Source organism: Phyllostomus hastatus, unplaced genomic scaffold (assembly GCF_019186645.2).
Source record: "Phyllostomus hastatus isolate PE091 unplaced genomic scaffold, TTU_PhHast_1.1 phas_scaffold_93, whole genome shotgun sequence".
NCBI lineage: Eukaryota > Metazoa > Chordata > Mammalia > Chiroptera > Phyllostomidae > Phyllostomus > Phyllostomus hastatus.
In genome coordinates this window covers 26,567,211-26,855,568 of record NW_025334042.1, presented here as the reverse complement: position 1 = coordinate 26,855,568, position 288,358 = coordinate 26,567,211, and the positions used below count along the sequence as shown (strand labels likewise).

Genomic DNA, 288,358 nt, shown 5'->3' with positions numbered 1-288,358 from the left:
ATTCATGATGAAAGTATACTTATGGATATAATGAGCAACAAATTTAAGAAAGTGGTTACATCTGGGAAGGGAAGACAATGAACTGAGGAAAACATCCACTGTGGGCTTCAACAATCTGAAATATTTTACTTAAAAATATTTTTTAAATTATGGTTAAAATACCAATATTTAATTGATTTGGGTACATGGGTGATTATTATTCTTTATATTTGATGCTTGATTTCTTTCATAATTACAGAAAATTAAATCAGAGTTTCAGAAAGTTGCACACCAAAATCTTTAAGAATGTTTCTTCTTTATCCTTCACTTATCTAGAGAAAAGCTATTCACAGCTCCCTATAGTAAAAGTTGGCATCACCCATAAAACAATATCCTTTTAAGAGAGGTCTGTCCACATCATGCCAGCATTAAAGGTCGGCTTCACAGAGACTTCACACAGAATGAGTTTGCTCCAATTCATGAGGTTCTCTGAGGAGAAGAGGAGGAAAACAGGGAGAGGAGAGGGCGGAGTAGGAGGAGGAGACCTGATGCTAAAGTCTAAAAACATTTGGTGAACTAGCTGCCTGAAATCCTTGTCAAATTATGCACGCTTTTGGAGTTACAACTAACATATCCTGTTTATCTCATTAGCAGTTAGAAATGCCCTGCAGGTAATAGTTTTAATGTGGCTTTAGACTCTGGTAGGAAAGATCTAAATGATAAGATTAAGGCTGGAGGGTGGAATGTTTACAATTCATCTGGTCTACATTCTGTCTGGGTTTGGACCATCTGGTTATAACCTACCAAATGTATATTCAGAAAGCGAGAAAATAAAAACATGAAAATCCTTTCTAGTAACAGGAAATAATACTTTCTGGTATAACTATAATAAATCTTACTTTCTGGAGTAAAATACAGCTTTTAAGGCATCTCTAATATGTGAACATTTCTTAAGTTACAGAGATTTTTAAACCACTTTCCTCCAGCAGGGACACTGAGTTTAAGAAGCGTGGTGTCAGGTTGGAAGGTGGTCTGAGCCCCAGTGGTTACTGAGCACTTGTTTCTTGTTACTTTTTCAAACTTAAGCTGCTTAGCTCTTTTACTTGATTTTAATTGAATTTATTTATAGACATTTTTTACACTATTGAATATGATTTCTTTATCAAAGAAAACTGGAAATCATTATGAGTTTATTTGCAAGCCTTACTCTAGAACTTCACAGGTTTCTGGCCATGTATGCATAAAATGTTTTGAGCAGCTTTGCTAGGTATACAGATAGTCTCTGACTTAGGATGGTTCAAGTTATGATTTTTCAGCTTCACAGTGGTGCAAAAGTGATACACATTTAGTAGAAACTGTACTTCTAATTTTGAATTTGATCTCTTCCTGGTCTGGTGGCATGCAGTCCAACACTCTCGTGTGACTCCTGGCAGAGGCCACGGCTCCTGTCAGGCGCAAGCACGACAGGGAAGCAGCCACTGCTCTGCAGTGTAGTATCGAATGCACTTTTGGCTTAGCATATTCGGCTTAGGGTGGGTTTCGCAGGATGTAACCCAATAGTTAGGTGGATGAGCATCTGTAATTCTACTGAATCAATGTTTTTAAAAGTCAACTTCTTTTATTTATGTATTTAAAGTCAATTTATTTATTTATTTAGTGAATACTTGAAAAGTTAACGGCATGAAGTTTAAAATTCTGAAGAAACACATGGCATATCTGTTGTGATAAATCAAAACTCCATACAAATCAATTGATTTAAAAGGATACTTTAATGAAACGGGGAAAAAAGCATTAAAATTGTTAAAATTTTGCCCTGGCTGAGTAGCTTGGCTGATTATAGTGTCATCTTGAGACACCAAGGTTGTAGGTTCAATCCCTGGTCCGGGCATACAGAAGAAGCAAACAATGAAAGCATAGATAGGTGGAAGAGCAAATCATTGTTTCTTTCTCTCTCCAAGATTAACTAAAAAGAGAGAGTTAAAATGTTTTCATGACACCTGTTAAAGATGGTAAGGAAGACTTTTTCGAGAGGAGCTACCTCAGTGGGGGTCTTGCAGTGGAGGAGAGAGACGGGGCTCCACTCTGCGTACAACAAGGACAGGTGGCAATTTGTAGCCAAGGACCGAGGTGGCAGACAGTGAATAGAAAATCGCTACGAGGAAATATCAAGTCTAAGGGGATTCTGACTAACCTGCGTTGACAGGATTTTTGCTAAAGGTAGGCCAAAGTGAGAAAATGTCAAGGGTCAAGATTTATTTTACTAAACACACTTGGCAGGATTCTTGCTATAAACCTAACAGCAGGCCAAGGACAGAGCCCAAGTCCAGGGTTAGTCAAAAAGGACTCAGGAGCCTGATTCATTTTGGTCAAGGAGAAAGTCTTTATCAAATGTTAGTGTTAAGTGTGTGGCCAGGCCTTGGAAGAAACCATGTTAGTTGGGGTGTGGAGCATTTGAGATGGAACAATATAAAGTAGAAAGTCTAGACTATTTAATATGGCCTATAAAGCTCTTTATTATCTGGACATGATTCTTGCCTCTAACTTTCTAGTGTCGACATAAAAATGTCCAAACCTGTAGAGAATTTTTATGAGTCAAACTGAGTTTATTTGAGGCAACCCCATGACAGTGCCGAGAAGCAAGATCTCAGATGCCCCCTGAGCGTGGTTCTGCCTTCGTGGGGTCTGTGGAAGAGGAGCACACTGGCATCCCAAAGGTCTGGTCACCTCGGCACACAAGAAAAATGCACAGGGCTTGCTTAAAGCGAAGATAACCCTTTTACTACAAAGTTACAGGCCTGGACATGACCACCCACTGTGATCTTCCCCATTAGGGATTTATTATCAGATCACCTGTGAGGTTACTTTCTGTCACGGTACTTGTCAGCTTTATTATAGGACCCCATTTGTTTTGTGCACACTAGCCAACAAACCAATAACTGAAAAGGAATATAAGCATTGCCAGTGAAGGATAGTAATACCCAGTGGTTGACAGCCATCTGTGTCTTAGGTAGAAGCTTAAAAATCAAGACAACACTCTATTAGGAACCTCTAATGTTACAACACTATGGGAAGAGAAATAATAGGTCACTCTATCCCTCAGTATTTGCAGTAGCAAACAAACCAGCAGCCATGGTTTCTTTTACTTTGTGGCTCTCATCATCAGAAGTTATAATAAAAAGTTCAAGGCCACACAGTCGTGCACCAGATGTTTCTATGGGTTCTGCTCTATAACAGCCTAGGAGGAGCACCTCCATTATTTCCAGACAAGTTTGGCTGAGCTCTGGGTGCGGTGGAGCAGAGCCCTCTAACCCCACCCATGCTGATGGAGCTGACGACTACCTACAAAAGAGCAATTTTTTAATTTATGGGTCAAGAATAAAAATAAATAGTACTAAAATTATGTGCACATCTGTCTGATTTCTGTTCTATAAATGTTTGTGTGCAGAGTAGTCAAAGTGAGGACCCTGAATTTAGACTGAAGTCAGAATTAGAATCCAACTGCTTTATAATACCTATTAGCTGAGTGACTTTGAACAAGTTACTTTGCTATGCTTCAGTTTCCTTGTGATAAGATGAGATGATAGGATATTCATAGTGTAATTACCGTAATGTTGTAAGGATCAAATAAAATAATTTCCCATGCTTAGCAAAGAGCCGATTATTATTAATGTTATTATTATTTGTTCTTATATCTCCACAGCCTACCACACTATACTTACAACATAATTTATACTTAACAAGCATTTGTTGAATTAATTTCAAAGGCAATCATAATTGTCCTTCAGATTTTTAACTAAGTCTAGATAGGAAGCAATGAGTGAGACACCCCTCCTCCCTTTCGTAACTTGTGGTGCTACTGCTGCCCATGAAATCATGGCTGAGACATAAAGAAGGTTGACAATGGCGGGTCCTCAAGCTCCCCCAGTAATTCAGCGACTGGTTCAGGGCATCAAGCAGTACTACTTGTATATGTCTCCAGCCTACAATTCAACAAAGTTTAAATAGCCAAAGGATAATATTTGTTAAGTTGTGTGCTGCAAATACGGGGTGCAAAAGTATAACTTTCTGAGAAGATTTGAGAACAGTCTAAGGATGCATTCAATCATTTTGAGAAGTCTTCACTTGGAATGTTTCTGAATATGGGCAATCTTGGTCCCAGTCCATGGGGGGCAATGTGTCTCCAAGACACTTTATACTCTAGCATATAGAGCACTTGTGTATGGAATTGTCAATATTCACATTGGTTCTAGGTGTCCACACTGTTTTATCCCAGCTGCAGAATAGCATGGAGTAAATATCAGAGCCAGTCCTCAGTTTGTACCAGACAAGCAAATCCCAAACCTGTTTGGAGAGATGAGCCACATTAGAAGTATAAAGGAAAGTCACCTTCCTTGTATGGTAGGAGGAGCCAAGAGTCAGACAGAACAAATGTCACAGTCTGAAGTGTGACTAGGAGCCAAGGCCAAGATGACGAGGGTTAACAAGTCATCAGAGAATGGGAATTCAGGAAGGAAACCTGGATGTTCCCAAATGGCCGTCACTCCCTGAGAAGCGCAGTGAGAGAGCTGGTGTCTCAGGAGCCAGGCAGGGTGAGGTTACCTGTTACAAAGATTAAATGAGGCATCTACAGCATTCTAAAATGTCTTGATGGCCTATACAGAGTACTCAGCAACAGTTACATTGTTATCGTTAGTACCCAGCATCAAGAAGTTTCTCAATATTATAGGAATATAGTGCTGCCATTTAAAAAAAATCATTATTTACCTAAACACTCTTAAAAATAGTATTTGAGGCTGGTGTTTTGAACTACTTACTTGTGCTTCTGAGTGTGACTCCATATGCATCTGGCTTTTGTTCCAATTTCTTTGACACTTATAAAGTATTTCTCTCCTATAAGTTAGTCAGATACACAAATAGACACACAATCTCTTCAAACCATTCATATAGTGTCTGTGGACTAGAATAATAGTATCGGACTATTTCAGACCTCTTTTGGGGGAAGTTTTGATACTCTAACATGTTCAGTTCCAAAATGATTAGAAATCTAATATTATTAATCTGTGTCCTTCATTGAGTATGAAAGAGTGTCCAGCACAGAAAATCCTTTTTAGAATTGCAGATCTTTTCACAAGTCTTCAGTGTGAGCTCTGTTGATAAAGGATGACACATATGGGGAGTTAATGTTGTTTTAACAGGTTTCAGTTCTTGCCTATTTCCTCTTCCCCTTCCCCTCCTCCCTGACTGCTGAATCTACTAAGGGGCTCTTTAACAGGCTTTGGCCTGTTCCAGTTGTTGAGCCAAGTCTGACTGGGGCAGGAAGTAATGCTCGCCAAGTCTTCTGAGGGGGCTTCAAATTGAGTCACGCTGGAGGCCAGCCTGGGGCACACAGCCCAAGTGAGGCCCTGAGGGTCTGTGGAGCTGCTTCTTCTGTGGGCCTTTCCCTCCTCCCTCCCATTCTCTCCTGTATTAGACCAGACTTCTGCCGCTTATTCCACTCCTTAAAACACTTTATGAAAGAAACAGACACTTATACTTTCTGCTGGTATATTCGTGTTAATGAATATATTGCTATAATATGCTGTACTAGATGATAAGGTGTCTCTGGTTGTGTGTGTGTGTGTGTGTGTGTGTGTGTGTGTGTGTGTGTTGGGCTGAGGACACTAAAAGAAGGAAAACATGAATGGCTGAAAAATGTTTGAGTCTTTGGTTTGACTTGCACTAGGCTCATCCATCAGGACAAACACCTAACTTCTCATGCGTGCAGTGATATAATAGCCAAAAAAATTACATAATCAAATTACCTATTTTTCTCTCCAGAATAACTGGTAATTTGATGCAATGGAAGGCTTCCTGAAATCTTTATGAACAGTCACGATTGTGTGTTATCATGAGGACATTGTTCATTTGCCTAACTTCGCTTATTTATTGAGCATCTTCTCTGCGCCAAGCCTAAGAGTGAGTAAGGTTAACAGCACCTACATTATGGAGCCTGCAGTGATGGCAAACGTGCTATCAAAATACAGACTAGGAGTGCCTCACCGTCCCAGGGCATGAACACCAGGAAACATTGCTTACACTAAGGCCTGGATGGTGAATAAAAGCAGTGAAACATCATCCATTCATTCAGTAAATGTTTATTGAGCATCCATTCATGCTGGATATAATTCTGGTTCTAGGAATAGAGTCATGAAGTAAAACATCCAAAACCTCATAGCACTTATAATCTATTGATGGGAACAAAAGAGAAAGAGAGAGAGAGAGAAGAAGAAGAAGGAGAAGGAGAAGAAGAAGGAGAAGGGTGGAGGAGGGGAAAAGAAAAGAGGGGAGGAAAGGAAAAAGAAAGGAGGAGAGAAAAAAGAATAAGTAACATAGGTATTTAGATGGTGATAAAGGCTGTAGAGAAAAACCAAGTAGGGAAGAGAGAACAAGAGTTCGTGGGATGGATACAACAGAGATAGGATGGGCTGGCCAGAGAAAGGCTTACTGAAGGGAATCAACTACCTGAGGGAGAAGAGGGAGTGGGCCCGACGCCTGTCTGAGAGAAGAGTGCTCCTGGCAGAGGGACACCAGCAGCAGGCCTGGCATTTTGGAGGAGCAGTGAGGAGGCCAGCTGGGCTGGAGCAGAGTGCAGGGTAAAGAGATAGCAGGCGATGAGGATAGAGAGGTTACAGGGAGACCAGGCTGCAAAGGGCCCTTTGCGTCATTTGCAATAACTTTTACTTGTATTTGGCATGAACTGGAAAGACACTGAGATTTGCATGGTATAACATATGCCCTGACCAGATCACTTCAGCTGCTGTGTTGAGAAAAAATTAAAGAGGAACAAAGCCTGTAAATGCACTGTTTGAACACCTTCTGCATGTCAGGGGCTGTGATGAAACCCTGTCCTCAGACACTAAGTATCTAGTCACAGGAGAGAAACCATACTGGTTTTGTAAATAGTATGAATTCCCAATGATAGGTGTTGATGCCATTCTGGGGCCCTTTCTCCTCATCTGGCAGCCACTCCTGACTGGTTTAGAGATCCAGCTCTTTCCTGCTCTCTGACTATGGTTTGATGGACCCTATTGCCCACTTGTAATAATGGAGTTATAACCTAGGCCTAAACCAATGAACGAAGCCCATACCTTTAGTACAAATTCAAGAATGAGCATGTGACTGCAGTCCATCAGTGAATCCCAGATCCAAGTGGATGTAGGGACTTTGTGCATTTGGGAACACTCTTTGATGGACACAAAGGATCTGGGTCTGCTGTGGCCATCTTGTGTCTACATAGGGACTGGCAATGAAACCATACCAGCTTGCAGTTTGCATACATGTCTTGTTTGCTTCCATTTTTGAAGAACATTAATAAACTTTTTATATTTAGAAGTCAAATTTTTAATATTTTTCCTACAGTCTTTAACAAAACAGCAAACTTTTAAAAATAGTTTCTCATACTCAGATGGTGCTCATTGCCAAATAGGATTGTGTTGAGTAGCAGTGAAACCAAGAAAGACTTCAAGAAATCCTCCTTTGCTGGGACAAAAACATAAATTGTGATACTGACCACAGCTCACAGGTCAAAGGGCACAGCCAGAATATACAAATAAGAAAACTGCTTTTTACATCATAAGGGTTTCTGCTTGACTAACTTGGAACCCAGAAGGAGTTTGTGCCTCTTCTATAACATGGCATTTCTGAAGATACTTTAAAGAGATCATTGTCAGGCTGACCTTTAAAAATAGCCTTAGTCTGGGACTGTAGTTTGATTGCATCTGAACAAATTTAAGCTAAAATTATGAGATTTATTTGACTATTTTCCTCACTTCATAGATATCAACATCATTGAGGCATGAGTTACTTATCTCTTGCATTTTAGCCTTGCCAAAGCTCTTTGAAAAATTGTAGAGTAAAATTTAAATATAACACATTACTCATACTGGTCACAATTATCATTTAAGTGCTTTTCTAAATGTCAGAAATTCTACATTTTTTCTAATTTTCATAGCAAACTTTCGACAATTATATTATACTTCCTGTATTTACAGAGGAATTAAAGTTGAAGCACAGCAAAGTAAGCGAGCTGCCCAATGTCAGACAGCTGGCAGTGGGAGATTTGGGCCGAGATTTGGGGGCCAGGCACTACACATGTGGTGCCTCCTTTAGTCTTTACAGCAGCCCTTTCAAGGTGAGAACCTTTAAGAAAAGATTCAACAAAGATGGAGGCAGGACTCACCTCGGGATTGTCTACTCTAGAACCCATGATCTTGCCATCGTATGACTTACGGTCTTTCAAAGACACGTCTGAATTTCACACTTGAGAGTATTTCTTAAATTCAGAGTAGATTGTACTTGGTTTCTCATTTGTTAGTTCTGAAACAAGTCCAAGATGCTGTTCTTCACCCAAGAATTCAAAATTAGACTAAAGAATGAACACTTCCTACATCTCTTTTGAAGAACTTTTGGTTTAAAAATTGATGCATACCAGCTTCCAAGTTATTAGTGTTAGTAAAGCCTTGACAGTCTTCAGATCCTCCCCTTTCCCATAAAACAGTTTTTGGATAGTTTGGTACTTGGCTGTATGTGTAGCAGTTAATACTTCAGGCATTGGATGGAGATAGCCCTGAGATGACTTTTAGCTTAAGAAATTACTAGTTATATGGCTTTGGTTCATTAGGCAACCTCTCAGGTCTCAAAGGAATTCTTACCACCAGTCAGGATAATGTACTTAAACCTATTTCCATTTGTCAGGTTCATGGTTTCTCAATGCAGTAAATGTGATAAAATATTATTTCACTGATATCAAAAAGGGAGAGTAAATAAATCTAACCAGGGAAGCTTTGTCTCTTAAAAATCACCGAAGAGCACGCTCTCCCCATCTGCCCAAAGGGAACATTCCCGTCCCTTTGCCCCTTCTTTCCCAGGCGCCCGCTCTCTGAAGCCTGCCCACACCTTTCCTTTCCCTCTCTTCCCCTCCCCAGGTGTGTGAACCTTGCCCTTCTTTCTCCTAAGCTCCAAGGGCCCTCCTTGAGCCCTCACAGCCCAGCTGGCTCACCTTTTCTACCTCTGTGACTATTTTAATAAACTTTCTCTTACTAAAAAATCATTGAAAATATTTAGAAGTTTGCTTTGAACTTACACTTTTACTGTAAACCCTCAGAAGAAATAATAGCGATTAAACAATAGTACTAAGCAATTAAAAAATTTTTAAGGACAAAGTTTATTAGTATTTGTGTCTAACAGTTTTCAGATTGCCTGTTTGTACAATGATAGATGAACTTTCAAAGCTGACTATAAATTGAAGGACACCTGAGGTGAAGTATTCAAAACTATTTTTTAATCAAAGAGGACTTTCTTTTTAAAGAATCTAATAAGTTTTTAAGGTTATTGATTATATTTGATGCCTCCTTGGAACAATCTAGACCAAAAGATGAATCACACTGAATTATTTTCTGATTTGTGTTTTATCCATTTACTGAAAACTTTCATAAATTTCTAGAAATAAATACTATGTTGTATTTGATTCTAGTCTATAAAATGGGTGTGGCTCCTTTTTTCCATCAAAAAGATTGTTTCTGACCCTGAATGCATAATAAGTGTTAGATTCTTAGGAGGCTAATGAGATGGGAACCCAAATTTGGAGTCTAGTGTTCAGTGTAGCTTCTTAACTGGGTCTTTTCCACAGTCATTTTTCTTGTTTGTAATTTTCTTTCTCCCATCAAACTATGTTATCTCTGTAAGACCAATAAACAAATTCATAAAATTTCAAGTGAAAGAATTATAATACTCTACCATCAGGTTTCACATTTCATAGAGATCAGAGGATTTAAAGCTAACAAAGGAAATAATAACTGGAATTTAAGGAATTATACATTCCTCTACAAACATTTATTGAAACCCTAGTAAATGCCAAGAATGCACAAAGTGGCTAGCACACTAACTCTGGAGCCAGGCTACCTGAGAGAAAACCTAGGTCCTACCATTTCGTCTCTGGACGTGACCTCCAGCAAGTTATGTGATTTGCTTCTCTTCCTTACCTACCAAATGAGGTAATAATAATACTGATCCCATGTATATTGAAGGTAGTTGGAGGACTGCATGAATGAATGTAAGTAAAAGACTAAAAACATGCCTGCCATGTTATGAGGGTTACATATGTAGTAGTTGGTGAGTATGGTTGTTATAATTGTGACGGTCAACCAGATACAGTCATTACCCTCATCATGCTAGTGAGAGGCATTTTAAAGTGCATGACTAATGTTCATCAGAGACTTAGTATGTTCCACGTACAACGGTAATCATTTCATTATTATTATTATTTAATTCTTATAACAACTGTTCTAATGAAGGTTTTACTCTTTCCAGTTTAGAGATTAGCAAACTGAAGTTTACAGTGATGAAATAATTTTGCTGAAGGTTCAACTAGTAAGTGATGAAATCAGAATTTAAACCAAAGTTCTATTCATCTTACTACACAAGACTGGTCATTTAGAGGAACTATATTAATCATTTACATAATAGCAAGTGAGTATAGGATGGTGTTTACAAGTACAGACTCTGAGACATATTATGGGGATTTGAAATCTGTCTTTTCTACTTTCACGGTGTTGGTCCTAGGGTAATGTGGTTAACTTCTCTGTGCTTCAGCTTTGCACCTATAATGTGATGATAATAATACTTCAAAACAGAGTCAATTCAAGGATTAAATAAAATTGAGTGAAATCATATGGTTCTTAACTTTTTGTGTCTGACGTATTTCACTTCAAGTTCTATACATGTTGCTGCAAATGGCAATATTTCATCTTTTCTTATGGTTGAGTAGTAGTCTATCATGTATGTATGTATGTATCACAATTTCTTTATCCAATAATCTATCAAAGGACACTTTGTTTCCATGTCTTGGCCACCATGAATAATGCTGCTAATTATTTTTGCTAATAAATGGTTTTAAATTTTTCAGGTAGACACCAAAAGAGGGGTTCCTGGGTCGTATGATAATTCTGTTCTTAATTTTTAGGGGCTTCCATACTGTTTCCTGTAGTCTGTACCAGTTCACATTCCCACCATCAGTGAATGAGGGTCCTTTTTTCTACACAACCTCCCAATCACTTGCTATTACTTGTCTTGTTGATAATGACCACTCTAAAATATGTGAGATGGTGTATGTCATTGTAGTTTTGATTTGCATTTCCCTAATAGCCAGTTAAGTTGAACATCTTTTCATATATCGGTTGGCCATTTGTACTTCTTTTTGGGAGAGGTGTCTGTTCAGGTCCTCTGCCCATTTTCTAATTGGATTGTTTGGGGTTGAGTTGTATGAGTTCTTTATATATTTTGGATATTAACCCCTTGCCATTGATCCATCCTGATGTTTGGTTGCATTTCATCAACATGCCTTGGATCTTTTAGTTGTACGATGACGTCAGCATTACAGCATATTGGTGCAACGGAAGGAGCTTCAGATGATGAAGAAAAGTGCCTTTGTCCTTTTGCTCATTAATATAACAAACTTTGCTTCATCTGTGGCACTAACCTTCTTTAATGTGCCCTGGGTTAGGTACTGGAGGCTTTTCTCAGTAGGCTACCTTTGGAAATAAGCTCAGGGCTAAATCACAACAATTACAAGCCTGAGATGAAAAAAGCCACGTGTACGCTGAGGTCTCTTAAAGACCCAGCCAGCCTTCGTTTCCTTTCACAATGGGAAGCTCTGAGCTTCTACTGACTAGGATTTAACCACAACAAAACAATATCTCTCTGTGTGGGTTTTAAAAATAAACTATGTACAAACGACATCTTAGAAAAAGGAGTATAGAAAAGCCAAGTTAAAAAAGAAAAACAAACCTTGAAATCCTTCCCTCTTTTCTTTTCCAACAGGTTTTCTTCCTCAGAACTGTAGTCTGGAAAACTCATCTATTGCATTGCATACCAGCGGTTCAGCCACCCCAGGTTTTGATTTGGGATTCTAATGATATTAGTATACATAGTGTTATAGATGGGCTATAATCTGAGGCCTGTACAAAGATAACTAAAAGCCTCAAGGTTTCTAAAAGGAAGTGAAGAGAAAATGCATTTGTTGTCTTAGCTACATTATTGACAATGTAAGTGATTGTTTGGAGGCTTGAAAGGTGGGATCAGTCCTGTGAGCTTGCAGTTTTAGGAGAGTTTAATCAACTGATTAATGACATAAAAGAATATATTAATTCACTTGATGTTTCATATACATAGTTTATAAGTAGGAGATTTTTCTAGTAATTTGCATACTCTACTGCTTTTACAGTTAGGATAATGAGGAGAAATCATTCAACTCTATAAACAATGATGAGCAACTAAATCTAACTATAGGAGGTTAATGAGAATTTATCTAGACCACTGTTATTATCAAAGATATATTTTTAGGTTGCTGTTTCCATCCTCCAGCCTGCAGTGAGAGTCACCCCTGTGCCCAGTGCCCGATGCCACCCACCTGTAAGAACCCAAAGGAAGGAATCCACCATGCCCCCCAAATATGACGTGTTGACTCAAGATGAGCTGCGCAAAAGACTGTACCAGATGTTTAAGGACCGGGGTATACTGGACAGGCTCAAGATGCAGCTGAGAAAGCAGCTCATTCAGGAATTGATGCATCCTGTATTGAGCGGAGAAATGGAGTCCCAGTCCATTTCAGTGGAAGGTAGCACCCTCTTAATAGGCGCTTCCAACTCTCTAGTGGCAGATCACTTACGAAGATGTGGCTATGAGTATTCACTTTCGGTTTTCTTCCCAGAAAGTGGCTTGGCAGAGGAACAGGTATTTACTATGCAGGATCTATTACAGCTCATTAAAATCAACCCTGAATCCAGTCTCTACAAATCACTGGTTTCAGGATTTGATAAAGAAAACAAAAAAGGTTTTCTCATGGAGTTTCTAAAAGAAATGGCAGAATACCATCAGATCAAAGAGACTCGTGACATGGACACTCAGACAAGCCCAATGTTCCTTAGCAAAGACTCTCTTGCTGAGAAGCTTCAGCTTATTGATGATCAGTTTGCAGATGCTTACCCTCAGCGTCCAAAGTTAGAGTCTTTAGAAATAAAGTTAAATGAATATAAGAAAGAAGTAGAACAGCAGCTTCAGGCAGAAATGCAACAAAAGCTGAAGCATTTTAAAAATGATGAAATAGAAAAAATCAAAAAGGAAGAGAGGAAGAAGTCTGAGGCGCAATTAGCAAAGTTCTGGAATGACGTTGAGAAAGCTTGTCAAGCAAAATCAGAAGCCCTCCTTTCTCAGGAAAAGATGTCCCTTGAGAGAATTCAAAAGAACCAGGAGATTGAAACAAAAGAAATTTATGCTCAACGGCAGCTTCTACTAAACGATATAGATTTGGTAAGAGGCAGAGAAGCAGAGCTGAAGCAAAGAATTGAAGCTTTTGAATTGGCCCAGAGGCTGCAAGAAGAAAAAAATAAAAGCATGAGTGATGCACTTCAGAGGCGGGAAATGAATATAAAGAGTATGGAGGAGACCTATGAGCAGAAGCTCAAGAATGAAATTCTGAAGTATCAACTAGAGCTAAAGGATGACTACATCACCAGAACTAACAGACTGGTTGAAGAGGAAAGGAAGAATAAAGAAAAAGCTATACATTTGCAAGAGGAGCTCACAGCTGTTAATTTGCAAAAGGAAGGACTCAGTCATTCTGCAAATCATGTGAAAGAACTTCAGCTTGAGCTTGAGTCTCTCAGAGCCCAGTGTTTGGCAATAACAAAGCAAAACCACTTGCTGAATGAAAAGATGAAAGAAATGAATGACTATTCACTTCTAAAAGATGAGAAACAAGAGCTTCAGGAAGAAAATAAATTACTTAAACAACAAATGCAAGACAGTAGAAATGAAAACTTGAATCTCTTAAACCGCATAGCTCAGCCATCTCCTGAGCTGCTAAATTTTCAGAAAGAATTAGAGAAAGCAAAAACTGCTATCCTGTTAGGGCATAAGGAGTTCGAAACCCATAAGAAAGCTCTGCAGAAGCAGCTGCAAAGCGAAATTGAGCATTCTGCAAAGCTGAAGGCCCAGATACTACAGTACGAAGCCTCTGTAAAGAGGTTAACTGTGCAGGTGGCCAATTTAAAAACGCAGCTGAAACAAACCGAGACAGCCCTGGAGAATGAAGTGTACCGCAATGTAAAGCCGTTTCTTGTCAACGGATCCACAGTGTCTCCCAATGGTGGAACAAGTGGAGATTTCTTGAAAAATCCTCTTACACAGGAACAGCTGATGGCAGGCACAGTTAAACCAAGAATCATGAATTATCCAAGTGCAAGCACAGATGGTAGCTCCCCTGAATCTGACCTTGAGTTTGTAGCCAACACCAAGGCAAGAATGAGAGGGCTAGAGCATGAGGCCGAGTGCTTAGAGAAAGCTTTCCAAGATTACCGTCAAAGAATTCATCATTGGCCCCGCTCTGGAAGCCCACTAGCATCCCAGAGCCCACCTCCCCTGCACATGCAAGGCACTTTCAAGAGCGTCACGTTAAGTTCCTCAGAAAGATGTATTTTTACAGAGGAAGGAGCTGTGCCCAGGAAGCCTGCAGTGGGCGAAACAGAAGTGCGGATGGACACAGCAGCCTCCCCGCTCCACAGAGGTGCTGGCAGACGCCTCTCCACCACTCCCCTTGAGAGAGCTGAATGGAGCTTTGATGCTGAAATGCACCTGGAAGGTCTCGGTGGATCCCAAGTTGATGCCTCCAGTCCTTGTCCTGAAAGAATGCTGCATCCTTCAAATGCTGAGTCTAGACACAGCCTTTCCATCCATTTGCTTTCCAGCCCTCTGAGGCAGGAGGCCAGTCTTTATCAAAGACAAACTGAACTAGAGAGAACTGAATTTTCAAATCCAGACAAGCAATCTATGAACAATAATGAAGAATTTGAATCATCTTTTAAATCTCGTGTAGATGCAGGGGACATGCCAAAGCACTTAGAAGCTGATGGCCTCCATCCTGCTGGTGACATGCCTCACTTCGATGCTGGCCTGGCTGCTCTTCCTGCCCGACCTGTCGCCTCTCACTATCCAGGTGTAGATCAGAAACAAATTGGGGGAGACAGTGAAGAAGAAAAAATATGGCAGCCGATGAAAGAACAAGAGCAGAGAGAGGAAAGAAGTCAAAGTCTGCAAGAAGCTTTACAAAGGGAACAGAGAGAACTAGAAAAACTCAGTCAACCACGGCGGATGATTGAAGAGTCATTGAAGATTGAAATGGAGAAAGAATTAGAAGTGAGTATTCAAAAAATGAAAGACAGATCTGTTTGTGGTGAAAACCCTTTTGAGAAATACATGAAAATCATCCACGAGAATCAGGAACCGCAGAAGGATGATAAGAACTCAGTGAAGATTGCCAGAGAAGTCTCCCAAGGGGACACACTTGCCGCTTAGTGACAATGACGGAAGTTTCGCAGGCCTTTCTCATGAAGAACCAGATGACTTTTGGTAACCGTGTGGGCTGGACAGCTTTTTATTCATGTAACAACGAAAGGCCTATGAGTTCTCTGTAGTAAGACAAAATTCTCAATAAAAATTGTTTATGTAAAAAAGGTATTTTTAATTATTATAATTATTAGTCATCAGAAATTGACAGTTACACAGACTTCACATTTTAAAATTATTTAGATTTTATAATTATCTTTAAATAAGGTCAGTATTCTTAGTAACTTATAAACATTAAATCACTAGGTTTAAAAACTAGTTAAGATATACTTTACATTAAAATTATGTTTGTATCTGAATGTGCTTGTTACTTATCAGAATCTCCAAGTACTGGAGAAGTTACAATGACAAGGTATTCATATTAAGATATATTTAATGATAACTGCATATTACTAAAATATCTAATTAAAGAATAAAAACTACAGAGTTTTGGCCAAGATGGAGGCATAAGTAGAGACCTTTCCCTTCTTCTCACAACCAAAAGGAGGATGACAACCAATCTGAAATCAGTAAACAACCAAAATCACCAGAAAATCAAACCACATGGAACTCCAGCAACCAAGGAATTAAAGAAGAAATCAACCAGAACAACCAGACCAATAAGGCAGAGGACTGTGTGGGCTGACTCAGAAAAAACCTCAGACACCTGTGGACCTTGGGGGCGGGGCTGGCTGCTGACCTCGGTGGGCTGTGAGGGACGGGCTGACTTAAGGGGACTCAGAGGTGGCTGTGGGCTGTGGCGGTTGCCTGGTAGGAGAAGCTCCCAGTCTCACATGAAAGTCCTTTGAAAAGTGCACTAGACACTAGCAGGCTGACCCCATTGTTCCCTCGCTGGCCCCTCCCCCACAGGCAGCACAGCAAGGAGGTTTGCCCTGCCTGGGAGAATACCTACGGCCCCGCCCCCTTACAACTTATGAGCTGCGCCTAGATGAAGAAATATGACCCAAATGAAAGAACAGAGTAAAGCCTCAGAAAGAGAGCTAAGTGAGGAGGAGATTGCCAACCTATCTGATGGAGAATTTAAAGCACTGGTAATCAAAATGCTCACAGATCTGATTGAGCTTGGTCAAAAAATGAAAAAACAAATGAAGGATACCCAGAGTGAAATAAAGCAGAACGTTCTGGGAACCAATGGACCAGGAAGGAAACTAGGACTCAAAGCAATAATTTGGAACAAAAGGAAAAAATAAATATCCATCCAGAACAAAATGAAGAAACAAGAATTCAAAAAGTGAAGAGACTCCTACAAACCTCTCGGACAACTCGAAATGTTCCAATATCTGAATTATAGGGCTGCCAGAAGAGAAGAGGAAGACCAAGAAATTGAAAGCTTATTTGAACAAATAATGAAGGAAAACTTCCCCAATCTGGCAAAGGAAATAGACTTCGAGGAAGTTCAGGGAGCCCAGAGTGTTCCAAAGAAGTTGGACCCAAAGAGGAACACACCAAGAAACATCATCATTAAGTTACCCAAGATTAAATATAAAGAGAAAATCCTAAAAGCAGCAAGAGAAAAGGAGAGAGTTACCTACAAAGGAGTGCCCATAAGGCTATCAGCTGATTTCTCAAAAGAAACCTTGCAGGCAAGAAGGGGCTGGAAAGAAGTATTCCAAGTCATGAAAGACAAGGACCTACATCCCAGATTGCTCTATCTGGCAAAGCTTTCATTTAGAATGGAAGGGCAGATAAAGTGCTTCTCAGATAAGGTCAAGTTAAAGGAGTTCATCATCACCAAGCCCATATTATATGAAATGTTAAAGGGACTTATCTAAGAAAAAGAAGATAAAGATATGAACAATAAAATGACAACAAGCTCACAACTATTAACAAATGAACCTAAAAGAAAAGAAAAACAACAAAAACAAAAACTAAGCAAACAACCAGAATAGGAACAGAATCAGAGAAATGGACATTATATGGGGGGATTTCAGTGGGGAGGGGGAAGGGAGGAATAGGGGGGAAAAGGTACAGGGAAGAAGAAACATGGTTAGTAGCCATAAGGTAGACAGGGAGAGATTAAAAAAATGGTATGGGAAACAGAGGACTCTAAGAACTTACATGTACAACCCATGGATGTGAACTAAGGAGGGGGGAATGCTGGAGCGTTGAGGGGCAGGGCAGATGGGGGATAGAGGGGGCAAAAATTGGGAAAACTATAATAGCAAATCAATAAAAATATTTTTTAAAAAAGGATAAAAACTACTGTCACTTGCCAGTTAGTCGGTCTACATAAATTTCAGAACTCTAACAAATGGATATCTCTACACATATTTGGACAATTGAGTTCATAATTGTCAAGTAATTTTTGGAATGGTTTTAAGGTAACAAATAATGACTTTAAAAGTCAAGACCCTTTTAAAACTTCTTTATTTCTAGTGTTCTGAAGTCATCCTGAAACTAGGAGAGCAAAGGTACTTGGATAAAAGTCAACAAAATATCAAGGTGGATCAGACACCAAGACATTCAAATGATTTTATTTCTTAAGGTACATACACTTGGGAATGTTAAATTGTCCAGTCACATCCAGTCATGTGACAGATTATGTTCTCAAAGTAATCCTCCTCCTCCTCCTCCTCCTCCTCCTCATCATCATCATCATCATTAACCAAGCTTTTGTGCCTGTGTTGGCCCAGAATGGCCTTCCCACCACCCTAAAATTTGCCTGCTAAAGAAACCTTTTTTCTTCCAAAGGTGGGTTAAGAGATTTGACTCCTTTATCCACAAAGGATAGCTGATTCATCTTGCCACCTTTATAGCAATTTTTGCTTTGTAGTAATGTATTATATGTTCCAGAACTGACTGTATAAGTCATTGCACTTTTAAAAGAAAGATTTTACTAATTCATAATCTTCCCCACATCCAAGGACCATAGGCCCTTGGGGGGGATTTATTATGACCTTTTATGTACCTTTTTTAGTAGATCCAACAGAAAACCAAATTTTTGATTGAACACAAAATTTATTTTAAAAATATGTTCAGGTATATGATTGAGTAGTTAAAAATAGTCTGGAGAGTCTAAAAAAGTAAAAATGATATTTCCAAAAATTTCTGTTTTCCTTGATTAAAATGAATAAAATAGAGCTAACTTTAAAAGAAAAAATTATAAACATTTGTTGTAGTTTGTTTCTAAATGAAAATAGTTGATGGGTTCACTAAATGTATAAAATCTCTATACAAAAGTGACCAGAATTAAGATATTTTTTTCAAGCCTACTTGGTAAAAGTAAGTATTGTAGAAGTGGCTTGTGGAAATTAAATATAACTTGATTTCCTGTCACACAATTTGCTTTTTCTGAGTCTTCCAGTCTCAGTAAATGGTCAAAACCAAACTCCAAGAAACATCTTGGATTCCTCCCTTTCTTGAGTGCCCATGCAACATGATGTGCCCTTTGCTTGGCACACACTCCTCACAGATCTTGATGGTTCCTTGTTAGCATTTTTCTCTTCAGTCAAAGACCATCTCCCTGGTGAGTACTTCCTGATCTCTCAGGCACTCTAGAGCAGGGGTGTCAAACTCATTTTCACCGGGGGCCACAGCAGTTTTGCGGTTGCCTTCAAAGGGGCTGAATGTAATTTCAGCCCCTTAACAGTTAAGGAGTAGTTTCATGTATACAGTCCTAAAATTACATTCGGCCCTTTGAAGACAACGATGAAGCTGATGTGGCCCCTGGTGGAAACGAGTTTGACACCCCTGGCCTAGAGCATCAGATCACATCACTGTGTTCTACTCTCTTTTTATCTCTCTGCACCATCTGGACTTACGTTGTTCACTGCATGTTCTCTACCAGAATATGAGCTCTCAAAGGCAAGACTTTTTTTTCTTGTTCTTTCCAGTATTCCAGCACTTATACAATGTTTGTACGTAACACCCACTCAAAACTATATTTCTAGTGAGTATTTTGAGAACAGAATTTTAAAAATTTATTTCATTCAATATTAAACACCTCATTTGCTTTTAGCATTGCACTATGCGAAGGTAAGAGGGCATGTATTGAAAGGCAAACATTGTATTCCTTTCTAGTAACCTGATAAAGTTAGACAACTTGGCATTCTTCCTTCACTCTTGTTCTCTCTTGCTCTGTCTGCCTCTCCCCATCTCTCTCTCCCCTTCTTTCCCCTTCCCTCTCTCTCTTGCTCGCTTTCTCTTTCTCTCTCTCTCCTCCCAGGGAACTTACTCACAGACAGAGAAAGAGAGAATAGCAGAAGAGAGAGTGGTGAAACACAGATAGCAAGGACTCTAGCAGTTAGATGGGTTTGTGACTCCCAAACTACACGATCTTAGACTAGCTGTTTAGGCTCATAGAGGTTATTATGTTTCTTCCTTGAAAAACAGGAATTATTGCTTATATTTTATTGCTTGTTGTGAAAACTGAATGTAACAATGACTGTGTATAATAAATATCTTAGCACATCATAGGCTTCTAAACATGGAAGCTTTTATTACTATTATCTCATGAAATGATCTGAGGTCAGTCATGCCCCAAGCCAATTTTCTTTTGAATAGTGCTTGCATAAGACCAATTTTTGAGGGGGTAATTGGCAACTACCTAGCATATTAAAATACAATATGTATTATAATTTTAATAGTCTGATTCTTTTCCTATCCTTAAAAATAAGAGAAGAGACCATTGTGACTCTGATTCCCATTGCTTCCTGGTGTGGCTGCCAGACCCCATGGTAGGCACGGAGGCAGTGGTCTGTCAGTGATGGCTGAGTGAGTAATACAGGGCAGTAATGTGAGAAACATGTACATCATCATACAGTGAGAGGATGTGAGGTCAAGTGGCTGGCTGAGGAAGTAGCATCCAGTAGGTCCAAAGTAGAGAGAGACCCAATGTTTATCCAACAGGAAATATGAAGTATATCTGGCTGTGTGGCATTAATAGTCTGGAGCTAAAAGAATATGTCTCTGAGGTCAAGAAACCTACCAAATATGGGAGTTTAAGTTGGTAGCAATGTAGTAAATTTTCTCATGAATAATTTTAAAAAGTCTGACAGGACTAATTTTATTTATTGTTTGGTAGATCACATTTTCTTCTTTTAAAACAAGCTCAGTTAATAAGTTAGGTACTTTGGCAATGGATCTAAAGTAATTTTGGTTCCATTTCTATTTGGGCTTAAATCACCCTCTATTTTACTTGATTCCCTGATTAGGAATATTAACAAAATAAGTATGTCAAACACATATTAGTCACCAAGTCTAACAGAGACACCAACACCCAAAGGTATTTATTTGTGTATAGATGCCCATGCACATGCATATGCCTGCGTGGGCATGTGAGTTCGATGTGCTCTATAGCCACTGCTCTGCCTTTGGGAGCTGGGGATTTGAATCCACTTCCTCTTTAGGTAACTGACATAACCAGAGGTTAATCTGCCCTTCCATCTCTTGCTCTAACTGAGATATAGCAGGGCTTGGGACCCAACATATATGAGGGGTTACAGGGAAAGCTGGAATTCTGCTCTTGTCTAGATTGGGATTCTGCTAGACAAGAGATTCTGCTCTTGTCTCAGTTACATGAACCCCAGTAAAATAGTTTGGTTTAAGACCTAATCTAGGTCTGTGTGGAGTTGAATCTATTCAGAGTCTAAACTGGACTTAGTTTTCCTCCCTCCCCCAGACCTTCCTTCCTTCCTTCCTTCCTTTTCCTCACTTGAGGACATGCTTATTGATTTTAGAGAGAGTGGAAAGAAGGGAGCAGGGAGAGAAACATCAATGTGAGAGAGAGATATTGATTGGTTGCCTCTCGCATGTGCCCCTGGCCGGGACACTGCACCCACAATGCAGGCATGTACCCTGACTGGGAATGGAGCCTGCAATCCTTCAGTTTACAGGACAACACTCCAACCAACTGAGCCCCCGGGCCAGGGCTGGATTTGGTCTCTCAAAGCTCCCTGTATCTTCCTTGGAGCCAACACAGAAATATAAGACTCCTCTAGATCAGAGGAGTCTCAATATGACTCCGGCAGAAACAAATCCCTTTAAGCTTCCTAGGCTGATTCATGCCCAAATCTCCCCAAAGTTGGTGGTGGAGGTGGCACATTTCAGAATACTTTTGGCCGTGTGGAAATTACCTATAGCTGTGCTGTCAAATATGGTAGCTACCAATCCTATGTCACTATTAAAATTAAATTTTTAATGAATTGAAACTAAACATTCAGTCCCTCAGTTACATGAAGCTCACGAGCTACATGTCCATGTATTCACTCAGATACAGAATATTTCCATAAGAGCCTACTTGGTTTCCCAAGCAAAATGTTCGCAGTGGACTTCAAAGTCAGTCTAACCTGTGGACTTCCAATTTTCATGTGCTGGATGCTATAGTAAGTAAACTCTATTTCCTCTACCTGCTCAAGCACCTAAAGCTGCCCGTCCGTGATGCTCATCAGGCTGGTTAATACTCACATGATGTCATCATTCCCATGAAACTGAGAGCTCTGTGAAGGCCGGCACTGGTCTTCCTTGTCATTGTTTCCCCCGGATGTGGTACCATGCCTAGAACATAGACATTGTTCAATAAATAGTTGTTGAATGAATAAATATATGAATAAATCCTAACTTTCTATATCTCACTCTTGGACAAAAATGCCAAATTTTTGAAGTTAGTGTGAGGATTAAATTAAATAGTGTAAATGATGTAACCAACACATGTCTGACATAAAATAGGTGCTTGAGTGTCTATTTCCTCTCTTGTCCTTTGATGAATAGAAGCCCGGGTCACTTGGATCCACAGGTCACAGAGACTTCTGGTCAAGCTGACAATTTCCCTAGGTTTTAGCCTTGTATTTCCTTCCCTTTGATCAAAGGCTTGGCTTAAGTTATTAACTACAGAGAAAAAGATCAGAGTTCAGTTCTGCTATTTGGCAGCCGTTCTCCAAAGGAACAAAGTACTAACTCAGAGCAGTTAGTTTCATAATTCATTCTAGAAATCTCTTCAAGACTAAAATCCTGGCTTTTTACCAACCACATGGTTCATTCAGGCTTCTCTCCTCCTATCAGAATTCTGAATAGCAAAACAGTGCCAACAATTAAGTGCCTAAACGATTCCTAGAGATTCCTAGACATGAATTAGTATAGTGGGGGCATTTTGAGGGAGAACTTTGGAACAAATAGCACTTTAGGATGAGCATTTAAAGTCATTTTCTTTGCCCTTCTCTGTGCTTTCAACTCTCCCCTGAAATGCTACCTTTGTATATTTAAGAGGTGGGGAGAGATGGCAAATTTTTGTTTAGCCTAGGGGCAGTTATTGCAAAAGCCAATTCTAAGATGCACAGAGAAAAAAGGGGGAAAGGAAAAGTTCCTGAGAGGTTTCCAGGGTGGTATTATGGAGTATGTTGTGGAAAAGTTTTAGCCATCTGCTAACGGATATTATAAAAGTGGAGACTGCTAAAAAATAAACTGCCGGGTTGTCCTTTGCAGAAAGTTAATAAAAAGAAGGAAGTGAAAGACTGCTCATTATTTTTAATGACTTTGCTTTCCAGCAGAGTGCCTGTATCTCTCTGCCTTTACTTTCTGCTTTCTTTCAGTTCATTATAACACACTAAACTGCTCCTTAGAATGATGGCTTTGTTCTAAAGTACAGAGTTCATCAAGAGGCTCACAGTCCAGGCTGACCAGTTGTTAACCACAGGCCCAGTGCCAAGGTGATGATGCAAAGATGAGCCCAGGATGTTGTCCACAGAACAGTCATCAACCACGACTGTCCTGGCCTTCCTCTGAGCATGTCCACGCCATTACAGGGAGTCAGCTTTCAATGCTTCATTGTACTTGGTGGGTGACGCAAGTTTTGGCCATCCATTAAAGTAGTGGTTTCAAAAGTAGTTCATCCTACTTTGGTAAACCAGGAGGCAGTATGGTATGGTTAGAAGCAGCCTTTGTTTTGTTTTGTTTTGTTTTGTTTTAATTCCACATATAATATGTATATGTTTGTATGATGCTTGCCTTATTAATTTCATTATTTCCATATACACTATTTGAGTATATAATTTTGTGCTGTGCTTTTAGAGTAAGTAGTTTTCTGTGCTAATATCCTTTGCTATAGATGGCCTCAGATGTCCCAGATAAACTCTGAAAATGTGGATAATAAATTTGTTGATTGTGAAATGAAAAAGTAGTAAGTAACCCTTCATTATTTCCCAATGATGCTTAAAGAAGGTAAATGGTGTAACCTAGGTATGTACATGTTTCATAAAACAGTAAAACAATGTAATCCTACAAATATAAAATAAGGATATTTACACAGACAGAGGGAGAATGAAAACTCTATCTCCAAACTCTATATTGGGTATACCTGCTGTCTTTGTTAGATTTTTTTAAAAACCATGTTTCTGTTTCCAAATAAGGACTGAACTGGCTGTGCTTTGGAAAAGGCTCTTTGAATTCTGTGTTCACAAATCCCTGTGTTTTGAAAAGGAGATAAATGCTCAGGAGAGTGCCTGAGACGGACAGTGACACCACCAGGCTCACGAGAGTGGGTTCTCCCCTGGAAATGAGGCGGCAACATCTTCTCTGATCTGAACGGGACCAAGTCCCTCTGACCTTCTTCAGGCAGAATCATTCTATTCTTGAACTCAGGAATTGGAGTGACACTCTGCCTGGTCTTATGTTTCCACTTGAGCATATATGTATTTTAAAGAAAATAAATGGGTCTTTTTTTCCCAAAAAGTATTCAGGCACCATACTCTTAAAAAAGCCTTGCTAGAAATAAAGTATATGTTTATTCATTAGCTGTCAGGCACTTCTGGGCTCAGTACCCACACAGACAGGTTGTTTAATGTGGAGTTTAATAACATTTATGTAAAACAGAGCTGGTGACCATCTTGGTGGAGAAAAATCCACACAGTTTTGCTTGTCTTCATCCAGGAGAGGAAAAACTTGACTAGGATTGCCTTGCTTTATCTAAACTCTGCCACACTGTTGATTTAAAAAAAAATGCAGTTCACTGTCATGTGAGGAGGAAAGAATAAAGCCAGCCAGCCAATTTGAAAGAAGAAGGAACATATTTTAGTTTTCCCCAAAGCCCAGTAGAGATTCAGTTAGAGCTATTTTTACTCTCTCCACAAATGATTTAACTTTGTTGTCTTTTGACAATGATCTAGAGTTGTTTGATCTATTTAGTTTGAAAAAGACGAAGGTGATAAACCACTCTGCAGAAAACTAATTAGGAGAAAAAGAGTTCATCGGATTGCAGGGCAAATAATAAAATGAACAAAGAACACAAATGTTCGTTCGGTCATCAGCTGGGTTCATACCATGCAGGGGGTGTTGCCAAAGTCATTTTCGCCCAGGCCAGGCCAGCTCTGATTGACTTATTACGTGTCAGAATCCCTAGGGATGTTGTCAAATGTGGCCATGAGAACTCAATGAAGGAGTTGGTGGTGTGAGAGAGGTAGGGATGGTTAGATGGAACTGTGAGGAATAATAGGGACAACACCAGCTTTAGAGGGTGAAGAAATACCACTTGGGGAAAATAACTGATTAATCACATAGATAGCTAAACTACTCTATTAAGAATTACCAGTTGGAATGTTCAGCTGTATTTCCATCTCAAGCTGGAAGGTTTCCCTGAGCTTTGTGTTACAGGTGTGCAACTTACTGTCTGCATGCACACACTTGTGTCTCTTTGGGGAATGTTTGGGGGTGTGATTTGAAGAGCAGGTAGAGTGGAGAAGAAAACAGTTTCTATTTCAAAACTCACTGGGATTGTAGCATTTAAACAGGTATGAACTGTCAGCAGTGGACTGGATGTGTTATCCTCTTGAAGACTCAGTTTGTTCGTTTGCAAGAGGCAATATTAACTATTTCGTGGGTAAGAAAATATATGTAGAGCACCTTTTATTATTTATATAGGAACAAATACATATTAATTCCTTTTTTACCTCTCTGTCCTAAGAGCTGCCTTCAATAACCATCCCCTTCTGGAACCTATCCAGGACAAAACAAACAAGAAAATAATCCACAGTAACCTACTGAATAGAATTAACTCTTATTTGTCCTCCACCTGGATGTATAAAGAGTGTTGGGGTATGGTAAAGTAATGGAGAAATCTGTATTTAGCAGATTGTTGGTTTTCCATTGAATTTTCTATCTGTTCCACTCCGATTATTCTGATGCCCTTGGTGGCACAATAGGAAAACAGTGTTACTAACAAACCCAGGTCTGGAGTGAACATGACTTTTAACAAGCTCTACAGCTTTCATTCTTTTTCTTGTCAAGACTACTGAGCTAATTAGTTTAGAGTACCAGCATAGAGAGAGAATTCCTAAAAATAGATAGTTATTAAGAGCCTTGGGGAAATATTCTACTATAATTTGCTTTCCGGATAAAATTTTTAAGTAGGTATACAAGAATTATTGCTCAATTATAATAAAATTCCTATGGAGTTACACACACGATGTTAATCAGTGTGAGCTCACTTTGGCCCACATGTTATTATAATGAATACCAACATGTGGGTAAGGGTCAGACAAGACAGAGAAGCAGATGATGTTGGAACTGAGAAGCCAGAACTGAAAGCAGGGAAGCTACAGACAACAATGGATCTCATCTGAGTAAAGAGTGGATGCTGGTGGTTTGTGCAGTCAAACTTCTTCATACATTAAAGCTTCATTCCCTGAAAATGTCACAATATCATTTCCATCTCCAAAAGAGTAAAGTCCTAGGCTTGGTAAGGAAGGAGTAAATGGAAAATGCAGAAAGATCATTTTCTTCCCAGAACAATATAAAAATTTGGCTGCCTTTTCTGGCAGAGAAATGTTGAATTACAGTATATTTCTTTTCCATATAATATATGGCCTTTCTATGAGATAAGTCTTTAGGGAAATGAACCAACATCCTTTCCCACCCTCCCAAGCTGTCAGATTATTTTATTTGTTTGGCAAATTTGAATGTGCTACACGTTATCCACTGAGATGGGCCAAGTGGAAGATATCAGAGCGGTGCACCGCACACAGGCACACTCAACCCAACGTAACTGCCGTTTCTCATGATGCCAGACTGTCATTTCCAGAGCTCATCTGTCAGCAGTCAAAACAACTTGAGGCTATTTAGTTTAATTGTATCTGCTAAGCAGGGTCTCGTCTGGACAGCACCTTAAAGAGAATTCTTCAGAAAAAACAAATCTTAACCCAGAAAGTAATGATGTTAAATAAGTTTCACCTCTCCCTGTCAAGCTGAACCCATGAGGGAGGATATTTGATCTCCTGGATGAATGAAACAGAACTGGAATTCTGGTTCACTTTTCTTAAGAACTCCATGTCTCCGTGTGCTTCCTGCCAGTTGTTCACAATATTATCTGAAGCTCATTCCAAGTGGTTACCCATATTGAAACCAGAAAATTCCATATTCTTTGCACTACTGGTCCACTGCTCTTGTATGATTATTTGTTTTTTTTTCCTTGTCTATAATGCCTCTAAGTTTTATACTAAAATGCTCCCCAGAAAGCTCCTCATGTACATTGACTGAGTTACTCTGTCTATAATGATGTAAAGTAGACCAGCAAACTACTTTTCTAGTAATAGCTGACCATTAGTAATAAGATGTGCATTAATGGAAGACTTATGACTACAATGCTCATGATATTTAGTCCTTTAGTTATATGACAAAAATTTGCCTGAAGTTTGATTTATCACTGTAACTCCTAAAAATAGGTCTAGCATGTCATTGGATCTTAATAAATATTAGCAGAACGAGAACTTGTAAGTCCAATAACTTTAAAATGAATGCTGTTTTGTGAATTACCACCAAATTTGTAAGTGCCCTTTTCTACAACAATGCATCAGATGGGAATAATAGCCTGATGACCTTCCAGTGTAGACGGAGAAAAAAGACATTACTGCAGAAATGGTAAAAACCAGAGTAGCAAGTTGGCATTAGAGAAAGATGAAAGGTGGTGTTATGAGATTTCAGAAGACAGAGATTACAATTGGCTCAGAGAACCAAGAGTTTACAAACAAAGCTTGAAGAATAGGTTAAGTGTGATGAGAAGGCTTGAATAAGATATAGCCTAGACTCTGGAGCTGGACATCTAAGGTCAGACTGTAGTTTTATCTTGTCAACCTAGCCGTTTGCCACTGCTGAATTTACTTAACCAGTCTGGGCAAAACAAAGATGATAATAGATTCTGCTTTACAGCGTAGTTGTGAAGATCACCGTAGTTACTGTATGGATTTTCCCGGTGAAGGCACAGTGTGAGGTTCACCTCTACCAATTCGTGTTGTTGCTTTTATAAAACTTGGCTGACCTCCTTTAATGAAACAGAATATTGAAATCCTTCAGATAACATCACTAACAGCGTATCTTAGAAGGAAGTGAACATCAAATCATCTTTGAACATGTGATTCTAGACTCTGCAAACAGCTACAGCCACTTTTGAGGGACTCCCTTCCTACACGCAGTGTGGACAGGTCTAATCGTTAGCAGTATTTCTATCACCTGGTGGAAGTCATTACAACATTTGTAGCCATAGTAGCACTAAAATACTTCATTTGGCAACCAGCACACTTGACAAGAATGTAAAACTCTGGTGATGATGGGCGCTGGGGCGGCGGGAGCAGGGAGTGGGGTATCTAGTATTCAGGCTTAGAAATCTGGGTTGCTCTTTTGAAAAAATCCCTCTAATAAATGCAAGTTCCCTTAGTGTGTTCGGGAAACATTTTTCACAGGATGTAAAGGACCTACGATGAAAAGCACCTCGTTTGAGATTCCAGGAGGCAACTACGCAGGGTCCAGTACATTTTTACTTAAAACTTAAGGGACTGCAATTGAAATGGCCTAAGATTTCTGAAACCAGAGCAGAGTGTTGCTCACCATCCTCCTCAAGTGCAATATGAACGATGGTGCTCTTCATTGAAGTTCTCATCCACCCGAAATCTCCACCCTAGTCTGTCCTTTCAAACCCAGCACAAAGACCTGTGTACATTTTTGTCTGGCTGCGACCTCCAGAGGGAAATCACAGGGCTAGACAAATGGTAAGTAAATGTTCTTTAAAATCACGGCACGTCAGTACGTCCTTCAGTGCAGTTCCATTACTGAGCAGCAACAGGAGAAATTACTGGCTCCAAACAACAGGCATATTTGTTGATTTTCTTTCAATTGTTAAAAAAAGTAAAAATCAGAATATTGTTATTTCTAGATTTAGCTCTCTGGGAAATTAGAATTTGTTTACAGTGTAGTCATTTCCGTCCAAATAAAAATGAAACACATTTTAAAAGCCAGGTTTACTTGAATTAATGTACCCTTCTAGATTAAAAAAATTAATTAATTAAAACCAGTATCAGTGTTGAGTTATAACAGGCTATCATTTTAACTTCTTACAAAAGAAGTTGTGTTCATTTAAAAATTCATTTTCTTCCGGTAAATTCCTCTCTTGGTAGTGAAATCTTATGTATTTATACACCATATATTCAGAGAAGGAGGACAAATAGTTTATATTGTTAGAAATGACTGATTTTGTTTCCTGCTACAGAAAGAAAAGGTTTTGATTAGTAACACTGGGTGGACGTAAGGGCACACATGTACTGTATACATAGTTGTGCATAATTCTTTTCAGCTGTCAAGTAACTGATTTTAAAAATCCTTAATGCATTTAAAAGGGGTTTAAAAATTTTTAAATGTAAAATTAATAGAAGCATTGATACAAACATACCATTTTTTATCAATAAAAGCCACCAGGGAAGGAGAATTTTTGGAAGATAACTATGTACACTTTATATGTCACTTTAAAGAGGTTTGACAAGCAAATTCAAGTAAGAACAAACAAAAACTCTTTTCTACTCAGCTTGATTTTAATTCAATTGAAAAAAACAAGCACTTAAAATAATACCATTTGAAAAGAATAAGAAACTTTTTTTTAAAATCAAAATTTGGCAGAAGCTATATTTTGACTTGAAGAGAATGTTCTCAAGCTGATAACTTGGAATCCAAATTGCCAGCATTTATAATGGAAAAGAATAAAGTCTTCTCAACTATGTGTCCAGGAGAGGACTGCACCCTTTCCAGAGGGCAACCTAATGCCTTCCTTGAACCGGCCCAGGGCAGGCTGGGGCCTGGAAGACCAGTGATGCCGCAGGTGGGGAGGGAGGTGAGTGGCAGAGCCTGCTCTGTACCCTTGCTGCAGCTGTCACTTCTCGCCCCCACTGCCACTCTATTTCATGTCAAGACCCTCTTCTTGAAGAGGATCACAGAGTTCTGCATCTGAGGGGATGCTTACATGTTTCCTGGAATCTTTAAGCTGCCAAGGATTAAATATAAAATCCCAGTAAAGAGCCTTTAGGAAGATATTCCTGGTGGAACTCAGAAGGAAAGGAGCCCAGGGAACAGCATCCTTATCCAAAGATCAAAATGAGGGGCAAACAGCCAGAAGTAATCAGAAGCTTCAAAGCAAAGAAAGAAATCAGACATTTTTGTTCTCCCTAAAGATAAGGGATTATTCGTTATAATCTTTTCCACAAGTATTTGGTTCAGAATTGGAGAATAAGTCAAAACTTTTGCTGTCTTCAAATATTCTAATGTTTTTATCTTCTTAAAGATTTACCTTTTATAATGTAAAGCACCGAAAACCACAGGCAAACGGCACCATCTTGCAGTCAATTTCAGTGTTTATCAAGACAGAGTGCTCTGCGGAGATGCAGATACATTTGTGAGTTTGGTCTTGTCGCTTATTGATCCTTACACAATTCTCTTCAATTGTTGTAATAACAGCTATTACTTCTGACACTTCGTCAATGGGAAATGAGGATTGAGGACAAAAGGGTGGGAGTGATGTGAAACAAGATTCATTTATTCATTCAGGCCTGCAACAATGGGCGGTGGGAGGCAGTGAGTGAAGAGAAGGAGAGGTGACTGGCCATTTATTGAGAGAGCTTACTGAATATTCACCTATCACACAAGGTCAAGAAAAGAAGAGACCTCAAGGGGATAGGAAACAGAAAACCTGTATTGCTTTTCATGGCAATGCTTCTCAAACTTTTGGTCTCCAAATCCCTTTATACCCTTAAAAGCTAGAAGGACACTAAAGAGCTGTGGGTTATGTCTATCTGTATTTATCATATTGGAAAATAAAACAAATATTAAAACATTTAATCTAGCTTTTAAATAACAGTAATAAACATTTTCTTATGCAAAATAACTCTATTCTCCCCAAATAAATTAGCTGTAAAAATGGAATTGTCTTACAGTTCTGAACATCCTTTAAAGGTCTGGCTTAACAAAGTTAGCTGGATTGTCATGTCTGCTTCCACATTCGGTCGGTCGTGATGTGTTATTTTGGTGGAAGTATGTGAAGAAAATCTAGTCTCAGACATATATTGGGAAAAGGGAAGAATATTTTAATAGCCATTTTACATAATTATGATTGTGCTGCTTTTACACTACATCAAAATTCAAAAAGTGGTAGTTTCTAGAGATAAGTTTCCATATGGGACCTGAATCCACATCCATGAACTTTTTTGCAGTCTGTTACACGGGCCTATCATGCACCTTGAATGAGTCTTAAAATCAATGCATGATTTTTACCACATCAAATGTTGTTATTCAGAAGATATTGGCTCATTATTTTTAGTGTAGATCTTCCAAATGTACAGTGAAGTACTCCATTGCACACTCGTGAGAAAATGAGCTTTTATAGGCAAATAATATATGAGCATTATTACAAAAATTATTGGACTCTTAGACTCTCTGAGAGGGTCTTGGGGAGCCCCCGCAGTCCGTCTCTTGGAGAACAGCTGCTCTGTGCTTTTGTTTATTTTTTTTCTCTACATGGCTTAATCTCATCTGTTGCCCCTTATGCTCTTTGACCTTCCTTCGATTCACAACATTCATGTCACACTTCCCATTTCAGAATTTTTTGATAACTTCCATGCAGCCTTTAGTATAAAGTTTTAGTTTAGATGCTAGTTTTCTAAAACTCCTACTCTGACTTTCCTTCATCGGCATTAGGTGCCCGGTCTGATAGGTATTGCTCAAAACTATGGCCTGTTTACTTTCCTGAAATTTCTAAACAGACTAAAACCCCGAATGGACAAGAACCATGACTGTGTATATCAGTATAGAACTTATATTTTAATGTATCTGCTTTTATCAATTTAGAGAATAAAAATCAAGAAATAATGTAGAGGGTGGAAATAAAGAGAGGGTTTTCTACTGCATTAAATTCTATTTCCTTCAGTCTAGTATTGGACTCCTGATATAGCCTGAGTATGTTATATGGAATTCTTGTAGGCAAAGATTATCTCTGTTAAATCTTCCCATTCTTCAAGTGACAGGTCAGGTTATCCCTCCTCTAAAAAAACCCCCAAACAAAAGAAAACCCCAGTATACCTGCCCACTTCTGTTCAGTAGCTGTTGTTTATTCCTTTGAACATATATAGACCTAAAATATTTTCATACTGCTCATTTGGCAGCTTACCCCACATTCATTACCAGGGGTTATCCAGAGCCCTTACTTTTCCAATAAGCAGTGAGCTCTGAGAGAGTGGCGATCATGTCTGTTTTCTCCCTGAGCCTCCCTGTGCCTGTCACAATTCTTAACACACAGCAGAGGAGTAGTAATTGGTTTTGACTGATTAACTGATTTGTCATTGGGATCTCAGTCTTCTCTAAAGGACCATTCCAAAATAATATATCATTGACTTAGAACTTGCTGTACAGCCTTATTTTACACTTTGATCTAGAAAACCTACACACTACAAGGCAATAGCTATCTTTATAGGAAGAAAAGTACACTCTAGTTCAAATTCTTCTTCAGTAATACCCTCATTAAATTGGACAGGCCTGTGCCCCAAAGAATGTGTACTTTTTGTAGGCATCTTATTATGTGAGCTATAGTTGCAAGTGACAGAAACTCAAAACATCTTAAGCAAAGGGGAAATTTATTGGCTCATGCAATTGTTAGACCCATGGGTGGAGATGTTTGCATTTAAGCCTAATTAAATCCAGAAGCTCAAACAATAATAGAAGCTTGCCCATCTTTTGGATGTCTCTAAACATCTATTTGTGTTCTTGTCTCTCTTCCTCTTGGCCTCATTCTCTCATGCCTTAGGATTTCAAGGGAGCCCAGGTTCCCAATGCTTGTAGCCTTCAATCCACAAGGAACAGACACTCTTTCCATCATCTGCATTTGGAATCTCAGTGGAAGTGCTCTGATTGGCCCAACTTAGTTCATGTGATCATTCCTTAGGCCAATCATTATAGATAAAATGTTCGAGTTCCAGGGTGGGCCCATCCCCAGTCCTCTGCCCACAGCTGTCAGCCCAGGGTAGCCATAACCAGACTGTGGGGCGAGGTAAAAGCCTAACAGATATTGAGATATTGGGCAGAAAATGATTATAAATATAACTACATGAGTTTTCACAGATTTCTCTGCAATAATAGTAAATTAATATTTGGTCAAAGCAAGAAATATTTAAAGTTAGATACCAAAAATGTTATGTTTGGGTTATCAGATTAAAAAATATTGGTTACTTGGGAAGAATATAGTATTGTTTAAAAATAATTAAATTCTAATTTGGAAGAGATATGTATGTATTTTATCAACATATTAGTGAGTTGTAGGTATATCATTTACCCTCTCTGTATTTCACTTTCCTTGCAGTACAGTTAGAAAATTTTATATTACATTTTTCTTTCATGGTTCTAGGGAGAAAATTAGATAACGTATTTGATGTGCCTAAAATGGACCTGGGAAGTGGCAGATACTCAGTGCATGTTCAATTCGTTATTCTTCACTCTTGTTTCCTTCCCCCTCCCTCTCCTCTCTACTGCAAAGGACGAGGAACAAGCTGGCCAGCTCTAGGGCATCAAGGCCCAAATATGCCTGTGCCCCCCTGTCCTGTTTACTCTTGCTCTAAATCAGTGGTTTCTAACTTGGGCTACATATTAAAATCACCTGGTGATAGCTTAAAAACCCTGACGCTTAGCTGCTCCTCCACAAAGGCAGCCAGGGTCTGGGGTGGGGACTCAGAGCAGTACGTATAATTCCCCAGGTGATCCCAACGTATAGCTACGGTTGAGAATCATTTCTCCAAATTTTTTCAATTCTTTTGGTATCATACAGATATTAGTGGCAAATTGTGTTGTTAACATTTGCCAGGTTTGTCACTGTTTCTGCATTAACCATGTCTTTTATTTTCTGTTTAATGATGCGCTGACATCTGGGGGGGCGGTGCTTTGCTGACACTAGGGGACCACTCCTCCTGGATTCAGACAGTTCCTTGTCGATAAAGGGATCGCCAGCAAGAGTGCTTCTCAAATACACCTCAACTGGTGCAGAGTGCACACCCCAGCCTCCCGCTTTATCAGGCTGCCACACTCTGGCCACTGTCCGCTTGCCCTAATCACCCCTGGGCAAGGTACCAGACAATAAGGCACAGCTGTTATGTCTTAAATATGCTAAAATTATTTAAATTATCAACCCTAAATCCACTTACCCTGCCTCACCTGCTCCTTCCCGAGCAAACCATTGATAAAGCTCTTGCCCACAATCCTCCCTCGCCCCGTCTCCTTGTAGATGTCTCCCTGGGGCGGAGGGGGGATCCTTCTAGTGTGACATGTCTTCTCCACTTCGGAACCGTGAGTAACAAGCTATCTTTGAAAATTGTATTTGTCTCCTGATCTTTTGGTCTTACTATACCTCAAAATTTCTACGAGTGCACTGTCTTCTAAAACAGCTTCCATTAAGCACACTGTAAGCACTTTACATGAAGGGACTACATTTTGAGTTTAGTATTCTCATAGTACTTAATTTATTGTGGTTAGTGTTAGTTTTTCCACAAACACTTGTTACTGGATTCAATTTAGAAACTATGGATTTAAAATATTGTGCTGAATTGAAAATAATTCACTGGAACAATGTGGAAGATTAATATTAGGGGTTTCCAATTAACTCTGTCTAGTTTATTCCTTTACCACAAATCTCTCTCACTCATGTTCCTTTAAAAGGAAAGAAAAAAACAACTAGGCTCATGATCTGATGTTTTAATAGCCTTTTAAAAACAGGTTCTCACTTGCTTTGAAAACCAACATCTACACGAGGCCAAGAGCAGGCTAAAACCTGGTCACCTCATTAATTCCTGCAGTGGGGGCCAAAATCAGGTTAGGACTGGGTCACCTCATTAGTACTTTACTTAGGTACCTCTAATTTAGTAGCCAGGAAAGGTCTTAACGAAGTGACTGGGTTCTAATCCACTTTTGGCTCTAGCAAAGACACTGCGTTAATTTGAGGCAGATTAGGACATGTGCAAATTTCTCGTTAGACATCAGAAATGCACCTCAACTATAGAAGTAGTACGGTTGAAAGATTGTTATGAATAACATTAATTCCTCTTCACCATGTGTCAGACTTAAAGTAGACTGTCTTGCTGGCATTATGCCATTTCATGGACACAACAACTCTGTACGGAAGATTCTGTTACTATCACTTGACAGATGAGGAAACCGAAACTGAGAGAGGTTAAGTTCTCTAAGGTCAGGCAGCAAACAATGGTGGGTGGGGGGAGAAGCTGTCTGCCTGCCTTTAGTAGCACTTCCCATTCCCCACTCCCCAGGCCTGGCTTCATGGTTTGAAAACTCTCCCCAGGGGATTTTGATGCACAGCTGGACATGAGCAGTGTTCTATCAACTGTGGGTCATGGCACATTTGTGTGTAATGAAGTCAGTTTGGTGGTTTGCAGCAACCATAAAGCTAAACAGAATGGCATAAAATGGAAACTATCAGAGCACATCACATACAGTAAGGATAAATATTTTTCATGATGCCTTTGCATACATATACTGGATCTGGATGAAAATGGGTTTCTGGTTGTGATTATGGGTTCAAAACAATTTGAACAACGCTTGTTTGGGGCTTAAGAATTAGCAGTAGAGGCCGAAGAAAAGCAGACCACACTGCTTTTGGAGGAGAGCAATTGCTGGAAGAAATTCCCTAACTATTTCTCATCGGAGAATCTTTGAAGGGTGAGGGCCCATTAAGAGTTGCAGGAATGGGATAGGCTTCTAGAGTAAAAACGGCTCTGTTTCAAAAGAGAATCTCTCTCTCTCTCTCTCTCTCTCTCTCTCTCTCTCTCTCTCTCTCTCTCTCGTCCTTTAAACGTAGAAACCCTCATGGTTTTGTGGTTACACTTCTCTGCTTATTAGGCTGTAAGTTTTTCAGTTCACATGGCTCATGTAGGGACATGTGAGTTTGATTCTTACATGACAATCCTGAGGTCATCTGCATAAAGCTGGCTCCCTGTGAGTTACACTCTAATCCTCTCCTGGCTATAGACAAGATGTTTCCTTATTTTTGCAGCTGCCACTGACTGGTCTGAACCAAACCACTATCAGCTGCAGAACTGACACAACCATAATTTTTAATGCTGATAAAACAAATAGGGTTCAAGAAGATGGGCAAAATAAGTTGTACCAAATGTTGCAGTTTTATTTTTTTTTGTGGGTAATATTCCCTGGTGCTTTGGGAAGTTGGTTTCACTTTGAGCTTTACTTCAAGGAATTTGCATTATTCCCATTTAAAAGGAGCACACTTGAACTGGTTTAACCTGACATACAGCCCACACTGTCAAATTTGAGGTTTAATGAGGTAGCTGTTACTTTAAAACAAGACAAATGCCAAATGCCTTTATTTAGCTCTTGGAAGAAAGGAGAAATTAGAAATAATTAAAAGTAATATTGGACAAATATTGCTGTTGGTATTTTCCTAAGAGCTCTATTGCAAGTTTATAAACATGTTGCTCAATACCTGGTCACCTTGCCAAAAGCTGTCTTCGAACCAGGTGCACACACATGTTCACTCTGACCTAATTGTTTTATTAGTGCTTGTGCCTTGGAATACTTCTTGTTTCCCCAGCAATGCTCCTCCTCACCAGATAGATACCCATCAAATTCAGATTTTCAAGTGGTGCCACAATAGGGGAAATATGATGCCTTTTTCTCATATTCCAAAAATTGCTATTAAACTCAAAACATTAGGTTAAGGATTGTAGAGGTCAAAATTACTCTAACCTCTTCCCAGACTCCTTCTTAACTCCACCCCAGATGATACCATACAGTCATTGAAGTTTATGAAGTTATTCTATTCAGAACTGCGTTCAAGTTCTGCTAAATTAACATGTAGTCATCGAAGCACTCTTTAGGGGAAATCCCGTTTGTGTGGTGGTCCCAGACACACTCACATACAACGGCGCCCCAGGGGCCGGGGCTACCGAGCTTCCACAGTGTCTCTGGTCTTGCTCAGCATCTGATGATGTGAAGCCCTCAAAAACTATCTGACAGTATAGGCCAATAATCCTTTGACTATAAAAAGTAGATAAAAAATCTTATGAACTAATAAATTACAAAGTGTTTTTTCTAACATTTTTCTCCTCCTTCTGATTTAAACATTTGTAATACAAATCCAAAATAGAATAAAACACTTAGAAGCAACAATTTCTTTGTTACTAAAAATATTAAGACATACCAAGGTGCCAATTTTTATCAAAATGTCACGTGTCAAAATAGCCTAATTATAGCCAAAGTTTGTTAAACAACTTGCATGTTGGTGGGTGGAAGTTGCTGTTAGCATTTTGATCTTCTGCCACCATTGCCACTACACATGTGTTACATAGAATCATACCACAAATGTGAAATGAAAGAGGAGCAGGCCGACTCACTCCTCAGGGCTTGTCATTAAAAACTCACGTGAAACTATATTTATAAATGGAGGTCGGCACATGTATTGACAAATGACCTTGTTGAATGTAACAAATTGATAGTGCTAGAAGTTTTAATTAAATTGAATGCTCTTAGATCAGAAAACCTTTGCAAACAATGTACAGGTTCCTTCAATACCATTATCAAAAGTGCAATTTGTCCATCCAAGATGTATAAAATATATATTTATTGAGATTACATTGTGTGCTTTTTCTATACCTGGAATATATTGTGTTAGAAATAAAACTTAATAATTAAAAAAAATCACAACAAGACAGCACTGTGTATATCAGGAGTCCAAGACAGAAGAGGATTGAATAATATATTCATGGCCTAATTATGGAGTAAAATCAACTGTTAGCTACATGCTTCTCTTGAATTTGCACCTCCATTGTAGCATTTATCCTTGAGTGTTGTCTAAAATATCTGTATTCTATGCATAACTCTGAACCAGTACCTACTACACAGTATCATAATTGCTTATTTATTTGATTCATTAATGTCTTAAAGGCAGAGATTATACCTTATTAATTTTTGCATCCAGTGACTGGTACATAATTATTTTAACAGGTATCTTTAGTCAATTAATAAGCTCAAACCAACACACACAAAATATACATTACATAAACACATGTATATATATAAATACATATATAATACCATACCATTTACAAATAAAGAGATAGCCTATCAAAGGCATTGTCCCACCAGAGCTAAAATTTGTGTGCATTTCTCAATGAGAATAATCACCCACAATGTTAAGTTGCAGAGGAGGATGAGAAATCAATTTGGGATTGCTGAGGTCAGTCCCTTTGAAGGGGAGTTCTAATAGTCCTGGCTAAGAGGAGTGGCCTCAGCAGAATGCATGTGGTTGCCAGAAAGAAAAGGAGTATGGCTGTTCTAGGTTTACGAGGTGGTAGCTTCTGGAAATTTGAACTAAAAGAGATGAGTAACTAAAGCTGCACCCTTTACCAGTGTCCCAAAGAAATGGAGTCATCCTTGACAGCAGTGGATCGGCATATCTGTCCACATACTGGGGAGAATAAGACGGCATGTGGCAGTGAGATGCAGGAAAAGGCAGAGGGACCGCCCTCTACAGCAGTCCCTGGAGGGGTTGGACATTAAGAAGTGCACGTGATGCTGGATTTCCTGCTGATATGCCATCTAATGACCAAAGAAATTAATTAAAAAAATAAAATAATTGTGATTTTATTTGTAACTAAAGGTATGAAGCTATTCATATTGGAGATAAACATGAGAATATTTAACTTTAGTTACTAATAGTCAGAAATATATATAAAACTTTGTGACTCATTATTTCCTTTGAAGAAAAAGAGCCAAGGATGATAGTTTCAAAAGTGTCTTTCTATATCACTGTACTTTAAGGAAGTTGGAAAACATTTTATGGCTAAATGTGATTTTTTTTTATAACATTGGAGTCTTACTTTCAATGTGAATCGCTGAATCATCACTCAACTACTTGAGAAAAGTTAAATTTTGCCAAAGCAGAGAGTAAGTGGGGAGGAAGCCCGCCGTGTGCTGGGAACCGTAACTTCCTGAGACAGAAGGGAGTTAAAGAGCTGTGCTCCTCAATAGGTTTGGCATTCCAAGAAATTTTATAATAAAAGAGGAAGCAATTAATCTGTAAAAGTTACTTCATAAAGAAAAAAGCACTTATACTTTTCTCAGGGGTGGGGAAAGCTGTCAGACTCAACAGTAAATGGTCTGTGGATGAAGTAGCGCATCTGAGCAGGGGCAGGGAGGAAGGCTGGGCCGTGGGAGTGTGGTCGAAGGAGAGTTCCAGGGAAGGGCCCAGAGCCAGGAGAAGGCGTCTGAGGCCACAACACGCCCCCCAAAGAAGGGACCTGAGTGATAATGTCAACCAGACACGATCACAGTCGCCAACTGCTGCCTATGAAAAGCCAAGGCAAATTGAGACGCTCACATTCAAGAGTAAACCAGTTTTCTTATTTCCATTTTCAATCTCCAGTTAACTCGGTTCTACTAAGTGAGAGGTAGGGGTGACATGTTCCATAATAGGAGTTCCAAATAATTTCAGATAAAATGATATATTTACAAAAAAGTGAGTGCTGAATAAGGCATATTCCTTTAAGTGGCACATGGATAACGAACAACAGGCACAGGGCATAAATTCAGTTACTAACAGTTGAACAGAGGAAACAGATGGCTAAATATTGATGGACCTGCGCAGTAGAATGAAGAATGGGCTAACAAGGTCATGTCCCAGCCCTGTCCATTGCCTGCACACTGAACTTCCAGATGTTTTTAGCATTCACCCTTGTGGCAAAACAATTATTTGTTTGAGTGTTTCAACTAAAGTTTTACTTACAGAAAGGTAAATACTGTTATTAATTATTATATCTCTATTAATATATGATATGGTAATGGAGTATTCAATCTTTTGGCATTTCTGGGCCACACTGGAAGAAGAAGAATTGTCTTGGTCCACACATTAAATACACAAACACTAATGAAAATTGATGAGCAAAAAAAAAATGTTTTGAGTAAATTTACAATTTTGTATTGGGCTACATTCATACCATCCTGGGCCGCATGCAGCCTGTGGGCCATGGGTTGGACACCTCTGGTACTGTTATACATACATACATACACACATACATAGGAGCTATTCAAATATTTAGTAGATATATTTAATATTAAATGAATTAGTTTATTTTCTGTTAGTCCTGCCATACTGTTTGAAGTTACTCAAGTTTGAAGTATTCAGAGCAATACTAAATTTCTTTCCCATTCCCTCATTTCTTCTCCTCTTACCTCCCCCCACCCCTCTTCCCTCACTTTTTCACTCCTCCCCCCTCTCAAAATTTGCTAGTACCTGCAAATTGAAAAAGGTTTTATATTAATCCTGCATTCTGTGAACTTGCTAAATTCTCTTAATTATTTCTAGAACTTTTTGTGAATTCCTTAGGATTTTCTACATAGATTATTATATTGTCTATGAATTATGACAGTTTTACTTCTACCTTCCCAATCTATGTAGGACTTCATGTACAAACTGAATTAAAGGAATGAGAGCCTGCTTTCTTGATTTGCTCCCAATTATATAGAGAAAACCTGAAGTATGATACTGTAGGTTTGTTGGGAGGCCTTTATCAGGCTGAGAAATCTTGCTTGTATTCTTAGTTTACTAAGAATTTGTATCATGAATGAGTGCTGAATTTTGCCTGATGGTTTTTCTGCATTTATTGAGAGTATGTTTTTCTTGTTGTTTTTTTTTTAACATGGTCAATTGCAATGATTGGTTATCAAATGATACCACTACCTGATATCCCTGATATGAACCCCACTTAGTAATAATAGATAATCTGACAAAAGTTATTTCTAAATTCCATTTGCTAAATTTTCTTAAGAATTTTGCATTTAAGTTCATTAAATGTATCAGTCTGTAGCTTTTGTTTCAGGCAATGTCTTTAAGTGGGTTTAGTATCTGGGTATTTCTGGCCTCATAGAATGAGTAGGGAAGTGTCCCCTCCTCTTATAGTTTCTCATAAGACCATTTGGAAAAAGTAAACTCTACTAGTACTATAGATTTAGAGATAAACAATATAAAGCAAGATTGGAGTTCTGTGTCTTGTAATATATGCTTTACATTATACACACTCTAATGTTTCATATAAAAGATATATAAAAGCCATAATGTAAAATTACAGATGAACATTAAAATCAGTAAAATATGTTATCTAGGTATTTTTTGTTATTGTGCCTTCTACAGAAATGAATTATAAATCAAAGCAACCTGAAGAGAAGCTCTCTTGTGTCAACAACTTAGTAACAATATTTTGAAACCAAACCCTATATTATATCAACAAATAATAGTAAATGGGCAGGGTGTGGGCAGGAAAGTGAAGATATGTTGACTTTCTCATCTTATACAGGGTGGAGTTCAGCTAAACTTTTTCATTCCTGGCTTTCACAATTATAGAAACAAGCTTACAGAATGTTTTTACAGTACTTAAATTTTATTACTAGTAGAACTAAAAGCAGTTTATATAACTACCAAATTTCTGCAGAGTTTGAAAGAAAATAAAAATGGTCCATATGTTGTTTGTACATGTGTATGTATGAGTGTGTATCCACACACACGAGTGAGTGAAAAATTCAAATGAGAACTACAATCTTAAAAATAGAATTTATGAAAAAGTAGTAATGAATTTTACCCAATTAAATTTTAAAAATCACATTTATTTTTTTAAATCCGTATGCTTCAGCAGATATTCTAAAAACAAATGTCAGAATGTGCAACAGCCACCACATTGAGAACAACAAAGGGATGCCCGGGAATGTGGGAGATCATGAGACAGAACACTGAAGGGGGACAAAAGAGACATACCAATAGAATGTGAACATAAAGGAAGGGAGAACAATGATATATTAATAAATAACCTAATTTCAGGGTAATTTTTTTGAAACCTTAGAAAAAATTAAACAGTTTGTTACATACCAGTGTCATGCCAATTACATTATACACCAATTTAAGCTGCTAACATGTCAAACTGGCATAAAAAATAAATTAATATATAAAATTAAAGTTATATAAATAGTGAAGTTAAAGATGTTTATGAATTTATATGTAACTTACCATATCACAAGTTATAGCCTTATTGCCTTTACCTTACTTAAAATACAGGGTCCAGCAGAAGTAACATCTACTTGAGTGTGGTTGCTAATGTAATAATATGGGTGTAATAACTTAAATTTTAATATGAACATTTCAATCAAAATGCCATATGATGTGCTTAAGTGTGATATTGTTACAGAATTACATGCTTATGATTTTGTAATAAAAGATTTTATAATAAAAAGGGGCATTATTTGTGTTGGACTCTGTATTTCAAACTTTTCATTAAATAGTGAAATTAACTTGCATGTGTCTATCACTCATCTTCAATAGTTGTGAACTCATAAATTATAACACATCATTCCTGAATTATTCTAAATCAAATCATATCATTCCAGCTACTAATATCACTTTTTATTTCTAGAATATAATTTTGATAATACTACATTTTAAAATTAATTATTATTAAATGTGATCAAATACCTTTCTGGTGACTACATTCCCCAATTGGCTCAAACATTAAAATAAAATATATTTGTTCAAATCAAGATAACTGCAAATCAGACTTCCAGCCAAGATAGTGTCGGTAGATACTTTGCCTCCTCACAGAACCAAAAGATGAACAACAACAAATTTAAAAATAGAAAACAACCAGAACTTCTGCAAAATCAAATTGTATGGAAGTCCAACAACCAAGGGGTTAAAGAAGAAACATTCATCAAGACTGGTAGGAGGGGTAGGGATGGGCACCCAGGGTAGAGAGGGCATGCATCTAGGTGGTGGCTGACTAGTAGACCGGGTGGTCCCATATTTGCATTCAGATAAACCAGGAAGAACAACTGGGGAGTGAGACAGACTATGCAACCCAGAGTTCCAGTGCAGGAAAAGAAAGGCCCAAAACATCTGGCTGTAAAAAACCTGTGGTGGTGGTGGAGGGAGAAACTTCCGGTCTCAAAAAGTTCATTGGAGAGATCCACAGGGTCCTAGAACACACACAAGTCCACCTTCCTGGGATTCCACACCAGAAGGGCTCAATTTGCTTGTGTGTAGTGGGGAAAGTGACTGAAACTCATCCGAGAGCCAAGCAAGCAGCATTGTTCCCTTTCCCTGTATGTGAAGGAGGGCCCTCATATACAGCACCACAACACAGTGATGTGGGTTGCCCTACCCTGGTGAATATCTAAGGCTCTGCCCCATATATATATATAATCTCCATCCCTAGTGAAAGAACAGATCAAAATTCCAGAAAAAGAACTAAGTGTTGAAGAGATAGCTAACCTATCAGACACAGAGTTCAAAACACTGGTAGTCAGGATGCTCACAGAAATGGTTGAGTATGGTTGCAAAATAGAGGAAAAAGTGAAGGCTATGTAAAACAAAATAAAGGAAAATGTATAGGAAATCAACAGTGACAGGAAGGAAATCAGGACTCAAATCAATGATTTGGAGAAGGAAGAAATGAACATTCAACCAGAACAGAAGAAAAACAAGAATTTAATAAAAATGAGGAGAGACTGAGGAACCTCTCAGACAACTTGAAACATTCTGAACTCTGAATCATAGAGGCGCCAGAAGGGGAAGAGGTAGAGTCAGAAATGGAAAACTTATTTGAAAAAGTAGTGAAGGAGAACTTCCCTACTCTGGCAAAGTAAATAGACTTCCAGGAAGTCCAGGAAGCTCAGAGTCCCAAAGAGGTTGGACCCAAGGAAGCACACACCAAGGCACATCATAATCACGTTACCCAAGATTAAAGATAAGGAGAGAATCTTAAAAGCAAGAGAAATGGAGAGAGTTACCTACAAAGGAGTTCCCATAAGACTCTCAGCTAATTTCTTCCCTAGCTGGGGTAGCTCAGTGGATTGAGTGTGGGCTGTGAACCAAAGTGTTCGCAGGTTCGATTCCCAGTCAGGGCCCATGCCTGGGTTGCAGGCCACAGCCCCCAGCAACTGCACATTGATGTTTCTCTCCCTCTCCCTCTCCCTCTCCCTCTCCCTCTCCCTCTCCCTCCCTCTCCCTCCCTCTCCCTCTCCCTCTCCCTCTCCCTCTCCCTCTCCCTCTCCCTCTCTCTCTCTCTCTCTCTCTCCCTCTCTCTCTCTCTCTCTCTCTCAAAATAAATAAATAAAATCTTAAAAAAAACACTCTCATCTCAGCTAATTTCTTAAAAGTAACCTTATAGACAAGAAGGAGCTGGAAAGAAGTATTCCAAGTCATGAAAAGCAAGGACCTACATCCAAGATTAGAATGTAGAGTATTAGAAGATAGAGTATCCAGCAAAGCTATCATTTAGAATGGAAGGGCAGATAAGGTGCTTCTCAAATAAGGTCAAATTAAAGGAGTCCATCATCACAAAGTCCTTATTATATGAAATGTTAAAGGGACTTATCTAAAAAAACATAAAAAATATGAACAGTAAAAAGACAGCAAAGACAGCAAACAACCAAACCTAAAAATAAAAAACTAAGCAAACAACTAGAACAGGAACAGAATCACAGAAATGGAGATCAGATCACCTGGAGGGTTATTAGTGAGGATGGGTAGAATGGGGGAAAAGGTACAGGGAATAAGCATAATTGGTAGGTACAAAATAGACAGGGAGAGGTTAACAGTAGCATAGGAAATGGAGAAGCCAAAGAAGTTATATGTACAACCCATGGACATGAACTAAGGGGGTGGGAATACTGGTGGGGGTGGGGTGCAGGGCAGAGGGGAATTAAAAGGAGAATAAAATGGGACAACCGTAGTATCATCATTAAAATATATTAAAATAAAAACCAAGATAATTGCAAATCAAAAAGTAACAGCTGTAATCAGAAAACCAACTACCTGTATACTCAAACCCACAGGAAAAATTCTAAGAGGAAATACATCAAAATACTAATATCTTTTTCTGGTGAAAATAAAGCTTTTGAAAGTGTCTCTTCATTCCATCTAATGATTTTCTAAATTTCTTAATACCCAGGAGACCATTGCAGTCATTCATCATTGTGATTAAACTAAAAGTGTGTTAAACAAGATCAGTTTAATCTGCTTAAGAACAGTAGCTAAGTTGTTAGTCTCAGCTACTGCTATCTGTTTCCCTATCTATGTTCACTTGTCAAGGGTTTGTGTAAAGTACAAACAGAAATAGAAAGGATTACAAAAAAACCCCCACATTTTTTCCAAATATTATTTTGTTCCAAAATACAATTTTAAAGCATGGTCCCATTAGCCATTCTGTTTATGAAGCTTCCAAAGGTAGCTGTCCTTAACCAAATGCATTGCGTATTCACATTCATTTCAAAGCAAAGTCCAGAAACTCTGACATTAGTAAAAAGTATGTATGTTTGTATTACTATGCTATTTATATCCAAGAAGTTAATTTCAGGAAATAGTTTAGCTACTCCATGGTATATTTGAACCATAGGTCTATTTTATACCTTGTTTTTGCTGAGCTGACGTTCTGGATGAAACTACTGTGTTTATTTTTTCTGTCCCTGGCCCCTGTCTGAGGCTTCTTAAGATACTGTTATGAGGATCTGCTCTGTGGACTGTCTAAAGGTGTCTCTTGTTTCCATGGTGTTATGGGGCAAAGTGATTTGGCAGCAGAAACTCAGATGTGTAGGCCGGCAGTGGACCCCCACCCCACCCCCGTTCCTGCTTGCAAATCCACACACACACACACACACACACACACACACACACACCCCTCCCCCCCCCCCTTCTTTGTAAGACTTTCTGACGACTCCAAGGATCCAAGAGTATTTCTATCTTACATTGAGTTCAAAGTTCAGGTCGAGGAGACATACTTCAGGGCAGAAAATAGAGATATATCCCACATATTCCAAGTTCTTTGCTGGATGCCTCATTTTCTCACAGTACTACTGGATTGATAGTATCTAACATACTGTCTTGCTCAGATGTTTACACATTTCAGATTTGGAGTTGAATTTTTATGACAAAGAGACATATTTAGTGAAATTTGAGTTCTAGAATTTGTAGTTCAGTCACAGACGGGTTGGGGAAGGAGAATGGGGTGGAGTTAATATGCTTGGGGCCAGCAGAAGGGGAGAATTCTGATAATTTCCCCTAAGTCAGGAAATAGTAGTAGTAGTCAATTAGTTGAACATGGGCAGGGAAAGATTTCAGCCAGCAGATCCTCTGGAACACCACTGTCAGTACATTCACTCACCCAAGTGCACACACCCAGTATATGGCAGAGGTTTTACACAGAGGGGTGTGGGCGGCTTTCCACAGCCTGCTTCAGCGATGGCTCTTGTGTGTGATTTAAGGGGCACTGACAGTAAGCGGCACTAGAGTAACTTCTTGGAGTTATGGCAGTTCAGTTCGAATGGAAAATAACATTAACCTATTAGAACCCGCTAAAATATTTGTTTAGTTTAAAAGATCAGGTGACAGCCATCTAGAATAAATAGACACAAAACAAACTTAGGAGGAGAAAAAGCCAAGTTGCGCGTATTATCACGAGGGCTGTTACCAGGAGAAGCCCTAACCAACCCAGAGAGCATGAGGGTGGTGGCTTTCTTGAGAGAGTGTTGTCTGACTGATTAATGCAATGTTTTGCTGGCCTCCTTCTGGGAAATTCCATGTTGTGTTTCTCTCCAAACTATGTTTAAATTTTGGTTACATTGTTCTAGTCCCATTCTCCTGTGCCTTTCTTTTGGTTTCTCAGTTATGTTTCTCTAATGTAGTTTATTTTTATGTTCTGGTGATTTCTACATCTCAGAAAATAGTTTGAACATGAAATGAAGTAAATATCTTGGGTTGAACAGATTGTAAATATTTCCACATAAAAAATGAGATGCTTTCATGTTTTGTGTTCAAGTTAGATGTAAGCTGTATAAGATCATAGAATAACCTGAATGTATATCATCTTTGTTTATACAACTGAGCTCTAAAGTTTGATGTCTACAGAAAAACAGTTAGATCTTAGCTGAGCAAAGACTGTGTTGGCTGGTTTCTGGAATGTGATTCCCTCCAGTCTGTGTGCCCTGAGAGCATCCGACTCAAACAAACCCCAAAGAGAAACATGTGGTGAGAAGGGAAAGTTAACCTCCCTAGTTACCTCCATTACCTCCATGAATTTTTATTGAGTGCGACTTCACACCTGATCACCAAATATGTAAACCTGCTCCAGACCTTTGACACAATGAGGAGGGTGTCTACTTTAATAAGAAGAATCAGAAATGCAGCTTCACCAACTGGAACTCAAAAGAAAGGGTTAAGTTCCCAAACCCAACTCTTCCCTTTGAGTTCCAGTTATAGTGTCCATGGATGTATACATTAAAGACCAAACTGGCATCCGTCCTAAGAAGTGGAAACAACGTATCGAAAACTCGAGTTAAATGGATAGTAACTATCTTTTTTGCAGCCCCAACCTTCAGGATCCTGGGTAAGCAGGAGCCCCAGAGGCAGCCCTTCTCTGTGACATGCCTGCCCACTGTCTGCACCTGACTCTGAAAAGCCTGGCAGAGCCCAGTCACACAGGCTTTAAATTGGGGTCATTTTATGGATTTTGGTCTTGATCTAATATGCAGTGCGGCTACACGGAGGGGTTTTAGGCAGAATAGGAATTTTCACTTTTAAATGATCACAAGGGCTGCAGTGCAAAGAGTGGTTTGTAAAACAGCAAGAATGTACCTGAGGCTGCAGGGGACTGGGGATAGCACTGCAGACTGGGACAGGTGGAGAGAGGGCTTCTGGAGATAATCTAGGAGTAGGTGACATGGGGAAGCCATGACTAATCGACTGATGGGGGTGGCAGAATAGAAGTAAAAATAAACACGTGCTTATCTATAAAAGCTCTAATAACATGTCCTGGCCGGGTGGCTCAGTTGGTTGAGCCACCAACCAACTCATCATCCTCTACACCAAAAGGTTGTGTGTTCAGTCCCCAGTCAAGTGCATGTGGGAGGCAACTCATCAATGTCTGTCTTTCTCTTTCTCCCCACTCCCCTCTCTCTCTCTCTCTCTCTCGCTTCCTCTCTCTGTAAAATCAATGAATATATCCTTGTGTGAAGATTAAATTTTTTAAAAAAGTTAAAGCTGTAATAAAATTATTTAACCCAATCCAATATCTCTTCCTATTTAAAAACAACAAAAATACAGAAAAAGTATATTAGGCAAGCAATAAAAGGAAGATTTCTTCTGGTGGCAGACAATAGCAATCTGAAAACAATAGCTAACCTCATAGAATATAGTTTCATAAGATATAGTTTGATGCAATATAGTTTCAATTCTAAGAGGCCAATTATTTTAGGATTTAATGTTTCAGAAATCAGGTATGTCCTACAGTTATGGGGAAACTTTTAACGTCCTGGCCATCAGTCAGAAAACTTTGTCAGGTGCTTATTTTAACTGTACAGAACAAATCTATCTTTCAGGAAAACTGTTGAGTCTCTCAGTATTTTCTTTTCTAGCTTAGATAAAATTCTTTAAAAGCAAATGCTCCTCTGAGTCTCCCAAGACTACTGCTTTTCCATCGTATTGTAACTCTCCTGGTTAGTAGAGTCAGACAGACAGATCCAAACTTCACCTTTTCTCCTTATTAGTTACATCAACTTGATCAGAAAGTCAAACCTATCAGAAGTTTAGTTTCATCATCTGAAAATGGGGATGCAGGAACACGTATTCCAGGGATGTTTTAGTGTTTCTGAAGGATGCATTTGTGAAACATCTTGTGTTACAACTGACGAATTACAGCAGCTCAGTAAATGGTAGTCATTATTATTTCACCAGATGCTCTGCTATCACGCTATGCTACAGAGAAGGGAATGATGCTAAATTATATTAAAATCAACTTACTACCTACCAAACTCTACTCATCATATCATCACCTCCACATTTTTTCCATGGCAGCTTCACTTCTGGGCTGCTTTATTCCAGCTAACATCGCAGACTTCCCATCCTTTTTCGATTTGCCCATCCCACTAGAATTCCAACATCAGCTGTTGCTAAGTCTTACTTCTTCTGTTTCCAAAATGTTGCTTATATTTGTCTCTGTGTTTTCATTTTTATTCATTTTATTCAAGTCATCATCAACTCTTCAACCATCAGCAACTTTAACTCATTGCAGAGCCAGCTGACACGTTACCCCCTTCTGTTCTCTCATCCCCAGCCAGCATCCGATCTTCCACCTGTGGCCATGCTGCTTGCTGTCTTTGTTCTCTCTCAAGCATTTTAGAAGTTTCCCAATAAATAGTCAAATTCGCCATTTAAGCCCTTCCACGTCCTGTGTACACTTGACTCTTATAATCTTATTTTCTATTCTTCTCCTACAAGGACTTCATAGCTCAGCAACACTAGATGAACAGCTGCTTGACAAAAACCCTGAGTTTTCTTCTGTTTGAGTCTTAGCTTTTATTTTCCTTCTGCCTGGACATCTCACTAGAGCCAGTGATTGAAGTCCTGTTTCTTAAGGTTTGGCTACAATGGCCATTGTTCTATAATGCTTTTTTCCTCAATTCAGTCTATTTGACTAACTGAATAAAAGTCTGCTTCCCTCTGAAGCTTCATAGCCCTTTTGGCTTCATGTATACCCCACAGCCTGTAGGGGTTGCACTGTAACTATAATTTCTGTATCCAAGTCTCTGCTATTATGAGACCTGTAAGTGCCGCAGGAAGCTAATCATTTTATGCTTGTTCAAAGGTGCATTCTTTTTTTCTTTGCTTAATCCCTTCCCCTCTGAGAGCTGTCAGTCTGTTTTCTGTATCTGAGTCTGTTTCTAATTTTGTTATTTTAATTTGTTCATTAGATTCCACATGAGTGAAATCATATGGTATTTGTCTTTCTCTGACTGGCTTATTTTCACTTAGCATAATATTGTCCAGGTCCATCCATGCTGTTGCAAAAGGTTAGATTTACTTTTTTTTTTTAGAGCTGAGTAGTATTCCACTGTGTAAATGTACCACACCTTTTTTATCCATTCATCAACTGATGGGAAAAAAATACATTATTTAGGTAAATGTTCACCATTTATTTGGAGAAAAGTATGAGTGTTGCTCGGAGAATGGACAAAAGTAAAACATCATGATCCAAATTGTTAATGCTGCCTTGGATCCCCGAATCCTATCTCACTCCATAAAGAAAAGTCAGCATATGCTTATCTTCAAAATACCCCAATGGGAGTGTTCCTCATCCTACAGCTAAACTATCCTATGAAAAGAGTCCCTTCTACCACTTAATACTTCTCTGTATAAGGATCTCTGGTGTACACATTTTAAAAATATTTAAAAATTGTATTACATGTATTATGCCCCATTGGTGTTTTAGTAAAACCCTGCATACATGTATATCCTAGGCAAGTACCTTATTTCTACTACATTTAGGTCTCTGGGGGAACTTTCTGGTGCTGAGATAATCATTTCAAAAAAGATTCCAATTCTTTAAAGCAAAATAAATTATCATAAATAATTGCTTGTTTTTGGTATATATCAGTTCAATTGATGCCTATTTTTGGGGGCCAATGAAAGTTCAGTAGACATCTAAATGAGATTTCTGATAAGGGGGGGTGACAGAGGGGGCAACCAAGTTCTCTGGGTGCCGATTTATTGCCTTCCTTAACAAGGTGTAGCCCAACCCGACACATCTTTCTCTCTTCACAGGTGGCTACAAGCTTCATTTTATTATTTGATTGTAATATTTAAGTTTCTGCATGTGAACTCTCCTGCCAACGTTACATGTAAAAGAACTCTTCCAAAGGATCGTTGACATGCACACATACAAAATATTTGTTTTAATTGTTGTGCTGTGCTAGCAGTGCAATACAGGGATGAAAACAGTTCAGATTAATGACTCTCGTCTCCCATGTCGACAGCCCCCCTTTCCAAAGCACCAGTATTACCCACTTACAATGTGGATTGATGCCAGTGCTCAGAGCGTCGCTTCTTCAGTATCCAGATGGCACGAAACATTCAAAATATTTCCTACAACAGCTGTATCTTTGACAACAAAATTAATACCAGCCGAAATACCACTGCTATGTGAAGGGCATAATGAGCAGTCTGTGCAGTCTAATAAACTAGCCACGTTCTAGGGTAGAGTAAGAAACAAAAAAGAACACAAACCCAAAACCGATCTACTGACGACGCTAGATGTCAATCCAGTGTCCTGTCAGGTATCAGAAACCAGAAGTGCAGCCCGGTGCATTTATCACGGAACATCTGCTCCTCTCCGGCTGTGAATTCCACCTTCCCCCGGAGCCACCATTAATCCGTTCACACATTTTCATCAGGATGCTTTCTCAAAGAGCATAGGATTTTTATTTTAAGCTCTAACTTGGAGGAAATAAATCTTTGAAAGAGAATTTGACTAGAAGTTAATCTTTAATTTTTTAGGTTGAAAATCTATGTTTTATTATAGGATTTCAATGATCTTGTGAAGAATATTAGGACATTAAGCCTTTTTAAAAATCAAGTATGAAATGTGTAACTGGAATCCAACAGTTTGATGAACCTTACATCTGATTTGTGTGTAGCCACAAATACATTAAACATTATGAATTTAAAAGAGTCAGAAGCTAGAGATGATGATGTTGAGTATTTTAGTACCGATGCAAAGGTAATTAATTTAAAGTATTAACAAACACTATACAGAAGGTGAAATAATGGTAACAAGGGTATAATTCCTTTCCTTCACTTAAGTGAATAAATTAACCCACTAGGTAGGTATTCCAAATGGTTGTAAGAAAATAAAGAATGCAAAATTCTAAGTTTTCAAAGCAACAAGTTAGATGGATACTATTAGCTTTTTAAGAGTCATTTTGCTTCAACAAAAGACCAACTTTTAGGTTATTTGGTGATCTTATGAATTTGAAAAATGCATGTCTCACATGAAGTAGAAGTGTGTTGATGTGGTACACTAGATTATTTTTAAACTGACTCATTCACATAGACTCTAAAGAGAGGAAGTTAAAGATTATGAAATGTCTTCATTTGTATTTTTATCCCTAAGAATTAGAGAAATCATACTTCCTTAGACATACTTTAAATGATAATTAAAAAGCAGTCAGTAAAATGTTCTCGATAAGGGGAGTGAAGGCAGCCAATTGCAGTCTTAAGATGGAGGTTTCTGAGCCTCAGCACTACTGATCTGGGGCTGGATAGTTCTTTGTTGTTGGGGGAGAAGGGCTGCCCTTCGCATTTAGGGCATTTAGTAGCATCCCTGGTTTCTCCACACTAGATGCTAGCAGCGCCCTCCGACTCTGACTCAAAAAATACCTCCAGGCTTCACCAAATGTCTCCTATGATACAAAATTGTCCTCAATGAAAAACCAGAGCTTTATGACTACAGTTTGTAATTCCTAGGTATGGGTTTTATTTAGGTGAATCAAAACAATGATGACACCATCCAACTATATGCTCCTTGAGGGTGTGGACTAACTTTTTACCATGACTTAGTAGAGTTCTTGTTTTTTAAAAAAGGGGGCAATTAATGAAAAAATTATTCATTTTGTATTGGGGCACATAATATATAAAGATGTGATAGTGTGACATTAACAACCAAAAATGCTAGGAATGGAACTGTAAAAATGCACTTTTTGTATGCTACTGAAGTTAAGCTGGCATAAATACAAATTAGAGCATTATAACTTTAGGACATTAAATAAAATCCCCATGGTAACCACTAAGGAAATAGTTATAGAGTATACACAAAAGAAAATGAAGAAATTTAAACATTTTACTATAGAACAAACACAAAAGACAGTAACACAGGAAATAAGGAACAAAACTATAAGTTATATAAAAAACAAATACCACAATGACAGGAATGAGTTCCTTCATATCAGTAATTACTTCAAATGTAAATGGATTAAACTCTCCAATCCAAAGAGATTGGCAGAACAGACAAGAACACACGAGCCACTGTTTGCTGTTTATGAGAGACTCACCTGGGACATCCAACGATTACATAAGTGCCCATGGTCTAACCATGCTCTGCCTCCAAGAGGGTAGGTCACAGGCTATTAAAAAGAAAAAGGTGGTAGGCTGTAGTTTGCTAACCAAACCCCCCAAAATGAGAATTATCTTCTGGAAGACAGGTTCTTTATAGTATAGAGGCTTTCTCTGCTAGCTGAGTGTTCTAGAGACCCATCTGTAGCAGTGTACCAGCAGGCATTGTTGTGAGAGGCTGTATTTTGCTTCTATGAATTTTTTGGAAGACTCTTTCAATGTGTTAGTCCATTTCATGATGTGTGATTTACAAGTGCACCTGCTCACACTGCACTGAGTGTTCAGCAGTTTTCGACCAAAAAATGGCATGACCCCCATGTCACATCCTCTCTATTTACCCAATCTCACCCCAAGTGACCTTTTTTGTTTCCCTGAATGATAAACGTCCTCAAAGTGAAACATTTTGCGATGTGGAAAAGGTGAAACAAAAAAATGGCAGAGGCACTAACAGGCATCAAATCAATGAGTTCAGAATTGTTTTGAGCAGTGAAAAAAAATCTTGGGTGTATTGCATCAGATGGAGAGTACTTTGAAGGTGACTGAAGTTTAAACATGCAAGAATAAATACACAATTTTTTATAAATACTGAATTTTTTTGTGTCCGCTCCATGTGAATGGAGCATGTAAAGATATCCTCTTTGAGAACTTGTTACTGTGCATTATGCTAATAAGAAAGACATAGAAATCAGTGAGTTTCTTTGCATTTTGGAGCAAGGTATATTACATTTAGGCATAAATAGAGCACTTTTACCTGTGATGAGGGCCAGTTTTGATTGGTTTCAGGGAAAGATAGTGCTCCAATTGGTCAGGCTGCAGTGAATTCAGTTCTTCCACTCACCTGACACAATGATTTCAGTGCTTCTCAAAATATTTCTGGCAGGTTAAAAGACCATGTGAAACATGTGGCATGAATCAGGAGAGGGACCATCATGTAGGACTCTGGGATTTCAGCCTTACATTCTTTGGCAAGTATTTACTTTTGAAAAGCTTTACCTGGTCAATGTTGAATGCTAAATGATAAATTTCAAGGTGCCTAATATGACCTGGATGCTTTATAATCTACATTGACATGAATTCAGATGTTCTAAGGAGTACTTCACCAAAAGTAGAAGTAAAAAAAGGGGGGGGGCACCAGATCTGAGTTGCTCCTGTAGAAACAAGTTGCATGAGCCCATTGCTTATACTGCCTGCCCTTCTCCATCTGCTGCTTTGCCAGCCCTTCTCCAACACCACTGTGCTTTCATGGGGGACATTTGCTGTGAGGAGATGACTGAAGAGGAATCATTCATTTGAATTATTTTACAAATATATTTTCTTTTTTTAACTGTACTTTTAAAAAAGATTTTATTTATTTATTTTTAGAGAGGGAAGGGAGGGAGAAAGAGAGAGAAACATCAATGTGCGGTTGCTGGGGACCGTGGCCTGCAACCCAGGCATGTACCCTGACTGGGAATCGAACCTGCGATGCTTTGGTTCGCAGCCCATGCTCAATCCACTGAGCTATGCCAGCCAGGGCACAAATATATTTTCATGATATCATGGCACCAGTTTGAAATGGCCTGTGGGTGCATTAGAGCCCCATTAAAGTGTGACCACAATAGATAAGAAAGAATATTTGGCCAGTATAAAAATAATCAAATGAAATACCTTATTTTTTTTCACAGTGGAAAGAAAGATGGTGGTCTGAGATACCTACAGATCTTAGGTCTGTGACTCCTGAATTTTTAGGAAAAGATATGGAGGTAAATCCCCCAAATGTTCTCAGCGTGTCTCCTGTGAATGCCCCCCAAAAGCCCCTCTGGTTGAGAAGCTCTGTTTATATCCTTGAGCCTCATCTCTCGTCATTGCCTGTGGCCTTATGGCAGAGTAGCGGAAGTTCTGAGTGTGCTAAGTAGAAGTCCTTTTGCTCTGGGCCCCATCAAAACTGACAGCCTTTCAGGCCAAGGGTAAACTATTATATTTATACCTCCATCTAATATACATTGCCTCCAAGTGCAAAGAAACTCATCTATTAGTTTCTTAGTAGCAGGATGCCTGCATGAAAAGCACCATATTCTCATGGATAAATGATTTGCATGGACTCAACAAAATGGACTGGTTGCCACCAAGGTAGACTCAGCTACTGACTTCTAGTTTGTAAGCAATAGCAACCCACCATGGGTTCTCATTATTTGAGGGCAACTAGGTAGTTACTGGTGGCTGATTGATCATAATGGAATCCTTTCTTCATGGGCAGAAATACCTATTTCAATTTGTTCCCACTGGAAGATACTTATTTTAAATGTTTGTCTCTTCTGTCCACCATACATCTTCCAGCACCATTATCAGTGGATCTATATGCCATCATGGTATCCCATGCTGCATGTATTCTCGCTTTACATCTAAAGATTCAAGGCCTAGAGTTAATGCCCATAAATTCACCATTCTAGTGAAGACTCCATTTCCTCTAAGCAGCTGGCCTTACAGAATGATTCAGTGCTTTGCAGAAGACTCATTTAGCCCACCATCCAGGAACCATGGCTTATGAGGTTGGAATGCTCTCCTACAGGAAGGGCTTCTGTTCTTAACCAGTGACCAATATATAATGGTACTTTTCCTTCTGTATGCATAATGTAGGAGTCTGAGAACAAAACATAAACCTGAGGAACTTCTCACAATCATCAAATTACCCACTCAAAAAATGTTTTTGCTTTTTATTACCAAGATTCTTGGTTCTGGTGTTTATTAATTTTTAAATTACAGTTCACATATAATATTACATTAGTTTCAGGTGTACAACATAATGATCAGACATTTATATATCTTATGAAGTGATCACCCTGATAAATCTAGTACCCATCTGACACCATATGTAGTTATTACAGTATTATCAACTGGGTTCCCTCTGTTGTACTTTACATCCCGTGACTGTTTTTATCATTGGCAATTTGGACTCCTTACTCCCTTCACCTTTTTCTCCCATCTGGCAGCCACCACTTTTTTCTCTGTATCTATGAGTTTGTTTATTTGGGTTTTTTTTTTTTGCTTATTTATTTTGTTTTTTTTAGATCCCACATGTAAGTGAAATCATAAAGTATTTGTCTTTCTCTGTTTGACCTACTTCACTTAGGGTAATACCCTCCCTCTAGGTCCATCCATGTTATCACAAATGGCAAGATTTCATTCCTTTTTATGGCCAAGTAACATTCCTCTCTATATATGTAGTGCATATTCTTTGTCCATCACTACTGGTGAACAACTGCATTACTTCCATATTTTGGAAGTAAATAATGCTGCAGTGAGCATAGGCATACATATGTCTTTTTGAATTAGTGATTTGAGTCACTTCAGGTAAATACTGAGAAGTGAAACTGCTGTATCACATGGTAGTTCTATTTTTAATATTTTTTGAAGAACCTCATACTGCTTTTGATAGTGACATTACCGTTTTACAATTCCCCTATCAGTGCACAAGGATTCTTTTCTTCACCAACACCCATCATTTGTTAATTGTTAATTTATTAGTTGATTTATTTATCCTGTGAGCTATTTTGACAGGTGTGAGAAGTATTGAGTTGGTCAAAAATTCCATTCCATTTTTTTTCTACATGATAGCTCTAGTAGTGCTCAGTTGTCTTTAACTTCATTTGAAACAATTTTGTTAGGTTGTATTGTGACAGCTGTCATCAGCATGCATTTTTTGAAAATAAAAATTGGTGAATTTTTCTGTAGCCATTTTAATATTGAACATGGAAATAATACTGAAGAAAATAAGCAACATTTTTGGTATATTATGCTTTATTATTTCAATGAAGGTAAAAATGCAACTGAAAAGAAAAAAGAAAAGATCTGTGCAGTGTATAGAGAAGGCGCTGTAACTGATCAAACATGTCAAAAGTAATTTGTGGAGTTTCTTGGTATTATTGAAATTTGGGCCAAGTAATTTGCGGTGGGGCTGTCTTATGCATTGGAAGATGTTTAGCAGCACCCCTGGCCTCTACCGACTAGAAGCCAATAGCAGGAAATAGCTGATATACTCAAATATCCAAATCAATAAAGTTGATGAAAATGCAAAATGTGTCTCTTCTTATATGGAAAAAATGAAATGAACTTTTTGGCCAATCCAGTGATATCTTATTGCAGTTTTAATTTACATTTCCCTGATGATCAGTGATGTTGAGCAGCTTTTCATATGTCCTTTGGCCATTTGTTTGTCCTCTTTGGAGAAATGTCTGTTCAGGTCCTCAGCTCATTTTTCAATCAGATAAGTTTTTTGAGTGTTAAGTTGCATGAGTTTCTTATATATGGTGGGTATTAACTGCTTATGGGATGTATCATTGGTGGATGTCTTCTCCCACTCAGTAGGCTGTTTTTGTCAGGGGGGTTTGTTTTTATTTTTTGATGGTTTCCTTTACTGTATAAAAACTCTTTAGTTGGATGTAGTCCCATTTCTTTACTTTTCCTTTTGTTTCCCTTGCCTGAGAAGAGAGATCCAAAAAAATATTACTAAGAGTTATGTCAACAAGTTTACTGCCTATGCTTTGTCCTAGGTGTTTTTGTGGTTTGGGTGCTTACATTTGACTTTAACTATTTAAAGTTTACTCTTGTTCATGGTATAAGAAAGTGATCTAGTTTCTTTTTTTTTTCTTGCATGTATCTTCGATTTTCCAAACAACATTTATTGAAGATAATGTTTTACTCCATAGTATGTTCTTGCCTCCTTTGTCATATGTTAATTGACCACTTAGACATGGGTTTATTTCTGGGCTCTCTTTCCTGTTCCATTGATCTATGTGTCTGTTTCTATGCCAGTCCCATGCTCTTTTGATGATTATAAGTTTCTGTTATAGATTGGCTTCAGATAGCCTGAGACCTCCCACTTTGTCCTCCTTTTTCAAGATTGCTTTGGCTATTTGGAGTCTTGTGATTCCATGTAAATTGTGGGATTATTTGTTTAGGTTCTGTGAAGAATGACATTGGCATTTTGATAGGGATTGCATCAAATCTTTACATTTCTCTGGGTAGTATGGACATTTTTATGATAATTCCTATCCTATGAGCAAGTTGTATCCTATTTATTTTTATCTTTTTCAATGTCATAGTTTTCAGAGTAGAGGTTTTTATCTCCTTGGTTAAGTTTATTCATAGATATTTTGCTCTTTTTGATACAAATAGGATTGTTTTCTTACTTTCTCTTTCTGATACTTTGTTGTTGGTGTGTTGGTGTATAGAAATGCAAGCATTTCTGAATATTAATTTTGAATCCTGCTACTTTACTGAATTATTTATCAGTTCTAATGTTTTTCGCTGGAATCCTTAGGGTTCTCTACATGTAGTATCATGTCATCTATAAATACTGACAGTTATCCCTTTTCCATTCCAATTCATGTGCCTTCTGTTGCATTTTCCTGTCTGATTGCTGTGGCTCAGATGTCCAATACTATGTTGAATAGAAGTTGTGAAAGTGGATATACTTGTATTATTCCTGATCTTAAAAAAAAAGCTTTTAGGTTTCCCCATTGAATATAATGTTAGCTGTGGATTTGTCATATATTGCCTTTATTATTTTGAGATATGTTCTCTGTCCTTCCAATTTGCTGTGTTTTTATTATAAGTTAATGTTGGATTTGTCAAATGGTCTTTCCGCATCTGTTAATATGATCACATGATTTGTATCCTTCATTTTGTTTACGTGATGTATTATGTTAATTGACTTATAGATATTGAATGAACTTTGCATCCCAGGGGAAAAAACCCACTTGATTATGATGTATGATCTTTTTAATGCCTTGCCAGATTTGGTTTGCTAATACATTTTTGAGAATTTTTATATCTATTTTCATCAAGGATATTGGTCTATAATTTGTGTTTTGTAATGTCTTGGTCTGGCTTCAATATCAGGATATTGCTAGCTTCATAAAATGAGGTAATTTTCCCTTTTCTTCAAATTTCTGGAATAGTTTGAGAAGAATAAGTTTCTTTGAATGTTTGGTAAAATTTGCCTGTGAAGCCATCTGGTCCAGGGCCTATGTTTGTTGGGAGTTTTTTGATTACTGATTCAATTTTGTCAATATTAGTCTGTTCAGATTTTCTGTTTCTTCCTGAGTAATGCTTGGAAGATTGTATATTTCTAGGAATTTATCCATTTCTTCCAGGTTGTCTAATTTTTTGGCAGGTAATTGTCCATAGTATGTCCTTGTAATCTTTTGTATTTCTGTGGTTCAGTTGTCACTTCTCTTTTATTAGTGATTTTATTTGTTTGGGCCTGCCTCTGAATGAGTGTGGCTAAATGTTTATCAATTTTATTGTTTTTGTTAAAGAGTCACATCTTTATTTTCTCTAGTATTTTAGCCTCTATTTCATTTGTTTCCACTCTGATCTTCATGTATTTTTAATTTTTTTTTATTGTTCAATTACGGTCATCCCTATCTTTCTCTCATTGCTCTCCCCTGCCCTGCTCACCCCCCTCACATTCAATCCTCCCCCATGTTGTCCTTTCTTTCTTACTCACTTTGTTTTGTTTTGTTCCAGTTTTTTTTTTAGGTGTAAGGTTAGGTTGGTTATTTGAGAATTTGTGTTTGTTTCTTGAGGTAGGCCTGCACTGCTATACATGTCTCTCTTAGCACTGCTCAGGTGTTGTCCCACAGGTTTTTGGTAATTTTGTTTTCATTTGCATTTATCTTAAGGTATCTTGATTTTTTTCTTTAGTCTCATTGTTAACACATTCATTGTTTAGTATTGTGTTATTTAGCCTCCACATGTTTGTGGTTTTCAGTTTACTTCTAGTAATTGATTTCAGCTGTCATGCCATTGTAATCTTGAGAAGATGCTTGATATGATTTCAATCTTCTGAAATGTATTGAAACTTGTTTTGTGGCCTAACATGAGATCTCTCCTGAAAAATGTTCCATGTGCACTTGAAAAGAACATATATATTCTATTGTTTGCGTGTGAAATGTCCCAAAACTATCAATTGAATTTATCTGGTCTAATGTGTCATGTAAGGCCACCATTTCCTTGTCCATGAAAATGGACAATGGGATGACCCACCCATTGAGGTCAAAGGGTGTTAAAATCCCCTACTATGACAGTATCACTGTTGATTTCTCTGGGTATGTTGGTCAATATTTGCTTTATATGTTAAGGTGCTCCTATGTTGCATGCAGAGATGTTTATGAGAGCTATTTTCCCCTCACTGGACTGATCCCTTTATCATTATAAAATAGCCTGTCTTTTCTCCTGGTATAGCCTATGTTTTACAGTCTATTTTATTGATGTAAATATTGCTACCCCAGCTTTTTTTTTTCACTTCCATTTGCATGAAATATGTGTTGTCCATCCTTTTACTTTCAGTCTGTGTGTTTTTCTCTCTGATGTGGATCTTTCATAGGCAACAGATTACGCATTTTTTTTTTATCAATTGAGCCACCCTATGTCCATTAACTGGAGCAGTTAGTCCATTTACATTTGAAGTAATTATTCATAGGTATGTAGTTAGCACCATTTTATTTTCTGATTATTTTTGTAGTTCTCTGTTGCTTTCTTGCTTTTTTTACTCCTATCTCTTGTATGTTGATGAGTTTCTGTGGTACTGTGCTTGGATTCCTTTCTCTTTACTTCTTGTATGTATGTTGTAGATATTGGGTTTGTGGTTAAAATATATTTTACCTATATCAAGCTATTTTTATAGTAATCTATTTTATGGTCACTTAAGTGTGACTACATTAACAAATCACTGTCATTTTTACTTACCCTCTCCATGTGTATGTTTTTGTCATTTTCTCCTTTTGTGTTTGTGCATATCCCTTAATTTATTATTGTAACTCTACACAATCTTCCTACTTCTATCTTTTCAGCTTTGTTCTAGCTTCATAGTTCGTTGATCCACTAATTTTACTAATTGTTTGCTTTTGTCAGTGAAAAAATTTTCTTCCCTTTCTTATTTATATTTTTGATATTTTCCTTTCTACTTAAAGAAGCTCCTTTAACATTTTTTGTAATGTTGGTTTAGTGGTGATGAACTTTAGCTTTTTCTTGTCTTGGAAATTCTTATCCAACTTTAATTCTAAATAATAGCTTTGCTGGATAAGGTAGGTCCCTAATTTTCATCACTTTGAATATTCTGAGCCAATCCATTATTTTTTAAATTTTTTTTAAAGATGTCATTTGTTTATCTTTAGAGAGAGGGTAAGGGAAGGAGAAAGAAAGGGAGAGAAACATCAATGTGTGCTTGCCTCTTCTGTGCCCCCCACTGGGGACCTGGCCCGAAACCCAGGAATGTGCCCTGACTGGGAATTGAATTTGGTTCACAGACCCACACTCAAGCCACTGAGCTACACAGCCAGGGTGACCTTCTTCTTTCTATTATGCTATTATAGTTGTCCCAATTTTCCACCTTTGTCTCCCTCAGCCTGATACCCCCATTGCTCCCAGCAATCCCCTAAACCCAGAACTTATATGGGTTGTCCATATAAGTTCTTTGGCTTCTCCATTTCCTATATTCTTGACATCCCCCTATTAAGAATACCTAACAATTATGCTTCTTAATCCCTGCACCGTTTCCCCATTCTCCTCCTTCCTCTTCCCAGCTAATAACCCTCCAAATGGTTTCCATGTCTATGATTTTGTTCCTGTTCTGGTTGGTTATTTTTTTCATAGATTCAGTTGTTGAATTTGTCATTTTAATGTTCATAGATTTTATCTTCTTTTTCTTAAATAAGTCCCTTTAACATTCCATATAATAATGGTTTGGTGATGATGAGCTCCTTTAGCTTTACCTTGTCTGGAAGCACTTTATCTGTCCTTCCATTGTAAATGATAGCTTTACTGGATAAAGTAATCTAGGTTGTAGGTCCTTGCTTTTCCTCTCTTTGAATACTTTTTGCCAGTCAATTTTTTTTTGAGAAATCAGCTGATAGTCTTATAGGAATTCCTTTGTAGGTAACTGCCTCCTTTTCTCTTGCTGCTTTTAAGACTCTCTTATCTTTATTTTAATTTTGGTGTGTCTTGGTGTGGTCCTTTTTGGGTTCAATTTGTTTGGGATTCTCTGTCCTTCTTGGACTTATGTCTATTTCCTTCAGCAAATTAGGGAAATCTTCTTTCATTATTTTTTCAAATAAGTTTTCAATTTCTTGCTCTTCTTTTTCTCCTTCTGGCATCCTTATGATGTTGGTACAGATGTTGGTACATTTGGATATGTCCCAGAGGGTCCTTATACTATTCCTGTTGTTTTTTTTTTTTTAATTCTTTTTCCTTCTTGTTGTTCTGGTTGAATATTTACTTTTTCCTTATGTTCCAAATCATTGATTCAAATCTCAGCTTCCTTTACTGTTGGATTCCTGTAGATTTTTCTTTACTTAGTGTAACCTTCAGTTCTTCCTCTATGTTATTGTCATACTCATTGACTTCTTTGAGTATCCTGATCACCAGTGTTTTGAAGTCTGCATCTGATAGGTTGGCTATCTCCATTTCACTTGGTTCTTTTTCTGGGATTTTGTTCCATTCTTTCATTTAGGCCATATTTCTTTGTCTCCTCAATTTGATAGCCTCTTTGTGTTTGTTTCTGTGTATTAGATAGAGCTGCTTTGACTCCCTCTCTTAGTGGTGTGGCATAAGTAGAAAAGGCACCTGTAAATTGTGTGAGGCAGAGACTTAAGTAGTCACCAGGGCAGGGCAACCATCTTCACCTCTTTGTGGCTCTGTGTATGGGAAGGGCTCAGAGAGGGGACAGTGCTGCTGCCTGGCTTCTGGAGGTTTGCCTGGCACTTTCCCTGTTTCCAATCACTCCACTTACTCCCTGTATGCAACTGGTTTCCTTCTCCCTGTTGTCCTGGTGCTGAATTCCAGAGAGGCTGGGTCTGTGTATGTTCTAAGTCCATGTGGGCCCTTTAAGTAGAGTCTCCCAAAATTCTGGCAGTTTCTCCTGCCACCCAAACCCCTGCTGGTTTTATAGCCAGAAGTTATTGGTATTTATCTTCCTGGTGCTGGAGCCCTGGGCTGTGTGGTCTGGCCTGGGGTGGGGATCACTGGCTCCCAAGATACCTCTCTCAATTTTTATCTACCACATGTGAATGTGGGCCCACCAATTCCACTGCCACTGCCTATTTGTGCCACATTGCATCTCCGTGCCTCTCCACTCACTTCTGCATCTTCACCCCTTCTATCCATCTGGATGAATGTGGCTTCTTTAAATCCTTGGTTGTTGGACTTCCATACAGCTCAATTTCCTGATGCTTCTGGGTGTTGTTTTGAGGTATAGTTGTAATTTTTTCTATGGTTGCACAAGGAAGCAAAGCATGTTCACCTACACCTCAATCTTGACCAGAAGTTTGTTGAGCCAATCCCTTCTGACCTGAAATGTTTCTGTTGAGAAATCAGATTGTGGTCTTAAGGAAACTCCCTTGTACTTGACTAATTGCTTTTTCTTGTTGCTTTTCAGATCTCCTTTATGTCTTTAACCAATGGCTTAATTTTAATAATAATGTCTTAGAGTAGGCTGCTTTCAGTTATTTTTATTTGGGACTGTGCACATTCAAGACTCGTATGTCTATTTTCTTCACTAAGTTAGGGAAGCTTTCAGTCATTATTTCTTCAACTAGATTTCTAATACCTTGCTCTTTTTTTTTCTGGTACCCCTATAATGTGAATGCTGGCATGCTTGATGTTTTTGCAGAGGCCCCTTAAACTATCCTCATTTTTTTGGACCTTTCTTTCTGCTGTTCACATTGGGTGGGTGCTTTCTGCTGTCTTGTCTTTCAGATCACAGGTTCGATTTTCTGCTTCATCTAGTCTGCTGTTGATTCAGTTATCATGTTTATTTCTGATTGGTTGATTTCCATCCCTGTTAAGTTTTCACTGAGATCATCTGTCCCTCCCCTAAGTTCATTGAGCATCCTTGTAAGCAGTGTTTTGAACTTTTGATATGGCAGATTGCTTGCCTCCATTAAGTTTAGTTGTTTTTCTGAAGTTTTGTCCTGTTCTTTCATTTGAGACATGTTTCTTTGTCTTTTCATTTTGGCCAGCTCCCTGTGTTTGTTTCTATGTATTAGATAGAGCTACTACATCTTCCAGTCTTGGCAGCTTGGCCTTATGTAGTAGATGTCCTGTGAAGCCCAGTCACACCATCTCCCTGGTCACCTTAGCCGGGTGCTCCAGAGGTGTCATCCCTTGTGTGGGTTGTGTGCCCTGCTGCTGCAGTTGAGCCTTGATTGTTGTTGGTGCATCCATGGGTGGTGTGGGCCATAAGGCTGACTGGGTGTTAGGCCTGGCCTTGACTGAAATGGAAAAGCTGTTGTATAAAGGCTGACCCCACAGGCATGAGGCATGTTAGCAAGATTCTGGTGCCAGCTGAGTCTACCCTCCAGGTATGTCACTTGTGGAGCTGGCTGAGTGATTCTCTTGTGTGGTCTGAAGCTGGCCACCAGGGATATTGGTTCTGTAGGCTCTTGGGAGGGGCTCTAGTGCAGGCCAAATTCAGCCAATATTTATGCCCAGCTTGGGGATGCCTGGTGGGAGCTTCGAAGTGATCTGTAGTTGGTTGCTACTTTTGTTGGGCTTGGAGACACATGGCAGAAGCCATGGTACAAACTGAAGCTGGCTTCCACTAGTGCCAGGCTATGGACTGTTTTGTGGGCACCATGATGTGAGCTAAGGCCAGCCACCATTTGTCCTAGGCTAGTGGCTAGTGGCTGCTTAGTTGAAGCTACATTCCAAGCCAAAGCAGCCATAGCTTATGTCAGGTTTGGGGCCACCTAATGGGAGTTGATGGGGAGAGGGCTCAGCAAAGGAATTGTGGTGCCTGCTTATGCTTCCTGCCCCACAGAGAGCTGCCCTGACCCTTGTCCCTCCAGTCTTCACCTTGAAGCTGGTCCATTTAGTTCCTCCCTGCATGTCACTGGTGGTTTTTAAGCAGCTGCACTGGAGCCTAGAGTGAGTGACTATGTGAGTCCAGGAACGAGCCTCTCATGAGAAATGTCTGGGACTCCAGCAGCCCTCTGTCTCTCTCAGACTGAGTTCCTCCTTGTTTTTGCAGCCATATGTTATGGGGACTCCTCTTCCTGGTGCCCCATGCTGGGGAACCTGGGTGGGGCTTGGGTCTATCACTCCTCAGGAGAGACCTCTCTAGCCTAGATACCCCTTCTGATTCCTAATCCACATACCATGGGTGTAAAGCCTGCCTATTCCATGTCTCCACCTCTTCTACCAGTCTTGTTCTGGCTTCTTTATATCCTTAGTTATAGGTCTTCTGTTCAGCTAGTATTCAAGAGGTTCTTACAAGTAGCTGTTCTATAATTTAGTTGTAGTTTCGATGTGGTCATGGGAGGAGGTGAACACAGCATTTACCTACTCTGTCATCCTGACTGAGAGTTTGGCTCTGTCGTTTTATTTTTCACCAAGTGACACAAAAATAGCTTTATTGAATAGGAAGATAAAACTGCCAGGTTGTCCTTGGGAAATTTTCACACCATTGGCTGAATGGGCAACAATAGATTTATGATGCTTGTTGAAGTTACTGATTCTTACTGTCAGAGACAGGTGGGTTTCCTGGTATTCAGTGAGGGCTGGATGGACTATGTATGGAACACAGGTGATTTCTGGGGATACTTCTTTTTACTGCCATGTCTGGTACTAAAAGTTGAAGAATACCACAAGAGGGTTAGATCCTCAAGCCCATGAAATTATATCAAGGTTAAAGGAACTGTAATAGAAAGTAGAAAAGAAAAAGGAAGTCAAATATGCAGCAAAAACTGACACACTATGAAAAGACAATTATAATCACTTCTTAAGTGTGTCTATATATTTATATACATACATTTACTTGCAGATGTATTTATATAGTCATGTGTAGGGATGTGTGTATATAAGTTTATATACAATGTGTGTGTGTATGTATAGATATGTATATATAAATATCTATACATGGTGTATGTATGTGTGTGCACACAAAAACCTTCACATTCTCCCCTCTGTCAATATTGTGCACAGGGTACATATTGGGAATGTTATTAACTTTATAATGTTGTCCCTAGATGGTATGATATTTGATCAGAATCTTGACTTTACTAGAGGAAAAATAAACATCTCCCTCAAATTCTGAACATGAAATTGAGCGCAGCCCCTAAGGAGTCACTGAGGTGCTCCATTTGTTGAGAGAACGAGAGTGCTGGGGTTCGCATGAGCAATGGTGCATTTTGCTTATGAAAGAGCAATTTTTTAAAAATTTGAAGTATGAAGAAAAGATAATATTGTGCTAGGATAGACTGAAGTGGATCTTTGTTGGCTCTTTATAGGGAGAGAGGAGTTAACTGTGCCCCTCTATAGACATAATGGTGGCACATTCCTTTGGGGACAGTGCTGTCCAAACAGTGGTCCGTTCCTGGGGGTAAAGTGGAGGAGGTCCTCAGTGATGGGTCACAGCCAGAGCTCAGCCGCAGTGAGGTGGGCTGGCCACTCAGTGCTCGATGGCTCCTTCTCCTCCTGGTCTACTGGTGTAGCCCTGTAGCCAGGTTCACCTGGGGTTCCAGCCACACAGCCTGCCTTTCATTTTGGAGCCCAGTTCTCTAGCCTTCCATGTGATCTGGCTATCTTTCAAAATATTTTAAATAAAGTGTTTTTTTTTCTTTTCTTTTTTTAATTTTATTTTAATCATTGTTCAAGTACAAGTTTTCTCCCTTTTACTCCCATTCCAGCCCACCCACCTATCCTTCCCCACTTCCCTCTTATTACCACCCTCCCCCTAGTTTTTGTCCATGTGTCCTTTAAATTTGTTCCTGTAAACCCTTCCCATTCTCCCCTAAAATTCCCTCTTCTCTCCCCTCTGGTCACTGTCAGCCTGTCCTCTATTTCAGTGTCTTTGACTGTATTTTGCTTGTTTCTTTGTTGTTTAGGTTCCTGTTAAAGGTGAGATCATATGGTATTTGTCTTTTACTGCCTGGCTTATTTCGCTTAGCATAATGCTTTCCAGCTCCATCCATGCTGTTGCAAAGGGTAAGAGCTCCTTCTTTCTTTCTGCTGCATAGAATTCCATTGTGTAAATGTACCATAGTTTTTTGATCCACTCATTTACTGGTGGGCACCTAGGTTGCTTCCAGCACTTAACTATTATAAATTGTGCTGCTATGAACATTGGGGTGCAAAGGTTCTTTTGTATTGGTGTTTTAAGGTTCTTAAAGTGTTTTTATTGCTGTAACTGAACAGTGATCACTGAATCAATGTCTGTTGTTTGTCTTTGGACCTTGATGAGCATAACACTTATTATTATTTTTTTAATCCTCACCTGAGAATGTGTTCATTGATTTTAGAGAGAGAGAGAGACACTGAGAGAGAAATATTGATAGGTTGCCTCCCATACACATCACGACCGGGGATCAAACCCTCAACCTAGGCATGTGCCCTAACTGGGAATTGAACCTGCCACCTTTCAGTGTACAAAATGATGCTCCAACCCAGTGAACCACCCAGCCAAGGCATGCACAACAATTCTTTATCCAGTAAATTCAGTCCCCTCCTCAGCAAATTTCTTTCATAAAAGTGAAATCACACAAGAATGTATTTGGGTTGTTTTCCAGTTTTCTAGAATAGACTTTTATTTTCTGCCTGGTTGTACTGATGTATTCAATGTAACATTTCTATTCAAACTCCATTTTGACTCACAGTGAAAATCCTTCAAAGAAGGAGGGATTTATATGGTTCAACCTAACTTCTGTGTCACACACAAGAAATGTAAAGTTTGAAGGCAAATAGTATACTTAACATATCCTCTACAAGCCATAAATCTACTTGAAGTAAAAGTATTTATTAAATTATATTTGGCAAATATTGTATTGTTAGTCATTTTTTCTGGTTTCTGGAATTTTTCTATGTCTCATTAAAAGAAACAAAAATGAGTAAGAATAAATTAATTCTACAGTTTAGCAATTAAAAAACATGCATTGCTTCAGTAGGTGGTCTGAGATTAAGCAAAACAAGCTACTCACTTTTCAAAATTCCTGGCAGAGTTTTTCTTTGACTGCCAGTTACAAATAAATAGTAGCTCTTCCTGTCGTCTGCTTTAATGCTCTTGTTTCCAGGGTCCTTGTGTTGTTTTCATGGAGGCCCTAACTACTTTCTTGTCATCGAAGGGGTGGAAGTTGTCGACATAGACCTATCTTTAATATTGATGACTAGCAGCTTTGTGAGGACCTCAGCGCTGATAGCATGCTGATTTTGAAATCCAGGCTGTCATCATTATCCCAGACCTAATTGCTAGGTTTAAATTATTTTCCATGAATGTGTAAGATGCCATTCTCAAATTTTATGGGTTTGCACCAGTGACACAAGAACAGACTGAGCACTTTCCAGCTGGAGGATAAAGTGCCCGTGAGAATAACACTTGCACACCTGCTCTCCACCCACCCATCCAGACCACAGGCACTCTTTCCAGGCTCACTGGGGATTCGAGACAGAGTTGCAAAAGCTGAGGCAGAAATGAAGACATTATTCTTTCCCACAGTGCATGGCATTTGACAGTGCAGGTTCAGGTGAAAGATGTAACACACACAATCTTTAGAGCAACTCGACAATGAATGTGTGCTATCTACTGTGTTTTCATAGCCCTGCTCATTGAATAGGTTGTGCTTCTCCTAACAAAGACAAAAAGACAAGTCCATAAAATGTGACTGCTAAGTGCACAGATGGTGAAGAGAACTCCATGTGTGGTACCACTGGAAATGATTTGTTTTATTTCAACAAATACAGTAAAGGGGAAGAAATTTTACACCACCAGTTTGCTTTTCAAATATTTATTTTGCCCTATTCTTTCCTGTTTTTAATCAGCTTACAAATCAGTTGTCTTCCTACTTCAGTAAGTTTTAGGCAAGGGATTGTGCAGCATTTGGGCTGGTAAGTCAGCGGACAGGATCCAAACAAAATGTGTCATCACAGGAGTCCTCATCCGCTGACTCTTCTGTAATCGTATATGAGTTTATTTACTGTGAGATAAAACCATTGTGGGATTTGGTATTCTGTTCCTGAGATATATATACAATCAAGTGAAGAGTGAAAGTTGATATTTTACAGTTGATCTTTTCATAGACCAGACTAATTTGATGTTGCTAGGTGTGGGTTGGCAACTACTTTAAACTTAAACACAACCGAGTCGGGAATCTACATCGTTCACTCAGGTAGGTGGGACAGCTTATATTGGGGAAAACCGGCAACTATGTATGATTTTTTAAATTGGCTTATCAATTTCTTCAAAAATGTCTATTAGGAATAGGATTGCATTGACTCTGTGGATTAATTTAGGGAAGATTGCCAGGTTGACAAAGTTGAATATTCTAATTCATAAAAATGGTCTTAAAATTCAGGAAAATATATCTCCCACCATTTGTTTAGGTCATCTTTATAAGTTTATTTTTCAGTTCTAGAGTTACATTTGGTTCTGTTTAAGGTTTCTATTTCTTTGCTGAATTTCCATTTCTGCATTGAGACTTTCATCCATTGAAACATATCTTTTGTAGTTTAATCTTTTTTTTACATTATTGAGAATAATTAACATATCACTTAAAATCCTGTTCTGATAGTTCCAACATGAATCTCAGGTTCAAACTGAATTTTCTTTTCTCTTGAGAATGTTCCCTCCTCCCAGTTTTTCCTATTTTGGGTAATCTTGTATCCTAGACATTACAAAAAGTAATTTTGTTTTAGAAAGTAATTTTTCAACTTGTCGTGAACTTCAACTCTTCCTGGATTTCTCTCAAATCTCAATTCCATTATTCTGCCTTACACTGGACTGTTCCAAGTCTGCTTTGTGTATGCATGGTTCAGGGATCAGTCAAAAATGTGAATAGACAAAATTTGGGGATCCCATTTTTTTTTTTTACCCTTGAAAGGTTTACCTGCTCTCTTCAGTGGGTCGGGTTTTGTGGCTACATGTTTCTAGTTTCCTTGGCCAGAACTCTGGGTCTTTCCATGTGAACCCCTTCTGTGTGTAGCCCCTGCACTGTACTTAACCCAGAATGAAAGCAGTGGAACGTGGAATTTACGTGAGGAGAGCTCCCCTTGTTCCCTTCTCCAAGTAAGCATGAACTCCCCACCGGGTCTGTCTCCTGTTCACCACCTAGTAACTCCAGGTAATTGTTTTATGTGTTACTTCCAGGTATCATAATTATTTTATGCAGACATTTTTATTTTGGGCACTGATTCCTTGACTCTCTTCAGTATGTATGCCTTTTTTTTAGCATGCATTATGGTTTCATTTTGTTTTGGGTAGGGACTTAGTTTATCATTTTAAGAAACAGAACACCTTACCTAAAAAGCAATCTTACAAACTACAGAAATGTCATTGAATCTATGAATTCAACTTTGGCTTGAAATATATTCTTTACCCGGCTAGGGAGAGCTCCCTTTGGTGTGAGTCCTGCCTGAGTAAACTCTCTCAACCATTCAGTGTTGGCCATTCTTGAATATTTCACAAGTCCCTCACATTGCCAGTATACCATATTCTTTCTTTCATCGTTATGGCTATTAACCTACAACATGAAATATTACAATTGAAAGAATAAACTCCTAGTCATTGCTCTAAAAACAAACAAACAAACAAGCAAACAAAAAAGAACCTGGACAATTCTGACTGCAGTGAGATTTAGGAAATTCTGCATAACCTGTCTTACCACGAGCCCTTGTCTGTCCCTGGTTTAGGGGTACAGCCTATGCTTCCAACCTTTGTTTTGAAACTGATTTTAATCTGTTTTTACTAGGTGGATTCATCAGTTTATTCATTGTGTATTTTTTACTTCTTCTCAATTGTATTTTTTCTCACCACTTATCTCTGTTCCTCATGTTTCCTTCTGACTTAGTGGGCTGCCCATCAGGCCTATAGCCTGCCCTTCGTATAACTTCTTAATCGAGCAGTTCTTGTATCTTTCTTTTATTCTCAAATTTCTACACATTTGTGGCAGAGACAGGTTATAAAAGCCTACATGTCTTTCTTTCCTTGCCATCATCCATTTTCCTTGGACAACTGACTTAGAGTTGTTCTTGAAATAGTGTAAATATTTGCTTAGGATTTCATCCTAATACCCCACTCAATGAGACATCAGTGCTAATAAAACAGCAGGAACAAGTCACAGAGAATTTTCTACATTCTACAACTGAACTACTAAAGGGAATCTTTATTTAATTAAAATTTTATATCTGTCTTATTTCCACTCATAAACAACACTGAATTTCTCAGGGCCCTTATTTGCATTTTCCATTTCCTTTATATTAATGATGCCTTGAATTTTTGGCTGGACCTCTTTAGGAAAGTCATTCTCCCCTGAGCTGAGTAACAAACAGAGTACACCACTTAGACATGGCCTAAATGTCCCAGCAGTCTCAGAATGAAGCAGGTCACTGCCAGGGCCATTATCCAGAAGCATCTAAAATGCCACAGGTCTAGATGTTTAATCAGAGAAGTCAAGGAAAGTACTAATTAGCTGTCAATTGTTAAAACATTTTTTACCTGTAGGTTAAAAGAAAAATAATTTGCCTTTCTGTGTGGATATAAAAATAGTTCTGCAGTAATTACTGTGTCAAACACTGTTCAAGCACTTCACCAATATTTACTCAGCCGTGGTGGTTTCTCTTATCCTCATTCTGCTGCAGTTCAGGGATTTGTATGTGTTATGTTATATCACACCCCTGGGTTTTGGCTGAGTGGGAGTTCGAACCCTGGTATTTGGCTCTAGAGTCTCTGCCCTCAACCACTACACACACTGTGCTGTCCTAGTAAAAAATGTCCTTTATGTCCTAATAAAAAAGAGTACTCCAAGAAAGGACTCAAATCCAACAATAAATAAAATAGAGATGCCAGACTCAATTAAGTGGCCTAAAATGTAGAATCTGTAGGCAAATATAAATGAATGCAAAGTGAATGGGAATGCATTATATATTAGATTAAACCATATGAAATTGCCATTTTTTATATGTAAAAAATTTGAATATCAGTGATTTCAAAGGGTTCAGTCAAATATTAAATCAGACTTAAAGGGAAACCCTAATAGTAGTAGGGTGATATGAAAAACATTAGCTGGTGCAATAAGGTCTATAGGGTAGTGAGATCGGGCTGGGTGAGAGAGCAGAAGGAAGCTATTCTTACAGGTCTCAGTTACTGAAGAAGCACAGGGAAGTATTGGGTTGGTCAAAAAGTTCGTTTGGATTTTTCTAGAAGATGGCACTAGTAGCGCTAAGTTGTTTTTAACTTCATTCAAAACAACTTTGTTAGATTGTATTGTGACAGCTGTCATATCAGTGTGCATTAAAATAACTTATCAAACTAATTTTTGTGTAGCCATTTTAATATTGAAGATGAAAGAAAATATGTCCACATTTTTGGCATATTATGTTTTGTTATTTCAAGAAAGATAAATGCAAGAAAAAAAGTAAGAAAAAAACCCACAAAAAAAGATTTGTGCAGTGTGTGGAGAAGGTTCTGTGACTGATTGAAGGAGTCTAAAGTGGTTTGTGAACTTCTGTGCTGGAAATTTCTCACTGGATGATGCTCCACAGTCGGGTAGACCAGTTGAAGTCAATAGTGATCAATTGAGACATTAATTGAGAACAACAAACGTTATCCCATGCGGGAGATAGCCAACATACTCAAAACATCCAAGTCAATAAAGTTATTGGTGAAAATGAAAAATGTGTTTTATTTTACGGAAAAAACTTATAGGACTTTTTGGCCAACCCAATAAAAATACACTGTAGGTCTTAATGAAGACACACAGCTGGGAGCAAGAATGCCTTAGTGTGGTGGGCAGTGGGTCAGTATCTTATTTTTGTAGAAGAGTGAAGAAATGTGTGTTTGATTACAAACTTCAAAAAAGGAAGAGTGTTTCTGGGAAACTGACCTTCACTGCAGGCGTGCAGCCCAGAGCCTGCAGAAGGGGGCAGATCAAGAAGGGTGGTGGGTGTTCGGGATCCCACCCCATACAAACCCCTTTGGGAATGTCAAAAGGAATTTCTCACACCTGGTCAGAGCCTCGCTCTCTGTGGGTGGTATCATCCACAGCTGTACGTAATCTAAGTATGCTACTGTCTTTTATGAGCTGACTCTGGTGGAACACAACATGAAACTATTGTGACCTAAAGAAATTGCCATAACTTTGAACTCTAGGCAAAGCTGTAAACATTGCTGACATTTCTTGATGTCATTTTGATCGTCCTTTCTGGCATTCTTTCTTAATTAGTTTTGACTGGACTGAGGAAGACTTATGTTTAAAGTATTCTTAATAATTACATCTACAATTGTCCAAAAGTTTTCTTTAATGGTGCAGTAGTGTTGACTTTTTTTCATTTTTATTGTTGTTCAAGTACATTGCCTCCATTTCCCCCCACCACCCCCAACCCCAGCCATCCCCACTTTCCACCCTGTTCCAAAAGTCTTTAAGAAACTAGAGCACACTACTAAAACCACTTGAGATAAAAATTTAAAAGTGACTTTAATGCTCATGAACATGAATAATTAGAGTTTTAGGTAAAATCTGAAGAACTGTATTTCCTGTGATAGCACTTTCATTTCTTTTGCCTCTTGAGCCACGTGCCCTCTGAGCTATCAGGCACTCGATGTGTGTGTAGTGTTTGGAGTGCACTTGGAGAGAGCTGGGATTTCCTTTTTTCCCCACACAGAATTACCATATTTCATGCAATTGGTATACCTACGTCCATCTCCAGGGTTATTGAAAAGGGAAATGGAGAATTCAAAACTGGGGGAAACACTAATTTGAACACATTACTTCCTAGGCCTATTTTAGCATAGAAGACGAAATTTAATGCAAGGAGGGGAAATGTATAAAAAGAAACATCCTCGAATTGGAAGAAGCTACATGACTTACAACCTTTTGAAAAAAGATATTCATTGGAATTGATTGAGCCTGTAGTAGGCTCCATGTCCATGAGGATGCTTGAAAAAGACAACAAAAGACAAAACAAAATGAAACCATAAGGCATGCTAAAGAAAAGGCATACCTACTGAAGAGAGTCGAGGAATCAGTGCCCAATTTTTACTAAACAAAGTGGCGGTTCAGAGAAGACAAATCATTCTATTAATAACAATGACCAATACTTCAGTATGTCTCATTGATAGATGACATTGTCCTTCCTATGCTTTTGCTGAGATGTAGAAAATATTGAGGAAACAAAGAGATTAAGGAAATAAAAACAATGAGAAGGAAAGGCCTGCTGAGTTGACACAGACAGAGTGTTCAACCCTGGAACAAGGAGAAAGGGCTGACTCCAGGCAAACCAAAACCTGACTCTGCTGAGGAGCATTCTGGGGTTTTGAGAAATTGAGCTTTGTTTTACCCAGTATCTCAGTAAACATTCTGGAATGTGCTAGAGTTGTTTATATCAGCCACTTGCTTCTGATGAGCAGGCCTGTCTTCAGAACAGCCAGATAGGAGGGAGAGCTAGAAAAAGCCGTCCACAGAAGGTGGTCCTTATGCCTAGTGGAATCCTCCCTCCTTGTTTGTGGTGATAATTCACATTCCACATTCTTTATAATTAAAGACATTTTGCATTTTCTTCTGTTGGAATCTCTCCATCAATTACCGCATCATCCCAGGGTAACAAACATGATAAGTATATTAATAGAATTGATAGCACAATTAACTTGTAATTCTGCTTTTAAAAATTTAACAGCAAAGTCAAATATGCCAATAAAAAGAAGAAACAAAATCAAATATATTTGAAAAAGTAAAAGTGATCAAGATTCATTTTCCTCTTGAAAGAATGAGACTGGGAGATTGGGTTTTTAAAAAATAAGCACCTTTTTTTGGTGAAATGAGCTTAAAACTTAGTAATAATGAATAGATGAAAATCATGAAATGGACAGAAAACTATCTGATAAGTATTAAAAAGAAACATAAGTGGCAATATTGATAACAGAGAAGGTGGAATTTAGAGTTAAAATTATGAACTAGGATAGTGACACCATGTGCTAAAAGTCAGAACCCATGTATACCCCAAAATAGAAGATAAATATGCAAAACAAAATATCAAATATATGTGTAGAACTTGATAAAAATGAACTTATAATGACATTTCATACCACTCTTTCAGGATCAGATATATTTAGGAGAAACCAAAAAGGAAATGGTGTGAGGTAAGTTTTTAAAATGCCAACCTACTTGATTGTGTGTGTGTGTGTGTGTGTGTGTGTGTGTGTGTGTAGGGAGAGAGAATATTGCTTACTGATATTAGATAATTTAGTTTTTACATTTTACTGATATAGACACAAAATCAATTTACTTTGCCACAAAGGAAGCCTAGATGAAATCAGAATAATAGAGATTTTACAGGTTCCAACTTCTGATCATAAATCAATAAAATATAAAAAGGTAATGGGGAAATAATTATGAACTACTTAGAAATTAATAATCTTTCTAAATAAATTTAAATCACAAGCTAAATTATAAAGCTATGTTCAATAAAAGAGAAAGTATTATACCAAAGCCTATGATATAAAGTTGAAATACCTTCAAATTTAAGGAAGGAATACAATGTGAATATTAGAAAAATACCAGTGAAGTTAATGAAAGGAAATTGCATAAACAAAATTAATAAGTTTTGGAGAAAGAGAAATGAGAAACAAAATACTCAAGATAGTAGAGATATACCCAAGTTGCATTATTTGAAAGGTCAATAAGAAAACAACAAATCCTAGCAAGCTTGATTAAGGAAAAAATACAAGAAAAAATGTTAGAAGTTTAGAAATGAGAAGACATAATGTAGTTGGTAACTTAAGAAATATGTAAGAATGCCATCTATAATTTATGGTTGGCATTTTTAAGGCCCAGAGAAAATTGATGATTTCTTTGCAAAACATAAACTCATTTGCCCAAGGAGGAGTAGAATGCTTGCATAAACTGAATCCAAAAGAAAAAATTTTAAATGGGATGTGCAAGTTTCTTGTGCTACGTGTACCCACATCCTGGTGATGTGCACTTCTTTCCCTCTTGACTTCAGCTCAGCCGTATGACTTTCTTTAACCAGTGATACATGGGCGAAAGGAGAGTGTGATGGTCTAAGCCTTGCCTCTCAGAGGCTTCAGGTGTGCCTTTGCTTCCTCCCTTTGTCTCCGACACAACCATGAAAATAATGCACGCCGGCTAGCCACCCTCTAAGGAGGATGGAGGAGATGCGATGCAGAGGGGCCAGCCAAGCCCGGCAGACATCAGCAGTCCCCATAGATGGACAGACAAATAAACAAGGTCAACTGGGATAAGCAGAGCTGCCCCCAATAGTCTGCAGGCTTATGAGAGAGAATAAAAGAGTTCTGAATCTCTAAGTATGAGGTTGGTTTGTTATTCAAGCAATAAAAGCAAATACTTAGCAACGTTATTAAAGTTCTTCTATCATAAAAGGCACAAATGCAAGAAGGCTTTACAGCTAAGGTTTTACAGTAAAAGAATGTAAAGCTGCTTCTTTTACTTTATCAATTCAGACTTCTTAATACCAAAAGCTGATACAGTACCAAAAATGGTGAAGAAAGAGACAGACAAAGTGAGAGTGATGGAAATAGAGACTTGAGAGAAGAGAGGAAGGGAGGGAGGGAGGGAGAGAGAAAACTATAGGCCAATCTCATGTTTTAATACAGAGCAAAATTTGTAAATAAAATATTCCTTTTGAAAATATGATTAGTAACTCAAAAAATTAACATTTCTTGACCAAGAACAGTTTGTTAAGGAATGCAATATTAGTTCAATTCTCTGTTCTTCTGACAGCAATTCTGTGTTTATTAGACTGGCTAAAATTGCCACACAGCTTTTGAGTGCCCTGATGTATTCTTTTCAATCCTTTTTCTCGTTGGGTAGCAGTTTGGATAATGTCTCTTGACCTACCTTCAAGTTCCCCAGTGCTGTCCTTAGCTCATCGAGTCTACCACTGGGTGTCCTCATAGCCACCCTTCTTTTCTCTTATCATGCTTTTTACCCCTAGCATCTCCCTTTGATTTTACTTTGACAAATGCACCACATATACTTGAAGAAAATGTGATTGTATTAGCTGTCATCCTCTGTCTGTATAAACCACCTCTTCTTTACTTTCCATACCTAATTGAGGAAGGTGCGTTACAACCTCCCACTAAGTTTGCAAATTTGTCTGTCTTTTGAAACTACATTATTGGATGCTTTCTGCTGTAAGATATCCTTACAAAATGTTGTTCTTAATCTTCAAAAATGCTTTTTGCCTTAAAGTCTGCATTGTTTATTATAAGTATAGTAACATCAGCTTTTTTGGGTAGTATTGGTGTGATAGTTTTTTCTCCATGGTTCGCTTTTTGAACTTTCTCTGTGCTTATATGTAAGAGGACTCTTGCAAGCTGATATAATTATCATTTGGATCTTTATCCAGTCTGACAATCTTATACTTTTGCTTGAACTGCGTAGCCCATTTAGTGATAGACGCATACATGTATTTCCCAGATCTTCAAGAAAGGACTCCTTGCTCTGCTGTAGGGAGTGTTACCAGCAGACAGCCTCCTACTCAGCTCCATCACGGTCTGCTTTCAACTTCAGAAAAGAATTTCACCCCATGTGTGTCCACTTTTTCTAGAGCAGCATGCATCTGGTCACTGAGCAAGTTCTACAGACCCGGCCCATTAGATAGCTGTAATGCCAATATCTGCTCCCCAGCTCCCTGCCAGATAAGCAGAGAATGTATTGGGCCTGAATTTCAACTTCTCCTTCTGCCCATATAATCTGCCCATATAACCTACCCCTGGGTCTCCTGCATTCCTAACAGTTGGCCTGTGATAGAAGCCCCACAGGTCTCTGTCACTTCAACCCTGACTGTTGGAGATCCCGCTCTGCTGTTCAGAGTTGGGTGCCCTCTGCCCAAAGCAGCTTCAGCATCTGTCCACTGTCTTGAGGGGGAGGGCTTTGGAATGGTTGAAAGCAGGTCTTTGTTTCCTGAGTGTTAAGATGCTTCAGTGCATTCATTCTGCCCTGAATGTCTGTAGGCCTAGCTCCTGGCCTCCCAATAGAGCAGAATTTAGCGAAGATGCTCTCTGCTTGGGTAAGCCCTAAGTTTGCCTATGGCTGGGCTCAGCATCAGCAAAATTGGCTAGTAGGAAGGGAAGAACTAGAGATCATCAGCTCATTTCAGGAAGTTTCTTCCCCTGAAATTTTAGTTGTTCTAATAATTCTTACTTATAGAGCCATCTGATGCCTTTAAAATAGGGTTTTAAGAATCACCCAGCTTTTCTAGTTGTTACAGTAGGAGTGTCGGTTTTCTGTGACCTCCTACTCCCGGCTCAAAGTGGAAGTCTCTGTTACCTGTTAACCGTCCTTTATTCCTCTCTGTCCTCACCCATTCAGCTGCCAAGTCCCCTTGGCAGACTGTCCCCACAAGGCTGCTTGGATCTCATCCTGTCCTCTTCCTTCATGGCCACTGTCCACCACTGTGGTTTGGTTTTTCCAGGATGAGGACAATCACACCCGTCTCTCTCTGGCACACCCCACGAGACCCCTCTGTGGTCTCACCATCATTAAGCACAGTTCTCATCATATTAGGTCCCAGCTAGAACTTTCCTGCAGCCATTTGCCACAGTTCAATATCAAATTTTGTCCCAAGATATCTCTTGTTTTATGATTCGTATTGCTTATGCTTCACCCAAACAGGGCTATTTAGTGCTGCTTTAACTCGCTTCACAAATTGCCAGTCTGTGCTGTTGTCCACACTGCATCCTCTGCTTGACACATTATATTTAATCATTTTCCCTTTAGACAGCTGCTTATAGAAATGCTGCCCATGGTTCAAGTTACCATTTAAATGCTGCCTCTTCCACGAAACCTTCATTCATGCTCCAACAAATCTCACAATTTTGTCTGCCTCTTACTCTTCCTCTTACATAGTTTTGGAGTTTATATAGTTTTGGAGTTTACTGAACTCTATCCAAACTTGTATTTTTTTTGTGTATCTCCACTACTAAAAATGTAAAATTTTGAGGTCGGGTACCTATTTGTCCCATCTAGTAAAGTGCACATTTATTGAGCACATTTTGCACAACAAGGTATGAACATTCGCATATGAACAAAAGAGTCACAGAGATGATCAAACACATGCTTATGTTCAGTTGTACGGAGAAATTCTCTAATGCAGGAACCTGGTCTCTCCCTTCTCCCCTTTGTTTTCCATCCTGTGTCTGCACTGCTGGGTGGGGAGGCCTTTAGATTGCTTGCCTGTAACACATGCTTGAACTGCCTTCAACCTTCTCATCTTCTCTGTTTTAGCCTGATCTCCTTCAAAGCCATTGCGTAGAGAGACATGACTTGGACAAAATATTGCTCTAAGCAGTATATATTTGTTCATTCATTTACAAATCAATTTTAAAGTTTAAAAATGCAGTATTTGTCCATAGAGTGCTTTCAACCACTTAGAAGAAAAATATAATTCAAATATATTCAAAGTGCCATTATGTTGTTATCTTCGGCTGCTTGGTTTATGAGATCATGCGTGTTACTCATGTAGTTGGATACTTTACATTTCTACAAATCCTTCCCAGAAACAGTCCTACCCTAACTAAAACAGTTCAAAGTGAAGATCCTTAGTTTTAGAGTAAAAACAAATACATGATGTAACTGGGTAAAATGATCTGTTAAAACCAAGTTGGAACAAAAGAGCATCAATGAGAAACTCTGTAAATGATGCAGAACGACATTTATTTGTGTGTCAGTTAACTCCTTCCTCCATCGCCTGCAAATTAGCAACTGTCACATTCTAGAAGACCCTTGAGGCATGAGTTTCCAGCACACACTTACCACTGTCCATTGTCGGCCCACATGGACTTGGAGGGGGGAGGAGAACGCGTACAAGGTGCTCAAGCTTGAACTGACTCAAAAGGTGGTTGAAAGAGATTAGGAAAGGAGATATCTCTACTATCATTGGATAATCTGATATAAACTATTTTGGTTATATCCATATAAGAAAAAAATAAAAGTACTTAATTCAGTAAATCTGATTTAGAAATGGGTAAATTAGTGGTTGTAGAAGCTGTGCAGCCTATATTGAATGCATGGAAATAACATAATGAACATAACATATATGTTGCGTTATGCATAATTTTAAAACACACACTAGCTCCAAACTCCAGGATTAAACTGAAAAGCAGCTGAGGGTTGAAGAGCAGGGTGGAGGGTGAGGACTCCATACAGACTACCTAGGTTTAATAACCTGGGTCAAAAATTAGCAAGTTAATTAAAATCAAGATTTCTCGCCCTAGCTGACATAGCTCAGTGGATTGAGCGCGGGCTGCGAACCAGGCATCGCAGGTTCGATTCCCAGTCAGGGCACATGCCTAGGTTGCAGGCCATGGCCCCCAGCAACTGCACATTGATGTTTCTCTCTCTCTCTCTCTCTCTCTCTTTCTCTCTCTCTCTCTCTCTCTCTCTATCTCTCTCTCTCTCCCCCCTTCCCTCTCTAAAAATAAATAAAGAAAATTAAAAAAAAAAAGATTTCTCTATATCACTTTAATTGGGGTATTGGTTACTGGGTATATTCTTTTGTCAAACTCCATTTACTTGAACACTTAAGATCTGTGAATCTTATATAAATTATATTTAAGTAAAAATTATTTGAAAATCAGTATTCCTGTAAGAAGGGAAAATCACAATAGTTATTGTATATATTTGTTGTATGGATTAAATAAGATAATGCATATAAAATGCCTTACAAGTCATAACTATTATCACTTGAACAAGTGATCAAAATTTTTCAAGGTAAATATTACTATCTTTGTTTGTTTTAAGCTAGTGAGAATACAAAATCTCAGAAATGTGTACTAACTTGCCAAAAATTTGAGGCTGAGCTTTAAATCCTGGTCTGTTGAATGTCAAAATTTTCTCCACTGTAAGAGAAAATTACAGTGTGGACTTTTTAAAGGAAGTTTAGCTGGGTTGAATGAATATTTAGTGTGGATCCTGTTCTTATCTTGTAGTTTAGCCAGGGTAAAAGAGCTCAAACGATTCAAACATTTTAGTTTTCAATATTCTACATTCAGGACTGGGACATTTCAGACAGCCTAATGGGGCTACTATAACACATACAAGGAGATGCTGTGTATGTATGTCTTCCTAAGCATGGGAGAGAAATACTCATGAACATATGAAATTGGCTGGAAACATGTTGGCTATATGATTTGAATAAAAAGGAAACCATTATGAACTATATAGTTTCTGTGTACTATTTCCAAATGACTTTGTAGGTAATAAAATATTTACCTAAAATTATTATCATTTCTATGTAAAATTTTTTTTGAGTTTTTTTTCTATGTAAAAACTTTTAATTAAAAATGTTTCCAAATTTCTGCTAAGGCCCAGTTGAATTTAGTTCCACTTTTTAGCTTATTACCTTTGCCATAGGATGAACGCAATCTTGAGAACTAAGTAATATTTTAAGTAATGAATTATTAGCTTTGATTCTTTGTATTATGAACTTACTCATATCGTGTGATTCATTTCCTCTGATTTTTGAAATTCTAATGTTTTAAAGAAATTGTATAAAATGTTGACTATTCTTTTGGAAACCTCATTTAAAATACTTAAGTAGCAAACATCATCTGTATATTAAAAAATCAAGAAAGAAATTTAATTTATTAAAATAGGACTAACAGTTACATTCAGAAAGAAAAATCCTGTACAAATGTGGTTGCTATACAGAGGCATTCTCAAGGAACTTTCAGTGTAGGAAAGGGAAATTAAAATTTATGCTAAAGTGACCATGAGGACATCTTAAATATTGTTCTAAGAAGTGGTTCTCAAAGTGTGGTCTGGGAACCCCTGGGGGCCACCATGAGGCTTTCAGAGAGTCCCTGAGATCAAAATGGTTTCATAATAATACTAAGACATAAAGTGGCATTTTCCATGATGTGTGACCTAACAAAAGATGGACTACAGAAGCAATATAAGAAACCAGGTGTCTTCTCTTAAGCCAGACATTAGAGAGACTTATAAAAACATAAACAGATGCCATTCTATTCAACAACAATGTTTTTGTTTCGGAGAATAATTATTTTCATAAAATATATTATTTATATTAACATGTAATAGTTATAGTTATTTCACAATAAATTACTAAATATGTTTAGAAGTTCTCATTTTATTTTTAATACCATATATGCTATTATCCAGGAGTGGGCAAAAGTAGATTAAATTACCAGCCATTATTACCTTAAAGGTAGATCACAAGTAAGGATATGAAATAATAATAACAATAAGACAAATAACACAAATAAATCATAAAATAATGACTGATAATACAAGAATAAACTCAGTTTCACATACACACAACTGGAATCCCAACAATGCCTGCTCCTGTACAAATCTGTGTCTGCTAGCTCTAGCTCTCAGTAGATATAACTCACCTAAACAAAAGTTCTTTGGGGGACTTCATTAATTTTTCAGGAATTTAAAGAGATCCTGAAACCAGAAGGTTTCAGAACTATTGCTTTAATAATACTTTGACCTTGCTAGAGACTCAATCATGACCTCTAGTGGATACATCCAACAATTTTGATTTAGTCAGTTTTACAAAGACATCATTTGACATTCATTCCACTGTCAGTTCTTTTGGAGACTCCATTCAAGCTCTTCTTGTAAGAGGTGCTAAATCCCATTTCAGCTGGATTGGCTTGGGCCAGGGTGTCCCAAGGCATCCCTGGGCTGCCCGCTTCAGAGTCACCTGCAGAGCTGGCTGCAAAGGAAAGTTCTTGGGTCTTACCCAGAACTTCCAGTGATCTTTTGTGGCAGATCCCATCTGCTTTCTATCAAGAGTCCCACGTTGTTCCTATGAACACTGCCATTTAGGTTTCTTGTTTGAGTATATTTGTGGTGTACTTAGAGTTTCAGAAGAGGTATCATAAAATGGTGGGTAAATCTCACATGGAGTCAGATATTTCCACTCAGCTGGAATTTCTGTTGCCACAGACATAGGTACTTTTCCATTAGAAGGTATCCTGTTTTTCGGGCAAAAATTGAGAACCTTGATGTTTATGGAGTTTGTCCAGGGAAAAAATGCTCGTGTGTCCCTGGTGAGACTTTAATTCATCAGGCACTGCTCTGCTTTCATGGAGGAGAAAAGCGTGGATTAAACCTGAGCTTGTTAAGACTTTAATGTGTGAAGGGATCACCAGAGAGTGCAAAGTCTAAAATCCTTACTATCTGGCCATTTACAGAAAAAGTTACTGACTCCTGTTCTAGATCAGTACTTTTTCAACTTTAACAAATTCATCTTCCAGGAACCTGTTAACATGCAAATTCAGATTCAGTGGATCTGGGGTCTAATTAGGTGCCAGCAAATGCTGCTGGCCCACCGGCCACATCAGAGAAATGCAGAACGTCAGGCCTCGCTGTAGTCCCACTGAGTTGGAAGGGACATTTCACCAGGATCCACAGATGATCCTCATGCCCGCTCATCAGTACACCAGAAGCCCTGGTGTAAGTTATGAATAAAGAGTGTGACTTTTGACTGCGGGCAAAGCTGGATGGGAATCCTCTTTCTTATTTGTTAGGCATGGGAATGTCAGCATGCAGTTGAAGCTCTTCCAATCTCTTTACCATGATCTCTAAAGGGTGAAGAAAATACTTTGTTCACTCACCTCATAACTGTTGTGAAAATCTAATGAAACGAGAGAAATCATTTATAAATAATAGCTAACACATATTGAGGGCTTACTAGATGTAAGCAATTGCAGTAAATAATTTATAAAGAAATCGAGGTTCAGCAAGATGAAACAGCTTGTTCAAATTCACATTGCAAACTAGAGAAGGGTAGAACTGGCTTGTGGTTGCCTGCTTCTGAACTTTTCTGTGACCGTGTAATTGCGCCACCTTGAGGATTTTCCAGCCCTATTCAAACGTCTGTGTTGATGACCTCTTGATGTTGTACAAACATATTCCAACACTTCTCTACGTGTAAATGAGAGAAATGCAAAATCTGAGCCAATAGGAAAAATTCTTTAAACCATAGTATACACACTTGACCTTGTCAAAATGTCCAAAAGCAATGGAGTAAATCAAATGTTGTCCTAACCCATATCCCATGTTTGAGCAATGTTGTTTAATTAAGCTTCCAGAAATCCAGGAACGGTCAACTCTATGATGACTAGATCATATATTGAAGGAGATAGCATTGTACAAGAGCCTCAATTATATAGTTTCCTTGTCTTTAAAATCACCTTAGAATAGTATTCCCAGTACAGTTTTGGCACCAAAGCCTCCATCTGCTTATAATTTCCCTTGCATTTTCATAGATTTTTCAGTCCTTGCTGTTTTGCTCAACAGGAAGTCAAACTGCATGAATCATTTCGCCAGGCAGCCCCATCTCTGCAGCTCACTTTCATTTTCCCTTCTTGCCCTCACTAGAGGGTCAGAGCCCTGGAAAGCCTTCTTTGAAAGGACGCTTCATAAAAGATGCAGCAGCGTCCTCTGCTGACAGTGGCTCATAGTGTCGAAGGGACGCCAGCTCACTGAAGTGTTTGAATAGGGTTTGGACGCTCCTGGAATGCACTCATCAGTGCTTTTGATTTCCTTATTTTATGCTCTTTGGGAATAAAAAAGGAAATGTTTGTGTTTAAACTAATTTTAACATTATACATACTTAATGTATACATCTTGATGAATTTGGGAGTATGAAAACATCACTACAATTTATTCCATGAACATCGATCACATTCAAGGTTTCCCTTCTGCCTCCTTTATTTATTGTTATTATTTGTGATAAGAATACTTAACATAAGATCTATTCTCTTAAAAAATTCTCAAGTATGCAACGCAGTATTGTTAGCTATGGGCTCTGAGATGTATGGCAGCTCTCTAGGACGTACTTGTCTTGTGAGAGTGACTTCGTGCCCTTTGACTACCGCTGTCCAGTTCCCCCAGCTTCCCCCAGTCCCAGCCCCCTGGTCACCAACATTATACTGCTTCTGTGAGTATGATTATTGTAGATTCCTCAGAGTGATACCATGCAGTATTTCTCCTTCTATGTCAATATTACTTTGTTGGGTTGGCCAAAAGGTTAGTTTCTTGTTTTTGTCTTTTTTTTTTTTCAGTAAGGCAGCTCTAGTGCTTAGTTGTCTTTAACTTCATTTGAAACAATTTTGTTAGATTGTGTTGTGACAGCTGTCATATCAGTATGCATTGAAAAAAACATCAAAATTGGTGATTTTTTTGTGTAGCCATTTTAATATTGAAGATGGGAGAAAATATGCAATCTTTTCACCATATTGTGCTTTATTATTTAAAGAAAAGGAAAACCACTGACATGCAGAAAAAAGATTCGTGCAGTGTATGGAGAAGGTGCTGTGACTGATCAAATGTGTCAAAAGGGATTTGCAAAATTTCATGCTGGAGATTTCTTGCTGGACGATGCTCCAGGGTCAGGTAGATGAGGTGAAGTTGATAGTGATCCAATCAACACATTAACTGAGAACCATCAATGTTATCCCACGTGAGAGATAGCCAACATGCTCAAAATATCCAAATTAATAGTTATTGGTGAAAATGAAAAAATGTGTCTTTTATTTTATAGAAAAAAAAATATGGACTTTGTGGCCAGCCCAATACTTACCATAATGTCCTCCAGGTTCATCCATGTTGTTACAAATGGCAGAATTTCCTTCTTTTTAAAGGCTGAATTAATATCCCATTGTGTGTGTGTATCATAGTTTCTTCATTCATTCATCTGTCAGTGAACATTTAGATTGCTTTCAAGTCTTAGCTATTGTAAATAATGCTGCAATGAACCAGATGTCTTCATTGGTGAGTTCTACCAAACATTAAAGAAGCATTAATAGCAATCCTTCTTAAACTCTTCCAAAAAATAAAAGAGAGGAAACCTCAAACATTTTATGAGGCAAGTGTCACTCTCATATCACATCCAGAGAAAGAATCACAAAACTAGAGGCTAATATCCCTATATCTTGGTTATTGTAAATAATGCTGCAGTGAGCATAGGGGTGCATATATCTTTTTGAGTTAGTGTTCTGTTTTCTTCAGATAGAGACCCAGAAGTTGAATTGCTGGATTGTAAGGCAGTTCTATTTTTAATTTGGGGGTGGGGGGAACCTCTGTACCATTTTCCACAGTGGCCATTCCAGTCTGCATTCCCACCAGCAGTACACTAGAGTTCCCTTTTCTCCATATCCTCTCCAGGACTTGCTATTTGTTGATTTATTAATGATAGCACTTCTGACAGGTGTGAGCTGATATTTCATTGAGAATTTGATTTGTATTTCTCTGATGATTAGTGACATTGTCTTTTTATATATCTACAGGCCATCTGTGTGTCCACTTGGGAGAAATATCTATTCAGGTCCTCTGCCCATTTTTAAAATTGGATTGTTTGGGGGTTTTGTGTTGTGTTTTTGTTGTGTTTTGTTTTTTTAATGTTCAGCTGTATAAGTTCCTTGTATATTTTTGGTGGTAACCTTTATTGGATGTATCATTGGCTAATGCCTTCTTTAATTCAGTGGGTTGTCTTTCATTTTGTTGATGGTTTCCTTTGCTGTGCAAAAACTTTCGAGTTTGATGTAGTCCCATTGTTTTTTTTTTTTCTTTTGTTTCCCTTGCTTGAGGAGACACACCCAAAAGAGATCGCAAAGAGCAGTGTTAAAGAGTCTGCTGCTTATGGCTTATTCCAGTTTTATGGTTTCCAGCTTTTGCTTGTTTTTAAATCATTGATTTCTAATTGAAATACATTGTGGTCAGAGAAGATGATTCTAAAATATTGATCCTTCAAGATTTGTTGAGACTTCTTTTTTTGGTGTATATGTGGTAAATATTGGTAAGTGGTCAGTGTACACTGCAAAAGACTGTATATTCTAATTGTTGAATACATACTTTATTAGCTAATAATTGCTAATGTGCAGTTCAGATTTACTGATATAATTTTCATGACAGCTCAATTGGTTTCTGAAGAAAGTGTTAAATTTCCAGCCACCGTTACAGATCTTCATATTTCTTGTCAGCTGTTGCTCTTTATAGAGGATCTGGCACAAATGATGCCCCTTTTTTATTACAGAATCTTTTATTACAAAATCACAAGCATGTAATTTTATAACATAACAATACCACATTTAAGCACACCATATGACATTTTAGACAAATTGTTCAAATTAAAACTATAAATTAATTAGGCCCATATTATTACCCTACCAACCACACTCAAGCAAGCCTTACTTCTGCTGGACCCTGTATTTTAAAGCAATGAGCTTTGGTGCCAAGTTTCAGAGTTGTAATATCTTTCTGATAAATATTTTGTGTTATTTGTAATAACTATCTTTACCTTTTGAAATGCTTCCTGCTTAAAAGATATTTCACCTAACTTTAACCATGGTACTCAACTTTGTTTTGGTTAACATTTAGCTGGTATGTCTCTTCTCAACCTCTTATTTTGAACTTTTTACAGTCACTGTATTTTAGATGCATCTTTTTTAAAGTTTTTAAGCTGGAGTCTTTTTTTGTTTGACCAGAGAGCTCTTTCTATTCAACTGTTCCTTTAAGATCAGTTAAATTACTATAATTAGTGATATATTTTGATTCAATTTTATCATCAATTTTGTTATCTTTGCTATACTTTGCTTCCTTATTTTCCTCCTTATCTTCCCTCTTGATAATGATTTGTTTACTCTATTTTTCCTATCTTAATTTAGAAGTTAGGACTTTTAGTAGTTGCCCTTATGTTAAACTTGTCTACATAACTAAATCTAAATTTTGTCTAAACTTTCTCTCCAAACAAAATGAGGTTTTCAGAAAGCTTCAGTCTCAAATCACCTTCCCACCACTTTTAAGCTCATTATTGGTCTGTGCTTTAATTTTAAAAGCAAGATATTTTTTTAACAATTTTTCCAGTTTTATTGATATAATTGACATGCATCTCTGTAAGTTTAATGTACTGCATAATGACTTTACACACACTTATTTCCAAATGGTTACTACAATACTACAATACATCTGTGCTTTAGTTAACATCTGTCTCGTATAGTTACAAAAGATTTGTCAGGGCTTTTCAAGAAGTAAAATATTATTAACACAGATGAAATTTCTAATTTTCCTCAATCCTGTTCCCCACTTCCTTAGAGGAAGTCACTATCTAAATTTGTGTATAACTTCCCATGCAAGATTGTATACCTTTATGATGTATGCATTCATCCATAAACAATATATAATGTTTTGTGTACTTTTTAAAATTTATTTTTATTGAATTTATTGCACATATCTGTCCAATATTCCCAAAACTATTTAGTGAATATAGTCTTTACGTTATTGTGTGTTTTTGCCTCCTTTGTCAAATATTAGTTGACTATAAATGCATGGATTTATTCCTGGGCTCCCTATTCTGTTCCACTGATCTATGTTTGCGTTTTTATGCCAGTACCATGTTGCTTTGATTACTGTGGCCTTGTAGTATAGTTTGATATCAGGTAGTGTGATTCTTCCAGTTTTGTTCTTTTTCAAGATTGCTCTGGCTATTCAGGGTCTTTGTGGTTCCTTGTAAATTTTGAAATATTTGTTCTATTTCTGTTAAATACACCATTGGTATCTCAATAAGAATTGCATGGACTCTATAGATTGCTTTGGGTAGTATGGACATTTAAATGATGTTAATTCTTCCTATCCACAACTATAGTTATAGTTAATTTTGGTATTTGTGTCTTTTAACCTTCATCTTAGCTTCTTAAGTTGCTGATTTATTATGTTAATTCTATATTTGACCTTACCTGTAAGATTTGTTTTTTTCTTGTATTTTCTTTTTCCTCTTTATGGCATTTTCTTTCCTTCATACAGAAGACCCCTTAACATTTCTCGTACATTGTTTTAGTGGCAAGGAACTCCTTTTGTTTCTGCTTCTCAGAAAAATTAAGTGATTTTTCCAAGGTCACAAAGCTTACATGAGCAGTAGAGCTGGAGTTTAGACTCCCAAAGCCCACTTCTACCTATATTGCTTTCAAAGATATTTTTTATATTTAAAATAAGGTAACATAGCTAATCTGGCACTTTCTACTAATCAAAACATTTTCACAAACAGTCATTCATTTAACCTCATTAGTTTTATTTTAGGAAGGTAAGCAGGGCAATTTTTATTCTATCCATTGTAACATTTACCATGTTGAGGTTCAGATTGTGCATTTTGTTATGAGAGCCCGCAGCTAGAAAATATCAGAGCATGTAAAACACTCAGGTGTCAGGCCTTCTCAACTATGAAACACTAGGTATTAAACGGAAAGAACAGAGTGGTGATCTACACTCTCCAAGAACTGTTTCTACTGAACATTAAATACTAGATAACAAATACTAACTGCAAAATAATGCACCAGACACAAATTAGACATATAAACTTTTAGAGCTGAAAAATAGCTTAGAAGTTTTGTTTTTCAAATCTCTAATTTTGCAGCTGAATAAACAAACCTCAAGTTTAATATTACACTATTTAATAGTGTTTTGTCTAAAAAGCTGGGTGTCTGCAAGCACTTGCTCTTAATCCACATTTCCTTTATAGCATCAAGATTATGCCCCCCAAATTATTGTACTAAAACAACTGCTCTATTCGGTCTTGAAGACCAAGGAAGGTTTTATATTGTCAAGAATGTTCTCAGATTGGAGTAGTAAAAAGACCACATCTGTGTGTGTGATAGTGAAATAGATACTGAGATGATGGATATCGGTGTTAGTGTTTTTAGTTGGATTAAGGAAAACTCGAACACAGATCGCCTGTTGCATTGCAGTTGTTCCTCATGTTCTTCAGAAAATTGCAGAGAACAGTTATTTTCAGTTTTTTCCTTTTCCTACTGAGGAATAGTTAAGAGTGGCCAGCAGATGCCACTGTTGTCAGTCATAAATCATTTCTCCTGTTTTAAATAAAGATGAGTCATTACAGAAAACATGTAGCAAGGGTGACAAAAATAATCATGTCATCTTAAAATAAGTGACCAAACTAATGCACACTTGGATCTTTTTACCTTTAAGCAAAATGTTTAATTAGATAGATAGCAACTAAAAGACAAACTAAATTATTAGAAGAAATAAACAAGACTAGTCATCTATGTTTGAAAATAATGTTCACAAAACAGAATGTTGAGTAAAAGCTATATTTAACTGCAAAATATTTCCTATTTTGATAAGTAGCATCAAGGACAAATAAATGAAAATTCTGTTCTTTTTTAATTATTGTGGCAACTTATGGGACAACATAAGACGTCTGTATTTATCACAGCTATACTCAATTATGAACGAGTTCTCACTGCAAAGTTTGTTTCTATCTTCTATTCCCATCAATGTTTGCAGGTGTTAAGTCTTTTGAAAATAATTTAAAACATAAAAGTTAAAGTAGACCTACAAAACTGACTCCTTGAGAAAAAGTATGCATAGTGGCTATTGTTTACTCCTAGTCTGACCTCACAAATTGCACTCCGAGGCAGGACTAGACTCTCCAGGACTACATGCATCTATATATACATCAAAAACAGACAGGGAGAATGACATAGAAAATGTGACAAAATGTTAATTTGTTTTTCAGCTAAAGGACATAGGGTATCTATTTGACTGTTCTTGCAATTTTTAAAATTATGTCAGCACTTATAAAGTTTAAAAATATGAAGGTACATTAAAGACTTTCTGATAAATGAAAGCTGGATTGGTGCCAAAAGACTCATACTAGAAGAAATAATAAAACTCTTCAAGCTAGAAGTTATAGAAACTCAAATCTGTAAGAAAGAATAAGGAGAGCAGGAAACTATAAATATGTGAGTATATATAAAGGATACATTATTTTGTCTTCACCCAAGGACATCTTTTCATTTCTTTTTGAAAAAGAGGAAGGTGGAATGGGAGAGAGAGAAACACTAATTGGTTGCCTCCCATACAGACTGGAACCAGGGATCAAACCCACAACCTAGGCTTGTGCCCTGACTGGGAACAACCTCTCAGTTATAGGGCTGCCTCCAATCCACTGAGCCACATGGGCCAGGGCTTACTGTAAAACACACTTGACAAACAAAACTTTATATGAAAATGAACTTGGAGTTTATAACATTTGATGTGGATTGTGGTAGTTAAGGATATAAATATAGATTAGAATTCCTAGTGCAAACAAAGAACTATGCATTGTGTGTGTGGTTGATCTGGAAAAAGTCCAGCCATTGTTAATGAGAATGGTTTGCACAACATTGATGTAACCTGGCAGTCAAGGAGAGTGGGCTGGAATGCACATGCATAAACAATGACAACTTCACTGTACTAGTCAGTGGGGGCGGTAGATGCCATTGGGTCAGCATATATACTGTATGGCCATCACATTAAAAATGACTGAGCAAGTAGAACAACAAATCTGCAACAAATTTTGCATTAAGCTTGAACATTCCTCAAAGGAAACTATTTGGATGACTCAGAAGCCTGCAGCTATGGGCAGCTGATGATTGGTAGCTTCAAGCTTCATCATGACAATGTGCCCGCTCATGCATCATGTCTTGTGAAGAGTTTTTTGGTGAAACATCAAATCACCCCGGTGACTCAGCCCCTATACAGCCCAGATTTGGTGCCCTGTGACTTCTGGCTTTTCCCAAAACTAAAATCACCTTTGAAAGGGAAGAGATTTCAGATGTCAATGAGATTCAGGAAAATACCACAGGGCAGCTGATGGCGATTGGGAAAACTATGTGAGGTCCCAAGATGCCTACTTTGAAGGGGACGGAGGCATCATTGTCCTATGTGCAATGTTTCTTGGATCTTCTATAAATGTCTTTCATATTACATGGCTGGATACCTTTTGGACAAACCTTGTATGCATGGTATATACATGTGTGTGTAAATATATTTAGTATATTGTCCTGCCCCACTAAGATTTGGTCCTGTGATTTGATTTGACCAATTAAATATGAGTAGACATTGGTAACCTACATCCTTATATGAACAGAAGCTTTTAAAGGCACTGCAAGTTTTGTCAACCTCCCGCCCCTGTTCCCTTTGCCTTTCGAAGGGTGAACACCAGGCAGCTGCAATAATTTTAATACAAAATTCCTAAAGTAATTTTAGAGTTACACTTTTTTTAAGGAAGGAAAATTAAAACAATGTGTTAATATCACACAAATATGTTTATTATTTAAATGTTTATAAATTTAAAGATTTTAATTACAAATGAAAATATTTCTAGAGAATGTTACACATTTGATTTATTGTTTATAACTGATTTAAGGCACATAGTGCAAAATACTTCATTTCTGATACAGAGATCCCTAAATGTTTAACCACATTGGCACAAAATTGCTTTAGTACCCTATGTGGTACAATATACCCCTAATAAATGTTTGGGAAAAAACTTTGTGGGTAAAATGAATATACTATTATTTACTGGCAAAACTCTTAATAGAATGAATTTTGGTTTACAAAGTAGGTTTCCACAGAAAAATATTATTTGTCTTTCGTACCACATTCTATAATACACAATTATTCACCTGAAAAAAACTCAATACCTGAGAATTTGTTCATGAATAGTTAATTTTACTACCTCTTAGGTTCTGACTTTGAAAAACCTAGGATATAAAATAACTTGAACATCTGTAATAAAAATTTTGCACATGTAAAAATAATTTTACTTATTAAAATTTCAATAATTCTCATTTCTCTATTTGATTAATTAAATACAGTACAAACCTTTGAGAAAATAGATTTTTAAGAGTAGATATATACATATGTAAGAGTTATAAAAACAACATATTGCTCTTATAAGTACAATTAGAGGTAGGTGTTTTAAGTCAAAATCTGCTGTGTTATATCTTCTGTATTATACCCACAAAAGTTCTTATTTAGTATTTAACCCAAGCACACATTTTTAATACAAAATTATATACCACATTTTTAGAACTTTTAAACTTGAAGCACCATAATCGACAATTAAAAATAAAAGGAAATATAAAACAAGGTATCTGTGCTGTATCAGTAAGTATAATGGCTATGTGCTTTTTCGAAGTAACTATATTTACTATTCACCTGACATTAAATAATGTTTGTAGTAGTTTTAAATAAGTGCATTTTCCTCATTTTTACTTGCTCTATTTTAACAAGTAGAATAAACATTTCATTGTAAAGTAGGATACCGAGGAGATTTACAGGTGTTTATAGGAATAACTGTGGTCCAGTTCAAGCTGTTAACTGCAACATTATCTTGGTATAATTCATTCAAACATACTTGTATATCCTACCATAAATTATATCCTTTAAGAAAAGCAGACCTTGATTACAGTCGTACACTTGCTAAGTTTATTTTGAAGGCCCTGAAAAAGGCCAAGCAGGGATTTGACCCCCTGATGAGCCCTTGAACAAAAAGGCACAGACAGTTTGGACATGGACATCTCAGGAAGGAAAGAGAAGAAATGAGCACCGGTTATCTGCAGGTTCCTCTCTGGGACACAGTGTCCTCACCTCTGAACGTTCATATCACTTGAATCGGGAGGCCAGTAGTCAGGTGAGGAACACACTTGCCACAAAACCCCCCACATCTGCCGTAGACTTTGGTTCCATCCTGAAAAGGGGAAGAGGCAGAGACAAAGGAGAATCTGAGGCTGGCTGGTATCTGCAGGCCCAAGGCAGAAAAAGCAAATGCTTTGAATCATGTGGCTGAAATTATTAGCCAGGATTTCCTATAATGATTACATTTGAGATCAAAGATCATACCATGTCAGCATTGGTTGAAATTTATGGTTATGGTAATTAGAATAGCTAATATTCATATTAACTTCTTGATGATACAAACCATCCCATAATTTAGACAATTCATTTCAATCCACACATTTTATCCAGGTACCTATTTGCTTTAGTTTTTTAAGATTTTCATCAACTAAATAAAAAAAGATTATACAAACTTGATTTTAACTGTATGCAAGTCATTCCACCCTATTAACCTCAAACATCACACTGGAGTATTAGAAACACAGCCTGAAGAGATGTATAGAAGGGGAAAAGTTGGACTGAAAGCGGTAATTATAATTAGAAGAGAACTAAAAGGGGAGATTTTCTTTTCTTTTCTTTCTTTTTAGAAAAACAGAGTGCATTCACTGAGGCACTGATGGTTAGAGGTAGGCGAAGGGACCAGTCAGACAAGATGTCCTTTCCGGATGACCTTCCATCTTTAGGTCCAAAAGTAAAAAAAACTGAGAACATTTGATAGGATGAAGCAAAAGTAGTTTGAACTCCTTTAGTTTTTGGAAGGGTTATGCTGTTGTTTTTGTGGGTTTTCTTTTAACCTAAAGAGGAAGGGTTCCTGGAACATTTGAGGACCAATGTTTTGATATTAGGGGCTTTTGAAGTTGACTTTTCTTTTAGAAGTTGTTTTTTTAACTCTCAAAAATCTGAGTAAGCAGGAAAGAAGGGAATGTCAGTAAAACTTCTAATTTACATACAGCCCTACCCCAGATTGTTTAAGTTAAAAAAATACACTGATTACATTTACTGGCAAATGAACATACGTTTGCCTTTCCAGGAGCACACTTGGGTTTCCATTTTATACCAGCTATCAAACTTCAGGAAAGATTTTCATATACAACATTTTGATTAAGGTAGACCTTCTCTGCTAATGAAATAATTACTCTTTAAACTAGGACTTAAATAGATCAAAGGAGTGACTGTATAAGATATTCGTACCTACTGGTGACTTTAGCCAGAGTTCAGTCTTTACATTTAACCAAAGGATATCTAAAACCTGGGTAAATAAGGTCAGAATATTTCATGGAGCTCTCTGCATGTATACCTGCTCAGAAAAGTAAGTAAATAATTTATTTCCATTCTTCTACCAAAATGGATTGGACCTAAATATGTCAAATATTTAAAAATAAAGTCATTTGTTTTAAAAGCCTACTGCTTACCCATATACAGAACAAAAATTAATTTTTTATGAAACTGTTTTAATACTTTGTCTTCAGAAATACAATGTTTTAAACACTATCACATCAGAAAATTGAATTTTACTTACAAATATGAGCATAGCAGAAGGCATTTTTATCAAAAGAAAGCCATCATAAAAGAGTGGGCAGATGTTGATGGTGTTGGTTTATGTACAGATGAGAACAGTTATAACATTCCAATTTATTATAATATATATTGAGTCATGCTAAGACACGATTACTCTAATAAGAGTCACCTTTTAAAATGTATGTGCTACTAAGCCACACAAGCAGCAAAACTAAACATTCTGCTTTACATAATATACAAGGTGAGACAAAAGTAGCTTTTATGCTTGTGAGTACACAAAACAGAGTTTACTCTTGTGTTTTCCATTAGAACAACTGTGAACCTGCTTTTGCCCCATCCTGGATGTGTGAAAGGCAAAGCCAAATTACATTGTTTTCCAGATAGAGAAAAATATATGTGAAACTGTAAAAACAGTTATCTAATTATTAAAGAAACTCACTATATAAAAAAACTACTTTGTCATTTGTATTTTGTTAAATGACAAATGGCTTTCGTGCCATCCCATAACTAAATCAAAGCAGTGAGGTAAATGAACCAAATTTTACCTTTCACTCTGAAGTATTAAAACCTACAAACCCCTACTACCTAAAGTACAGCTAAAAGCACTACCTCTTTCTGAGGTACCTGCACTTCAAGTCATTAGCCGCAAACATGAGCCAGGTAAAGTTTAAATGCCCTGGCACTTGATATTTCATGTTTAGATATCTATAGCCTGCACAAGAATTTTTATGTGTTTAAAACCATCATCTGCACATAAATAAAACCCCGTAATTTCATAAATTAGTGCTATGCCCCATTCTGTGCAGTAACTCATTAGTCACTAACCTGACAACTAAACGTAAGGCAGAGGACCTTTAGGGCTAGTTCACAGAGCAGAAGTATTTCAAACAGGTTTGGTCCGGCTGGACTTACTTGGGATCTGTGTATGATGACTGAGGCGTAGCTCCCCTGAGCAAGCCACTTGGCTGTGTTGGATATCTTCATCCCGGTGCCGGCCAAGTTAATGCTGAACTGTCCCTGGATGACAAATAAAAATAGATGGAATTTATAAAATATATAAGAATGTGCTTCAGCTGGAAACACCTGAATGTCAATTATATATAAGAAAGGGCCCAATGTTATTTAAGGGTCTTCCTTTATAAAATGAAGGAATATTGATACAACCTTGCTCTAAGAAGATGAACTAGCTAAAAAAAAGTTTTTAAATTGATTACAAATGAGTCTTCTCATACAAGAGACGAGAGAACTAATGCCACATAACTCAGCATGTAACATTAATTTGGTAGAACCTGAGGACCCAGACGTGGTAGCGAGGCCCCGTGCTGGCAGCAGTGGGCAGGCCCTGATGGAAGGAAGGGCTGTTCGAAGGGACTGGTAACCAGTCTTCGACATTTCTCCAGTTTCAGTTTTTGACCCTGGTTGTTAACTTCCCTGATAAGTTACACTTGAATCTTCTGTTGCTGTGCCTCTTGTGTTAAGAATTTTCTAGAATCTTCTGTTACTGTGCCTCTTGTGTTAAGAACATTAGTTCCTAACCTACCAAACAAAACAACTGAAGGTGGTATCAGTGTCTTGAAGTGTGGGTGGAGGTGATGCCCCGTGATTTACGCACATGGTGTGTGAGCCCCCTAGTGGCTTTATGGTCTAATTCTTTTCAAGACACAGTCGTTTAAGTCAAAATATTTCAGACTATCTTTATTAAAATTTAAACTTTAAACATCTTAACTGAGAAAATGCATGAATAAAGTGGGTAAATTTTGTGTCACATTTTCATGATCTTGCCATATAAAATTAAACATTGAAAAGGTAAAGCATTCTTCAATCATATCACATATCCCATGGCTAAGACTCAATGATTCTTGAGCAAGACTGATAAAACACTAAGGGTTATACTATGTAAATGAAGATATTACCTTTTTAAGAAAGCAAAGGGTAAATGTATTTTAAATGTATTTATAATGCAAATTACTACTATTGCTAAAAACTACATATCAATTTAGTTTATTAATTTAGATTTCTGAGCAATTTGACATATCTTATTTAAAACCCAAATAGAGATTCAAATACATTTAATACAATGATAATATGTGGAGAATTTTCCCCATAACAGAGATAATTTGTTTTAGATAAATTCCAAAGAAAATGTCTTAATATGTATATCATATGGTTATGAAATTTAGTTTCTGACCTGCATGATTGTTTTATTGCTGTATTCTTGGAGCCCAGAAGAGGGACTAGGTAGGTACTCAGTGTTTCTGAATGTATGAATTGAGTGCAGCATTAGAAAAACATATTCATACACACCTAAACTATTCATACTCCGTAATGATTGACAATGACAGTAGACACATAGATACTTTATATTGATAAATACTTGAATGAGGAAAACTGAAACTAAGGATACATTCTATTATTTGATACTTAGTTAAGCGAAACAGGTTTTGCACTGTCCTCCATTTGATGTTAAGCGAAACAGGTTTTGCACTGTCCTCCATTTGATGTTAACTAATAAATAGGATTCTCACCAAATAACATTTCCTACAAATGGAAATATATTCTGTGATGTGGGTTTCCTGTCACCAGCCACTTAACTGAATGTCCCAGTTGTGCCATGTGGTGTTTTCAAAACCAAATATTCTATTCTTCTATTTATTATTTACCTCCTGCTCAAGGCCCAAGGGTTGCTTGGAAGCATTTAAGTATATATACACTGGAAGTGCAAGGAAAAAAGCCAACTAGCTACTGAGAGACTGAGGTCATCAGTAATACAATCAGTTGGATCTAGAAATAGCTGTTTTTCTATTTCCCTGGACTAATTTTCATGAAATTTACTTAGGCCCTTGCAATATAATACAATCTCAAAGAAATGGTAAAGGCATTCATCTAAAACTTGGAATGATATTGCTAGAGTTAAAAATACTATTCACTAATTCAAAATTCTGTGAGTGGCAGACACGGTGTCAAGTGCTCTGGGAGCAGAGACAGGTCTCACTATGAATCTGATAGTGGGAAGCAGATTGCTTGTTACCAGGGGCAGGGGTAGGGTGGGAGAAATGGGCAAGGTGGTCAAGAGACAAACTTCCAGTTATAAGATAAATAAATTCTGGAGATGTAATCTTCAGTATGATGGTTGTAGTTAACAGTACTGTACTACATCTTTGAAAGTTTCAAAGCAATAGCTCTTAAAAGTTCTTATGAGAAAAAATTTGTATCTATGTGAGGTGATAAATGTTAACTAAGCTTATTGTGGTAGTCATTTTACAATATACACATAATCAAATCTTTGTCACACACCTTAAGCTAACAAAATGTCATATGACAGTTATATTTCAGTCAAACTGGAGAAAGGTAAATAATAAGTAAAACAGCATATGTGTGTAAATAAATGCAATGCAATGTAGAGAATTATAGGTGCCATGAAGATACTGGTGCATTCCTATGGGACTTAGTGATCGAATAAATGTATTATGTAATTAGTTCCATTCCAAATACTCCATTTAAGGTTAAAATGTAAATCTCCTTAAACCTAATCTTCAACTTGGAAACTTAATTTGACATAGGAGCTGCTTAAAAAAGTGTGAAGTTCACCTCCTCTTCTATTCTTGATGCTTTTCAGAAGAGGCCACTATAAGAAGTAAAATTTTTTACATGGTTAAAATGTCCATTCTACCCAGAGCAATCTGCAAACTCAGTGAAATCTGTATCAAACTACCAATGGTGTTTTTCACAGAATAAGAATAAACCTAAAATTTGTATGAAACTACAAAAGACTCTGAATAGCCACAGCAATCTTGAAAAAGTTGGAGGTATCACACTACCTGATATCAAACTATACTCCAAGAATACAGTAATCAAAACAGCATGATACTGGCATAAAAACAGACACACAGATCAATGGAACAGAATAAAGTGTCCAAAAATGAACTCACACCTATATGGTTAATTAATCTATGACAAAGGAGGCAAGAATATACAATGGGATAAACACACACTCATTAATGGTATTGGGAAAACTGGCCAGATACATGCACAAGAATGAAACTGGATCATTTTCTTGCAACACATACAAGAATAAACTCAAAATCAATAAAAGACTTAAATGTAAGACCCCAAACTGTAAAACTGCTAGAAGAAAACATAGGCAGTAAACATGTTGACTTTTCTCCCAGCAGTATCTCTTATGCTATGTGTCCTTGGGCAAGAAAAAATAAGCAGATGGGATTACATCAAACTAAAAAGTTTTTCATGCTGAAGGAAAAAATTAACAAAACAAAGAATCTATTGAATGAGAGAAGATATTCACCAATGATATAGCTGATAAGGGGTTACCATTCAAAAAAAGTAAGGAACTTGCACAACCTAACACTAAAAAAACAAACAATCCAATTAAAAAATGGCAGAGGACCTGAATAGACACCTCTCCAAAGAGGACATACAGATGGCCAACAACATGTGAAAAGATGCTCAACATCACTAATCATCAGGCAAATGCAAATTAAAACCATGATGAAATGTCACCTGATACCTGGAGGAATGGCTGTCATCAGTAAAGAAGTGCTGGTGAGGATGCGCACTCCTGGCAGTACTGTAAACTGATGCAGCCATTCTGGAAAATGGAACTACTGCATGACTTAGCAGTTCCCCTTTGGGGATTTATCTAAACAAATACAAAATACTAATTCAAAAAGATAATGCTGCAGTGAACACAGGAGTGCACATATTTCCAACAGTCAAGATATGGGAGCAACCTACGTATCTATTGATAGATGAATGGATAAAGAAGAGTTGGAATATTACTCAGCCATAAAAAGAAGGAAATCTTGTCATTTGCAAAAATGTGGATGGACCTAGAGAAATAAGTGGAGTCAATCAGTCAGAGAAAAACAAATACCATATGATTTCACTTATATGTGGGATCCAAGAAACAAACTCATAGAAACAGAACGAATTGATGGTTGCCAGATGGGAGGGGGTTGTTGGAAGGATAGGTGGAAAAGGTGTAGGAATTAATAAGTATAAATTGTCAGTTATGAAAACAGTCACAGGGATGTAAAGTACAGCATTAGGAATATAGTCAGTAATACTTTAAATAGTAGTATAGTTTCAGATGAGAACTAGACATACCCATGATCACAATGAAAGTTATAAAAACATCTAATCACTATGTTGTATACCAGAAACTAGTATAATATTGCATAACATTGGGTTGGCCAAAAAGTCCATTTAGTTTTCCCCATAGGATGACTCTAATAGGACTTAGTTGTCTTTTACTTCATTCAAACAATTTTGTTAAATTGTATTGTAAAGCTGTCATATCAGCATGCATTAAAAAAAGCACATCAAAATTGGTGCATATTTTGTGTAGCCATTTTAATGTGGAAGGTGGAAGAAAATACACAACATTTTTGACATGGTATGCTTTATTATTTCAAGAAAGGTAAAAACACAACTGAAACACACAAAATAGATTTATGCAGTGTATGGAGAAGATGCTGTGACTTGTCAAAAGTGGTTTGTGAAGTTTTGTGCTGGAGATTTCTCTCTGGACAGTGCTCCATGGTCAGGTAGACCAGGTGAAGTTGATAGCGATCAAATAGAGACATTGATTGAGAACAATCAGTATTATTATCATGTGGGGGATAGCCAACATACTCAAAATATCCAAATCAATGGTGAAAATTAAAAATGTCTTATTTTATGATAAAAAACAGACTTTAAAAAAATTGTTATTGTTGTTCAATTACAGTTGTCTGCATTTTCTCCCCACAGCTGTCCCCGAATCCCAGCCAAACCAACCTCCCTCCCATTTCCATCCATCCCCCCTTGTTATTGTCTTTGTGTCCTTTATACTTGTTCCTGTAAACCCTTACCCTTTTCCCCTGAAATTCCCTTCCCTCTCCTCTCTTGTCACTGTCAACCTGTTCTCTATTTAAGTGTCTTTGGTTATATTTTGCTTGTTTGTTTTGTTGTTTAGGTTCCTGTTAAAGGTGAGATCATATGGTATTTGTCTTTCACTGCCTGGCTTATTTCACTTAGCATAATGTTTTCCAGTTCCATCCATGCTGTTGCAAAGGGCAGGAGCTCCTCCTTTCTTTCTGCTGCATAGAATTCCATTGTGTAGATGTACCATAGTTTTTTGATCCATTCATTTACTGGTGGGCACCTAGGTTGCTTCTAGCACTTGGCTATTATAAATTGTGCTGCTATGAACATTGGGGTGCATGGGTTCTTTTGGATTGGTGTTTCAGGGTTCTTAGGATATAATTCTAGCAGTGGAATTGCTGGGTCAAAAGGCAGATCCATTTTTAGTTTTCTGAGAAAATTCCATACTGTTTTCCATAGTGGTCATACCAGTCTGCAGTCCCACCAACAGTGCACTAGGGTCCCCTTTCTCCACAACCTCTCCAACACTTGTTTGTTGCTTTATGATGGCCATTCTGACCGGTGTGAAGTGGTATGTCATTGTGGTTTTAATGTGCATCTCTGTGATAGCTAGCGATACTAAACATCTTTTCACGTGTCTCTGGATCCTCTGTGTCTTCCTTTAAGAAGTGTCTGTTCAAGTCCTTTGACCATTTTTTAATTGGGTTGCTTGTCTTAGAATGGAGTCATGTGAGTTCTTTATATATTTTGGAGATTAAACCCTTGTCTGAGGTATCATTGGCAAATATGTTTTCCCATACAGTTGGTTCTCCTTTTATTTTAATACTGTTTTCTTTAGCCATGCAGAAGCTTTTTATTTTGATGAGATTCCATTTGTTTATTCTTTTATGTCCTTTGCTCTAGGGGACATATCAGTGAAAATGTTGCTGCATGAAATATCTGAGATTTTCCTGCCTATGTTCTCCTCTAGGAATTCAATGGTGTCATGACTTATATTTACATCTTTTATCCACCTTGAATTTATTTTTGTGTATGGTGTAAGTTGGTGCTCAAGTTTCATTTTTTTTTTTACATGTAGCTGTCCAGCTCTCCCAATACCATTTGTTGAAGAGGCTATTTTTACTCTATTTTATGTTGCTGCCCCCTTTGTTGAAAATTAATTGACCATAGAGACTTAGATTTATTTCTGGGCTGTCTGTTTTGTTCCATTGGTCTATGTGCCTGTTTTTATGCCAGTACCAGGCTGTTTTGATTATGGTGGCTTTGTAATAGAGTTTGGTATCAGGTATTGTGATCCCTCCTACTTTGCTCTTCTTTCTCAAAATTGCAGCAGCTATTCAGAATCGTTTATGGTTCCATATAAATTTTTGAAGTGTTTGTTCTATGTCTGTGAAATGTCATTGGTACTTTAATAGGTATTTCATTGAATCTGTAAATTGCTTTGGGTAGTATGGACATTTTGACAATGTTAATTCTTCTGATGCATCAACACGGTATATGTTTCCATTTGTTTGTGTCTTCCTTGATTTCTTCAGTGTTGTGTAGTTTTCTGAGTACTGATCTTTTACCTACTTGGTTAGGTTAGGTTTATTCCTAGGTATTTTACTTTTCCTGTTGCTATATCAAATGGAATTTTTTTTCTTGATTTCTGCTTCTGATGTTTCATTGTTGGTATACAAATGTCTTTGATTTCTGGATATTGACTTTGTATCCCGCTGTTTTGCCAAATTCATTTATGAGGTTGAGCAGTTTTTTTTTAGCAGAGTCTATAGCATTTTCTATGTGCACTATAATGTCATCTGCAAACAATGACAGTTTTGTTTCCTCCTTTCTGATTTGGATACCTTTTATTTCCTTTTCTTGTCTGATTGCTGTGGCTAAAACTTCCACTACTATGTTGAATAGAAGTTGTGAAAGTAGACAACCTTGTCTTGTTCCTGATCTTAGTGGGAAAGCTCTAAGTTTTTGTCCACTGAGTATGATGTTGGCTGTAGGTCTCTCATATATGGCCTTTATTATGTTGAGGAATGCTCCCTCTATTCCCACTTTGCTGAGTGTTCTTATCATGAATGGGTGCTGTATTTTATCAAATGCTTTTTCCACATCTGTTGATATGATCATGTGGTTTTTGTCTTTCCTTTTGTTTATGTGATGTATTACATTTATTGATTTGTGAATATTGTACCATCCTTGCATCCCTGGGACATATAGACTTTTTGGCCAACCCAATACATTAACTGTGATTAAAAAAATTTAAAAAAAAAATTTAAAGTAAAATCCTAATAGCCAATTCAAAAAAGTAAATAACCCAATACTTATTTTAATACCCATTATAAAGGTATAACCAAGAGAGTGCTGTGTTGGTAAGAAGAGAGATACGTAGATCAGAGTAAGATAATAAATAGATCCACCTATATATGACAGTTGATTTTTGACAAAGGTGGAAACGCAGTTAAGTGGGGAAAATATTGTGTTTTGAACAAATGGTGTTAGGACAATTGGATGTCTAGATGCAAAAACCCCCTCAGACTTCAAAATCAATCATAGGTCTAAGTATAAAACATAGAAAATCTTCATAATGTTTAGGTAGTCAAAGAGTTCTTAAACATGATACTAAATAATAAATTTGATTTCATTAAAAGTTTTCCTTTTTGAAAGACACTAAAAAGAAATAAAAGACAAGGGTCAGACCAGATGAAAATATTTATAAATGTCATGTCCAGCAAAAGACTTGTATCCAGAATTATAAAATCCTCTCAAAACTAAACAGTAAGGAAACAATCTGATTTTTTAAATGGGCAAAAGACGTGAACATACACTGAATGAAGGAGGAAATATGGGGATGACAAGTAAACACAAGAAATATGCTCCACACCATTAACCATCAGTGAAATGCAAATTAAAACCACAATGAGATATTACTGAAGATGGGGAGATAAACAAAAACTTGGCAACACTAACAAGGAAGCAAAGCAGCTGGAACTTGAATCTTTGCTGGTGGGAATACAAAAACAGTGTAGCCACTCTGTAAAAACACTATTGCAGTTTCTTACCAAGTTAAACATACACATACCACGTTACCTTACACCCCTACTCATAGGTGTGTATCCCAGAAAAGTGAAAATGTGCATTCACACAAGAACCTGTACATGAATGTGCCTGCCAGCTCTATTCCTAATCTCCAAAAACTGTAAACAATGCATTTTCTTCCAGTGGATGAATGGACAAACTGCAGGGTAACCATACCACATCCATATGACGGGATTATTTTCAGCAGTTAAAAAGGAACAACTTACTGATACATGCAGTGACACTGATGGGTCTCAAGGCATCCATCATGCTGAGTGAAGGAGGCCAATCCCAGAAGGTTCCCTACTGTATGATTCTATTTCTACATTTGTATGACATTCCAGAAAAGGGAAAGCTGTAGCCATGGGGAATAGGCCAGTGCTCACCAGGAGCACGATGGGAGGAAGAACTGACCCCGGCTGGGAATGTGAGGGGCGGCACTGCATTCTGACTGTGGTGATGGTAACGTGAATCTGTACCTATGTTGAAACTGTATACCAAAAAAAGGCAATTTTACTATTTTTAAAAAATGTATTTAATGTGAAAGGCTATGACATTTATTAAAGACAAATATTTTCCAATTGGTTGGTAAAGAAAACCCAACTACACACTACATGATAGAGACAAAGTGATTCAAAAGGCTATAAACACCCTAATAAGGGGAAATTTTAACATATCACTTTTAGTAACAAGACAGATCAAGTGGGCAAAACTAAGGAGAAAGATGATTGAAATAATTAAAAGGGTAGATCACAAAGAAAACACATTCAAAATACTTAACAATGGGCTCTGGGTACTCAAAATGAATGCTGGCCATGATCCACTGGCACTGGTTGAATGAGGTGGTTTCTCTTGCTCTTATGTAATCAATATTAATTACAAAATAGCTAAAAAGATACATTGTTTTTATTTTTATGGCTCTGTAGAAAGTACCAAATACTTGACTTCACTTTTGATATATGTATTCTAAATTCACATCACACTCCTTAAACTTCATCTTACGTTGCAATGTGGCAAAGTTTATTTTCCCTAAAGAGTGCCATATGTGTCCCTTCTCTTTTTAGCATTCATGTCCTGGGGTGCCCTGTCATATGCAAACACAGAGGATGTGGTTTTGATGAATCCCAAACAACAGAATAAGTTCTTTCTCTGACATCAAACATCTGGAGAGTATTCATGCAAATGTTGTGTAACTTAACACAGAATCTGGTTTGTATATTTGACAGAACATCTCTTAGAATACATGGCAGTGTGTATATTTTGTAACACTAACCTTAGGCAGTTGAATACAGACTGAATGAGCATAGTTCCTTTTGGCAGCGTACACCTAAGCCCGATACCATCTAATTTAAATAGAGCTTTGTGTTCCACAAATGGCCAGAGAATGGAGGGAAGGAGGCCTCTCGCCTTACTGGTTCTGTCTCTAACTTTCTCAAGGGTCTTGGACAGGTTGTTAACATGGAGAGTCTGTTTCTCCAACTAGCAACTAGAATCACAGGTTACAACAGTGTGACTTTCTCAAGATACTGCAGGGGAAATACAGGCATATGGAAATTGAGGAAAAGGAGTTAGAAATTAATGGAAAGAGCTGTCATTTAAAAACCTGATTGTACTAACATGTCTTATTCAGATTCTATGTTCATGGAGAAATATTCTATTTATAATAATTAGCTTTCTGTTAAGATATTCTTTTAAGGCAAGTTAACTAATGAGATAAAAGGAGTCTTGATTCCTCTTGATTCCACTTGACAGTTATGTGATTTACTTGTATATCAGTCTCCCATGATTTTTGTTGATGTCTCATTGACCAGACCTTACTCGATTCGACATGTGATGAAAAGGACCAGAGTCTCAGAACTTGATGACATTTCCAAAGTACTGATATCTGTGTGACCTTGTAGCAGACTCTTCACACCCCTAGGTGGCACTCTCAATTTACTTCTAATTACATCAGGTGAATGACCAAAAGGCATAAATTAGAAGGATAAGATTGGATAAAGTTGACCACCCTTGACATGGGTTGGTCTTTGGGGAATGAATATTTTCTATTTAAGAGGATCAAAATGATAGTGTTACTGTATTTGAAAACCTATATGTGAGGGGAACAATTGTTTAGAATGCTGGAAGTTTTATACTGCTCATCCTTGACTTTAGAACAGATGTCCAAAGAGACACAGTATAAGACTTCAGAAAGGGGAGTTCAGAAGGGGAAGGACAATCTTTGGAAGGGAACTGAATAGAAGGTGTAGATCAGAGTTACCATCAGAATGTCAATCTCCTGGTAGACCAATATGATCGAAGTAGGAAAAGAGAAAAATGGACACAAATCGAGCTAATTAGCCTCAAAAATTGAATGAGATTCCTTTGAAAAGTTAGCTACCTTTAAAAATATAGCCAGTTAAACAACCATAACTGGTAACAATAAGATACAACAACAATTTAATGTCTCTGGAAATTGTCCTAAGGTTACATAGCACATGGAGAAATATTTATGCAAATAAAATCTATGAACCTTAGGTAGGAATAGTTAACCTCTGTGACATTTGAACAATAACCTGTCCTCTCCTCTCCACCTCAGCAAGATGTTTAAAAAAGTAAAAGGTAAGATAACTTCTCATCAAATAGAAAACATCAGTGAAGAGATAGAAATTATACTTACAAGAGCCACCAAAGAACAATTCTGAACTTGAAAAGTACAATAACCCAAATAAACATTTCACTAGAGCCAACAGTAGATTGGAGTTTGCAGAAGAAAGAATCAGCAAACATAAAAAAATATCAAGTGACTATTAAAGCTCAAGAACAGAAAAAAAATAAAAAATAAACTCAGAGAAAGAGAGACATCATGATGTGTACCAACATAGGCATCATGGGAGTGCTGAACAGAGAGGAGAGGAGGAGGAAAGTATATTTGAAGAAATAATGGTTAAAATTTCCCCAAATTTGGTGAAATGCATTAATCTACATATCCAAGAAGCTCATTAGACTTCAAGTTGGGTAGACACAAAGAGATCCACACCCAAATATGTCCTAGTAAAGATGTTGAAAGAAATATCTGAAAGCATCCAGAGAAAAATGACCACATAAATGAGAACTCCAGGAAGATAAATAGTTGACTTCCATTGTTTATCTATAAGCCAGAGGACAGCGGGTGACATATTTAAAGTGCTGAGAAATAAAAACTGTAAATCAGCAATTTTATAACAAGGAAATCAATCTTTCGAGAATGAAGGCAAAAGACATTCCCAGATAAAGAAAAGTGAGAGGATCTGTTCCTAACAGACCTGTCTTACAAGACACAGGAAAGGAAAATTTTAAGACTGTAATCAAATGACACCAGGCATTAATACAGACCAACACAAAACAAGCCCAGAGTACTGGTAAAGATAATTATGAAATATACTATAACTGCACTTTTTCTCTTAACTGACTTAAAAAGCAATTATATAAGCCAATATGATTCCCTGGCTGGCGTAGCTCGGTGGATTGAGTGCAGGCTGCGAACCAGGCATCACAGGTTCGATTCCCAGTCAGGGTACATGCCTGGGTTGCAGGCCACAGGCCCCAGCAACCACACATTGATGGTTCTCTCTCTCTTTCTCCCCTCTCTAAAAATAAAATAAAATCTTTAATTAAAAAAAAACAGTATGTACATTATTATATTATTGACCTGTAATGTATATAAATGTGATATATTTGATTATAGTGTCATAAATGAGGCAGGTGAAAACAAATTTGTTTTAGAGAAGTAATACCAGCTGATATCAAATCTACAGGAAGAAAGAGAGAATCAAAAATGTTTAAAAAGATTCTTTAAAAAACTATGGACATATTTTTTCCATATCTTCTCCCACATTCTTTAAAAGACATAAATTCATAAGTAGAGTAATATTATAAAAATAAATTTATTCAATTTATTACATATGTAGATAGTATATGTTTAACAGATATAACACAGAAAATGGAAGAGGACATAGAGCCTATATAGGACTAATGCTTTGATATTTCACTGAAATTGTATAGTATAAATCTGAAGTAGATTCTGATAAGAGGTATATTGTAGGCCCTTGAGCAACCATTAAGAAAACAATTCCAAAAATATAGAAAAATTAAGGAAATTAAACTGTTACACTAGAAATCATTCACTGAATAAAAAGGAAAGCAGTAAAGAAGGAACAGAGGAGCAAAAACAACATAAGACATACGGGAAACTGAAATGAAAATGGCAAATGTAAATCTAGGGATACCAATAATGACATTGAACAATCAAAATGCAGAGATCCAGGAAAGTGCTCCCTGTAGGAACAGAGATATGTATTCTGTCCAAATAGGTTAAATAGGTTAAAGTAAGTGGGATGAAAACATACATACCATGTACTATCAGCAACCTTGAATTCTAATATCGGATAAATTAGATTTTAAGAGAAAAACATTACTACAGTTTAAAGAGGGATATTTTATGATAAATGAAAACTATATCAGAAAAATTATAGCAATTATAAGCATGTAACCATGTACAACAAAACTCCAAAGTAAATGAATCAAAGACAAAGTAAATAAAGCAATAATACTGAAGTGCGAAACCAACAATTTAACAATCTCAGCTGCAAAATTTCAGCATGTAGAACAATGAGGCAGAAGATCAACAAGGAGATGGAAGAGTTAAGTGGCAGTTCAACTCGGCCCCACGGACCTCACTGACAACAGCACGTACGCTCTTTCCCAGCACACACTGCACATTTTCCAGGACAGCCATATGCTGCACCATAAAACAAGCCTCCCTAGATTTAAAAGGATTAAACGTTACAAAGTGCGTTCCAACCACATTGGAATGACAGTAAAAATCAATAACAGAAGGAAACTTGGGAAGTTCACAAGTATGTGAATTTAACACCACACTCTAAAATAACCAAATGGGGCAAAGAAGATTAAAGTGGTAATAGAAAATACTTGAAAAGAATGAAAATAAACACAACATATCAAAACTTCAAGGATACAGCAAAAGAAGTGGAGTTGTGTAGCTGTAAATGACTATATTAAAAGAGGAACAAAAGATCTCATTTTCAGTAGCTTAACCTTTCACCTAAAGACACTGAAGAAAGAAAAGCAGAAAGGAAAGAAGTGGTAGAATAAAGATATTTTAAGACATTGATAAAGAATAGAAAACTAGATAAAATCAACAGAATCCAAAGCTGGTTTTTTGAAAGGAGCAAAACTGACAAACCAAGAAAAAAGAGGAGACTCAAATGACTAAAATCGGGGATGAAAGAACATGACTGCAGATTTTACAGGAACATGTAAGGATTATAAAGAGAATGATATGAACAACTGTATGCCAACCAATTAGATAATTTCAATGCAATGGACAAATTCTTAAAAAGACAAACTACCAAAACTGACTTAAGAACTAAAAATCTGAATAAATCTACAATAAGTAAAGAGATTGAATTACTAATTAAAACAACTCTTACAAAAAAAAAGCCCAGGCTCAGATGGCTTTGCTGATGAAGTTGTGAAACATTTAAAGAATTAATTCTTCTCAAACTCTTCAAAAAAGTAAGAGAAGAAATGCTTTTCAGTTCATCCAAGGAGGCCAGTATTTCCCTGATAGCAAAACCATACAAGGATATCACCAGAAAAGAAAATGGGAGAGCACTGTCACATGAATATAGATGAAAAATTTCAACAAAACAAACCAAATTTAGCGATATAAAATCTAGCGATATATAAAAAGGATTGTACACCGTGACCACGGGAGAGTTTCCCCGGGAATGTGAGGTTGTTATCAGTGTGATGTACCACATTGCGATAGGCAAGGACAAGAACCAGGGGATCATCCCAAGTGGATGCAGAAGAAGCCTTTGACAAAATTCAACACTCTTTCACGACAAAACCACTTAAATTAGAAACGGAAGGGCATTTCCTCAACCCGGTCAAAGACATCTACAAAACACTCTCAGTTAACAGACTTTATGATGAAGGACTAAATGCTCTCCCCCTAAAATTATAAACAAGACAGGATTGCCCACTCTCACCACTTCTATTCAACACTGTACTGGAAGTGTTACCTAGGGCAATGAGGCAAGGCAGAGAAATAGAAGGTATCCGGATTGCAAAAGGAAAAGTAAAACTATCTTCATTTGTAGATAACATCATCAAGTATATAGAAAATCCCAAGGAGTCCATTTAAAATACTACTACACTTAATAAATGAGTTCAGCAAAGTTGTAGGATACCGGATCAGTTTATAAAAACACAGGCAAAAATTAGAGGTTTATTTGTGCCTCCAATTTGGGAGTCTCTTTGTGGGCAACCCTCCCTGTCAAAAGCCTTCTTTACCTTGAGCTGGAACCTGCTGCTCTACTAATACCTCCTGATGTAACACACACTGACCTCGCTCCTGTTTCTGGGAGCTCTTTAATTATTTAAAGATGCTTATAGCCCTCTACTCCTTTCCTGGCTACCTCTTTTGGTTTCTTTATGTGACATGATCTCAACCCCCCTTTTCCCCCCTTGGTTGCCACCTCCTACTTCCAGATAACATTAAAAATTTCCTAAAAGAAATTAAAAATAAATATAATACAAAGAACTCTTTTGATCTCAGTGTGGTTCTGTGGTACCACACTGATTGCATTAGGTTGTTTAGGAATGACCCCTGCTCTACATGACTTAACATGAACTAACTCATGGTGCATAAAGAAAACACCTGAGTCTTTCCAAACATTGCCAAGCTCTATTGGCACTTCTGGGCCTAAGACTAATATGTTTATTCCAATTACATTTTCTGTATTTGGTTCAGCCCATAGCTGTAGTGGTCTTTTTTATCTCAAGTCTTCTTCTTTGATACAGAAAACGCCCTTTCTTTCTACCATGAGCATGCCTCCTGTGTGTCACCTGATGAAAACTGTGACTGGAAAATTCCAAGAACAGAGTGCTATGACAAGCCACTTGTCACTTTTATTCAAAATGATATCAATATTATATCAATATTATAATTACTACCACTTGTGCATGACTTTTACAATTAGCTAGGAGTCTACCTAGCAATGCTATACTCATGTAAGCTGTACCTCTCTTCCCCTTATCATAAGGATGTTGTACACATGGACTTATACAAATGTCTTTTAAAAAATGAGTTAGTATGATTTTGTCTAAGAAAAGCATATTCTGTTCTGGAAATCACAGATGCCATAGAAGGGTGTGTGTAGAGTGCTAAAGGATGTGGAAATAAAGGATTAAAACAAGAATAAAGACTTGGAAATGTACTATTTCACAGGGGATGGAGGTTATTCTGGGAGTGTCACAGACCCGGGTGACTAGCATAACCGACAGTGGCCATGGTGCAGACTGTCGCATGCTTGTGATCCATTCCTTATAGAACATGCCCATCCATTTCCACAGGCCAAGTGGAAGGACTAAAAATAATAAAGCATTTCTTAGGCCCAGAAATGCCAATAAAGCTCGGCAATGTTTGGAAAGACTTAGGTGTCCTCTTCTATTTCTCCTGAAAGGAGAAATAGAGCCTAGCGAGAGCCTCCTGAAAGGAGAAATAGAATCTGAACAATTTAAAATTCTTATTATTATACCTTTCAAACAAACCCAGTATTGTCACACACAAAAAAATGTTTTTCCTCCAAAGCTTACTACAACTTTTGAAATAAAGTTCACGTACAAAGTTTGTATATTCTATTTACAAGTTTCTTGCGATATTACAATCAAGAAAGCGAATGAAGAGAAACAGTATCAATTTTTTTTCCTGGTTAGTGAGTAATAAGCAGACATGAACTACCTGTGGGCATCTGGCAGCACTGTAGCAGTCTCCAGCTGTGGCGAACGGAACTGCTTTTCCATATGTTGTCCGAGCAAATAGGAGGTCTGTAGCTAGAATATCATAAACGACACTCTTTATCACTGAGATATTTGTTTCCAAATGTCTTTGTAAAACATGATATGCATATTATATTCTTAAATACATTTATATAATTCAAAATTTAAAGCAAAAATGCTATGTAATTATAATACATAACATAGATGAGGCCCTCAATAATTTTTCTTTAGCACAAAAATGTTAATCTCTAAGTCAATTTTTTTAAGCTAAGTAAGTGCTTTATTATATTTCATATCATAGTGAACATCTAAAATAAAGTGAGGTCAGGTACAAAATTACAGGAAAAAGACATTATCTAAAGGTAAGTAAATTATTACAAAGCAACACATAATTTCAGGGTAGCAGTCCAAGTTGGAGATAAACATCTGGGTCTGTCATCTAAGGGGTGGTATTTGAAATCTGCAAATTGAATGAGGCCCTTAAAGGAATGGTGAAGCCTGAAAGTGTTTAGCACTCAGTGTTGTGGAAGATGAAGAGTAACTAGCCAGGCTGAAAAACAGTGAGAAAGATGGGAGAAAGAGTGGCTAAGGAAGGAAAGAAACAATGAGTGTGGTGTCCTGAAAGCCGAGTGCTGTTGATGGATCCAGTTAGATGAAAACCAAGAATTTGTCATTGGATTTAGAGAAATGAAGGAAGAATTGGTGATATGAGAGAATGGAAAGTTTGCTGAAATAATGTTCTGGTATAGGTAAAAAGCGATGAGCCTAGCGAGGGCAGCCTTACAGGAGAGCAGGGATGGCTCATCCACAGCAACTGGTGAGAAGGCAACGTCTGTAGTGAGCAAGTAGGTAGGTTAGTGGCTGTGGCAGTAGTAGTGGTGCAAATTCCCTTCTGGCTCTTATTTTCTCAGTGAGATAAGAAGCAAGGTCCTTGCAGACAATTCTACTTGAACAACAATAAAACAATTTAAGAAAAAGAAACAAGATCATTAGCAAAGAGTGACTTAAGTGGAACATTAGAAATTTGAAGTTTGAAGCTAGAAGAGAAGATGTGAGTTAGACAGTTAGGAGAGTGGGGGAGGGAGTGAATGAGGGAAGTGCGACAGGATTACGTAAGAGTGTGAGGGTCCATGTAAGCCCAGTAGTTATGCATGTAAAGTGAGATCAGTCATAAGGGCAGTGTACTCTTTGTCATAGAAATTCGAGGTGGAACTGCAGAGCAGATGAAAAGTTTAATCAAGGCTGGGTTTTTGTCACACAAGTTTGAAGAAGGAAAAGAGGCCAGAAAGTTGAAAATGTATACATTAAACATCATATCCTCAGGGCCCAGCCCAATGCCTGGCAAAATGTCAGGTTTCTTTTTTCTTTTTTGATAAATTCATGAACACCAGCACCTTAATAGATAGCAAGGAAATTATTGGGTGCCCATCATGTGCTCAGCAATGCAAATTACCTGACACACACATGTTATTAAATAATGATTATTTATAGAGCATTTACTGTAAGATATTTACTAAGTGTTTTACAAGTATTATTTCTTAATCCTCACTATCTACCCCCCCCCAAAAAAAAGCAGGAAACAGAGGAGGGAAAAATGAAAAGAGAAAAAGAACAGGAGGGTTTTTTTTTCATTTTACACATAAGGGAATTTAAGCTTAAAGAGATACATCCAAGGTCACATAACTGGCAAATGGACACAGAATTTCCACCCAGTCTAACTCAAGTTCATGATCGTGACTAATAGTATAATGCTTCCCCACTGCAGTAATGGTGGGGTTTCAGTAAATGGTAGCCATTATCACTACTAATAAGTCATTATCATAGAACTAAAACAGAGATTATGTATTCATGCATTCACTATCTCAAAAACATTTCTTGTTTCTTTTTATGGCTTATGCACTCTGGTAGGCATTGGTGATTCAATGGTGATTTAGAGTTTGTACTTCTAAAACTAACTTCCTTGCCTCTTCCTATAGATAATGTAACCTCCAGGATGGTAGGCTGCTCAGTGTATGAGGTCTGTCTGGAAAAAGTCCAACCACCATTAATATAATGAGAAAGGCTTGCCCAACATTGATGTAACCTGAGAGGGGATAATGGGGGGAGGCGTTTTCAGGAACTACTATAAAGGACACATGGTCACAACCAAGGGGGGGGCAGAAGCAAGGGAGAGAGGTGGGGATGGCTGGGGGGGGAGTGGTGGGGGATAAATGCAGATAACTGTAATTGAACAACAGTAAAATAATTTTTAAAAATTGATGTAACTTAGCAGCCAAGGAAAGTGGACTGGAATACACATGCATGAACAATGACATCATTGTACTGGTCAGTGGGGGCAGTAGATATCATTGAGTGAGCATGTGTACCGTGTGGCCATCACACTCAAAATGACTGAGTAGACCAATAAATCTTCATTGAATTTTGCATTAGGCTTGAACATTCCTCCATGGAAACTATTCTAGTGATTCAGAAAGCCACAGTTATGGGCAACTGGTAACTGGCAGTTTTATCACAACAACGTGCCCACTCATGCATCATGTCTCATGCAGAATGCTTTGGTGAAACGTCAAATTACCCAGGTGACTGAGCCCTGCTGCAGCCCAGATTTGGTGCCTTATGACTTCTGGCTTTTCCTCAAACTAAAACCACCTTTGAAAGGGAAGAGATTTCTGACCATCAGTGAGATTCAGGAAAATATGGTGGGGCAGGTGATGGTGTTTGGGAGAACTGTATGAGATCCCAAGGTGCCTACTTTGAAGGGGAATGAGACATCATTGTCCTGTGTGTGATCTTTCTTGTATCTTATATCTTGTATCTTCTTCAATAAATGTCTCTATTTGTCATATTCCATGGCTGGATAATTCATGGACAGAGCTCACATTTTAGGTTTCATAAGTATGTTTTGACCATATTATAAGTTGCTTCCTAAAAGGCAGCAGGTCCTTAGTCTGGAATCTGTGAACAGGACTTGATCTTCCTGCAATGCCATTTACCAGCTCTATGAATTCAGGCAAGTCACTTAACTGCCATAAGTGCATCTTAATTCCATCATTTGCAACAGTATGATGCAATTTGCCTCAACTAATTGTTAAAAAGATCAAATGAGAATATTTATGGGAAAATATTTGACAAGTTGTAATCTGAAATTACCTTAAGCCCTGAAATAGTTTATTAACCTCAACAATTATGTTGAGATGTTAACTTTATTCTTAATGTAACTGGGGATTTGGAGATCATATCTTGGAAGGGCACTATGTATCTTATCACTATCATTACCACTACATTTTTAGTAAGGGTCCCCAAGGTCCATGTCATTGCAGAGGGAGTATGTAGATAATAACTTAAAAAAAAAACACCACAATTTAACTATTGCCCAGTGCTTGGCCCTTGGCTGTATCCTAGCTATTATATATATCAGCATATTGTTGGACTTTCATTGGCAAAGAGAAGCTTTTCATTTTACAAAGAGATTCAGCACTTACTTTTAATTTGCATAGATGTGAGATCAATTCGTATTTTGCTGAAAACAGTGTGTCCAGCAGCCAGGTAGTCATTTGTACATTCACAGTCTTGCCTCCTACTTCCATTAAAAGGACATTCATATGGATTTTGTAGTCTGTAACAACATTAGAATATTTTTAGCATTAGGTGCAGCTGTCAGCCCACAATGCAGGTAAACTTTGGAAATGGGAAGGTAAAAGATCCACTCTTTAATATAGGTAACTATGTCTACAAGTTATTAAATAAGAAAAATCACTCAAGGTGAACATATGAAATTATCCATGGGAAATTCAAGACGAGTGGAAAAATAATTCAGCTTCAGTTCTCCTAGCTTTTGTTACTGGAATTAGTACAATTTCTATAAAAATACACATATGTCTTAAAGTCTTCCACTGCTCACCCACAGTATCAGTTTTAGTCCATTTCTCTGTGAGTACATATGATTACTCAAGTCTTTATGATTGAACAGGCATGGGCAACATCTAACTTAAGTCCTCATATGTCCACCTGCTTCTAAATTACTTGTGGATGGATTGAGTAAAAATGAAAAAGGACTCGTGGACACGGACAACAGTGTAGTAACTGCTGGGAGGTGGAGGGTTTAAGGGGACTAAATGGTAGTGGAAATGGAAAAAATACAATAAAGATTAAATTAAAAAATAAATGACTGGTCCCACTAGCAGGCTATTCAAGTATCACTCTGAATGCTGGACCTTCTGATTTTCTTGAAGAAACATTTAAAAATGCACTATTTAGCCAAAACACATCTCATACCTAAAACCATAGACTTCAGAAAAGTTGTCTTCTTCTCCTTTGACCAATGATATATATTCCCTGGGGTTCTCTGAGTGCATCCCTGCACAATAAACCTAAAGGGAAATGTAAATATCTATAAAAGTTTTCTCAGAATCAAAGGTCAGTGTTAAAATTAAATAGGAACTGTTTTCTTAATACCTTTATTATTCTTCCCTCGATGTTAAGGTAATAGTCACCATCCTTGGTGATATTGTTTTTCCCTTGGATTTCTTTGCAGCTGGTAAATGTTTTACCTTCAAAGATAAGTGAAGACAACTTACTGACAATGAACAAATTACCAACGCAGCATGAATTCAATGCAATCACACAAATAGTAGTATACTCCTAAAAAATAGGCACTTCATTTTATGTAGCATATGACTACTATAAATATTTTCAAATTTTAATGAAAACTCCTTAGGAACACTTAAGTACTAGGTAGACTTTTAAGTCTATTACTTACAGTCATTGACATAACATTTCTTTTGAGTATCTGGCTTCAAGCGCTTTAAACATACGTCACTGAACCGACCATTTTCAGCCACGCATCCCACCCTTCTCTCCATTATCCCAGCTCCACAAGTCGCTGAGCACTGCAAATAGAGTAAAATTTGAAGGTAAAGTATGTAATGGATCACAAAGCCAATAAAACCTTTTCTCTTCCAGATTAGGTCCTTTGGGAACAAACTAATGAGCAATGGTAGGTAGATTGACTGAGGGTACAAAAATAGCCTGGAGACTGGAATCCTTGCGCATGAGCCTGAATCTTGTTTCTCAGTTACTGGCTCCTTGTCATTTCTTTTGTATATTTATATCAACAGCATATTCTAATTACTTTAAAACATTAATTCATGTTCATGCTTAAGACTCTTCAGTTTTTTCTCATTGTTATTTGCTGTTTGTAAAGCAGTGTTTACTTGTTTTCTACCCATTACATTGGAAAAGGAATATAGTGCAAGTAACTTTTATTACTCACAGAATAGATTTATTTACTTCTTCACTTAACCACTAAGTATTTAAGTAACTGCTCAAAATGCAAACCACTGTGTGAGGCTCTCTGAGCAATAGCTGTAAGTAGGTTATAGTAAGCATAGAAAAAGAGATAAGATTTTGCACAATTAACTGATAATGTGATTTTTAGACAACAGCAATATGAAATAATTCTGGGATCTAGTTAGCCATGCAGCTACACAGGTAACCCACACTTACAAAGTCTCATTCGGAAGGTTTTCAACTCATAATTACATACTGACCTTGCTCCATTTTCCAACTTTCCAAGTGGCCATGTGCAAACAGCTGCTAAAATTGCATCTGTAAACCTGAGGCGAAGGCAGCACAGGGCATTCTGGATAGTCTATAGGCCAAAGCTGATGGAGCTTATCTATCTCATTAGATTGAATTCTAATGCAATACATAATCCTTCGTGGGTAACTAAAGCCACAGTTACCGGAACACTGAAAAACATTTATAAGAGGGAGAAGATATCCTTAATAACCAGGGCCTAATATTCACCTTTATATATATATTTATATATGTACACATGTATGTGCATACATGTACATGTAAATATGTGTAAGTATATATAAATATAAATATATACACATAAATATATACACATTATGCATTGTTTTCCCCACAATAATACTATTCATTAGCTTCGTTTATAGATAAGTAAACAAAGGTTAAGAGATATTTGGTAACTTTCTCAGGGCTGTACCAATAAATGGAAGGGATCCATTATCCAGGCTAAATTAACTATTTGTACTACCTGTGTTTTTTTGTTTCATTTTTTATTTGCATTATACTACTGAAACTATCTTAACTGAGTGAAAATTTATGTCTCACACAGGCACAGCTTTGGGGAAATAAAACATATGTGAAGGTTATTATCTAAAATAAAGGACATTTATTAGGGAACAGCAGACTGACTAGTATGTACATGTATGTGAGGACACCAACTGAGACTGAGAAATGAACCAATCAAAAGACACAGAAATTACCTTATCTGGTACTCACAGACTGGCAAATCTCATATGCCTGTATTCTACAATACATAGAACACTCAGAAGGGTCTTGGCACAGCAGAGGGGGATAGATTAACCCTAGACTAAACAATGCAGTAGCCTGAGGTAACAAAGTTTAAGAGTAAGACAAGAAAGGATCAAACTGTCTCCCTACAGATAACTACATTTAAGAATGAGGATCAAAATACATAAATAGGGATAAAAAATATCCAGTGGCCTAAAAAGGTAAAAGTCATGTCTGGCATGTAATAGAAAGTTAACTGGCATGCAAAGAAGCAAGAAAATGTAGCCTACCATGAGAAGAAAATTCATCTATTGAAACAGACCAGAGGGATGAGTAAAAATGGCAGAGGACAGGTCTCTGAGAATTCCCTCTTTCATAAAACCATGAAAAAACTGGCAAAATTTATCAGAATTAACTTTTTCAGAACTCTGGAAGTGAACCAAAGGCTTGCAGCAATTCAGGAAGCATTTATTCAGTAAGTCTCAGAAGAGGGAGCTTTGTGAGGTTTTAACTTGCCCCATCCCCGTACTCCACTCCCTCCAGCTCCACAGCAGCCTTGAAAATCAATAGCCCTGCAAACATGGTGGAACCGAAGGGGCAGGACAGGGTTGGCTGTCTTTCAAAGATTCCATTACAGAGACTTATTATTTGAACTGTTTGGTGGTTTTCTAGAAGAACCCACTTGCAAGGCTCTCCTTATTTAACTGAAGCTTACCCAGTGCTAAAAGACTTTTCCCTCCAGGGATAATTGCTGAATTGTTGAATTAAAGGCCATTGTTTAACTTTGCAGAGATCACAGTTGGCATAAACAATAGGTTAGCCAAAAGAAATTCGAAAGGAAAAGCTGGGTAATGAGATGTTCATATGGGCTTTGAAAACTTTCAACATATTCCTAGGACTCTAGAAGGTCATGGACACACACAGGGCTGGACACATGTTCAGGAAGCATCTGAAAAGGGCCTGCACTCCCACCTCTGGTGGCTGTCAAGGCTCCGTAGAAGCAGGATCTCAAAGTTAAGAATTGTCAGCTGCCTGCCTGAGTGTTAAAGGTGCCTGCACAGGCACACAGAAGCCCCTGGCAAAAGCTGGAGATTATTGGTTCCAGAGTCTAAGGGAATCACTGTCCAATCAATCATTGAAAACTAATCAAGCAGAGACTTCAGCAATTATACGTGCAAAGGACACAGACTTTACAATGAGTTTGGGAAAGTTACTCAACAAGCAAGCAGTAACAAACAACAACAATAAACCCTGGCAAGGAGGAAGAATCTGAATAAACTGACAAAAAAATAAAGAGATTGAATTAATAATCAAAATATTTTACACAGTGAAAAGCCCAAGACTGGAGGACTCACTGGTGAAGTCCACCAAATGTTTAAAGAATGAGCACCAACTTTTCCAAAACTCTTCCAAAGAAAAGAAGAGTACAGAACACTTCTTAATTCATCTGATGAGGCCAGTATTTCCCTCAGACCAAAACCAGACACAGGCATCACAAGAAAACTCCGACCAATATCTCTTATGAATGTAGATGCAAAAATCCTCAACAGAGTACTAGTAAAAATGTCTAATAACATATAAAAAGGATTATATACCATGACCAAGTGAGGTTTAACATAGGAATGTGATATTTAAATATATGAAAATGAATTAATGGAACACATAGACAAAAACCACATAAGAATCTCAAGAACTGAAGAAAAACCATTTGACAAATACAACACATTTCATGATATAAACACTAATCAAAACAGGAATAGAAGTGTACTGGTAAAGGGAATCTCCAATAAAAAAATCTATAGCTAACATATGTGTTCAACTTACAAAAATCAATTCTATTTCTATGCATTAGCAATGGACAATTGCAAATGAAATTAGGGGTACAATTAGGGGTACAGAAGCATAAAATTTAATGTTAGGAACAACTTTAGCAAAAGAAGTAGAAATTCACTTGTACACTTAAAATTACAAAACATATTAATAAGACCTAAATAAATGGAAAGACAATACATGTTCGTGGACTAGAAGACCTGTTAGCATGGCAATGTTCCTTCAGTTTATCAGGATTCAGTTCAATCTCTAACAAAATCCCAGCTGGCTTTTCCACAGAAGGTGAAAAGTTGATACTAAAATTCATGAGGAAATGTAGGGGACACAGAATAACCAAATACTCTTGAAAAAAGAAAAGTTGGTTCCATCACACTTCCTGATTTCAAATTTACTGTAAAACTATAGTAACCAAGTCTGTGGACCTTACATAAGGATAGACACGTAGATCCCGGGAGGAACTGAGTTCAGAAATACATTTATGACCAATAGCTTTTGACAAGGATGCCAAGATAATTCAATGGGGAAATAGCAGTCTTCTCCACACATCAAGCTGAGACAACGGGGAAGCCACATGAGAAGGATTAAGGTGGATCCCACCTCACATCATACCCAACAAATCTATTTGAGGTGTTTCAAAGACCTAAATGTAGGAGCTAAAATTATAAAATTCTTAGAATAAAATACAGGTGTGAATTGTGACCTTGGATAGTCAATAGTTTCTTAGATATAATACCTACAGTACAAGCAAGAGAACAATAGGTAAATTTGACTTCATCAAAATTGAGAAAGTTTGTGCATCTAAAAACACTATAAAGAAAGTGAAGGGCAGCCCACAGAATGGGAGAAAATACTTGCAAATCATATAACTGATAAAACTTGGGACCCAAAACTCTATAAAGAATTACAGCTCGACCATAAAAAGAGGAATCACCCAATTTAAAAACATGTAAAGAATTTGAATACATATTTCTCCAAAGAAGATAATGCAAATAGCTAAAAAGCATAAAAAGATGCTCAATATTATCAGTAGAGAAATGAAATTCAGACAAGGCAATGTGACACCATTCATAACCACTTGGATGGATATATTCAAAATGACAGACTATAACAAGTGTTGGTGAGGATATGGAGAATGCAGAATCCTTACACATTTCTAGTGACAATGCAAAATGACGCAGCAATTGTGGAAAGCAGTTTGGAATTTCCTTCAAAAATTAACAGTAGAATTATCATAATATTCAGCAATTCTACTCCTATCTGTAAGCTCAAGCATTGAAAACATAGCTGTACAAATACTTATACACAGACGTTCTTAACAGCATTAGTCATTGTAGTCAAAAAGTAAGCAAACCCAAATGTCTCTCAACAGCTGAATAAATGAGCTGCTGTATCATAGCCCTACCTACGATGAAATATTATTCATTCATAAAAAGCAGTGAATTATATATGCTGTACTAAGGAGGAACCTTAAGAATATCATGTTAAGTGAAAGACGCCAGATACAAAAAGTCACATATTATATGATTCCATTTATATGAAATGTTCAGAACAGGCAAATCCATAGAGGCAAAAAACTGGTTATCTGGGGTTGAGGAAGGAGAAAATGTGGAATGACTACTAATGGGTATGAAGTTTCTTTTGGGGGTGATAAAATGTTCTAGCATGAGATCATGGTGGTGATGTACAAACTTGTGAATATACTAAAATTCCCTAGTTGTAAGTGCACACATGGATGTTCAAATTAGCAGAGAAGGACATTAAAAAGTTAGTATGTTCAAAAAGTTAAACCCTGATGGGTGTGGCTCAGTGGATTGAGTGCCGGCCTGTGAACCAAAGAATCACCAGTTCTTTTCCCAGTCAGGGCACATGCCTGGATTGTGGGCCAGGTTCCCAGTAGGTGTCACATGAGAGGCAACCATATATTGATGTTTCTCTCCCTCTTTTTCTCCCCTTCCTAAAACTAGATAAATAAAATATTTTTTAAAAAAGTTAATAGAGACATGGAAAATATAAAAAAGTGTCTGGAGAGCATTATCCTAAATGAAATAAGCCAGGCAGTAAAAGACAAATACCACATGATCTCACCTTTAAGGGGAACCTAATCAATGAAACAAACAAGCAAACAAAACATAACCAGAGACATTAAAATGAAGAACAAACTGACAGTAACCAGAGGGGAGGTGGGAGGGAATAATGGGGGGAAAGAGGGGGAGGTTTTCAGGAACAACTATAAAGGACTCATGGGCAAAGCCAAGAGGGGATGGAATCAGGGGAGGGAGAGTGGAGGGGGTAAATGCAGACAACTGTGCTTGAACAACAATAAAATTTTTTAAAAAAGTGTCATCAAATTTCTAAAGATGAAGATTACACACCTGAGGTGAAAAATAGACTGGATGTAGAATAATGGCAAATCAGACATCACAGAAGAAAAGATTCGTCGACTTAAAGACATGCATAAGTGAAATATTATTTAATAATCAATAAGTTATTGATACATATACGTTGACTAAATCTCAAAATCCTTATGAGACATCAGACAAAAATAGTATATGATGTATGATTCCATTTATCTAAAAAAGAATGTAAATTAACATAGCAACAGACCACTAAAATAAAAACAGATTAGGTTACCTGTGAGATGGGGGAAGGAGAAGGGAAGTGGAGGGAGGAATACAAAGGAATATAAGAAAATTTAGAGGGATGATAGAGATGCTCTTATTTATGGTAATGGCTCTACGAGTGTATCCATACATCAAAACTTCTCAAGCTGTACACGTTAAATTTATGCAGCTTTCTGTTTGTCAGTCACCCCTCAATATAGCTGTTCTGAAAAAGCAGGCAACTCCACAGAGCCAGTTGGCCAAACTGTTCCCAGTAGCCGATTTCCCAGTTGGCACTGACCGACACTTTGGACCCGCACTGTTTGACATCCACGTTGCTGTTATTCTATCTGCACCCTCCAACTGCCAGTGGTTTTATTCCTTAGATTAATATGCACACTTATCTGCCCCCATTATCAAATTTACTCAGTTCCTACTGCATCAAATTTTAGATGCAGGCATTTTGTGTGTTTTTTTTCCCCAGAAGCAAAAATTCTCCACTTCTTTTCTTTGCCTTACCTGAGATGAGTCTCCAGTTACCACAATATACTTGCAGGGAAGGTTCTGGCACTTTTTGATTGAAAGAGGTCTGGTTGAAGGATCACAGAAGCTTTCATTCACTTGAATGTTTTGTGCATCAGTGCACTGCACTTGCCGATGTGTCTCTCTCTTCTTACATGATGTTGAACACTAGAAATGCAGTGACAGAATGAGTAACACGTGCCTTTATGTAGTGTCTTTGAAAATTTACTTGTGGATACTCACATCTGACCACGCTCCTGCCACCCACTGGTACTGCGTGCAGTCCTGGTGCCAGCACTGCCTCTGAAAAGAAGGCCGGGTGGACCGGTCACACATCTCCTCAGCCACCGGGCCAGCGCCTCTCAGCCGGCAGTACACGTCCCTCTGCTGAACCCCAGGGCCACAGGTCACGGAGCACTACAAAGAAGCCCAAGTGATTTGAACAATTCGCTAACAAATATCCAACCATGTAAAAATAGCAAAAGAGTTTCACGGCATAATTTCTTGTTTTGTTTAAACATAGCTTGATATGTCATGCATTAGATAGAAAATGCAGTAATTATTTTGGTGATTGTCTGGTGTGAAGCATCTATACAAATATACAAATCGATTTTATTTTGAAAAACCTATTCAGGTCTTCTGGAAACTATGGCAAGTTGTATGATGCATTATACCAGGCACTCCAGCCGATTAGCAACACTGTCTTCTGACTTAGATGTACATAATATCTATAAAGCCACACAACAAAAGCTGTGGTACATTGTTTTTAAATACTACTTAAATCCTTAAACTATATACATAATCTCTTTCAAAGAAATAATAATTTCCAAGATTATGTTATGTGCATCTTCATACCCGCAGTACCTACTATCATTTGGGATCCAAGTATTTGCTCATTTGTTGGTTCATGATTACATTTCAATGGACAAGTTTTGAGAAACTGGTTGTGTAAACATAAACTTAGACAAACTTGTCTTAACCTCTCCAGCTCTCATTTTCCTTATCTGGCCCACGAAGATTTTAAGTTTTTGTGAAATCTCATAGAACACTTCCCAGTCTCAGCAACAGCTCTACAGTGGAGGTACCAGGGATGAAGACCTGAGATGCAGAGATGTGAAGTCACTTGCCTGAGCTGCTACCTCTAGTTAGTGGGGAAGCAGGCTGAAGCTCAGTTGCATCTGAGTCCAGACTGCAGGCTCTCCCTGGGCTGCTCCCAGAGGGGTGTGGGGAGCACTGGGCAACCCCTCAGGGCTCTCTCAGCACTAGAATGCTGGTTCATACAGGAGCAGAGCTTGACCACACCCAAGGTGTGATGCCAACATTAACAAAGTGTGGAGAACATCCAGTGGTATGTTTAATTTGTGAGTTTCTTTTTAATCTTTTTAATGCTCCCTCTTATTCCAAAAGGGATTGAAAGTCACATTGAGTGATATTTGGGGGACTCATCACTGTTGCCAACTGTGAAATGATAAGGGTAAAAATCAGGTTCTTTGCTAAGTTCTCCATTTCCGTAGGAGTTCCAGAGTAAGTCATTTCTTTTTCCACAACAGTAAATATTTATTAGCAGAATATGGTTTTTACCCTGAATGACAAGTCCCACAAAAGCTAAGAATTTAGTTCACCTGGAAGACTCAAATTCCTTTCACAGATGGTTGCCACATTTTTATTCTGAAGGCACATTAAAATTGTTTTCTATTGCGTGGATAAGTAGAAATGGACTCCAAAGATAACTTTTATTTAACCTACGAAGAACATAATGCATACGTGCCTAGCTTATAATCATTTTATGTTTGAACAGTTGATTTGTGCCAACCCATTGAATGTTTTCACAAATACATACATACATAAAAACATTAATAAAACATGCTGCTCCTTAACATGTTGACAATAACATTATGTATGTTTTGTGCAGGGTACAATATTAAGTAGAAGAAAATATCTGTATGTCGTTTAGCTCATCTGAACCTCTTGTGAAAATGTTTAACCTACAAAATAAGTGTCCTGCAAACATTTTACAGATATAATTTCAGAAATATAAATTACATTTGAAAAACTTCCGGTTCTAAACTTGGGGGGGGAACCTCACAAAACACAGCTTAGTGAGACATTCTATCAGACAATACAATTTTCTACAATTTGATGAACCACGCTGGCTTACTGCTGCTTCAATCACACCGTGCATGTGGAGCTGAGACCATGGGTGACGCTACTGGGGCCCCTTCCCTGAGAGCAAACAGAATGGACTACTGCCTGGACAAACAAGTAACATTTGTTTTTTTTAGTTTAGAGATAAGAGTGTAAGAGTTGAATGGATGCAATTTTAGATTTGAACAGATAGTTTATGATGTAAATGAAATATTTCTTAGTCTGATCTCATCGATAACTCTAATTGCCAAATCCAATAAAAACTTTTCAGGTCTTTTCTTAATCCCACCAGCACATTTGGCACCGCTGACCACCTCCTGTAGAGCCTTTCTGGCTCCCGGGAATCAAATCCCTCTGGTTCCAGAGCTCTCTCCTCTTCTGGGATTGCACCTTCTCCAAGTTCCTAGCTGACTCTGTTTTCTCTGTTCAGCCTTGACACGTTAGCATATTTCAGGGTTGCATTTATAACTTGTTTCTCTTTGCACACCCTGTGAGCTTTCTGAGCAATTTCTTCTGTGCACCTATTTCTAAGTCAGTTCACTCCAGTCCTATCATAATTCTGAGTTCTACATTTACATTTTCATGTATTTAGAGGAATTTTTCATGTATTTACCAGAATGCTCATGTGTTTTCTACATGGATATGTCAAATATGTCAAAGGTGTTTGAAATCCAACATGTCCAAAGCAGAACATACTGCCCTTGCACAGCCATTGCTCCTCCCAGCATGCTGGGAAGACACGATCACCCGCTCTTAAGTCCAGTGACCTGCTAGAAGAACTTCCCAAGGCACATCTCATTCCAAAATATGCATCCTTACTTAACAGCTTTATAGTACTACACGCTTATAAACATTCTGTGGGAGGCTAGAGTTACAAGTATAACACAAATAATTGATGGGAATGCCCTAAGTCACCAACACTGTATAATTCAGATAGGAAAAATCAGCCAAATATCCTGTATGTACATAAGTGTACTATACCACTGCAAAGACTGGCACTTGAAAGACTTGACAGTGGAAGTGGAGAAGGTGAATTTTAGCCAATCCATAGTTACTGCAGTCAATTTAGCTATATTGCAGAGGAGAGAGAAAGAAATGTTAGAACCTGCATTGCAAAATAGTTTCATCAAAGCTGACTCACTCTGCTATTGAATAAACAATTATTTCAAATATAAATAGTTCCCTGGCTGCATGGCTCAGTTGGTTGGAGCACTGCTCCATGAAACACACAGTTGTTGGTTCGATTCCTAGTCAGGGCACATGCCTAGGTTGCAGGTTCCATCCGTGGCTGGGGTAAGTGTGGGAGGCGACCAGTTGATGTTTCTCTCTCTCACATCAATGTCTTTCTCCTCTCCCTACTCCCAACTTCCTTTCTCTTCAAAATCAATTTAAAAATTTAAAAATAATAAATCAATAGAATGTAAATAGTGGCATCTCCTCTCTTGATTCATTATTTATAATTTCTTATTACTGGAGTAAGGTTTTGATTATAGTTGCTTATTTGTAACTATGGCTTATTTCAAGTGAATCAATAATGTAGCAGTATATTAATATAGCAGTAGAGAATTTTGAGTTAGAAAAGAGTTTAGGAATGTCTAATCCTGATTTCTCTCCAATTCTGAAATCCGTTTTGTATTAATAGTGAATAAAGGGCCATGTAACCCATCATACTTGTATAACCTCAGTCTCCGTTTGTGCATGATATCATGAAAGTTGTTCCATTTTTGGATCATTCTAAAGTCAGCAAGCACTTTCTTATATTGAGCTGAAATATGCCTTAAACTTGTGCCTACCATCCAGAATCTTTCCTCCTTACCAACCTAGAACAAATATATATTTACTTTCACACGAGAAAGTATAAAGGTGAGGCCTGGGAGTGTGACAACTATTTTACGACCATTAGGAGCTGCCCAGCAGAACCCAGACACGCCAACTCCTCCCCCTTACACTGTGGAGCTGCTGAATCAAACTGGAAACCAGCAGCCATCCAGCTCCCAGACAATACATTTGTTTGAGTTTTAAGACACAAATAATCAGGGCTCTTCCTACGTGCAATAGACGTCAACAGAACTGACCCAGAACAGTTGTCACCATTTAACTGTGCCTCTCTGGGGATTTGGTAATTTGTTAAGACTTTTCTTATAATGTGGGTCCCAGAATAGGTACTGCTCCAAAACTCTGACCAAGATTATTGGTGCCAAAAATTTGAGCGCTACTCCCCTGCTAATGTAGTCTAATACGTTGCCAGTGACTTGCACAGCCACATCATATTTCGTATGTAATCAACTAAACACTCATTTCCCCAGGTCCTTTAACAGCCATCTATATATGTTATATTTGTGCAACAGACTTTTTTAACAAATAAGTGTGCACTGAATTCAGTACAATGAACAAGTTACATTTCTGTTGAATGTGTTATTGTATGTGGTGCAATAACAGCTGCAGTTGTTGACTTCGGGTGCCCTTCTGAAAGGGGCAGTGTGTTGCTAAGGAAGTAATGAGCTATGTGCAATGATGATAATGAAATAATTCTAACAGCAACTATAGTAAGGAAAGTTCAAATAAAACTGTATTTCAATGCCTGTGTCCTACCACTTCTGGCTTGGCACCTGCACAAGCTCTTAAGCTGTAGTTTCCTCATCTGTATAATGAGTGCAATAATGCGTACAGCTTCGAGGAATACAGAAGCCTCTCACACAGTGTCAGGAAGTGGCTCTTCCTTCCTGCTCCATTCCTATTCCCATTTTTCACTTTTCTTCAAGAGAGGCACTTATTTCTGCCTTGCAAAGTTTCTTGATGCATGCCTCAACCCAAAAAGTGTTAGTCATCTCAGAGTACTCAGAGGAAGGCCATCTTAAGTATAAGAAAGATGATAAAGAGAGTTAATAGGTAGCATAGAACTGCAAAAACAGACCTGCTGGCACAAGCTAGAAAAGATGAAGAAGCGTAGTTCACCCAGCCCCCAAGTGAACAGGCTTCCTCCCCACCCCAGGGCTTCCTGCCTGTCTGCACTGGTGTGAACCACCCTTACCCTGCGTGTAGAGACGGAAAGGTTCTGGGTTCTTGGTCAGGGGCTGTGGGAACTTAATATAGATGGACACATTAGAAATTTTTGAAAAATATAGGTTTACGTATTTTTGGAAATACAGAAAATATGAAATTACAAAAAATACAAAACCACTTAAACATGCTAGCATTTAGCATCTAGTTTCTTTCTTTTTCAAACTAGAGGCTTTGGGAAAGGGGGCACTGGCTAGTAGATTTGTGAGATTTTGGATCTCGTACCACCTTTGGTTCTAGCTTTGGTCTTAAAGTGACAGAAAGAAAATGACAGGCCTCGGAGAAGGGAAGCCAGGGAAGTGGCTGATGCCATGGGTTCTAGATCTAGCGGGGTGTTCTTCGGGTAGTCGCTGAGATTTTTAGTATCTTTATAATTTGTGCACAGGTTTGCCATGATCAAGGGAAGGTGAGAATTCTGGACTTTTTTTTTTAACATAAAAATTTCATTGGATTGCACTGAATTAAGTAGATGAAGCATGAGACAGTGAAGAATCTAGCAGCATTCTGGCCTTTAAAACTTGAATTTGCAGGTGAAGCTGGCATTCCAAAATAGATAAAGTTAAGTAGGAAAAAATGACCTTTTTAGTTCCAGAAAGGAAGGGATGCTTTTAAAATAAATAATTCTAGTATTTAATTTGCCTCTAAAGGTATACATGTGAACCCAGAGGACAACACTGGTTCCTGTTTAGCAGCAGCCATTAAAATGCATTCCTAAGCCCTTTCATTAAAAAAAGACATGATACCAAGTACCACGTGGAAAGTGTTACTTCGAAACTCATTTGAGCACCTCTGTAGTCACAATCTGCCAAAGGAGCTTTTCCATTATGTAAAATAGAAATGAAATAAAGTTATTTTATAGTGAGTGAGTGTATTAAAGCAATGTTACAATTTATGTAGTTGGGACAAAGTATTCAACAGCAACCAGTGATTATCTCCTAACTGCCTCTGAAATTACACTTCTATGAATGTATTATTATATGCAGTGCAATGACAGCCTGCAATTGTTAATTAACTTCAAGTGGGTGCTTTTTATAGAATAAATCAAAAGCCAACGACTTCACAAGTGGTCATTTGTTTCTGGCAGAGATTGGGGGACTGTGTGGGCGTATGAAGCTAATTTCTGTGACAAGGAAAACCAATTCAAAGAGAAGAAAGCTGACTCTGTACAAAGGCATCTGTGTTTTTATAGCCTTTGAATATTCATATCTGTATCTTAGAAACCCCTGAACTCCGTTCCTTTAGTGCATCTATAGCATTTCATACTTGGTGGTAAGCCAAGGCCAGTTTGCTGCACTGACGACTGCCTCCCTGTCATGGGGCTGGAGGTCAAGCCTCAGAAAGGGTCCCTCCTGAATAGCAGCTGCAGCAGCTGCACAGCAGCAGCAGAAGGCTGGGCATGAGCAGGAATGCTGGGGGCGAAGGTGCCAAGTGTCCCTCACTTCCACGCCCAGCCCCCGCACCTCCTGCCCATGTCAGGATTCGGAGGTGTCTGCCACAGGCTGGGTGGGTCCAGTGCCTTAAGACTGCTCCGCCCTCTGGGGACAGCCTGTTGGCCATCACTCTGCCACATCTTGGTCCAGATAAAGTCCAGCAAACCTCATTTTAAGCAAAAGTGTAATATGAAAAATACAACCAATGAATATTAGGTGGCAAGTCTTTTTTTTTTTAAACTAAATCACAATATTCAGAGTAGGAAATACTAAGCTAGATACTTAGCTAAGTGCTTAGAGAGCAGGATACCCATTATTTCTAAGGTTTGCTGGCCCAGGATAATGCTGACGAGATAAGCATGGGTTAGGTTTTAGACTCACCCCCCTGAAGGCAATGGTAAGTCATCGAAGATACAAGTGACACAGTCATGTTCAAGTCCTCTGGAGCTCACACTGTGTGCAAATAAATAATGGCAAAGATATATGTATAAGGAGGCCTCTGTGCACCTGGGGACGGACGATGATGAACAGGACAGAGGTGGTCGTAGGGAGCTGTTGAGCAACTCGTTGTGCGGTCAGGGGAAAAGGAGACAGGCTGGCTCAGCAGGGCTTCCTTGAACAGCTTGGTAGGTAGTAGTGGCATTCACTAAATACAACAGGTTAACGGGAGATCTTTTAAGTCATGATCTCTGCTAAACCATGAAAAGTGGTGTTACTTTATTAAAGTTAAATGTAGAAGCAAATGCTCAAGAATACATGTTTTGTGGGCAGATATGTTTGCCCCTCTTTTTCAGCCAAATGTTATCCCCTACTCTCAGTAACTTAACACTGACAGAGGCCGCCTCTTTTACAAAGGAGTTTGGGGTGCTCTCTGAATTTGGGGGCTTTTTTATTCAATGACAATAGCACACTGACTCCATGACACTCCAAAGCCAGCACCCTGCACCCAGGCTCTGAACCCACAGAGGAAATGGTGATGACTTAGAAGTCTAGGGGAGCCCCACTTTTTCTCTTGTCTGAGCCCTTATTTTTCTAGAACTGTAGTAAACACAGTTCTAACAGCAGACAGAGACAAGGAAATCCCATCAGCAGAAAATAGGTTTCTTTTTCCCTTTAAGACACGGGTAAGCACCCTAGGTCCTGAGAGCTGCCACAAGGCCAAGTTGAGAGCCCAACCCCACTGAAATCAGGCCTCAGAAAGTTCTTCCACCTGATGTTTCTGACTTCGTTCATGGCCTCAACTCTTTCAAATTTCCCAAGCTGGTCTTTGCTTGACAACCATGTTGAAAGGGATGCCTCCCCTAATGTGGACTTTCAGGCTTACTGCCTGGAGTATGCTGGGGCAGCCATCGATCACCCTTCTTTTATAAGCTGAGTTCTCAGCCTGGACTTCACTTAGAGATCAGCTTCATCATGGCTGAGTTTTTTCAAGTGTGTGTGCATTCTAGCCTTAGTCAGGGCTAGGCAGCTAGTTCTGACACCTAACAATCAGTCTCCAACAAAAATTCCTTCTGGAATTTAATAGTCCCTTTACCAAGATGTAACATTAGCTCAAATCCAAAACTTTGGTGTGGAAACAAAGCAGTTACTAAACACATCATCACGTGTATTTTACTGTTAGAATACCTGGAACAATAGGATGATCATCAGTAGCACCCCTAGTATTAAGTAACAGAATTTCTTATATACTTTACAGCCACAAGATATTAAATGACTAGTTGGTTAACTACAAAGTTAGCATAAATTTTAACATTGTACAGAATTAATTTAGAGATTAGTGCAGAAATGTATAACAGAACAGAATAAAGAATATTTTAGTGAAATAAAACATTCAAGGTTACTGAAAGCACAGAAAATGAATTAAGATATCATTTTTCAATGCAAAATACATATATATATATATAATTATAAAATATATCACATACCTCTTTCCATCTGTTGGCTTTCCATGAAGGGCATCTGACAGATCTACAAGCTTTGTGAGTTCGAGGTTTCCGTAGATGACTGCAAAATTTTTCTTCTAATTTCCCTTGAACTTGGTCAATACAAAGCACCTCGCGATACTTTAAACCTTTACCACAAGAAGCTGAACACTAGAAAACAAATATTAATGCACTTGACTCATTTTATCTTAATTTAAATTTATCTACATGTGTAAAATGAAGCAATTGAAACATTGCTTTGATATGTTCATTAAGATATACTTTGGTATTTCTAATTAGAGAGAATTTAACAGTTGCCAATCTGCTCTGGATTGATGTTGCTATCATAAGGTATCCATTCATTCTACTGAAAAATACTGTCTATGATATACCAAGCACTTTTCTGGCACACAAATGCTTTTAGATCTTTTAAGGTTACAGACCATCTGAAGTTAACTCCTCTTATCACACATAATCCAGCAAAACTTGCTTTCAGCTTTGTATAGTCACCACCTCTTCTATTTTTCACACTGCAAAGTAGGTATGGGATGTTAAAAAAACGTAGCGATCTCTGTGCAGGAAGCGGTGACTGAGAAAGCTGAAAGCACAAGTTTTTTAAAGTGAAATTCAGCTTGGGTTGTTTTTTTTGCATCCATCTGGAAGATGTATCTCTGTACCGTTAACCGTCCAATATATTTTGTAAAAAAAAAAACAAAATAATTACAATCTCTGTAAAGACAGAGGTAAAACAGTGATTTGAATTCACTCTCAGCGGGTTGCCACATCCTGAGTGAGGCCAGTGCGATGCAGGGGAATGCGGGACTCGTGTTGAACACCAGCTCCGCCGCTTATGAGCTGCGGTCACTTAGGTGCATTTCATCACCTGTCCAAGCCTTGGTTTCACTTATAAAATGGAGATAATAACACCAACATTGCAGGTTTATTATGAAGATTTACATCAGATAAAGAATATGAAATGTCTAAATCTACCCCACACGGTGCACCCTCAGGAAGCATAAGCTTCCTCTTCTATGGTTTCCCTCCATGTGGTCTCCGAGAAGACGGGGACAACTGCGCGCATGATCTATGTGCCTGGGAAAAGTCAGGCGAAGACAACACGGATTCCAAACACGTTCTCTTGGAACTCTGAGACAGCCGTTCACATGTGGTTTCATTTAGAAACAGATATGAGTTCTGAGAACATCAGGTAATATATTATGCGCTTCATGCAGATTTTCAAAGACTGTTAGACTAATGCACATTATTAGATTACTTTGCTAAAAATTTGGGAATAATTTAGCTTTTCATATTATCTGCCGTACTAAATCCCATTTGTGTAGGCAGTTGATTTAAATTGGTGTCTTGATTGGTAAGACTTGTTATATATCCGGGATGTTCTCTTCCCTTCCCGTTAATACAAACAGCCTTTAGAGTCCACTTAACAGACTTGATTCTGTGAAAGTCTCACCAGGTCTTCCTTCACTGCGTGGTTGGTGCACGTCCTTCCCTGCTGCTGCTGTCTTTTCAGACCCGCCCACTAGTGGGCGCTCTGCTCTGCTGGCCTCTGCCCTGTTTCTTTACTGTTTATTTTTCAAAGAGTGTAACATATTTTATGCCAAAAACATTACATATCACCAAGTATCGAACATATACTGTCAGGGATTATACATTCATATTCACACATATGAGAATGTTTTTCTCTCAAGGTGTATTTTTTTGTAACTTTTAACTTGTGACCATTTCAACAAAATAAAATTCATTACTCTCCCTGTTAACCCATTTTAAAAATATTTTGAATATTCATTATAGCAATACAGTAGTACTTGTGAAAATGGAGAAATGTTATTTTATTCATGAATATTTTCTACAATACACCAAAAGGTACAGATTCTTTTAACAACACTTCTTGCTTTTGCACTTGATTTTTCCTTAAAGTGCTTATAATCTGAATGACATATACCATCTATTAAACAAGCAATGCCAAAGTGTATCTTAAATATTAAGCCATGCCAAAGTGTATCTTAAATATTAAGCCAAATGAAGATCAGAAAAAAAATGCTATAAGGCACTAAAGAACATTAAAATAATACAATAAATAATAATGGAATTGACAAATTCATGAAAACTAGTCATTTCTCTCTGGGCTATTTCATAAATAGTAAAGGAGAAAATGACATTTAAACTCAGTCTTGAAGAAGTAGGTTTGTTAATATGCAAAAATGGTTTTTTATATTTCAATATCTTTCCTAGACATTGCTTGTGTGTCTCTGTTTTACAAAAATATGAGTCCTTTTAATGGTGCCAAGAATCCAAGAATCAGTAAGTATGCAGTAAACTTTTAATGATAATAACCAATTCATTACAAAACTATATAGTATCATAAAAGGAAACATTAAAAATTCTGTAGAATTTAGCAGTGTATTTTCTCTGTAAGAAGTATCTGTGAATGGACTATAAACTTGGACATTGTAATACACAATCAAAGTTGAGATTATTCTTCACAAAACTGTATATTCTAACTAGAGGCCATCTCTGGTTCTTTCTCTTCATTATTCTAATCTGTAATTAAGCTATTAAACATAATTTTAAACATACTGCTTTTTTCCCCCTCAAGAACTGACAATGGCTCTCTTCCTTGATTTCTTGATCCACCTAATTTCAGTCAACATACCTTTCCAACCTTGCTTTTTGTGACTTTTCAACATGTGACCTTTGCTCTAGTTAGGCATAATATAATCACTTCTGTTTAATGTGACATATTCACTCAACAACAGTGCCTTATTCATATTGCTTCCTTGTACCTCCACAAATCACTTCCCGTGGTGCTTTCTAAATCTTACTTACCCTTAAAGCTTTCAGTCAGCTGCATTTCTAGGGTAAACACTTATCTTTCATTTCTCTGAACTCTTCTGAGGCTCACTCTGTTTTTAGCACTTCATCATGTTCTACTTTTTGTCACATGCTTTATCTACCCAGCCTTTTAGAGGTCAAGGACCTTTGAGATCACCCACACAGTGGCACGTACAATAAATATCAGCTGATTAATTAATGTTTATCCTCAGTATAAACAATTCTTATTTGTCTTTAGTAGACTATAAAATAATTTATTAAAACACTAAATTCCTGAAATATATTTATTGGTTAATAAACTCAAGTGCCTCTAGGAAAGAGACAAAAAATACAAAATCAAAGTATTATGACATAATTTATGCCTTCATTCCCCCTTCTAAAATAGAGCTCTCTTTCTTCAAGATCTGAAGAAAAATAAGATTATTTTTATCATGGCTAATTAAATCCATTTAGGGATTTAAGTGAAAAAGAACATGCAAGAATTATGTATTAGTTGAAATGAAGCAATATTAGAGTAAAAATAGTAAAATTGCTAACCTACTTCTCTCAAACCACAACACATTCTGAGATGTAAAGATTTTACAAAAAGCAGTCCTGGCTGGTGTAGCTCAGTGGATTGAGCGCGGGCTGCGAACCAAAGTGTCGCAGGTTCGATTCCCAGCCAGGGCACATGCCTGGGTTGCAGGCCACGGCCCCCAGCAACCGCACATGGATGTCTCTCTATCTCCCTCCCTTCCCTCTCTAAAAATAAATTAATAAAATCTTAAAAAAAAAGATTTTACAAAAAGCCCTGGCTGGTGTGGCTCAGTGGATTGATTGACAGCCTGCGAACTAAGGGGTTGCCGGTTCAATTCCAATCAGGGCACATGCTTGGGTAGTAGGCCAGGTCCACAGTAGGGGGTGCATGAGAGGCAATCACACATTGATGTATCTCTCCCTCTCTTTCTCCCTCCCTTCCCTTCTAAAAGAAAATAAAATCTTAAAGATTCCACAAAGAGCCTATTTGATAAGAATACCCAACATGTCAGTTCTTTTCTCTGGTACACCAGCAATCTTGTTTCCCCTCTATTTTATATCCCTGATATCATCCTACTCTATTGAGGTTTTATTAATACTGTAAAAATTCATTAACAGCAGTCTTGTGAAAAGAATTTTTCTTAAAAAAATCACCTCTATCATCCTTAGTTGACAGTCTTAAATTCTTCCTCAGATTTTTTTTTGTATGACTGCTATGGAACAGTGGATATACACTCCAGAAATGGCAACAGTAAATACGAGTAACCTAAATTAGCCATTCCCAGGAAATAGGTGAACACAAATGTCTATTTAAGGCAAACAGGGTAGTTGAAAGAGAGAATGTGCAAGCCCTGAAACTGTAACAGATCCTCCAGCCATTCAGTGTGGCTGGTGCGTTCAATACCACAGTGAAAGGTGAGATCGATGAGTCCACTCAGATATACAATTACCTTTGGAACAAGTCTATTCTTATTTTAAAATTTAGTTGTACATAATTACAGAACAAGATTACTTCTCATATTTGAGATGTGGGATACTGCTTTGTTACATATAAGAATACAAGAATACTACATAAGAGTGATTGAATAGACTTAATTTGTGGTACACTTGGTTAACTCTGGAAACTTAAATTGCTAAACAGAATAAGGAAATAAAATTTATTCATCTTCAGTTCCAGAAAACATTGTATGTGTGTGTTGGGGGGGCGGAGCTTTTATAAACTATTATGCCTATCTGACTTTCTGTTCTCTGGAAGTGGTGGCCACCACACCAAGAGAATTGGCATGGACCCTAATAGGCAATGTAATGGCCCTGAAAAGCAATTACTTCACTATGCCTTAGTCAGGCATAAACAGCCTTCATAGGCCTTACAAGCCAGACACCCACAGGTAACTTATATTAACCGCACAGAACCTCCATTTTTCATATGTAATATCAGCAAAATATCTACATCATGTAAATATTTATCTACATCATGTAAATATTTAGTAAAGATAACAAGGGACTTTTAAAGATAACAAGGGACTTTTAAAAACAGAATGGCCAAACTCAGAAAACTCAAAAGACAAGGATACCCGCTCTCCCCATTCTATTGAACATAGTATTGAAAGTTCTAGGAATAGCAATTGGATGAGAAAATAAAAGACACCCAAATTGTAAAGAAAGAAGTAAAACTGTCCCTATTTGCACATGACATAATACTCTATATAGGAAACCCTAAAGATTCCACCCCCCAAAAAATATTATAACTAGTGAATTCAGTAAAGTTATAGGATACAAATGAATATTCAGAAATCTGTTACATTTATACAATAATGACAAATGATCAGAAAGAGAAATTAAGAAAATGATCCCACTTATATTGCATCAAAAAGAATAATATACCCAGGAATAAATTTAACTAAAGAAATGAAAGAACTGTTATCTGGAAAACTGTACAACATTATGACAGAAATTGAAAAGGACAGAAATAACTGGGAAGATATATTATGCTCATGGATGGGAAAATATGCCAATTAATATATAGGTTTAATGCAATCTATCAAAATATAAATAACATTTTTCACAAAACTAGAACAAATAATCCTAAATTTATATGGAACCACAAAAGACCTTGAATAGCCAAAGCAATCTTGAGAAAGAACAAAGTTGGAGGTATAACACTCCCTGATTTCAAACTACACTACAAGCTATTATAATCAAAACAGTATGGACATAGATCAGTGGAATAAAATAGAGTGCACAGAAATAAGTCCACACTTATATGGTCACTTAATATATGGCAAAGGAGGTAAGAAGAAGCAATTGGGTAAAGGCAGTCTCTTCAATAGTGTTTGGAAAACTAAACAGATAATGCAAAAAAGACAAAAAAGAAACTAGCCCATTTTCTTACAACATACATAAATATAAACTCAAAATGGATTAAAGACTTAAATGTAAAACAAAACTATTAAAGTAGTAGAAGAAAACATTGGTTATAAACTATTTGACATTTGTCTTAGAAATATTTTTTGGATATGCCTCTAGGGTAAATACAACAAAGTAAAAAGAAACAAATGAAGAACTACATCAAACTAAAAGCTTTTGCAATGTGAAGAAAACCATTTACTAAACAAAAAGGAAACCTACTGATAGACGATATTGGCAAATGATATATACAATAAGGAGCAATTATCCAAAATACAGGGGTGGGAAAAACTAGGTTTACAGTTAGTTGTAGTATCCAGAAGAGTTTATTCGTCTATTATTATTTATTAATTATTTCAGTACTTATTTGCATTAAAACTGTACATAAAGAGTCATGCAAACGCCAATTCAAAAGAACCTATGCAACCTATGCCAAGAACCAATGTTTTTGTCAGCACAATTTATAGTAGCCAAGTGCTGGAAACAGCTTAAGTGCCCATCAGTAAATGAGTGGATCAAAGATTGTGGTACATTTACACAATGGACTACTTTGCAGCAGAAAGAAAGTATATGGTATTTCAAAAGAGCTACTACCCTTTGCTACAGCATAGATGGAACTGGAAAGCATTATGCCAAGTGAAATAAGCCAGGCAGTGAAAGACAAATACCATACAATCTCACCTATAAGTGGAACCTAATCAACAAAACAAAGGAGCAAGCAAGATACAACCAGAGACATTGAAATAAAGAACTGACAGTGACTAGAGGGGAGGGGTGAGGGGAATAATGGGGAAAGAAGGGGAAGGGTTGTCAAGGAACAAGTATAAAGGACCCATGGACAAAGACAACAGGGAGGAGGTATGGGGAGAGTATTGAATGTGGGAAGTGGGGACATTGGTAGGGCAGGGGAGAGTAATGGGGGGGAAATGGGGACAATTGTAATTAAACAAAAAGAGTCTACAACTAAAAAAAACCATAAAGTACTCACACAACTCAACATCTAACAGTGCAATTAAAAAATAGGCCAACAGCCCAGGCTGAATGGCTCAGTTGGTTGGAGCTTCGTTCCATAATGGAATGGTTGTGGGTTCAATTCCTGGTCAGGGCACAAACTTAGGTTTCACGTTTGATCCCTGGTCCAGGCACTGGTCCAGGTCTGACATGTATGGGAGGCAACCAATCAATGCTTCTCTCTCACACTGATGATTCTCTCTCTCCCTTCCCATTCCTCTAAAAGCAATGAATAAAATAGTCCTCAGGAGAGGATAAAACAAAATAAAAATAAAACATAAAAATAGACTGACAACCTGAATAGATATTTCTCCAAAGAAGACATAAGATGCTTAACATCACTAAACACCAGGGAAATGCAAATCAACCACAATGAGGTATCAGCTCACACTTGTCAGAATGGGTGTTATAAAAGACTGAAGAGAACAAGTGCTGGTGAGGATGTTGAAAGAGGGAACACTTGTGTCCTGTTTTGAGACTGTAAACTTGTGCCACCACTATGGAAAACAGTATAAAATGATCTCAAAAAGTTAAAAATAGAACTACCATATGACCCAGGAATTCCACTGCTGAGCATTCATCTACAGAAATCCAAAACACTAATTAGAAAAGGTATCACTGCAGCATTATTTACAATAGCCAAAATATAAAAGCAACCTAAGTGCCCATCACCAGATGAGTGGACAAAGAAAATGTGGTATACACAACAGAATGTTATTCAACCATAAAAAAAGAATAAAATTTCACCATTTTTGACAACATGGATGGACCTAGAGGGTATTATACTAGGTGAATTAAGTCAGAGAAAGTTAAATATATGAGTTCACTTATATATGGAATCTAAAAAACAAAATGAATAAACAAAAGAGAAACAGAGAACAAACTCATCATTGTCAGATAGAAGGCTGGTAGGACAGTGGGTGAAACAGGTGAAGGGGATTAAGCAGTACAAACTCAGTCATAAAATAAGTCACAGGGATGTATGTAAAGTACGGCATAGAGAATGCATTCAGTTACATTGTAATAACTATGTATGGTGCCAGATGGGTACTAGTCATAATGTGGGGATCACTTTGTAAGGTATAAAATTGCCTAATCATGATGTTGCACACCTGAAACTAATACAATATTATATGCCAGCTATTTAAAATAGTTAAAAATGAAATGAGCAGAGGTCAGTTATTCAAGGTCAATTAATCAGAACTGTAAGAGTTATAACAAAAAGTAACTCCTTTAACATTCTTTATTTGCTGATAAGGAAAATACTTAAACAGAATATTTTAAAATGTGATAATGCTATTGTAAACAGTTTATTCAATATTGCTTAGCACAATTCTATGGATGCTTAAAATTTGTGCCATTTAGTTTTTCACCTGTCTTAAATACTCTAACTAGACATAAATATAACTTTTTTCTCTCAGCCATTTGACTTAATTTTAGTTTTCTAATGTTGCTATTAAACCAAAAATTACTAACAAGACATGCTAAAGCAAATAAAAATAAGGGATTACTATTAATCATCTTTACTTTGCTTTTCAAAATACTTGGAATTTTCTGATTGCTTTTTCAAAACATAACCCTAATAAGTCATCAAACAGACAGAGAAGCAAATTTTCTCTTTCTAGATATGACATCTGTAATAGGTCCAGAGTTACTGTTGAAAATGTAAAAGCTCACAGCCATGTGGCTGGGTGTCCCATCTATCTGATTGTTCATTGTACAACAGATATTCACTAATTTCTTCAGATAACCATGGGAAACCTATTGCAAAGAGATGAAAGAATTCACATGGCTTTTGCTTTGTGAGCAAAAAGTCACAGAAATGCAATTATTACACAGAGCAAATCTAAACCCTCTCATTCCAAAGCAGAAATAATTTCCATCAAAACAAATGCAACTGGCCCTGGCTGGTGTGGCTCAGTGGATTCTGCACCAGTCTGTGAGCTAAAGGATCACTACTTCGATTCCCAGTCAGGGCACATGCCATGGTTGTGGGCCAGGTCCTCAGCTGGGGGTGCATGAGAGGCAACCACACATTTTTCCTCTCCTTCTTTCTCCCTCCCTTCCCCTGTCTAAAAATAAATAAAATCTTTTAAAAATGCAACTGAATAAGAAGCATCAATTTACAATATATAAAATGGAATGGTTTTGATTTAAAAACAAACATATGATAATAGCTAAAACATCATTAGGTATTGAGTGCCTCTCTGGGAATAACTTGAGAGGATTAGTTATATTTTCCTTAGTCTCAAGGAAATTCCTTAGTCTTCAGAAAAGTTCCGATGAATTTCTCAGTATAGGAACATGTATTATATATATTTGTTTTGATCTTTTTCAAAACTGAGCAATTTTATGCTTCTGTAGCAAAGTTTAACTTTTTAATGGAAAAATTCTACTTCTAGCTATTTTGCTAAAGACTTTTTAAAATGATGTTTTGGTGATTATGTTAAATGTCTTTATAATACTCTTATGAAACAAAAGATCTGTTGATGAAATGACATAATAGGGAAATGATAGAATTTCAGGTCAAAACAGACCAGAGATAGATATTTTGTGGAATAAAACATTATTGTATACATGCATTTTATTTTTTCTAATTTTTAAGAAGCCTATAACATCCTTTAGTTAAAACAGGCTCTATTTTTACACCCTAGGAACAGCATAGTTTTTGAAATCTTCAGGAAGCTAATGACACCTATATATCTAAGAGAAAAGCCTCACTATAGTGAAACCTTAGATATGTTCTATACAACTACTTTGTAATTAAGGGCATTCTCTACAATGCTGGAACATTCTTTTAAGTTAAGCTTCTCCATTATTAAACTATTAAAGCAGTTAGAATAAAGTATCCTTCTATTTAAACAAAAAATGACAAAATATGCATATTTAGAGTATCAACTGTAGAATACTGCTGCTACTGTTCCCTTAATTCAATGCACATGCGTGCTGAGGAGTGACACACTAAATCTATCAACAGGGACCCGATTCATACTATTTCCTGAAAGATTATACTTAGAGTTTTATAGTTAATGGAGTTTGAGAATTTCCTTTTGACCTGTTACAGACATTCTTTAACTATGCACCTTAATAAAACAGGGCAGCATTTGGTTTTTAAAATATTTACTACTGAAATATTTCATTCTATTGCATTGTGTCTGATTATATGCAAAATTTGCACCATCAGATATTTTTTAAAAATTTAAGTCAGAAACATTTGCAAAAATGTTGAGTTCCAGCTTAAAAGCAAAGAAATATATGCTTAATCACAAATATATCCTGTAAACTTTCATATCCTGTTACAAATGGACTATAACATTAATTTCTATTTTATGTTCTAAAATTTTACTTTTGAGTGTATATATGCATGTATTTACACACAGCAATAGATTTAAAGTGTTTAGCTATTCAGGGCAATATGGTTTATTCAATTGGAGGTAATATTTAAAGCTAATTTACTATAATTAACATTTTCTAAGTTAAGACTTTTGAAAAGTTTTGCAATTATTTTCACTTTTACATATAATACCCGGAAGATGGTTGCAACAACTCATGCAAGTACTTTATGTAGAAATTTTCATTTATATTATTTTCCACACAGAAATGAGTATTAGAAAATCAGAGTGAAAAATCACCCAGTTAATGCATAACCACTCAATTATTGGATTAGGTTTGTTGAATAGTAAGATTTTATTTAAAAAAAATCACAAACCTGCAAACAGTATTGAACACAGGTTGATTTCACTACAAGCAACAGTAAATGTGATTTGAATTCAAAATGTTAAGCACTATGTGTAGCAAGAAATACTCAGGAAAACTTCTAAAAGTTTAAAACTTGTAATTTATTGTTTTACCTTTCTGTCTAATATCATATAGTTTATACACAAAGGGGTAATGCACATTTCAAACTCCTCTGTAAAGTCTGTTTAGCAAGTAGAACTCATCTAAAGAATTCCTGTTTGGAGTTTTTATTGACTCATTGACACAAATCTTTATAATTATGTGGTAACAGGAAAGAATGTTATTGTTGATATGAGAATCATATAAATCGTGTCTAGTTTTAACTATGCTTTTGAGGCCATTGTTGTGAATTTAATTTTTCTGGATGTCTTTATGAAACAAATTGCAACACACGGGACTCGTAAGACAGAGTAGCACATTCCAGGCTGCAAAGCCCACTCTTGTCTTATCCCCTGGGAGCCCACACCAGAATCATGAGCGTCTGCCTGCCTGTGAGGAGCAAAACAGATCTATTCAGTGTGGACAGACCATAAGAAGGTAAAGAGATCAGAAAAATAACCAAAGCATACCTTTTTTATTTTTTTTTAACTTTTAAGGCATTACTGAACTATGGTAACATTTACAAAATTCTTAAAATCAAGTGCCAGCAGAACAGCAGGATTTACCATTTCAAGTTTTACAAATGTTTTTTGTACTAGCTGTGGGAGTTAACAGAAATAAAGCCAAGAAGTTTGCTTTTAAGTAGGGTTATAAAGGTCTGAAAAGAAATATGCACAGAGAACTCTCAGAGAAATATAAAGTGTGCTGTATGAATGTTTTGATAAAGGAAAAGTCAGAGCTGAAATTAAAACACCCATTACACATTTATGTCTATAATATGCAATACAAGTTTTGAGACAAGAATGTTTTAGAGATTTAGTATTTCAGTTGATTTAAGCTAATTTTTATATTATCTTAAGATAAAAATAATCTGTTAAAATTTAAGGTGGAGTGTTACAGTTTTTTTAAATATTTTATTTATTTATTTTTAGAGAGGGAAGTGAGGGAGATAGAGAAACATCAATGTGTGGTTGCTGGGGGTTATGGCCTGCAACCCAGGAATGTACCCTGGCTGGGAATCGAACCTGGGACACTTTGGTTCCCAGCCTGCGCTCAATCCACTGAGCTACGCCAGCCAGGGCGGGTGTTAGTTTTTACTGCTAAGGAATTGAGGGCAGAATAAAATGGGCATGGAATCTGGAATCCTATTTACATTTGCCTCTCAGCCTTCAGTAGCTGAGCAAATTTATACCTGCTTAACTGCTTGCTGATGCTCAGTGTTCTCATCCTACCGGTGTCAGTAATAACGCCTGCAACTCAGTGTAGGTGTGAGATTAAAGGAGGTAACATATGACTGAACCTAAAACAGTGCTTGACTCAACTTTCCAAATGCATATGAAACCTCCATCCCTTGTCTTTTTTTATTCCTTTCTCAAATACTGAGGAAATAGATAATGAAAATAACCTGTGGTGTGGATCTATTAAATACTTGAACACGGGGCTCATCAAGACTCATACACTGAGCAGTCATTCATTCAGCAGTGAGAGAAGGAAGGTAAACACCCCGGTGGAATTTCGGTATGACCCTACCTGTTTCCCCCCGCCCCGGGAGAAAAACTGTGTACCTAGAAAAACACAGCAGACATGCTTCAAGTTATTTACAGAGTGGAGGTAAGGTAGAGAAAGTAGACTAGAAGGTGAATAGATATCTAGTTAAAAAAACCCAAAAGTTTCAATTAAAAACAGCGGAGTGACTGACCGTATGTCTTTATTTCTTCTCCACATTTTTTTCAATCCACAAAGCAAAAGTAAATAAAATAGGTTTCAGTAACGTCAGACGATGCAGAGAGGATAAAAGGAACGGAGAAGATCAATGTGAAGTATGCAAACCCGTACCAGCAGAACCCCTAACAAGCTCCGCGCCGGGGCACAAGCAGTGCTGCACTTCTCTTTAGCCAGGTTAGGGGCGTATTTCCTGGAGAAATTAAATTGTGAGTTGGGAATACTGGGGGAAAAAAAAAAAGGGGGGAATCCCTCACATTGAACTCTTAACCCCTGGTCTCTGCCCACGCCACCCTTCCTCACAGGCAGGACATTAGGGGCCCTTTTCTGAGAAACTGCCTCGCTAAGAAAAAAGAACTGAAAATACTGATTACAGGGAAAATCATCAGTCACTAAACTCTACCCAAATGCAGAGTTTTCAATGAGTTCTTTAGTGCTTTACTCTTAAATAAGAACGAGCTGCAGAGGTTCATCAGCTTTTGAAGAAAAACTTCAGTGGGAAAACAAGAAACCACTTTCATCCTCACCCTAAAGAAAGGGTATGAGGGATAAAGAGGCAATCAAGAGAGAATTTCCCCTCAAAAAAGTAAAAAACACAACTGTAATTAATGAGAGTAGAAGTTGTACAGATGAAACAAGAAAAGAATATTGTCACACCCAAAACAATCAGAATGCAAGAAAAATCTTGTGGTAAACAAATTATAACTAAAGTAAATAGCTCAGTAGATGGTTTAGGTATTGAGAGTTTCCCAAGTCTAAACAAATGACAGAGATATAAAAGAGAATAAAAACAAAAAAATTAGAGTCATTCCAAGAATCCTAATAAATAACTAGAAAAGAGTTCAGGAAAGAGAAAACATTTGCATAGAAATTATCCAAGAAATAATACAACCAGTTTCTCACCACAAGACTCCTTAATGAAAGGATCTACAGAATGCCTAGCAAACTAAATTTTAAAACACTGAGCCACTTCATCGTGAAGTATAGAAAAATAGGAATAAAGAGAAGGTAGTAAAAGATTCAGTGACACAGGCATGGAGACAAAGGAATATACAACAGACTGGGAATTGGATCTCCAGACTTCATTAGAGCTGAGAATGCTAGGGGGTAAGGTAATGCCTTAAAATCCTGAGGGAAATTACTTTCAAGCTAGAAACCTATAACCAGCAAAACTATTAATTAAATATGAGAGGGCTGACTAAACACATTTTTAGATTTGCACAGATGGAAAAATGTACCTCCCATTTTTCTGGGTTTTTGTTTTTAAGATACAGGGGAAAAGGTGGCTATTTCTTTTAGGAAAACTATATGATCATTCTTCATTTTGAGCTGAAACTGATGCATATACATATGAAATACTCATCTGTAATTCTCATTCTGCACCTTGAAGTAAGAATACATCAAATTTCACAGGGCAAATATCTGAAGACAGCTGTTTCCTCTTTCTTTTTGGTTATTCTGCCTAGTCCAACTCTTTAATTACCCCAACCTCCTTTGTTATGGCCCTTCAAAATGTGGAATCTAGAGTTTTGTTCCTAGCAAAAAAATGGGGATCTAACTGTATATCACATACAGTTAGGTAAAGGATATCTCTGCCCTTGTTATGAACATTGCACTCAATATAATCAATATTACATCAGATTTCAGTTTCTAGTAGTCTCCCAGTTTTTGTACATGGCCAATTAATAGTTGACAAAGGAGGCAAGAATGCACAATGGAGTAGAGACAGTCTATTCAGTAAATGGTGTTGAATGAATTGGATGGATACATGCAAAAAATAAAACTAGACCAACCTGCTTACACCATGAACAAGAATAAATTCAAAATGAATTAGAGACTTAAATGTAAGACTCCAATAAAACTCTTAGAAGAGAACATAGGGAGGAAAATCTTAAAACATTTCTCTCAGTAATATTTTTTGATGTATCTTCTCAGGCAAAGGAAACAAAAGAAAAAATAAGCAAATGGGACTACATAAAACTAAAAATGTTTTGCACAGCAAAGAAAACCAACAACAAAAGGAAAAGACAACCTACTAAACGGGAGAACACATGCACCATTAAAACATCTGAAATTTATAAAGAACTTATACAATTCAAGACCAAGAACAATCCAATTAAAAAAACAGGCGAAAGACGTGAATAGACATTTTTCTAAAGAGAACATACAGATGGCCAATAGAGATGTGAAAAGATGCTCAATGTCACTAATCAGAAATGCAAATTAAAACCATAATGAAATATCACCTCATACCTGTCGGAATGGCTGTCATCAATAAACCAATAAACAAGTGCTGGTAAGGATGTGGAAATATTTGTGAACCCTCGTGAGCTGTTAATGGGAATGCAGATTGGTTCAGTCACAGTGGAAGAGTATGAAGGGTCTTCAAGAAATTAAAAATGGAACTTCCTTATGACCTAGCAATTCCACTTCTGGGGATATATCCAAAGAAACCCAAAACACTAATTTGAAAGACTATAGGCATCCCTGTGTTCATAGTAGGCTTACTTATAATAGCCAAGATATGGAAGCAACACCAGTGCCCATCAGTGGATGAGAAGGTTAAAGAGCTGTGGTACATACATACAATGAAATATTACTTGGCCACAAAAATGAGTGAAATCTTACCATTTGTTACAGCATGGATGACCCTAGATGGTATTATGGAGAGTGAAATCAGCCAGTCAGGGCAAGACAAATACCATATGATTTTACTTACATGTTAGATCCAAAGAACGAACAAAACAGAAAGACTCAAATATAGAGAACAGACTGATAGTTGCCAGAAGGGAGGGAGTGGAGAAATGGGTGAAAAGGGTAAAGGGATTGAGACATATAGACTGGTAGTTACAAAACAGTCACAGGGATATAAAGCACAGCATAAAAAATATAATATTGTAAAAACTATGTATGGTGCCAGGTGAGCACAGGACATATGGGGGTGAGAGACTTTTGTAAAGTACACTGTGCTGTATGTATACCTGAAACTAATACAATGTTAAATGTAAACTGCAATTAAAAATATAAAAACTAAAAGTGTGCACTTGAGTTGAGGAAACTTGTTGACATAATGTATTTGTGTGTGTAGGATAAGAAAGAGGAAATTGGAAGTTCCCTCCCAATTTTAAAAATGATACAAAAAGAGAAAAGACAGTATTTTAAAAATATTTCAAGAATCACAATTTACCTCTTTAGATACATATATATGTTTGGATACATATATATTTGAGTTCATAAAATAGATTGTGTCATTCATTCAAATGAGAAAATCCAAGTTTCTGAGTATCTGATATGTGGGACATCCATTAGTAGGAGACTATGTCATCCTTTTGTTATGGAACATCATCAGATACATCTCTTTTGTAATGTAACTAAATGAACTCCTAAAGTTACTCCTGGACCTTTAAATTTTTCTTTTTTTTTTTTAGAAATAACATTTTTTTCAGGTTTTAGTAGACTGTATTTTTTAAAGATTTTATTTATTTATTTTTAGGGAGGGAAGGGAGGGAGAGAGAGAGAGAGAGAAACATCAATGTGCGGTTGCTGTGGGTTATGGCCTGCAACCCAAGAATGTACCCTGGCTGGGAATTGAACCTGGGACACTTTGGTTCCCAGCCCGTGCTCAATCCACTGAGCTACGCCAGCCAGGGCTAAATTTTAGTTTCTGATAAAATAGATTCCCAGAAAGGAATATACTTTTTACAGAAAATTTTCCAAATAATTTCCCATTTAAAAAGTTTTCTAGAGTTTTCTTAAGCATTAAAAAATAATAAGGAAACATTTTTTCAGTCTATGAGTCTTATTCATAACATGGTTTTTCTCCATATTTTTATTTTAAAACAATAAAATCTTTCTAGGTTGATAGGAAAATTTGGAGATAATGCCTTATTTCATAAAACACAAACACAACAATGTCTAAAGCACTCCTCACTACAGACCAGAGTCATAAATGGCCTACTTTGCCATACCTAAATAAAAGGAACACATTATTAGCGCAATAGAAATTTGGATATTAGGATGATTTTCATGTATAAATTGTGTATCATCAAAATAGCTAGACTTTCTACCAAAATATAATGAAATGAATATAAATGAGAATTCTAAAGTCAGAGCAGAAACCACATCTAAAAGGGTTCACTGAAGTTCCCCTTCTAAGTTCCATTTACATAAAGTTCAAAAGCAGGCAACTTACCTACAATATTTGATGTCAGGATAGGGGTTACCATTTGGGTGACTTGAAGGGGATACATGGGAGAATTTCTGGGGTGCTACTGTTCTTGTTTTTGGGCGCAGGCTACACAGGTGTGTTCACTTTGGAAAACTCATTAAACTGTACCTTTATGATTTCAAATTTTGCTGGATGCCATATTTCCATAAAAGTTTAAAGGAAAAAACCAAACTCAAGTTCAAGCTGATTTCTTTCATACTAAACATAATTTAGTGGACCTCATTTCAGATTTTTTTGATGTGTTACTAGCTTTATCTATACTGTGTTTGGATTTTTAGCTCCTTGAGGAATTCCTAGGGAATATCTGGTACAGGGTAAGTGATAAAGACAAGCAAAATATGTTGAGCTTTTATGCAGTAGGCTCCATGCCAACCACTTTATCTATTGTCTCATTTAACCCTTAAAAAAAGTCCTCTTTAGGTTGCTACTATTTCTATTCTAAGAAAATTAACTCGAAGAAATGTTAAATAACTTGTCAAAGCTCACTCGGTTAAATAATTGCAGTTGAAGCCAACCTAGACATTCTAACCCCACAACTCACCTAACTACAAGATCTAGGATAGACTTAATATTGAACATTTCAGGAGGCTTACGAATAATGTATCTTCAAACTCTTTTGGTAAATGAAAGTTTACTTTTCTCTGTGAAATCAAGTGCTTTTTCTCTTACATGAGACGAATATAAAATTAGGTTACATTCCATTGCATTGGCTCTGGAACCTGCAGGTTGTAATCCAAGTGCTCATGAATTACCCTCTTGGCTCAGTGCCCCAGCATTTCACTCTCTGAACACACACTTTACCGATCTCATCATTATCATCACTTTTCTAATTTGCTACTACAAAAATTAGCTTGTTCTACAGTAGTTTGTGTTTCCCTATAATAGTGATAAAAATGGATATCTAACAGTTAAAAAACTAGACCCATCATCTAACCTTTAATGTAAAAGGGATATTTAAGAGCACATGAGAAAGCCTCTGCTTTTGGAAAATCCTAGTAATTTCTAGTGTTATTTGATTTTCTTATCAGTGATAATGTGCCAACTATAAAAAACCTCAGAGATGTATATTTTTAAAACTTTGAAGCAAAATGTTCTAATCCATTCAAATGGCTTACTAATCTTTCAGTTTCGTTGAGTATTAATACCACTTGTTAAAATACAAAAATATAACTCTTTCCAGTGCTTTTCAGGAAGTGAATGACATCAGAGAAAATAAATTGTGAGACAAGTTTCAACAAAAGTTTTAAATAATTAGTATAATGGACTTAAAATCAATTACTAGTATATGAAAGGAATATCAGCGATAAACTGCTAGACGGAAGCATGTATTTTTGCAAGGTAACTTATTTACCTAAGGAAGCTATTGATATCACATTGAAACAACCAGATTTTTGAACAGCTGTAAGAGGGTTGATCTAAGGTTTTCAAAACTAATCAAACATTCCATTTTTTAAAAAGCAAGATAACAGTAGTTGAGTATTCATAAAGTAAAATTGTTATTCATAAGTTATTCATAGAGTAAAAATGTTTAATATTATATATTCACCTTATACTTTTAAATTCTTGTTTGTACATGTTCTACAAATCACAAAATATACTTATATATTAGGTACATTTGCAATGTATAAATATAAAAATGTATAAAGGTACATGCTTAAAACTTATTGATAAAGGTATATATGATCAAAAAATTGAATTGTCTAGAAATGTCAGGCAGTAGATTTAAAAATATTACATTTGACTTGTAATTATACAGGAACTGAAATATAGCTTTCTCAAACTACACAAAATTATTTAAAATTTTAGGATATCTAAATGCACTAGTATTAACAATGCCTATATATCTGATATAAACAGTCTCATCATACAGCACGTTATAGTGTAGAATATGTCCTAAGGTATTTAAATATATTTTTCCAGAGATTAAATATTCAGAAGCATTATGTATGGGAAGATGGAAAAAGCATGAACACATGGTAATGTTTTGATATTTTTATATTGTATATGTGTGTATTACAATATACAAATATAAAGAAAAACACAGTATATTACCACTTCATGTCAGGATGTTTTTAGAGTTACTTTATACTCTGACTGCATCCACCATAACACACTCACAAAAAATCTCTTGTGATCCTATCATTAATTAGATTATCTACTTATTTTTCTTAGGTCATACATTTCAAACCTGCAAGGACCATTTGTGCCTCCAAAATTATTTTCAGAGCACCATATCTACGGAAAACTATAAATCCGTCCATATTTTCCCTGTTGGTGAGGCATGAAATCCAAGTGTGCAAAACAGGAAAAAGCTGCCAACATGCAAAGGCTAATCTGTTCTTGCAGCACAGGGACTTCGGACACCACTCCTCTCTTGCCAGGTTACGCTGGACTATATCCTACTAGTTTAGGCTTCTAGAAGGTTTCACTGGCAGAATTCTTGTGTTGTCAAGTACAGTCCTCCTTACTAATTCTTGGATAATTATAATCTATGAAGCCCTCAATATTACAAGTCTTCAATATTATAAGTCACATGGTTGGTACTGAAATGAGAGTGGGATCCCACTCTGCATTCTGACCATCTGTTTACTGACATTCACCACGGAACTGCAAACTCCTTGTATACAGGGTTGTGCCTGGTTTCTCTCTAGTGACTAGCACAACCCCCGATATGCAGATGTTCATAATTTGAGGGAGCATCAATGAATGTATGGAAGGATATGGCAATAAACAAATGGAAATACTTATTAATCATTAGCCCTGGCTGGTGTGGCTCAGTGGATTGAGTGCTGGCCTGCAAACCAAAGGGTTGCTGGTTCAATTCCTAGTCAGGGCACATGCCTGAGTTGTGGGCCAGGTCCCCAATAGGGGGTGTGCAAGAGGCAACCACACATTGATGTTTTGCTCCCTCTTTCTCCCTCCCTTCCCCTCTCTAAAAAAAAATATTTTTTTAAAAGAAACACTAATCATTAAAGATTTTGGAATAGATATCCAGCCTATTATATGCTTATGTGTCTTTTCCAAATTTAATAAAATAATTACTAAACATGTTGTTACTGAACACTCCACTCTACAAAGAACTGACAGCTTCTTGAAACCATTTCCCCCAACACATTACATAGTTCCCCGGGCTGCTGCTGGCCTGAGAAGCAATGCAGGAGTTACAGATTTCTTCCTGAGTGCATGTGGAAGGAGCAGCCTAACCCTCTTCTCCTCCCCTCAATGTTCTGTTACACAAAGCTGCTAAAATCAACAAACTGCAGATTTACCGGGTGTGTGCTGCTCCACACACACTCACTCCTGGAAGTGTTTCTGCTGCAGTCTGTATGTATATTAAGTATATACACTATATTTTCTGTAGTATGGAGATTTAAATATATATAGTTTACAAAATACTGCAAAAGTCTCTTCTTTTAAAAAGAAACATTTGGGGGAAGGTGCTAGAATCAAGAGGGTTCAAGTATCGAGCTTTCATTTTTAAACAGAATTTTTTCATTTTTGTGTAAAACAAATCTTTACCAGAAAAAAATACTCTTTTCTTCTGTTGGATCATCATCAATCCCAGACACACTGAAATACACATTATTTTTCTTACCACACATTATTTTTCTTACCAAATATGATTTCATTATATGCGGAGAAGAAAAACAATGTAGGAAAGTGACTCACTTAAATGAGACTTAGTGGGAAAATAGAGATTAATATAAATTTACTTCAAGAATATGTGTTGGAACAGTTTGATTATGTTATGTGTAATATTCCTTACTATAAGTATATAAGAGAAAAATAAAACTTTACTTACCTTTTAAAGACTGTCTTGTTTGTAAGAACATCTATTTGTAATATACTAAATAACTTCATTTATAGCATAAATTTTTATTGTTTATAATATTTAAGAAACTATAAAATTTCTAGTACTTTAAAATTGATAGCTAAACAGCAAATCATATATTTTTAGTACCAATGTTAGTTTCTAACAATTATCTGAAAAATAGCAGCAGCTTATACATATGCTAACATTATAAAAACATGTACTATTCAACAATTAAATGTTTAATAAGAGAAAAGAACAGCTGTTATTTAAGAAAAATATACCACCATAGGAAAATAGGCATTCATTACAATACAAGATCTGTTTGGTGACTTAAAACATTTTACGTATTAATCCAAGGAGTAAAAATACAACATACACACATGAATTATGCAAAGCACAAAGCCACAACACATGTCATTAATAAGCAAGGGTTAAAATACAATCATTTTACATTGACTAATCACAAAAAATAGTCATTAAATTAACAGACATGGGTTAAGATTTATTTATTCCTTTCTTTAATCATGCTTATAAATTATTACAAGATTTTCCACATGAAAATTTAAATGTACATTAACAACTTTCTTCTTAGTTACATTTTAATGATTTAGCACTTCATTTTTAATTTTGCTTTAAAATGAAAAGAGCATTTCTGAAATTCCATGTCATTCATATACATGTACATGTACACACATACATATACACACATCTGTAATTTTCTAATCTAGTGTACAGCACCTGTTGAAATGAAAGTGATCCATGAAAGAATGTTTACCTGATATGTTAATAAGAGGTATTCTGAAGTTTGGCTAATGTGTAGCAACACTGAAAGAGGTAAAATGTTATATCTGGCTTTAACAAAACTTCAGATCCCTTAAACCCTTTTAATGTAAAAGGCTAATTTAAGGGGTAAAATTCTTCATATAAGAAAAGAAATCCAGGAACTCTAATGATACATATGTACTTTATACATATAAAAGGTAAATAAATAAGTTTGTAAAAATTCTGATATAAACATTTGTGATTTTTAAAATTCACCTTCAATTTATCAGAAAAATAAAGATAGTTCACTAGTGCAAAGACTGAATTATTCAATGAACTCCATTTGAAACAGACATGTAGTAAATGAATTACATGCTTCTGTCATACTATTTTGTAATTTGTGGTTATTCTTGTTTTTCTTTATCTGTTTTTATGGGGTTGAAAAAGTCATCTAGGTTTTTCACTAAGGCATCATTTACATACAAAAACTAGCATGACACAAATATACTGGAATGTAGTATCATATATACTCCAACACTATGCAAATATAGTGTGATGCTATTCACCTCAAACTTGTGTAATGTTGTACCAGTTATATCTCAATAAAACTGGAAAAACATTGTGTGAATACTATAGTGAATATATAGGAAGTTTGATAAGCTTTAAATTGTTCTAAAATATTAAAGGGTTAAAAATCTAAAACTGACCACAAATGAACATTTTTAATTCTAATATTCTATAATTATATTTTATGTTATTTTAAAAAGCATTATAAAGTTTGTTAGATAAAACAGAAGTGAGCAAACTTTTCCCAGAAAGGGCCAAATAGTAAATATTTCAGCTTTAAGGGCTATACAGTCTCTATTGCAACTAATCAACTCTGCTTCACATTGCAAAAGCAGCTTTCAGTAATACATAAAAATGTGCATGACTGTGTTCCAATGAAACTTATTTACAAAAATAGGCAGTGGGCCAGATTTAACATATTTGGCCATAGTTTGCTGGTTCCTTAAAGAGAAAATCTGACTCAAAAACACTTAATTTTAGGTGCTTCAATACCTAGGACAATGCAGGAGACACTAATGTTTAATGCTTTGAGAATTAATAAAGTCATGAGTGAGTAGGGAAAGTAAAACCTTTGTGCTCAGAAACAAATGCCATTACAGTTAAATCTCTAATGAGTGGTTTTGACTCTGCTCTCCTAATTGGGGCAAAATTCCAAGAAGGCAAATCCATAGCCTTATTTAGACCTAGGTTTGCAAGCTAAAACCATAAATGAAAGAAAATATAACAGAGATATAGTAAAGAGAAAATGAATTTCCAACCTAAGATGGGTCACAACAAAAAAATGATACCTTTTTGTGGTGAGTTTCTCTAGTATTTCAAATCTCTTCAACTAGCCTGCAGACTCCACAGGGGTAAAGGTGTCTTTACTATCTCCATAGCACAATGCCTAGGATGTAGTAGATGGTCAGTAAATGTTTTATGAAGTAAATATGTGGATGCTTTCTATGGCAAAAGGTGTCTTTTTAATTCCCACAGAATGTTGGTTCTCTGAGGCAGCAATTTAAGATCCTCCTATAAAGTTAAAATGTTCTGTTGCTTCATATCAGTTGTACTTTGAGTATAAAGATGAATTTTTGCCTGAATAACTTGACCTACTTTTCAAAAAGCTTAAGTGGGAACTTGGGTTTATATATCATTGTAAAGCTTTGACTTATATAAAGAAAACAAGTGTACACATCAGAGTTGGCTATAAAACCAGAGTTACAATTATTTTCCAAATGAAGAACTCTTTAGGTTTATAAATGTAATTATAAATAGATTATAGACTCAAATAAGTTTTTACCTGCAAAAAGTATACTTGGTTATTCTTGATTTAAAATATCAAAAGTGTCCAACATGCTAATTTCAATATATATAAATTAATTTTCAAAGCCTGGATACTTGAAAAATACTAGAAAAAATAAACCATTCACAAATAATATTTATGAATTTTGTCTATGGCTCCAAAAAAATAAAAAATTTAAACATCCCAAAACACAGTAACTCCACACAGTGGAAGAAATGAATATTCATATAAATTACTATATAAATCATACTTTTTCATGATGTATGTAACAAACTGTAAACAATTAATTTACTTTATGTATGTAAATTTCTCTATCCTTACTTTTATATAATATTTTAACATTTCCAAACAAAATACTAAGTTTAACAATGATAAAAAGAAAGCTTTAAAGAATGTTATTTGCTTTTGGACCAGTTACTGGACATTGACAGACAAAAGGAATCCACATACAGTTATACACTCAAACAAGACACAGCCTTAATTTGTCATTGTTACAAGCACAATGTTAACATTAGATACAAATGTAAATAGCAAACATTTCTGATTAATTACAGGGCAAGCCAAAAATGTCCTGGAGTAAAATATTTCCATTAGAATAGTACCATGGTTCAAAATTCATTTGTAAAAAATAAATACATATAAAACTATTATATATATTACAGTACTTGAAATTGAATAGATTGTTCTTCCAAATTTCCAATTTAACAACACAAGCCAAGATGACCAATGATCTCCTTAAAACATAATAAGATATAGTGTGTGCATCACAACTTATAAAAAAAGAGGAACTTAAAGTAACAAGGACATAGTAAAACAGGACAAAACGAACATGATAAAAACAGGAACACTATCGTACCGATTTCCAAGGTCCCCGCTGCCACGATGCACTGTCAGGGCAGGCATGCACATGGCACTGCACCACACTGGGGGGCTTGTCTAAGCTCTCACAGTTTTGGTCCTGTGACATTTGCCCATTGGGAAATTGACACACTACAAATCTTGACTTCATTCCTCCTCCACATGTTTGTGTACACTAAAAATAAGAAGAAAATTCAAAACTAGGTGGCTTTAAAGAGAATATTATATTGCTTCATTCAATGTTTAACACATAATTAACGCTACAGTTTGAAGTTTATCCTTTGTAATTGTCAACACCTCTTCCTGGGTAAAAAAAAATAATTTAAAAAATAGATAAAATTTTGAGAATTAGTACCATATTTCAAAAAAATATCAAGATATCTATAACATAAACTCTTGGTAAGTTAAGGGCCTGGCAGGTTATGCCAAAACCAAATCTGACTGACTTACATAATAAGTATTAACTGCAATATGGATGGTATCCTATCAATAGATTACTCTGTAGCCATGAAGACTAATAAGGCAGATCTAAATTTATAAACATAGAAAGATGTTCAGTGTATATTACATAAAAGCAGCAGGCTAGAGACTAGCATGAGTATATACCCTATTTCTAGACCAACATAGAACATAAATCTGTCAGGAAATGTTTCAATATGTTAGAAGTTCTTAATCTCTACATAATTTTTTATATGTGAATGTTCACAATAGGCATGTATAAATTCCAAAGTAAAAGTGTTACTTGATATTTATTAATACCTGGTAAAAAGTGTGTCTTTAGAAAAATATTTCTAAATTTCTTATGAAGAAAAAATATGTACTAAAAATAATTAAGCAAAAATATTTGACTAAGTTAGGTGTTTTATTTTATTCAGCCAACACCAGTATGTCTTCCTTATTTTTCCTCATTTATAATGTAGGTGAGATTAGTATTCATTATAACCATTTAAAAATTATCTTCATATCCAAAATAACTAGAATTATGCCAGGATGTAAAGAAAGTACTCAATAATCATCAACTACCTGCTTAAGGGATTCATCAAATGAATGGTTCAATAGTAAGATATAAACATGGGCTATACATTGATCTAACTTTCTATCTCTATATCAATCCAATTTTCTAAGAAATTAAACTATTCATATATTAATGTTAGAAAGGCCTTAGGTTCACAGACATATTGGCTAGCCTTATTAGATTTGTTTAAAAATCTCTAGTACATGTTTCCTGTCCTGAGTGAGTGATATTTACCATGAGAGAATATCTATTAAAAGAACACAGTTTTATTCACTGGAGGACAAAAACAAATCTTTCTGAATAGTATAGTGAAGTAAGGTTATCCATCAGTTAACAGTAGGGAGTGCTCAACTTTCCGTCTTCAGAGATGCCAGTCTCCACAAGTTTAAGAAATACTACGACTTACTTCTCCCCAGCTTCCATAGGCCCACCGTGGACAAGGTCCTGAGTCACAGTGCTTTGACTCTGGAGGTTTGGTGGCTGCATCACAGTAATGAGCATTTTGTCCATCTTCGTCCTGGCAGACCACAACTCGACGCTGGACACCTCCCGCACAACTGCTAGAACACTGAAAAGACAAAACACGTAGACCACAGTTTCACATTGTGAAGTCATGTGGTGAAAAACATTAGTATTTGACTCAAATTCAAACACCCCACATTAAAATGCCTCTCATTGCAATCATTAATTTGAATCAAGAAAATATGTCACAACACTTGAGTTTTACTAGGGTCTTGTTAGAATCAGTTGATGGCAAGGTGATGTTTTAAAGCTTGCAATAGGAAATTCACCTTTGTCCTAAGCATGAAGTAAAAAGAATGAAAGTTTTAAGGTATCAATATGAAGCAATTAATAATAGTGCTGTTACTTAACTTTCACACCTGTGGTTTCATTTTGTGTCACTCATGTCATGTAAAACATGAAATACAATTGTATCCTCCGTAGTTTATCATGATTTTACACCAGCTTGCTGCATTGCTATCACTTTCTAGGTTTGATTATTTTCATAAACCTTTGTAGTCTTAAAAATTTTCTTTTGCTTTTACTATAATAGACTGGAATCTGGTTGTTTTTAAGGGCATTCTTCTGTAAGTATAATATCACAGTAGTGTATAATTCGATACGAAATTCAGGGACTTGTTACCTATATCAAAACTTGCTTAATCCCTGTAAGATTTAAACTATTGATTTTCATATAAATCTGGCATTGAAAGCATTTGATGTCATGGCATACATATCTGTTAAAAGGCTATAATAACTAAATTACAGAATTACTGTAACTCAATAAAGATGGCTTACTGATCCCCATGGTCCTGTTCTCCACTGGTTTCCTCTGATGGATGGGTGGGCCCCCCATTTTTCAACATCCTCCGGTTTGTGCGTTAATGGAAAGTTCCTGCCTGGAAAGTGGTTTGGCTGCTCGGAGAGGCTTGGAAAGTGGCTGTACGGACAGGCTGCCACCTCACATTGTTGTTCGGCTGAAGGGCGGACTTCGGGATCACAGTAATTCTCATTGATTGGCTGGTGGTACCTGATGCATAAAACTTGTCGATTTGCTTTTCCAGGGCCACAGGAAGCTGAACACTGATCACAAATGTAGATGACATTTGTAATGTAATAAACTACAATATTACTAAATATCAAATATTTTTAATTTTTCAATTACAATGAACATTCAGTATTATCTTATTTGAGGAGTACAACATAGTGGTCAGACATTTGTATAACTTATGAAGTAATACGCCCCTATTACCCTAGTACCCACCTGCCACCATGGATTGCTATTACAATGTTATTGCTGTATTTCCTATGCTGTATTTTGCGCTCCCTGTGACTATTTTGTATCTGCCAATTTGTACTTAATTATATTTAGATTTTTCACTTTTTTCTCCCATAAAAATACTTACAGGTGACCAATTCCCTGTTTGCCACTCCCCACAAGGGCTAAAGCAGACAGAGATTTCAGCAGGTCGAGGTGAGTGAGCACAATACGATTCATCTGCTATTCCGTCGTGAACATCTCGACAGCTTACATAGCGGGCTTGATTTCCTCTTCCACAAGATGCAGAGCACTTAAAAAAAATTGATGTATACCAAGGTGTTATATAGTACCTCTCCTAACTCCCTTACACATAGTTGTTGCTCAAATTTCTAAACCATCAAGTTTCTTGAAAAATCAAATTGTAATTGCTATTACCTGGCACTGCTTCTGAGTCAATGGCAGGGCAGTGAATATCCCACTCAGTTTAGACCGAAAATTTCACAACTCAAATATTGACAATAATGACAAAAAAAAAAAACACTCAACTTCTTAGAATACTCATTAGTTACTTCCAAAATTAGAGATATAAAAAGCATTGTATGTAAGAGAATGTTAAGATATTTAAAATATCTTTGAAGACCTAATAGAGTAGATATGAACCCATAATCTATTCAGAGAATATGCAAAGCCTTGAAATATATATGACATATGGTCAAAGCAAAGTTTTCAGTTTAGAAAAACATGTAAGTCAATACTTTAAATAAAGGCTGAGAAAAGCCTCATATCACATCTGCTTCTTATAACAACCTGTGATATAGTACCCCCATCTTGTAGACTAGAAAATGGACTGAGAAAACTTAAGTTTCTTGTCCAGAGACACAGAGTTCTTGAATGGCACACAGGATTTGGGCACTAACATCACCTAATTCTAAACCCCAAACTCCTCCCACACCATCAAAATACCTGAGAATGAATGCAGACATTAATTTGACACATTTGTAGCGAGCACTTTGTTGATGTCTAAAAGCCTCCAATAACAGAACCTCTGTAGCTTCTTAAATAAATTCACTTACTGGAGTCCAAGAACCATATCGCCATTGTGCTAGCTTTCCCATGGGAACAGCTGGTAAGGGAGTAGCCCCAATTTTAGGGAGAATTGGGCAAGGTGTCACTATGCAGTCCTATTCAAAAGAAAAATTGATCTCATAAAACAGGAATTAACTAATCACTCTGATGTATTTTATACCCTATACTTCATTTCTTCTTCCACATAACTATTTCAAGAACAGTTGCAAACAATGTAAATGTATCTTCCTTCCACCCTACCTCCCCCCCAACCCCTGCTGCCACCCAGCTAAAGTACAAAGTAATGTCAAGGGCTTGAAGATCACAGTATGTCTCTGACTGAATCTTCAAGTTTGGGTCATTTGTCTGATGGATGAAAAGGAAAAGAGCAATAGGTCTTCAAAAATATCACTGGACTGAAACATTCTGAATAAACACAGACACTACCTTAAATAATACAAGAGACTTTAAAGAGTTGGTAATATTCATAGTAGATGTTGTCCTTCTGCAGTTCAAAGGATGGAAATATATGTTTAAGGAGTGATCCAAAGGCAGATAAAAAAATGGAAAAATCATTACCAAAGCTACAAAATGGGCAAAATGGTGAACAAAAAAAGCTCTCTGACGTGCATGCATGCACACACGTTCCTAAGGCAGATGGTGGGAAAAATACATGTGGAAATAATGTTAACACATCAATAATCCTCCTATATCACAAATCTTTCTTTTACGATCCATGAAGATGTGTCCTTTACCTGCCTGTCACTAGGGCGACTAGCACGATGGCACATTCTGTCATCCAACACGGCGCTAAGCAGCTCATGGATACATTTAACAGCGCGCATCTGGTACCCCTGTCCACAGGTGGCTGTGCACTGAGGAATGTGAGCACATATCAAACACCACTATTATTTCTAAATTACACAAATTTTTAATGAAGTCATAGATAATAATATACTTGCAGTCTATCTTATTACTTTTTTACACTAAATTCCAGACTAAGTATTAGTAATATTGCTGTATATATTTATTCAAATATATGAGAATACTAATAAAATATTGACATTAAAATGGACAGTTACTATCCTATCTTTAAAACATTATCATGTTAAAGTATCAGTAGAGACCTGACATTTGAAGGCAGAGTGAATGGAATTTAGGGAAACTAAATACTTTTCAAAATCCCTCTGGTGTACCTCTGTCTATGGACACCTGGTTGGCCAGAAAGAAAAACAGGTGGGTCCCAGAACTAATTAAGCCTGAAGTATCACTAGAAGCAAAATGACAAAACTGAAGCTGTCCTACTCTAGGTGCATCATGAGATGGCAAGGGGTTTTTTTTGGAAAAGAGTAATACTGGGAAAAAGAAAAGGCAGTAGAAAGAGCAGAAGACCAAATCTGAGATGGATTGACTCCACAAAAGAAACCATAGATATGAGTTTAAATTGCTGAGCAGGGCTGTTGAGGACTGGACACTGTGGACAGCACTCATTCATAGAGTCACCAGGACACAGCTCAGTAACTTCCAAAGAAATAAAGTAGGAAGGGCGTGCAGACAAAGTCAACGCGATGGCGAGAGAACGTTTCCCATTAACTGTGGCAGCCTCCCACAGGACAATAAACTGCCCACCCTCATCCAGCCTGACCACTGCTCATCCTGAAGATTCCTACCTCCCCTCGGGCAAAACATCTAAACAATGCCTATTCTAAATACAGTGAAGATCATTTAGAAACAGAACATGAAAATATTTATAAACACACTGATGAAAGCACAAAATTCATAGCGTTTTCGTTAACAAAAGTAAATCCAAAAGCAAAGCTGAAATGTTTACCAGAGCAAATTAATAGCACTAGTGAGAAAATTTTGCAGATAGGGTTTCCTAGTTCAGTGGTGATTTTCCAGTAAATCAGTCCACATCTAACTGCATCCACGAAAAGAATGAATATACCACAGTGTTTGTGTTGCTTGGCAAGGATGGATTAAATCAGAAACACCCTTATCATATACTCACAGAACCCCATGGTCCTACTTGCCAGGAAGCACATGCGTGAAGCTCACAAGGTCGCAGAGACTCGGGCTTGGTGCTCGGATCACAGAAGCCATCACTCAAACGATCTTCATTCAGCTCACACCACACCTGCCGCTGCTTAGTTCCTTTTCCACAGGTAACCAGGCACTGTAAGAACACAACTGACCATTATTTATTTTCAATGCTAATCAATACATTGCCTTACAAAATGACACAATGATTAATTTGCATATAAAGATACAGTTGAAAGACCATCCCTAAAGACATTTTCCCTTCACTCCCCCAGAGATATTCACTGGATCAGATCAGCCACCCCAACCTGCTGTCTGAATCCCAGTGCCACATCAATGTGTCCTAGAAACAAAGGCACTAAAATAACCTTGAATTAGTATGTATCTCAGGCTATTGTGGACAGTGGGACTTATGAAAATGGTTATAGATTAAACACAAGTTAAGATTACTGTTAGTCAAATACTGTAAATATTTCAGTAACACACCACTTACTAACTTTCATTGGCCTGGTAACAAAGTTATTTACAAAACAATAACATAAATTTAAATAGTTTTGAAGTACATAAAGCATTATACCACAAAGTTTTCCTACACATTATCATGACAGTTCTAAGCCTTGTGTGTTTAATGTTACCTCACTCCACTCACTGGTAGCCCAACTGGGACAGGAAAATTCATTGCAATTCTCTATGGTCCCTTGGGGGCGCTCTTGGCATTCTCGGTCAGCAAGACGGTGGCCGAAGTTATTCATACAGTAAGATTCTCGAGACCTTTCCCCTCCTCCACAACTCCTGGAACACTGATTAAAAACAAACCAAAAAAAAAAAAGTAACAAATAGGAAAACTTAACGCAAGCATACTTTAGAGTAACAAATATTTAATTACGGGAAAAATTAGTAATTTTTCTTAAGTAATACTTTTCACTTGTACCTGGGACCATTCAGAATAGTGCCACCTTGCTAAGACACAGGCACCATGGCAGGGTTCTCGGGCAGGAGGTTTGAGTTGGTCGCTGCAGTGGCGGTCATCTACTGGAGCAGTCTGCCCTTTGTGAATGGAATACCTCATGCAGTGGACGTCCAAGGACCTGTGTCCTTGACCGCAGTGGGATGAGCATTCACTCTTGCCAATGATGTGCCACCTAAAGGAATTTATTATACTTGAGGTGTGCCAATTAATGCAATTAAAAAAAAATTCAGAGGAACTCATGCACACAAGTCAATTCTTAAAATTGTGTTGGAGTTGATGAATAAGCCACATGAAAATATTTTATATACCATTGAATTAGAAATATAAAAAGTTCTTAGATATAATATATCCCAAACTTTCAATTTATAGATGAGAATATGAGGCCCAGAGGTGTTGCATATTCAGATAATATAAGCACTTTGTTAGACATACTACTTTTTTTCCAAATAAATCTAACTTACTCTCCAAATACATAAACATGTAGCTGGTCCAAAGAAAGCTACAGACAGGGAGCCCGCACTATGCCTGCTGACCCTGGCATGTGGTGGTGGCTTTGGAGGTATGTTCAAGAAACCCTAAGTTTTGCCAAAACACTTTAAAAACCAGCTGGTTTAGATCAAGATTACCCAATATTCTAGTGGCAATAATTGGATAATTAAGTCTGAATATAATTGACTCATAATCAGGTAGTGTCTCCCTCTATAGTTATGATCAGGGAATACTAAGAATCTGACTGCAAATGTAAAGCTTTTAAAAGTTGGTAAACTAGGGTTTTGTAGAGCATATCACATTTTCTTACTTATTCATGTGATCTAATTTTAGACATGTTTTCAGGGAAAACATTTTTTTCCACAAATAAAATCAGCTAGTTTTTGCCAAATTAATCCACTTACAGTCCAGCAACCAATCAGGCAATAGTAGTGTATGGCTGTAACAAAGCACAGAATTTGTGGAGTTTATTTCCATCCCCAAGTATCTCAAGGATTTCACTGTGCTTCACTCGACTGCAATGCAGTGATGCAACTTATATAGGCAGTTCTACCACTAGGATTTCTCTATGTCTTCAAACATCACCACAAATATATAAAAATTTTCATCCTTTGTGGTTGAAGGAGGTTCTGACCATCCTTGAATGTGAATTGTCACCTGCCAGATGGGTTATTGTTCTTAGCCTCACTCTAAAACTAATCACACACACACAAACCCTAATGACAAGAAATTCAAGTTAGAAGTGCAAGCTTCCCTGCTGTGATTTAGGTCATGCTCCTTAATGTATAATGGATGCAATGCTGACAAAGTTGATGTTTCTATTGATTCTATAATCCTCAAACTTTAAAAGCTCACTAGTTCATCAGCTAAATGGGAATTATGGAATCATGCTATAGAATTTATTGTTTCAGATCTTTAAACCATGAATTTTCAGATTCGAGTTTACCTGCATATATTTAACATATAATTTTGTTTCTATTTCCTACTCAACATATGGAGGCCCCTATATTGGTATCCAGCAAAAACTATGAACAAAAAAATCAGACTAACTGCTGAGTTTCCTAAGTTTGTGACCCTGAAATTTCTTAGTGGCAGGGACAGAGGGTAGACATTAATTGCATGTACATTCTGTGCCAGGCATTGCACTAGAGGCTTTACATCTTATCTCATTATTGACTGTAATCTGGTTACATGAGTTCTATTTACCTTAGTTCACAGTCAGTATTGCACCTTTCAGTCACAGACAATGGGAGTGGTAGGTGGTCACATCTTTGATCGGACACTACCGTAAGATCACTCTTACGTATGCAGGTAATTTTTCTTCTATGGAGACCTTGGCCAAAGTCAAATGAAAAATTTAAAAGAAAAATTTATATAAGTAGATGTTCCATGAATATTTGATTCTGCTAATAATTGCCTACAGGATTCCGCTGAGAAAGCAAAAAGATCCCGAGCAGCATATAGGATAACTAGCATGTTACTCTCATCAGGAATGACTTTCTATAATAAGCAAGCTCAATCCTGAAATACTGAGGGGCTTGCTTAGTGAGGAGACATAAGAAAATTGGGGCAGGTATGGATAGAATAGACAGACATTTATTACAGCTGGATGGAGTGGTCGTTAGTGGAGAACTGAGTGGCCTGGGTGGGCGTGGATACTGTATGGTACACTATGTTATTGTTCTCCCATTATTTGTTCCCTGTTCCCTGTAAGAGAATTGCACATCTCCACTTGCTGCAATGTGATGGTAACTTCCTGTGGGAGGAGTATATGTCCCTGCCCACTGACATGCCAACCTTGTGGGGGGATGTAACCTATTCTAGTTCCAGGCAGAAGCTCTAAAAGCCACTGCCTGCTTCTGCCAGCTGTTTCCCTTCCCCCGTCTCCAAGACAGCCTTTCCCAGAGGCACTGATCTTTCAGCCTGGAGTCATGAATGAAAAAGGCATAGACAAATAAGATCAGTGGCTGTCACAGGTTCCAGGGGGATGGAGGGAGGGATTTCTTGTACAGTGAAAGAATTCTGTATGATATTGTAATCATGGATACATGTCATCATACACTTGCCAAAACCCTAGACTGTACAACAAACAGTGAACTCTAGTGTAAACAATGGACTTTAGTTAATAATAACACATTAATTGTATCAACTGTGCAATAGTACAAGATGTTAATAACAGGGGTGGGGAGTAGAAGAAGGGAGATTACAGGAAATTTCTGTACTTTCTGCTCAATTTTTGTATAAGCCTAAAACTGCTCTAAAAAATAAAGGCACAGATAAAGAAGAGTCATAGACAATTAAACAACCAAAACATAACATGAGCGAGAAATACACCTGTGTTGTTCTATACCACTGAGATCTGGCAGTGTTTGTATGCCGATAGCCCCAGCGAAAGCTAAGATGAGTGGTTATAACAGGTCAGAGCAGATTAAACTTCATACTTTCTGCAATGAGGAGACAGGAGAGTTTAATCAATCAGTGACCTGATCAAATTTCTGTGTTATCAAAGTTCAAGGGTAAACAAACTCCCAGACAGCTAAATGTAAACATATATGTTCATCTCTAGTCCTTCCTAAATGCCTGAAATAACTATGGGAATACTGACAAGGTATAAACCTAAAAGAACACAACGAATAAAAAATAAAACAGTAGGCAAGAAAAGGAAATTCTGAATATGAAAAGCGAATGGAAACAACTGTTTAACAAGGCCAAGAAAGCTGAAATTTAAGCCTGGGCAAAGCGAATATGAAACAAACCATTCATGCCATCAGATCCAAGAAAAGCCCGGGAATCAAAAACACCAGTTCCTCTGAGGAGGTGACTGTGTGAGGGGTAGCCTGGAAAAATGCAGAATGGATTGAGCATGTCTACAAAGGATGGTTAGACTCCCACCCTTCTGGCTGGAAGCAGCACCGGCCAATAAAAACAGCAGATGAGACACACATGCAATTCTACATGTTCTAGTACTCACAACAATAAAGCAAAAAGATATTGAAGAAATTAATATATTTATATTTGCCTCTAAATATCCAAAGATGATCACTTCAACATATCAGTATTGATGATATATTTTACAATATATTGTCAATAATATATTTACATCAAAATTATTATTATTATTATTATTATTTTAAGATTTTATTTATTTATTTTTAGAGAGGGAAGGGAGGGAGATAGGGCAAGAGAGAGAGAGAAACATCAATGTGCAGTTGCTGGGGGTTATGGCCTGCAACCCAGACATGTACCCTGGCTGGGAATCAAACCTGTGACACTTTGGTTTGCAGCTTGCGCTCAATCCACTGAGCTACACCAGCCAGGGCTAAAAATTATTGATAATATATTTTATATTCTTTTTACATACTAAGTCTTTAAAATCTGTTATACATTTCAAAGACAGCACATATCAGTGGACTAGCCACATGCGCCCAGAGGCTAACACAGCTCCCAGAAGGTGAACTTGAGGGCACAGACACAGCTGGCAGAAGCTGGGAAAGCACTGCGCTGAAGATGGGGGGGGTCAAGGAAAAGTCTTCATACTGATTGATGAGACCCAGGCCCCCTGGACTCTCTTCATTTCCCTCTAGCTCCAGGCCAACTTGTGTGGTTCCCTGGGCCTCTCATTGACCTTCAGAAGATGGGAGAATTCCCCTCTTGGTAGCCTCTTCAACCCAAGAGAAAAGAACAATTGACAACAACATTTGGGGCTTCTCACCCAATGACACATGAGAAAGGCTGCTTAGTGACCCAATCACTCCATAATGAGGCCGCTCATTGACTTGTATGACCCACACAGATTTTCAGCATTTTAGTCATAAATATGAAAAATCAGGAAAGAATCAGCAGATATTTTAGGGAAACCACTAGCACAAAAGAGGCCAAAATAAAAACAAAATAGAACTAAAGTGAAACAGGTATGTCAGGAAGCAAAAGACAACTTATGAGCTATGATTAATACTCTCAGAGACATAGATAATACATCCATGAAACAAAAGCAAGATTTATGAGAAGAAATATTAAGAAAACAATGTTAGTTGATTTATTGATGGTAGCCATTCTGACCTGTGTGGGATGATATCTCATTGTGGTTTTAATTTGCATTCTCTGAAGATTAATGACATTGAGCATCCTTTCATATTTCTGTTGGTCATCTGTATGTCCTCTTTGGAGAAGTGTCTATTCAGGTCCTTTGCCCATTTTTAACTGGATTGTTGAATTTTATAAATTCTTTATAAATTTTGGATATTAACTCCTTATCAGATGTATAGGCAAGTATGTTCTCCCATTCCATGGGGTGTCTTTTTATTTTGTTGATGGCTTCCTTTGTAGTGCAATAACTTTTTAGTTTGATGTAGTCCCATTTGTTTATTTTCTTTTGTTTCCCTTGCCAGAGGAGATGTATCAAATAAAATATTTCTACAAGCAATGTGCAATATTTTACTACCTATGTTTCTTTCTGGGATTTTTTTGGTTTCAGGTTTAACATTTAAGCCTTTGATCCATTTTGAACTTATTCTTGTATGCTGGTGAGGATGTGGAGAAAGGGGAACCCTTTTGCATTGTTGGTGGGAATGCAGGCTGGTGCAGCCACTGTGGAAAGCAATATGGAGATACCTCAAAAAATTAAAAATGGATCTGCCTTTTGACTCAGAAATGGAACTTCTGAAAATATATTTGAAGAAACCCAAAACACTAATTCAAAAGAACATAAACACCCCTATGTTCACTGCAGTGTTATTTACAATCACTAAGATACGCAAGCAGCCCAAGTGCCCATCAGTAGATAAGTGGATAAAACAACTATGGTACATTTACACAATGGAATACCGCTTGGCCATAAAAAAGAAAACTTTACCATTTGCAACAACATAGATGGACCTGGAAAACATTATGCTAAGTGAAATAAGTCAGCCAGAGAAAGACAAATACCATATGATTTTACTCATATGTGGAATCGAATGAACAAACTGAACTAAAAAGCAAAATAGAGACAGACTCAGACAGAAGGCTGACAGCTCTGGGGGTGGTTGGGAGTGGAGGGATGGAACAAAAAGGAAAAAGGACTCATGGACAAGGACAACAGTGTGATGACTATGGGGCAGTGAGGGGTATAAGTAGGATAAATGGTAATGGAAAAAAAACAATAATAACTTTTTAAAAGCATAGGGTTAAGCCAAAAAAAAGGAAAAAAGGAAACAATGTAAATAAGGAAAAGAAATTAGAAAATAAGTGATCAATCCAGGAGATCAAATATCCAAATAATACAAAATTTGGAAAGTTGGAAGAGAAATTTAATGTGAAAAAATTATCAAAGAAATGATGTGATACATTTTCTCAAGTCAAATGATGTTTCCAAATTGGAATAGCATCCTAATAGCCTAGGAAACCAGATGAAAGACATGCCCACATCAAGGCACATTGTCCTGACGTTTCACACCACTGGAACTAAAGAGAAAGTCCACAAAACTTGCACAATAAAAAGTGTCACAGGAAATCAGAAAACAAGGCTTTCAGAATTGTGAAGGAAAATAATCTAACTTAGAATTTTATACCAGCCAAACTATCGATCAGGTGTAAAAATAGAATAATTCCATTTTCAGATGTAAACAGTCTAAAAAAGCTACCTTTTATTTTTTACCAGGAAAATATTGGGGGATATATTCCACCCAATGGGAAAAATAAAATTCAAAAAAGAGGAATCCATAGGATTTAGAAAACAGGAAATTGAACAGAAAAGAAACTTGAAAAGACTTCCTTGGATAGTAATGAAAGGAAAGCACAAGATGACAGCCATGTAACAGGTGTAAAAAAGCAACATTAATCAGAGCAAGAGAAAGAGGGCCATGGCAGCAATAGATGAAGAAAAATTTAAACTGATTAAACTATAGACAAAATTCATAGGTGTCATGAAAAGTTTGAGGAATGATAACTTTCAGCACAAAAAAAGAAGTAACCAAATAAAACTGAGGAATTTTAACTTTAGAGAAACCAAAAGTTACACATACACACACACACACAGAAAATATTAATCACAGCATCACCATGTGGCAACAGAATTAATAGTTCCCTCTGCCGTGCACACAGTTGTTTGCGAGACCTCTCCTGGTTCAGACTCCCGACCGTCTCACCATGTCTGGTCCCAACCTCCATTTTGGGTCCTGTTGCTCTTTGCTCGGTGTGTTCTCCACATTTCAGAATGCTCCTTCATTCCCCTGTCCCATGGATACGTTCCTAGCTTTCCATACCCACGGCCACAGAGCTGCTTACCTACTCAGTCCTCAAAAGCTGGCCCCAGCTCCCCAAACCTCCATTCTCTCCTGTAAAGTATATCTGGGTCTTTCTGTGAAAATGAATTCCTTCTCCTCCTGTGTTATCACAGCTCTTTGTTCCTACTCCTAGCATTTACCCCGGCTGGCCTTGCATCATCCACCTCAGCATCCCTCTGACACAACTCCCCAAACAGAACACCTGCTTCCCACACAATCATTCTGGATGCCACTGTGCCAGCACCACACAACCAAGTCTGTGCCTCTTCTGAATGGGACACCACAGTTTTCTTGGCACCTTGAGGTCAGTTGGTTAGACCGTGCCTCACATTCCCACCCTCTGTGGTCCCTGCTTCTGGCCACCCACCTGCTCACAGCTCATTTCCACACTGTTCTTGGTAGCATCCTCTCCTCTGATGCACTGCTCCGCTAATTCCCAAACCTTTTCTCTGCTCCCCATGGGAACTGCTTTTCCATTCTATACAAACTCCCCTATGTCTTCAGATTTCATCTCCTCACAAATGGCTCCCTCCACATTTTTGGTGGTCCTCTCTGTGTCTGTCGGTAGCACTGCATTTGTCTTTAAAAATTAAGGTAGTCTATTCAGACTGTTTCATCTGCTTTAAAACTTGAATTCAGAATGGGAGGCCTTATTAATAACCTGAAGCAAAGTAGTCCCTCAATAAATGTTTACTGATGTGAACAAAGAGTATTATACATTTAAGTATCCATAATTACAGATCATTAAAGACTCTAGTCTTTTCATTTTCTTTCCCTACTGTAAACTTTTCATTTTCCACTATGCCCCGTTCAGTAATTCATGCTGTCAGTACAAAGTATGTATCTCTTGTGACCACAGAAGGACAATGAAAGAATGTTTGATCCTCCGACAGTAGAACGAGGAGACGGGTGGCTAGGGAAGCATGTGGAGGGGAGTTATTATTTCACTGGGACACCATGTCCAAGTTAGAGACACTTTCTGTGACTGTGAGAAGGAAAGTGTGAAAAGAAAGGAAAGAGGCAGCAATTCAGAATGTTGAAATGGGTAAAGATAAGTGAGGCTGTTAAGTATACGAAAGAGAAAGAATGAGTGGGGAGAAAAGGAGGAAGGGGAAAAAGGACAGGAAAGCTGTGTAGTGTGTGTGGTATACATGTGTGTGGGCAGTGGGGAGAATGCTGCCAGACAGTGGAAGCCGGACTGAAAAGTATCCCCAACTATACCCGCATGCACGAATTTCAGTGTCTTTTGACACGAGAGTACCTTGACACATTCTGGTGCAGTCCTGCCAGGGTCCGTGTGGATCCCAAGTGAACGGGTCATTCTTCTCTTCCACAGGGACATGGAAGGAATAATGTACATCGGGGTTGTATAAATTACCCACACACAAAACCTCAATAAAAATACAAAGGAGCATACAATTAATTCATAAAAGATATAGTCTTAGAAGATATCACTTTATATTTAATAATAAATGCAAAGTGGTTAACCATAAGTTTACTAATATAATTGAACCTAAGTCTTACTAACAACTACTGAGAACTTACCTGCAAAACAAGTTCTTCTTCCAGCCGATCAGTACTGTTAATTCTTTCAACAGAGTTGTTTGAACCACTGTATTCAAAAACAGCTCCTTGTACATTGATTTCTTTTTTTGCCTTACTTACAACAAAATTTCCATTCAAAAGAAAATTCCCTTGAGTGTCAGATAATGCTGTAAAAGAATGGGACTCATGAAATAAGAGAAACAGTTGCCAGCACAGAAACAGTTTTTAACTTTTAAAATTCAAATCCCTTTTTGAGATTAAGAATGTAAATGAAAATTAGTATTGAGACAATAAACTTTATTTTGCTATAATGTGGTATATTACCTGTAAGTAGGGAAGCTTCGGGATATCAGCCAAAGATACTAAAATAAATTCACCCTACACTTTTCTGTCTGAGGTGGGTGTCTTCCTCCCCAAGACGGGCAGCTTCGGGAGACACAGAGGAAGTGGGAAAACAGGAGGAAATCCTGGGCCTAGCAGACATATCAGCTACAACAATCCTGCTCATTAGTGGCAAGGAAAAGAAAGAACAGCTAGACTGTGGCAATATTACATTTACACTTATCTTAGAAGAAAATGTACAAAGCCTTAAAATTCTAGGGTCAAAAGAATAATTTAAAAAATTTAAACTGTAGGGTCAGTGTTTGAAAAGGCACGCAATAACTACATGATTCTCTACATAAATGTCTGGATCTCTCCCATGGGGAAGCATCCTATTACTGTGGATAAATTGTAAAGCACTGTGCTTTTTTAATTTTCAAGGGGATATATAATATTTTAAATTTTACACTAATAAAACCCCCACATTAGTCAAATACTTTTTGCTTGCTTTTCTTACATTACACTTCTCAGTGGAACAACAACCTGTTTGGAAAGCATTTGTTTGGTCTTCCAGGGAACCCCACCCAGGGCACACAGTTACCTATGGCTGAACTTCGTAGTAAATGCTACACCCTTTGAAAATGCAACCTTCAAGTAATTACTGCCAAATAAGTTTGATACTTTGATGTCTGTATGGACAATTATGACCACCTTTATATAATACTACACTGAATTCAATGAAGGACCAATAAAGTTCTACATTTATCCTACAAAGAGTAAATTCCTCTACATAAATCTGCACTTTATCAAAAGTGGAGAGGCCTATTTAACGGAGGAGTATCAGTTGTATTAAAACTAAGGGATATAAACACAACCTTACTGAGAAAAACTGTATATATTTTACTGCTTTTAGTTACCAAAGCAAATTTCATAAATATGTTTTATAAATCCCTTCTAATGATTTCATGTTTATTTTGCTTGTTTTAATTTAGATGTTGATATTGTCACTAGCGGTTCTCTTACTCAGTATTTTGATATGTTATTGGTGAGCATCTCTAATTTTTAAACTTGGGCAGAATGTGTTTTCCATCCCTAAGAAGATACAAATATCTACATCTGGAACCTAAGAAAGACAGATGAACTAAATGTAAAAGGATAATCAAAATATTTACACTTGATTTTCTCTAGGAATTTGAATTCTTTGCATGTTTATGGAGGTAAAATTTACATAACGAAGTTAACCATTTTAGAGTGAACATTTCAGTGGCATTTAGTTCATTCACAATGTTTTCTAACCATCGTCTCCATCCAGTTCTAAGGCTTTTTCATCGCTCCCCCCCAAAAATCCTGCATCCATTAAGCAGCTGCTCCCTTCACATTTGACTGTATAATGCCAAATGTAATCCCTGAGATTAACTGTTCACTAAAGATTCAAACGCTCAGTTGTAAGCATTGATTATTTGAGCCATTACTTCGCATTTTGTTAATGTGAAGCAGGTACTTTTAATTTCAGCTCCATACCACATATTCTAGTGTGGGGAATTATATATAGGTCAATATCAAAGTATTATCCAGGCAGAATGAGGAGGTTTATAAACATTCTCTTCATCTTTGGGCTTAAGAGAAATTCCTTAAACTTAAAAGCTAATTTCTAAATATAAATAAGAAATGAATTCTAACTCTACAAATAGCTAACAGACATTATAAAGTGGGCCAAAAGTAGGTTTGCAGTTGTGTGCATGGAAAACACAATAATAAATATTAATACAAGATCAATTCTGTTTTGCATACACACAACTGAACCTACTTTTGCCCTACTACCCTGTATGCTATGACTATATTCATTAACATCTAAAAGTATGAACCTATAGTTCTTTTTCTGTCTTCAACAAAAAAGCTTTTTAAAAACTCGAAATACTTTTGTTATGTGGTAAAAAAAATTAAGACAATTCTTTAAAACATCTAACCCCAAAGAGGTTTCTAATTTTAGATTAAAAGATAGAAGATTTGTTCTAAATACACATGCAACTTTAACTGACTATAACCTTTGGTTATCTTAAACGCTCTCATGGGAATAAACTCAAATTCCCTTTTCAGAATTTAGTTCTATATTTGCCAAACAGGATACAGTATATAGCTCAGAAGAAAACATGTATTGGGAGTCAGATGACTCCAGTTCAGTATGAACTGAAGTTGCATGTTGTTGAAAGGCCTCTTCTTGCCTTCCAAGAATTTACATCAACCGCAGACCTCCATGAAATCACACACAAACCACACATTGGTGCTGTTTACTAGAAGTGTTTACCAAGGTAATTGTCATCTTCTGGTTTTCCAGAATAGCTGTGCTGAAGAATGTCAATGTTTGTTGCTCCTGTGGGAATCTTTACAACAACATTATAACCTGTAATACAATTTTATACATGTTAACTTTCCCCAAAAAACAGAGGGCCCAGAAGCTATTACTGCTGAATGATAGAAATATTTCAATAGTGTAGACAATTTCATTTTTTCTTTGATAAGTGATGCCAAAACTTATTCATTTTTAAATCAATGTTTTATACAAATTACTAAGAATTGAGGAAAAAGTGATTGTCATCTAGAAACATACATGGCTTGGAATAAAGCACATTTCCAAATTTTTCTTACTTCTAAAATTCTGAATATAGAATGATAATAAAGCCACTCTGCTAGCTCTTGATATATTTAATACCCATATCCTTTTTTAAAATTGACTATTACTTTTGCATTTTATATTTCTTCAAGGTTTTTTTTTAAATACAGGAATCCAAATGCTATTCACAAATCAAGAAGACATCAAAATAATTGGTCACTGCTATATGTGTACAGACACTTAGTAAACAGCAAAATAATGTGAGTTAATGAGAAACATATTTTTCTTAAGCTTCTAGTGTAAGCAGAAATCCCTATAGCTACCTCCAAAATTTTACATTATTTTTAAGTCTACTAACAAATTCTCCAGAGAAAAGTAAGCATTTACTTGAGAGAAATGAAAATAATATTTCTATTTTATGAGAATTCCCCAACACTGGCACTGCTCAAAAGATGAGGAAAACTACATTAACCATATATGAAGAAATAATGGAAAGTTTTCACTATGCTAAAAAACACTCATGCTATATAGTTGTCCAAATATTCTCATTTGCTCCAGTGGTATTCTAAGTTTTTCCCTTTCCTTTCCTTTCCCCTCTTCTATTTAATAAATAAAAGGAATTGAATTTTTCCTTATACACTAACTTTGATAAATATGGAATGAATTTAAGAAGAGGAAGTTTAAAAGAGTTCAAATTTGCAACTCCAATATGAAATTACCTTGCATGTTTTTAGAGCAGCCTTATTTATATTTAAAGCATCACATTAAAATATAAGGTGATAAGTGGTCTGATGATTCTGTATATACTACATGGATATGGTTGTAGGTATCAGTAATTTTAATAGTTAATAATAGCTTTAATTCATGATTTCTTAACTATAAAATATTCCTATGATCTTCACTATTTGTCTTTACTATTGTTTTTCAAGAAAGGGATTCCTAGACACGGCAAAAGTGACTAGATGAAGGCCACCACCAGGGGGCAGTGATGTGACAAATGCTATTCAGACCCTGCAAATAAATTTAACATCATTTTTCATTTGCAAACTATTTAATTCATAGTACAGTTTGGCAAGGTTAAATATATAATACTAATTTGGCCCATGTGGTTTTCTAAAGGAAAAAAATGTTTTTCAGTGAATATAGACTCGACTTTGATAAATGTGTGCCATTAGTTATAAAAAAGGGATTGAATATGAGTGGCTCCTGTGGAATAATGAACCTTAACAACTAACAAAACACATAAAATCATTTAGTAACTAAGATTCATAAGCATCATCACAGTGTGAAGTGTACTAGACTTTTAATAAGTCTAGTAAATTTTGTTTTAAATCATACTGCTTTAATTGAAGCAATTCACACCAACTTAAACAGTGGTGCTCAAGCACACATGAATGTAATTTAAAACTCAACACTAAAACTGTAAAACATACATTTTTATTTTTCAAGGAAAATTTTAAAGAAGCTCTTTAAAATTTTATTACTGTGAAAAGAAAAAAAATGCTTCCCGGAAAATTTTAGAATGGAAAATAACTGCTATATTCTCCTAATGATTTTGAAGAATAATTAAATCATGACCAAATACCAATGAACTCTGTAATCCAGATCCTTCTTAGAAGAGCAAATGGAATAATAATTCTATATCCACATTTAAGTTAATGGTTTTATCCTGCACCTTCAGTCAACATTTTTAATATATCATCAATAAGAAACAAAATAGATAGGACAGGCCATACAAAAAAAATGTTTCATTGATGAAAAAATAAGTAAAAGCAAGTTTCCAGTCGGCATTATAAATATATGCATTACAGATGACAGGAACGGCAGTAATAACACATCAGTAATTGGGGGGCCTATTCAAATATCATTATGAAATAGCAGTAATATACTCTAATAAAGGCACCTAATATATTTTAAAAATTGGATTTGCCTTGAGCCAGTGAATTCATTAATTCCAGGACACATCTGGTATAAGACCTAATTTTTCATATTTAGGAAATTTTTCTTTAACCATTTTTAATTAAGCATATAGAGTAGACAAAGCAATAACAATCATGACTAGTATACCTTCATTGTATACACCATTATTAAATCAAATGCAGGGAAAACTGGAAACAAATACACAGCCTACCGTAATGAGCGCTGTTGAAGACCCCTGCCATCGTTCTACATGACGAATTATCCCCACCACACACTCCACATTTGTCTTTCCTGGCCTTGGAGTTTAACACGTGATCACAGCCAGCTTGCTTCAAAATACAAAAATTAAAATTAATATTATAAAAATGACTAATGATAAACATGGAGCTTTATAAAAATGATCTTTTTTATTAAGAACTTAAATTGGGTTCTAGTTTATTTAAGTTTGATTAATGGGATATTTAAGACAGCAGGATTTTTTTTCCATAATATCTACTAGTATTGTTATATGCCAGTATTTTCACTTGTCTGTTCCATGGTTGAAAAAGCAGTATTTTTTCAGAGGGCCATCCACATACCTCCTGCATCAAAATCACATGGGGTGGTGCCTAGGAAGTCAGAGCCTCAGATTTTCTTAATGAAAATGTTGGAGGTAATTCCTAAGAATCCACACAGTAACCAACGCTGACAGTGATGCTTATATCCATCATTTGAAAACCACTCTTTAAAGGAGTGTAATTCAAAGGGGACAAATAGTATGACTATGTAAGTAACACATTAAAATACTTCCAAAAAGAAGTCTTTCATGGTTTTTTTTTAAACTCATGACATTAGAACTCTGGAAATAAACTGAGTACAATAGGAAGTTTATTTCTCCAAAATTAATATCTACAATGAAAAGAATAAATACATAAAGGTGAAAACAAATGCTTTGTTTCAGGAGTTTAAAAGCACAAGTGCAGAGAGTATCTCCTGCAATGACTTTCAGTTCTCTAGACTACTCCTCTAAATTCAGTGATCAGAAAACTAAGAATATTTTATAAATCTCATGAATTTTTATACACAAGGCAAATATTTCCAAAATTAAAATTTCAACCAGGTGTTTTCTGAAAGTAGTATGCATCTATATGTTCAGGTAATTTATTTTTGATTAATATGATTTTCTGCCATTAATGTGTAGATAAAACAAGTTTTTCAGGCCGCTGAGTACCCTTTTTCTAGTATTTAAGGTATTCCATGTGCAAGTTATTTTACGTTCCTTGGAACATCTCATTAGTACTTTGTAGGCAATGCCTTTTATCACCTGGGTAACTGGTATTAGATGTTTGGTTACTGGGAGAATTGGCCCTAGCAAGTTCCACTGAACTAAAAGAATGAGTTCATAAAATTACATGTGTATCCTTTAGATGGCATTCACTATCCTGGTTTTCAAATTCATCATTCATTTTTAAGATTACCAGGTGTAATGCGTGTGCTTTAATTCAGGGTCTCAGCTGCTCGCTGAGGATCCTGTTAAATGGCCCACCTACTTCCAGTCCTCTCCTACCCCAGTACATTCTAAACATTCTACCATGAAAATCAAATTACATCTCTTGCTCAATCCAAATCCTTCTAAGAACCTCCAAGGACTTCAAGAAAAAGTGCATAAAATAACTACCAGCTAGCCCCTACTTCCAGCCCTGGTCCCTTACTTCCTCATCTTTCTAAATCCTACTCAACCTCAATAATTAGCTCAGTTCTCACATGCTCCATGAGCAGTCTCCAAAGCCTTTACCCACCTCCCCATAAATAAGACATTCCTTCCTCAATAACCCCTAGCCACCTTGCCCATGACTCAACAGCACTGCAGTGTAATTGTCTATCTGCCTATCTCCCTCACAAATCTGCAACCTCCTTGGAGGTTAGTACTCTGTTCCATCCTTTTATCTAACTACCTAGTAGGTACTCAGTAAATGTTCGATACGGGTACCCAAGAAGTAAGAGAAGATAATGGAAAGAGGGAGGGAGTATATCACTGCTTTTAACACAGAGCAGGTAAAAAAGTCACTACAGAAGGTCCATTTGAAGGATCAAAAGGTTTTACAACACTTGAGTCCTAACATCACCTTTTCAGAAAGTTGACCTTATCCACTGTCTTGATTTTGAGTACCATACACAAAAGAAAACTGGCACACTTATCTTAATGCTCCCTGAGTTACTCTTGATGGCAGAAAATCACCCAGTAAACAGTCTCCCATGATACGCCCGCAGACAGTATGACTATCACCAAAGGAATCCACAAGGAAGTATCGTGAAACAGTGGAAGCAATCATCTTCTGAAGGTCACTTTCAATGTAAGTCTACTTACTCGACACAGGCCTTGAACGCAGATGTCATTAGTTTCAGTTCCACAAGGGGTGCCATCGGCAACCCTGTCCTTCAACTGGTAGAAGTTAGTGGTTCCAGCAACCCGACAATAGAGTTTACAGCGATCTTTTATGGCAACTGTACAAAAAAAAGGTCAAATTTTTGGTGAACAATAAAACAATTGTGTATTCCTTTGTCTCAGAACAAGATTCACATCAAAAATGTTCTGATGACTCACTCCCGCTGTACTTCGGAAGCCATCTCACGTTAGGAGGAAGACCGTTGATGTTGAAGTGTTTACCATCAAAATCAGAGCACTGCTTCTCTCGAAAGTCTTGCTTGCCTTTTGGACATGAATCAGTGTTACATGACCGAAATTTCATCCTGCGGCCCACACAGTACTTTCCTCCGTTTCTTGGCCTAGTCAAATTCATTACATTTTAAAGCACATCAGTACAACATTCTTCTGGCCATTTACTTCCAAAACTGTTCCATTCCTTTCCAGGATGCCCCACTAACGCTGCGTATGTAACAGATGCAACAGGGTTTTTAAGCAAGTCTATGGCTAATCAACTAAAAACACCCATCTAGTGGACACTGTGGCCTGGAGGGCGGAAATGGTACCTACTCCATCACTTGACTAACTAATAGGGAATTATGGTGGGAATTTATTTTAAAACTTCAAAAAGTCATTTGTTCATTTTCTGGGGGGAAAAAGACATAGTGAGCCAAAGATGATAACAAAGAAAGATAACACCATGTGAAATGAAAGAAGAAATATGGATGTGTCTGTGTCATACCTATCCTACTTATCACTCAGTTCAAAGAGTTTCATGGTATCAATCTATATTCATCCATCTCTATTTCAATTTATGCTGGAAAATAAAAACTCTTTCCAGAGCATTTTTTAAATATAAGGAATTGTAGGATAACTTATTTTAAAATTCAAATGAACTCAGATTTTACTCAGAATGTCATATTTCTTCATTAGAAGTTCTTGTTACTAGACTTTAAGTAGAACATCATTATTGCTTTATCTATATATATCATATAACATTGGAAACATTTTAAAATCTTTATGGAATCTCTAAATTCCTATAAATAATACTGAGGGGAGACAAGCTTCAGTACTTATTCATGCTAAACACATGGATAGATCTATAACATAAGAAGCAAAGACAGAAAATATGACTTGTCAAATTACACACACACACAAAAAACTGGTAATGAAACTACATATTTTGACCAGGAGAGACGAAACATAGTTAAAAGGAGAAAGTAGCTTTCAACAGAAACACAGTTAAGTGTAAAAATACCATTACATTACTGTCATTATTTAGAGCTATTTCTCAAATATGCAATAAATCAGGGAAAAAATGGGTGTGTCTCAACTCAGATTCTAGAGATTATTTTTATTCATTTTTTAAGGTCTGAATCTACCAAGATATAAAGTAATATGACTTAAAGTGTTCTGAAGTTTTCTGACTCTCAGAAACTTACAGACTGACCTCCAGTTTAGAAGTGAATGAAACTGATGTTTAGTTTCTGGTGCCTTGAGATAATCTTAATTTACAGTGACATAAAAAAGACATACTCGGGGCGATTACAGAGCCTGGATGTGCTTTTGATTCCACCTCCACATGTTCTTGAACAAGAACTGTAAGGTCCCCATGGTCCCCATTCACCATCTACAGGACGTGTTTCCATTTCTTTGTTTACACATAGGCCATGGTGGCAATGCTATAAAAATAACACAGAAAGAAGTGATTCATGTATATCTAATTAGAACACCAGAGTAACTACATAGCAGCATAAATTTCAGTAGAAGAATAAAATGTATACAATTTAAAGCAAAATGTTATTTCAGATGTGATTACATTTAGCACCATGCCATGAATATTTACTGAGTATCTACTGAGTTAATTAAGAAAACCTATGGAATGCAACAAGAATTAAAAATTTTCCCTTGACTTTGAGATTTAGTTTCTTTAGGGGAAGGAAAACCTACACACATGAAAAAAATTTAGTAAGATAAAGATTTTTTAAAAAGAAGCAAATATTAGATTAATACAATATATATCCATGCTTGCTGTTTTCATGTAGTTATCTATCATTTTCTCACTCTCTTAGCTTTCTACTCCATTTCATCCAAAGTCTCAATAATCATCTTGTTTCTTTCTTACATCAAGAAAATGGAAACTTACAGAAGAATCTGCTGCAATCTCCCAATGCCCGTTCTACCCACTCATCAGTGTCTTTGCCCAGTACTCAGCCTTTCTGCCTCTTCGTATACATGAAAAATCCAGGATCCTAGCCAAGGTCAACCCCTCCACCCATCCACTTACTAATCACAGGCCTTCTCATTACTCAGAACATCGCTCAGCAATTCTCTCATCTCCCCAATAGCACCATTGTCCCAGTAAGCATTCAGGAACTTTTGTAAGAGTGTACAGAGTAATTTTATGTTTATTAAAGTTAGTAATTTTAAAATTAGCTTATATTTGTTTTATTTTAAATTTAATTTTAATTTTCATTGTTAACATGAAGTTTACCATCTTAACCACTTTGAAGTGTATGATTTGGTGATATTAAGTACATTCACGCTGTTATGCAACCATCTATCCAAACTGAAATCTTCATCTTCCCAAACTATAACTGTGTACCCATTAAATAATTCTTCACCCTCCCTCCTCCCAGCCCCTGGCAACCACCATTCTATTTTGTTTCTGTGAATTGGACTACTCTAGATATATCTCATATAACTGAACTCATACTGCATCTGTCTTTATGATTAGCTTATTTCACTTAGCAGAATGTCTTCAAGGTTCACACACAGAGCATGTGCCAGAATTTCCTTCTTTTAAAAAGATTGAATCTGGGCAGTGGGTACACAATACAATACACAGATGATGTATCACAGAAATGTACACTTGAGACCTATATGATCTTATTAACCAATGTCACCCCAATACATTAAATTTAAAAGGAGGCTAAATCATTTTATCGCATGTATATACTATATTTTGTTTATTCATTCATCTGTTGATGAACAGTTGGGTTGCTTCACCTCTTGGCCACTGTAAATAATGCTGCCATGAACATGAGCATGTAAATATCTCTTCAAGACCTTGTTCTCGATTCTGTTGGATATATACCCCAGAAGTGGTATTGTTGGGTCATATGATAATTCTACTTTTAATTTTTTTGAGGAACTCCATTGTTTCTATAGGAAAATCTGGCTAACATTTTGGATGTCTTATTTTATTTCATTTTGCTAGTCAATCACTTTTATTACTTTGTACCAAAAAATCAAATTTTCAGAAGGAGAAGACTGGTCCTTTACTAGAGACAGTTTGAAAATACTCTACTAGAATATTCTCACCAACATATAAGCATATTCTTGTTTCTCCCACCAGAAATCAACTTTTCTTAGATCTCACTTTCCTCCCCAGCTGCTGTCCTATTTCTCCTGGAAAGGGTTGTTTATGTCCATTGTCTAACTCTCTGCCTATTTTTTCATAAACCCACCATAGCCAAGCTTTTATACCTCAACTTCCATGAATCTGTTCATGTGTAGGTTTCCAGTGACCTTCCGCAGTGTATAACCAATGGCCAGTTCTCAGTCTGCTTTCCTTGCTTAGAAATATATAATAGAGCTAATTATTATTTTTTCCATTTTTTATTGTTCTGCAATTACAGTTGTCCCTATTTTTCCCCTATTACTCTCCCCCCTACTACCTGCCCCCACACCTCCCTCATTCAATCTTCCCCTCCCCATTGTCCTTTGTATGTTCCTTGACGACCCTTCCCCTTCTTTGCCCTGTTATCCTCCTCTACCCCCTCTGGTTACCGTCAGTTTGTTCTTAATTTCAATGTCTCTGGTTATATTTTGCTTGCTTGTCTGTTTTGCTGATTAGGTTCCACTTATAGGTGAGATCACATGGTATTTGTCTTTCACTGCCTGGCTTATTTCCCACTTAGCATAATGCTCTCCAGGTTATTCTTGATTCATTATTTTTCTCATAGTTTACAAGGCTCTATACTCTTGGTTTTCCTTCTTTACAATTTCTTTTGATGTTCCTTCTTTCCAAATTCTTTTTTGTTTATCTTTTCTATTGTTTATACAATTACAGTTGTTTCCTATTTCTCTCCCTTTTCCCACCTCCACCCACCCCACACTCTTCCCTCTTTCAGTTAATCCCCATATCATTTTCCATGACCTTGGGTCATGCATAAGTGTCCTTTGATTAATCTCTTCACTATCTTTCATCCATTGCCCCATCTTCACTCCCTTCTAGACACTGTCTTTTCTATGTATTTATGCTTCTGTTTCTATTCATTAGTTTATTATGTTCATTAGATTCCACGTATAAATGAGACCATGTAGTATTTATCTTTCACTGACTGGTTTAGTTTGCTTAGCATAATATTCTCCAGATCCATCCATGCTGTCACAAAACGTAAGAGTTTCTCTTTTACTGCTGTGTAATACTCCATCATATAAATATTGCAATGTTACCAGGCTCAGGCCCTGGCCCTCTATTCTCTATCAATAATCACTCCCAATCCAGATCTTTCTCCTGATCTACAAACTACATGGACAACTGCTTCTTCATCTTCACTTGAAGGTCTAATAAACATTTCAAATGTAGAAACCCAAAATCAAACTCCTACCCTGCCCCCTCAAAATCTCTTGAGTTGATCTAAGTTAATCATGTAGCAGCCCTTAATAAATCTTTGTTGAATGAATGAATTCTATAGGCAAGTTTATTAGAAGAAAAAAATGCTCTGGGCCCTCCATTGGAACAAATCATTCAACGTAAGAAAGCCACATTAGGAGTGAACAAAAACAAATTCTAAGAATAGAATGTACTAGGCACATGTAAATTTTGTTGGCATCTTCCATAAATATTTCAATAATCCCTGCATGCACCTACAGGTTTGTGTGTGAAATCAGAGCATGAAAAGTTAAAATGTAATACTGTTCACCATTGAGTAAAAGATTCCCTTAATACGGGATTATTGCTAATGCTAATGCAATGTAAGAGCTCACTACTTTCAGTTAATAATAAAAGGGAAATTATACTTATCAGGATCCAACTTGCTGTTACCCCAAACACCACCATTGCTTTCAATCTACATGGCTTTAAAGTAGGTTTCAGTACTTGTCACATTTATTTTAATTCTGACAAATCCATGCCCACCATAATGTCATTGGGGGAATATTCAAATGGCAAATAATCATACAAAAAGATGCTTAAAATTGGTAATAATCAGGAAAATGTAAATTAAAACCATGATGAAATTCCATGTTATGGCCACTAGAATACATTCTGCTAAGTCACTCACAATATCAAATATTGGCAAGGAATGCAGGACAACTGGAACTTTCAGATATTTGGCAGGAGTCTAAAATGGTACACGTACTTTGGAAAATTGTCTGGCACTCTCTCACGAAGTTAAACATACACCTACCCTATGACCCAGAAATTCTACTCCAGGTATTTACCCAAGAGAAATGCAAACATATGCCCATAAGGAGACCTGTACAAAGATGCTCACAGCAGCTTTGTTCATCACAGCCAAAAACTGGAAATGATCCAAATATCCATCAACAAAAGACTAAGTAAACAAATTACGGTGCACTTGTACAGCTGAATTATACCACATCATAAAGGAATGAAGTACTGATGCATAGAATAATATGGATGAAACTCAAAAACATCATGTTGAGCCAAAGAAGCTTGACCTACTCTACTCCCCTCCCCAAAAGGTTATACTATATAGTCCCCTTTACACTAAAATCAAGAACAGAGAGACTAATGTATGAAGATGGAAACATGGACAGGAGCTCTTTGTAGAGAGAAGGGACATTGTCAACAAAGAGTCAAGACTGAACTTTCTCAACAGGGATGGGTGTTTTGTGTGTCTACACTCAATAAAACCAATCAAATTGCAATACTTAAGGTAAGTGCATTTTACTCAGATATCTCAATTTTACTTAAAAATCTTAATTAATTTACTTAATTACTCACAAACTTAATTTAAGATTTTAGGAATAGCATTCACTATGTGGAGTATGCTTTGTATGTCCCTGCACTCAGTTTCAAAAATGTTTATGCCCAAACTGGACTTGGGTTGCTCAATGAATTAGTTACACACAGTGTATCTCTTAATATTTACTAATATATCAGTTATTATTTTAGCCTGAATGTCTATGGAATAAAGTGACTTTAAAATTTGCTAGGCATTCAGGCCCAATCCTAGATTTGAATCAGGTGAATATCTTGCAGCAAATCTTCTTTCTAATATTCAGAGAGGTCTTTTTCTGTCTTACCCTCAGATCATCAATCACTCACAAATGCCACAGCCTCCCCACAAAAAAAAATAATTACAAGTACTAGTCACAAGAACTGAGAAAACATTTTTTAATAATTAATTCTTACTCTCCAAATAGAAGCCTTAGATGAAGTTCAAATTTTAAAATTCAGTTCCAGCCCTAGCTGGCATGGCCATGTGGATTGGTTCGCACCAGACTGCGAACCAAGGGTGGCCGGTTCGATTCTCAGTCAGGGCACATGCCTGAGTTGTGGGCCAGGTTCCCAGGAGGGGGCGCTTGAGAGGCAACCACACAGTGATGCCTGCCTCTCCTTCTCCTCTCTCTCTCCTTCTCCCTCCATTCCCCTCTCTAAGAATAAATGAAATCTTAATAAAATTCAGTTCTAGCTTAAATCTATAAACTGAAGAATTCCACTAGATTTTTGATTCAATGAGTATTTCAGCAACTGCAAAAACTGCTGAAACTCCAGATAAAACTTTAATAATTAATTTGTGATGTGAGTGAAATCCATGGAAAACATGCCTTTTGAAGGAAAAGTGAGGCAAGGAAAGGGCACAGCTGGCACAAACATTTCAATAACACAAAAAATGGTAAAGACATAAGTTCAACTAGGGGACTGAACTTAACTTTTAAGTTTTTACTTTTGCCTAATGTGAACTTAGGCAGCACTAGCTGACCGATTCCTAAGAAGTATTCCTTTTGTACTGGGGTAGCTCAGAGGAGGCTAACAGACTAAAACATATTCAGTAGAGGCAGTATTTGCTACCAAGGCCAAAATAACTTGCCTTCACACTGGAGTACCAAGTACAATACTGCATCTTCAACATTCAGCACATATCATGATCACGGTGAGCCCTATCACTCGGCGTATCTTATTGGCAGATTTACATAAGTTCATGAATGACATTAGAATGGTAAAGATGTAGTATGGTAGGCAGTTTATTATAGAGATATAATATATATTTTAATGTATGTTTAGAACTAATAAGATCCAAAGGAGACACTTTAAACTTTCAGTTATACTTAACTAAATTTTATGGGGAAAAATGTATGAAATGGTAACACCCTTGAATTTGGGAATTTGCTGAAATTTTAGGACCTTTATGTCTATGCTCATTTTTAATTAAAAAAATCTGTAATATACTTAAATAACTACATAAACATGTAATTATTTCAGGATAACTATGTAACTTTAACAGTCACCTGCTAGATCTTGAAAAATGGGTAAAGTTATCATTTTAATTCACTAGACACCATAGTACATAAAAAAAACCATGGCAACAACATTAAATCAACTAGTGGAACAAAAGGTCACAGCAAACAATGAAGAGTGCTGACACAGAGCATCACGTCCTTGGGTAATCTCGACACAAGACTCACCCTTGGAGAACACCTACCATCCCAGGACCACAGTTCGTGCCGTCTGCCAGTGGCATGTGCTGCGTACGACAGCCCTTGTGAACACCTTCTGCGCTTGTGCACCAGAGACGCCTGCACTGTTTCTGCAGAGTAACACAGGGCAGGGGAGAGAGAGTATAAGTAATGTCACAACCACCAGGCTAGTTCAAGATAATGCAGCTCAAAAATTGATCTTACATAGTTCCCGGTTTCATGGTCAGAGCTGGAAATAATCAGCAAAATATCTTTACAAAGTAAGTTCTAGCCATTGATTTTCCTCTAAGTACATAAAATAAAAGTAGTTTTTAAACAACTTTTAGATTTTTGTTATACATTGAACAGTGGGAGAGATGAATTGGAGTGGAAATATCCAAAATTATGAGACATTTTTCTTTCTTTGCAAGACATTTTTCTAAAGGACTTTTTGTTGTTAAGTGTTATTCACAAGGAGTTTCCAAAAGCCCTCTTTGATCCAACAGAGGAATGTATGAATAATGTGCATAGAAATACTGTATAATGTATACTGGTGTCCTATTTTGTGAATATAATGCAGACTTTCAACTTTTGAACAAAGGGTTCTGAAGTTTTCACAAGAAACAAATCCATGGAAGCTCACTGGAGCCATCCCCAAGATAATTCCTTTCTTTTTCTGAATTTAAATTCAAAGTTTATTTAGTGTCTAACTCAGGTAGGAAAGAGAAAGAAATGTATCTTTTATGTAAAGAAAATAAGTAACATGAACCTTACTAGTGGATGTTAAAAGGCTTATTAAAATTTGTAACCACAAATTTTAAGATGTTAGGAACAGCATTTAGTATGTGGAGTACGCTTTGTATGTCCCTGCACTCACTGTTAAGTGACTTTCATTCCTTCATTCAACAGGCATTTATTCTATGGCACCTATTATGTGGCAGATCTTTAACTGAACACTGTGGATGTATCTATTTAAATGAGTAAATAAGGTTGCATTTCTGGTCCAATGATTCTCACCACTATCTAACCTATGAAAAATTCTGAACATAACTTATACATAGTTTAATGCACACTTAACAACAGGCCCCAAATCTGATTCCTCTTGATTCAAATCTATATAAATTAAAATGTAGTCTTATACTCATGTGTCTTTTAATACAGCTCATTATCAAAATACAAAAATGTCTCACCTAATTTTCTCCCCCATCCCCAAAATAATATCAATGGAAAGTAAATATTTAAAGTCCTTTAATTTTTAAAACCTCTCTGTGGCTTTATTTCTAAACAGAAATACTTCACAGGATTTTGTGAGAGTTAACAAAGATAATTTTTAAATACCTAACCTAGTACCTGCCATAGTTTGCCATTTTTAACCTCTTTATGACAAACACCAAATTTTTCTAACACTTAAAAACTTTTGAGCCCTGGCTGGCATAGCTCAGTGGATTGAGCGCAGGCTGCAAACCAAAGTGTCGCAGTTTCAATTCCCAGTCAGGGCACATGCCTGGGTTGCAGGCCACAGCCCCCAGCAACCGCACATTGATGTTCCTCTCTCTCTCTCTCTCTCTCTCTCTCTTTCTCCCTCCCTTCCCTCTCTAAAAATAAATAAAATCTTAAAAAAAAACTTTTAAGGTATATTTAGTTCACTTTCTTTTCAAGAGAATATATAATTTTAAATATATTCAAACTGCAACTTTATGGTAGTTTTCAAACAAAAGGACAAAATTTTCTTACCAAATAGGGACACACTTGTGATCCAGGACCAAACATAAGTTCACACTGCTTGTTTACATCATATATCAATCCAGGGAGTTGTAAAGACAGATCATAGATTCTTCCGTTTGGTTTGTCAAGGAGGCAATCCCCATGACCAGTACTGTGCCAGTGGCAAAAAATAAAATATTGTGGATATATAGAGATGCATGTCAATATAAGATTCCTTTATCACTTTTTACCGACTTCTGCTCCAAAGAGATTACCTATATTTTTTATAATTTAAAACCCAGCTCAAATTAAAGTCAGTAAGAAACCCTCACTGCTTACAAAAAACTTTTTATATGTTTGTTCTTATTTGAGCCCCACTACTGCCTTGAAGGTACAATTTTTAAAAAAGACCATGGCAAATCCATCAGAATACAATTTATGAAACAGACATGCATATGGTGACCATACTATACTTTTGGTCTACTTTGCTATCTGACAGTAACACCTTACATGGAAAAGTCAAAATGTAAAAATGTTTTCAAATCATTTGAGAAAACACATTTATAGCTCTAAACAACAATAAAGGAATTTCAAAACGTATTATTATGCCATCTCCACCTCAAAGAGGTTTTTCAAGAAAGGAGTATGACGCAGAGTCAGCAACAACAACAACTTTGGGACTTTGTTTTGGTTCCACCACCTCCCAGGATGCATGAGTGCAGACAAGTCTCTTAATCGCCCTGAGCCCTAAGTCTCCTCATCTGTACATTAAGAATGGTAATATCTACCCTGCAAATTGTTGTTAGAGTACATGATATATTTAAAAGTGGTAAATGGCAGGGGAAATGCTAGATATGAATTGCAACAAGAAAAATTTTAGGAATGAAATGCAAACAATTCTCTTCCCATGTTTTTAAACATCCATTTGTACAGTGAATATAAGCTCAAATGTAAACAATAGAAAACTAAACAGAAATTGAACCCCTTTAAGAGAACATGCAAATTTCAAATTTTATAATCTAATAAGTGTTCAGTAATTGAACTAAGGCAACATAAAGTCAGACTTACTCTAGGAATTCAGTGATATATTTCTGACTGCACTTGGACCAGGTCCAAGGACTTGTGTGGTAATTTAAAGTTGGAGCCATCACATGATATTGATGTTTAATTCCGGTTTCCTTACATTTAAAACTATCATCATGGGGAACATTAAATCTAAAAATAAAAACAGACACTTAAAAAGGATACTGAAATATGTATGCATTATTAACAGATCTCTTAAATTTGTATTATAATATAAAATGCAGGTTAAGTCTGGTTACATCCGAATTTGTATTCTTAATCTCTTCACAAAGCATTATTCAACTAGGTTATCTTCATGTTAAGAAGTATATAACCTCTGAGAAAGACTAGATGCTAATTTTGATCATTAGCAGTCTAATAAGGTATCTGAGTCTGAACAATAAAATATTTGTATTCTTGTTCACCTCATCACAATATGAATAAAGTATTCATATAAAAATACTGGCAGTTTTCAACATGCATACCTTAGATGTGTGGAAAGATTAGGTAAAGGCAATACCATACCAAATTCCAGACCACTGATTATTGGTACAGTATGAAAAGGGCTTCTTTAATCACTAGTTCCATATCATTCTATAATGTCTACCTATTCTTTGTGAAACAGACTAAGTTTCTATCTATAATCATTAAGCAATGATTGATAGACTAGGGTAATAAAAACATTCCTGAAAAGCAACCAAATCTTCACAACAAGAGTAATACTGAATAATTAGCTGATTGGCAACTGATCTTATGCATTTTTTTTTGAGGACCCAAATACAAACTCGCAGCTAAAAGGAATGTTGAAACTACTTTGCAGGCTGAAATTTGTTCTAAAGTCTGTCTTTTAGTTCAACTACTTACCCATATTCTAAAGACACCTAAAGAGTTTCTCAGGGAGAAAATTAATGTCTAAGATGGTGCACTCTGCAAGAACAGTCTTCTAAACCAGCAAATAGTGCTTTCGGATGTCACTGCAGTGCATCTGTGGCCTTTAGATATGCTCCTGATCCTAACCTCCCACTTGAAGAAAAAACTTAAAAATCTGAGTGTGCGTCTTGCTAATGCTCATGAGATATAACCACTCTAAAAGGGAACTGAAGAGGCACTAGTTTAATAAAAATGATCTCCATTTGGAGTTATCCCAGCAGAATACTCTAATTATGCCAAGGCATGACCAGGAAAAATAAATGTAGTTAAACTAAGAGGCAAATCAAGACTCAATTCCTTGTTAGCCATTAACCAAGAAACCCCAGAGTTCTGGGCGTGCATCAGAATCATTTTACAGAGGATGAGTTTGTATAGAGGTTTCTGGCTTGCCACGGGAGCTCTGAAGGTAACACTGGAAATCACGGCCTCCATTCTTATAGCATATAGCCCTAGTAGAATTTTTAATAATATAGGAACAAATAATTGAATCCCAAATTTTTACAAAAAAACCCACAACTATAGATCTGGGAGAAAAAAACTTTTTTTCATCTTTTAAGTATTAAGAAATTCCCGTGTGCCACCTTCTCTGCTAGGGCTCTGAGCTATAAGAGCAAGAAATAAGTTGGTATTACAAATATTTTTGGGAGTTGCCCTTAAACAGGAGCCCCTACAGGCCCTCCCATAAGATGGTAGACAGTACCTGGTCATGTATAGGATAACAAGGTATAGAGGCCAGAAGTGCTTGTCATGTAATCCAATACAGTAAATGAAATAAAAGAATTCCCAAGTTCTAGTTCTTTGCTTAGACTGTTGGTCTGTGCAGCCTGTCTGACCTAACATAAATCACAAAAGAGCCCGAGTTAGCATTTCAGAGATAAAAATTACACTAAAAATATTTTTAAGACACAGAGGTGCGAATTTCTTGAAGATGGAATTTTAGGCACACTAAATAGAATGAATAGAAGACGTGCACTGAGGTGACAGACGGCACTTACACATGCCCAAGCTCGTGGGCTATGGTGAAGGCAGCACTGAGTCCATTTTCTTCACTAATAGAGCAGCTTCGTAAAGGATCACACAAGGTACCTAATTCTGCTAAACCTGAAAAATTTCACATTTGTATTTCATCAAAAGGGGAAATATCAAATCAGAGAACTAAATTTTAAAGCATTTACCATTGGCATTACTACTTAGAAATGAGCAAAGTTGGCTGTTAATAGTGCATAAATGTTTTATAAGGTAAAAAAATGATTTGTTTGCAGTTGAAGTCTTTTTAACAACTTCTTGGTTTCCTTTACTAGAGAAAATAATCCCAAAATATGGGGTGAGCAAATAATTCTTTTAAAAAAAGAAAAAGAATATTTGTTACAGGAAGGATAAACTTTTAGACTACATTAGTATAGATTATAAGAAAAGCAATGAATAAAACTGGTAACAGAACTAATAAAGAAAATACAATGGGACACTATGAATTTTCCTTAAAGTTTTTAGGCAGGCTATAATTACTCAGTTACCACGATAATTAAATGAATTAATACAGGGTAGGGCAAAAGTAGGTTTACAGTTGCTCATATGGAAAGTACAATAGTAAGTGCATATTAACATAAGAACAAACTGTGCTTCACATGCAGCTATAAATCCATCTTTGCCCACCCTGTATGTTACATGCTTGTGACAAGAATTATTATGAGCACTTAATTTTGTAACTATTTCAGCTCTCATTACCCTTGATTCAACAAAGAATAATAAAAACACTTTCATTTTCATAATTTATGTTTGTAAATGTCACTGATTTATGAGCATTGGGGTGGCTAAAAACTACAAAAAAAAATATTGGGGACTAGGCGACCACCCACTTCCACATGATCAATGCAGAATGTCTAGCATTAAATCAATTTAAAAAATAGTAAGGTGTGACAGGCGTATTCATGCTTAACCTTTAGTATAAAGATGTGACAACAGGGCATAGTTAATGTAAGAAATATGTTTAATGGATTCTTGTTAGATAAAATAGACCTAACAAAGCCAAAGAAGAGTTTGCAGGAAGAGAGTAGGGTCTGCTGCAATAAATATGAGTAGCAGGTGTCTATTTGCACATTTGTAGAAGATTAGTTTCTAAAGGGTCCTCTTAACACAAAGAAATTAGATTAACAAAATTACTTTTTAATGAATACTAACCTCACATGTTTTACAAGAATGGTCAAGTCCCCAAATCTAACACACATTCTCTCCGTGCCCCCCTCTCATCCAACATGCATGCATACCCACACACATTTACACCTGAGATAAACCCTAAGGGGTAAGCAAATAGTAAGGACAAAAAACACTCTGAAAGCAAATACTGATTAAAGCAATATGATCCAGTGCTAAGAGCTTGCTGGAAAAAGCTGCAAGGTACAGGATCTGATGCTAATTTTCCACATTAAGTCAGGGACCCTGGTCTGTAACACCCTTTGGATAATAGCAAAACAACCTAACAAACAAAAACAGAAAACCCAGTCTGAAAGAAGTACATTCTTTTTAAGCAGTTCACTCCTCAACTCATGGATTAATATTAAGTAAATATGAGCTCATAATCAAAGATAGCCAAACACACAAACAAGTCAACACAAGAGAAAGCAGAAACCACATATTTGGCCTTCGACTATTTAAGATATGGGAACTGTCAGAAATGGATATAAAGTTACTCCAAATGAAATGTTTGAGTAAACATGAAAGGCAATTACAAATATGAGCAAATATAAAAAGAATGCAAACAAAATGAACACAGATTTTGAACAAGAACCAATCAGGTGCTATTCAATGGAAAGATATCTTGAAATGAAAAATTAAGAGAATGGTTGAAATATCAAATTAGATACAGCCAAAGAGAGAAATAATAAAATGCATGTTAGAGCTGCTTGGATGAATCATGAGGAAGAAAATGAAAGCATGGAATACAGAATGAGAAGACTTAACACAACTATAACTGGGGTGCCATGAGAGAACAGGTAGAATGTAAGGACAAACTTTGAAAAAAAATAAATGAGGATGGGAATTTTTTAAAGTTGAAGATATTAATCAATAGATCAATAAATATAGGAATCACAACATATCCCAAGCAGAATAAACAGGAAGAACTCTATATTAAGATATAATTTTAATAAAACTTCATTCTATCCAAAACAAAGAGAGGATCCTATGTGCAGCCAGAAGAACTGGTACATAGAAAATTTACTCAACTGGTGCCCTCTTGGGGAAAAGCAAAGGGATGGACTAGGACTGAGCACAGGTCCCCCACAATGGTATTGATAAAATTTGAGCTCTTTCATCCAGTAGTGGATTCGTGGCTATTCCTTTTATTATTTTGCTTTAAATTTGCACATTAAGCATTTGCATAAGGTCATTAAGCATTATTTTGTATGAATTTTGTATTATAAATTAAAACACATTAAAATAAGTCAAGCTTCACACAGCAATTCATATTTAGTAACTGACACACATTAGCTCTTTTTATACTTTAAAATTTGTAGAAGCACAATCAAATAACAGCAACAACTATAATCATTAAGATAACTTATCAAAGTGACTAAAAGGAAAAATAATCTAAACATCTTAAATAATTCAGTAAACAATTATGTAGGTTATATTTAATTTACAAAGTAACTTACCTAATGTGTCACATTTCTCTCGTGCTCCACAAATGTCTTCCCTTAAAAAAAATTTTTGAAGCATTTTCAGAAAATATTTTTGCAACAAGTCAAAACAGGGATCAGAAGCTTTAACTATTGCCACAAACTGACTTCTAAAATCCAGTTCTTAATAAGCTCTCAATAAATTTAAACCTAGAGCTGTACATATCAATGGGTGATAATATAAAAATGATTGCTGTAAATAGATGAAGCTTAACCAAGTTCCTTGAAAAGCTTTCTAAGTGTATTTTTCACCTATCTGCCTTTCCTTACACAGCATATATAATTTATTCTTTTCTTAATGTCTGGACGTCATTATGAGCCTCACTGATTATCCTCTGCTGCAAAATAATGATGCTCTCAGATGTTACCAAGTTGCTTAAGTTTTTGCTTCTTCCTTACTTTGTCACTAGCCATTTAACTTGACAGTCCCTTGTCTCTTTGGTCTCCTCTTATAGCCCTTTCTCCCTCCCATCTTTAAGCTGTATCTATGGTCTTTGTTGCTTGGCCTCTTAACTACAATCCAGGGCAGAACCATGGACATTGATAATAGAATACTGTGTATAAAATTGAGCTAATTCTGCTTTAGTTTTGCAAAGACATAAAGCACATGGATCATATGTCTCCAGTTACATATGGACTAAAAGTTTCCATTTCAGGATTCTATAGAGCTGAGATTTCTCCAACTCTGACCCTCAAGTGAGATAGATTTATTTCTTTTGCTCAAACAACTGACAAAATACACCCAACAAACCTAGAATCTAAATATGCTGGTAGCATCAATGCTGCTGAAACAAAGGTATGAATTAAAAATGTATAGTGGTGCTTGTAAAATGGATAATCATCTTATAATAGCAGAAGCTGTTTTTCAAATAGTTAAATAAGTTTTAGAAAAACCCTAGCAAAAGCAGCCTAGTAATTAAGACATGTACTGAGCATCAAAACAACAACAAACATTTTTTAAGCAGAAAGACCACGTTTATCCGACAATCAAATTTAAAAGCTCTTCTTTCCAAGTGATTGAAAAATCAAGTGGGGAAATTAACAAAACCTGTTCCCAGCTTCCTAAGTTAAATTCTAAATATTTTTCTAATTCTCTTATTCTGCCACAAATATAATAAGGTAATTATTTTTTCTAGGTCATACCATTACTTAACCTAACACTGCCAATCTCCTAGGAATCAAGTAGTGGACTAGTCTGAAGGGATAGAAAAATGCTTTCATTCAATAAGACTTTTTGTAATACAACTTCTCATAGAACACTGCTGTCTAATATTGATAAAGAATTAAGGTAACAGGAAGAATTAGTGATCATGCAGGAGAAAAAGTGTAAGTAAAATTGTAGTTAGAAGTGTTACATTTCTTAAACTGTACCTAGTGATAAGAACAGCAGTATCATGGTGGGAAGGGTGAGCATCATCAAGAACATTCTGAGTCTGTTGCCACAAACAAAAGTTACGTAACGTGGTAGCTGCATTAAAACTGATGACTGGTCCTTCCTGTGCAAAAAAAAAAAAAAAAAGCGCAATTCAGTATTATGCAAAACATTCATGGTGTATTTTCCCTTGGAGCTTGTCAGGGTCCATGCAATTTATCAAATAGCATTTTACTAGGCAAATGAAGTGGCATTCTCCATCACATCATAAACATATTTTAGCAATACTTACAACATTGTGTTCAAAACTGAATCCAATTAGACTTCTCAATATGATCATCCAGTATTTAGAATAAAAAACCTACCTTTTAAAAATTACCTTATTTTAAATCTTTCAATCAAAGGCTTATAAAAATGAATTTCTGGATGTTTTCAAGCTTACATTCTTTAATTGTTTATTAACATTTGTGATTTCCTTGCTGTTATTTTATATCTATCACAACAGAAAAATCTTTTCAAATCAAGTTTCTTAAACATAAATTTTTATTGAAAGTATCTCATTTCTAATAAGTTTCATAGTAAAGATATATATTTTTTTCATGCTAGGAGCCTACCACAACTAAGATTACTAATTTTAGAACTTTTTTTTTACCTGTTCATTATGAATTACAATTAATTTTACAATTACTATGTTTATAAGATTTCCAATACTTGAGTCCTTGTAGATTGCTGCAACCTGCAAGGGTAAAAGAATGTAGGATTAGATGTCTAAAATGAATATTTCTTTTCAAAAGTAAATTGAAACCAGTCCAAGAGCATCAATTCTCCAACTTAGCTGCAGATTGGAGTCTCCTAGGGAGCTTTTCGCAAATCCTGAAGCTCGGGCCACATCCTTTACCAATTAAGTTAGAATCTCGAAGGTTGAGAGACTCAGTCATCAATATCTTTTAAAATTCCTCAGAAATTTTTTCTAATGATTCCAATGTGAAGCCAACTTTGAGAACCAGTATCCTGACCTTTGCTACTGCAGTTTGTCCATAACCAGCAGCATCCATATCATGCAGAATGAGGCAAATCTCAGGCCTCACTCTGGACTAGTCAGTCAAAAATCTACATTTTAATAAGATTTGAATATGCATCAGAGCTTGGAAAATACTATTCTGGATGATTCAACAAGAAATTCACTTCATTCTGTCACAATCTGCAATTTATGTGCCCACAATACTACTTGATAAATATATAGTTTCACCTATTCTTTTCTGGTAGTTTGATCTCTTCTGCTATGGTTGCGTATTTTCAATTGTGATTATTCTTATGATTTTTAATGTTTAGCACTACTGGAACCCGTGAAGACTGATTCCTCCAGAATCATATAAAGCCACATTAGAGGTTATAGGTCACAACCTGGTTCTTAAGTCTCCAAAATTAGAGAATGCAGTCTGTGAGGCACTCTGCAAGGGCTCCATTTGTGACTCCTGGTTAAGGTGCTATCCAACTCACTAATTCATATCCTCCTCTTGTAGCTATCACGGAAGTTACAACTGCAGCAGGAGTGTCTTCCATGGCCAATGCTTCTGACTTGTACTCCTTTAGTGACATAACTCTGGGACCTGGACTACCTGTGCATTAAATTGCTTCAGAAACCTGGATCACCATCTCCTGGACCCATGCCCAAACCAAGACAGCAATTACTTCATGAAGTGCTACTTTCAGTTATTTAATAAATATTCAGCATCTACTCCTTGCTTTGTTGGCTGGAGGACATGATTGATCACTGATGTGGAGAATGCAATTTGCTACAAGTATCAGAAGTGGACCCCTCAACTCCAACAGCCAAAGCTGCTTCAACATGATGAATAACATACCTGCTTCTGCTGCTTCCAGCACCACATAGAGTACTACCAGAACCAGGGCCACAAGCATCTCTGCAGGGTCAGCATGGCTTAACTAACACATTCCTGCGTCTTCCCTATTGGTTTAGCATTGCAGCCACGAACACAGGTTTGTCATCTCTCCCTGGAGTGATGCCTTTGGCTTTGTGGGTGGCATTTTTTGGCAAGAGTGGTGGCCACCCAGTGGGTTTGAGAGGAAATTAAGATGGGGCCCATCAAATGATTGGTGATTTCAAGCAGATCTGTTAGCACGGCAGTATTGCTCCCTTTAAAATGGGAGCTGTGGAAATATATAGCTGAATTGATATTCATTTTCCATGCAACTTTTGAAAATATATCTACTGTAGAAAACAAAGTATGTATACTCATATGTGTGACTTGAGTTATACTTTGATTCTGTGAGTTTAAAAGTAGATGCTTTTCGAAATCAAATTACAAGATAAACAATGCATCTCAAAGGTAGGCACAAAGTCTTTTTCTCCCTAAAGATAAAATAATAGCGAAGACCTCTTTGTCCCAGGTCATCACACATTTGCCGTTCACCAGAGGAAAGAGCCGAAGCACTCTGAGTATCGAAATGGCTTCCTTCTCTACTCATTGCTCCAAATGTTTTGACCACAAATGACAACCCGGATGTTATAATACTAGCCATAAAACATATAACCAAAAATTATTTACAGTTCCAGATGGAAACAGATGTTGCAACTTTATTGAAAAGTGACCAATCTGGAATTTGGAAACATATTCCCTGTGTCCTGATAGCATATTTTAAAATATGTTACTACAGCAAAATTTCCTTCAAGTCTAAGGGAAAAGATAAGTCAAATTATTATGCAATACAGATAATGATATAAAGCACAGTCTTTAAGTTAAACAGACTCAGGTTCAAGTTCCAACAACCACTGATGATATCTACTCATCAGGCTGCCATGAGGATTACATGGTATGGTGCACAAAAGCCATTTAAGTTAGGGCTGGGTCATAGGTGTCAATGTTAGTTATTGTTAATACTACTTACAAAACTTTTTCAGAATAAAGGGCCTATGTTATATACAATGCTAGTTTTAGTTCATGTGTTTCAAATTAGTTATCAGAGTACACCCAAATGTAAAGCAAAGGATCTAAGAGCAGCAGTTTCATTATTTCCTGCAATGTGTATCAGACTGCCTCCTGCCTGTCAGACACTGTGTGTGGTGCTCACTGGACACAGATGAATATGGCATGATCTCTACCCTTAATTCACTCCTCTCAGGGTAAAAGATGCAAACACAGATGGTTCAATAGGAATAATTTTTTATATGCACACCCCACCAAAACCCCTCAGAGATTGATATTTTGTCTTTATATTAGAATGGTGTTTCTTTAAAAAGGCTGTATCTTCATTTAACTGTATGCCCCCTCTATTGTTTCACATATTGACCTTTATTCTATATGCTCATATTCAATATATGTATTTTATTATATTTGGATGTTTAAGATGCTATTACTGAATAACTAAGTTTAATTGTGAATCAGGCAGATGAACCACCACAAGGCTATAAAGCTATGTAATATTGTTTTATTACTGTAATTACTACATTTGAGAGTGCTATGTATTAGAATTTTTATTGACCTAATTAAAATGTATTTAATCTTTTATTCTTTAAGTGTGTGTTTCCCTGGCATATAGTGCTCATTTCATTTTTACTAGGGTTTCAAGTAGTAAGCATTAGTTCATAGATATTTATTGAAAGGTATAGAAATTATATAAATTATATTGTTTAAATATTTTCAGGAAAATTCTAGGTACAATATACTTTATGCATAGCATGGAAAAATTATCACTATACTAACAAATCATTTTGAAATAATTTCTATATAGAGTCTCAACAAATGTTCATATATGACATATTTAGAGGCTACTTTCATTTTTTTATGATTTTAGCCATTTTTTAAAATTAAGACAATTGACATAAGATGTATTAGTTTAGGTTGAGATACATATCAACATAATGATTTGAGATATATGTATATTACAAAATAAGTTTAGATAAAATCTATCACACATAGTTTTTTTTTTTCTTATGAGAACTTTCAGATCTATTTTCTTAACAACTTTCAAATGTACCATACAGTATTGTTAACTATAGTCACCCTGCCATACCTTACTTACATCCCCAGGAGTAATTTATCTTATAACCTTCAAAGTCATCTATTAGAAACTGATTTAGTAAGTAAACAAATTTTGCTTACCAAGATCACTACTCTTGTCAAAAAGACCATTTTGTTGAGTTATAAAATGACATTCTCCATATGTACAAAACGAATAGATGCAAAAAATAAAGAATAACCAGTACACTGAGTTGAAGAAAGGTAACATAAATGGTCATGAAGTACAAAAGTAAATCATTAGTCTTTATTGTGGTGTGGCTGAAAATTTCCCCATCGTGGAGAACATCAGTGAAAGCAACACAAGGGAAAGCAATGATGTTAAGTCAACATAATGAAATGTAATGCAAGTGAGGGTGTTTAGTTGATCAATGCCACTAGATAACAGTAACTGTTTTAATAAACAGGGCTGATTCCTGAGTATCACATGATACTCAAGTTTATATTATTAAATCTCTAACAAGGTGAATATTAAAGTCAATCCTTTGTAAGCACATTGGAGAGTGGAGGTCTCTGACAAATATTTTCAAGGTTTGTTTAACAGTTAAGTCATTGATTATCAACATGAATCTGTTGAAGTAATTGCCTTAGTTTATACATACTTCAGTGGTTTGATAATGCATATGTAAATGCCATTTTAATGTGATAATGCCACTTAAATTCTCTAAGGATAGAAGTTTTGGAATAGCAAGTAATTGAACATCACTGCTCATTTAACACACTTATTTCATTAGATATACTCTACACCACAATTGGGTTCTTCCCAGTTTATTCTGATGTTAATTCTAAAACCCTCTGACTAGAGACCACTAAGCTATTTTTACAACATGAGTATAACACTAAAAAATAGATTGAATCCTAACACATCATTTTTCTATCAATGTGTTCAGACATTTGTTAAATTGTTGAAAGCAAAGAAAAAGTTTAAGATAGCACAATTGTTTACTACATGCAGGATGGGTAAGGATAGATAACCTCTCTAAATTATAATCCATTAGTTCAATGCTGAAAGTATTCAGTAATTCTGCCCTTATATCTGGAGCTCAATACACAAAAACTTTTTCATCACTTTAAATTTTTCTATAAATAGCTCCCAATCATATTCCAAGTCTAAATAACATTTTCTTAGGGTTTTTTCCCCTAAATTACTGTGACTGAGAACATTACCAATATCCTGAGTGTGTTTGAATAAATGTAATTAATGCTTTCTTATAAATTAGGACAGAATATGTAAAACTTGAATTGGGCCCTTCCTCAACTACAAACATCTGGGGACACTTAGGTGGAGACAGCATTCCTTTTACCTCTTTACAGCAATTTTGGAAAAGACTCCACAAGTGGAGGTAAAACAAGCTGGACCACATTTTGCAGTCTCTCTGTAGTGTGTGTGACCAGCTGTGCCAGTTAGACCAGGAAGGAGGGGTTTCCAGGGACATAAGACTTAACACTAAAACTGAGAAAGTCCCAGGAAAAACATGTCACTTTTTCTCTAAGTTTACTTTCACATTTAACTTGTTTGTATCTACAAATATTAGCTGTGATCAGTTTTTCACTGATAAAATAACCATCTATGTACAAAACCCTAAAGTCTGCTTTTTTATATCCTTTTCTGAACATTATTTCAATGAAAAAAAATAAAACACTAAATCCAGGTAAGTCAGAAGTCATCTGAAATTTGACCTCAGAGGAGGGAAAAAGCATATACAAACCCCAAACTACCTCAAAAAAGACTTAGCTTCCTCAATTATTCCTGCTACCCCATCTGTGTTTGGAATGCTCTCCTCTTCCTCAGCCTGGCTACAGCAGCTATCTCCCAGTGAACGCACGCTTAACACAAATCAGCTGACTGCATCTACAAACATTACGCCTTTAGTTGTCATCGGCTCCCCTCCTAATGAAACTGAAACTAAGGAATGTGTGTGTGCATTGGGCTGTTGCTTCAAGCAATCTCAGAAGCAGATTTAATACTGTCCACGAAGTCACAAGGTCTTCTTTTGCCCTTGATAAACTCTGGCTTTAAAACTCCCATGGACAACTTCAGTTACCTCGAGGTATGCCATAGGATCTTCTAAACAGTGATTATATTAATTGATGTTTAATGTGAAATAATACAGCTTTTTGAAAGATGGAATTATCACTATCACTGCATGTAGCTATTCCAAAATTACCCTTGGGTTCTTTGATTCCATCTAGTTGGTATGCCCAAAGCACTGATACCAGAGTTATATGTCATTTAATCTGCTTCAAAAGCTATTGTGTTTACAAAATCTAATATTTTCTTCAGTATCACTATCCCCTCCCTAATTTTCTTAAAGCATATCATTTCCTTTAAACATTCAAATTGCAAAGTTTATCCCACAGTGTTCTATATAATTGATACCATTTCCTGCCTATCAATTCATCTTCCATGTCAGTGTTCTCATTAGAAGCCCTTCATAATGAGCATGCCACACCTACATCTAGGTAATTACACACCTAGATAATTATATATCTCGGTAAGTACTTCAGAATCAGAAGTAAAAATAAAGTGTCATCGGGATATATTTCTATGTATAGCTCTGTTGTCATTTTAAAAATTCCATTACACAAAACAAGTAGATGTCTATATTATACGAATCTCAGAAAAAATTTTGGATTATTTCTTTTTGTCCACTAGGGAATTACTTTAATTATCTAGTATTACTTTAATTACCTAGTCATTCATTTTTTTTTCTTTCAAGAACTATTTATTGAGTGCCCACTTTGTACCAGATACTGTGTTTAGGCAACACAGACCATGTATACTTAGCACTGATAAGAAGATAAAACATTGTATGTAAGAAAAATAACAGGGTCTTAGCATCTTTAAGTCACCAAGAATTTAATTGGGGATTTCTAAGGGAAATTTACAATAGCCTTTAGATGTGTTGTGGACAAGTCTATTCAACCAAGTGGCCCTGAGTTTCCTGTATGTGAATAAAGGTATTTTATTGGCATATTCCGTCATGAGATACGTTCCAATACCCTGAATCTGTGTAAATATGTGACCATAGAATTCATCAACTAAACCAGGATACTTATGAGCATGAAAGAGGGGGGAGTGCTTTTAGTAATTACTACAAATCAGCAGGCCCTAGATCTAAAAATATACCAAACAGATGTATGTATATGCATATGTATGTATATATATGTGTGTGTGTATATATGACATAAAGTGATACCACCGATCCAGGCAGGGTGCTCCTCACTGGCATTAGAATTCTGCTCTGTGGATACCAGCACCACCACAGCACAACAGAGATACTACCATCAGAGAAGGAACTCATGATCTTACAACCCAAATTTGTTAAAGCAGCTCTATTAGTAATAGCCTAAGTTTTATCCACCTAAATATATAACTTCAAATATCATGCACCCTGATTTCTGACTTAACCAATGCATCAGTAGTAAAAATAATGTACTCTCCTCTCCGTGCAAAAATAGGGTGAAATTTTTAAAACTCAAAGGGCAAAAGATCAATGCTACTAGGAACTTCCCTGTCACTAGGGGGCAGACGCCATTCACGTGATGAAGTAAATCAAGCATTTTCTCTAAAGTGGCTTCAGAGATTTTTTAATGTTTTAAAAAGTTGTCCAACTGGCAGAACAGAATACTTGCTATACATCTAACTAAACATCAGAACAGGATACTTGCTATACATCTAACTAAACTAAGTTTAATTAATGATTTTTTGTCTTAAACCTAGATATAATTTGTTTACATCTACAGAGTTTGGGAAACTTTTTAAAAATCAAATGTGAGAAAAATATTATGCCAAACATTTTAGGAAATATAAGGACTTAAATTTACTTACGATTGATATCAGAGTTAGCACATAGTGCTGCAAATTCTGTCCATGATGATGAACCATTTTAGCATCAGCTGTCACCATAACTTCCACGTATCTCGGATATGATAAAAAACGTTTTTTCCTGGAATGTAATTGACTTCTTTCATTTTCCAGTGATATATTTTTTGAAGGGTGTCCTAAAACTATTTCCTTTTTTATATTAAGATCTTCATTCACATTGCTGTAGTTATGAAATTGTAATGTGGTCTTCTTTATTTGACTTTCTGGGGAAAAATATAGTGTGCAATTATTAAATTATGTGACTAAAATATGACACAAAATAGTCAAAAATATTTAATATGGCACAATAAAAGGATAAAAATTATTTTAAATTATGTTGTACAGCATTATGAGCAATACTATTCATATTAAATACAATGTTCATATTTTCATAGATTACACTAACAAAATGTAGCTAAGTCATATGTAAGCAGCTATAACTATTCAAAAATAATTAACCACTAGATAGAAAATCAAAATAAATCAAGCAGTTTGTTTTTCTCCACAGAAAAACTGGGCCCTCAATTTACCAATGTCATTTAATCTCACTACAGAGTAATCACACTTTGTAGGATGAAATGATAGAAGAAAACATACTTGTGTTATACCATATGTCAAGAGCACCAAAAATAATGGAAAATCACCCCATATAACTATAGGTAGCTTTTCAAACTTAGAAAATCAAGTGCTGACATAAATTTGTAATACTGAATTACATAAAATACCTGGACTATTTAAAATGTTCACTTACATAAATACATTAAAATTATTGAATATTGGAGATTATTACAGTAACCACTTTTAGTCCTATGCAATTTCCAGAAACAATTTCTAATTTTTTTATGTTTTATGGTATTTTTTTTCCATCACCATTTAGTCCCCTTACACCCTTCTCTCTCTGCCCCACAATCACCACACTGGTGTCCATGTCCATGAGCCCTTTTTCCTTTTTGCTCAATCCTCCATCCCATGCCTCCCCATCTTAGCTGTCATCCTGCAATCTATGAGTTGTCTCCATTTTGCTTGTTAGTTCAGTTTGTTCATTAGATTCCACATATGATTAAATTCTTGTGTATTTATGCTAATGGAAAAATTCATAGGTAGAATGGGAGCTTGTCCTATTTCCCTTCTTCGATTTGTTCCTCCACTCTCTTCTCCTTTCCTATTTTTCTCTAGTTTACTAACAATTGTTAGGTGAAAGTACTGAGTTGGCCAAAAAGCTCATTTGGTTTTTCTGTACAATGTCTCTAGTAGTGCTTAGTCATCTTTAACTTCATTAGAAAAACAATTTTGTTAGACTGTATTGTAACAATGTCATATCAGCGTGCATTTATAAAAAACAGAATTGGTGAATTTTTGTGTAACCATTTGAATATTTAAGATGGAAGAAAATAAGTTACATTTCCATGTATTATACTTTATTACTTCAAGAAGGGTAAAACACAACCGAAATGCAAAATAAGATTTATGTAATATATGAAGGCACTTTGACTGATCAAACATGTCAAAAGTGGTTTGTGAAGTTTCTTGGTACTATTGTTATTTTGGCCAAATAATTCTTTGCTGTGGGGCTGTCTTAAGCATTGGAAGATGTTTATCAGCACCCCTGGCCTCCACCCACTAGAAGCCAATAACGGGAGATAGCCAATATATGCAAAATATCCAAATTGATAAAGTTATTGGTGAAAATGAAAAATGTGTCTTATTTTATGGGAAAAAACTAAACTGACTTTTTGGCCAACCCAATATTTTGAACAGAAAAATGAACCAGAATATTCAGGTAAGGAGTAATAAAATGTCCTGGATACTTAATAAACCAAATAATGAATACCAAAGCAATCAATATTTAGTTGTACTATAAGAATTAGACAAAAATATAAGACTATTTTTACATAGAAATAATTTATTCATTTTAAAGCAAAAATCCTATTGTATGAAAAAGTAAAAGTTCTTAAACTTTTTTCCACAGCTACCTTTTTCTAATTCCTAACACCATCCTGCCTTTTTCATTATTATTATTACTATTATTATTATTACTTTAATCCTCACCAACATATCTTTGATTTTAGAGAGAGGAAGGGGGTATGTGTGTGTGTGTGTGTGTGTGTGTGTGAGTGAGAGAGGGAGAGGGAGAGAGAGAGAGCGCATCAATTGGTACATGCCCTGATGTGGGGATGGAACCCACAACCTAGCTGTGTGCCCTGCCCAAAAATTGAACCCACGACTTTTTGGTAAACAGGCCTCCAACCAACTGATCCATACAACCAGGATATTCTGCCGTTTAATACTACTGTGCTCTTGGTTTTTAAAATTTTTCTCAATGGGAGATTCTGGACTTACAGCAAACTGAGTGTATAGTTGTAATACTTTGTTCTACCATTCTTTTCTCGTGGGGTGAGTCAACCACTAAAATATCCATGACTAACTATTAGACCCTGGGAAAGATCCCAGCTATGCTTATGAATACAACTCTGAGCACTTTCAGGAAAAAAAGTAAATATTCATGCTTTAATTTATTCACACTCATCTCTTTCATTCATTCAAAATAAACATTTATTGAGTACCTTCTGTATGTTAGGAAACATTTAGAAATTGAGGCACATAATAACACCTCATTAAGCTTATACTTATAAAATAATAAGTGAACACATATTGAAGGATACATTTCAGGTAACAAAGTGCTCAATAACAATTCAACCAAGAGACAAAATGACGGTACCCATCCAAAAGACTAAAATTTAAAAGATCTATAACACCAAGTACGGGTACAACCACATTGCAAAGCTCTCTGGCAATTTCTAAGTGAAGTCAGATGTGTATCTTTTCCATGACCCTGTAATTCTACTCTTACATATGAAGGAAAACATACAAGTTTTCCATAAAAAGACTTGTGTAAGAATGTTTTACAGCATATAAGCCAATGGAATAGAATACAGAGTTTAGAAGTAAACCCTCTTGTACATGGTTAAATGATGTTCACCACAGGTGCCAAGACAATTCAATGTGGAAAGAACAGCCTCTTCAACAAATGCTGTTGGAAAAACTGGATATCCATCTACAAAAGAATGAAATTGGACTCTTATTTTAAATCATTCATAAAAATCAACTCAAAATGGCTGAAAGACCTAAAAGAAAGACCCAAAACTCAAACTCCTAAAAGAAACAGAGGAAAGCTTCATACCATTGGATTTGGCAATGATTTCTTGGATATGACACAAAAATGTAAGGAACAACAAAAAAAATAAACAAATGGGACTACATCAAAATTTTAAAAGTCTGTATAAAGGACACAGAGTGAAAAGGAGAATTACTGAATGAAAGAAATATTTGCAATTATACATTGGGTAAGCAGTTAATACCCAAAATATAGTTAAAAAATAAATCTACAACAAAAACAACAAAACCTTATTAATAATGGGCAAATGATTTGAATAGACATTTCACACAGATAATATAGAAATGGCTAATAAGCATATGCAAAGATGTTTAACATCACCAATCAGAGAAATGCAAATCAAAACTATAATCAGATATCACTTCACTCCCATTAGGATGGCTACTTTAAAAAAATAAAACCCAGAAATGAGTGTTGGGTGATGTGGGAAAATTAGTCCTTTCAATCTGTTGGTGGGACTATAAAATGGTGCAACCGCTGTGAAAAACAATATAAAGGTATCTCAAAGGATTACAACTAGAACTGCTGTATGATCCAGGAACTCTATTTCTGAGTATATATCCAAAAGAATTGCAAACAGAGTCTTGGAGAAATATTTGTACACCCATAGTGACTGAATTATTCACAATAGCCCTAAGGTGGAAGCAGCCCAAATGTCTGATGAATAAATGGATAAATGAAATGTGATATATATGCAATGGATTGTTCAGCCTTAAAAAGGAGGAAATTCTGTTACACATTATACTAAGTAAAATAAGCCAGTCACAACATAAATCCTGTATGATTTCACTTCTGAGGTATCTAAAATAGTAAAATTTAAAGTGGAGTTGTTGGTCACCAAAGCCTGTCAATATCTCACTGTCTAAGAAATCTCTCATAGTCTGTTCTGCCTGGATACTAAGCAATCAACTATCTCCAGCTAACACAAGCAAGTAAAAGAGGAACACAAGCCAATTAAGGAAGCACTGGGGCTTGGAGGAGTCAGACTGACAGTAAGCTAGAATAGATGGCTATGTGCTAAAACAAAAGAAATAAATAAGAACTCCAAACTAGAATGAAAACATTGAAGATGATAATGTAGCACAGGAAAAAAAGTCTCTAGAACAAAAGAATATGTACATTTAAAAATTAAAGATTCAATTCTGTAGGAATTAATCAATGACTAAAATTAGGAAAAAAATAACCAATATTAGGATCCAATGGAAATTAATAGGATATAAGCAACTTGATGCAAACAAATGTAGAAGTGTTTCCAAGAACATGTCTTAAAAAGCATAACCATCAAAACTGACCCATAAAGAACTATGAAGTCTAAATACCTATGTAACACTTTTAAAAAATGCATCCTAATCAATTATTCCTTAAAAAATCCAACCTCAAAGTTCTTCACCAAATATACCACTAAACATTTAAAGAGCAGTACTCTTTCAAATAGTCTTAAAAGAATTGAAAAAAAGGAAACAACCCCAAACTTGTTTCATGAGGTTTTTAGAAAATGTAACAGAGTATCTTTGTGATCTTGATTTTAAAAAAAGGGGGGGATTCCTTAGGACATAAAAAGCAGTAATTATAGTCTATTCATTTGACTAAATTAAGACATTGAACTTATGTTCAACAACAAAAAATTATTGGAGGAGAAATTATTTGCAATATATGTAAAAACAGCAAAGAACTTATATACAGATCATATAAGTAATTAAAAATGGATAAGAAAAAAAAACAAAAATAAGACTTGAATGCTTCACCAAAGATAAAACTTAAAAGCAATAAATGTTAAAATAATGCAAAACATTACTGAGAACCAGAAAAGTGTAAATTAAAACAATAAAACATGATTATACACCTACTCAAATGGCTAAAATGAAAAATATTGACAAAAACAAGCATGGTAAAATAACGTGGTACACCTGAACTTCTCATGTACCGCTGGTAACAGTAAGAATTAGCACATCACTTTGAAAAATGTCAGCAGCGGAGGAGGGCACATAGGCCACATAGCTGAGTGCAAAAGGGATACAGTTATTGTTTGCTTTTAAATTGTTTGCCATAAGTGTGAATATGTAACTCAAAAATAAACAATACAAAAGCAAAACAGATACCCACAGAACTTCCCATTTTAAGGGGAGGTATACGATTTTAAAGAAAAGAAAGTCAGCAATACTAAGAAAATAGGGGGAAAATAAACATTAGAGCATCGTTAATATAAATAACATCTAGCACATATTGCTTACTGTAAGCCACGTACATTTCTGGTAAATTTACTCGTTCAATCATTGGTATAGCATGAGTACTACTGTTAATTCCATTTTATAGATGAGTCATCTATAACATAGAAATTACAGAATGCACAAATGATCATTAATGGAGCTGAAAAATAAATGGAATAAAACTGAATAGATCATTTATTATAATAAAAGTGAATGGTGTAATTTTGCCTACCAAAAAACCCCAAGAGTTTTATAGAATTGGGGTGATAAAATCCAGTCATATATTAACAAATAAGTACACATCTGGGGTTAGAATCCTGGGATCTTGCTCCAGAGTCAGTGGTTTGCCGTATGTTTAGTTAACAACTAAAAGATAGGTTGATAATGAAGGTTGTTAAAAGGGAAAATGAAAGAATCATAATTTAACCACAACTACAGTATAAACAATACACATATCAAGAGTTTAATCTCTATAGCAAATGAAATAAGAAAATATTCTATACAACTCTGTCTAAATTTAGAAGAAAACTAATTTCACACTTCAGCAGAGGGCAGTATGAATCTAGTCACTCTAAGTTTTATCACTTTATAAATTTATTTTGAAATTTGTTTTATAATTTTTACCAACAAATTACAACATATTGTATATAGTTTAAAAGATAAAATAAAAAAATAAATTTTTACAAAAATATATGAGTACAATGAACTACATAAGAAGAAAGTGAAAAGGTAACAAAGGAGAGATTTAGAATGATGGTCAACTCAGGTGACTGAGAGGCAGGTGGACAAAATGAGAGGGTATATGGAAGCAGAATTATATGGCTGCATATCACTTACTATTCAAGTAGTACTTCATATTGGTTCATATATTCATGATATGTAGAATATTATTAAGTTCTTAGCAAACAATAATATACAAAACTAAATGCTATGAAAACAGTATGACTGGTTCCAGCCAAGCGGAGGCCAGATACACTTTGGTAGATACACTTTGCCTTCTCACACAACCAAAAGAAGGATTACAACCAATTTAAAACCAAAAAACAACCAGAACTGCCAGAAAATCAAACTGCATAGAAGTCTGACAGCCAAGAAGTTAAAGAAGACATTCATCTAGTCTGGTAGGTGGGGCAGAAACTGGAAGCTAGGGCAGAGAGGATGCAACAAGGTGGTGGACCAGGCAGATGAGGCAGCAGCTGGCAGACAGGATTTCCCACATTCATGAGCAGATAACCTCAGAGGAACAACTGGGGAGTGAGACATACTGCCCATCCCAGGGTTTTACCAGGAAACTAAAGCCACAAAACTGCTGGCTGTAAAAATCTGTGAGGGTTCAAAGGCAGGAGAAACTCCCAGTGTCACAGGACAGTCCATTGGAGAGGCTCACTGGATCCTAAAATATACACAAGCCCACCCACCTGCAAATTAGCATCAGAAAGGGCACAATCCGCTTGTGGAAGTGGGGTAAGTGACAGAAAGTGGGGCTAGAGCCAAGCAAGCAAGCAAGCAAGCAAGCGGCATTGTTACTTCTCTGACCCCTCCCCAACATACAGCACCAAAACACAATGATGTGGGTAGGCCCTTCCTGGGGAATACCTAAGGCTCTGCCACTCACAACATAACAGAGAAGTGCCAAACACAAAGAAACATGGCCCCAATGAAAGAACAGGCCCAAACTCTGAAAAATGAACTAAGTGACAAGGAAAGAGCCAACCTATCAGATGCACAGTTCAAAATGCTGGTAATCAGCGTGCTCATAGAAATGATTGAGTTTGGTTGCAAAATGAAGGAAGAAATGAAGGCTATACAAAGTAAAATAAAGGAAAATATACATGGAATCAACAGTGAAGGAAAGGAAACTGGGACTCAAATCTCTGATTTGGAACAAAAGAAAGAAATAAACACTCAACCGGAACAGAATGAAGAAACAAGAATTCAAAAAAGTGAAGAAAGGCTGAGGAACCTCTGAGACTCCAATACTGGAGTCATAGGGGTGCCAGAAAGATAAAAGGAACAGCAATAAGTTGAAAACTTATTTGAACAAATAATGAAGGAAAACTTCCCCAATCTGGCAAAGGAACTAGACATGCAAGTCCAGGACATTCAGAGACAACCAAAGAAGTTGGACCCAAGAAGAAACACACCAAGACACATCACAATTAAATTACCCAAGATTAAAGATAAGGAGAGAATCCTGTAAGCAGCCAAGAGGAAAGGAGAGAGTTACGTACAAAGGAGTTCCCATAAGGCGATGAGCTGATTTCCCAAAAGAAATCTTACAGGCAAGAAGGGGCTGGAAAGAAATTTTCAAAGTCATGAAAGGCAAGGACCTCCCATCCAAGATGACTCTATCCAGCAAAGCTATCATTTAGAATGGAAGGGCAGAAAAAGTGCTTCCCAAATAAAGTCAAGTTAAAGGAGTTCATCATCACCAAGCCCTTATTATATGAAAAGTTAAAGAGACTTATCTAAGAAAAAGGAGATGGTCAAAAACTATGAACAGTAAAATGACAACAAACTCACAACTATCAACAACTGAACCTAAAAAACAACAACAAAGACTAAGCAAACAACTAGAACAGGAACAGAATCAGAAATGGAGATAACATAGAGGGTTATCAGTGGGGAAGAGGAGGGGGAAAATGGGGGGAAAGGTACAGTGAATAAGAAGCATAATTGGTAGGCACAAAATAGACGGGAGGGGGGGCAGTTAAGAATAGTATAGGAAATGGAGAAGCCAAAGAACTTAAATGTGCAACCCATGGACATGAACTAAGTGGGAGGGAATACTGGAAGGGGCAGAGGGGGTGCAGGATGGAGGAGAATAAAGGAGAGAAAAACTTGGGACAACTGTAATAGCATAATAAATGAAATATACTTAAAAATAAACAATGAACAATATGACAGCTCTCCTCACTATCATCCACTATTGTTTCAGTAAGACAAAGGGAAATATACCATATGAATATTAGAAACTTTTTGTGATTTTGCAAGATGAGTATCTTTTATAACTAAAAAATACAAGAGACTCCATTTAAAACTTTTTTAAACTACCAATGCTCAACATAGTAATAATTAAGTACTAGAATGCTGTGCAGCTGTTAAATAAATTAGATCTATGTATTTATGGAAGGATGTCCATGATGAATTTTTAAGTTTTCGTTTTCAAGATTTTTTTAAATTTATATTTTAGAGAGGGAAGGGAAGCAGAGAGGGAGAGAGAGGGAGAGAGAGAGAGAGAGAGACATCAATGTGTGGTTGCTGGGGGCTATGGCCTGCAACCTAGGCATGTGCCCTGACTGGGAATTGAACCTGCGATGCCTGGTTCGCAGCCTGCGCTCAATCCACTGAGCTATGCCAGCCAGGATGCATTTTTAAGTTTAAAAAAAAATGTAAGTGATAAAGTATCGTGTATAGTATGATCCTCTTTTTGTAAAAACTTTCAGTAAATGTACAAATGTATCTTCATAAGATTTTATATAGTGAACCAAAAGGTATGGAAGTATACACCTCAAAGATTTTTGGCTGTATTAGGTGTCCCTGAAGAGGGGGAAAGAAAAACTATCAAACACTTGAACATCACAGTGCACTTTTTAAATAATTTTATTGTTGTTCAAGTACAATTGTCTGTCTTTAAATAACTGCAATGAAATTGTTTTATTACTATAGTTTTCTAACTATAGTATTATTTATAAAAACAGCATCTATAACTATTTAACAGGCTAAACATTAATCTCATCTTTTTTGATATTTATACTTAAGCAGAGTAATAAATGATGATGAAGTGACCTTTCCAAAACCCTAAATAAATGGGCACATTCAAAGCTTATTTGTCAACTCAATTATATCATTCCTATGGAATGCTTGTCTTTCTATTTATGTTCCATCAAGTCAAATGCTAAAATAATGTCTTGTCATTTATTAATAACAAGTGTAAACAACCTAAAACTAATTTAGACCAAAACAAACCACCAAATCATGAACATAATGCAACAAAGATAATCAGTGAAAAGAACGCTTATTATTGCATACTGTATTCCAAAGTGCAAGGAGATTAAGGGTTAATAATCCATAAAACTATAAACTACTAAAATTATTAAACAATAATGTAATTAGAAACAATTCTACTGAAATGTTCCATTTGAAAAATAATTTTTGACCAATTCTCTAGTAAATATGGTTCAATATAATTTTAAAATAGATCTAGATTTAAGGAAAAAAAAAGAAACTGGACACTCTGGAAATTTGTGGTCCTCTACATAAGCAGTTCAAAAGTCGTTTACTTGTACTGTTAGGTTCAGTTGACAATCTTCCATAGCAAGACTTTCGTGATAATGAAGGCAGTATGTTGATTTACATTCTGGTATGAACTCCTTATCTCATTGCAGATGGACTCTTTGATGAGCATGGGTCTAGCATACCACTAATAATGTGAAACAGCTACCAGTCACTCTCCTAGACTAGGAGTCTGGTTGGCCTGCTTGAACAAATTACTTTAAGCTACAATAGGAGCATGTACTAACTTTGAGTAGAATTACAATGCATGAAATGAGATTCTTAACTGTCCTGTTATACAGATGTACTCAAAACTTGGCCTCATTCTCTATTAGTGGCCTGGGACTGAGCTAGAAAATCTGACATTAGAACTGAATACAATATAAATCTAACTGTTTCTGGCTTAAGGATTTGATGACAGTATTAATAGCTAACATAACATTACTTATTTTAGGTGTAGGCAACCTATTACACAGTTTTCCTGCATCCCTTAAATTCACTTCTCACCATTATGGGGAGAAATCATTAACATAGCTACTTTATAGATGGGGCAGGGGGAATCTCTGCTTTGTCAAATTATTGTTAAAGAATATATTTAGAAAGCCATAATCCTACTTTAAAATCCTACCATCACCTTATGTTCAAAGTATACAAAACTGAATCTGTCATGTTTTCCTACTATTCCCAGCTTCCCTATTTCTACTACTATGAGCAATAATCTCCCAATATCTGTAACTCACACTAAAGCATCTACTACCATTGGGGTGGTCTTTACCCTTTTTATCTGATGACCAAGTTTTGCCCTTTCTCCTTCAAATGTTCCTAGTATTGTACCTCCTGTCAACAATGCCCTTGCCTCAGGTCCTTTTCACCTGTTATTAGAATCATGAAGGCAAAATTAGAGGGTCTCCCAAATAGTCTCACCATCTTCAATCTTTTATCCTTTTGATTCATCCCTCATTTATGTCCAAAAAATCATTTTAGGAATATCCCTTTTCAAAAAATGTCCATGAATCTTCATTGCCCATAGTATAGAGTCCAAACCCCTGAGCACCACCAGCCCACCACTAAGCACACTCTTCACCACCACCACAAACCTATAAATTCTCTAAAGACTGAGAACACCGTTGGGCAATGTGTTCTGCCCTAGCAAATGCTCAATAAATGTTCATGAAAAGAAGCAAAAAGGATTATGAGGAAGACAGGATGATGAAAAGTTGGGAGGGAGATGGAAAAAAGGAATATATTGAGGAACAAGGCAAAAGAAGGTTTATCACACCAGAACTTCAAGGAAGGGTAACACTAATTGTAATGTACAGTAGCAATTCAAAAGATGAAGAGGTTGCCTTGACTTTCCTCATATCAAGTATGAAATTCACTCTAGTTTCTGTACAGAGGCTAGAATTAACACTAATTGCTCTGTATTTGACCAGATGAGAAAACAAGTTTTATACTTGTCCAATAGCATGTAACCACCCATTCTCAACAAGGGCATAAAATCAAATGAAGCATATTCTAGACCATCAACATTTCAAATCACTTGTTAAATGCCCAACAAGAATCCCAACTCAAAGAATTGAGTGTGCTTTGTAATAAAGAGTGATCATATCAGATATCTTGTGAAATCCAACTTGTCCTCTTATGACTTAAACTGTTTTCGGGATCTATTGTGTCATATGCTGCAACACTCAATTTTGTTACTAATACTCCTATTGTCAACAACAAACAGTACCAGTAACACATCACAGAATGTGTTACTCTATAAGGTAACAACTCTATAAGGTAAGTATACTTTATACATGAAGAAAATGAAGAACAGGAATGTTAATTAAACTGCCCATGGTCACATAATAAAATATAATTTGGAACCTATTAAGTTTTTAAATCAGTACTATTCTATGACAAAAATTTCTACAGATCTCTGATTTGTCAATATTATTAGAAATCTCAACCACTGTTACAGAATTGTGGCACATAGTTTATAAAATGCTTTATTTCAAAGACACAAGTTAATAATTAGAACTGCACCTACTACTAATAAAAGTGCAGAAGACTGTGGACTTGTCTGTGGCCAGCTGAAACTTGAAACATAAAAGAGTCATTACATCATTAGTCCTCATTGCATCCCTGAATCAGTTACTATTACAGTGCACATTTTGAAACTCAGACATGTGACACAGGTTACATGAAATTTCATCAGCCACCAACTGAGTAAGTGGCACAACAAAGAAATGAATTCAGATTTCCTCAATATCAATTATTACATCTGAATTCTGTATCACAAGACTCTTATAAAGGTCATATGTGACAATACACATAGAATTCTAAGAATTTAGTAACCAGGGTCATAATGGAAAATGCTGCCTCCTACAAAGCTAAAAGAGCAACTAGCTACTCACATTCATAAAAATATGGGTCTAGTTCTCCTTGCATTACAGAAATATAGAGCTGAGTCAAGATTTGGACATAAATGCACTTAACTCTACAATGCATAGACTTGAGAAAAATCTGGTACTTTCCTTTTACTCTAGTGGCCCTAAAAGAAAAAAAGTAGGGCACCGGAAATCCCCCAAATTACTTCCATTAATCCTACATCCAGCAGGACACTCGAGTTCCTTCTGCTCAGTGTGCTGAAAGGGCAAAGAGTACACTGGTCAAGTATTACAAATCAAATACCCTTTCTTCCACATTCTCAAGAAGCTAGCCCATGGGGATTGCTCTAAAGATGTGTAAGACCGATTTTCCTAATAAACTAAATCAAAGATTCTTGCAGAGATCATGAGTTGAAAATAAGCACACATTCATTCATAAATTCAAAACCTTTAAATTTCTATCTTTGTGGAAAGGAATATTCATTAAATATCTCCTTCCAGCTTTGGGCTTCCCAATCTCTCCACTTGCAGAGTATAAAAAACGAACTGTGTACCCCTTTGCATTTAACAAAGAGCCCTTCCACATCTTCAAATTTTGTCTCTTTTCAGATATTCTATGTGAAATGAGATTAAGACAAACTAACCAAATAACAAAATCAGAAGAATTTAGATGGACAATTATACATATGACAATGTGATATTCTAAACTCCCACTCTATTACTTCTTGAAAAAATATTTGCAAATCCCATGAGGTAACTTCACTCTTTAAAGAAAAACCAGAATTCATGTTGAACACACATCTACTGAGCTCATTTTGCAAGTGAGTGGCTGCTGAAGTTAGAATATAGCAGCATAATGCTGTTAAAATCAACAACAGTAAAGAAGTCTACCTTATCAATCTTATCTTGCAATTTTCAGATAAGCTTTCAGGGCAGTCCATTTCTAAACAGCCTCCATTTACTATGATTTAACATACAACATACAACTCCCTTTGTTCTCTAGACTTTTACAGGAGCTGCTGCAGAGCTAGAAGAGTTCCCACGTTATCCAACAATCTGCCTCATGTATGTGGAATCATTCCAAAAGTGCTTTGAGATCATTTTAAGTACTAAGCACTCTAAAATCCTCCCAAAATGCAAAGTTAGTTCAAAGTGGGAATTCACAAACATAATCTCTTTATTTGCTCTATGAATTCAAGTATTGGTATAAGACTATTTTTCCACATGAAGTAACTTGTTGAAATGAGTATAAGCATTTGTTATTAAGTTATTAACTATAATTTCTGCTTTGTCACTGAATATTTTTGAAAAATAAAGTTATTACTCACAAAAATCTAAAATGTAATCTAAGCTTATCCTATAACTCATTTTTTATTCTAATGTTACTCTTGGCATTACAATTGACTCCTCCAGGTTCTGTACTGAAAAAGCTTTTGACTGAAAATAGAATTCTCATGTGAAGTATTCCTCTATTAATATCTGCTTAAAACATTTTCAAAAATAAAAGGTATTTTCCAAAGTAAATTTAACATTAAAAAACTTAGGTCTAATTAAAGGCAGTCACTAAATAGATGTAAAAATGTTAAAAATAAAAATATGATGTGGTATCTTACTAGCACTTAATATCTTTGTTATGGACTCAGTTTTTCTTCACATGGCTTTGCCAGTTTTTATTAAGTCCACTCATTTTAATGTTTGACAAAAGTGGAGAAAATCAAACTCTGAGATCACTGATGGATTGAACTCTTATTTTCAAGCAGGTATTTTGTTATTTGATGTTATGCTACAGCCCAAAATAAAACAACTTTTTAAAAGAATGTTTTTGTCCATCTTAACACCATGTTAATGTAACATCCAGCCACATTTGTGTATGTGCAAAAGAAGTTGCAGACTGCAGACTGACAGGTCAGCCTGAGTTTTTTCCCTTCAACGTTCTGGCTTTCTTCCAAGGAAGAAAAGCCTACGGAAGCAGCCTGTTGGGGTAGGCCCAGAGCTCTGGATGTTCTCCACATGAAACAGTGTATCTGTCGCCTGACCTGGCAATGAGCCCACCTCTCACTCCAGCAGTAATCGTGCTCACCAAATGAGGAATATGGACCATCACCATCCTTGTGCTGTTTTCTCTGGCATTGTGCTCATTGTGAGAGCGGGTCTCAGGCCTTGATCTCTTTAAACAGGGCTTGCTTCTGAATGCTCCAAAACTGAATCAGATTCTAATTGCAAATAATTAAAATCTTTGCTTCCTCTTCTAGAGGAAAGCATCACATGGCTAAGCAGTAGGGAGCCAAAGATTAAAATTTACTTCACTAAGCATTTTCAATTAAGTTCTGTTTGCTAGACCAACCAAGGGAAAACTGTAAAATGAGCTATATGGCTGATTAATCATCTAATACCTTAGAGAGAAAATTTTACATTTATTACTCCCCAAAAATATATTGAGTTCTTTTCCTTTGAGTCCTTTACCTATGTGAATCTAAACAAATACTAAGTATATAAAATAAGAATGGTGACATCCTTATACAACTTATGTACTATGGTTCATTATTTCAATCACTTTCTCCTTATAAGTACCCATCTTCTGTGCTCTTTGCCTAACACAGTCGGGGGGAGAATCTCAAAACTAATTTAATCATGAATACAGATGTACCAATTATAAAGAAAGTATTACCAAATTCAGTCTGGTTAGAACATAAGGGGACTCACCATTTGAGGATCAACTGACTGAATAAAGGGTAAAGATAAATGGTCTCCTTGGTATATGCGAAGGAAAAAGTTGTGATAAAATTTAATATCCATTCAAAACAGAAAGTCTTCAGCTGGGAATTTAGTGGAATTTCCTTAATCGTATCAAGGGCATCTAAGGAAGACCAACAGGCTTGTACATATTAGAAAAGGTTGAAATCTTTCTAAAATTGGTGATAAGGCAAGGTTTTTCATTATTGCCATTCCCATTCAACATTGTTTTGGAAATCCTAGCCAGAGGAGGGAGGAAGGGAGGGAGGGAGGGAGGGAAGGAGGGAAGGAGCTCCCTCCTTTGGGGCTTTGGGGCTCTCTGAGCTTCTTGGATTTCTTGGAAGACTGTTCCCTTTGCCAGATTGGGGAAGTTCTCCTTTATTATTTGTTCAAATACGTGTTCAATCTGTTGCTTTTCTCCTTCCCATTCTGGTACCCCTATAATTCGGATGTTGGAACGTTTAAAGGTATCCTGGATGCTCTTAAGCTTTTCCTTGATTTTTTGAATTCTTATTTCATCATGCTTTCCTGCTTGGTTGATTCTATCTTCCTTCTGGTCCACTGTATTGTTTTGAGACTCAGATTCCTTCCTTTCACTATTGGCTCGCCTCCGCGTATCTTCCTGCATCTCTTTTATGGTAACCTGCATCCTTTCATCTAAATTGCACCCAAAGTCAACCAATTCCGTGAGCTTTCTGATCACCAGTGTTTTGAACTGTGCATCTGATAGATTGGCTATTTCTTGGTCGCTCAAAAGGAGGAGTCCTGGGGGACTGATCTGTTCTGTTGGAAACATGTCTTACGTCTTTCTCTGTCTTTTTTTTTTTTTTCCCGGTCTGGTCGCTCTTGTTATGGTAGGGGGCTGGGCACCCCTGTCGCTAGATTGTGACGTTATGTGTGGAGGCGGGGGCGGGGGTGGGAGGGAACAATGGCGGTAGTTCCGTTCTCCTGGGCTCAGACCCTTCTTTGGGTTCCTGGGCTGCGAGCTCTTCCCTGGTCCACAATCGCTGCCTCACTGGGTCTGCCAGCCGCAGCTTGCGTACTCAGGGATCACCAATGCGTTCTTGCGCCCCGGATGGCTGTCGCGCCAATTTCGAGCCAAATTTTCCCCAACCTCTGTGAGCCGCCGACCCGCGCCAGCCCCGCACCTGCCCGGCTCGCCATCTCCTACCAGTCTGGATGTACGGGTCTACTTCAACTTCTTGGCTGTCCGACTTCCATTCAGATAAATCCTCTATCAGTTCTGAGTGATATTCTATTTGTAAATTATTGTTGTTCTAATCTTGGTTGTGCGAGGAGGTACGGTGCGTCCACCTATTCCTCCATCTTGCCAGAAGTCCCAGAGCTATAATATTTTTAAGGCACTTTTTGCACAATGACAAACCAATAGACCAGTGGAAGAAAAGACAATGCCCAAAGCAGATTCACATATGAGGATACTTTTTTGAATAAATGTTATATATGCTATAAATTTTTAATTCCTATAAAATGTTTCAGTTAACTTTTACAAAATAAGGTTTTATTGACTATTGATAATTTTTAATAAAACTATCTACTTTTTAGGTTTTGCAAAAGAAATAAAAGTTTGAAATTGATAGATGAGCTCTTATTTTAAACAAGTACTTTCTTTCACTTTAATGCTAATCCTCAAGTTTAATACATCACCTTTTTCCAATGAAGGTTTTTACCACAACAGGATTAATCCCCCAAAATACCTAAAGATAGTTTATCTAACTGTCCTTTACAATATTAGTTTTATAACTTGTATGCATGCAATATTCTTGAACCCATTCCAATCAGCATAACATATAAGGTCAGTAATTATTCCTAGTTTGCAAAACTCAATAATTAGCTCCAAATCACATTCTTTGAATTCTCTATACCACTTAGCCAAATAATTAGTCCTACCTTTTTAAAAATCTTTTATTAGGTTTTGGGGCACACATTTCCCAGCTGTCTTACTATCTCCCTGGCCTTTACTTTTCAATGTCCTACTCTTCTCATCTCCCCAGCTGCCGAACATTGTCATACCCACAGTTAATACTTGGATATTTTTCTCTTCTGTATCTAACCCATTCCATATACAATTCCAAACAGCCTTATATATTTAAATATTATTTATTTTTGACTCTTAAATTATCTCAAGCCCAGACCCCCGTACAGACCTTCCAACTCATACATTCTATTATCTGCTTCTTTTCTCCCTTTAGATTTCTAACTGGCACCCCAAACTCAAAATGTCTAAAATCTATGACTCCTGATACTCCTTCCTAAACTTGTGGTTCCCATTGTCTTCTCCATCTCAGTAAACAACAACTCCATCCTTCCATTTACTCTGAGAGGGCAAGGAGAACCTCCTTATATACTGTGACAACTCTTACTCTCAACCCTTAAACTCCAAACCCAGCCACCCACCTATCAGCTTGACCATCAAAATGTATAGTATCAGGCCACTTCTCACTAAATTCATAGCTACCACCCTAATTCAAGACTTCATTTCTCAATATGATTATTTCAGTATCCTCCTAACTCTCCTGGCTCATGCCCTTGTTCAGCTAGTCTTTTTTGCATCCAACAAAATGAGTAATCCCTTCAAAATGCAAGCTGATTGGGTCACTCCTCTGCTCGAAGTCTTACAGTGGTTTCCAGTGCTAGAGTAATTGTCAAAGTTGTTATTGTGACTTACAAGGTCCGTGTGTGGATTTACTATGCACCTAAAGCAGCTTAAAAGTCTGGTCTCTCACAGTTACAAAGTCTTTTTCCAAGGCCTTGGATAGAGTCCTAGAAATTCTGTATTCACAATTTTTGTATTACTTTTCTTAACCTCACCAGTTTGTTTGATCTTCAGGCCCCACACCTGGATTCACCCATAACTACATGATCTAGCCTCCCACTACCACTCTGACTTCATCTCCTGATACCCTCTCTCCCTCCCTCACTGAACTTGTACTTGTACAGGCTGGTTGTGGGACATGTTAAGCAGGCCCCAGAGCCTCTGGAACTCCAGTGAAGGAGGTACTCAAATACTTTATAAATGAATGAACAAATGGATAAACAAATCCATGTTGGGGCAAGATTGAGATCTCATCCTCCAGAGTTATTATTGTAGAACAAGAACAAGATTCTCCTCTTAGCAGTCAGCTCCCCCCCCACCCCACTTATTCAATGCCCAACCCCACCTCAGAATGTGAAGCCAGGATGACCTGTACACACATTACATGGCACTCTTGTGTTCCTGCTCCTGGCCCACCATGAAGTGGGAAACAAAGGGCAGGCTTTTGATTTATTGACCCTATACCATAAATCTCCTCCCCAGATGAAGGCTATAACTGAGTTTGCCAGGGCTGGCAGTGGATATACTAAATAAAGAGAGATGGTTCAGAAATTTCTTCCATTTTCTTGCTACACAATCAGATTTTTAAAGTCACAACCTAAATAGTGCCTCAGCCTTTCTATTTGCACTCTCCTCATCCCCCAAATTAAACAAAACAAACAAGCAAGCAAAATATAACCAGAGACACTGAAATTAAGAAAGTGACAGTAACAAGTGGGGAGGTAGGAGGAGATAATGGGTAGGAAAGGGGAAAGGGTTTTCAGGAACAACTATAAAGGACATGTGGACAGAATCAACAGGGCGGTAGGATCAAGGGTAGGAAGTGGGGATGGCTGGTTGAGGGGAGTTTTGGAAGAAAAATGGAGACAACTGTACTTGAACAACAAAAAATATGTGAAAACAAAAATAAAAATGAGTGGTAGTCATCAGATAATCCCCATTTGTTAGTAGACATGCAAAATTATTAAATAGCACAACAGTAGAAAAATAAGTTAACTGAAAATTCTGGACAGTTTTACACTAACAATAACAATACTGGTTCTTTTTTTTAAAGTACAGTATATTTTATTGATTATGGTATTACAGTTTCACCAATTTTCCCCCTTTAGCTCCCCTCCACCCTGCACCCCCCAACCCTCCAGCATCCCCCCACTTAGTTCATATCCATAACCTATACATATAAGCTGTTTGAGTTCTGTTTATACCATTTTTTACCTCTCCCCGTCTATTTAATGCCAGCAATTATGCTTCTTCCCTGTACCTTCCCCCCCATTCCTCCATTCCCCCTCCCTGCTGAAATCCCTCCATGTGATGTCTGTTTCTCTGATTCTGTTCCTGTTCTGGTTGTTTGCTTAGTTTTTGTCTTTGTTGTTTTTCTTTTACTTTAGGTTCATATGTTGATAGTTGTGAGTTTATTGTCATTTTACTGTTCATAGTTTTGATCATCTTTTTCTTAGGTAAGTCCCTTTAACATTTCATATAATAATGGCTTGGTGATGAACTCTTTTAACTTGATCTTATTTGGGAAGCACTTTTTATGCCCTTCCATTCTAAATGATAGAATGCTTTGCTGGATAGAGTCATCTTGGATATAGGTCCTTGCCTTTCATGACTTTGAATACTTCTTTCCAGCCCCTTCTTGCCTGTAAGATTTCTTTTGAGAAATCAGCTGATAGCCTTATAGGCACTCCTTTGTAGGTAACTCCTTCCCTCTTGCTGCTTTTAAGATTCTCTGTCTTTAGTCTTGGGTAACTTGATGATCTGGCCCTGGTGTGTTGCTCTTTGGGTCCAACTTCTTTGGGACTGTCTGGGCTTCCTGGACTTCGTGAAAGTCTATTTCCTTTGCCAGATTGGGTAAGTTTCCATTATTTGTTCAAGTAAGTTTTCAATTTTTTGCTGCTGCTGTTCTCTTTCTGGCACCCCATAATCCAGATATTGGAAGGTTTCAGGTTGTCCCAGAGATTTTGGAAGACTCTCCTCATTTTTTTGGATTCTTATTTCTTCATTCTGTTCCGGTTGGATGTTTATTTCTTCCTTTTGTTCCAAATTGTTAATTTGAGTTTTGGTTTCCTTCCTGTCACTGGTGGTTCCCTGAATATTTTGCTTTATTTCATTCTGGGTATCTTTTATTTGTTGTTTCATTTTTCAACCAAGCTCAATCAGTTTCATGAGCATTTTGATTACCAGGGCTTTAAATTCTCCATCAGATATGTTGGCAATCTTCTCATCGCTTAACTTTTGAGGTTTTGCTCTGTTCTTTCATTTGGGCCATATTTCTATGTCTTGGCACAGCTAATAGGTTGTAAGGGGGCAGGGCCTTAGGAATTCACCCTGCAGGACAACCCTGTTGTTGTGCTGCGGTGCTGCCTGTGGGGGAGGGGCCAGAGAGGGAACAGTGCAGCTTGCCTGCTGGTCTCTAGAGCACTTTTCAATGAACTCTCGTCTAAGACTGGGAGTTTCTCCCACCGCGGCAACTGCCATAGTGCACAGCCACCTCTGAGTCTCAGTTTTCCCTTCAGTCAGTCCTTCTCGTGCAGCCTGCCACGAAGCTGCAGCTAGCCCCACCCCCACAGTCCTCCGCCTCACTGCAGTTTCTCTCTGTCTGCCACCTTACCGGCCTGCTTATTCTATTTGACTTTAATTCCATGGTTGTCAGAGTTCCATGCAGTTTGATTTTCTGGCACTTCTGGTTGTTTATTGATTTTAGATTGGTTGTTATCCTCCTTTTGGTTGTACGAGGCAGTGAAGAGTTTCTACCTACACCTCCATCTTGGCCGGGACCTGCTTTTACCATAGTCTGTATCTTAGTTACTAATATCTCAAGTCTTCTGTCCATTGTACCTTCTCAAAACACAAAGTTTAGCTGTTAATTTCAAAAACATCCCCTTTCATCCTGTACTTCTCAGCTGTCAGCATCTCCTTTTGCATTGCTCAAAGGCACCTCCAGCCTTAGCCAGTGTGGCTCAGTTGGTTGGAGCATCGTCTCATAAACAAAGATTGTGGGTATGATTCCTGGTCAGGGCACATGCCTAGGTTGCTGCTTCAGTCCCAGTCAGGGTGCATACATGAGGCAACCAATCATGTTTCTCTTTTACATTGATGTTTCTCTTCCTCTCTCTCCCTTCTTCCCCCTCTCTCTAAAAATCAATAGGCATGTCCTCAGATGAGGATAAAAAAGGTACCTCCAACATACATTTTTAAACACCAGTGTCACAACTGTCCATTCCTTGGTTTGCACATGTCCCCATTTTCTCTACCCAGCATCCATTCATCCAACTTCTCATAATAGTACTCAATTTTTCTTTGGGTACCAACCCCCATTCATTATTAGCCTATAGTTCATTGCATCTGCCTGACCCCATGAGCATGGTGGGTCTTGCTCACTACAGCTCTGCCTCCAATAACAGCAATTAGCTGAGGCCAAAGAAAATAGTAATCAGACCCTATACCAGGAACTTACTTTGAACTACTAGAGGAGGTAACTCCCAACACCCACTGGACAGGTGTCAAATTAAAGCCTAAATCCTTTAAACAGGGCTTAACAGACCTCTATAAGCTTTCTCCTGCTTACCTCTCCAGCATCATCTCATCTTACCACCTCCCAGCATCGCATGCTTTTTCTCAAATACTTTTAGTTCCCTAAGTGGTACAAGCCCTGCCTCATCTCCAGGTATTTGCACATGCTGTTGCTTCCATCTGCAGTACTTCTCTCCCTCTCCCCTTCCCCTCACTAAACCCTATTCATCATTCGAGTCTCAAATAATGAGTTTTTTCTCAAGTAAGCCTTCTCTGATTTCCATGTCTCAGCTGGTTTTCCTATGAGGCCCCAAATCATCTTCCAAATGAACTATCTTATACACCTGGCTGTGAGCAGAAGAGTAATTTTGGCACTAACAACTGTTTACATAGCAGCTCTGTTCATGACATTAGTTGCTGTAAAGAATGTAAAAAATGAAATAAAATGTAATCTTTTACTTTTAAGGAACATAAACACAAAATCTTAAAACAAATAGGTGGGGTAACAGACATATAACACATTTAAAAACAAAGCAAGATAGTGTAAATTATATTCAGAATAAATAGTATGTCCCAAACTGTTAGTAGTCTTTGGCCAGTGATTTTAAAGTCCACACTCTTAATCTTATCAAATTATGAATAGGTACATTAATCACAGGAAAAATGAATAGGATGCTAATTATAAAACAGAAATTTTCAGTAAAGTAAGAGTCTATAATGAGGTACAATGGGTAAAAGAGCTAAAAAGCTAATGACCCCATTCACATTTTAATCTATAAATGAAGAGCACCTTAGGTATTTAAAATAAACTCATTTAGACAAAAAGATTTTTTTTAGGAGACACATCTCACTGTGAAAGGAAAAGATTAAGGAGAAATTTCTTAAAGGATAAGTGATGTAAGAGCATAAAACAAGCCCCCCCCCAAAAAAAAAAAACAAATACAACAAGGTGGTAGACAGATCACTGAAGGGTTAACAGAGATGTATCCAGTTCTAGCAGTGGAGGCTTACATTGCTATCCAATAAAAACTCATAGGCAGCATAAATGGTAGGTAGAAAATAGACAGGGGCAGGTTAAGAATAGTATAGGAAATGGAGAAGCCAAAGAACTTATGTGTACGACTCATGGACATGAACTAAGGGCAGGGGGGAAATGTGGGTGTGAGAGGGTGTGCAGGGCAGAGGGGAATAAAGGGGAGAAAGTTGGACTATTATAATAGCATAATCAATGAAATACTTAAAAAAGAAAAAACTCATTAGGAACTTTAACAAGTTGCTAAGTGACTAAAAACCCTACATATGAATTTCAAAATAGGAACTGGACCAATATAAAGCAAAGGCAGAAAATTTCTTAATGGGGGTAAGACCGAAAACCAAATGTCCCAAATATTTTTAAAAAAATAGTCTCAGTTCATCTTTAAAAGTAAACTTGATTAATACATGAACCAGAACAAGTTGACATGATCAGAAAAAAAATAGAATTCCTAGCAACAAATGAGAAGCTCTAGTTTTACAAACAGTGAGAGACAATCAAATCAGAAAAATATAACAAGTGGTTTGACACCATTCTATTTGGACACGGCATAGCTTATTCTTCAATTAGGGGTTATAGCTATGGTATCACTTCTACACTTCAAGATTCATAATTCTCTCCTCTTCCTTTCTAAGCTAGCACAGAGAAAGCATTAAAAAGCTTGCCTTCAAAACTTAAAAAAGAATGAATTATTATTTTTACCTGCAAAACATTCTCCAGTTTAATGATGTAGTATGAAAAATATAATCTTAGTATAAAGAAAGGAAGGTTTTTTAAAAAATTAAAGAGCATATATGTATGACACAGGGTCACAGACAACAACATGAGGGTTGCCTGAGGTGGGCATGGATGGATGTGGGCAAAGGGGAGAAAAGTGAACAACTTATAATGACATAAACAATACAATAAAAATGTAATCACACAATAAGAAAAACAAACTTTAGTTCCTCAGAGTAGATAGGTCATCCTCCTAGAAACAACAACTACACCTAAAATGCAAGGCATTAAAGTTACCTTTCATGTGATAGATTTTTGAAATGCACCTGACTGGATAAACATAGATCTGTCCTGAATTTTTGTTCCCGTCCTCATTTGCCCATTTCCCATAATTCAGCAACCTCATTAGAAATAAAACTAGATAATAAAACCACAAATAAATAGAACTTCAAAGACCTGGGACACTGCCACAGAGAAGAATAACAACACAAAGCAAGCACCATAAACAAAAGGTTGATTTTTGTCTTTGGAATGCATTATTACATATACATTTCACTATCGTGGCAAACAGTACAATTGCCAAAATAGGTCAGCTAATAAGATAACCCTGTCTGCATGGAACAAACAACTGTCACACCACCACCAAGTTTCTTCCCCTCCCAGAAAACATCTGTAAGTTGAGGATGATTATATCCCACAGAGTTACGCTAAGGATCAATGAGAGTGCTTTGAAAAGCACTATACAGAGTGCTTTGAAAAGTACAGAGCTTTTCATAATACGTATGAGGTAGTTTTAATACCATAGAATTCACAACTCAAAACCTTAAAAGGTAAAATTTCACAATTTAAGATTGTTCTTTGGTTTGGGACAAAATTTAACTTAATTTAACTAATACAATAAGACTGAAAATTGCTCCTTAAGAAAATAAACTATTCTCATGCACTTTAGAACACTGATTAATAAATAAAGCAAAAAGGATAGACCTGAATAGTTGAGGCAAGTCTGTTATTCAAATCTAAATCAGTTTTCTCTAGTTAATAGAGTAGGATTTTTTTTAATTAACACTTCTTATATAGCAGAAGCTTGATTTAGACAATAATTTGGACTCTGAAAGAAAAAAAGAATCAAGTTGGACACTTGATTCTTTTGGGGGGTATGGATGAAGAGGGTGGTGGAGGAGAGAGACAATGGTTTCAGATTAGATGTGTTGACTATAGGATGCCACAGGGACATCCAAGAAATGTGAGTACCAGACAGTTTTGGACCTGAGCTCTAATCTCAAAACAAGCTAAATTTAAATCATTTAAAAAATGTGTCATTTAAATTTGCAGTTAAATTAGGGAAGTAAAAAACATAAATAATGAGGACTATATAAAAAATGGTGGCCAAGAAGAAGACTTTAAAAAGTGCTTAGAAGATGGAAAAGCAGTAATAACAACCAGGAAGAGAAATAGAAAAAAAATAGTAAGAAAGAAAAGCAGCAAAGTTGGAAGCAAAGTATGTCAGAGAAGCCAAAGAAAGGAAAATTCAATTAGGAGAAGTTGATCCATAGTGAGAAATCTTCCCCTAAAGTGAAGTAACAGTAAGACAGATTACTGCTTTTGGCAAGTAGGTCATAAGTGATCATTGAGAGAGTGGTTTTAACAAAGGGTGTGCAAAAGAGTGGAATCTCTAGTGTCATTTCTGCATGTATTTAGAAGTTGAGCTGACTGAAAAACACCATTAAACAAGTTATTGGTTGAAAATACTGGTCTTGGTCATGGCCTTATTTATAATCCTCTGCTTCTAGATTAATTGATGGCATAACCCCCTCTGCCCACAAATTTATAAAATATTGTAAGTGCCAGGGAACTTACAGATCACTAAGTAAGAGATTGCATTCAAAAGATCTGGTAATATTGACCCTGTCTTTCCAATACACCTTTTGCAAGAAGCATGCACATGCCATTGACCCATGGCTACCTGGACATCCTAACGACTCCTCACTTCACTCATTTCTGGTAACTGTCTGGTCCCTGTAGCTGTAAGGTATCTAATTTAGAAACCCCTAAATGTGACATTTATATAGGAAACATTAAATCCATTAACTACCCACTACCCATGCTATAATTAAGACAGAGAAGCTAAGGTCTCAAAAATCAGTAACCGAGCCAGAGGTAGAACACTCTTCCCTGACTCCAGCTTCCTAAGTGAAATGTGACCTCTGCCAACATTAAAGACGTCAGATTTCCCAAAACAGATGCTGATTAAATCATCTTTTGTAGACAGGGAAATGATTTATATATGAGTACAATTTTATTAAAAAGACAATTCTCATGCATTCACAGAAATATCCAACAGATTACTCACAAAAGAAATCTTTACCATCTCTAAGTTGACATAAAAGCTTTAAGGAAATTATCTTCAATTTACTTCTTTGTGTGCCTGCACTTTACTTGTTTGAGATTGAAATCCTTTGTTGACAAGATAGCTGCTTCCTTTGACTCAGTCTCCCTGGCCTTTACTCTCATCTCATTCAACTCCAAAACTATCTTTAAAAAAATAAAACTGACAGCTAAGTAATACAACAGTAAGAGATCATATGATATCTCTGAAAACTTCTTTGATTCCCCAGTGCCTACCGGGTAGCCTACAAAATCCTTAACGTCCTTTGACATCTGCCTTTGTGTGTCTTCACAGCCTCATCTTCCCCTGCCCACCCCCCACTCTTCCCTACACATATCAGGACTTTAAAGATATAAATACTATTCCCGTTCACCTACAGATCTGTTCCAGCTAACTCTTACAGATTTTGCAATTGATTTGTCATCCATTAATCACAGGCCCAAACTATCAGCCAAAGTTGTTTCCCTCTCCTCCCTCAGTCCAGCTTTCGTGGGCACACTAAAATGATATTACCTACCCTCCAACCACAGAAACCCAATATCTGTGTTTTACTTCTTGTCCAACAGGGCATCCCACCTAACAACTTCCCACCACTGTGGTAACACTGCCTTTTGTCCATCCTTTCCCCTCACTCCTCCCGCCTCCTAACCAACCCAGATGCTGCCCCATGTGGCCCTGAGTGACGTGGTATGTGCGCTTTTCTTGGGAACCATAAGTACCAAGTTCCTTCCAAGGCAGTTATCTCCATGTCTGCCACCTTACCATACTTCATCAAAACAACTCCTGCACACATTTTATATAAGCCTTCCCCCCTTTCCCTTTTGCTTAGAAAAGGCCTACAAATCCTTCCTATTGGAGATTAAATGGTTTAAATATCACCCCCTTGGTAAAAAAAATCCTGGGCAGTGTGTTGCTCTGCCCCTTGAGCTACTTACCCTATTGTTCCTAACACAGCTAGGGCTGTCTTAGCTTGGTTTTATCAAATTTCTGTATTTGTGGGTTTTTTTATACTCACTGGGCTTTGAGAACCTCCTGTAAGAAAGCTTTGATTTACCCAATACATCCTTTACATATATTAGGGACAAAAAGACTTTAAGAATGAATAAATGGTTTTTTTAACTAGAAAAAGCACAGAAATTCGAAAGCTGGCCAAGATCATTTCAAACACATTCAGAGACATTTCATTTTCACTCACAGCAAGTCCTCTTCTTCACTGCTCTGCAGACAGTCTACAATCCTGCCCCATGACAAAGATGGGAGGGACCGAGTGGCACTGGATGAGACAGAGCACAGCTCACTGGGTCTCCTGAGGAACACAGAGAAGCTCTAACCTGCTCTCGGAGGATAACCAATAGCAAACCTTCACTTACAACCCAGAGATGTTTTCATACCCGACTTTCTTTTTTCAGGGCTTCCCTCCCCTTGGTTCTTAATTTTGTTAGTGTGTGTATGGGTTTTTTTGTTGATTTTTTAGGTTGTATGTGTGTTTGGCCATTTCTACTGCAGGTTACTTAGAATACATCTGGGTCTTTGTGGGAGCCTGGCATCCTCAACAGCTAGGTAGGGATACCAGATATAACTTGTATGGCCTCCAGGCACATGGTGGAATCTGATGTTGAAAATAATTTAACCTAATTCATCAAAGCTGAAGCCACTATGAATTAAGACATTCTAGGGTCATAATAAAACCATCAGATATATTTTTAATGGCTCCTCCAATTAATCATTTTGGTTCATTTGCTATATCTTTAAGCCCACCTATTTGAAGAAATTTCCTGAGGAAGCTTTGCCTATAGAATATGTAAGATCCTGCAAGTATTTCTTACCAACAATGTGTGAATTGGGAGAGAGAAAAGGCCTTTGATAATATTTTATGAAATACATTCAAAACTATTTTTATTAGCAAAATGATGATTAGCAACTAGTTACTTAGGCCATTAGTTGATTGCTTTTAATGATTAAAAATATGTATGGTAATTGTATCTAAAAACTGAGGAAGTTTAAGCATTGAAAAGAAGGACCCTTTAACATTTTAGTAGATAAATGTTATGAAAAATATATTGTGAATAAAAGAAAACTAAACTAATGCTTTCTATTTGTTCTTTATTTATAGTTTTTGTAAAAAGTCTTCAGGATAAAAAAAATTTAAACAAAAGAGTCTGGCTTCCCTTCAACCATTTTCTTTCTGATAATGAACACTGACTGTGAATGCAAAACCCTGCATATCATTATGTGAAACATTTATGCATTCAGAGTGTCTACTTGGTGGTTTTCTTCTTAAGAAGCTAAACAATTCATTAAACAAGCTGCTACTGAATGGTAGATCAGAACAAGCATAAGCTGCCTTCTGTAGAATTCTATTGTGAAGCTGTACCCATTTGTGTTTTCTTTGAAGCCATAAAAATGAAACCCTTATGCTCATATTAAAAGCATAAGAAAGGCATCTATTATGTCAATAGATTTAAAACACGGCCTTGGACACAGTGAGAACCACTCCAAAACGGCACTCTTATAATAGCAAAGGTTAAGAAGTGCACTCCCAGGGAAAACCTTCAAAGGCCTACATATCATTATATCCCAAAACAGATGGCATGTCAGAGCTTGGAACTATGGTTTATGGACACCTAAACTCTCAAATAAATCCTTTCTAATCCTGCTCTTTTGTGTAGATTTTGTACTTTGATGATAACTGAAGGTGCCTTTCACCATTCTTCACAGGATGGCACACAATGATATGGTGAAGATTCATGTACCTACATGGCCGCAACTCTTAACACGACTTCTGTGCGGTGTACAAATATTTCACTAGCAGTGGATTTGTGCTTTAAAGATATCTATGATTCCTAGGTTCTAATCAATTACAAGTCTTCAACAGTCTGAATTTTAGAGGGAAAATGATGAAAACCACTTTGCAAAAACAATGTGGAATTACCTAGTATCCATGCGTATACTCTGGATAAACTCTCAGACACAGGAGATGGGGACAAGAATATTCATAGCAGTATTGTTTATAATAGAGAACTGCATGCAACCCAGAAGTTCAACAGGAAAATGGAGATATGAACTGTGATATGCCCAAATATTGTACAGCAGTGGAAATGAATGAATGGCTGCTACATGCACCAAGTAGATGAACCTCAGTCACCAAGCACAGCAAACTAGATAAATCACAGAAAACTATACACAATGTTTCCTGTACATAAAGTTAAAAGCATGCAAAATTGAACATGTTATTGTTACTTAGGTTCTATTTTAATTATCTTAAAAGTCTAAGAAAAATTAAATCATACTAGTATGACTAACACATTGAAGACTTTTCATTGTTATTTGCTACAAATCCTATACTGAATGCTGTTTTTTATTTAAATTCAGTCTGCTACAACAAAATTGCAAATAGACAGTAGATGATTTCTAGTGAGTCAAGAAATTTGTTAATATATATCAGATACTTCAATATTTAAAAGAAAATACATAAATTCTAATCTATAAAAAGAGTTAAATAGTATCTTATTTTTAACCCAAATACTTTTACTTCATTGTTTACCTGAAATGTCACAAGGCTTATGAGAATGCAGAAAATAGTTCCTCTTTAACTCCTGTCTGTATATAAGGTGCGGCTTGTTATGGTCATCTTCGTGTTCACTCCCGTCTGCCTTCATTATAGGTTCTAAGAAATATTCACCATCATGTGCTTTAAATGTTCCCATCTGAAAATTTAAAAAAAATAAAAATTTACTTTTTATCACTAAGAAAAAGTACACTGTGCCATAGGTTAAAATGAGCACACAGAAGCAAGACAGCCAGGAGTCTGTTCATGAGCGTCATCAACTGAACATAAAGTTTCCTTTCCGTGGCTCACCTTTCTCTCTCAGCTCTCGTACAAAGTCATAAACCCTGGACACTGGATGGTATTCTAAGGGGCAGAGTTGATACTGCAGGCATTCCAGGCATAAAGAATGGCACAGGCAACAGCGTCAAAATGGTAAAAATGTCTAGCACATTCTAGGAATAAGAAAACCTGCTTGGCCTGGTCTATGAATAGTAGTAGTGTGAGACAAGACATAAAAGGTCAGAAAAAGAGAGACGTTAAATGTAATGCTAACAATTTAGAATTTCTAAGCAACAGGGAGCCATTGCAAAGTTTTTACAAAAACCTGTCTTCTGAATTCCAGACTCCAATATCCAACTCACTATTCTATATCTCCACCACTTAGAAAGCTAGTAGCATTCACAAGCTTAACATGTCCAAAGCCAAATTCTTGATTTCTGGTTCAAACCTATTGTTCCTGCAAAGCTCTCTTTTTCAGTAAATGACCATTATTATTTAGATTTCTCAGCCCCAAAATCCTTAGAGATAAATCGAGTATGGCTCTTTCTTTCACATCCCACATTCATTCCACCTTCAAATCCTGACTGTTTAACCTTTAAAATATAACTGAAAACCAACCACTTCTTCCAAATTTTACCACTACATCCATGATCTCCTCCTCAAGCTAAACCGATAGCCCTTTATATAGTCTGGCCTCTACAGAAGAGTCACAGTAATTTCTCCTAAATCTGTACCATGTCGCCCCCTGGGGAAAAAAAAACATTCTAATGATTTTTCATGTCACTCCGTAAAATCAAAAGTTCTTACAATGGTCTACAATGTCCTGTGTGATTTGTCCACTGCCTTTCAGCATCCATCCCTCCAAACACACAGATGACCGACCTGCAGTTCTGACTTTTCTCCCACTTGTACCTAGAGCTGCACTTCTAGTATCTCTGCTATTCCTCAGAGTGACAAATACACTCTCACATCAACACCTTTGTACTTATTAAACCTTCTGCCTCAAGCTCTTCTCTCTGGTGGCTCTATCACATGTTTCATATCTCTGTTCAACATTCGTCACCCTATATAAAATGGCTCCCAACATCCTATCTCTGTCTCTTTTACCTGGTTTCATTTTTCTTCATAGTATTTATCACTACTGGATATATTTCATTTGTTCCCTGTCTGGTGCTACTCGCTAAAATAGAAGCTCTGTGAGAATAGAGCTTTGCCTGCACTCTTTTCTTCATGCCTCTCATGCCTGTCGTGTACCAGATGTTGGATAACACTGAATTAATGAGTAAGACTATAGGGTATGAAATTTAATCTAATAACATTGTGTGTGATGGATGGTTGCAGAGAAAAAAAAATTCCAACGGTTGTAAGACAGAGGGAGATAACCCAGAAGGGAGATAACAAAACTTGAATTATGGTGACAGTGATGGGAGGACAGTTGGGACAAAAACGTTACAAGATGCCATTGCTTGAGAAGAGCATAAAAAAACAGTGAGAAACAATTTAGGATAGAGATGATTTTCTGGGAAAATATAATTTACCAAAAAATCTCCAGAAATGTTAAAAATCTAAAAGACCCCTTTTCTACCAAATAATATAAAAGTCATATCACAAAACCTCCTGGCCTTGATAATTCCACAGAGAAATTCCACCAAACCTTGAAAAAGCAGGTTATTCCACTGCTATCTGACCTGTTCCAAAATATTTACAAAACATTCAAGTCATTTTTATGAAACTAGTGTCAAGTTACAGCAAAACATGATAAAGACAGCACCAAAATTCAACATATACTGTGACAAGCTCATATGTGAATATCAAGATGAAAGTCCTAAATTATATTAGCAAAGAAAATTTAGCAACACATGGAAAGAATAGTACATGATGAGACGGAGTTTATCATAACAATGTAAGTTTGATTCAGTATTGGGACATACTAATAAAATTCATTACAGTCACTTATGTGAATAGAAAACCACATGGCTTTTGAAACAGTCAATAAACAACTTTGTTTTAAAAATATCAATAAAATATAGTTATATTGATGCTTCCTGAACAAGATAAATTATATCGTAGCCCAAAGACAGTACCATGAAAAGCCAAGGCACAGGCAAGTCATTCCCACTTAGATCAGAAATACAAGGGTACCCAGTATCACCTATATGAAGCAGAAGTAGATAAAAAAGATTAGGAATATAAAAACATGCGATACAAAAAGTGTCACCTTCATAAATGATACTGGTACATAACAAGAAATACAAACTAAATGAAAAACTACTGTGAACACTAAGTTAATTCAGTGAAATAAAATACACAGGTTTCAACAGTTTTCACATATAAAAAACAACTAAAAGATATTTATTCACAAATAAAAGTGTTAAAAGCCCAGGAATAAAAGAATTTTAGGGCTGGGATGGGAGTAAAAAAGATAGAAAATTGTACTTGAACAATAATTAAAATAAAATTTAAAAAGAAAAAAAAATAAAATAAGAATTTTAAAAGTCTCTGCAAAATGTTAAGGTACAAGAGAACTGCAAAGGAAAACAACCGGTATCACTTGCCTCATTCTTGAATAGTAGGCATCCCCAGATGAATCTCTAAACATGAGATCTCAATTTCAATAAAATACCAACAGATTTTTAATATGTAAATTGCTTGTAAAGTTCATATGAAAAATAAATAAATAAAAACACCAGATAATTTTAAGAAAACAATGAGATAGGACTAGGACTACAAGATATTAAAATAGTATAAAGCCATATTAGTGAAATACTCAAAAGCTGGCACATGAAGACCAAAAAGGCAAACAATAAATTTTAAATCATACAGGACTTACAATTAATAGCACTGCAACAAGTAGACATCTGGAAAAAATAATTTAGATACAAGCCACAGAATAAGTTCTAAAGGATCAATGATATAAACTTTAAAAAAATGTATTGCATTTATTGGGGTGACATTGGTTAATAAAATTATATAGGTTTGAAGTATACAATTCCATAATACATCATCCATGTATTTTATTGTGTGTTCACCAACCAAAGTTTTCTCCTTCCATCACATTTGTCCCCCCCTTACCCTCTTCTACTTCCCCCACCACCCCACTGATGTAAAACTTCTGAAATAAAACCACAACAGCACTGCAAGGTAACATGAGACAATTCTTTCATAATTTTAAAGTAGGAAATGTCATTTGAATCATGACTCAATACTCTTAAAAAAGTTAAACTTCCCTCAGGAAGAACAAAAATTAGTGCTAAACTGAGAAACTATTTTCACCCATGAGACTAGAAAAATTTACATTTGATAACATACTTCAAATGTGTGTCTGGAAAAATGGGCAATCTCATCCATTGCTGTTGAAAAAGTAAATCAGCACAATCACAATGCAAAGCACTTGATAATACCACAATTAGAAATGTATTTGTCCTTTGGCACAGCAATCCCCTTCTGAGAATTCATCCTTTAGATACACATGATACACATAGATTCATCCATTTGCACACAAGTGAAATAACATTTACAGGCATATTAACTACAGCACTGGTTTTAATAACACTAGGATATCTTGTGATTATAAACAAAAAAGAATAAACACTATGTAACAATACAGAAAGACCTCCAACACAATTATTAAACCAAAATATACCATTGTAAAACAGGATGTATAGTTCGCTACCACTTGTGTAACAAAGGAAGAAAAAACTAAATATTTCTATTTGCCTAGTTGCTTCTAAAGAAACTCAAGAAGGATTAGAAACGGTGCACATGGAGGTAGAAGTAAGTAATAGGTAGATTCAGGAATAACTAGGGATAGCTTCCTTCATCTGTGCTGTTCCCTCTGCTTAAAACATTCTAGTTCCCACACTTGACCCCATGCCCCTGTCTCACCCCTCTCCTCCTGGCTGGCTCTCATCCTTCAAGTCTCAGCTTACAGAGCAGCTATGCAGAAAGGTTTTCCTTGACCAGCTATCTAGCTAACAACATCCCTACACCTACTCCTGAAAATATATTCTTCTTTATAGTATATTACTGTTGGGTTTCTTCAGAGAACTTATTATATGTTGTATTTACATATTTCTTTACTGTTTATAATTATTCTCCCTCACTAGAAAGGGGGCATCATGCAAGCAGAGATCTAGCCTGAGTTTCCATTGCTTAATATAGTACCTGACACATGGCAGGCATAGTACACAGTAAATACTTGTTGAATCATGAAAAGCTTTCATTTTCTACTCTGTACACTCAGCTGGTGCTGAACAGAAGGCTACAAATTTGGACACATGGGCTGGAGCTAGAATATGGAGACTCTTGCATGCAAGACATCTTAATCAAGTCCATAAACTTGAGTGACAAAGAAAGAAAGTTACATCCTCATCATTAACCTTTAACTGAAATTGAGCGTCTTCTTCAGATGTGAATGTAGGCGACCAATCCCAGTAGTACTGCACTAATAAGTAAAAATTTATACTTTTTAAAATCATATTTTATTGATTATGCTATTACAGCTGTCCTGATTTTTCCACCTTTGACCCCCTCCAGCCAGCATCTTCACCAGTCCCTCAGGCAATCCCCACACCGTCGTACATGCCCATGGGTCATGTGTATAAGTTCTTTGGCTACTCCATTTCCTTTACTGTACTCTACATCCCCATGGCTATTCTGTAACTACCTATTTGTACTTCCTAGTCCCCTCATCTCTTCACCCACTCCCCCACACTCCCCTCCCTTCTGGCAACCACCAAAATGCTCTCTGAATCAATGATTCTGTCTTTGTTTTTGTTTGCTTGCTTTTTAGATTCAATTGTTGATAGCTTTGTATTTCTGCCATTTTATTGTTCATAGTTTTGATCTTTTTCTTAAATAAGTATCTTTAACATTTCATATAATAATGGTTTGGTGATGATGAACTCCTTTTTTTCTTGTCTGGGAAGCACTATCTTTCCTTCAGTTCTAAATGAAAGCTTTGCTGGGTAGAGCAATCTTGGCTATAGGTCCCTGCTTTTCATGACTTTGAATATTTCTTGCCAATCCCTTCTAGACTGCAAAGTTTCTTTTGAGAAATCGGCTGACAGCCTTATGGGAACTCCCCTGTAGGTAACTGCTTTTCTCTTGCTACTGTTAAGATTCTCTTTATGTTAAATTAAAATGGAAAGCTTAAAGATAACTTTTTAATACCTTGATATCTACATTTCCATTTAATTGATTTTGTATTTTACCTTGGCACTTTAACGTATTGTGAGGAGGATTCCATTGTTGAATTCTTCTGTTTGAAGAGAAGTAGGAGGAGGGAGGGCAGTCAAGGCAATAACTTTAGAAGATTAAATAATACTGTGCGGCTATGGGAAGGCCAACATGAGGGATGTTTTAACCATCACAGTACAAAGTAAGACAGGCTTGCATCTGTTGGTTGTCAAGAAAGTGGAAAGAAGCCCTCAAAACAGCTGCTTTTGTAGATAGATCCCCTTTCCTAATTTGATAAGGCCAAATCATCAAGAGTAGGCATTTATAATAATTAACTCCAATATGTACAGAAGACATCATTTATACATATACACATATTTTTAATTTAGTATAAATAATTTAACCTAACAATAACTCTTTGAAGTTATATTGTTATCCTCACTTTACAGGTAAGACACATGAGGAACAGAGGTTAAGTAATTTGCCCAAGTCTTATATCTAGTAAGTGACAGAATGAAGATAGGAACCCATATAAGCTAGCTCTACATTTTATGCCTTTATCCATTACACTGGATTATTATATATCATATAATAATCATATTACGCAACAATCTAATTATCATATACCAATTTTTATAAACCCTGTAAAATAATTGACAATTATTTAATGGATACCTATATTATGTTCCCAGCACAGTTCTAGGGGATAGATATGCAGAGGTAAACATGACAAAAATCTGTCTTCAAAGAATTTACACTTATATGGAAAAAGACAATAAATATAGTATGCCATGTGGCAATAGGTAAAATGGAGAAAATATATAGTGAAGGAAGAAGATTTTACTTCGGGTGATAGGCATACAATGCAATACAGAGATGACATATCAGTTGTACATTTGAAATCTATATAATCTTATTAACCATTGTCACCCAAATATGTTTAATTTAAAACTTCAAAAATACAAAAAATAGTAAGACAAGGAGACGACAGCAGAGGGTGCCGTGGGGAGGCTGAGGCTAGAATAATGAGGAGGTAGCCATGGAAAACTCTGAGACAACATTCCAAACAGAAGTGGCAGTGACTGAAAAGCCCAGTGATGGGACAAAGTTCAGCAGGTTCAAGTGACAGAACAGTGAGGCTGAAGCTGTGCAGTAAAAGCAGCTAGACAGGTGGGGTGGTTGTACTCTTTGTGCTTGACATCAAAAGTACTCATCTCACTTCAGAATATATAAATATACATTTATCTACATCTAAATCCTTGCAAATTTCTACATAGAAAGTATATTTCTCTGAAGAACCAATTCAAAAGTAAATATGAATTACTGATTATAAATACAATGATAAGCATGGTTTTGGTGAAAGATTTCACTTCCATTTCTTAATTTTAAATATCTTAAAATTATTTCAAGATAATTTTAAAATCATTGCTTTGAATTCATTGTAAATAAAAAACACATTTCAGCCATGGCTGGTGTAGCTCAGTGGATTGAGTGTGGGCCTGCAAACCAAAGGGCTGCTGTTTTGATTCCCAATTAGGACACATGCCTGGTTGTGGGCCAGGTGCCCAGTAGGGAGTGCTCGAGAGTCAACCACACATCGATGTTTCTCTTCCTCCATCCCTTCCCCTCTCCAAAAATAAACAAAATCTTTAATAAAAACACACATATTTTAAATTATTTTAATTTTTAACTGAATAATCACAAATCCATTTAAATGATTGTGGCAATTATAATCAAAGTTCTCTTTACATTCATAATTATTACTAGATCTATGTCTCTTCAAAATGTAACAAAGCCTTTTCTATTTTTAAAGTTCCAAAACCTAAAAAATTATGTGAAACATAGCAAGCACTCAATACATATCTGTACAAATAAACATTTTTCTAACAAATGTGGTAAAACACTTGTATTTCCTCCCATAAACTCTTTACTAATCCCCTTTTCCCCCCTCTAACATTAAGTAATGGTAGTTGGGACTTGTCTGAGATAGTTACATAATTTCATTTTGGTGCTAAAAAGTGAACTGTCTATGCACTCCTGGTTATGTAATGTGATAATATGTTATACATTTTATGAAGCTTGAAAATAATTTCATTATCTATACTGAAATTATAGTGTTGAAATAAAGATTATATATATATTCAGACACATATATTCACACTCACACACATCATATTCAGAATTCATCTATATCTTGCATGCTTTTCTAGTGGCCTATAGATACTCTGGTATATTTAATTCTACCAGTGCCTGCTTTCTAAATATAACTACAACTGCTTCTTTCCAAAGTATACTAAGATTCCAGCTTTGTCTGCCTTCCCAGAAAGAATTTCAGCTGTACTTATAAGTTGCAAAGACACTGGTTTTGAAATGTCAGTAAATGAACCCATGAAAAATAGCTTTCTGCCTGTTTAAAAAGCATGCTGAAGATGGGAAATGTGATAGCATCTTGCTAAAAGATACAAATAGACATGAGGCAACTTGTTACTTATCTAAATCCACCTAGGAAACCACTTTGAAATAATGTGACACTCTTCCCAAGAATATTGAAAATATTTATACCTTGGAAATTTTTGTACTCATCAAAACCTGACTATGAGGTGCTCCTAAAATAATGTTTCAATAAAACTGCACACAGGTCCAACCTGCAATCCCATGTGAGAAGTGAGTATAGTTCTATCCAGAGGCCATCGACATCTCCTTGTGAGGCTGCAACTATTGCCTTTATAACTCAGAGGCCTTTTCTTCAGCAAATTCTTTATGATTCAAAGTACTAAGTTCAAGAATAAATGGCAAATAATTTGTCCTCAAACTGATTTCCCTGTATTAATCAGTGAAGGAGTTAAAAGTATTTTACTTCCACCAATTTTCCTGTTATCTGCTCCATTGCGGAGGACTTTCTGTTCAAAGAATAAAAATATTAGAGCTTTGCCTAAAGGCTCTGAAGGAAGCACTTATATATTTTTTAACTTGGAAAAGAACCTGGTAAGAAATTGCAATTTGAACCTAGTAAGGAACTTAACAAAACAGGTGGTTCATTGAATTGTATTTAGATCATTCCATATTTTTAGCAACTGCCTATCTGCAGATGGGTACTACAATTTGATTCATGAGAAATGCCAATCAAATTCCACACACTTTCTTTTGATGACCGTTAAAAGCAGCAAAACTAGTTTTCACTTGAGCAAGGTTTTCCCAATTATTTGGAGCAATGATCTTCTATTTGCCAACTGTTTTGAAAGGCAGAGATTGCACAACTGGTTTTAATTTGCTCTCATAGGCCAAGTTTTTTATATGTTTAGAGGATTTTTATACAATTGTTTTTCCAAAATGTTCTTATTTCAGTATTGTGGCATTCACCCATATATTTTTTTCCATTCATCCATATATTTTTTTCCAAATACATGGCGAACACATGTACCGTAGCAACAACCAATAATGTACTCTCCGATTTCAGTGAAGGGTAAAAAGTAGTACAAAATATAAACCATTTGGACTCTTTTCCCAAATCATTTACAGTTATTACATTAGGTAATTAAAGAATAACATTGATGAACAAGGTACTGCTGAACAAGGCAATTAGAGCCTATACTGAGAAGTTATTTTAGTAACGAATTCCTTCCAACTATTAATTAAATTGGATTTTCACTTAAGGGCTGGATCACTGGTAATTACTACCATGAAGACTAAAATATTTAGTTTTTTAATCTTTAATCGTGTCATGAGAATCAGTGTGTTGTTATTTGAAATAAGAGCTTAAGTATGATTCTTGGGTTTGCATTCATGGAAATGGGCAAATTGCTTTCTATCTTGGAACTTCAAGGTCTATAACCTGTAAAACAAAATAGAAATAATTCTATCTACCTCGTTTCCTGAGAGAGCCAATGTCTGTTAATGTCAATAACTGTTTCAAAATGGAATATATTTTTCAATAGGATAAAAAATTCTCCACTATAACAGTTGTTAAAGCCACCCTTTTTACCCCGGGCAAATTATATTGCTATGTAAGAAAGGTCATGGAGATTAACTCTGAGGTTCACTTTTATTCTGGGGTACTCTGTTCAATGAAAAAGGTATATCACCCTGACAGTTTCTCATTACAGCACCACTGCTCACACTGAGGAAGTACTGTATTGTATATAAGCTCATATTGAATCATATGAAAATATAATTGACTCCAGAAATCTGAAGCAAAATATTCATTGTTAGGCTTTTGGAAAGACAAGTCTTCTCTAGCAGCACTCTTTATTCCCCATTCCATAGCACAACTCCAGGTCTCCAGTAGGAAAGTGAGAGGAGACCATAAAGAGGTCATGTTACTGACTTCACCTAAAAAAAATAAAGACTGCTCTCCCACTGCAAGCCCTTGCCCATCAGGATCAAGAAAATAAGACAAATACTTGAGACTCATCTACCCAAGATTATGTAGCCAATAACCTGGGTTCAAGTATTGTCCCAGCAATAACAAGAACTATATTCTGTACTATTTCTCTTTCTTGTAGGCACTGAAGTGTTTGAGGTCATATGAACTCACTAATAGTGGAGAGGACTGTCAAAGAAATGGCCACATTCTTGTGGGGTCTGGATAGTGATTCCCAGGGAAGCCTCTCCCAACCTGTTAAAATATCTGTAAAGTCATCACAACAATTGCAAATTTAATCATAATCATTAAGAACTAATTTGTAGGTGTATAATGATAATGTTCATGATATTGTCAAATGTTATAAGTCAATATTACATGAAACAATATATAATACCTACAGAAACACAATGTCCTATAACTGCCAGACTATCTGTCATATACATGGCATATATATTTTCCTAGTCTATCTTAATTTATGGTTATTTTGATATATGGTACTCTTCAATTTTTAGGCAGTTTTCATTTGTTATACCTCCTTTTGTATTTATCCTACCTAAAGATTACAATATATGTAATGTTCTACATCTTTAACATAGCTAAAGTAATTTTATTTGGTTTACCAGTAAGATGAGAATCCAGTATTTAGCTTTTCCTTATAAGATATTCTTGGCATACACAGATTTGATATAAATGCCTTTTAGGCTTGGCAACTGTCACAGGAAACTAACTTGAAGAATTATCAAAAGTTGATCAGTCATCAGAATTCAACCAGGTTTTTGAGGGATTATACAAGGTGGGGCAAAAGTAGGTTTACAGTTGTTCATATAGAAAATACAGTAATAAATACAAGAATAAACTGTTTCACATACTCACCACTGTGAACCTACTTTTTGCCCCACCCACTATTGTCAAGAAAACCTGTGAGCCTGGACTAAAAAAAGCCTTGAGTGCTTTTCTTGTAACCAATAGACTTAGAATTACCGCAGCATTCCTGAGGTCCCCCAGAATCTAGTTTAGATGTGGTCATGGAAGACAGGCAAGACCGTTCCAGAAAACAGAACCAGAGACCTTAGTGACTGCACTTCCCAGAAAGTTAAATCAAGGAAGATAATCTAGAAACTCTCCTCCTGCCAGTTTAGTGGGTCTCCAAAATCTCCGTCACCCAGAAGTCCAGAATTGCTATAACTCGGTGACTACTGAGTATCTCCCCTCCTTTCCATAAGAAGTTAAGATTAGACTTGCAGTCATACTAATCACGTTGTACATGGGCTTGGGGAGGTGCAGGTAATATCTTATTAATTCATTAGTTGCTAACCACAAAAAGCGACATCTGAACTTTATGAAGAAGACTGTATTAACCAGAGATGCTGGAATTTGAGCCAGAGACTCTGCCCCTTTGGAGCTGCCTCCTCATAGACAAGATGAGAATGTTTGATGTATAGGCAAAGAAAGCAAATGGATATTTGCGGGAACAGAAGGACAGCCTGTGGTAGAGACTTTTTTGTGATTACCAGTATCTGTTGTCCCCTCTTCCTCTTGGGCTTATCACTGTCCCTCCTTTTCTGGCTTTTTCCATCAAAGTAGAACCAGGCAAATAACCTTCATCAATAGAAGGTACATAGAAGTGTGTCACCTTTGGATTGATGTAGTCAAGAGCCGGTATACCTCCTCCATGCTGTTACTATGGCAATAAAGAATTTGTAGCTCATGAATATATTAATAAATTTAATACACTTGTAATAAGGACATTATGCACCAATATCTAAAGGTGCTGGTGCATGAATGACTAACATTTGTTGAGCCAGAATGAACAATCTGTATCTTTCTCTGTATATTAATTGAATCAGCTTAATTAACTATAGTTTATGGAAACAGTAGTTATAAGCGAAACAAGAATAAGCCACAAGTAACAAGAGTGCAATGTGAGCCCCATATGAACACAATTAACTTAGCTATCATCTGGAAAAGACTTAATCTATACACATTTTTAAGTCTATCTAAGTACTTAAAATAAAATTGCTAATATAATTTTCCTACGCTGAATGACTGATGTAAAAAAGAGTTAGCCTAATTATTTGGTGCATATTAATGTTACTTTAGCTTATTGCATTCACACATGTATTCAGAATTTCTGTATGCTGCTTCATATGCTAAAAAATATGACTATGGTCCCTACACTTAAACTCTACAAATGAGGTAAGAGTGTGGACAACTAACTACAGTTCACTACATTATATTATGCATAAAACATCCACTGGTAAAACAAAGGCCCACCAGCTGTCTAAAGAAGAACAGAGAGTGAAAACAGGAAAGGCTCAAAATGGATCTGGAAAGATGGGTAGCAGTTTAAGGGAAAGAACATTCTAGACAAAGAGTAAATATAAATTCAAACAATCATGAGGATTAAAGTAAACCTATGATAGAATCAAATAAATGTGTCTAGAATTATCTCTTTCTTGCCACCAGTTCCTCTTGTCATTACCATTCTTGGTTAATGACCACAGGGACACTCAGTCATTTATATCAGAGTCATTAGAACCATCTGGTCTCCTCTTATGGTCCTAAATTCTTACCGAAGTCTTCCAAAAGGTTGCTCAAGTTCAACACTGTTGACATTTTGATAATCCTTTTCTGGAGAAGACTTTCGTGCAGTAGGTTCCCCTCCCCTGCATAACTGACACCCCAAAATATCTCTAAACATTGCCAAATGTCCCCTGGGAGGCAAAATTTCTTCCAGTTGAGAAACACCGGTCTACAGTAATGCACCTTCCATGAGAACCCACTCTTCTTCACCAGTAAAACTACATTAACTTCAAGTGGCCTCTTCCTTACCCATAGGTGACTACAACAGTAGTTCTCTTAGTAACTCACTGCCTCCTTTTGTATCCTGCACAGTGTGGCATAAGACCCCTCCTAACATGTTGAACTAACCCACCATCTGCACCCCAAGCCCTCATCCTTCACCTTGCATTTCAGGCCTTGGTCTAGTTTCAACTTCCCCCTTTCACCATACTTTTCAGCTGCACAGACTCACAGAAGCCCTTAAGTTTTCCTGCCCACGTATGTTTATTCATCCCTCAAAGTCCAGCTGAGAAGCTTTCTGCAAAACAGGACTCATAACACTCTTAATTGCTCCCTCCTAAAAGTTCACACAGCACTCTTTGTACTCAACTATTTTCATCGTTTGTTTTCCTGGTGTCACTATATGGTGGCCCTGAGAATGCTGGGCATAATTAGTCAGGGATCCCTGTTGCTGGGCTTTGGAATGCATAATTCTGGGAGTTCACAGGTTACAACAAAAGCAGTCAAGGCTTTTTCAGTATAGACTCATGGTATCTGACAATAAAATCCCCCCAAAAACCTAGTGTTTGTGCCCCAGCCATATCTCCCAAGTGCTACTCCAAGTCAGTGGCAAGGATGCTAAGGGTAATGCATTCTTAGGAGGCATGATACTCGTCTTCTAGCCAAATGTGGCTTGAGGCATGGTTTGTTGAGCCCTACTTAGATCACCCAGCAGCCTGGGAAGTTTCTACCCAATATTCTCATCTTCTCTGTTCACCTAATAGACTTTATCACTCTCTCCTTATTTTCTCTAATACAGGCACTTTCCCAAAATAAAATCCTTGCACATTTAATTCCATTTTGCCATCTGCTTCTTGAAATACCCAACTAATACTAGACCATTAAAAGCAGAGGCATAAAAAATTCTCCCTCATGTTGTTTGAGTACTTGGCTGCATACATGAATAACTAAAGGAGATCCCCATATATTTTCCCAACCAAAAAAAAATTTGAGTACATATGACATGTGTAATGATCTGGGGCTATATCAGTTCAAGGCAAACAGAAAGTTTAAAAAATAAAATTTTCCCAGAATAGACAAAAACCAGTAAAGATACTGATAGTTTCCCAGGCAATTATTTTTTGTCTGAACAAAAAGTTACTAGAGCAACTCAATAATCAGTCACCAGAGAGCATTAGTGTCTGACATGCTGCAGAATGGTTCATATAAGAAACTTCAAAACATAACACATAGCCACTGCAAACTACTCTGGGAGAATACTGTATAAGCCAGATGCAATGTCTGGTTTTATGACATCTGGAAACTGTTTCTTTCAATCGAAAAGATTGCATTGCTTTAAATCCCACCAAGAAATGGTGAAGTTAACTGTCTAGGTGGTCAGGTCAGTCCCTGAGGGCCTTCGGAAGAAGGAAACCTACCAGGTAACATGACAAGAGGGAGTGGAGCACAGGGGTTGTGTTCTCTGTACAATTTACACATGCTGATGTGACAAGTATTCACCACAAATACACCAGCTTAATAAATACTATCTTTTACTTTGGCAAGAGCATATCAACACTAAGACCAATACTATGACCATGAAAATGAAATCTATAGTTGAGTACAGGAATATTAAGACCTGATAACTATACTTTCTGAATCAATGTACAGGACCCAGTACAAATAACGCCCCTTTTATTACAAAATCATAAGCATGTAATTCTGTAACAAAACAATATCACACTCAAGCACACCATATGACATTTTAGGTGAAATGTTCAAATTGCTGTCCATCTCCTGCGAGACATTCATGTACCCTACACCAACCACACTCAATGGTGTTACTAGACACCATTGGTGTTGCTAGACCCTGTATATCAATGGACTAAAAACAAAGCCTTATCAGCCATTACATTACTTAATGATAATTCCAGGATTCAGCTCCATTTTAACATCTACTATAGATTTTAGAAATGTGTGAATAAATTTCTATTCAAAATATTTGAATTATAAGATAAACCCTTATGAGAAGAAAAATAAAGATTTTAGAAAAGCAGACATTATACACACATGAAACAATGTCTGGCAGACTCTTAGCCCCTTCTGGTTCTTGGGCCCAAAGCACTTAAGAAAACTAAATAATATTAGTTATGGTTCGGTGATTTAATGAATGAGAAAAACATGTAAATACCAAGAATTCTAAAAGTAGAAAAAAATTAACCATATACAAATTAAAAGAAAACATTAGCTCACATGTTTGGAGTTAAAGCAACATTAACAATGAAAGAGAATCTACATATATGTCATAGTATCAATTTTCTAAAATGATTGTATGTAAAGGGACATTTTGAAATTTTTATTATTTTTCTCTAAAAGTCACATTTGTCAGCAGCCACCAGACAAAGGAAGGGTGGACACTACCTCAACTAGAAAGCTGGAAGGGGCATGAGTCAATAAATGGGATGTAAAAGAGGAACTCAGTGGATTTGGAAGTAAAGGGTGAAGAAAGCAAAGGAAATAGTAGGAAAGAGGCATTTGTGCTTTTCTTTTGGAGGGTTATGGAATTGGAGACAGAAGGCATTTAGACAGCTGAAGGGGATGGCTAAAAGAAGTATTTCAGCAGATGCAATTCAGGAAGAGACCCTCTGAGTCTCTCTCTCTCTCTCTCTCTCTCTCTCTCTCTCTCTCTCTCACACACACACACACACACACACACACACACACACACACACAGGTGTGGTGTGTGTGGCAGAGTTTGGCAAGTCCCCCTTGACTTTCAGGCCCTCAGAGGTGTCCAGAAGGTTACCAATAGCATCACCAAACCACCCCATATGGGGAGGGTGCTGCAATAGGAGCCAAAGGGTACTTATGTATCAGGGCTGCACAATGAATGTGTCAGCCAGACAAGAAATCATACCAGTATTGCAGCCAGAACTCAGAAGGATATGCAACACCAGTAAGAGCCCAAGAGGAGTCAATGAGCCCAAACTGGGCAAAAAAGAAAGGTCACAGTTCTCAGACTCAGAATTCAGCTCCTGGCAGCAGGATGCAAAGAGACCAAGGCACAAAGGACATCAGAAACTAGAGGAACTGGAGGATAGTAGGATTCTCCCACCTTCCTCCCATACAAAGATCTCAGAACACTTTATGGCCCTGTATGGGGACAGTTTTCAACAATGGTCAATGTATGCTTAAATCCAGCAACATTAGTATACACATTAGTATAAAAAAGTACGGAAATCACAAAATCATTTCAACATACTCAGGAAAAGCATTTGATCAAGTACAACATCTATTCATGGTTAAAAACAAAACTAAAGCAAAGAGCAACTGCTAAAAAAAAGAAAATCTCTAAATTAATAAGACTGACTCTAAAAATCCTTCAGTTTAGGGTTTAATGGACTGAAAGAGGCTAAAGTTAGATAATCACAGTCACAGACACAAAGTCCCAAAGATAAGTTTGGAAGCAAGTAGGAGCAGGGCAAGAAGGTTAGCATTACTGACTTTTGGGCTATTGTATCAAGGTTGATCTGCAAATAACTCAGTTGGGCCAGGTTGTGATTACCACAACTTTATCAGCATCGAAGGCTTATTCTGAGACTAAGAAGATGAATCTGATATAATAAAAAATGGACTCTAAAATCTACCAAAGTTCTGCTATTTGATGAAACTATTAATATAAAGACAGTTATTGACAGTGTCAGGGTAGAAATAAAATACACATATATGCATATATACACATATGAGAAAGGTCAAAGTAATATCATGAATCTCATTAATAATTTCTATTATAAAGTTGGCCATAATCACACTAGTAAATGTTTTTAGATCCTGGTACCTCTAATTTTTGTTGTATTACTGGAAGTTTTCTATCTCTACTATGACTGATGTACCCAACATAGTCTTACAAATATAAAGAAATTAAAGTAAAACTGAATTACATAGTATGAAAAATTTTTAAATGTTAAATCAAATTAAATTCTGATGTATCAAGTCTCTCACAAGCAAAGTACATATATGAATCAGATTAATTATGCATAATAACTTAGGCTACTATATCCAAATTGACAGTGGCAAGACAAAACAGAATTAACTCCTGCTAAGACTTAACTATTTCCAACTGTCTTCTGATTTCCAAAGGGGATATTGAATAATCATGTGAACTATGCCAACATTATGAATCAACATGAGCATCACTCCTAATAATGCTTCCCATCTGGAATGTTTTTTCCATACTGCAAAATTCTAAATCAAGAAAACATACTGAGATTCCAAGATGTCTAGAGAGTAGGTGGAAGCTATACTCACCTCCTCATGGCACCAAATTGGACTTACAACTAAATTATAGGGCAATCAACCTGATAACCAACTGAAGGGCAGCTAAACAGGAATATTATAACCAAGGATTTATAGAAGAAGCCACATAGCGACTGATAAGAAGGGTGGAGGCACACAGAGTGCTGGCCCCTGCAATCACATGCAGTAGCTGAGAAACTGGAGGAATATCTTAGCTGCAAAGGTTCACTCTAATGAGCATGGGATCTCAGTCTCACCATGGGACTCTCAACCCAATGCACCAGGGCCAGGAAGAGGAGTGCATAGCATCTGGCAGTGAAAATCAGCAAGAACTGTCTACCAGGAAGAGGAGAGAGTCTACTAGAAACCCAGGTACTTTCTTAAAGGGCCAGTATACAGGATCTTGCTCTCAGGCTCACGCTTGGGACTCTTATAGAGGGAAGGTGACTCAGGGCATGTGGGAGTCATGAAAAGAAGATCTGGGTGGTGCATCCTTGAGGGGAAATCTGGAGGGTCAGCTACAGAGGTCCCAGCCCTGAGTACCTATGTCATACCACCACCAGGCATGATCTTCCCAGGGACAAGCACTCCTATTCTTACAGCAGCAGCCCATACCTCCAACTATTGGAGACACAGACCTTTCAAGTTCAAGTCCTGTAGAAAGGTCTGTTGACGGCACACAACGTGGACCTTTGGTGCTCTCCTTCTATAGAAGCTCTAGGCAGATAGACAGTCAATGAGCTGCTTGGCTTTGGAATGGAGGCCGGTTTTGACCCCCCACCCCACCCTTTCAGGCTTGGCTGGCACCAGCCCCTGCAGGACACTGTTTTGATCCATTCTCCCAAGTTCCAGTGGCCCTGCCCTGCTAAGGTCAGTTCTGCCAGGCAGCGGGGTAAAGGGTGGGTAGTGCTGCTCAGAGCTGGGAACTTCACAGTACTGAAGGTTTCTCAGAGGCTCCTGTCTGGGACTTGGATGGGCACTGGGTTGGGCACTAGGCTGTGTGGCCATGGAGCAGGGAAAAGGCAAAGTGCTTGACTCCCTCCTGCAGGATGGCCAGCACCACCCCCAACAGGATATTCTTCTGATCTATCCTCCCAAATCTGGGTGGCTTGCCCTGCTTAACTTGCTCCTGAAGTGAAGACATCAAAACTCAACCTACAGGGCATTCCTCCTGGGGGAGCTAGAGTTGGAAATTCTGGCAGACACTGAGTGCTATGGCTCTAGAGTAGGGGCACTTTCCCCCACTGTGTGCCTGACCACACAGCCCCCAAGTAGGGAACCCACTAGCCCCATCCTCCCTACTCTGGTTACCCTGCCCTACCATGCTTGTACATTGTGGAAGGGTCTGTAGGTCACAACCCTTGTGCAATGTATAGTGGAGCCTGGGTCTACTCTACAGTTTTCTTTGGAGGGCTCTAAAGCAAGTCCCAGCAAACTCAGGTGGTTGTGGAGTAGCCAACAAGTGGAGACCTCAGGAAGACTTGGAACTTTTATTGATCTGTCTCCAGGTCAGACCTGGAGGAAGCTGACTCTTGTACATAGATTAGCCCCTCCCAAGCACACCCAAGCCCAACAGAAGTAGACACAAACAGTGAACATCATGGTAGATCCAGACAGGCAGCCCAAGGCCAATTATACACAATGGCTGATACTGACCTGTACTGGAACCACACACAAGTGTACCCAGAACCAACACAACCAAAGGTGGGCTTCAGACCACACCAGAGCTCAAACCAACTATCCACACAAGCAGCACACTCAAAGAGGGATTCTGGTAGGCCTCAGAACATCCCCTTACATGATGATCAAGGTCTATTCATAGTCAGCCAGCCTGAGGATTAATTCCACCCACAAATAGGCCAACAGCATTCCAAACCCAACTACAATAGAAAGGCACACACAACAAACATTCCTGTAGTACCTAGCTCAGGTGATCTAGAAGACTGCACCACTGAGACCCACAAGACCCCTATATCATAAAGTCATCATAACAAGTTTGGGAGTCATAGCCGATCTACCTAATACGCACAAACACAAAAAGGCAGACAAAATGGGGAGACAAAGAACTATGCCCCAAATGAAAGAACAAGAGAAATCCCCAGAAAAAAAACTAAATGAAATGGAAGCAACCAAGATACCAGAAGCAAAATCTAAAACAATGATTATAAAGATGCTCAAAGACCTTAGGGGATGAATGGATGATCTTATGTAAATTAAAACCACAATGAGATACCACTTCACAGTAGTCAGAATGGCCATCATAAACAAATCAACAAACAACAAATGTTAGAGACGATGTGGAGAAAAGGGAACACTAGTGTACTGTTGGTGAGAACATAGACTGGTGCATCACTGTGGAAAACAGTACGGAATTTACTCAGAAAACTAAAAATAGAACTGTCTTTTGACCCAGCAATTCCACTGCTAGGATTATATCCTAAGAACCCTGAAACACCAATCCAAAAGAACCTATGTACCACAATGTTCATAGCAGCACAATTTACAATAGCCAAGTGCTGAAAGCAACCTAAGTGCCCATCAGTAAATGAATGGATGCAAAACTATGGCACATTTACACAATGGGATTTACACAGAAGAAAGAAGGAGCTCCTACCCTTTGCAACAGCTTGAATGGAACTAGAGAGCATTAGGCTAAATGAAATAAGTCAAGCGGTGAGAGACAAATACCATATGATTTCATATGTTATTTTAAGTGGAACCTAATCAACAAAACAAACAAGCAAAATATAACCAGAGACCTTGAAATTAAACTGACAGTAACCAGAGGGGAAGTGGGGGGATAATGGAGGAAAAGGGGGAAAGGGTTTTCTGGAACAACTATAAAGGACACATGGACAAAACCAAGGGTTGGGGGGTGGGACCAGTGGAGAGAGGTGGGGATAGCTGGGGTAGGAGGTAGTGATAGGAAAATGCAGCCAACTGTACTTGAACAATAAAAAAAGTTATGAAGAAAAAAAAAAGAATGGATTATCTCAGTGAGAAATCAAACAAAGAGGTAGTAAGCATTAAAAAGGACATAGAAACCATAAAAAAGAACCAATCAGAAATTAGGAATACAATATCTGAAATGAAGAATACACTAGAAGGAATCAATAGCAGGTTAGGTGAAGGCAAAGGATCAAATCAATGATTTAAATGACCAGATAATAGAAAACACTCAAAGGAGAGCAACAGAATTTTTTTAAATGAAGAAAATCTAAGGGACTTCTGGAACAACATCAAGCCTAGCAAAGTCCATAACATAGAGGTAGCAGAAGGAAAAGAGAGAGCAAGGGATCAAGAAACTGTCCGAAGAAATAATCGAGGAAAACTTCCAAAACCTGGTGAAGGAAAAAGACATAAAAGTCCAGGAAGCAAAGCAAAGTCCCTGTCAAAATGAACCTAAAAAGGCTCACACCAAAATGCATCATAATTAAAATGGCAAAAGTTAGAAATAAAAGAGAAACTTAAAGGTAGCAAGAGAAAAACAATTAGTTAACTACAAGGAAGATCCCATAAGTCTACCAGTTGACTTCTCGACAAAAACAGTTCAGGCCAAAAGGGATTGGTATGAAATATTCAAAGTGATGAAAAGCAAAAACCTACAACCAATATTACTCTATCCAGGAAGGCTATAATTTAAAGCTGAAGGCAAAATAAAGAATTTCCCAAACATACAAACAAAAAAGCTAAACGGCCCTGACTGGTGTGGCTCAGTTGGTTGGGCATTGTCCCGCAGAGGGAAAGGTCACCAGTTCAATTCCTAGTCAGGGTACATGCCAGGGTGACAGGTTCAATCCCCCAATCAGGGCATGTAAGAGAAGCAATTGAGCAGTGTTCCTCTCTCACATTGATTGTTCTCCCTCTCTTTTTCTCCCTCCATTCTCCTCTAAAAATAAATATTTTTTAAAAACTAAAGGAGTTCATTAACACCAAAACAGTATTGCAGGAAATAATAAAGGGCCTTCATTAAGAAGAAGAAAGAAAAACAGAGGAGAACATTAGTATAAAAACAAAATGGCAAGAAATAAGTACCCACCGATAACTTTAAATGTAAACAAATTAAGGGCTCCAATCAAAAGACATAGGGTAACTGAATGGATAAGAAAACCTGACTCAGATATATGCTGTCTACAAGAGACCTACCTCAGAACAAATGATACACACAGACTGAAAGCGCAAGAATGGAAAAAGATGCTCCATGAAAATGGAAACCAAAGAAAAGCTGGGGTAGGAATAGTTATAGCTGGAAAAAATGGACTTCAAAACAAAGGCTATCACAAGGGACAAAGAAGGTCACTATATAATACTTAAGGGGTTGACCCAACAAGAGAATATAAACCTTGTAAACATTTTCACACCCAATAAAGGAGCACCTAAACATAAAAAGAAAATCTTGGTGAACATAAAGGGGGAGATCAACAGTAATACAGTCATAATAGGAAATTTTAACACCCCACTGACATCAACAGATAGATTCTCCAGAACCCCCCAGAAATAAAAAAAATCAACAAAGCAACAGTAGCCTTAAATGACACACTGCATCAGACAGATTTACTTGATGTTTACAGAACATTTCATCCCCAAACAGAATATGTGTTCTTTTTAAGTGCTTATGGAACATTCTCTAGGATAGAGCACATTAAGACACAAAAGAAGTCAATAAATTCAAGGAGACTGAAATCATGTCAAGCATATTCTCCAACCACAATGGTATGAAACTAAAATTTTTGAAAAAGCACTCAAATACATGGAGGCTAAATAACATGCAACAAAACAATGAAGGATTAACAATGAGATCAAGGAAGAAATCACAAGTTACCTTAAGACAAATGAAAATAAGAACCCAACAACCCATTATCTATGGGACACAGTGAAAGCAGTCCTAAGAGAAATTCACAGCATTATAGGCCAACCTCAAAAAGCCAGAAAAATCTCAAACAATCTAACTCTACACCAAAAAGAACTAGAAAAAGAATGACAAACAAAGCCTACACTGGGTAGAAGGAAGAAAATAATAAAGATTAGAGTGGAAGGAAATGACAAAGACTTAAAAAAACAACAAAAGATCAATGAAACCAAAAGCTGGTTCTTGGAAAAGATAAAGACTGATGAACCTTTACCAGGCTCATAAAGAAAAAAAGAGGACAAAAATAAAAAGAGAAGGGACAACAGACACCACAAAAATACCTAAAAAAGAAAATATTATGAACAATTATATGCCAACAAATTGGACAAACTGGGCAAAATGGATAAGTTACTAGAAACATATAATTTTCCAAAACTGAATCAGGAAGAATCAGAAAATATGAATAGATCAATTACTAATGAACTTGAAGAAATAATAAAAAAAAAATCCTAACAAATACAAATCCTTGACCGGATGCCTTCCTAGATAAATTTTACCAAACATTCAAAGAAGAACTAACACCTGTCTGTCTCGAACTAGTCAAAAAAATTTAAGGAAAGACTCCCAAGCTCATTTTATGAGGCCAGCATTATTCTAATTCCAAAGCCAGATAAAGACACTCAGAAAATGAAAATTATAGGCCAATATCCCTGATGAACATAGATGCTAAAATTCTCAACAAATTATTAGCAAACTGGATCCAGCAATACATTAAAAAGATCATACACTATGATCAAGTGGGATTCATTTGGGGGGTGCAAGGTCGGTACAATATTTGCAAATCAATAAACATGATACATCACATAAACAAAATGAAGGATAAAAATCACATGATCATATCAATAAATGTAGAAAAACCATTTCATGAAATCTAGCACCCATTTATGATTTTTTAAAAATCTCAAAGTGGTAATACAGGGAACATACCTCAATGTAACAGGCCACATATGACAAACTCAAAGCCAACATCATACTCAATGGGCAAAAACTAAAAGTGTTCCCTTTAAGATCAAGAACAAAACAGGGATGTCCGTTTTTGCCACACTTATTCAACATAGTACTGGAAGTCCTAGCCACAGCAATCAAACAAGAAAAAAGGCATCCAAGTTAGAAAAGTAAAACTGTCATTTGCAGATGACATGATATTATATACAGAAAATCCTAAAGACTCCATAAAAAACTAGAACTGATAAATTCAGTAAATTGGCTGAATACAAAATATTCAGAAACTGGTGCATTTTTTGTACACCAATAATGAACTATCAGAAAGAGAACATATTTTGCAATGATGCATCTGATAAGTTAATTTCCAAAATTTGTGAAGACCTTATACAACTCAACACCAAGAAAACAAACAATCCAATTAAAAAATGGGCAAATGACCTGAATAGACACTTCTCCAAAAAGGACATACAGATGGGCAGTAGACACATGAAAAAAATGCTCAGTATCACTAATCATCAGAGAGATGCCAATTAAAATCATGCCTGTCAGAATGGCTATCATCAATAAATCAACAAAGAAATGTTGGCTGTTGGTGAGGATGTGGGGAAAAGGAAACCTTTCTGTACTATTGGTAGGAATGTAGATTGGTGCAGCCACTGTGGAAAACAGTATGAAGATTCCTCATAAAAAAAATAAAAAATGGTACTGCCTTATGACCCAGCAAAATTCCACTTTTGGAAATATATCTGAAAAAACCTGAAACACGAATTCAAAACAATATATGCACCCTTATGTTCGCTGCAGCATTATTTACAATAGTGAAGATTTGAAAGCAGCCCAAGTGTCCATCAGCAGATGAGTGAATTAAAAAGTTGTGATACCCTGGCTGGCGTAGCTCAATGGATTGAGCACAGGCTGCGAACCAAAGTGTCGCAGGTTCGATTCCCAGTCAGGGTACATGCCTGGGTTGCAGACCACAGCCCCCAGCAACCGCACATTGATGTTTCTCTCTTTATCTCCCTCCCTTCCCTCTCTAAAAATAAAATCTTAAAAAAAAAAAAGTTGTGATACATTTACACAATGGGTTACTACTTGGCCATAAAAAGGAAATCTTACCTTTTGCAAAACCATGGATGAACCTATATTATGCTAAGTTAAATAAGCCAGTCAGACAAAGACAAATACCACATGATTTTACTTATATGTGGAATTGAACAAAATTAACACACAAAATTGAGATTGGATGGTAAATACAGAGAACAGACTGACGGCTTTCCAAGGGAAGAGAGCTGGGTGAGAAAGGTAAAGGGATTAAGGCCAAAACAAAACCCAGACAGACAAAAGTATAGTGATTCACTGCCAAAGGGAGAGAGAGTGGTGGGGACTGGTGGAAGAGGGCAAAGTGGGAATCAATGTTGGTGAGAAGTGACTTGACTTTGGGTGGCAAGCGCAGGATACAGTGTGCAGATGATACAGTATAGAATTGTACACTTCAAACTTGTATGGCTTTATTAACCATTGTGGCCCCCAAAATTTCAATTTAAAAAATTGACCATGACAAATTTGTGGTAGTAATTATAAAATTTTCCAGACAAATTAAACATTATTTAGAAAGGTTCTACAAAAGAGTATCTTTCTTTTGGTGTGTAGGTGACCATATAAATCAGTGTTTCTGCCATTATGATGTTGCAAATATTTTACACTTACCCACAACAGAAAGAAAATTGTTAAAGACATTTCATGTAAACATAGCTCAAGATAACAGCATGAAAAAGACCAAAGAAACTTTCCAATTTTATTTAGTAATGACCAATATTCACACCCAGGAAGACATCTTACATCAATTAACCTGTGATGAAGTATATGTGTCCAGGTGACAACTGTTATTTATTTTTACTTAATCAAAGATTAGTGTCAATGTTCTACTTTTCTAATTATTTTTTAAAAAGCTACACTACTTGAGATGGACACTAGAATCCTGTAACCAAAGTCCTAGTTATTATCTCTGCTTGAATACATTTTTATCAGAGGAGTTGATGAAGTGAGTGCATATATTTTAATAGAAGTGTTATCTACCTTGGGTTTCATGATCTCAGACGGGAAACTATTACATCTTTATTTCCACTAACCTCTGGTAATTAACATTTCCTACAATTATGATTATAGGAAAAGCCACAGACATTGTGACTTTGTTACCAATAAAATGATACTTTTATATTACATTAGAGTTGATGTAGCTCTCTGGATCTCTTATAGTCATCACCACTGGAAAAGTATAGTAGTAAAAATATCCCACCTCAATAGCTATTTAATGCATTAAAAATATACATCATGGCACCACAAATTGTAATAGTTGTAACATTTTTTATTACTGTTGGTATTTAAAAGGAAGTCAATTAGCCCTGGCTGGTGTAGCTCAGTCGATTGAGTACCAGCCTGTGAATGAAAGGGTCACAGGTTTGATTCCCAGTCAGGGCACATGACTGGGTTGCGGGCCAGGTTCCCAGCAGGGGGCAGGAGAGAGGCAACCACACATTGAGGTTTCCCTCTTCCTCCCTTCCCCTCTCTCTAAAATAAAATCTTTAAAAATTTTAAGGCAACTAGATAATTTTAAAAGTGTAAAATAACATACAAGTTATTTTAGAAGAATTTAGAGAAGAGTACTAAAGAAATTCAAGGCAAAAATATTTAAAACCTGTTTTAGAGAACAAAATACTGTGTTTATGTGTTTCATTTAATTTCCTCTCTCCACCATGAAGTTGTTTTTGCTTTCAACAAAGTCCTCATCTTTTACTCCTGTCGCTCTAATGGCCATTCGCTGGCATCAGGCCATTGTAGATACTCTACATTTTTTTAAATGCATTTTAAACAGGCAGATTCAACCTCTTCTGTTTTCTGTACTTCACTGATTAATGACCATCCACATACTATTGAAAACCACCTCTTCCTTCCAAGCCTCTCATTCTAGGTATATTTCTTCTTTTCCTTCTACCATCCTTCCTGAATTTAAGAAACAAGTTTAAGTAAATGCAGGGGTTCTGCCTCAACAGATGGTCGGAAATGGATATGTCTGAGTGAAACCACACATCACTTGCAGCAGAGGCCATAGGGTCACTCCCTGACTCACTAACCCAGCCTCCGTCTCACACTTTCAAGAGTCACTCACCTTTTCACAGTTGAGTCCATTTTGCCCGGCAGGTAGACCTGCTTTTCTTTTAAACCCCTTTCACTGCAGGAAGGAGTGGCCTCTGCTCTGGCTTGGGTTCACATAGGTTTTAATCCCTCCGGTGACCCACTCTGATCTCTTGGGTCACCAACCACCACCTCAGAAAAACCCACTGCACGGTGGCTGCCTGAACGAAGCCCTTGAGTGGATCCCAAGAAAATGTCAAAGGACTTGAGGGCACTTACCAGGCCTCCACAGAGGCTGAAGACAGCTGTGAGATCCTCCCGAGCATTGACCTGGCCGCGGTAGAAGCAGTGGCGTAGGTCGTGGGGCGCCGCGTTGCTTTCCTCCGCCCCGCGCGCAGGGGCTCCCAAATGCACCTCCGTGTAGCCTGCGGCCAGAAAGGCCGCATCCGCGCTCAGGTTCAGCTGGAATAGCTGCCCGTAGGCACTGATTCGGTAGTGGGTCCTGAGTGGCGTGGGCTCCAGCGCCTCTGAGCTGCGCTTCCTCCGACTGAAGTGGTGGCTCTGAGGGAACACTTCACCGAACTCGTTGACCCGCGCGGGGGTCACCACTTCGTACGAGGCCAGTGTCCTCACCAGCGCTTCTGCAACCACAGCGACAAGGCCAGTGAGCCCCCCCCCCCACGTGTTTCCAGCCCTCGACCCCAAACTTTTTTAACCAAACGTTAAAAGATCCAAGGTCCCAGGTCCCGATACACCCTGTGGACCGACGAAGGTACACAGGATGGCGAGCGCGCGCGCACACACACGTGCGCTCTGTGAGTGTGAGTGTCTGCTTTCCCACACCCCCCGACTTGCTCCACCCTCCCCAAGCAAAGGCCCTGAAGTCCACGGCCCTGAGCAGCCCACCTCCTTCCCCCATCCTTCTTCGCCCCGCCGCCGCCGCGAACTCGTGCCCTACCAGTGCACGCGCCACTCTGCCCCACGCGCCCCCACCGCGTGGTCCCGAGAAGTCTTGTCCGCGGAGCACGATTCCCCAAAACCCGATGCAGCGGCAACCTCTAGGGATGCTTGGGAGGATGACTGATCCGGGAGCCTGGGAGCCCCTGCAGATCCAGGGTTCCCCAGTGGGCTGAGCCATTCACTCTCCCCACTCGGTCCGGCTGTCCCACTCGGGCCCGGAGCCCGCACTTTGCTGCTGAAGGCGCCTCGAGGTGACCTTACCTTGCCTGGGGTGGAAGTGAACTTCCCAAGACCTGGTGATGAAGAGCGAGAGCTGGTAGAGCAGCCCCGTCAGCCACTTGGCCACCCGCATGGTTCCACCAGGGAGATCCCAACCCGGGAGGCCAATCCCAGCCAGCCGGCTCGCCGCGCGCTCCGCTGCCTCTCCTCCTTCTAGCCCGCCGCTCCCCGTGCTGCCGCCGCGGCGCCTCAGCAGCCTCCGGAGCAGCAGCCCCGGCCCCAGGCTGGCCCGTCTAGCCACACCGCCAGCCTCCTCTCCCTGAGCCGCTGCTTCATCGCACTGCAGCCCCGAAGCCCCCTCCTTGCTCTCGGCTGCGTCGCTCCGCTTCCTGAGCCAGCACCGCCCTCAGAAGCCCTTAGCTTCAGTCCAGCTCCGCGCGAGGAAGCAACTGGACCCAGCCGAAACGGTGCCCATATAGCTAGCTACCCCGACCCGGGCCAGCACGGGGGAGAGCCCGCCCCCAGGGCCCGACCAATCAGCGGGAGGCGCGGCCAGGGCTCGCCCGCAGTCTTGCAGCCCACCCCCAGCTCCCATCCGCACGAGGAGTGGCCGAGGTCCACAGATGATAAGTGTGCGAGGTTTGAAGTTCTTATAATGAAATAACAAGCATCAGATGGAAAGTTTCTGTTATTTATGTTTCACGGTAATTTCAGGCTTCTCAAACAAGATAAAATAAGCTACAGCCGAAAGTTATCGTAGACCAGGCCTTATTTGCAAGGGCCGTTGTGTGTCCTAGGAGTTGTTGGGGGTTTAAGAGTGTTGTTAAGCGCGGAGGGCAAGCTGAGGTTGCAATCAGCAAACACTTCTGGGTGGGAATTTCTGGAAATTATCTAAAGAAATTCTAAAAGAAAAGGGTCTAATTCTCCAAAGCCCAATAACTAACGGTCCTTTCAATCATTGTTTGGATTTAATGGGTATATAAAGGGTCCCAAAATTATATAAACGTCGAGCCCCAGAAAACTTGAGTCTGCCTTTGCCTGTGAGTCAATATTTTTATGAGACTTTCTGCTGATGGTCTTACTTTTTAAAAACTGATCACATTTTCTTTATTTATAATATCCTCGTATTCATAATTACCTTCTAAAATAATTATTGTAGCTCTGAATCCACTTGTGTCACCCGTGTCTATGAAAGGCGCCCGTGTCTGCTGGATGGATCTCAGGGACAGCAGAAAGCAATTACCATTTCAGAACTACTTTCTCATTTCCCAGTTCCACCTGTTTGATTTTCTATTCTACAATTGCTTCTCTCTAAAACCAGTATGAAAACAAAAGGGAAGGAAATAGATCATCTTGAAATTCAACCCAGAGAGAGAAAGAATATAAAAGAAAAAGTAAAGGGATATATGGACAAATCTTCACAAACAGAAAGGAATACACTCTCAGTTTGGTCCCTGGCTGTCCTTACTCCTGTGAGCTCTCAACAATGAAATTTCTGTTTGCTTGGAATTGACCTCTCGTGACAAGCCTCTTACTTTTACATCATACACTTGATCCATCTGTTGTTCACTACAAAAGCAGAACAACGTTATAGAGAGAAGGAGAGTTTCATCTTACTTTTTGCCAAGCAAATTACCCAGCTTGGATGGTAATTCTTCTACAATTAATCCCCTTCTTTTGTACACTTTTTTCACAAGTGTCATTTCATTCATCACAGAATTAGACTTCTACTGGTGTTTTTCTAGTTAAACATACTGTCACTCTAAACAAAACAATAACAGACTTTACTGACACCTGTCTGCTTAGTGGTTACCTTCAGTACATCATAATTTAGTCATTTTAATTACATTTCAGCTATGAACGCATCTTTACATTAGGAGCCATGCTTTCCCTCATGCAAATAAGAGAAAATAGAACTGCACCTGTTTAATTGGCTATCTGACTGCTGGCTGCAAATAGAGATTTTATTCCCATTGCTGAATGTCACTCAAAGTAGTATTTGTAATAGAGTATTTGATTTTCAGCCTACCCTAACTATTTGAGGACAATATTTAAGAATACAGCTATTTATTTTCTTTTCAAAAAATAGGAAAATGTATGGGATGTGTATTCTATGTCATTATAATCTTTACAATGTTCAGTAAAAAGCATTATTTCCCTCATTTAATAGATACTACATTTTCATATAGTATCTAAATAACAAAGGTGGAGTTCCATAATCCTTTCTGACTCCAATGCCTTTTTATTATATTAGACTGTACCATCAGAATATTCACATTTTTTGTCCTCTTCCTTTCTTATCCTCTACTAATGAAAATGTCATTAATAAACTAATCTATGCTATTTAAATCAGTAATTTCCTCACGTTGATCCTTATAGGTACCACTTATGAAATTTTACTAGTAGACTAAGCACTATACACAGGACTTCAGAAAAGTTAGCCCATTTAACTTCACGTTCCTTTATAGTGCTAAGAGAAATTGAGTAATTCACTGAAATCACATATCCAGTTAGACTCAAGTCTCTGTGGTTTTAATCTCCAAACTTTTTTATAAAAAGACTACTCTTCATTCACGCTCAAATCTGATGCAGTGCTGTTGTAACCAGCAACTCAGAAAATGAAAGCCATATTTATATAAAATGTAATTTTGTTTGGTTTATTATTCCAATAATCATTATAAATACAAGTTATGCTATGAGGTTGGCACAGTGTAGAAAAAATATTTTCAATCCTGGAAAGCAGTCCTATGGCCACTGTAGTCACTGCACACGAAACAGATCTTGTAATCCCAAAACTACCTTATCCAGCTGTGTAACATTCAACAATCGACCTAAACTTTATAAGCTTACATTTTATCAATTGTAAATGGATAATCTCAATCTCATGCAATTGTTAAGATGGTTCAAAGGGATCATGCAGGTAACATACTTGGCTTAAACACTGAACAACAATATGTGCTAAGTTCATATTCATGCTGATTGTGATTGTTATTATATTAGAACAGGTGACTGAATGTTCATACCAAAAGGAACAACTATTTGAATACAGACTGCTTTTCTAATATTAGTAGGCAGGAGATAGGATGTTCAATCTTCACTGTTTACCTGAGACTAGAGAGTTTCCTAAGATGCTAGCCTTTCAGTGTTAAAGCTTGTGAAATCCTGGGCAAACAGAAATGAATTGATCACCCAAGTTCAGGGTTTCTCAACCAAGACACGATATTGCCTTTTTGAGGTAGGTGATTTGTTATTATGGGGGCTGCCCTACGCAATGGAGAATGTTAAGCAGCATTCCTAGCCTCCACTCACTTGATGCTGGTAGTACCCCACCTCTGTCATGACAACCCAAAACATTTTCACATTGTCAACGGTCCCCTAGAAACAAAACTGGCCCAAGCTGAGACCCATTAACTTAATAGGGAGAAAGAACTGGAAAATGATAAATGCACAGAAGTGGGTTTGGCAAGAGACCTCACAGATACTGCTCTACTCTGAATTACAGTGGTCAATTGTTCAGTAAAAACCCTTCATATATTGTAGCAGGTGTGGGAAATCATTCATCATGGTACTTTAAATGGTACAAGCTGTGGTCATTGTGTTAATGATTTCTAAAGCATTGTTGCTTCCAGGTATGCAGGGAAGAATCAACTTCCTCTGCCCAAGAATTCTGTTCTATTTTTTATTGACTTGTCTTCATTCAACACCAGATTGTAAGGATCATGCAAGGAGGAGACAGCCTATTTGCCTATTTGAGACAGTGTCCCCAGCACCAAATACTGCATCTTCACTGAACAGAAATAAGTTAAATATTCATTGGATAAATAAGTACTAATATTGAAATATATATAACCAAGGAGAATTGGTCAAATTGCCAATCTTACCATCTCTGTCTTAATTAGGATATTTATACCACTTATATTTAATATAATAATGTTTACATTTAAGTCTATGATCTTGCTATTTATTTTATATTTTTCTTATTTGTTATGTTTGTTCTTTTTTGTCTTCTTTTGGATTAACTGAATGTGTTTTACCATTCTATTTAATCTCCTTTATTAATTATAACTATTCTGTTATCTAGGTGGTTACCCTAGAATTTATAGTATAATTCTTTAACTTACGTCTGCCTATCTTCAAGTGATAGTGTGACAGTTCAATTTCTTTTCTCCCAACCTTGTGCTATTGCCACTATGCATTTAATTTTTGTGAGTGTTATAAATCCTATATTGCTTTGTTGTTGTTTTATTTAAAGTTATTTCCATCTGGTCTCACTTTCCCTCTGCTTTCAAGGCTTCTTTTAACATTTCTTACAATATGTGTGGTGATGATGAGTTCTTTTGACTTTTGTATGTTTTTAAAATTCAATATTTTACCTTTATTTTTGAGACTAATTTTTCCTGGGTATAGAATTCTAAGTTGAGGTTATTTTATTTTTCCCTTTAATACTTTAAAGATTTTGGTCTACCCCCCTCTTACTTGAGTTTTTTATAACAAAAAAATTGTCATTCTTTTTTAAATTTTAAAGCAAGTACTGTTTATTAACTGACCAGATTACAAAAATAACCATGGTTGATACCTTAGTTCATCCTTCTAATAAGCCTGTTGATCTGCTCTTCCCTGTTACCAGCATCTCCATCTTCTACAAAATCGGTGGTCTTTTTCTTCATCCTACCTTATGGAGAATATAATTTTAAGGGTCACAGAGAGTTGTTTACCTCTTTGAAGCATTTTCCAACAGTATATATCTCATGAATCATATCCTCCATGCAGATGATGCCATATTTACCAAAAGATCAAACAATCAACAAATTATCTGTTAGGACAATTAGGGTTTTTTTTGTTGATGTTTCCATAACCACACTTGTATATCAATTCATTTACTGACTTCAGGTTTGGATACCCCCATGCAATATATGGTTCCACAATCCTCAGCATGTTAATTGAAGTCTTGTTGAGCTTAAGGAAGGTGCTATTGAAGATCTGGTAAAGGCAAAGAAGTTGTAGCACCTTTTGGACCTTTGGGCTAACATCTCTGATACCTCTGATCCTGATGACAAATGCCAGTTTGGGTTCCACAGGTACACAAAAGTTGCCAGCTTTCCTTGCCATCCTAGCCATTCAAAACTCAGTTCTGCTCATCTGCCTATATTCCTTGTGATAGTACTTAGCTTTTTCACAGATAAGCTTCCTTCTTGCCTTTTGAAGCATCTTGTGTGCAAACTTCTTTCTCAGGTGCTTGATCTTCAGCTCTGCAAAACTCCTTTGCTTTTTCTTAAGGGTTTCTGGCACAGCAAAAACATTCTTCTTATTCTCTTCTGCACCCTCCATGTTTCCAGCAGAAAAGAAAGTTTGTCATTCTTATCTTCTGTACATAGGATATCTCTTTTTATAACTGTTTGTAAGATTTTTCTCTTCATGATTAGTTTTATGCAATTGTTCTTTATGGTGGGACTTGATCTGATTTTTCCCTTGTTTCTTGTGAATAGAGTTCCTTGAGTATTTTGGAACTGTGAGTCTATTATCTTGATCAAATTTACAAAATTTGGGGCTATTATTATTTTTAAAAAATCATCGTTTTAAAGATTTTATTTATTTATTTTTAGAGAGAGGGAAAGGGAAGAAGAAAGAGAGGGAGAGAAGCTTCAGTGTGTGGTTGCCTCTCACACACCCCCAAATGGGGACCTTGCCCACAACCCAGGCATGTGCCCTGACTGGGAATTGAACTGGTGACCCTTTGGTTCAAAGGTCGGCACTCAATGCACTGAGCCACACCAGCCAGGGCAAGGTTATTTCTTTTTAAATATATTTTTGTTCACCTCTCTCTCCTCTCCTTCAAGGATTCCAGATATGTACGTTGGAGGTTGCATGAAATCATCCTGCAATTCACTGAAACTCTGGTTTTTAAATTCTTTCTTTCTGTGTTTCATTCTGAATGTTTTTTGCTGTCTTTAAATTCACTGATCTTTTCTTCTACCATGTCTAATTTGCAATTAATTCTATTCAGTGTATATTTCATCTCATGTATAATAATTTTATCTCTAGAAATTTAGTTTGGTTCTTATTTGTATCTTACATGCCTCTACTTAACTTTTTAAGCTTATGGAATACAGTTGTAATAATTCTTTGAATGTTCATGGGTCATTTCTTGGTAAAAATTTTTATTTACTTTTCCCCCTTGGTAAGTTTTGATTTATTTACTTTTAGTATTGGTCATATTTTCCTGCTTCTTTCAACCCCTGCTAATTTTTGACTGGTTGTCATGCATTGTGAATTTTGCCTTTTGGGGTGCTGATTATTTTTGTGCTATATATATTCTTGATCTTTGCTCTTGGGTGCAATTAAGTTGCTTAGAAACAGTTACATCCTTTCTTATCTTGCTTTTAAGATTTATCAAGTAAGAGTAAAGCAGTTCTCAGTCTAGGAAAAATTATTCCCCACTACTGAGACAAGACCCTTCTGTGTACTTCACCCAAAGTTCGCACATCAGAAGGTTTTCCAGTCCAGTTAATGGGAACAGACCCTACTCCTAGGTCTGTAAGAGGCAGGGGCACTGCTACTTCTAATCTTTTTGAGTGGTTCTCCTAGTCTTGTAAAATTTCTTCCCATGTATGTGCACCACTTTTAGACTGAAATATTACATGCTATTCAAATGTGACAAGATAATAAACATAAAAGATTTATATTGCTATACCCATTGGCATAGTTCATCTTCTCCTCCTGGAAATTGCTTTTTCTTTAACACAGAAAAAAAGTAAAATGATAACTCCCAGATCATGTAACAGTTACCACATACAAGTGAGATAGGAGCCACGTGAAAAAAGTAAAGAAAATATTCAGGAAGGAGCAATAAGGCTCAGCAGGGATAGATATCAAGTAACACCAGAAAAAAAATATTTTCTGAAGGTAAGAGCTAACCCTGTTTTGTGAAAGCTATAGTCCTTGTGTACAACATCAGAGATTAAGGACATGAGCAGGTCTGTTAGCCGAAAAGTCCTCCTGGACTGCGTTTTTCCAGAGAAGCAAAAGTGGGCTATACAAATAATAACAAAGAGGCGCCAGAGCTATTGCAGGCATCTGTCTCTGTGACAGCAGAGAAAGAGAACAGCTAGGAGGCCAGCACCTCTCAGCCCCAACAAACAGCCAGTCCAGGAAAATTCAGTTAATTCAAGGATGATCTTTTCTTTCTTTCTTTTCTTTCTTTCTTTCTTTCTTTCTTTCTTTCTTTCTTTCTTTCTTTCTTTCTTTCTTTCTTTCTTTCTTTCTTTCTTTCTTTCTTTCTTTAACTAAAGGATAGCACACACTAAATGCAAATAACTATAAGAAACAGATATGGGCAAGAGCATCATTACTGACCTGAAGGTGAAGAAACACGGGGAAATTGTTGCCATGGAGCAGATAAATTTTGAATTAAAGAAAATGAGAGATTTCTTTTGAAGTGAGACCTCAGAGCAGAAAATAAGCACTCATGGACAATATAGAAAGGCAATAGGAAGACATAAAATATGATCTAGCAGAACTCAGGAAAAAGGAGAGGAGAGAAGTCACCTCAATAAAACTGAAAATAGCATGTGAAGGATTAGAAAATATGAATTAAACAATAAGAATGTGGGAAAATGGGGAAAGTGACCACATTGGAATGAAAATAAAGACAGGAAGGAAGGAAAGAAGGAAGAAAGGAAGGAAGGAAGGTAGGAAGGAAGGGAGAGAGGGAGGGAGGGAAGGGAAGGGAGGGGAGGGGAAGGAAGGAAAGGAAAGAAAGAAATGGAGGGAGGGCAGGGAAAGGAAGGGAAGAGAAGGGGAGGAAAGAGGAGGGAGAAAAGAATAAATGGAAAAAATATGCATCGGAGATTCACATACACATACTGGAATAGCCACTAAGGTAAAAAGAATCAAACAAATGAACAGAACAAATGTAAAGTTACAATTCAGTAATGCTTTTATTGAAATAAAATACCTGAATCTGCATATGGAAAAGACTCGAAAGAATTGACCAAGAATGATCAATATCAAGATATTTGCTAGTAAAGCCATTGGGCTTTAAAATAAAGACTATTTAGGCAACCAGGCAAAATAAATGTTATTGAAAAGGATAAAATAATTACATTATATTCATATTCCTCTACAGCAATATTCAACATTGGAAAACAGTGAAATGACCTTTTGATATATACAGGGTGGGGCAAAACTAGGTTTACAGTTGTTCATATGGAAAATAATACAATTAATTAAAATAATACAAAAATAAACTCTGTGTTCCACATGCTCACAACTGTAAACCTACATTTGTCTCACCCTTTATACTCAAGAAACATGTCTGTGCCTAGGATTGTATCCAGCAAGCTGTCTGTCCTTCAAGTTTAGACTATATACAAACAGTTTTGAATATGCCAGAACTCAGAAAATATTTTTCTGAAGAACTTGAACTTGGAGATAATACTAAAACAAATGTTGAGTAACAGAAGAGAATGCCAATTTTATAGAGTAAAATGAAAATTATATAAATATATGGCAGTTATGAATATATTACAGTATAGCATAGCAACCACCTCCATGTTGCAGAAATTGTATTATAAGTAGATACAGGAAAAAACAGATTAGTAGTGGGAGATTTAAATTCACATCTATCAGTTCATGAGAGAGGAAAAGGCCAAGAACACAAGTGAGAATATAAAAGACCTAAATTACATAATTAATAAAATAGTTTTAGGTAGAAAACAAACCTTATATATGGCTTTGTATAACATTCCAGACTCGGAAGAAAATCTATAACCTTAAAATTTTAGATTACTTTTATAAAAGGAATGAAAACTTAATTTAGCAAATAATTCAAATATTGGGAGAAACTTAAAGGAAAACAGAATTAATGAATGAATAAAGACAGTGAAAATGAGAGAAGACAAACTATGGGCCTTCAATATAGTGAAGATAGTGTGTTTAACTGACTTTAGTGGGAAAATTTGCCACAGGAAAATGAAAACTCAAAAGTCTACTTGAGAAGTTAGCCTATAATATATGAAGCTTACAATAAGAAGGTACTCATTATCCTAGAGATATTTGTTTTGATTTTTGTCATGAGTGATGAGGGAGAAGTTCCAAGAGAAAGAACTAGACATCTTATCCACAGTTTCAATAATTGAGAAAAATAAAGAATAATAACCTTGACAACAGTATCACTAAGTAATAAAACTAATAAATAAAAACCAAAGCAGTGTGTATAAATGTGTACACTACAGTGTCATTGATGATATTTTTCAACAGCAGTTCATAACTAACATGTATTCTCCACTTTTCTCTCCAATGAACATGTATTCTTTAAGCAATAATAATTAAATAGTGATTTAATGATAAATATTTAATTATAACATAATAAAATGATATTGATATACTATAAATACACACAATAAGTATTTGATAATATTAATATTTAATAATACCTATTTTTAATGTGGTTAATAAAAACTTAATAATAAATTAAAATGTGATTCCCTACTTCACAACATACCCCAAAATCAGTTCCGGGTGAATGGCAGGTCTAAATGCCAAAGATGAAGCCATACAGTGCTTAAAGAAAACATAGGATAATGTATTTAGAGTGGATAAATTTGGAGGAAGGAAAACACCAAATGATAACAAGGATGGGGTTCAGCGAGAGCTCTCAGACACAGCTGGTAGGGATGCAAATTGCTACAACTGCTTTGGAAACTGCTAAACATGTGCGAAGTGTATAAGTCCTGAGTATACCCTCACAAGAAACACACCTATAACTTCAAGAAGAGACATGTACAAGAATGTTCACTGCTGTACTACTTTGTAACAGCCAAAACTAGAAACTACCCAAAAGCCAATCTACAGTGAAACAGGACAACAAATTGTGGTATATACACACAATGGAACTGTAGACAAAATGAGAGTGTATAAACTACAACTCTATGTATGCAACAACATAAATGAATCTCACAAAAATATTCTTTAGAGAAAGACTCAGACTACTCCCCCCAAAATCAAAGAGCACACATTACTACTCAATTCTATATGCAGTGTACAAAAGCAGGCAAAACCACTCGATGTCATTAGAAGGCAGATACTAACCTTCCAGGTGGGGAGAATAGAGACTGGAATAAAGATGAATAGGCTTCTAAGATATTGGTAGCATTCTTTTCCTTGCTTTGGGTACTAGTCATACAGGTGGGTTTAATTTGTTTAAGTTTAAACATTTGCACTTTTATGTATTTTTATATCTATCTATATATCTATCTTATATCATTTTTCTATGTACATGTGTGTCTAATACCATACTAAACAGTTTTTAAATTTAAATATTTTTATATAAAAAACAGAATTTTTTTGCTGTATGGAAAAAATTTAAAAGAAGTTCCGGATATTAAATAAGTTAGGTATAAATATTTATTTCCAGACACAATTTAATTCAATAACCAGAGTTTGTATGTAGACTCTCACAAGCCAAAATAATCAGGAAAATTTTGGCAGAAATATCTTCCATGGCTATTATCAGTCACTTGAACCATATATTTCATTTTTATTTTAAAAATAAAAAAGGAAAGAGGCATTATATTTTTCCAAAGAACAAATTTACATTTAATTAAAATACATTGATAACTACATTGTATTTAACCCATGAGTTAGAAAAGGAAGAAAGGGAAGGAAGAGAAAAAGAGAAAGAGAGAGGGAGAGGGAAAAAGAGAGGGAAGGAAAAAAGGAAATGAATAACTTTCACTTGATTTCTTGAGGGATTCACAAATAATCCATTGTTTTTTTTTTTAAACATGCAGTGCTAAGTTTACCCAAGAAAATGTAGAATTGCCATGGGTCCAATCATAATTTTACATTGTATTTATAACTTGTTGACCTTTTATACTCTATTGCATATTAAGGTCCATAACCTGTTGGTTGTACAAATATTGGAGAATTATTTGATGATATTCTTCTGACACTAAGTTCACACTGAACACATCAGTTGACTTTCTATACAGAGTGATGTTAGTAGTCCATGAAAAATTAAATACAATTGGAAGAGTCTACTGCTCTAAGGAAATAAGTTTTTCTAAATTATTATACAATTGTTTCTGATAAAATGACCTTATACTGAAATTCTGTAAAGTATAATGGACGAAAGTGTCTTGCTCCTGAATATTGGTTGGTTATACGTTCTTGATAGTTTGTGGCCTAAGATCCATATAAAGAAAATGCTTCCTTCTAAACAAAGTGTTTAGTAAGTAATATAGTCTGCATTTCTTTTTGCCAATGAGACAAGATTCTAGCAATCTATTAAGTATAGAAAAGATCAAAAGCATTATTACCACTAAGATTTGTTAAGTCCTATATTAAGACAACAATAAACTATATTTAGGAAAAGCAAAAATAACTTTCTTTTAAGGAGGTATTACATTGAAAATGGACACTGGCATTTAACCAGTAGAGCTTTTCCAGGAAAAGGGATGGCAAGAGATCAGAGAACAGGGAAGCCAGGCTTGAAGTTTCCCCAGTGACATGATGAATGCCAAATGAGGTGGAATACCCCCAGAATGGGGTGAAAATAAGGCAAGGAGCCTTTAGCAAGTCAGTGCAGGGAAGGATGGCATCATCCCAAGCGCAGAAGAAAGAAGTGCTCTCTCCCTGTCTAGCTTAAATTATAAAACTCTGGAAACAATGGAAGGAGCTAATAATGCAAGTCTGTTCTAACTGGGGAGGTACCTGGAAATTTCTCAGGCTGACGTGATGGTAGCTGAATGGCTTAAATATAGGATTCTAGTCACGTGTTTACCAAACACCAAGTTAATGTCAGCACTCAGGAGAATGCGACAGTGAGCAAAAGTTTATCTAGGTTTTTTATTCTAATATGACTTACCACATTTTTCAATTCTTCCCTCACATGGTTTTACAAATTACAAATTTGTAAATACAAATGAAAAAGTTAGTTTTTATAACTTTTCCTTCTTTTTGAGATGATGCTAAGAACAGACAAATATTGTGGTCTACAAAATAGAAATGTTGCTGAAAGGTAGACCAGATATTATCATCTCGTATCATCTTTTCTCTGCTCTTCCAGGAGGAGACAAAAATTGCAACCTGCACACTGAGCTTGTGCCATAGGGACTTGGAAATTTGAAAACATCTAGATCCCCATTTCCTTCAATAAATACTAAGCAAGGAATGATAAGCTAAGTTATCTATTTTTGGCAGTGGTTTTCCAGAATCCAGACCATAATTCACAACATGGAAATACGTATTAATTATTCTTATTTTTGCTTTGATTCATTTAATGTAGGCTGTAGTGAATGTACGAGGAGCAGGGCCGGGAGCCTGAGCTATGTATAAAATCACCATGGAAACCACATCTATGACTAATCAGTGAGAATTGGCAGGCATGATTCTGCAATTATTATTACAAAACCCCACATGTGAACTTATTTAAATCCCCTCTCACTGTGCCTCTCTTTTGATTTAATATAATACTCAGGATTTTACTTTTTCCAGAGTAGTTCCTAAGTGCTATGTAACCACAAATCCCCACAGACCATTCTCTCAAAATCCCAATACCTTTTTTTTTTAATCCTCACTCAAGGACATTATTTTCATTGCCTTTAGAGAGAGAGGAAGGGGAGAGAAAGAGACAGACAGACAGAGAGAGAGACATCAATTGGCTGCCTTCTCGTACCTGCCCTGACTGGGCACTGAACCCGAAACCTGGATATGTGGCCTGACCTGGAATCAAACCCTTGACCTACGTGAGACAACGCTCCAATGAAATAAGCCACATGGGTCAGGGCGACTTCAGCATCTTGAAGAAACCTTTTGTCTCTTTCTCTTTCTCTCTCTCCTCCCTCCCCTTCTCCTCTCCCTGTCCCTCTCCCTCTCTGTCTTTCTCCGCTACCTAATCTCAGTATCTTTTCTTCCTCCTTTTAGTTGAGGAACAAGAGTAGAAATATGCCCACCTCTATGGGAGCCAAGAGTGCCAAGCCCCCAAGCCCTTTGTCTTGAGAACTTATACAGTTGGCGGAAAGAGGGGTGAGGGTGTTATATACTGATTGACAGGAAAAGGTGGTGCCAGCTTTAGGGGGTAGGTGAATACCCAAAAATGGGCACTATGGGCCCTTTCCAGCCTTTCAGGCCTTGGGATGAAAGCACAGTTTCAAAGGCTTTTTGTCCCAGGTAGTAGGGGTGATACATAGAATTTTAAAGGCTGCCCTCCTCCCGTGTTAACAGGGTGTTTCCTGTGCTGTTGGAACACCTGGCAATACTATCTGACAAGCTCAGGACTGCTGAGTCAGTGGGCATAGATGTGTCTCCCTCCTTCTCGCTGCCTTTATTTCCCCCCTGGCTGCTCATTCTACCATAACATTCCTCCCTCAAGTATTCAGAACCCAAATCTTTGGGGACTTGGGGCTCAGGCCACTGGGTTAGTGGGAGAGACATGTGTCCCTCCTCCTCCCTGCCTTGGTTGCTATCTATCCTACCTAACAGTACTCTTCACTATTTTCCCAAATATCATAATGTGAGAGGAACATTAAGCAAAAAACACTATAAAAAGAATTGGGATAAAAAGGATTGTGAGGAATACTAAAAATAAAAAAGTCATGGTAGCTAGATATTAGTAAGGCCAAGCAATACCTAATCTCTGTAAAGTTATTAACTCCTTTAACACTCATGGTATTATGTCACAGAAAATAGGAACAATTAACATTCCTGTTTTCTAGCTGGACAAAATGAAGTACTTGCAACTTCCTGTCGGGAAGTGGCAGACTCTGAAATGGACCTTAGCTATCTGGCTCCACAGCCCACACTCCTACTGAGAACCTTTCTATTCATATTCACACCTATGAATATAAAAAAGATGTTAAATAGGACTTCTCTGATTTTCTTGAATTTTCAGCTTGAGGCCCCATGTCCAAAGTCAATGGATAAAAAGTGCCATATCTATGATCAAAAGGGCGCACCATCACAGGACTTACTAAGTGGTTTCCAGCTGTTCTAGAAGCCATCACCTCCATCAGTCTATGGAAGATAAGGCTAGTGGTTCATTGGAGACAAGTCCCTTCTGGGGGAATTACTAAAAAGAATTCCTAGTGATAGAGGGCAAGGGGGAATCTTTGGTTAGATTGATTGGGTTTGGCATACCCATAATGAAAGTCTACTGGCACCTCATCCTCCAACTGGATGCATCCTAATCTCCATGAACTCCTTGGCTCATTGTGTGCAAATACAAGAGTGAAGAGTCCTTGATAGAACCTAATAAATCCATGGAGTTTCGAGAACAGAGGGTCTACATAACTCACCTGGAGCAATCTGGAGGTGATGTACGGCAGCTAGGTGAGTAGAGAGCAGAGGGCAGTAATGGGAAAAAGCCAGCTTTCATTTCCAGACTTTGTCAGGACCTGAATGACATCGCTTGGGTGGGCCAAATGAATATCAGAGAAGTAAGCCAGACTCTAGCCTAAGAGAGTTGTCTGCCTACCCCCTGCCTACCCCCTGCCTAACATGGGGTAAGAGGATCCAACAGAAAAAGGCTGGATGGGGTCTACCTTCAGGACAGAGGTCTGAAAAGCCGAAGGTTGCCCTGAAAGGTAAGCTGGAGAGAATATGGCCCATGACAGGGAATGGCACAATGTGGAGGTCCTCGGATCTATGGGGTGACTCTGAGAGGCAGTTACAAGAGAACCTCCATCAGAGGAAGAACAGCTTTGGGGCATACAACTTACAGGAGGCACCAGCAGCCAGACAGCAATAGCAGTACCAGTCAAAGATGAGCAGCCCTTTCCCTTCTCCTGACCTCCAAAATTATATCCTGATCCATTTTCTCTGAATTCAAGCAAGTTAACAAATGGGTTTACTCCCAACCTGTGATAGTTTCTAAGCTGGTCACCTTATCCTCAATCTAGCAGTTTTGGGTTTTTTTTTTAAATTACTTTATTGTTGTTCAATTACAGTTGTCTGCATTTTCCCCCCACCACTCCCTCTCATCCCAGCCAAACCCACCTCCCTCCCTTGCTTCCACCCTCCCCCTTGGTTTTGTCCATGTGTCCGTTATAGTAGTTCCCGAAAACCCTTCTCCCCTCTGTACACTCTCCCCACCCCTCGGGCTATTGTTAGATTGTTCTTAATTTCAATGTCTCTGGTTATATTTTGTTTGCATTTTTCTTTTGTTGATTATGTTCCAGTTAAAGGTGAGATCATATGGTATTTGTTCCTCACCACCTGGCTTATTTCACTTAGCATAATGCTCTCCAGTTCCATCCATGCTGTTGCAAAGGGTAGGAGGTCCTTCTTTCTCTCTGCTGCGTAGTATTCCATTGTGTAAATGTACTATAGTTTTTTGATCCACTCATTTACTGATGGGCACCTAGGTTGCTTCCAGCACTTGGTTATTGTAAATTGTGCTGCTATGAACACTGGGGTGCATGGGTTCTTTCAAGGATGGTACAATATTCTCAAATCAATAAACATAATACACCACATAAACAAAATGAAAGACAAAAATCACATGATCATATTAATAGATGCATGAAAAGCATTTGATAAGGTACAGCACCCATTTATAATAAAAACACTCAGCAAAGTGGGAAAGAGGGAGCATTTCTCAACATAATAAAGGCCAACTATGAGAGACCTAGAGCCAACATCCTATTCAATGGACAAAAACTTAGATCTTTCCCACTGAGATCAGGAACAAGACAAGGATGCCCACTTTAACCACTCCTATTCAACATATACTGGAAGTCCTAGCCACAACAATCAGACAAGAAAAAGAAATAAAGGGCATCCAAATTGGAAAGGAGGAAGTAAAACTGTCTGCTTACAGATACATGATAGTATACATAGAAAATACTATAGACTCCACCAAAAAACTACTTGACCTAATAAATGAATTTGGCAAAACAGCTGGATACAAAGTCACTTTAGCAGTTTTTATCCAAAAATGCATATTGCTGCCAATATTCTTCTAAAAAATATTACTTTGCTCAGGCTCTTTCATGATATCTACTCCCTCCCAGTTAAGACTGAACTGGGCCCTGGCTGGTGCAGCTCAGTGGATAGAGTGCCAGCCTGCGAACCAAAAGGTCACCAGTTTGATTCCCAGTCAGGGCATATGTGTGGGTTGCAGGTCAGGTCCCCAGTGGGGGCTGTGCAGACGGCAACCATATGTTGATGTTTCTCTCTCTCTCTCTCCTGTCCCCTTCCCTTCCCCTCTCCATAAAAATAAATACATAAAATTATTTTTTAAAAACTGAACTCTTTCATATTCAGGGATGGGATTTAATAATCCTTTTTCTATATTCACTTTCCAACACATAAATGTTTTAACTAAATTTTGGGCCCATTGTGAAAGGGAAATATATAATGGATCTTTGAGAATATAGTGTGGTCCCCCAGTCTTCTGTGGCTATGTACTTTTATTTTCCCAAACTACTATAGATGTCACAACTCTTTGTCTATACCAGTCTTTTAATCTGAAATGCCCCATACCCCCAATCAAAATCCAACCCACCCTTCAAAGCTCAGCTCAAATATCACCCCTTCTTAAAATTGTTACCTGATCCCCCAGTTGGAATCAGTTAGTCCTTTGTCTGTATTCCCCTGACCTTTTCTATATTCTTTTGGTTTTGATCTTATTTCATTCTGTTTCATATTATAGTTAGTCAAACAGCAAAAGGGTGCAAGACAAAAGCCCAAAATCTACATTTACTATAAATTTCTGACATATCAAGGAATTTTAAAAAAAGAACTTGGAAGATTCTAGTTTCATGCAAGGTCAAAGAGTCTTCTTGGAACATCAGTGGCTGAGATCTTCGAACAAATCAGGGTCAAGCAAATCTCCTAACCTGTAAGAAGTAAGGTCTTGATATGAACCCACATGATCAATGTGGAGGTATTAGGACTTAGTCCTGGGGCACTAGCTGAAATAACCCAGATACAGAACTTGAGGGAGCAATAGTAAGCAATATCAGCTACCAAAAATTGGGTTTAGAAGCCTCAGGTGAAGGATTTTAAGAAATTGAGCCTCATGAAGGGTTTTTATCTCTAGGACTCTGCAAAGGATGCTATTTGGGAGCCAGTAAAGAGTTATGTCATAGAGAAAATAAGACTATCCCTTACCTCAGCTCACTGTTAAAGTGATGGAAAAAAAGAAAGTACTGTCAAGCATGAGAATATGTGCATAATATCAAAGGGAAGCTAACAAGCACCAAGCTGTGATTCAATCAGACTTCATGGACGAGGTGAGATGCCGAGCAGCGAGGTGTGTGGGGTCAGTGTGTGCACAGGCACAGAGGAAATGTAATCAGTGGGGCAGCCATGAATGTGACCTGTCAGCAGCAGTGGCCTCTGATGAATTACAGAATTAATTCAGAATTACAGAAACAACCTCCTGTGGCTGCAGGGGGACACACTATTAGTCACAGGAAATGTGTGTAAACAACTCCACCAGGAAAAGAGGCTTGGATTTGACTTTCACCCATTCTTACTCCTATATCCCAGCACAGGAGAAACTGCATGTCAAGGGTTAGTTATAGACACATAAGAAATGCCTATAGCTCATGAACACATTGTCATCTTCATAGAATATCTCATTACCAGTCTTGCATAACAGCCGCTCTGGCAATTCTCATTATATCCTTACTTTTTTGTATAGTAGACATTGATATTTTTATCTGCTGAACCCTTTCCCTTTTTCCTTCCTCCAGTAAATGCAACCTCTTCTTTTGGGGCACTGATCCTCTCCTACTCTAATTTTTTGACACTATTGAGGCTGCTAGTCACAGGCACATGAACCAGGCGTGCCATTCAAAGGGTCCTGTGGTTTTAGCAACAGGGATGGGCACAAGTCTCAGATGGGGTTTGTCAGCATTATGCTATAGAAGTGTTATACACAGAAGCAGGGAGAAAGGAAGCCTGTCTTTTCTCAAAGCCATGAAGCTATCATGTTTACAACATTGGAGCTGCTGCTCCCACCCATGTTCACCAGCATGTGGAGAAAGTTTGAAGGAGGGAATGAAGGTAAAGACAAACCTAGTGCTGTGTGTGTGTGTGTGTGTGAGAGAGAGAGAGAGAGACGGACAGACAGACAGACAGAGAGACAGACAGAGACTGAGAGAAAGCAGAAACATAAAGGTTTTATTAGGAAGTAGTAATTATATTTTCCAGTTTACATTTTCTTTATTAACATTTTCATGCTGTTTGAACAAAAATTATTTTCTTAAATCAGAAGAGAACACAAACATATATAATAGAACACATATTGAGAAGACACATGTGAATGTTTATCATCATTTAGCTGATCCAGCCTTGCCAGGCTTGTCTATTTTGGACTGTTTATTTCCACCCTAGCGCCATGTGTGACACTAATGAAGACTCTAGTTTCATAGTCCCCATGCTAGAAGCTGCATTGTTTCCTGTAACACCCTGGAGTCCCACTATCAATATTTAAAGCATGTCAAGCTTGTTATCTACAAAGGATATTCCAGGCAAGAGAGCTTTAAAGTTCTCTTAGAACGTTCGAGTGGGGTAAAAGAGTCATTATAAAATCATAAAGCTTGTAAGTTTTGGGCTGCCTTCTTATTTTAGAAGTGGTTTTTTATTTTTCTCAAATATCTTTCTTTGTGCATCCTGTGTCTGCCTACTTTCGCTTAATAATTTCTAGAGGAGATCACAATTCTGATTCTTAAAAGGAAAGAATTTAATAAGACAGAGGAAAAAATAACTGGAGATGAAAACTATGTAAAGAATAAAATAGTGAAGACAAGTAAATCCCAATTGTCAGGAACCACCAACAAATTTGAAAGTTGAATTATTCAAAGCTGCACATTTTCTGGATTCCAGCTCCATGCTGCAAGAGTCGAAAACAGATAACAGGGGCATTGTTGTACAGTTCGCACTGCCAGCCTTCTGCTGCCACCACAAAGCGCCCCGGTCTCTGTCTCGATTGCCGGTTGGAAAGAACCTGGCATAGAAAATAATGGGCAGAGTCCCTGGTTTTCTTTTTAAGTGGTGAAGATGCACCTTTAGACTCTTACAGAGAAGTTACTACATTCAAAGTTCTACCTAGTCAGTTTGTCTAACAACGTATCAGTTAAGATTTGCTTTAATAATTTTTTTCACAGTTAGGCCCAATTGCAAATATGAAGACTGAATATAATCAGGCAAATACATTTGAAAAATGAATGTAATGCTCTTCATTTTTCTGTGACTTGTAACCTTTAAATTGATGTTATCCACATTTATTCTAAGTTCACCTAAATAACTAAGACCCTCTCCAACTTTACCTATACTACAAAGTTGGAAGCCTGCTACCTCCTTCCCTTTTGTTAAATAATCAAGACTTCAACAAAAATCAAATGAACTCTTCATTTGTAAAGAAACTTCTTTTCTTTCTTTTTGAAATTTTCTACCCCTCACTTCTATGGGACTGTGCCTGGAATTTATTCTTACATGCAGGCGGGACTAGTCTCTGTGTGACCTGTGGAGCCTTGCCCACGGCACTTCTTTTCTCTGTCCTCAGACTGCTTTGTGTAAAGTCCTGCATCTCCCGGAAGCCACAGTCACGCTGCTGGGAAATGTCTGAAAGAAGAGAGGAGAGCTGGAGGGTGCCTGTCTCTGTCCAGCAGGGCCAACCCCAAGAGTATCATGGCGACACCCAACCAAAAAACAAAAACAAAAACCAAAAAAAAACTGAAAAGGAGAGGTGACTTTCTCTTCAGACTTTAGTTGGGTATTAGCATATGAGAAAGCACTACTACAGAGCCTGGCATAACAAGTTCCTGTCCAAGTGCTTCCTTCCTTTCTTTCCTTCCTCCATCTTCTCCAAATAGCAGAGAACAAGGCTGATGTGGGTTGCCACCAAGACTCCAAAAGGCACATAAATGCCCACATTTCCAACAATAGATGGGACTTAAAGCAAACTCACTACTCTGCTTGCAGCAGGCTTGTTCTAGACAATGCATGTCTAATGAAATAAGTTTTGAAGGACTAAAAGTTCCCACTATATCTCTCAGCTAAAATTACATACAGATGCTGCTCAGTGCCTGTATTAACTTGTAACTGTGAACAAATTATAAGGTTTTAAGATCACAGAAAAGTTTTTGAAGTTGAAAATAACCACCATTACAGACAAAATAACCTGTCACTTCTTTTAGAGTTCAGGGAAATAAAATGTTGGTAAGAAAATAAAACATTCTGGCCCCATGCCAGAACATAACATTACGTTCTCTTATACACTTCTAAAGTGCTTATCTTAAGTGTCAGCAAGTAGCTGTTTGTTTAAATCAATCTCCCTTAGAAATATTTAAGATCTTTTTGATTGACAAAACAGAGTGTCTGGTGTATACATAAGTTTATATGTTAACTTTGCTCTACAGGAATAGCATCCAAACCTTTATTTCATTTGAATCAAACTTACATACATTGCAAAAGTCATCTACAAATCATGGAAAGAAAAATATTTCACATATTTAATGACAAAAGTGATAAATATCTGCATTTTAATTCTGTAATTGATTATAACTTTCTTGATCTTCATTATTTGAAGCAGGTAATAAAGTTTAGAATCTGTGTGGGTTAACTTTATATTTGTCTACAGATACTATATCTTAGTAAGTTCAGAACAATGAGCCTTAATTATAATTTTGTCCTGTGGTTTTGAGAGTAATGGTTTAATCATAAAGAATTAATAACTTACATAAAATTTAAAGGGAAGTTGCTTTCACCAAAATGATTAATCAGAAAATGTGCAGTATTAACTTTCGAGGGGGGAAAAAACAGATCTCTTGAGATTTCTCATCTGCAGCTGTATTCTACAGAGGTCTAAGAATCAGAAATGAATTGCCCCAAGGTTCAACCCAAGCCTTTTCTTTGAAGGGCACACCAAGGGTAAATTTTTGAGACTAATTATTATGCCACTTCAAATACACTGCTTCAGCTGGACCAGTGGAACAGAGCCATCTGCATTCAGGTTCAGCATCTCAAACGTCTACCCTCCTGACCCTTCTTAGTTCCTCTTCTTGCATGCCAGGCCACTCTGGCTTTTATTTTCATTTTTCTCACTTTCCTACTCTCAAAACAGAGTAACTAATGTGAAAAAAACTGAACTATGGTACCAAATGCTTGGCACATGTGGATAAGCAGATAGATAGAGTCTATCATACATAGATTCTAGAAAACCTGCATTGTTTATTTTAATAATGAAAATTGGAAAAATAATTTTTAACTATTAATAACAATGTAGGGTCCAATACAATATGTCAAATATGCCAGAAAATTCAAAGTCTGAAAGTACCTTTTGAAGAGTAGAATTCATATATCATACCATTTAGCCTACATATTATAATTTAATTTTGCCATTGTATTAATAGGTCTAATGCTTCAGCTATTTTGGAATTGTGGTAGTTGGTCTAAAGATCAGGAGCTCTAGGTTCTACCCTGCTCTTAGAACTCTGTGTAACCTTGAGCCTTTCATGTAAATGACCTCTTCCAAATCACTGTACCCTCATCTGTAAGGCAAGGAAGTTGAACCAAATACATTTCTAACCTGTGGGTCTAAAGCCTATTCACTGGAATTTTCTGTTTTTGAGACCTGCCAAATCTCAGCTCTCTGGCTCCCTCTGAACGGTATTTAGAATGCTGAAACTTAACCTCTCTCTGATTTCCTCCAGGCAGGGTCCATGTTGTCCCAGTGAAACCACCCTTTTCCCATCCCTGATTGGTTCCAGGTCACTCCCTTCTCACATTCATTCTACTCTGCCTTCGGGATTGTCTTTACAGAATACTTAACAGAATACTTATTTAGATTAACAGCCTCGTCTAGGTCTTTTTTTAAATCTTAAATTACTTTCGATTACCTTAAAGACAAGTTTCGCCCCACACTTAACACAGCTTACAATATTTCACAACCAGAATGTCAACCTGCTTTTTTAGCCTCATCTCCAACCAGCTGTATCATACTTGAATACACCGTGGTGCTTTGTAACTCACTGTTGTGCTTCTGCTACTTATTGTGTCTGTATCACTCTCTCTCTAAAGCCTCCCTGCTCTTGCACCTATCCTGCCAAGCTTTTACTTATTATTCAAGATCCAGATTAAATATCCCCTTCTATGTTTAGCTTTCTCTTACTCCTGTCCTCATAGTAGAATTGATTGAATCCTTCATGCAACATTAACTGAATATCTGTGCATGATATCACACGAGGGTGCAAGTCCTTGCCCTCAGTAAAAAATACGATCCTTTAAAGCAACAAATGCCACTTAGTTATGTTAGTTCTATGCCAGAAAGCTGTATACAGTGCAGTTGAGCACAAAGAAGAAAGAAGGTGATTAGTTCTCCCAAAGAAGAGAAGAAATGCATCAAGAAAGCCATCAGAGAGGAAATGATTCTTGAGGTGAATTTTGAAAGATCAATAAATATACAACAAGGGATATCTTATAACTGGTCTTAGAGGAGATGGAAAGATGGCAATAATAGTTACACACACTGGGTATTTACCTAATCTTCCAAGCACTTGGGTAGGGCTTCGCTGCATTTTTGCATTAACCTTAACACTCCTAGGAAGTAAGTGTTTGGATTATCTTCATTTTTTGAATGAAGAAACTAAGGCATATAGCAATGTGAGTCAAGATTTGAACCCAGGCAGATAAACTCCACTTGCTTAATCACTACTATACACTGCTTTTCTAAAGCCTGGGTGGTAGCCCAAAACATCAGAAGAAACAGCTGTAAGATGGAGGGAAAGCAATAAGTGTGGGTGGCACATGGTGATTGCATAATAAATATTTGTAGAATGAATGAAAGAATAACTGAGTGCAGATATAGATATGGAGCTATAAAGGCAGGAAGTTGATGGAGGTCACACTTTATAGAGCTGATTACATCACCCTCTATGAATGTGTAGCACTTCATACATGAACAGTAAAGCACTTGTTTCATTATGTTACAATTCTCTATTTCACTTCTGTCTCCTCACTTATCTCAACTCCCCTCCTTCAGCAATGAGAGAGTCTGGGGCTGACCTATCCTTTAAATTCCTTAAGCCAGAACTGGAAAAGCCTTCAGTAAATGTCAGAGGCAAAGAACAACCAAGGCTCAATGAAAAGCTGAAATCCAATAAGCTGAAAAGCAAAGATCCCGAACCAGAAAAAAGGAGCAGAAGCAAGTTTGGAATTCAAGAATGTGGAGCCAGGGATTTGAAATCCTGGGAGTCAAGAGCCAGAGCAGAGGCCTGGAAAAATGATCCCAACAGATGTCGCTTTCTGCATCTCACTTTTAGCTATCAGTCACAGTGATGAATGGCCAAACTGATTAGTTTGAAGGATTGCAAGAGGTCAATACCTCCAGGTAGCGAACATCTTGGGGTCAGGGGCACTGTCTTTTTTACCTATAATTATGCCCCTAGCATCTGACACAGTTCCTGGCATAGAAAATGCGTTAAAAACATTGCAGAGAATGAACACTAATCATCTGTAGGTTTAAAACTGGAGTGATTAGTGACTATTTAAATTATAACATATCTGAATTTGAACTTGATAATTATGTTATAATGTCACTTGAATTTGCAGTGTGTCCCTGACTTATCATTAGACATTACTGACACATATAATATATAGTCCTACTTAAGATGATAAATTATTATCCTTCAAAGGAAACAATAACAGAATCATGATTCATAAATTTATTAATCATTCTTTCTAATTGCAGACAGTCGCAGTATTTCCAAATATTTTTACCGAATACATATGCAACCCAGATGCCTCTCTTAGTCTTCATGTTCCCCCACGTATAAGAATTTGGTCAGGGAAGTAGAAATGCTCAAGTTTATGCCTTATAAAATTGTGGGAGCTGATGGAGCTTTTGGAGGCCATTGTTTCTGCCCCTGGTGGCTGGCCTGGAGTCATAGTAGGTCACAGTGCAGACAGTCTGGGTGTAAAGTTGGGATGTGTAAAGATAAACTGATGCCTGGGGACGAACTGGAAATCGTAACTCGACCCCACATCTGTCTGTCTGTCTGTCTCTCTCTAAACTTGAGAGGAAGGTGACCTGAGGAAAGGGCTCGTCCCCTCCTCCATGAAGCTGCACAGCTGCATGGCCCAGGACTCTAAGAAACTGAATACAGTCATGGAAGGAGCAGGCCAGCTGGCTGCATACCAACAAACCGGGCAAGTGGCTCAGCAACAACGCACACAGGCTTCACCAGTGCCTGGCACCCGCCACTGACATTCAGAGCATAGTTGCAGCTGCTTCACTCATGCCTTCCAAAAATGACACAAACTTCTCCTTGGGCAATGCTAACCTGGAACCATACAGAAAAGTGAATTCCGGGAAATGCTGTTTCAGATTAGCTGAGTTGACACAATATAAAACCATCTTACTAAGTAACGCTGTAATGCTCTGCAAATTTGTGTTTGCCTCTCAGTCAGGGCCTTTTCTGCTCCAGAGCTTTGCAGATCACCCCCTCTTTCCCTCCTAAGTGCTTTGCCAGCTTGCTGGCAAAATGCTCAGATTATCCTGCTCCCACCCAAGGGCAGGCACAGCTAAGTCTCCACTAAAATTTTCAGTACCATGGAGTAGTGGAAATATGACGCAGCACTGGAAGCGGCTGAAGCCAACAGGCCTCCTTTGACTCCCACCCACCAACAGGAAACTCTAGGTGCCAATGCCACCTTCAGTTCCTAGATCAACCACCCATTAACACCAGGGAAAGGAGAAAGATTCCCAGCTCTACACAGCTCCATACCCAGCTTCCATATCTGCCTCTGGCTCCCTTCCCTCAAAGCCCTCATGGGAACATGACAATGGGAACTCACATTCTTGCAGGGAGAAAACCCCCTCCTACACCTGCCAAGGGTGCCCTGGCTCCCCCATGGCCCAGACAAGGAAATAACAGTGCTCAACCCAGCACATTTCTCAAAGCCATCTAAATTAGTCTTAAATAACACCCTTTGTGGGACACCAAAGTGAAGTCAAGGTCATGTTGTACAGTGTGTAGCTGGTTATTTTGATAGCTTTTCCTATAGTAAGATGAAAAAATCAAGTCTGCATTTCTTCTCTGCTGCAGTCTGGTCTCCTGACCACCTAACAGCAATGTTTGGACAAACAGAAAATAATTATTCTTCTCCTGCTCCTCCTCCTCTTTCTCCTCCTCCTCCTTCTCCACCTCCCCATCTGCCTCCATCTTCTCCTCCTTCTCCCTCTCCTTCTCATCATCCCATCCTCCTCCCTCTTCCTCCTCTTCATCCCTTCGTCCTTTTCCTCCTCTCCCTTCTCATCCTCCTCCCTCATCTTCTTCTCTTTCCTCTTGCTCTCACTCTCTCTCACTCTCACACACACCTCCTGAGAATAATCAATGCCTTTAGGCATTCGGTAGCTTAAACCAGCTTGGTGGGAGGGAGAAGAGATTCTTTGCCTTTGGTGTGGAATGGTCCTGTTAAAAATTACCAAATATTTATTACTAAAGAGAAGTTCTAACATCTCATCTAAAGCATTAGCTTTCAAATTCATAGTTGTTTCATGGTTTTCTCTAAGAATAACAGTCAGTGTTGTCTAACACTAGTATGATTTAACCTCCCCTTCTAGTGATTCCCACAGCCTCCACCACCAAATCAAAATCTCTTCCATTGGTAGATTGACAACACCTCTTGATAGAGAACACTATAAGCAGTTTTTAAAAGATTCTTCTGAAGTGAAAAAAATGTTAAAGTTCAACCAGACATTCCATCACCTATACAGTATACCTCCCCCGCACGAAGATTATGTACCACCTCAGTAAATGAAATGAGGAAAATGTCTTTCTTGAAGGGGTATCATAAAAAAAAAATAAATGGAATTTAGTATAATAGTCTCTTGACAGAAACCTTAGCATATATTAAGTACTCAATAAATAGAAGCTATTACTGTTATGTATTACTTATAATATTCAATTCACAAATGTATGTGTACAAACATGTGTGTATAAATGCTTATCCTTATAGATCATCTGTTACACATATCAGGAAAAAATAATTACTGTTCCATATTGAGCACATATGTGAAAGAGAAAGAATTCATCTATATAATAGGGAGTGAGAAGTGAAGTGAAAGACAGAGAGGTACTGAGTGAGGAAAAGTTCAGTGAAATAAAACAGACATTCTCTAAATTGAATGTAGCAAAATCTCATTCATATTCCAATCTTGGACTGACCAACATATATGCTGGAATATTTTATGTGATACCAAGTAAACTTAAAAGATCTATCTTGACCTTTATTCTTACTATAAAAACAATAGTGAAACTTTTGAGGACAATGAGTTCTAACAATTTTCCAAGGTTTCTCATAAAATAGTTGTAAACTGCCTAATTTTCACCTCATTTTAATTCATCACTTGTTTATTATGCTTAAATGTGCAAAGTTGGAACAATTTTAATTTTTTCCTGGCATTTCATATTCTTCAGAGGTTTTTATTTTTTCTTAAAGAAGTCTTTTTAAATCACATAGGGGAAAATCTCTGTATTTACCATGCTTTTCTCATTTAGTAAATTAATACAAATAGTAAATCATTTGATTCATGTTGTTAAGGAATTCCCTCATGAGCCCACACTCACTGAATAATTATTGAGAGTCTACCCTCTGCCAGGCATTATTCTGGAGAAAGAGAAACAAGACTCAGTTTCTGTTATAATAAATTTATTGAAATCTACTACCAGCATAGACATACATTCTTTTCAGTCCTATAGAATGTGATCAGAGATAAATGCCTAAGGACTATGTGGTAAGAAAAGAAGTAATAAATATTTTGTGGGGGACAGAGAGAAGTTAGAAAATAGTGGAATAATGGAGGTGATATTTCAATTGGGTTTTTAAGACAAGAGTGGCTCAGACAGAAATGGTAGAAGAGGATTTTAAGCAGAGAAAGTAGCTTAAACCATGGCAGAGATGGAAGAAAGACCAAGAGACATGATGGATTAAGGTGAAAGATGCTTCTGGAAGGGATCATACAGAGCAGAGGGAACAAATACAGCAGGTGAGTTTGGAAAGGCACTTGGAAGAATTTGGTTTCTGTCCTGTCAGCCCAGGACCCTTCAAGGACTTATTTCAAAATATGGTCTTAGCTCAAATATTCAAGAAGTGAAAATCAAGTAAAATGGTATAGAACTCATATTTTCCTGTGTATTTCTCCTTAAACCTGGGCACCACCATATTATGCTGTCTCCAGCCAGCTTGGAATATACTAAAAGATCTGCTAATGAACTATTTAATAAGCTTTCAAAGTAAAGAAAGTTTAGCTGACCCAAGTCTGGAAGTCAGCTCCGACTAGAACACTGCTTCTAGTGTAGGGCTCTCTCACCGCCATTTCACTGCAGGAAGATTGAGACCTGAAATATCCAGGAGCCTTTTTCTTCCATTTTACTTATCATCAGTGAGTGTACCTATAAAATAGCATACTCAATGATCCATTGCTGTAAAAATGTAGATGGATATTTAAAACTAAATAAGAAAGATAATTTCCCAGTTGGGGGAATGGGTGGCATCTGCACAGAAAGGATGGAAATGACCAAGCCTTGGTCTTGAAATATCCAAGAGCCCAGCGACTGACCCTTCAGAAGACAGTAGGAACAGACTTGTATGTGGAGGTTCACATTGTGATAAGAAATCTTTGAATAAATAAACAATAATTATAAGAAGTATTTAAAACAACTCTAGAAGCTAGCACCCTCTGTAAAGAAGTAACATTGACAGTAGGAACACAAACCTGCGGCGGTAGATGGATTTTCAAACTATCGTCACCAGATCAGAGAGGAAGAGGAGACAGAAGAGGTCATGAATTTTTGAAATTTCAATGTCAGAACTTCTAAGAGTTAAAATAAGAATGAACTTTTATTAATTTTAATTTTATAGAAAAAAAATCCAACTTGTAATTATTTACATCCATTGGTTCCTTTTAATTAAAATAGGTATGTTTTGCCTCATGATAAAGCTGTCCATTTAAATTTCTATTTTCATTCATTATTTCTCTATATGCTTATATTTATTCACAGTCATTTTTAATTAGGATTTTAATTAGGACCTCTGGTGGGACTAATGATGTATGTGGGAGGGAATTTCTACAATCTGCAAATAAAAAATCACTACTTCTCATAATCAAGTTGAAATGCATCTGAAAGTACATTAGACCAGAAATTAAAGACTATATTTCAGTCCCAGCTTTATCTTTAATATCCCAAGTAGCTTGTCGCAAATAATATTACAGGTACCCACCCACTTTTCAAAAGTATACTTTTATGAAAAGCCTACATTACTATGTACCTGTTTTTGCTAACCAATAGAAATCTGAAGAGGATTTTCACTTTGATAAAAAAATGAAGAGCAAAAATAGCATTCAGCCTTTGTTTTGCAGTAAGCCATACTGAAGCAGCTCACCCAGCAGCTCCAGTGGCTCCATCAAGCTCCTTCCCTGGAGCGACACTCAGCATCTCAGCATCAAGCCACCATAGCTTTCAACTGTGAACATCTGTGCTTCATCTTAATTTATTATGTGCATCCATTAGCAAGATGTGTCCTAAGATATCAGAAAAGCCTAAGAGCTTGTAAGGATGTTATCCTTAGCATAAAATAGGAAATAATTAAGCTTTTTGATCATGATGTTAGGGAACAAAATGAAGACACTGTGCATGTGTTGGACTTGTCTATGTTTACCATTCATGCTATTCACATGCAGAGAAAAAGCTGCCAAAGTTACTATGGGTTCTTCTAGTAGCAAAGTGATCTCTTTTAGATGGTATCCAGTAACGAATAAAATGGAAAGTCTATTGCTTGAATGTACTGATGGGTGTACAAAGCGTGGTATGTATTTATTATATCATTTCTGCTTTTACTACATGTGTTATTTTAAGTTTTATGTGTAACTTGGTATGATATGGTATGCTATTTTGGGGGGCTGGGAATGCTAAACATTTTTTCCATATAAATTAATGCTTCTTTCTTTTAATGCCATTTAGGCTTACAAAATATCTTATAAGAATGCTCTTCTTTTGGGTAACAGAAAAACCTGTACCTCCACTGACTCCATTTTTCCAACTTTGAAATGAGATGGTTGGAAGGAAGATCTAGCTATGTTCCAGGCCTCAGATGCTGAGATCTTGAGAAGTTGCATTCATTCATTTATTCATTCATTTATTCACTTATTTGTCCATTCAACTGGTATTTACTATGTCTCTTGTCTGTGTCAGGTGCTAGAGGTATAGCCCCTGAGGATACAGCTATGAACAAGACCATCAGAAGTCCCTGCTCTCAAGAATTTACATATTCATGATAGGAGACAAACAATTAAGCAAGAAGTAAAGGAGATATTTTCAGAGAGTTATAAATGCTGGCAATGTGATTAGAAATATCTGTGAGGAATAAGGATTTGGTTTTGGTACATGTGTGCAAATTAACATACAATGCAGAATGTACTTTGTTGTGCTTCATATTTGAGTAATATATCTTGCAATTAAACTACCCAGTGGCACAAATAGCAAAAATAAGATGCTTATATAAGTATATATTTATATAAGTTTATATTAAATATAATGCCCTTATATGATATTTATATTAAATATATTTAATAAGTTGTTCTTTATAGATGAGCTGCCAAATTTAGGCAAAAATCCCTTTTAAAATATAGTTTAAATCTGGAACAAGAGTATACAATATGAAAATAAGATATTTAAGTGAAAAGCAAAGAGAGGGTCATTCAATTATTCCTTCTTGGGGCACCATGATAGACCAGAAACTGGGTAAATCTGCAGAGCCCAGAAGGGTAACTCACAGGTAGAATCAAGAAGACTTTGAATCTTAGATTTCTTTATATGATTTTCCTCTAGATTATGAACATTTATGTTTCAATATTTTTTTATTCAATAATAAAACTCTTTGTCCCTTTCTATTTCATGTAGAGTACATAAAGACAAATGTATGGCTTCCCTGAATTTGAGACACTATTTGATGCCATGTGCATACTGAATTTACAGAAGGACTACTCATCACTTAAACAATCTGCATATGCATTAACAGTCAAGTAGAGCTTTGTTAAGATGAATTTTGAAAGCATGCATCATGTCACTATAGAGTGTTTGTCATTTTTTTAAGTAAAAATCAAATCTATGGTTTACATCATAAAATGAAGAAACCCTTAGGGTCATTTTTCTCTTCACTGTTTTGGTGAACAAGTTGTACATCTTTCACATCTCATCTGTAGGGTACTTCAAATAGTACTATGCAAAATGTAGCATAACAGTAAAATAATGAAAAAGTAGGTCAAATTGTGGGTGAGGGTAGATGCCTACTTCACTGATATGTTTGTTCACATAGGAGATTTGGAAAACAATGTTAAATACACCCCATTCTCCCAGAGTTTGAGAAAGAGGTAATAAAGATATTACCTTACATGGATTTCATATCAAATGTAAAAAAGAAAAAAAACCCTTTTTAAAAAATAGGCCAAATTAAACCTCTCCTAAAACACAGATGGCTTATCCCTCAGAATGCTGATCACACCAGTTTACAGCAGAACAGCTGTGGGCTGGTCTGGGAGCTCCGGGCAGTGTATAAGTGGACCTCAGCCAGAGAGCCTGTAACAACGCAACTAGAAATTTCCCTCCAATTTCCCAAAGTAACAAAATACTCTGAGAAAGCACTTCAAAGTCAGGGTTAAAGATACTACTACTCCTTATCTACATCTAAAATTTCTCTTTCACAATATGGAAAT

General features: G+C 37.0%; 2 protein-coding genes and 1 pseudogene across 2 annotated transcripts; 1 reads left to right on the top strand and 2 right to left on the bottom strand.

Moving 5' to 3' along the window:
* The first annotated feature begins 12,453 nt into the window (after positions 1–12,453).
* LOC123812991 (oral-facial-digital syndrome 1 protein-like) lies at positions 12,454–15,366 on the top strand. The gene has a single exon (XM_045829957.1). The coding sequence runs from the start codon at positions 12,454–12,456 to the stop codon at positions 15,364–15,366; it is 2,913 nt and encodes a 970-aa protein (XP_045685913.1).
* A 77,198-nt stretch (positions 15,367–92,564) lies between these two features.
* On the bottom strand, positions 92,565–257,969 carry ADAMTS20 (ADAM metallopeptidase with thrombospondin type 1 motif 20). The gene is made up of 39 exons (XM_045829562.1): positions 257,677–257,969; positions 256,735–257,096; positions 230,567–230,729; positions 201,740–201,999; positions 194,520–194,603; positions 193,867–193,991; positions 192,472–192,512; positions 189,817–189,922; positions 187,898–188,044; positions 186,860–187,001; positions 185,152–185,256; positions 179,009–179,154; positions 177,653–177,834; positions 177,416–177,552; positions 175,280–175,397; positions 172,843–172,938; positions 170,217–170,383; positions 169,933–170,062; positions 163,615–163,741; positions 161,881–162,091; positions 161,585–161,749; positions 160,921–161,085; positions 159,665–159,784; positions 158,918–159,025; positions 157,990–158,154; positions 157,382–157,666; positions 156,489–156,650; positions 155,066–155,242; positions 131,215–131,382; positions 122,898–123,071; positions 122,652–122,822; positions 116,928–117,128; positions 116,138–116,267; positions 115,834–115,928; positions 115,654–115,748; positions 114,861–114,994; positions 111,341–111,432; positions 95,512–95,616; positions 92,565–93,154 (listed from the first exon to the last, which is right to left on the bottom strand). Exons 1-39 carry the CDS (start codon positions 257,765–257,767, stop codon positions 93,065–93,067), a joined length of 5,742 nt encoding a protein of 1,913 aa, XP_045685518.1. The 5' UTR covers positions 257,768–257,969; the 3' UTR covers positions 92,565–93,064.
* A 4,242-nt stretch (positions 257,970–262,211) lies between these two features.
* LOC123812949 lies at positions 262,212–262,965 on the bottom strand (annotated as a pseudogene).
* Between the last annotated feature and the right edge of the window lie 25,393 nt (positions 262,966–288,358).

Excerpts from the sequence above, each read along its gene's own strand:
- LOC123812991 (XM_045829957.1), top strand. The coding sequence starts at position 12,454 with ATGCCCCCCAAATATGACGTGTTGACTCAAGATGAGCTGCGCAAAAGA.
- ADAMTS20 (XM_045829562.1), bottom strand. The coding sequence starts at position 257,767 with ATGCGGGTGGCCAAGTGGCTGACGGGGCTGCTCTACCAGCTCTCGCTC. Across the intron at positions 192,513-193,866 it reads ACTGCTGTTCTTATCACTAG|GGAAGACATTTGTGGAGCAC; the intron begins GTACAGTTTAAG and ends ATTTTTTTTAAG. Across the intron at positions 131,383-155,065 it reads AGCGGGGACCTTGGAAATCG|TGTTCAGCTTCTTGTGGTAA; the intron begins GTACGATAGTGT and ends TTTGTTTTCTAG.